General features: G+C 43.8%; 1 protein-coding gene across 2 annotated transcripts; it reads right to left on the bottom strand.

Moving 5' to 3' along the window:
* Nucleotides 1–52,867: 52,867 nt before the first annotated feature.
* Nucleotides 52,868–262,541, bottom strand: TBC1D2B (TBC1 domain family member 2B). 2 transcript variants are annotated; one of them, XM_069222055.1, is made up of 13 exons: nt 262,199–262,541; nt 217,316–217,469; nt 181,496–181,646; nt 166,214–166,377; nt 164,605–164,816; nt 162,744–163,133; nt 152,779–152,889; nt 130,783–130,976; nt 121,927–122,421; nt 112,184–112,301; nt 100,095–100,280; nt 80,907–81,028; nt 52,868–54,605 (listed from the first exon to the last, which is right to left on the bottom strand). In XM_069222055.1, the coding sequence occupies exons 1-13, from the start codon at nt 262,535–262,537 to the stop codon at nt 54,410–54,412; spliced, it is 2,832 nt and encodes a 943-aa protein (XP_069078156.1). In that variant the 5' UTR covers nt 262,538–262,541; the 3' UTR covers nt 52,868–54,409. The 2 variants fall into 2 exon arrangements, with proteins under 2 accessions (XP_069078156.1, XP_069078157.1); XM_069222056.1 differs by lacking the exon at nt 181,496–181,646 and having other exon boundaries at nt 262,199–262,508.
* Between the last annotated feature and the right edge of the window lie 25,817 nt (nt 262,542–288,358).

Genomic DNA, 288,358 nt, shown 5'->3' with positions numbered 1-288,358 from the left:
CCAACCAATAGCTATTGGGGAGGAGGATGGGTGCATATGAATCTACAGCACTACACACTACCAATAGATGCTATCAGGGTAGGTAACATATTGAATTCATAGCATGTGTTGGCAATAGATACATATGCTTAGCATTGAATATAAAGCAGTGCTCCCATAAGCGGTAGTCAGCCATTGGCTGATGGAGATGTTTGGAAAAGTGTTCTTAATACAGCTTGACCCACTCTAGCTTATTGATTAGCTAAGCAATCAACACAATGTTTTGTGTATGTATGTGGGTTATTCCAAATAGCTGCTTTAAAGCTAATGGGATGTTTCCTAAAAATGCCATTGAGGCTCCTTTTTTGCGTGTGTAGTGAACTCTAGGAGGTACTACAAGTACCCCTTTTGCTTTGCAGTATCAAGTCTGAATGCATCTAACTATCCATCTAGCTATCCCTGCCTTGGATATGGGAGTATTATGTTGTGGCTTTGCAAAAGCAACAAAGTTATTGTTTTTTTTATAAAAGACTTGGGGCCAGATGTAGCAAAGGGTTTGCGCCTCGCAAACGGCGAAAATCGCCGTTTGCTAGGCGCAAAAGCCTCTTTGCTATTCAGAAATGCATATTGCGAGTCGGTACCGACTTGCAATATGCATTTCAGAATCGCAAATAGGAAGGGGTGTTCCCTCCCTATTTGCGAGTCTGAGTGGTATGCAATACCATTTGCGACCGCGTACGCGGTCGCAAATGGTATCGCAGTTACCATCCACTTCAAGTGGATGGTAACCCACTTGCAAATTGGAAGGGGTCCCCACGGGACCCCTTCCACTTTGTGAATGGACCCAAAAATATTTTTTCAGGGCAGGGAGTGGTCCAAGGGACCACTCCCTGCCCTGAAAAAATACTGAAACTAAAGGTTTCGTTTTTTTTTTTAAGTGCAGCTCGTTTTCCTTTAAGGAAAACGGGCTACACTTAAAACAAAAAAAAACTGCTTTATTGAAAGCAGTCACGAACATGGAGGTCTGCTGACGACAGCAGGCCTCCATGTTTGCGAGTGCCTATACTCGCTATGGGGCCGCAATTTGCGACCCACCTCATGAATATTCATGAGGTGGGTCATTGCGACCCCATAGCGAGTCGCAGTCGGTGTCTGAGACACCGTACTGCATACCAATTTGCGACTTGCAAATTGCGAGTCGCAGGGACTCGCAATTTGCAAGTCGCAAATTGGCGTTTTGCTACATCTGGCCCTTGGTTCTTAACATAATGGTCAAAATATAAATACCCTCTTAACATCTAGTGTATGTAGGGCTCTTCCTGCTGCTGAATCTGGTTTTGGTAAGAAAACCGGTACGTCTATGGTTTGGTTTGTGTGAAAAACTGACACTCTTCGGTAGGAACTTTGGTGAGTTAGCATATTTGAAAAAAACATTCTTCTAATGTAAATGCCTGGATTTCACTTATTCTTCATAGAGAAGTGATAGCCACTAAGAAATCCACTTTCCATGTGAGGAATTGAAGTTCACAGGAATGAAGTGGCTGAAAACGTGGACCCATCAGTCTAGTAGGAACAACGTTAATGTTCCAGGGTGGTGCTGGTGGGGCAGAAGTTGGGTTGACTTTTTATTCCTTCCATAAAAGCTTTAATTACTGGAACTTTAAAAAGTGACATACGTTGTCTATTTTGCATGTAAGCAGCCAAGGCTGCCAAGTGTAACCTGACTGATGCATAAGCAAAGTCTTGCTTGCTGTAGATGGAACCAATAAGTTCTTGCGATATTGGAGACACAGGTTGGATGTGTTTATTTAGACAGTAGTTTAAAAATAATTTCCATTTTGCTGCACAGCATGCTTGTGTAGGTGGTCTTCATGCTGGTTTGAGATTATCCATACATTCCTGTGGTAGATTAAGGTGTCCAAATTCCAAGATCTCAGGACCCAGCGCGCTAGAGTGACCTGTTTGGAATGTGGGTGCATTACCCTCTCTTGGTCTTGATTTAGAAGATGTGGCCAAAGACTTCTCATGTGGCACTACTGATAGTTGTAGTAGAGTTGTGCACCATGCTTGACGTGCCCATGTTAGGGTGATTAGGATTAGTATGAGGGATATACTTTTTGTACCATGTATGGAATTAGTGGGAGAAGGGGTGGAAAGTGTAAACAAATATCCATGACCAATTAATCCATAGGGCATCGCCCTTTGATTGGGGGTGAGGAAACCAGTAGGCAAAGGTTTTGCATTTTGCATTGGGCTGTGTTGCAAATAAGTATATCTCTGGGGTTCCCCATTGTTTGAAGTAGGAGTGGTGTATTGATTTCCCACTCTGCACTTGTTGGTGTGTTCTGCTGAGCATATCTGTTGTCATATCATAAGTCGTTGTCCATCCAGGTAGGTATTCTGCTTGGAGGTGGATTTTGGGATATATTGTCCAGTGCCAGATGTGCTCTGCTAGGAGGGAGAGCTGCAATGAATGCGCCTTACAGTTATATTTTCTGTGTGTATCAGGGCTACCCTGTTGTGAAGGTAACTGAGGAAGGCTTTGAGAGCTATGCGAATTGCTAGAAGATCCAGATGATTGATGTGGAGGTGTTTCTGAGGTGTTGACCATAGACTGTATTCTGTGAGGTTCTGCAACCCTGAAGTGATGCATCTATAGTCATCTGCGGGATTGGGGCTTTGAATGGCCGACCCTGCAACAGACTGTTGCTGTTCCACCACTGCAGAAAGTGATGGGTGCACCCAGAAAAGGTTGTACCTGCAAGGGTTGGAGGTGAGACTTTAGGATATTAAGTGTAAAACCTACCTTGTGTAGAAAGTTAATTACCTGTTGTACGTCCTGCATGCATTGCTGTTTGGACTTTTGATAAGCCAAGCGTCTAGAAAGGGGAAAACATGTATGTCTCCCCTCACCTTCTGAGATGAGCTGCTACCATTGCGAGGCATTTGGTGAATATCCTTGGAGCTTTGGTTGCTCTGAATAGTAGCACTTTGAACTGATAGGACTGTCCGGTGAGATGGATGGGATTATGGAAATAGACGTCTGAGGTCTAATGCTGTCATGAAGTCTCCCTGCTGTAGTAATGGTATCACGTCTTGTAGTGTGACCATATGAAAGTTTTCTGAGGAGATGTAACTGTTAAGTGGTCTGAGGTCTGGAGTAGCCCTTAATGTCCCGTCCTTTTTGAGAGTGATAAAGTATAGTAAGGACATCCTGTGTCACTGGTGGTGCTTTGGGACTATTTCTATAGCCCATTTTTGAAGAAGAGACTGGACCTCATCAAGTAGGAGTGTAAGATGTGCTAGTGACATTTTGTGTCCTTGCTGGTATTGTGTGTGTGGGGGGGGAGGGTGTTTGTGACTTCTAAACAATACCCACCTTTGATGATGGATAGAACCCACTGATCTGTAGCGATTTCTGTCCATTGTAGACAATACTGTGGTACACATCCCCTCATTGGTGCTACATGTTGAAGGGAGAGGCTTAGGTGGTCATTGTTTGAAGGTGTGATTTCTTTTGACGTGGAACCACAACCCCTTCCTCAATTGTTCTTATAGTGCGACCTCTGGTATGCACCTCGTGAGTAGTGTGCCTAATAGGCGCCTTGGTGTTTTTGGACATTACCTGAATCAGTGGATGTTGTAGGTCTTGCCACCCCTCTACACCATCCCCTCTGAAAGGAACGCCTATGTTGAAACATTTGGAGCCCCCCCCATGGCTTCAGCCTTGTTTAGCTTCTCAAGCACTGCATCCACCTGTGGCTCAAATAGATTTTGGCCATCAAAATGTAAGTTTAAGAGATGCTGTTGTACACCTGACTTAAAGCCAGAAACTCTAAGCCATTCACGGTACTAAATAAGGATACTACAGTTCACTTCCCTTGCACTGGTATCCACAGAATCCTATGCACATTGTATGGTGGCATTTGATATAGTCCTGCCTTCCTCTACTAACTGAATCTCCTTTTATTGGTATTGCTATGGGAAGTGTTGCCATAACTCCTGCATCTTATCCCATTGGGTTTGGTTGTAATGGAAGAGTAAACCCACAGAATTTGCGATGCGCAGGTGTTTGGCTGCTTGTGCAGGAACACGTTTCCCTGCTGCATCATATTTTTTTAACTTTCTTTAGCCTTGCGTGGAGCATCCCAGGTGGCCTGGGAGTTTACCTTCTTTCAACAGCACTGTGTACCACCTATGAGTCAAAGGGAACCTGACTACTAATATATGCTGGGTTTCATGGACCTGGTTTATATTTTGTTCCACTCTCAGGGTTGTAATCCTGAACTTTACCGGCTACTTAAAGATTTCCTGTGTGGATTTGAGCATGCCTTTTAGCATGAGAAGGGATTGTGCGGTCTTGTGAGATCTGTTTAATGTATCTACTAAAAATTCCTCCTCATGCTCTAAAGCAGTGGTTCCCAACCTGTGGTCCGCGGACCCCCAGGGGTCCCTGACACTTTCCCAGGGGGTCCGCAGGCCTGTGCTGGGAGGAAGGCACTTCTCCAGCTGGGGCCTCTGACAAACACGTGCATGCGTGTTTTCATATTTATTACTTCCTTTGTTGAGCAGTTTTAAATGCACTGAAAAGCTCCTTGTACTGCAAAAATAAAAGCGTCAAGCTAACTCAAGTGATTAATGTATCTGCTGGAGAGAGGTGGGAGTTTTGTGCAGTGCAGTTTTGACTCAAAGGTAGCGCAGATGGTTAATATGCCTGCTGCAAAGAATGTGTTTCATGCAAAAAACAGTATTTTATGTGCATGGCACAGTGGGTAACTGCTTTTGTCACAGAGATTCTTTTGTTACTATGCAGTTCATAATCATAATCTAGCACAGTGAGCTGTGAACTGTCATTAAAGAGCTGCATGCAAACCGCATGGTACAAACTAGAAAGTTGTTTTTTTCCTAGTCTTTCATTTGCCTTATGCTGCTAAAAAGGTTTGCTTGTGTAGAAATACATTCTTATGGCTAACGCAGTGCTTAATTTGTGCTTGTTGTTTCTGGTGCTGTGCACCGGCACTTATTTTTGAGGGCCGGGGCTTATTCTTCTGCCTCAAGCAATTGCTGTGAGCAAAAGACACATATGGGGAAGACGGAGGAAGGGAAAAATGAAAAAGCATCACAAAGGGAGAAAGTAGAAAGCTGCTAGAGTGAGCTGAAGTGGCAGGGAGTGGCTTTATATGAATTGAAGGGGCCCGAGATGGTTTAGGATTATGCTGCCTCAGTATTCCGAGTACCCACATTTAATTGCAGCAGCCACATGTTAAAGAGGAGGGCTTTGGGCACCGGCACGTTTTTAGTTACAAATTAAGCACTGTGCTAACGTCATCGCTAATCACTGTGCTGTGTTCTGAATTCTAAGTTTGTGCTTCTCCAGACCAAGCACTCTTAGAAAATGCCTACCAGTGTGGATGACATGTGAATCCTACATCTTGCAGCCCCCCGTAAAGTGCCCTGACACCCTACAGTGGTATGAGAGGTGCTATAAAACAAATGAAGTACATGTGACAGAGAGGCTAGGGAGAGATGAGAGGCTCTTATGGTTTACTTCCTTTCCCCTTCACTTATTTGTGTGAAAAAGCTATCTCAGATCTTGCATACCTAAGAAATAAAAACAGAAATCGCTCCAGAAAATCTGACCTGAGGATTCACCTTTCCTAAATAAAATCAAACATTGAAAAGGTAGTTGCTGAGATGCATCGTCAACCTTCCCAATAAAATGTTTCGATTTTTGCATATTTTTTCAATATAAAAGAATTTTATCTTTAGGAATTTGAGTATTTGTTTGGTGTGTACTTGTTATTTTTTGTGAATTACTGTTTTAATGTTTGAAAATTAAATCGTACAAATTGCTGGGGGTCCCCGGCTTCCAGTAATGATTCATTGGGGGTCCACAGGAGTCAAAAGGTTGGGAACCACTGCTCTAAAGTATGAAGCTCAACCTTGTGACAGTGTGCTGCCCTACTGATAAAGTTGTGGTAAGATGTGGCATCATCAGATGGAGGGCTTTGAAAGGTATAGGTCTGGATCAGTATCACCTATTGGATCTGCGTAAGATAGATCCCATGGGACCTGTGTATTATCTGGGTCCCCTTTAGGGTCTGGAAAATATAGTGCATCGTATAGTACCCCCGCTGCAGTATCAATGTCACCTGTTGATGATTGTGCAGGTGATGTTCATGGTTCCTCTGAGGTCAGATGTTCTTGGGAGTGTGTATACATTGGCGATACTGCCAGTGGTTGTGGTATTAGGAATAGAGGAGCTAGAGACTGTAGAGGAGGTGGAGCAGGAGAAGAAGGGAAAAAGTATAGGGTTAGTGCTTCTGCCCTTTCTCTTCTTTTTAGGTGGCTCCGGTACCATGATTTCCTATTCAAAAGTTTTCTTCAGTTTAGGAGGTGTGTGAAATATAGTTGGAGGCAGTTTTGCCCCAGTGTCCAGTGAATAAACAGGGTTTTTGTCCCTTGTCTAGTTTAGCTTGAAGTTTCTCAAGAACTCAGTGAATGGGCCCATGTCTAGGCTTTGACCCTGTTTTGGCTTTGGTGAATGGTGTTTTGGCACTGAAGGTTGCTTCGGATCCGATGGCGCCTGCTTCGGCTGCAACAACTTATGTTGATTCAAGGGTGCTGTGCTCAGTCTTTCCAGTGACAAAGAGATTTTTAAGGCTTTAAACGCCTTAACTCGTCAAGTGTTTTGCAGGCGTAGTGACGTGGGTGTCATCCTGAGCCTGTGAGACCACTGTGGCCCACAGGCTGTGGGGTTCCGTAAGCCGCCTTATTAGTGTTTGTCAGGACATGGGAGGCTTTTACAGGAGCAAGAACCCTCATGCATCACACTGGATGACTGGCTTCATCATTGGGAAAGCTCCTAGTCAGGCCGGTGCTGCAATGCCTAACGGGCTCCCCGAAGGGGGCTCTTAACCGTGTTGCTCTGAAAGTAGCGGATGGAATCAGATCATTTAGCTAAGGTACCTAGGTTCAAGTACCTGAGCAAAATGGAGAGAAAGAAAGAGTAAAATTGGTCATCCATCCAGAGCATTCATCATAAATTTAATCAGTGTTGATAGGATGGAGACCAAGATTAAAAACAAGATGGGAGTAAATGGGTGAGTAATAATGCTCACATACTCTCAACAAAAATGCGAGAGGACTAAACTAATTATGGTGCCTCTAGTCGTGAGGTCACCTTATCTATATGATCTGATTCCACCCGCTACTTTCAGAGCAACACGGTTAAGAGCCCCCTTCGGGGAGCCCGTTAGGCATTGCAGCACAGGCCTGACGAGGAGCTTTCCCAATGATGAAGCCAGTCATCCAGTGTGATGCATGAGGGTTCTTGCTCCTGTAGAATTAGGTCCCCTTTCTTTTTCTTTTTTCATTGGAACAGTGTACCCTTTTTTCTTAGAATTTTTTGTATTTTTGTTCCATGGGAGGCTTTTGCCAATGTACTCACGTGCCTTTGCGTGGATGGATCCAGCTCAGAATCTGAGCTTTCACCACTGTTAGCCTGCAGTATGGGGAAGTCCATTGCCACAATCTGTGCCTTGGTATCTTTGACTTTGTGTTCTAGTTCCAGCGAGTGTTCCCCAAAAATGTCAGGCATATCGTATGTACACCTGTGCATGGTGGAGTGGGCCCACTGACGTTCTCTTTGCTGCAGAAGCATGTTCTTGGAGTGCAATGCCAGATACCTCACACTACGATTTATCGTGTTCCGGGGACAAACAGATTACACACCCTGTGCTGGTCCTGCCTGGAGTACTTGGCATGACCCATAGGGCAGAAACTGAAGGGCGTCTTTTCATCCCTCATTTTTGTCGAGTGTATGGCGTTTGTCATCACTGGAGTCCTTGCCCAGAAAAGAATGATGCATCGAAGGCTGGGCCCAGGCAGATTGAACGTTGAAGTAACTCCAGCCAAGGTATGTGATTGTCTATGTCGTTGATGGCTGAAAAGAACAAGGCACAGAAAGGACCTCGATATAGGGATCAAGCTTTGGTCACAGAGCTCAGAGATCAACGTCTGAACCCAATGGTGGAAAAAAACAATCTGACAAAGGAGCAGAGGAACATGCACAATACACACTAGAGGATGAGCCACTACACCTCATAACTCGAAGACCTCTTCGAAGAAAAACAACTTGCAAATGTCCGAGCCCAACTCTAGATGGCATGATATGCTAAGCATTTGTATCTACAGCCAACACATGCTACGAATCTACAAATGTCTGTAAGGTGAGGTTCGGGCAAGCTTTATAAACAACCACTCTATACAATGCAAGCACTAGATCTGTACACACTGCTCACAATGCACATATTTTCCGAACACGACTGCCTCGAACTCAGAAAAGTAGTGACAACTCACCTGTTCTGAAGATCCTGCAGATTTGAATGCACAGCAGGACTTTCCCTCTGGCAAAACACTTGGACGCAGCTTCAGTGGCGTCTAACAATATAAAACATTATCAGATAAATAAAATAATAATGCATTCTATGGAATCAAGTAACCCCTTCCATACATAAAAACTATTTTATGTCACCTCCATACAAGTGCATTTTGATCTCACTCCTCACCCAGAGACATCAGAACTCTAGTTGTTTTTTAATAAAATCATGCAGTAGAAAGGTTGTATGTTCCATATATTTCCATGGATACTTTTCAATCGAGGCTGATCTTTAGAATTGTGCGGCAGCTGCCACTCAGTGTGCACTCAGGGAAGGCTAAATGAGATCAATGGGTGACCAACCACACTAGTGAAGCAGCTTGATTATAGATTGGAGGGTATACTCTTTGGAACTAGCTTGAACATTCCAAACAAGATAGTTTGAATCAAGGAATATGTATTGTGATGGGTGTCAGGGCAAGTCAATTAGCATGTGAAAAGAAATGCCTGCTACAGGATCTGAGAATCTCTGTGCATTTCTAAACCTAAGCCAATGATGTTGGCAGGGAACAGGTCTAAAAGTAATGGGAAGAAAAAGAGGAACTCCAAAGTATTTGCTTGCATCACTTTTTAATAAAGGAATTCGAGACAAATAAGTACTAACCCCCTGCATTCTTCTTCAAACAGCAATTCCTTCCTCTCTATCACAACCCTGTCTTTCAACATTCATAACCTCTAACCATGAACCTTCCAAATGCATTTCTGCCTCCCACCTAATTCTAACACTATCCTGTACAGTGCTCAGCTACTCTACAGATAGGGGCACTTTCTAAATACATCCATTCAAGGTAATACAACTTTTCAGGGTCACCAATGGCACAGCCTACGGAGATCAGAAGTCGCTAACACGTAATGAAATAGTACTACAAATAGTAAGTGTAATGTTTCTAGTAGCAATTCATGTTAATGCCTCTAATTTCGTCCACAATAGGTGTATGCACAAATCCTGCTTCTGAACAATATCTAGGCAGAATTAAGAATTCACATCTTCACAGATTTGAGCTCAGTTATGGTCCTTTAACCTCCAGAGGAATACATCTTGGCTATTAGCCAGAGATCTCACTTAGTAATATAAGCCAACAGTTGCACATTAAGCTATACATTCAGGTCAAAGCAAATAATTAGATAGTAGAAAGTAATTCCCTGGACGGAAACACTGGACAGGTAATACTCAGCACAGGCTTACCAATGAAATATGAAATTACTACCAGTCAGCTGTCTGCTTACAATCAGTAATGGAAAATAAAATGTAACCGTGCATTGTCTACTCATTTGGTATCAGAAATATTCTATATTATTAAGAGATCTTATGATGAGACTTATGCATGTCACAGGGCCACATCAGGATAATCATTGGCTTAGATGAACAAGGTGACAAAATGTACATAGAAGCTAAGCTGATTTTCCGCAATTTCACATGTGAAACAAAACTATTCCGACTTTAGCAAGAAGACAAGATGCCACTCTAATCTACACCACACATGGGCGGTAAAATATTGTACTGAGAAGGGGTAAGCGTGTCCAAAGTGATGTAGTCATCATCCTGAGGTGGCCGTACACGTGTCATTTGGGCCTAAACACAACATATTCATATCTCACAACGCTACAAGCACAATAGGTGCATTTTCCAATTACTTAAATGTGTCTTACAGTCATGCCTAAAAGATAAACACAAAACAGGAAGTTACATTATTACAGTTTTTATTTTAAAAGTAGAAAAATGTGTATACATATATGTGCCATCACGTTTACGGGTATAGATACAACGGTCTCCCCATATAAAATTACTAATATCTACAATGAAGTATTGATTGGGATGCTGCAGTGTGATTCAGAAATCTGCATCACGGGCAGTACGCCACATTACGCACAAATGACGAATGAAAGTGCTGTAGCCTGCTTGCTAGTTTCATACTGTGTAAAGCATACATACATTTGATACAGTTGGGAATAGTACAATTGATGTAATTATCTCAGTTGGTTGCATTCTGTGTTGCCTCAACCAACAGATTACTCTGCTCTAGGTGTACATGAACCAGATCATCTGGTAGATCTTTACATCATTTGGTAAATCATACATTTCTTTTATAGATGAACTTTGCTTTCTGAGATTTATCATGCATCATTAAACATCTAGATATGTTAGCTGCAAAATTGTTATAGTAAGAGCTGCACTGCTGTGAGTGCAGAGTGATACTTTTTACATAATGCAAACATTATATGATGAAGACAACAGTAAAACCATAGTTATCCAATGAAAAGCTACAGATAATGCTGGCTTGTCAAACATTTGGCATGTGGCTTCACCAAGATATCACATAAAATTCAGAGATTAATTCATTGCTGGCAAACCTTTGTACATTTGAACAAACACACCACTAGGCATTGACAAGGCATAATATTTGATAACAAGAGATGTTTTACTTACATGACTGCCGCTTGAGACCACCAGTCATAAGGTTTGCCCCAAACACCACTAAAAAATAAATGTATTTGTGACAGGTCGAACAGTATAAAGGCAACGGAGAGGTGTTGGTATTGCTTAGGTAAGTGGTTTATTCTAATTAAATGGTGAAAACAAAGTGTTTATAACAAAGGTGGGTTTGGTTTTCCCGCAATTTTGTGCTTGTTCGTCTTCTTTCCCGGATTGGTGATTTCTTCTGTTGGTCTTGTTGTCTCTTTCAGGTTGAATTACGGCCTTGCCCTCTCAGGTGAATCCAGGACGATACCGGAAACAGAAGGACAAAAACGCTATGGTAAGTATAGGGTCTATAACAGGGTTTTCACTCTCTCTCTACTATCACTGACTGGGGAAAAGGTAAGAACAGAAGGATGGGGTTGGTGCCGGTGAGGAGTTGGGGAATGACGTGACCATATCTAATATTGGTGGGGGAAAAAGTGTCTCAAATGTGCTGGTCGCGGTGCCCCTTAATATTCCTCCCTTTCCACCCCTCCTCTATGTCCCCTCCCCAGTCCCCTTTTTATTTATACCCCTTTTCTGAGTCCACAAGGACCGTACCTTGGTTAGCCACGACCCTCCAGGGTCGTGGCTGGTGTCGTGGCGGTCCTCCTGTTGTTCTCTCCTTCCAGGGCTGTCCGGCTCGGGGTCTTCGTTGTCTCCAGGATTCCCTGGTCCTCCCGTGCTCGTTGGTCTTTCTGTCAGACGTTCCTCTTCTCTGGGTATCTCCTCCGGTCTCCTGCGCTTTTCTCTCCTCACCTCTCTCCCCCCCGGTTGCGGCGCGTTTCCCTTTTCTGTCCTGCCGTGCCGGAAAACCATATTGGTTTCCCAGGCAACGGCATCCCGCCAGCCTCGCTCTCGTCGCGTTTCCCCGACAACGGGGAGACGCGGAAGTGACGTATCGGCATCGTCCGATACGTCACTCGTAGCACTCTGTGCCGGGAACACCCGGTCACACACCTCTCCCCATGAACGGTCCTGTTCGAGGACCGTAGAAGACTCCGGGAACCGAGACAAATAATCAGCCGGGGCCTGTTTGGGTCCTGGAATGTGACGGACTTGAAAGGAAAATGGTTGTTGTTCAAGGAACCATCTCAAAATCCAGGAATTTGTATCTTTATGAGCGGATAACCAAGTGAGGGGAGCATGATCCGTAAAAAGTATAAAAGGTCGACCTAAAAGGTAATACTGTAAAGTGTCCACGGCCCATTTAATGGCCAAACATTCCCTTTCGATGGTAGGATAGTGGCGTTCCCGGGGAAACAGCTTTCTACTGACATATACAACCGGGTGATCCCTACCTTCCCCGTCGGGTTGGGCCAGTACTCCCCCCAAACCTACATCAGAGGCATCTGTGTAGAGATGGAAGGGTTTCGAGAAATCCGGGCACCGTAGTATTGGGTCTCTGGTCAGATAGGACTTCAGTTGCTCAAAGCTAGCCTTCTGTTGATCCGAAAAAGGGGCTAACCGATTAGGATGGGATTTAGACAAAAGATCTGTAAGGGGGGCGGCAAGGGTGGAATATTCGGGTATGAACCTTCGATAGTAGCCTACCAACCCTAGGAACGAGCGCAAATCTTTTTTTGTTGCAGGGTTAGGTGCATTTAGAATGGCGTCTACTTTTTTAGTTTGAGGTTGTAGGCTCCCTTGACTGATTTTGTATCCTAAGTATGATATGTCGGGTTTTCCTATAACGCACTTTTTTTTGGGTTGGCAGTTAACCCAGCGTTTGCGAGAGTGTGGAATATCTGTTGTAAATGTATTAGATGATCATCCCAGGTTTCACTAAAGATAACTACGTCATCTAGGTAAGCTGCTGCAAAAGTTTGAAATGGGTTTAAGAGTCTATCCATTAACCGTTGGAACATAGCTGGTGCTCCATGAAGTCCGAACGGTAGCACGGTGAAATGATAAAGACCGGACTGAGTGGCAAAAGCCGTTTTCTCTTTATCCTCTGGGGCTAAGGGAATCTGCCAATACCCTTTAGTCAAATCTAATGTGGACATATATTTTGCCTTTCCCAGTTTTTCTAGGACGTCATCTACTCTAGGTATTGGATACGTGTCAAACATTGAATTTTCGTTGAGCTTCCGGAAGTCAATACAGAATCTAATAGTACCGTCAGGTTTTGGCACCAGGACAACTGGGGAGCACCAGGGACTAGTCGAGGGCTCTATCACTCCTAGTTCTAGCATTTTCTGTATTTCGTCCTCCATAATCTGTTTCCTCGCCTCGGGGATACGATACGGCCTTAACCTAACAATTTTACCCGGTGTAGTCCTTATTTTATGGGTTATCAAGGTGGTTTTACCTGGCATTACTGAAAAGAACTTTCGGAAGTGCTCTAGTAAGCTATATACCTGTTCCTTCTCTGGTATCCTTAATGTTTCATTTATTTTTTAAAGAGATTTATATGATAAATCTGGGTTTTCTGAGGGGTGTTCGAGATTTCAACCAGGTAGGTGATAGGGGAAACTGCTTGTAGTACCTTATAGGGACCCTGCCATTTTGCAATCAGTTTTTGTTCAGACGTGGGACGCATTATTAGAACCTGATCTCCTGGTTGTAAAACCCTTAACTTACTCCCTCGGTCATAATACTGTTTTTGGTTTTGTTGAGCTCGTTCCATATTTACTCTGACTGTTTCCCATAAACTTTGTAGCTGAGACCGTAAATTGTGGGCATATTCTAGTAAGGGTCTTCCCCCTTCTTCCGCCTCTTCTTCCCATGTTTCAATGGCCATATCTAAAAGGGAACGAGGCTGTCTTCCGAACACAAGCTCAAAAGGGCTGTGGCCTGTTGAGGCCTGTTCATGGGTTCGTATAGCGTATAACACTAATGGTAATTTCTGATCCCAGTCTCTCCCTGAGTCCTCTACTACTTTCCTCAATAAGGTTTTTATTGTTCGGTTGTACCGTTCCACCAGTCCATCCGTCTGTGGATGGTACACCGAAGTTCGAATTTGGGAAATACCTAATGTCTTACACACCTGCTTCATGAGTAGACATAAAGGGGGTCCCCTGGTCGGTGAGTATTTCATGCGGAAACCCAACTCGAGAGAAGACGTTTATCATTGCTTGAGCAACCGTTTTGGTTGTCATACTTTTTAGAGGAACAGCCTCGGGGTATCGGGTGGCATAATCAACCATAACTAGGATATACATGTGACCTTTCGTTGAGGGTACTACAGGACCAATTAGGTCCATCCCCATCCTACTAAAAGGGATGTCTATGATGGGTAGGGGCATTAGAGGGGTTTTCTTAGGTCTACTTGGTTCAGTAAGTTGGCACCTGGGACATTGGGAACAATATTTGCGTATGTGGGCGAAAACCCCCGGCCAATAAAATCGCCTAAGGAGGTATTCTTCTGTTTTTTCCCTCCCATAATGACCCCCACCTGGTTGACAATGAGCCAAAGTTAGGACATGATCTCTATAATGCTCGGGTACCAATAATTGTTGTTTATGTTCCCCTGTACGAGTAGTGGTTATCCTGTATAAGAGGTTTTTCTTAATTAGGAAGTAGGGACCCACCTCCTCGGTTTCTTCTGATTTTGCTGCCTTCCAAGCTTGGGCGAGAGAAGGATCTTCTCTCTGTTGCTGGGGAAAACTGACAGGTGCCTCATGTGTATCGGCAATAAGACCTGGGCTTTGTCCTGGTACCTCTTTCCCCCGGTGATTCGCTCTTTCTGCCCGTTTTTCTCTACGTGACAATTTCCTACGGGTTATGGGGCATTCAATAACACTGTCAGAAAAGGGAGCTTCCCTCCACCAGTCCTGTGTCAGTTTGGGTTTTCTAACATGATCCAGGATCTCTTGAAAATGTTCATAATCAGTCCCGATGATACACTCCTCGATCAGTTCTGTCATTACTCCCATAGGTAGGACATCCCGGTAATTTCCCCACTCTACTGTTAGTTTATGTAAGGGGTATTGCTCTTTGTCTCCGTGAATACAGCAAATATTCACCCATTGCTCTACTTCCTTGTCTGCTACGTTTACTATATCTTTCCTCACTACGGATTGGCTACACCCTGAATCAATAAGAGCCCATACCGCTCGTCCATTGATGTTCAGGGTCTGTTTAAACTTGAGGTTACCTCTTCCTGTACACAGTACCCATCGCCGAGTTACTCCGATCTCCATTGGCTCACTACTATCCTGTTTCCTCGGACACATGCGGGCGATGTGTCCCCATTCCTCACAGTTGTAACATTGGGGTCCGGGTATCGGTGGATGGTCAATTAGTCTGCGAGGAACTGGTTCGTCGGGAAGGGCTCTGGGAGCACTTTTAGGGTTGGATAGCCCCGGTTTTAGGCTGAGTCGGGGTGGTACACTTCTTATATCCACCGAGCGATGATAGGCACATGCTGAATCGATCGCCATGTCCGTATTCACCTTTGGATGTTGACAGATCCAGTGTTTTGTAGCCGTAGGCAAGGCATCTAGATATTGTTCGAGAACGATCGTTTGGATCACTTCCTCCCTGCTATTCCCGGAAGGACCCAACCATTTCAAAGCCAAATCCTTTACACGATAATAAAAGGTTCGGGGGTCCTCATTCGGTCCCCATTTGATTTTCCGGAATTTGACCCTATAGTATTCAGTGTCATGTCCCACACGTTCTAAGATACTAGTCTTTATCTCTTGGTATGGCGTGGTTCCCCCCGGGTTTGCTGCTTGATACGCTGCTTGTAATATCCCCGTAAGTAGGGGAGCGACATACTGACCCCATCTATCCTCAGGCCATTGGGCTGATGAAGCCACTCTCTCAAAATTAGTGAAAAAGGATTCGGGGTCTTCACCTTCTTGATATTTCTGCAACACAGAACTGGTGACATTGGGGTGAACCTTACTGACAGCAATAGTCTCGGTTAATTTCTTCATGGCCGTCTCGTGGACCAGTTGATTATTTGCGAGGATTGTTGCCTGACTTTTCAAAGCCGACTGTAAGGCTTCCCTGTCCTCTTTTGCTTCTCGCTGGTGTGCCTCCCACACCAACTGCAGATGTCGCTGGCCTTCGGCCAATTGTTTAATCATATCTTCCAACGAGGGGGTGTCACTCATTGTGTATACTGTTCGGTTGTCTGGGAGGGGTCCAAACGAGATCCCACTTCTGACACCACTGTGACAGGTCGAACAGAATAAAGGCAACGGAGAGGTGTTGGTATTGGTTAGGTAAGTGGTTTATTCTAATTAAATGGTGAAAACAAAGTGTTTATAACAAAGGTGGGTTTGGTTTTCCCGCAATTTTGTCCTTGTTCGTCTTCTTTCCCGGATTGGTGATTTCTTCTGTTGGTCTTGTTGTCTCTTTCAGGTTGAATTACGGCCTTGCCCTCTCAGGTGAATCCAGGACGATACCGGAAACAGAAGGACAAAAACGCTATGGTAAGTATGGGGTCTATAACAGGGTTTTCACTCTCTCTCTACTATCACTGACTGGGGAAAAGGTAAGAACAGAAGGATGGGGTTGGTGCCGGTGAGGAGTTGGGGAATGACGTGACCATATCTAATATTGGTGGGGGAAAAAGTGTCTCAAATGTGCTGGTCGCGGTGCCCCTTAATATTCCTCCCTTTCCACCCCTCCTCTATGTCCCCTCCCCAGTCCCCTTTTTATTTATACCCCTTTTCTGAGTCCACAAGGACCGTACCTTGGTTAGCCACGACCCTCCAGGGTCGTGGCTGGCGTCGTGGCGGTCCTCCTGTTGTTCCCTCCTTCCAGGGCTGTCCGGCTCGGGGTCTTCGTTGTCCCCAGGATTCCCTGGTCCTCCCGTGCTCGTTGGTCTTTCAGTCAGGCGTTCCTCTTCTCTGGGTATCTCCTCCGGTCTCCTGCGCTTTTCTCTCCTCACCTCTCTCCCCCCCGGTTGCGGCACGTTTCCCTTTTCTGTCCTGCCGTGCCGGAAAACCATATTGGTTTCCCAGGCAACGGCATCCCACCAGCCTCGCTCTCGTCGCGTTTCCCCGACAACGGGGAGACGCGGAAGTGACGTATCGGCATCGTCCGATACGTCACTCGTAGCACTCTGTGCCGGGAACACCCGGTCACAGTATTTTATGAACATCAAAGAAGTGTATTAAATGATAGGTGGTTTCAGATTGTTACACTCTTAGTATTCAAGGGAAACTTGTAACATTAATCGAACTCATGAACAATGGCGCGTGCTTAGCCATACTAATACTGTAACTTCCTGATCATAAGTTGCATGAAATTCCATATAGCAGGACAACTGGTTAACATATTTTGCTTGATAGGCATCCACATTTTGTTCTTGGAACCGAATGTTATGATGTAAAATAAGACAAACTTGCTCAATTTCCAAAGACAAAAAAAGGATGAGAAAATTCTATAATAATGACGTCACATTGGGGAAAATATATACAAGTAGTGAAAGTGTAATATGCACAATATCACAATTTGTACCCTTGTAACTAATTAAGCTTCACAACCCCCCGCAGGAATAAGGAAAAACAGAGTGAGAAACGTAAAACTCAATCGACCTTTATGAGTTTAATGAACAGCAATCAATTTACTACATTGTATAAAAGAAAAAGTGGTAAGCACTGATTATACAATAGAAAACCATGCTTGGTATTCCCAGTCCATATAATGCAAGGCGTTTCATGTGTGCAAATACAAACAAAGCAATTCCATAACAACTATCTATAAAGTGCTTTGTGTGCAGAATAGGTTTAAAATGAGTTATGCTCTTTTTGGCTCATTTGATAAAAGTGTTAAAGCTGACTAACTTGGGAATCGTACAGGTGCACTTTAAAGCACGTTGCTTTAAGTATTATTTATTTAAAAGTAATTTCTTGATGGACTGCAGAAGTATTTTACCCAGGACAAAGCACCTGATGGCCAACGAAAAATTTAGGAGATGAATGAATGGAGTGAAACAAGGATGAATGCAATTTAGGACTGTCTAATATAGCCTTAGAGCCAGCCATAGCGGTCTCTACTGGCTATTAAAGGCCCGCTCCCGCGTTCGGCTCGGGCCTTTAACAAAGGAGAGGGCCTTTAATAGCCAGTAGAGCCCACTACGGCGGGTTCTAAGGCTATTAGAACATTCTGTCATTAGAGGGCAGAATGTTGTCCTAAATAAAACAAAGGCTTCACGGAACCAGAGGTGATTAAAATCCCCTCAGGCTCCATGAGGGTTTGTTCACAGCTGCTGCTGTGAACAAAGAAGATTGGAATGTTGGCGCTGCAGGCTTTTGGCGGCCAGTACAAGCCCGGAGCACTCCATTGTTTTCAATGGGGGTGCCAACATTCCAATGTTCTAATATACCCGAAATTTGGTTGACCGCTGATGCAGTTTCTGTGTAATCACACATTTTAAATTAGAATGTCAACCAGAGTATACTGAAAAATCTGTATTTACTGAATATGCAGCTTTAAAGTCGTCATTAATTAGGAAACAAAGTTTCATACGCTTTCTTTGAAATACATTTCAACCCTGAAAGCAAATCAACTGTAGTTCTCTGTAATGGCGGTTTCAGGCTAGATTTGGCAGCTACACTGAAATATATTTTTATATTAGATCCAACTAAAAATGTAACTCATTTGAATTTAATTTGTGTTGACATGACTGAAAACCAGCTTATAAAACCTTTGATGAAAGATTTTCAGTAGTTTTCACTCCTGTGTCAAAGCGGTCTAGGTGGCAAAGGAGGTCTCCCAAGCTGTACATGAGTGGAACAAGACAAACACAAGTGTGAAAATATGTCTGCTGCTGCACAGCAAACTATCCCCCAAACAGTGCTTACCTCTAACCATTGTCTGTTGTGTTTCGGTTTCTCCTGAGGTCGCAGAGATACAACTTTGAGAAGCTTCAAAATGAGTTCTCTCTATAAAATAGATGGAGTTTTTGTGAAGGCTGAGGCTAGCATAATACTTTAAACTCTTTATGCTACGCCACGGCACCAGCCTTCAAAGATCAAGAAGAATGAGGATTACTGTAGAATATCTAATGCAATATATACATCAGCACATTCTAGAATCCCCACTTATATGCTACTTGTCAGCCAGATAATTAGTATTTCTTGGCTATCCATTTTTAAAGCGCATGGCAATTTTAATGTGTATGTATTAGGTTATTATAATGATTGATAGTTTCTTTGTTGTAAACTGGCTCGAGTTTCTTTTATAATGTAGATTTGTACTGAAAGTATTTTTAATTCTAGTTTTACAAAACTTTGGGACTGCATAAATGGATTGGACAATACAGAGACGGATTTGAACGTTGTATGGTTAGCCATGGAATGAGTTTTAGGACTTCTGTGACATTTTAGGCTCCACTGAGCCCACCATTCTGGTGCATGGTCAGTGCATGTGCCTCAGTGAACTATGTAGTCACCAGGCACGTTTAGGATCAGGCATTCAAATCTAAATGGCAAACTGCTGAATGGAAAACATACTTTTGTTAAATATCATACAACTACCATCTTAAATGGATGTCTTTACTATTGGAAGCACTGAGAATAGCACTAATGATGAGCTAACAATCTGCCAGACAACCATTACAGTGTTTCACAAGTGGGACACTTCCCTTGAGAAGTGTCTTAGGTTGTAGTAAAGATTGTTTTCATAATGATTGAGTTGTGCTTTCCCCTGATGACCTTAGCGATTTGTCAGATTCATTTTTGTACTTGCAGGGAGGTCTGGAGACTGGCCACAAAGAAGGTTATTTTAGGGCATTTTTACAAACCGAGAACTAGGACTCTGGAAAAGGGAAGGTTAACATGACTCAAGGGAAGCACAGAAAAAGCAACTTTGAGCCACAGCAAGTGAGGAAAAATAAACATAAAACAGAAAAAGACAATATCTGCTATGAGAGAAGATGATTAAATGATTATTTGACCCTTTTATAAGCAACAAACTTTGTAAAGGGATGGGAGTGCTTTCTCCCCATGGGGATTTAAATGTACGACTCCGTGCAGAAAGATAAGTCCCAAGCCTGTGGACCTGGGTACTCAGGAGGCTGGTGCTCAGACAAAGGGGGTCATATTTTGAGATCTTAAAAGTGTAAGAAAAGAAGCTATCCTTCCATGCACGCTTGTCAGGGTACTTACTGGTGCAGGTGTTGTTGGTTAAGGTAGAAAAAAGAACAGTTTTTCCAGCTGAGGAATTGTAGGCCTCAGTTTCACGCTCAGAATGAGGAATCGCCCTCTCAAAATAGCTCTAGTGGTACACGTGTGTCTGGGGCACTATGTATAATATGGCTCCGGGTGAGAAACAACTGTTAAGTTGTTTAACAAAACGTTTAAGGCAGTTTAAACATTTACTTCGGATAAATGGGTGAAAACATTGAGTTGCTGGTGCTGCTACAAGTGCGTTTACAGATCTTCTCATCTGTGAAGCAATGGACAAACACATATTTTGGGGGCTAGATTGGAAGACAATTTGAAGGTAGCATTACTGATCTGACTGAGATATTTTGAAGCAAACTGAATATATTTCTTATTTGGCCTTCTAAGAGCTCTTAAAATGTTTAATGCTAGAATAATGCTGTACAATAGGAGAATAACAATTTTATTTCAGAAATGGAAACTAGCATTATCCCTTCTATCCTGTACTCTGCAGATGTGTAATAGGTTTGGAATGCATGAAAAGAAACACAAAAAAGGTAAAATCAACATAAGAAGAGAAATGCGAGTAACAACGAAGTGAGTATTTGGTTGTGAGATTATGCTGTGTTGTTATTTTACAGTGTAGTATTGCTTTGCTTTCATATTTTACTGTTGGAGGGAAATCTGTTTGGTATTCAGTTCTCTTCAGAAGGACAGTGAGTGAGTTTATCAAGGTACATATCAAAAAAGGATCACTGCAATGTCTTGAGAGCATTTAGAAGGATAATTCTAGAATACTGCTAGAGTTTGTAATGTTGTGGATATTCTTCATTGTTCTCTATGAGTTTCACATGTTTCTGCTGTGAAGTGGTAGTAATGAGTTTAAAGTATAAAGCTAGCTGCTGACTTCATTAAAATCCTGACTCTGCACTGACACCATTGGAGAATCATTATTCTTAATGCAGCCACCATCATTTCGGCCACTCAATCTATTTGGACGCTGTGCACTTCTTGGTGGTATTCTGTAGAAGGCACTCCCATAGTTTCATGGTTCCCCATTAGCCACAAATACACAAATACATTCCACCCAGTTGCATCAGAAAACACCGGGCACAATGCTTTGCTTTCATAGACTTTGTTTACGATATCCAGGTACAGAAATGTTTCCAAGGGTAGGTCCACTGCCTTGATTTCTAAAATGCTGATAATGCGGTGGGGCCTATTTAAAAATTAAGAAACTGTAGAAAGACATTAAAAAACTGTATTAAGCATCAGATTGAGTTTTTAATGAAGCCAAAGCAACGGCATAGAACATATGAGATTAGACATTTGTGCAAATGAAATAAAACATCAAACCAACCTTAAATTAATATGCCTTTGTTTTAATGGAGTTAAGTAATCAGGAGGGATCCCCCTTTTGTAAAATAGGGTGGGTAAGAATGTTATCAAGAAGCAACCCTAGGATTCCATATTTTTCAGATCTGTACTCCTGTGAGGTATGGATCTGAATTTTCAGAAAAGAAAGATTTCACATTGGCCTCAATATTACCAATATCCACCTGATTTCAGTCTCATCCCAGTATGTACTTTATGTTGCAGGGTTTCTTTATTTTTGTGTAATCTTAAACAAAATGCTGGGTAAAAACATACGCATAAATTAAAACTCCATATTTAGCAGTTTAGATTTAATTTTAAAGTTTAGTTGAGATATTCCTAATGCCGTTAAAAAGCTTCTTACCCCTGCCTAGGAATATTAAGGTGAAATTCTTATGTAAGCTGGTTTAAAGAGTATTGACTGCCAATTACCACAGACTGTAATTAAAGATTGTACATATGTCCTTCTGATATGAAGCCCACTACATCATACATGTTAATAGGCTGCAAAGTCCAATGTATTTGGCTTCTGAACAGGAAAATAAGAGTTCCTTTTAAGTGTTTAACAAGTACCCAGTACTACTGGTCCAGCTGCACCAGAAATTCCACACCTGATTACAGCTTTAGCGATGACAGGACTCTTGATTCCCTCAGAGAACGGCGTGTGGTCTGAAAAAGGCAGATATACTTTAAAGGGGTTATGAAGGAGCACTCAACACTGTCAGAGTTTAAAGACAAGATTCTATAAGTAAAGAAGGGGAGGGTCAGTTGATTAATGCCAAACACTCCAAATCTTATGCCTGTTAGCGTTGCAATAGAGGCAGCGACTTACAAGTTAAAATTAATGTTTTGTGGGTAAGAGAAAAATATCAACAATGAAAAATAATCATCGGCTGTTGGTCCTGGGATGCCAAATGTGAAACACATGCTGCCTTAGGAGTCTTACCATGACAGCTGACACTCGAATAGTAAGCTGTGAAGGTCATTTACATAATGTAAGCAATCTCTGTGTTGCACTGTTGTCTGTGGGCTTTGTGTATGCAGGTGATGTAGGCTTTGGTGACCATTCCAATACTATGATTTCCAAATGAAAGTTGGAGGTACTCTAGGGGTGTAAGGCACCTGAAAAGGAATACATTATACCTTTTATTCTAGTCCAATGAAACACCTAGTAGGGCACTTTAAGCAGCTGTATTCTGCTTCACAAAAATTATACATAAGGCAACAACTCGCCACTGGCAGTTCTAACCACTGTATATATTAAAGCAAATATAAAAAACATCACTTACATCTGAATAAGAGCATGGGTGGTAGGCGGGTCTAGATGATGAACTATAGAGAACTCAACTAAAAAGTAATTGTTTTCTTTTTTGCTTTCCATTGTCCATAAAAGCAATCACTGAAACTTGGCAGATAAAACATTCAAAAGTCAATAGATAAAGTCTCAGTCTTCGCACTGCCTTTTCTATGAAGTGAATTGGAACCTTGAACTAAGACGCACAACAAAGGTTTTACCATCACAGGCGTTAAACTGTGTCCATCATTTCATGCAAAAAGCTCAATTTGGATCGCATTAGAATGCTTGTTTGCCCTCATCACCTTTTTCTGGAAGCATGTCGATTAAGACAGTCCCTGACCACATGGGATAAAGCAAAGCCGTTTAGAAGTAAAAGGGCTATACCTAAATTAGCAAATGTACAAAAAGGAAACAATCAATGGAAAGTATCAAACAGGGCTTTACAGTAAAAACAAAACTTTCATTAACAAATGTCTTCTCATGTGCTGGGCTTGCTTTTTTGAAGCTGACAGTGTGTGCTGCAGCATCATTAATAGTACTTGTCAAAAGGGCATATGAACAGTTTGGAAAAACACATTTAATAACCTTCCCCTCAATAACTGCATCTGATGGATCATAACAAATCATACACCTTCTGTACGTGCTATGCTACATCAATGTGGTATCAGCTCTAAAAGCTTCTTACAATACCAAGGTTTTGCTTTTTAGTAGAAAGGAACCTTTCCGCCGTCGCACCAACCACTGTCAGTACAACAGTGCATCATACTGAAACCAAAAGCCCTAGATACTAAAGGACACACATAATTCAAATATCATCTACATATGTCCTTAATTTTTTAAAAATATTTCAACTCTTAAAATGCTCTTAGTTTACAAGAAAGCCCTGAATAGATATTTTTGGCAGAAATCTCGAGTACAAGCTGTTTAAAAGTGTATTAGGGACGGGTGTAGAACAGTAAATGTTAAGCATTTGAATGATATGACATTTTTGTTATGGTAATTAAATGTCAAACAGCCTGTTTAGTTCACACATTTTCCAATGTGCCTGTCAGCATGGTCCACTAAACTCACCAGTTCTTCTTTAGATACACATTAAACCAGGCAGTTGTAAAATCTACATAATCTGTCCGCTTCTGTAACGTTTGAGAACCATGTAGAGTGGTGTTTGGGAAAGCAATCCTACTGCAGGGACGTTCTTGTAAGGGTAACAGTTTAAAGAGATCATTAAAAGACTTTGCATCCATAACTAAACAAAGGTCACATTAACTGAGCTCACAGGACAGTTCTCTGGAAAACCTTTAATACAGAGGATAAAAAGTCACAATGCAGATTTATTAAATACTAAATTGACCATTTAAAGAAATGCATAACCATTACAGTAGCACTTTACAGGCTTACATACCTAAATCAAATGCATTATCTTAAGTAAAAAATCTTACACAGGTATGAAAATACATAGTCTACCTTCAAAACACTTATGTAAGCTTATCCTTCAAACATGAATTGTGTGCATAGGATAGTGGATGTGTGCTCATTTTCCAGGGTTGAAGTTCTGCACTACGACAACACCAAAAAAAACTATAATACACATGTAAGAATATGTAAATGGGATACTGTCTTCATACTAAGAGAACCAATTACAGATAGTTCACATTGATTGTGAGAGGCCAGCTCTTAAAAATACTGGTATCAGAAATAAGACATACAAAACAGTGAAAACTATAGTCAAGGAATACGAAGTAGCTCCAATATTCTTGATAATACATACATGATTGTAATATTGCATAAAGAAAAGTGCTTATCATAAAACATCAAAGCCCAGTTAACTAATCCCCAGAGGCAGCAGGAGAAAATAAAGTAAGAATACAATCTTGAGTTCAGATTTATGGCGTTTTTACAAAACAGTCACACATGATATCTGAAAATAGAGCTCCAGAGTTGTACTTTTAATTTAGTAGGTACTAACTCAAAAGTGGTCTTCTCTTGATCCCCAAAACAATCATAACAAATTCATCACCTTTTCATTTTTCTGCTCATTAATTGTAAACATGAGCAATTTATGGAAATGTATTTCATTAGCAGTATGTCAGATTGTTAAGTCTTAACCAAACCCCTCTTTTTCAAAAGACAGAAATTACAAAACAATGGCAGCAGATCAAAATGTTCCCTTTTCATCCTAGTTTTTCTCATACATAATAACTGCAACATAAAGCGGGAAGGCAGCTTTCTCATACTCACTGAAGATTATTGGAGGAATGTCATATTTTTGGAGGAACATACTCTTAGGAAGGTGCATCTGTAAAACAAAGCACTGATGGCACAACTCTAAGTCAGTGTTTTTTGTGATCTCTGTCAGCTCATGAAATATCTAAAAAGTAGCATCACAAAATACTACATGAAGTGAACAAAGCTGGCATTTAAATGTTCAGGTATTATCTGTGAATCCATAAGGGAACACTACAGAGATTACCTGTTGCACTTTTTAGATCATACCACAATGAACATCAAAACTCGCAGAAATGTTAAAAAAAAAAAAAAAAAAAAAATTAACTTCAGTAAATGGATATTTCAAGTAGGGAAACTAAAACGATTCCCCCCCTGTATAACAGACATTTTGAGAAAACATTCAACTGTTCATAAAAACATGGGAAATATTTTATGAAACAAATGTTGGCGGCCATTGGCCATATGTCCACTCTAGATCGTGATGTGTTTTGCCTGTCTTTGCAGAAACTTAAAGATTTCTTGCACAAATGCTCATGTTGTGCCAGAACTGCTTAAGAGCCTGGATTAAAATGATAAAGTCCAGTATAACACTGTATATTCTGCTTCGTACGGCCTCCAAAAGCAGACCAGGCCCCAAATGAAAGATTAAATCCAAGAACACAGAAGCACCTTCATCAGCAGTGCTTTTAAGACAAAACCGATATGACTGCATAAATGTGGGTGAACAAGGCTTATTGATCTGGAAAATCAGAACTAGAGTGCTCAATTTACATTGGAGTCATGTCCTGCATAATTCCAAAAAATACCAAACAGTTCTGGTTTTGGTGTTTTACTTGTATCAAACATGTCTCACGTAAGGCTACTGAGTTTATCTTGGCTATGAAGCTGTTAATGAATATGTTCTTTCAGCTGTCTTCATCATCGTCGCTGAAAAGGTCCCTTTGTTCTGGACTGGAATCTCCTTGCCGTAGGAAGTCCCGTCGAATGGCCTCTAGCTCAGTAAATTCAAGCCGTACTTTCTTCAGATAGTAAGCTCTCCGATTTCTAATTTGATGCAATGGAAAGGGATTCATGTCCACAAATGCAATGTTGATAAGTTTCCTAAAACAAAAGAATAAATAAATATTTATTTTCTTTTGTTATGTGCTAGCCCATGGGACTTTTTTGTTTTTTTGTTTTAAAGAAAAGTAATTGATGCCTTAAAACTAGAGAGAGGATAGTAAGAAATCAGACAGTCAAATGGGGACTTCCATTTTAGCTGCAAATGCAGACCTACTGGCTTTACCAATGCTTTTTGCCCATGGTGAATAGCATACACATCATGAAAAATATTGGTTTGATGATGCTTTGCAGCATAAGCAGTGAAAGAAAGGGATAAAAGGATTTGTTATATATCTGTGTCATGATGCTACCGAAGAAAGTGTCATGATGTGTATGTGCAGATGGGTCACCATGCCTATGCATGCATATGGGTTTATATGGCTGCAATTTGTTTGTTCCATTTGTAACTATGAATAAAAATAAAAAATTGAAATCTGTGCAAAAGCATGTCTTGAAAAAGGAACTGTCCAGAAGCAAATTGAGGCTGCAGGTCCTGGCAAAAATGAAACAAAAAAAAAACAACCAACAATAAACAGGGCAGGGAGGGGTGGTGGAAACAACTGAGGATTGTAGAAGGGAAAGATGAAGCAATGCAAAGCACATGGAACATGGGTATTTGAAGGGGGCAAGTACAAGGGAAAGAGTAAGAAAACATATCCAAACCCATGGAGTGCTAAAAGAAACAAAAACTACCTTCCTGTGAGCAGTGGGAGTGTACAAATCATCAAATCAAAAAGCCTGCAAAGAAAACTATGTTCCAGAGGCAGGAGAAACACAGCAAGAGGAAGGAAAGCCATTACATAAGAAGTAAGCAAATGAGACAAGAAAGCCATCCAGTGGTAAGCAATGGGCAGGCCCAAAACCCTGGAATTGTCTACAACTGGTTTTCGACAACAAGTCGAGCGGGACATAAACACTGTTAAATCTAAGTAGAGCTCCGATGTAAAAGGCCAAGTTACTGGCTTTGCCAATGCTACTTTAAATTGCTATTAGATAATGGCAAAACAGCTGCTATTGCCTGACGAAACATGGGCATACAAGAATGGCACGCATGCTGGTGGATGGGCAGCCATTTTAGAATAGGTACATTTATATTAAAGAAAAGCCATTCCAAGATTGCCATTGAAACATACACAAGTGTAGTGAGGCATGTGTGCCATGATGCATGCATGCATAAGAATTTACCACTCCAACATGGTGATTGGCAATCTTAGAGAGGTAAAAAGTGAAAAAAGGGCACAGGAGTGCGAAAACAACAAAGCATTTGGCCCATGAGCACTTTGGAGCTGATGGAACCTTGTGAAGTTTAAAAACAAAAGAAAGTAAGAATCAGTTAAATACATGGAAATAGACCGGAGAGCATCAGAGAGCAACAGAAGAGCAGGTAAGAAATAGGAGTGACACAGATCACGCAGAGGAATTGGGTATGTACATCAGCTAAAGTAAGTGAAGGAGAGAGGGTGACAAACACAACATGAGGGAACACAACAATGTAATTAGGAGCAGAGACTTAAAATAGACAAAGATATCCAGTCATACGCAACAGGCTGACCTGGTTAGAGGGAGAAGAGGGGATAGCATGGCCACCAAACATGGCAAATGTGAGGATAGATCTCTCCAGAGCCTTGCTGTAATCCACCAAAGTCATGGGCCTCCACAACACTCTGTGGCTGTCACTGCTTGCTCTGTCCCCTGGCGGCGACAGGGGCGCTGCAGAGGGTCCCGAGATCGAGGGCATTGTTGTTCGTTTGGACTTTTGATAAGCCAGTTGTCTAGAAAGGGGAAAACATGTATGCTCCCCCTTTTGAGATGAGCTGCTACTATTAAGAGGCATTTGGTGAATATCCTTGGAGCTGTAGTTGCTCCGAATGGTAATACCTTGAACTGATAGTGCTGTCTGCCACTGATTTGGAAATACAGATAGCGCTGGTGAGCTGGAAGGATGGGAATATGGAAATAGACATCTTTGAGGTCTAATGCTGTCATTAAGGCTCCCTGCTGTAGTAATGGTATCACGTTTTGTAGTGTGACCATGTGAAAGTTTTCTGAGGAGATGTAACTGTTAAGTGGCCTGGAGTAGGCCTTAATGTCCTGTCCTTTTTGAGAATGAGGAAGTATAGTGAGTACACCCTGTGTCACTGGTGTTGTTTTGGGACTATTTCTATAATCCATTTTTGAAGGAGACTGGACACCATCAAGTAGTAGTGTAAGATATGCTAGTGACATTTTGTGTCCTTGCTGGTATTGGGGTGATTTTTATCCATTGTAGACAATACTGTTGTAGACATCCCCTTATTGGTGCTACATGTTGAGGGGGAAGGCTAAGGTGGTCACTGTTTTGTAGGTGTGGTTTCTTTTGAAGTGGAACCATAACCCCTTCCTCTAGTGTTCTTGCAGTGTGACCTATGGTTTGCGCCTCTTGAGTAGTGTGCCTAAGTTAAATAAGTTAACCTCAACTCACATTCTGCACGACATTTTAACAAATGGATGTAGCACATCCGGCCTCTATGTGTCCCAAGCCTAGTCCGACAGTAGCTATCTAGCACACATTCCACAGCATTCACACACTGCACAGGCTAAACCCATCACTCATCACATAACCAAAGTATGAATGTGAACTCACCCCCTTGTGGCTGCTGTGCTGCCATCAAGGGCCCATCCACCGGAGGGTACGTCACTGCCAAAATTCAGGATTAAAGGGGGAGGGGCAGGGTCCGACGGGCACGCCTCCCTGGTTGGGAGGACGTCCCCAGCTGGGCCTCGCCAGTCTTCCACACCCAGCGTCTAAGGTACTCCCAACGCTTCCTGCAGTGGGTGCTCTGCTGGGCATGGACCCCCAGGGTCCACACTTGCTCGGAGATGGCACGCCAAATCCCCTTCTTCTGAAGGGCGCTCACCTGCATGGATGACATGGAGAAAAGAAGACAGTCATGTAGCGTGGCAATCTTCGGGAGTGCATTGGACACAACACATCTCCTGAACATACGCACATTTCAACATTCCAGTTGTACTCACAGCCAGGTCCTTCCACAAGTCACTCATCCTCGTCCCAACCCCTGTCCACATTTGTACCACTCACAGATGGTACAATAATAGTGGACTCACCAGCTGCCCTGGTGCCCCATACAACTGGGCATACAGGGGTAGGACACCCTCCACAAGCTTCTCTAGTGCTTCCTGTGAGAAGGCTGGGGCCCTATCCCCTGCAGCACGTGGCATCTTGGCTACCAGTGGCAGAACACAGCAGCACACGCAGTGGAGGTCTTCTCAGCACGTGTGCCAGGAGTCAAGCGAACATGGGTACAGGAAATGACGGTCACGGCCGTGGGGAACATCACCCTCAGCGCTGGCGGTCATCGCCATTGGCTCATGTCTCCCATAGGTAACCATGATAACTAATGAGGAGTTGCACGGCGGTTGCGACCGCCTACGTCCATGAAGTTTTACGCTGGCGGGATTCACTCACTTCCATCTGTCCTGTGCATGCAGGACAGGCGACTGCCATTTTACTTCAACAATGTGTATAGAGGGGGTTTATGAGGTGCGTCATGGATGTTTTACAGTGACCCGTGCACCGCTCCACTGCGTCCACACACTCCTATGCACATAACGATTGCTACTCCCGCCTATTCCCAGGTACGGGGGAAGAATGATGGTGAGGAATGCCCCGGTCTACAGGCCCCTGGTCAATCTTGCCACCCTTGAAGAGCGGCACATCATCTAGTGCTAACGGCTAGACCATCAGACCATCATGGAGCTTGTCAGGCTGTTGGAGCCAGATCTGCGGCCTGGTCTTCGTCATCCCAATGCCATCACACCCACAGTACAGGTGTTGGCAGTCCTCCACTTTCTTGCCTCAGGGTCCTTCCAAATTACAGTGGGCTGGGCTGCCGGAATGTCCCAGCCCATGTTCAGCCACATCATGAAGAATGTCACATGTGCCCTTCTCAAACATATAGGCAGCTATAGCAGGTTCCCCCAATGTGACGATCTGCCCACTGTGAAAGTAGCCTTCTTTGCCGTACCACATGTGCCACATATGATTGGGGCTATTGATGGAACCCACATTTCCGTGGTTCCACCCAGGAGGAGTTAACAGGTGTTTAGGAACCGTAAACATTTCTACTCTACCAATGTTCTGGTGGTATGTCTTGCAGACCTCTACATCACACACGTGACTGCCCGGGTCCCAGGATCAGTGCATGATGCCTACATTCTGTGGAACAGCAGCATCCCACACCTGATGGTACCACTGCAAAGGGATCATGCCTGGCTCATCTGTATGTAACGTCTCATATGTGTGCCTCTGTATTCTGAACACTCCTCACCACCATCCAGATTTACCTAGTTTTCAATATGCCTTTTACTTCTGTGCACACAGGTGACTCTGGTTATCCCAACCTGCCATGGCTACTGACACCTCTCAGGTATCCAACTACAGCTGCAGAAAACCGTTTCAATGAGGCCCATGGCAGGACCCGACGGGTCATCGAACGCACCTTTGGCGTGCTGACAGCCGAATTCCGGTGCCTCCACCTTACTGGAGGGACCTTACTTTACAGACCGACAAAAGTGTGCCAGATCATTGTAGCGCACTGCATGTTACACAATTTGGCTCTCAGACGTCGCATCCCCTTACTGGATGCTGAGGAGGGTGCAGCTGTGCCAGTGGCTGATGAAGGGGACATGGGGAATGATGAGGAGGATGACTAGGATACAGCTGATTCCAGAGCAGAACTGATACAACAATACTTCCACTGACATACAGGTATGTGTAAAAGCCATGCTATGTAACCAGTAGCAATGTCTGCCGTTTGCACAGCTGCTACCAGGGTTGTGTGTTCAATGTGGGTACTGGGTGAACCCATTACTTTAGATGTGGTGCTGTTCTCTGTATTACATAACTTGTAAATGATTTCTCCCCTTCTGGCACTGTAACCTACATTGGTAGGACAACAATCTGTTACACATCATGGCTGTATATTTTGTACTCATGGTAGATAAAGACGTAGGCAGAAACTGTGCTCAAAGGTGTTTATTTTAATTAACATTACAAAAGCGGCCCAGCTAAAAGAGCTACCACAGGATGGATAGGAAAAAGGATTTCCCTGTTAGAAAAACCCTCTCCCACAAGGGTTACCCCTTGGTGGCATGCTTCATCATTGGGTCGCTTCCAGTTCCACTACGGAGCGGGGCGTGCTACGACCTACGGGATACGTGGGAGCACTGATGTAGTCTTGTCAATATGAATCACAGGAGGAATATAGGATGAAGACAATAGTAAAACTGAGGGGCACACCTCTAATTGAGTGGTCCCTGAGTCACAGATTTGGGGAGGAGGGGCTAGCTGAGGTGTTGTAGCCACATGGGAGGGTGAGTCCAGGGTGTCCAGGTTGGGGCTGCTGGGGGTGGACTGGCCAGTCGCACAAGATGGCCCTGGCAATTCGTCATCCTTCAGACAATCACTGGGGCCTTCATCCTGAGGAGGGCTGTCAGACCGTGGCATCCTCTGCTGGGGGTGGCAGTAGCAGGGTTAGCTGTGGATGGAAAGAGTGAGAGTTAGTAAGTGGATATGTTGTTGTAGTGTCATGGTGTGCTGCTTGGATTCATTACCCAGGGATGGTAATAACAGTTGCAGCAATGCAGACACTGCATGGTGAATGGGTTTTGGGCCATGCTTGTCATATCATATGTAGTCGTGGGTTTGCTGTTTGACATTGCTGTAATTGCCATAGGTAGTGAGAAGGTGCTGGCTAGCAGTCTGAATGCGCTGAGGGATAATTGTCCATGCAGGTGCTCCATTGTGAGGTGCAGGTGTGACTCAGATCCGGCAGGCGTAGTGATGGATTGTGGGAGTGGTAGTGGAGTAGTTAGTGAATGTAGTGTGCATTGTGCAGTGTGGATGGTGGGATAGGGGTGGTGTGGCATGCAGAGTAGGAAGGTGGTGTGATATTGGGTGGTGCATTCTTGTGGTTTGTGATAGAATGGGGAGTGGTGGGTGCTTGGAGGCATGCAGGACTGGAGTGGTTAGTGCTCGGGGTGCTGCTTCCTTACCAGAGTCAACCCCTTCGATGGTTCCAGTCAAGCCCTCTGGATGCACGATGCCCAAGACCACCTCCTTCCAGGATGTCAAGTCAAGGAGAGGAGGTGGGGGTCCGCCGCCAGTCTTGTTGAGGGTGATGTTGTCACTGGATGCCATGAAACGTACCTTCCCCCTGAGGTCATTCAAACTCTTTCTGATGTCCTCCCTTGTGCGTGGGTAGCTGCCGACTGCGTTCATCCTGTCAACGATCCTCTGCCATAACTCTGTTTTCCTGGCCATAGATGTTTGCTAGACTTGTGCTCCCATCAGTTGTGGCTCTACTTGGACGATCTCGTCCACCATGACCCGCAACTCATTGTCTGTGAAGAGTGGGTGCTTGTGGCATGACATGTTGTGGGGGTACGTGCACTGTGTGCAATCAATGCTCAATGTGCAGTGGTTCGTGTGTCTCTGGGTCATGGTAGTATTCACAAGGGTTTGAGGGGGTTTATGTTATGGTGCAGTGAACAGATGTGTGTATAAGTTTCAGGTGTGGGGTATTCGAACTGTCCAATCTGGTGCTGCCTTCTATTGGTGGTGATTTTCTAGGCCGCTGCAGTGCACACCACCAATGGTTTCCTGCCGTGCATATTCCGCTGTGCGGAAAAGTAACTCATAATATGGTGGCCGGAATGGTATCAGCGTGGAGGGCCTGGCAGGCAGACAGTCGCTCTTTCGCCGTCAGTGGCACTGCCGGTGTTGGATTTCTGGCTGCGTTTCATCTGCTTGGTGATTGTGACTCGTAATATGGCAGACACTGTGCCGCCAACTGGCGGGATGGTGGTGGGATTTTCCATGGGGGTTTTGTCTGAAGACCGCCAAACTCGTAATGAGGGCCTATGGGTTATAACACTGAACTTTACCGGCTACTTAAAAATTTACTGTGTAGATTTGAGCATGCCTTTTAACATGAGAAGAATTTGTGCTGTCTTGTGTGATCTGTTTAATGTTTCTTCTAAGTCCTCCTCATGCTATAAAGTATGAAGCTCTACCAGTGCGCGGCCCTACTGATAACATTTTGGTAAGATGTGGCATTATCAAATGGAGAGGGCTTTGAAAGATATAGGTCTTAATCAATATCATCTACCAAATCTGCTTCATATTGATCCCATGGGACCTGTGTATTATATGGGTCCCTTTGAGGATCTGGAAAATATGGTGCATGGTATGGTACCCCCTCCACCGTATCAATGCCACCTGTTGATGATTGTGCAGGTGATGTGCATGGCTGCTCTGAGGGAAGATGTTCTGGGGAGTGTGTATACACTGGTGATAGTGCCAGTGGTTGTAGTATAAGTAGTGTAGGAGGAGCTAGAGGCTTTGGAGGCGGTGGAGGAGAAGTAGGGAAAAATATAGGGTTAGTGCCTCTGTCCTTTCTCTTCTTTTTTAGGTGGCTCTGGTCCCATGATTTCCTCTTCAAAAGTCTTCTTCTGTTTAGGAAGTGTATGAAATATAGTTGGAGGCAGTTTTGCCCCTACATTCTGAGTGTCCGAGTGAATAAACAGAGTTTTTGTCTCTTGTCCAGATTATCTTAAAGTTTCTCAAGAACTGGGTGAACGGGCCCATGTCTAGGCTTAGACCCCGTTTTTGTGTGTTTTGGACATCAAAAAGATCGTTGACCCGGATGTCGGCTTTGGTGAATATGTGTTTTGGAGCTGATGGCTTCTCTGGGTGTTTTGGCGCCGAAGTTTGATTTGGCGCTGAAGGTTTCGGATCAGATGGCGCCTGCTTCGGCTGCGACAACATTCGTTGTTTCAAAGGTGCTGAGCTCAATCTTTCTGGTACTAAGACTTTTAAGGCTTTAAACATCTCGACTTGACGTGTTTTGCAGGCATAGTGACATTGGTGTGCTCCTGAGCCTGTTTTCAGAGACCACTGTGGCCCGAGAGCAGGGGAGTTCCGTAGGCTGCCTTATCAGTGTTTGTCGGGCTATGGGAGGCTTTCACCAATGAATTCACTTGCCTTCGCATGGATGGATCCAGCTCAGAGTCCGAGCTGTCACTACTGCTAGACTTTAGTATGGGGAAGTCCATTGCCACCATCTGTGACTTGGTATCTTTGTACGCCTCTGCATGGTGGAGTGGGCCCACCGAAGTTCTCTTTGCTGCAGAAGCATCTTCTTGGAGCAGAATGCCAGGCACCTCACCCAACCCTTTTTCGTGTCCCAGGGACAAACAGATTACACACACTGTGCTGGTCCTGCTCGGAGTACTTGGCATGACACATAGGGCACAAACTGAAGGGTGTCTTTTCCATTCCTCGTTGTTGTCAAGTTTATGGAGTTTGTTATCGCTGGAGTCCTTGCCCAAAAAAGAATGATGGATCGAATGCTGGATTGAACGTTAAGATAACCCCAGCCAATGTATGTGATTGTCTATGTCGTTGATGGCTGAAAAGAATGGGGCACTGAAAGGACTTAGATACAGGAACTGAGCATCAAGCTTTGGTCACAGAGCTCCGAGATCGACGTCTGAACCAGATGGTGAAAAAAGAAAAAAAAAAAAAAAAAAACTAACAAAGGAGCCGAGGAACATACGCAATGCACACTAGAGGAGGAGTCAGTACACTTCGTGATTCGAAGACTCTTTCAAGATAAACAACTTGCAAATGTCCAAGCCCAACAATAGAAGGCAGGATATGCTAAGCATATGTATGTACGGACAACACATGCTACGAATCTACAAATGTCTTTAAGGTGACGATCGGGCAAGCTCTATAAACAACCACTCTATACCACACAAGCACTAGATCTGTACACACTCACACAATGCACATATTTTCTGAAGGCAACTGCCTCAAATTCAGAAAAGTATTGACAACGCACTTGTTCTGAAGATCTTGCAGATTTCAATGCACAGCAGGACATTCCCTCTGTCAAAACACTTGGACGCAGCCTCAGTGGTGCCTAACAATATAAAACATTATCAGAAAAATAAAATAATCATTCATTCTATGGAATTAAGTAACCCCTTCCATACTTAAAAAACTGGCCTGATTACAACTTTGGAGGAGGTGTTAATCCGTCCCAAAAGTGACGGATATACCACCAGCCGTATTACGAGTCCATTATATCCTATGGAACTCGTAATACGGCTGGTGGTATATCCGTCACATTTGGTACGGATTAACACCTCCTCCAAAGTTGTAATCAGGCCCTATATTTTATGTCACCTCCATACAAGTGCGTTTTGGTCTCACTTCTCACTTCGGAACTCTAGTTGATTTTTAATAAAGTCATACAGTAGAAAGGTTGTACGTTTCATATATTTCTATGGCTACTTTTCAATCAAGGCTGATCTTTAGTATTCTGCACCAGCTGCCACTCAGTGTTCACTCAGGAAAGGCCAAATGAGATCACTGGGTGACCAACCACACTAGTGAAGCAGCCTGATTATAAATTGGAAGGTATACTCTTTGTAAATAGCCTGACCATTCCAAACTTGATAGTTTGAATTAAAGACTATGTATTATGATAGGTGTCAGGGCAAGTCAATTAGCATGTGAAAAGAATATGCCTGATACAGGATCTGAGAATCTCTGCATTTCTAAATCTAAGCCAATGATGTTGGCAGAGAACAGCTCTAAAATTAATGGGAAAGAAAAAGAGGAACTCTGAAGTCTTTGCCCACATCATCCTTTAATAAAGGAATAGGAGCAAAATGTATATGTTTATATTTAAGTATTAACCCCCTCCATTCTTCCTCAAACAGCAACCCCTTCCTCTCTTTGGGAGGCCTGTCTTTCACCCTTCATAACCGCTCACCATGAAGCTTTCAAATGCATTTTTGCCTTACACCTAATTGTAATACTATCCTGTACAGTGCTCAGTAACTCTACAGATAGTGGCACTTTATAAATACATCCATTCAAGGTAAAACAATTTCAGGGTCACCAATGGCACAGCCTGCGGAGATCAGAAGTCACTAACACGTAATTAAATAGTACCACAAAGAGGAAGGGTAATGTTTCTAATACCCATTAATGTTAATGCCTCTGTTCCACAATAGGTGTATGCACAAATCCTGCTTCTGAACAATTTCTAGGCAGAATTATGCATTTACATCTTCATGTATTTGAGCTCATTTATGGTTCTGTAAACGCCAAAGAAATACATCACAGGTAATAGTCAGAAATCTCACTTAAGTATTAGGAAAGTACTGTTTGCCAACGTTTGCACATTAACCTATACATTCAGGGCAAATCAAATTATTAATAGATATTAGAAAGTAATTCCCTGGACGGAAACACTGGACAGGTAACACTCAGCACAGGCTTACCAATGAAAAATTATTACCAGTCAGCTGTCCTGTTCGAAATCAGTAAGGGTAAATAAAATGTAATCGTAAACGGTCTACTCATTTGGTATCAGAAATATTCTATATTTTTTGTAAGAGATCTTAAGGTGAGACTGATGCATGTCACATGTTCACATCAGGATAATCACTGGCTTAGATGAACAAGGTGACAAAAATGTACACAGAAGCAAGGCTGATTTTTCACAATTTCACATTTGAAACAAAACAATGCTGACTTTAGAAAGAATTGTTATAACAAATGAGTCAAACCCATATAACCCTTAGACCTAGGTGATTTCAATATTAATAAAATATTTTCTGAAAAATAAGACCTTAATCTTTTAAGAAGAAAAAAATAAATATATATATATATATATATATATATATATATATATATGATGACCCCAACTTAATTTTGTCACCATTTATTATTCATCATCATTTAACTTTATTTTGGTAAGTAAAAACGTACCATAAAAGTACAATACACAACAGATTTTTTTTTAAAAGAAAAGAGGCACTAAAAATAAGAACACAATAAAAAAGTTAAAAGAATTGGAAAAGGTTAAAATCCAACAAGATGAACATCAGATATGTGTCTCTAGAAATACAGAGTACCACTCAAAAAAAAACCAATTCCCTAAATACATAAATAATCAATAAAATAATGGAACAATATCTATGTACTGCGGATTAACAGCTAAAATCATGCATCAGAATTCAATAAATATACATAATTGAATCTAAAAATTAGCTACCCAGTCTTGTTCTTTAAAATCGCTGATCTAAAGCGCCAGATAGATTCATGGAATTTTGCCACAGGTAGAACTATCTGGACAGATTTTAAAATTCTCTCAGCATAAAAACAAGTCCGACACCTATGTGTTTGCAAAGGGGGGTGATCCAAAGAGCTCTTTGCTTATAGTATGCATGGCAATGGAAAAAAACATGTGACACAGTTTCTTCATTTTTGCAGCCCATCGGGCAGAGCTTTGAACTATTAGTGGAGCTGGACCATTTGTACGTTAAGGAACACAACGGGAAGGACCCAATTCTAAATCTAATAAAAAGGGAACGTGCGAATGGAGATAGTGCTGTGTCCATAAAGGACTCAAATTCGTAATGGCATTTAACGGATAAGTAACAATCAGCCATGGACAACGGACAATCTTAGCAAATTGAGCAATCTGGACATTATGCCAAAAGGCATCCTTCAGCAACTGCGCAGCATTTTTGGAAATGGAAATGGATCCCGCCAGTAGGACCCTAGACTGAGGTGAATTAAGGACCGTTCAACGTAGGCACACCATTTAGTTTTGATAATAGAATTACAGCCCACCAGTTTAAGAAGCCCGCATCGGAATGGAATGAGGGCGTCTGTTGACCATAATCGGATCCAAAACAACAGGGGCCTTAAATCTCTTTTCAATTTCACAGATTGCCGCTTTAAGTCCATTCGAATTGGCAGAGATGGAGTGCTGGAAGGAACTTTTAACAGCATTTTCAAGAATAGATTTTCTGCCCTTGTCAGATTCGCCAAATTACAGTGGCCCCAGAGTTCAGCTCCATATAGAGCCCCCCCCCGGCTTGAGATTTGTATATTTCAAGGGCAGGCAACATTGCAAATTTGGGATATCTAGAAGCAAATCTTACAATGCCACCGCCCTTTGCTTCAAGCACAGTAGAGATTTCTGGTGGTGGGCATGCCAAAGATGTGAATCTTCCAATTTAATGCCAAGATAATCAAAGGTGCCCATTCTTTCCAAGGATACGCCTTCTAGATATACAGGCCTCTTCATTTTGCGCCTAGTATCCCCAAAAACCATACATTTTGTTTTTGCTGAATTGATTTCTAAACCATGATCCTTGCAGAACTCTGAGAACTTGGAAAGCAGTCTGAAAAGGCCCATATCGGTTCGAGAGTAGCAAGGTATCATCCGCAAAAAGAAGACAAGGGAACTTCTGCCCACCCAAACTGGGAGCATCACCATGACAGTCTAGAAGGTATGGGATACATACATTAATAAACAAGAGGAACAAAGTAGGGGCAAGAATGCACCCCTGCTTGACACCGCAAGCTGTTGGAAAGGCTTGGGTCAGATCACCAGCCGGGCCCCAGCGAACTTTGGCACAGTTGTTAGAATAAAGATCTTTAATAATAATAATCATGGAACCCGGGACTCCAGTGTTTCTCAGAACCTCCCACAGCTTAGAGCGCGGGACAAGGTCAAATGCAGATTTTAAATCAACAAAGGCCACAAATAGATGGCCTTTGTCTGCGTCTACGATCTTCCACTTGATGGTAAGAAAGCGGAAGACCTGATCGATGGTACTGACCTTGTCCCTGAATCCAGCCTGAAGATGACTTAAAACCTGATTTTTCATTATCCAGTTTTTTAGTCTGGATAGCAGCTGGAAAGAAAATATTTTTTGCAAATGATCTAATAAGCTAATGGGTCTGTAATTCCCTGGGGAGCTCTTATCTCCTTTTTTGTGAATGGGGACAATAATTGCCACCTTCCACGAATCCGGGTAAGAACGAGTTGTCAAGGCAATATTCAATACCCTATTGCTGTACCGGGTCCATGTAGATAGATCTGATTTATACAGGTCCGAAGGGATACCGTCAGGACCAGGAGCCTTCCCTGATCTTTGGGCACAAATTGCCAGCTCTGTTTCTTTTAGGGTAAAGGGCAGCACAGCAGGGTAGCACAGTGAGGAATCAGTGAGAGTGTTATCAGAATCCGACCAAGAGCCATACAGTCCCCAAAGTGGGAGAGCCAAGATTCTGTCTCAATGTAACATTCAGGAATAGACGAAACGGCAGGATCACTACGTGAAACCAAGATCCAAAAAAGTTTGGCGTCACGAGCACAGGCTGCCTCCGCCAGGCTCTCCCATAGGCTTCCCTCATACTTGAGTTTAGATAGTTTGCAAGTGGAAACATAGTTTCTTCTCGCATGTATGATAACATCCAGAGTCTTGGATTTTAGGGCTTTAAACAGAAGGCTCTTGGCCTCCCGGCACTCCTTATCAAACCATTTACAATTGGGTTTGGAGGGTTTCCTTTGGAATGTAGAAGATTTAGTGAAAAGCACCTTGAGGTCCATAAAAAGAGCCACATCAGAAGACATAACTTCTAGGGGGGATAATACAATGGAGTCGTCAAAGAGCTGATGACCGGAAACTAAGGCGCGGAGCTTATCATTAAGCAGATTGGACTTCAGAAACGAAGGCCATCTCACCACGCGCCTATTGCTGGACAATTCCAGCAAATCATTGGGAGCAACCGGTACATGAAGCGATACGTGCCCCGTAAAGAGAGTTGCGCCGTAATCCCACCTCTACGTAAATTAATTATACAGTACCAGACCCGCAGATCAAAAATGACGTAATCCAAAGTGCTGCTATAAAAGCCTCTAAAAAAAAGTAGGTCTGGCAGGATTATCCTTTGGAAATTGGCCATTTCCAAAACGAAGGCCATATGTTACTGCAAGATCTATTATCTGCGACACCCTGGGGGAAGGAATAGATGGCGCAGATTGAGTTGAAAGCAGGGGGACATTCCACACTTCATCTTCGGCCTGAGTAGACTCGGCAAAAGCTGGGTCAAGGTCAATTTGAACATTTAGATCACCTGCGATAACAACATGATATTTAAAATGAAATTCAGATAAAAGATTGTGCAGGAGATGAATAGTGTCAGACTGATGATTGGGGGGGCCTGGTCTGTTATAGATATTAATACATAACACAGGAGTGCCTATATTTGGCCATATTGCTGTTGCTAAGATGTCACAAGAGTCAACAGCAATGTCTTTTGCCCTGCCTACTTCAGTCAATTTAACCCAGGTGCATAACCCCCCCATCCCCCTTCCTCTTGGAGACTGAATCGCTTTTTTGGTAAAAGAGCAGTAACCTTGCCTATACACACAGTCCGTAGCCCAAGTTTCCTAGAACATACAGATGCAAAAGGATTCGACATAAGCCCCCCACTCGAAATCGGATAATTTACTCTTGATGCCTGCCACATTCCAAGACAGAAATTTCCCTGGAGCATGCGTGGAGCTGCAAGCAGGCATACAAAAGTCGACATCCGATGTTGAATTAGAAGTTGCATTGGCAATACAATATGGAACCCTTGGAGTGTTAACACCCGAGCCAAGTGAAACTCTTTGGAGTGACGTAGCCTGGGCATGTGGATCACTGAATTTACAAGAGTTGGAGACGCATAGTCAATCCACATCGGATGTGTCCCCCCCGAGGAACAGAGTCTCGGGTATTAGCATCTTTAAGATTGCGGCCCAATGTAACCCCGTCAGAAAAATCAGAGTGGACAACCAAACCAGAAACATTAGGAGGAGTTATCTTAACTCCAAGTGGACGAGAGGGCAGGATCTTGTTTCCCATAACGGGCACACTTTCTCTAAAAAATATGTCAGAGTCCGTTCTTAGCAGGTTGCGAGCTTCCATCTGCAAAAGCCCCGTGACTAAAGCTGGGCTAACAAGATTAAGTTTAATAATGTCCCGCCCATCCGAACAATCATGCACACGTGAGGCAGAAACTATATCAGCGTGGATAATAGAGCCACCGCCCCTAACATGGCGGATCCAATGCGACACCTTATTGATAAGGGAAGAAGTATCTTCCCTCATGTGAGACATGAGAGGGGGGACATTACACATGTAGATACAGTTTTGATTGTGCGTGTGTGTGGAATGGACCACAAACTGTTCAGAGTTGGAAAGAGAAGATGTCAAATTCGCTTGCAGAGGGGCCGGATCATTTCCATAATGTGTCCTATAGGTGGGGCCCTTGTTGGATTCCCGAGACAGTGGAGAAGCCACTGGCAATGCAGCAGAAATTGAAAGACGAGAAGGTTGAGCTGGCGCTAGAATGGAGGTGCGCTGGGGGATTGGATCAGATTTTTTGAGGAGCCTAAGGACCTCAAACAATAGGCCCTTCAGCTCCCCAACTTCACGTTTGAGGCTAGAAACCATTGCTAGAACGTCTTCACTGGGAGAGTCACAATTAGAGTTGGGAAACACAGGAGGCGAGGGCTGTTTGGCACGCGCCAAGTCTGGTTGGTCCAAGGCAGAAAACCGATTTGTACAGGGAATCCCGTTAATGATAGGATCAAAAGAGGTTGCATCCGAATTGGCAACAAAATCAGGCAAAGGAGAATGAGACAAACAAGACAAGCTGGAGGAAACAGGAGCTTAGACTGAAATTGGCAAGAGATGAACATCAGAAATGGTGTTAGATCCTGTTGTTAAGAACGGAAATAAGGCTCCAGATTTCAGCCTCTTACGAGCGTTACCCTCTTTTACCTTAAGGATAGATTCCACCTCCTCGATTAAATTGTCAATTTCTCTAGAGACGCAGTTAGAGTGGATTTGCGTAGCTCTATTGGATTTGGAAGTTTTAGACTTGGCTAGGCCTGGGTCAGGGCTGGAGTGCACCTTACGCTTTCCCATGCTGGATGCAAAAAGCTGGCCCAGAACTGGCGTGCTCCTCCCATGCGCGACCCGCAAGCTGCACGTTTTTCAGCGGAAGAAGCAGGTTCCAAGGCTTCCCAAGACCCAAAATAGACGATGGTTCTTTGATGTTTCTTTGAACTTGTCGGATGAAAATAGCGTTTCTCTTCTCCTTAAAGGCCGGGAGATCCTCAATGGCAGAAGAAAGAGGGGGGGCCCAGCCCAGCCTCCTCCGGGCACAGGAGGACGGGCCCGCCCTTGGCCCGGGCGAGCCCGCGAGCGGGAGCGCTGATCAGTTTTTAAAGGGCTCCTGCCCTTTCCGCGATGCCTGCTCCTCCCTGGCCCCCAGGTGAAATGGATCCAAATGCGCGTCCCGCGAGCGGGAACGCTGATCAGTTTTTAAAGGGCTCCTGCCCTTTCCGCGATGCCTGCTTCTCCCTGGCCCCCAGGTGAAATGGATCCAGATGAGCGTCCCACGAGCGGGAACGCTGATCAGTTTTTAAAGGGCTCCTGCCCTTTCCGCGATGCCTGCTTCTCCCTGGCCCCCAGGTGAAAGGGATCCAGATGAGCGTCCCACGAGCGGGAACGCTGATCAGTTTTTAAAGGGCTCCTGCCCTTTCCGCGATGCCTGCTTCTCCCTGGCCCCCAGGTGAAATGGATCCAGATGAGCGTCCCACGAGCGCTGATCAGTTTTTAAAGGGCTCCTGCCCTTTCCGCGATGCCTGCTCCTCCCTGGCCCCCAGGTGAAATGGATCCAAATGCACATCCCGCGAGCGGGAGCGCTGATCAGTTTTTAAAGGGCTCCTGCCCTTTCCGCGATGCCTGCTCCTCCCTGGCCCCCAGGTGAAATGGATCCAAATGCGCGTCCCATTAATTATTCAATCTAATGAAAAAATCTCTTTTAATCATAAAAACTTCATTATAGAATAGGTGCTCCCAATGTTATACGACGCAGTGAAAGTGATAAAGTGATATGCGTGCCAAGGTGTTCTATACAATATATACAAATGTGGTTAAAACATATAGAAAAAGAGCAAACTTCAATACGACCCCTTCATTCCAGGTGTCTTGAAGTGGCTCATACATAATCCACATATAATGTAGTCAACATTTCGACCCTATATCTGGCTGAACCTCTTTTAGTGTTTTTTATTACAGAAGACATTCCTTTATTTTGCCTTTTAATCGTCTTCTCCAGTCTGTCTCAAACGGTAGAAGCCGTCCGTGTTGCACCCAGTCAAAGAGGCTTTAGGCTACCGATGCCAGGAACTATAAAAGTGAAGACACGTATTCTATGAATCGCTCATAAAGATACTTATGATAAGAATAATAGGTGTTTCCGGCTACAAGAATTATTCAGTCCTGAGGATGACCCACCAATGATTTATGTCTTGATTATAGGGTCAAAACATTGACTACATTATATGTGGATTATGTATGAGCGACTTCAAGACATCTGGAATAAAGGGGTCTTATTGAAGTTTGCTATTTTTCTATATGTTTTAACCACATTTATATATATTGTATATAACACCTTGGCACACATATCACTTTCACTGCGTCGTATAACATTGGGAGCACCTATTCTATAATGAAGTTTTTATGATTAAAAGAGATATTTTTTCATTAGATTGAATATTAAATGGTGACAAAATTAATTCGGGGTCATCATATATATATATATATATGTGGTTGTTACTTTGGCATCAATAAATAGGCACTATTGAAACTTCATGGAGTGCAGTGAATACTTTTGGTGAATTATATATATATATATATATATATATATATATATATATATATATATATATATATATATATATTTTTTTTTTTCTTAAAAGATTAAGGTCTTATTTTTTAGTATACATTTTCTCAATTGCCATGGGAATTTAGGCATATACTTCCCCCCCAAGTTGACCTAATTTGTGTTGATTAATATTGACTTTAGAAAGAAGACAAGTGGCCACTCCAATCTGCACCACACATTGAGGGCAAAATATTGTACAGAGAAGGGGTAAGCGTGTTCAAAGTGATGTAGTCATCATCCCGAGGTGGTCGTACATGTGTCATTTGGGCTTAAATACAACATATTCATATCTCACAATGTTACAAGCACATTAGGTGCATTTTCCAGTTACTTAAATGTGTCTTACAGTCATGCCTAAAAGATAGACAAAGAACAGGCAATTACATTACTGCAGTTTTTATTTTAAAAGTAGAAAAAAGGTATACAAATATATGTGCCAACATGCTTACGGGTATAGATACAACATTTTCCCCATATAAAATTACTAATCTCTACAATTAAGTATTGATTGGAATGCTGCAGAGATATTCACATCAAGGGCAGTACACCACACTACTCATAAATGACGAATGAAAGAACTGCAGCCGGTTTGCCAGTTTCATACTGTGTAAAGCATATATACATTTGATACAGTTGGGAATAATACAATTGATGTAGTTATCTGAGTTGCATTCGGTTTCCTCAACCGACAGATTACTCTGCTGTGGGCGTACATGAAACAGGTCATCTGATAGGTCTTTACATCATTTGGTAAATCATACTTTTTTTTTTTTTAATAAATGAACTTTGCTTCTTGAGTTTTATCATACATCATTAAACGTCTAGATATGCTAGTTGCAAAAGTGTCATAGCAAGAGCTGCATTGCTGTGAGCGCAGTGAGACATTTTACATAATGAAACAGTATATGATAGATGGTGAAGACAACAGTATAACCATAGTCATCCAATGAAAAACTACGGATAACGTTGGCTTGTCAATTTAGCATGTGGCTTCACCAAGTTATCACATAAACCACAGAGATTAATTCATTGCTGGCAAACCTTTGTACATTTCAACAAATACGCTACTAAGCATGGACAAGACATGATCTTTGGTAACAAGAGATGTTTTACTTACATGACTGCCGCTTGAGACCACCAGTCATAAGGTTTGAACCAAACCCTACTAAGAAATGTATGTCTTTTATAAACATCAAAGAAGAGTATTAAACAAAAGGTGATTTTAGATTGTTACACCCTTGGTATTCAAGGGAAACGTGTAACAATAATCCAACTCGTGAACAACAGCACATGTGCTTAGCCATACTAGTATTGTAACTCCCCTATCATAATTTGCATGAGATACCATATAGCAGGACAACTGCTTAACAGTTTGCTTGATAGGCACCCACATTTTGTTATTGGAACCGAATGTTGTGATGTAAAATAAGACAAACTTGCTCAATTTCCTAAAACAAAAAAAATGAGAAAATTATATGATAATGACGCCACACTGGGGAAAATATATAAAAGTAGTGAACGTGTAATATGTACAATATCACAATTGTACCCTTGTAACTAATTAACTTTCACAACTCCCTGCAGGAATAAGGAAAAATAGACTGAGAAACGAAAAACTCAATCGACCTTTAAGAGTTTAGTGAACAGCAATCAATTTACTACATCTTATACAATACAAAACCATGCTCGGTATTCCCAGGCCATAGAATGCACGGTGTTTCATGTGTGCAAATACACACAAAGCAGTGCCATAACAACTATCTATAAAGTGTTTTGTGTGCAGAATAGGTTTAAAACGAGTTATGTTCTTTGTGACTCATTTCATATAAGTGTTAAAGCGGACTAACTTGGGCTCATATACATGCACTTTAAAGTATGTTGCATTAAGTATTATTTATTTAAAAGTAATTTCTTGATGGAGTGCAGAAGTATTTTACTCAGGACAATTCACCTGTTGGCCAAGAAAACATTTAGGAGATGAATGAATGAATGGAGTGTCTACAAGGATGAACACAATTTAGGACTGTCTAAAGTACCAGAGATTTGGTTGACAGCTAATGCAGTTACCGTATAATCACACATTTTTAATTAGAATGTCAATACGAGCACACTGAATAATGTGGATTGACTGAATATGCAGCTTTAAAGTCTTGTCATTTATTAGGAAACAAAGTTTCATATATGTTTACTTTGAAATACATTTCAGGAAAACTTTAAAAGCAAATCAACTGTAGTTTTCTGCGATGGCAGTTTCAGGCTAGATTTGGCAGCTACACTGAAATATATTTTTATATCAGATCCAACTACAAACGTAACACATTTGAATTTAAGTTAAGTGTTGACATGACTGAAAACCAGCTTATAAAACCTTTGATGAAAGTATTTCAGTAGTTTTGACTCCTGTGTCAAAGCTGTCTAGGTGGCAAAAGAGGTCTCCCAAGCTGTACATGAGTGGAACAAGACAAACACAATAAATGTTGAACTATGTCTGCTGTCTGCACAGCAAACTATCTCCCAAAGAGTCCTTAACCTCTCCTAATAGTCTAGTGTTATGGTTCTGGGGTCACAGAGATACAACTTTGACAAGCTTAAGAATGAGTAATCTCCATAAAATAGACTATCTGGAGTTTATGTAAAGACTGAGGCTAGCATACTTAAAACTCTTTATGCTACGCCACAGCACCAACCTTCAAAGATCAAAAAGAATGATAATTACTGGAGAATGTCCACAGCAATATATACACCAGCACATTCTAGAATACCCACTTATATGCTACTTGTCAGCCAGATAATTAGTATTTCTTGGCTATCCATTTTTAAAGAGGATGACAATTTTAATGTGTATGTATTAGGTTATTATGACTGATAGTTTCTTTGTTGTAAACTGGCTCGAGTTTCTTTCATAATTTATATTTGCAGAGAGGTTTGTAGACTGGCCACAAAGAAGGTCATTTTTACAAACGGAGAACCAGGACTCTGTAGAAGGGAAGGTTAATATGACTCAAGGAAAGCAACAAAATGAACTTTGAGCCACAGCAAAAGTGGGAAAAATAAATAGAAAAAAAGACAATATCTGCTATGGGAGAAGATGATTAACTGAATTTGATCCTTTTACAAGCAAGCACGCTTTGTAAAATGGTTGACAGTGCTTTCTCCCTGTGGGATGTAAATTCACAACTCCTGACAGAAAGATAAGTTCCAAGAATGTTGACCGGGCTACCCAGGAGGCTGGTGCCGAGACACAGGGGGGCATATTTTGTGAAGATCTTAAAATTGTGAAAAAATGTTATCCTTACATGCACGCATGTCAGGGTATTTAATGGTACAAGTGTTTTTGGTTAAGGTTCCAGTTGAGGAATTTTAGTTTAGGCCTCAGTTTCACGCTCACAAAAGAGGCCACAGCCCCATTCCAATGAGGAACTGCCCTCTCAAAATAGCATGTGTGCCTGGGGCACTGTGTATAATACGGCCCCGTGTGAGAAACAACTGTTAAGTTGTGAAAAACCATTAAGGCAGTTTCATAATATACATTGGCTAAATGAGTGAAATCATTGAAAGGACTGGTGCTGCTACGACTGTGGTTTATAGATCTTTCCATCTGTGCAGCAATGGACAACAAACTTTTTTTTTGTGGGAGGAGGGAGGCATTGGAAGACAATTTGGAGGCAGCATTACGGATCTGACTCCGATATTTTCTAATGAGGCTTGAAGCAAACTGAACATATTTCTTATTTGGCTTACTAAGAGCTGTCAAAATCCTTAAAGCTAGTCTCCAGTATTGACAAAAATAATTCTTCAAATGTATGATAGGAGAATAACAATTTTATTTTAGAAATGGTAACTACCATTATCCCTTCTATCCCGTACACTGCAGATGTGTAATAGATTTGGAATGAATAAAACGATACAAAAAAAAAGGTAAAATCAACATAAGAAGAGGAATGCGAGTAACAACGAAGTGAGTATTTGGTCTTGAGATTATGCTGTGTTGTTATTTTTCAGTGTAGTACTGCTTTACTTACATATTTTACTGTTGGAGGGAAATCTGTTTGGTATTCAGTTTGTTTCAGAAGGACAGTGAGTGAGTTTATCAAGGTACGTATTAGAAAAGGATCACTGCATCATCTTGAGGGCATTTAGAAGGATGATTCTAGAATACTGCTAGAGTTTATACTGTTGTGGCTATTCTTCATTTTTCTCCATGAGTTGCAGTGGTTCCTGCTTTGAAGTGGTAGTAATGAGTTTAAAGTATAAAGATAGCTGCTGCCTTTATTAAAATCCGGATTCTGGTCTCACAAAATTAGAGAATAGTTTTTCTTAATGCAGCCACCTGCATTTTGGCCACTCAATCTATTTGGACGCTGTGCACTTCTTGGTGGTATTCTGTAGAAGGCACTTCCATAGTTTCAAGGCTCCGAATTAGCCACAAATACATTCCACCCAGTTGCATCAGAAAACACAGGACACAATGTCTTGCTTTCATAGACTTTGTTTAAGATATCCAGGTACAGAAATGTTTCCAAGGCTAGGTGCACTGCCCTAATTTCTAAAATGCTGATAATGCGGTGTGGCCTATTTAGAAATTAAGACACTGTAGAAAGACATTAAAAAACTATATTAAGCATCGGATTGAGTTGTTAATGAAGCCAAAGCAACTGCATAGAACATACGAGATTAGACATTTGTGCAAATCAAATAAAACATAAAACCAACCTTAAGTTAATATGCCTTTGTTGTGATGGAGTTAAGTAATCAGGAGGGATCCCCCTTTTGTAAAATAGGGTGGATAAGAGAATGTTATTATGAAGCAACCCTAGGATTCCATATTTGTTTAGGTCTGTTCTCCTGTGAGGTATGGATCTGAACTTTCAGAAAAGAAAGAATTCACATTGGCCTCAATATTATCAATATCCACCTGATTTCAGTCTCATCCCACTATGTATTTCATGTTGCAGGGTTTCTTTATTTTTGTGTAATCTTAATGAAAATGCTGGAGAAAAAAAACATATACATAAATTAAAACTCCATATTTAGCAGTTTAGATTTAATTTTAAAGTTTGGTTGAGATATTCATAATGCTCTGTTAAAAAAGCTTCTTACCCCTGCCTAGGAACATTAAGGTGAAATTCTTATGTAAGCTGGTTTAAAGAGTATTGACTGCTAATTACCACAGGCTGCAATTAAAGATTGTACATAGATCCTTCTGATATGAAGCCCACTACATCATACATGTTAATAGGCTGCAAAGTCCAATGTATCTGGCTTCTTAACAGGAAAATAAGAGTTCCTTTTAAGTGTTTAACAAGTACCCACACCTGATTACAGCTTTAGTGATGACAGGACTCTTTCAGACCACATACCGTTCTCTGAGGGAATCAAAAGGCAGATATACTTTAAAGGGGTTATGAAGGAGCACTCAATACTGTCAGAGCTTAAAGACAAGATTCTAATAGTAGAGAAGGGGAGGGTCTGTTGGTTAAAGTCAAACACCCCAAATCTCAAAAACTCCAAATCTTATGCCTGTTAGCGTTGCAATAGAGGCAGGGACTTACAAGTTAAAATTAATGTTTGTGGGTAAGAGGAAAACATCAACAATGAAAAATAATCATCGGCTGTTGGTAGAGGGATGCTAAATGTGAAACATGCTGCCTAAGGAGTCCTACCATGACAGCTGACACTTACTAGAACAGTAAGCTGTGAAGGTAATTTACATAATGTAAGCAATCTCTGTGTTGCACTGTTGTCTCTGGGCTTTGTGTATGCAGGTGATGTAGGCTTTGGTGACCCTTCCAACATTATGATTTCCAACTGAAAATTGGAGGTACTCTAGGGGTGTAAGGCACCTGAAAAGGAATAAATTATTCTAGACCAATGAAACACCAAGTAGGGCACTTTAAGAAGCTGTATACTGCTTCACAAAAAATATACATAAGGAAACAACTAAACGAGGAATTCTAACCACTGTATACATTAAACCAAATATAAAAAATGTCACTTAAATCTAACTAGGAGCATGGGTGGCGGGCAGGTCTATATGATCAGTAAAGAGAACTCAACTAAAAAGTCAGTGTTTTCTTTTTTGCTTTCCATTGTCCATAAAAGCAAGGTTTTACCATCACAGGCGGTAAATTGTGTCCATCATTTTGTTGAAAAAGCTCAGTTTGGACAGCCTTAGAATGCTTGTTTGCCCTAATCACCTTTTTCTGGAAGCAACTAGATTAAGGCAGTTCCTGACCACATGGGATAAAGCAAAGATGTTTAGAAGTAAAATGGCTATACCTAACTAAGCAAATGTACATAAAGGAAACAATCAATAGAAAGTATCAAACAGGGCTTTACAGTAAAAACAAAACCTTCATTAACAAATGTCGTCTCATGTGCTGGGCTCGCTTTCTTGAAGCTGGAAGCGTGCTGTATAGCATCATTAATAGCACCTGGCAAAAGGGCATACGAATAGTTTGGAAAACACATTTAATAACCTTTCCTCAATAACTGCATCTGATGGATCATAACAAATCATACACCTTCTGTACGTGCTATGCTACCTCAATGTGGTATCTGCTCAGCTCTTAAAACTTCTTACAGTACTGTGAGCGCGTAGGATTTGTAATAATATTTTCCTCATATGTAGTCATGCTTGTATTTCAATGTATAGAGTACTGCATACAAATTTGTATTTTTATGTAGAATGTGGTTTCTTAAATTGGCTACCAACTGACGTGAGGTCTACATAGAAAACTAACTGGGAAAATAAAATGTGATGTTAAGGGTTAAACGGTCTTTGTAGAATTTAATTTCAGAAATAAAATGAGCATTTTCTTGTTCTCTGCTGAGCCTTAAGCAGACAAGGTCACCGTACAGGTTTATCTAATTTCTTGTTGTTCTTGAAAGGGATACATTAGTGTATTCTCACGTCCGTTAATTAAATAGACTCCATTCATTGCTTTCACATATTTGCCTGTAGTTATGTTACTAAGTCGTGTGCTCTTTCTAAGGGAAATGCTACTGAAGGAATGTTTTTATATCCTTCTCCAGCAACAGCGCATCTGGAAGGAGCCGAACAATGGGTCCACAGATGCAGCCGGAGCAGGAAGTGTACACTGTACAACTTGTATTAGTTTAGTCAGAAACGTATAACCAATGGATGTAGTGGACGCTAACATTTGTTTTTCAATTTTTATAATGTTTATTAATGTAATTGGTCATCTCTCACTCTCTCGCCTGATGGTCTTTTCCAATTGGAACAGTTTAGAAAGTTTAATATAATGTTAAGGAATTAGATTTTCGTCATTCATTATCTTCCTGGGTTTCAGAGACTTTACTTTGTGCTCTTGGTGAGATCTGTCACTTTGACACTTCATGCTTTGCCAGTCTACTGACAATCTGGTGTTTATTATTTTCTGAGTTTATTATACCTGTTCAATACTGAACTAATGCTTTAGTAAAGTTATCGACCAAACTTCTGAACCATTCCCCTTTACCGTGTTCCTGCTATGATGCGGACATTGCTGTCCTCTTGATGAAGCAGAACCTTTTGCTGTCTTCTTAGGAGATATAATATGCCACATGAAATGTTGTTTACTTGGTCTTTGTTTTCCAGGTACCAACTGTTTCTGTTTAATACTGCTGCTTATTTTGTTAGTGCCATAGTTAGATGTTTTCTAAATTTGTGTTACTACATTTTTTTGCATGTAGCCCAACATGCTAATGCTAATTAGTGGTTAGTGAGGTATTCCATCTCATGCTCATGAATGGTCTTTGATTTTCCTATTTGTTGATTCCAATGTATTCAATTACTCTTGCTCAGATTCTATTGTTATTAATTTGTGTTTTCGCTACTGATATTATCATAGATATAGCACTTAACAAGTTGTGGTTCATTCGCCAATTAAATCAGCCTAAATTGTTTCTTTACATGTATCAATTGTCTTTGAGGACAATTTTCGTGACCCTAGCATTGGTAACATAGGGAGATAAACATATTAACGTCTTAATAAACTGGTGTGGTTATTTGTGATCAAATTGATCATGGTGTGTGGTTTCTATTGATTCAATAACAATGTGTATAGAATTGTTGGTTATCTGATTTGATGCCTCTGACGTTTTCTTTAAGCAGACTGGTGTCGGTTCATCAACCTCTTGCATGAAATCCGCTATCTAGTTAGGTGTAACTAAAACATAGCCGCAATTTATGCTTTAACAAAACCAATGTTTTGCTTTTAGTAGAAAGGAACCTTCACGCCATCGCACCAATCAATGTCAATACAACAGAGCAGCATACTGAAACCAAAACCCCTAGATACTAAAGGAAACATAGAATTCACATAGTATCTACATATGTATTTCAAATGTGCTTAATTTAAAAAAAAAAAAAAAAAAAAAGATTTAAACTCCTAAAATGTTAGTTTACAAGTAAGCCTTGTATAGATATTTTTAGCAGAAATCTTGAGTACAAGCTGTTTAAAAGTGTATTGGGTACAGGTGTAGAACAGTAAATGTTAAGCATTTGAATGACATGCCGTTTCTTATGTTTTAGTCATTGTAATTAAATGTCAAGCAGCCTGTTCAATTCACACATTTTACAATGTGCCTGTCAGCATGGTCAGCTAAACTGATCAGTTTTTCTTTAGGTAAACATTGAACCAGGCAGTTGTAAAATCTACAGAATCTATCCGCTTCTCCAACTTTTGAGAACCATGTAGAGTGGTGTTTAAGAAGAGCGATCCTATTGCAGGTACGTTCTCCTAAGGGATAACAGTTTAAAGAGATCTTTAAAAAGGCTTTGCATCCATAACTAAACAAAGGTCACATTAACTGACCTCTCACAGGACAGTTCTCTGGAAAACCTGGAACACAGAGGATAAAAAGTCACAATGCAGATTTCTTACATACTACATTGACCGTTTAAAGAAATGCATAACCATTACAGTAGCACTTTACAGGCTTACATACCTTAATTAAAATGCATTATCTTAAGTAAAAAAATTACATAGGTATGAAAATGCATAGACTACTTTCAAAACACTTATGTAAGCTTCTTCTTCAAACATGAGTTGTGTGCATATGATATTGGGTGTGTGCTGAATTTCCAGGGCTAAAGTTTTACACTACGACAAAAAAAACATGATTAAACTATAATATACATGTAAGAATATGTAAATATGATACTGTTTTCATACTAAGAGAACCAATCCAATTATAGATACTTCACATTGATTGTGAGAGGCCAGCTCTTAAAAATACTGATATCAGAAATAAGACATACAAAACAATGAAAACTATATTCAAGGAATACGAAGTAGCCCCAATATTCCTGATAATACATACATGATTGTAATATTGCATAAAGAAAAGTGCTTATCATAAAACATCCAAGCCCAACTAACTAATCCCCGGAGGCAGCAGGATAATATAAATTAAGAGTACATTCTTGAGATCTCAGATTTATGGCATGTTTACATATAACATCACTTGCAAGTGCACTGGACTGCAAAACAATGCTAACCTCAACTTTTTATATTTATCCAATTAACTTATCAACGTTTTTCTTTAAATATCTTCTCTGCCCATCTGTAACAGTCACACATGATATCTGAAATTAGAGCTCCACAGTTGTACTTTTAATTTAGTAGGTACTAACTCAAAAGTGGTCTTCTCTTGATTCCCCAATCACCTTTCCATTTTTCTGCTTATTAACTGCAAAAATGTGCATTTATGGAAAGTTATTTAATTAGCAGTATGCCAGATTGTCAACTCTTAACCAAACCCGTCTTTTTCAAAAGACAGAAATTACAAAACAATGCCAGCAGATCAAAATATTCCCTTTTCATCCTAGTTTTTCGAATACATATTAACTTTAACATAAAGCAGGAAGGCTGCTTTCTCATACTCAGTGAAGAATATTGGAGGAATGTCATATTTTTGGAGGAAAATACTGTGTAAAATGATTTACCTTCTGAGGAAAGTGCATCTGTAAAACAAAGCACTGATGGCACAACTCTAAGTTAGTGTTTTTTTGTGATCTGTCAGCTCATGAAATATCTAAGAAGTAGCATCGAAAAATACTACATGAAGTGAACAAAGCTGGCATATGAATGTTCAAGTATTATCTGTGAATCCATAAGGGAACACTACAGAGATTACCTGGTGGACGTTTTAGATCATACCACAATGAACATCAAAACTCACAGAAAGGTTTTTAAAACAATTGACTGCAGTGAGTGGCTATTTCAAGTTGGGAAACTAAAACGATTCCCCTCTGTATAACAGACATTTTGAGACAACATTCTACTGTTCATTAAAACATGGGAGATCTTTTTATATAAAAAAATGTTGGCGCCCACCGGACCCTCAAAATATGTCCATTCTATTCATATCATGATGTATTTTGTCTGTCTTTGCAGAAACGTAAGGCTTTCTTGGACTAACCCTCATGTTGTTCCAGAACTGCTTAAGAGCCTGCTACAAAATTATAAAGTCCAGTATAACGATGTATGTTCGGCTTCGTACTGCCTCAAAAAGCAGACCAGGCCCCAAATGAAAGATTAATACCAAGAACACAGAAGCACGTTCGTCAGCAGTGCTTTTAAGACAAAACCGATATCACTGCATAAATGTGGGTGAACAAGGCTTACTGATCTGAGAGATCAGAACTAAAGTGCTCAATTTACATTGGAGTCATGTCCTGCATAATTCCAAAAAATACCAAACAGCTCTGGTTTGGGGTTTTTACTTGTATCAAACATGTGCCACGTAAGGCTACTGAGTTTATCTTGGCTATGAAGTTGTTAACGAATATGTTCTTTCAGCTGTCTTCCTCATCGTCGCTGATTAGGTCCCTTCGTTCTGGATTGGAATCTCTTTCCCGTAGGAAGTCCTGTCGAATGGCCTCTAGCTCAGTAAGTTCAAGCCGTACTTTCTCCAGGTGGTAAGCTCTCCGATTTCTAATTTGACGCAATGGAAAGGGATTCATGTCGACAAATGCAATATTGATGAGTTTCCTAAAACCAAATAATAAATACATTAGTAATTGATGCCTTAAAACTAGACAGAGGATAGTAAGAAATCAGACAATCAAATGGGAATTTCCATTTTATCTTCAAATGCAGACCTACTGGCTTTGCCAATGCTTTTTGCACATGCTGATTAGCATCAACAAAAAGAAGTAAGTTGTTTTGGTGATGCTTTGCAGCATCAGCAGTCAAAGAAAGGGACAAACGCTTGGATAGCTATATAGATATATGTGTCATGATGCTACCAAAGAAAGTCTCATGATGTGTATGTGCAAATGGGTCACCAAGTATGTATACGGGAGGATAGGGTTGTCATCTGTTTGTTTCATTAGTAACTATAAATTAAAAAAAAGAAAGAACTGAAATCTGTGCAAAAGCATGTCTTGAAAAAGAAACTACCCGGAAGCAAATTGAGGCTGCAGGTCCTGTGAAAAAAAAAAAAAAAGTGAAAAGAAGCAAAAATAACAAACAAGGCAGGGAGGGGTGGTGGAAACTACTTGAGGAGTTGTAGAAAGGAGAGAGGAAGCAACACAAAGCAGGTGCAATTGCTACTTTACACTGCTATTAGGTAATGGCAAAACAGCTGCTAGTGCCTGACAAAACAAGGGCATACAAGAACTGCACGCATGCCAATGGATAGACAGCCATTTTAGAATGGGTTTATTCCAAGATTGCCATTGAAACATGCACAAGCTTAGCGAGGCAAGCGTGCCATGCTGCATGCATGCGTAAGAACAGAGATACCTCTGTGCACTGTGAATAATGCAATGGCTGCCATTTTTAATTTACCACACTAACATGGTGCTCGGCCATCTTGGAGTGGTAAAAAGTGCAAAAGGGCACAGGAGTGCGAAAACAATAAAGCAGTTGGACCATTAGCTGATGGAACCTCGTAAAGTTTAAAAACAAAGGAAAATAGGAATAAGTTAAATACGTCGAAATAGACCGAAGAGCATCAGAGAGCAACAGAAGAGCCGGTAAAAAATAAAATAAAAGAGTGACAGGGTCACGCAGAGGTATTGGGGATGTACATCAGCTAAAGTATGTGAATGCTAGAGACCACGAAACGACATGCACTCCCATGGAGCACTGAAAGCAAAAGGGAAAAATAGAGAAATCTGAACACTGAGACTTTATTGCTCCTTGTGGGAGAGGGTGACAAACACAAAATGAGGGAACAAAACAATATAATTAAGAGCAGAGATTTAAAATAGTCACGTATCTAGTCATATGCAAAAGGCTAACCTGGTTGGGGGGGGGGTGGAAGGGGTGAATGAGGAGGAGAGGGGTAAGACGAGGGGGGATAGCTTGGCCACGAACATTGCAAATGTGAGCTAAGATCTCCGAAGCCTTGCAGTAATCCACCAAAATCGCAGGCCTGCACAACACTCTGTGGCTGTCACACTTGCCCTGTCCCCTGGAGGCGATAGGGGTGCTGCAGAGGGTCCTGAGATCGAGGGTCGCATGGTGCCTGGGCCATGAATAGGCTTCTGATGCAGGTGCGCTGGGCCTGGGCCCAATGTGGTTGCCGAGGAACATCTGAGCTGGACCAGGCTGCAGTCGAGTGAGCTGAAGGAAGGCCTCTTCTCTCTCGCTGCTCTCCCGACTGGCCTGGACCACAGGTGCTGGCTAGATTTACTGAGAGCCACTCTGACAGGGCGTAGAGGAGTGGAGATGGCAGCCGACCCTCCCATGACACCGCAATGAGTTCTCAGTTGACATGAGGTGGGACTGGCCTCCACTCCCCCATCTATACAGCTGCTGGTTTTGGCAGCCTTTCGCTTTGTCTGTGGCACTCTGGAGCCAGACAGCCATTGCACTGGTGAGTCTAGAGGATGCCATCGACACCTGTCAGGGAGACCCCAATAAGTGCTTGGGCCCCTGTGACCCTCTGCAGAACTGGGAGGTGGATGACCCCAGTGAAGGCTGCTTGTGACTAACAGTGCCGACCATGGGCGAGGCAGGCCTTGGCATCTTCTGGATGAACCACCCCACGCTGCTGGATCTCTGCAGTGGCTAAACAGTGCATTGCTTGGCCACACCCCTGCCTAAGATTGCCGTACGGGCAGATGGAGGAGGATGCGAGCTGCACACGGCAATCATTCCTTCCCCCACGGCTGTCGACACATTCCCCGTCATCCCCAAGAGAAGCACAGTATGCCATGATGTAATCTATCCAGGTTTCTTCTGAGGGCAGCACTGATGGAATCTACCCAAGTTGCTTCCACGGAGATGACCAACCTTCTCCCCACTGATAAGCTGGTACAGGATACTAGCGACAATAGTGAAATCCACAGAGGCATTTGAGGCCAAATTTTACTCATTTACCAATGACACTGCGATCCGCTGGACATACCTGCAAAAACTCTTAGGGAATGTTGATGAGTTTGGGCCCACCACTCAATGCACTGCTGAACAATGCCTACAGGTTACAGTCAGTAAGCTGTCTGATGCAGTGATCTCGCCGCAATAGCATTTGCATCATGGGCCTCCCTGATGGTGTGGAGGGGACAGAACTGGTGCCCTTCATGGAGAGATGGTTATCGAGAGACAGTACTCCTACACACTCACCACATTTGGTTACCGAAAGGGCACAAAGAGTACCTACAGAGCACAGTACCTGTAGAGCACCCTCTTTCTGTGGCATCGCCTAGTCCTTGGTGGGGAGACTCTTGAATTATTGGGATCGACATGCTATTCTGACAGTGGCGCATGAGCTGAAAACGGTTTGCGTAGACCATGCAAAAATGTTTTTCCAGACTGTACAATGGCTATCCAAAATCGAAGGGCATCCTTATTGCATGTCAAGGAGAAACTCTGGGATCTTGGGCTCAGGTACGCATTGATGTTACCCACCAAGTTGAGGATATCTGATCTCCGATGGCCAAACCACTCACTTTTTTATGCAACCGGATGCAGAGTGGGTCTGAGTGAAGACAAGCGGGCCCACCAGGGTTCGGGTCTCTATCACAGGCTGCCTCCATCGCCACATGAATGCTTAAACACAGTTCGAATACTGTGCCGCCGAACAGCACGATGTGGAACTCCCTCACTGTCACAGACTCGGAGACCATAAAGGAACGCAGCAGTGGCATCTATGAGAGACCTATAAGTATCCCCACAATCGTTGTCTGATTCTGCTGTGTCAGAAGACAATCAGATGTCAGAGGATCATGGTGTGAGTACGCCTACACCACCGATGTAGGCAGCACCTTCATAGTCTGTAGCTGCCATGGGATAGATTGCCTCTGGCTGGGCTTGTCGTAAAGGCAGAACTATTGCCTTCCTGCCAGGCTCCAATTCCCTGCCTCTGTTGTTAAATGATGAGGACCATTTCTGTGTGCTGAGGGATGTGGCCTGGTGGGGGGTTGGCCTGAAATGTGCTTTGCTGGGACATGACACTGGGGGCCCATTCCCATCATTTGCATGGTACCCCCCTCTCTTTGCATGGTATCCTGTATGAGCTGCGGGGTGAGATGCCTCCACTCGATATTGTAACAATTTGCTGAGCATTAACACTTGACCACTTTGAATGTCAAGGGTTTGAACTCTTTGCAAAAAAAAAAAAAGGTATAAGGTGCATGCAGCTTTACTCAAGTTGGCAGGCACACATTGTTTTACTACAAGAAACACACCTGTCCTCGGGGAAGTATTGAAGTTGCTGCCAATAGAGGGATCAGGTCAATGGTACAGGTTTCTCAGCATACGCTAGAGGGGTGGGAGTGTGGATCAGGGCCGGCGTCCCCTTTAAGACTGAGAAAGTCTGTGTGGTCCCTGGGGAAAGGCACGTTTTAGTGCATGGCTTCCTTAATGGCCACCTCTGTAACCTAGGGGTAAATTATGCTCCTAATATCAATCAAATGACACACTGGTCCCAAATGACGAATCCTCGCTCAGGACAACTGGATGTCCCCTGTGTACTAGGCGAAGACTTCAATGCGGTCCTTGATGTATATCTGGACCGCTCGACGCCCCCTCTTTCACAATCCCCTGTCCTGTCTAAAGCCAGCATGCTCTGATAGCCATTAAATCACTGGGGCCTGGGTGGCACCTGGCGTATTAAACACCCCAGGCTACAAGAATATTTGCTGTAGTCACCGGTTCACAAGCCCCATTCTTGCTTGGATATTTTATGCTCAGCCCCTCTTCATACATCAGTGACATTCATTCGATATATCCCTAGAGTGCTATTGGATCTCAATCCTCTGGTAATGACGGTCGCTTGGGGTACCCAATCTCCTGCCATCCCCACGTGGAGATTGGCAGTTTCAATGCTGGACAACAGTCTTTGGCCACTCTACTGGATCACATCAATACTGGAACCTACTCCTCTCACCTTTACAATGGGAGGCTTTTAAGGTTGGTACAAGGGGTCTTTGCATTAAAACGGCGGTCGGAGTCTGTCAAAACTCTTGAGGGATGTTTTGACAGCTGAAGTCGCCCTATTGAGGCTGGATCACGTGGCAGTTTCTTCCCCTGATAAACTAAAGAATGTAAGAGGCGTGCGGCGCATATTACGAGATGGTGGAACTCCTCTGCTGCCATGACTGCACTGCCTACCTAGCTAGGGCCTATAATGACAGAGATAAATCTAGCTACCTGCTGGCAAGACTTGCTACCCTTCATCCACTAGACTCTGCCCCACTTCTCGTTTCGCTCCCCGGTGGGAGAAAAGCCCATACTCAGCTAGCTATCAACACTGCTTTCCATAATTATTATAAAGAGCTATATGTGGACCCCCGACCAGTGTCTGAGGATTAATTTGACTTCCCTGTTTGTCCCCTCCATCCTTCTTCACCAGTACTCTCCGGAGGCCTTGGTAAACTTCGATGCTTCATTACCATTAGTAGATTATTTCAGTTCCAGGGGTATACTCCAGAGTAAGGTTCCTGATGTAGATGGACTGCCAGCTGAAGTGTATATAAAATTTGCTCCAGTCCTGGTTCCTAAACTGGAGGAACTATAAGACCCATCTATTCTTTCGGGCACACCCTCATCTCCACTATCCTTAAGCCGCATAAAGAGCTAACGGAGTTGGCAGCTTATAGCCAGATCAGTACATTGAATACAGATCAGATCCTCAATAAGCTACTACGGGGTCGCTTGCTTACAGACTTAGCTGCTATAATATATGAAGACCAGGCAGGCTTTGTACTGGGCCGTAATACCTCCCTGACATTGTGCAGGCTATGGCACATCAAAAATAAATTGGGATATCACTTTCCCAATGCTGCCTGTACAGCGTTGGATCTAGAGCAAGGCTTTGATTCTCTCCAATGGGACTATAAGCATAGAGTACGGCAGCTGTTTGGGATTGGGCCCTACTGGAGGAATGAATGTATAATACTTTACACCTTTTCCCTGCCCGGGTGAGAACTGGTAAATGCATCTTGGACTTATGGCGTATGTGCAGTGGTACACACCAGGTTTATTCCCTCTCGCCCTTGCTTTTTGCTACGGCCATGGAGGCCTTGACTGCTCATCTGCGCTTGTTAGGAGCTACTTGGGGCATACCTATGCAGGGCACCACACATACACTTTGCAATTAATGTATTTCTGCATTTATATTAAGACTACAACTGCTGGGCAGAAACGTGGCAGCAGTTCAACCAACTATTATTTTGTCTGGGTGAGTACCTCTGGAAAATACTGCCCTTATTCAGGTTTCTACAGCCCCAGTTACCACACAGTTGCCACTTCAGTAAAACCTACACTTCCAACGACGAAACTCTGGTACATTTGGAAGTCAGAATTATTACAGCCTGGACTGATACCAGATTCTACTCCTTATTATGTAAAAGGATTTTGTCTTCAATTTTTCCCAGCGGGAGAGCTACAAGAGGGGTAGCCGCATGTGGGATTTCAGTGACATTGTAATCTTATTTGACCTTTTCTAGCAGTACAATAACTATGGCTTGATTCACAAATGTGTTGTGAGCGGATTATGAGAAACCTGTAGCATCTCATACTTAAAAGCATATTTTATTCACTAAAAATTACTCTAAACAAAAATCTAGAAATGCCAAGGCATCTCAGAAAGGTCCAGGTGCAAACAGACTCAACTGGGATTAGCTCGGTTGTATCTGTAAGGTGCATTAATCATCTGAAATCTACTGGAGACAGATTTGCAACAGGACAGTGTTAAATGGAATCCCTCTGGCTTAAATTTGAGAAATGTAGGGCACTTTGAACTTGCTCCTGAGCAAATCAGGCCTTTATTAGTTTGGTGCCGTTTGTTTTTAAGATTTCACTAAATGTGAACAGAATAGATCCTACAACACGTGGCTGTAATTTCTAAGATGGATGCTTAGTTCCAACATTCTGTGTCCATTTCACACATCAACCGGCACAGTACCAGCCTATAAACCAGCCACCAACAACTAAACAGGCCTAGAATAATCTAGGCAATGGAGGTCTCAAATCTAGTCCACCACTGCAAGTCCCAACTACCTACATACTACGATTGCTACTTTATATCTCAAAGTGAGAATCCGATATGGAATTTGAGAGACTTTCTCACCCCACAATGAACATTGGGACCACCCTTCCCAAGAAAAGGGAAAGGGGCCCACTGAACTCAACAGAACCCAAAGATCCCTTCACGGCTTCCACTAACCAGGAAGGGCCGGCGACACTGCCTCTCCACAGCTACCACGAGATGCAGTGCTCGTTATCACAAACCAGCGCACTGCAAAACAACTGCATTCAATTAACCTTTTCGCTGCTGAATCCGTTTTCACATGTGAAATTATGACTTCTGCTTCCGGACCTTTGAAGAAACACCACTTGTATCCCTTCTTTAAAAAACAATAACCTTTGTATCTTTATTACATTCATTATTATTACTTCATTACTTGAAAAGGTACAGCTTTGTGTGCCAGTAGATCCAGGAGCTTTCATACCCCCATGGGGCAGTGACGTACATCAAACATGCACATTTTACAGAACCGTAGAGGAGTCAAATCTCACTAAAATGATCTAAACTAAACAAATTATTCCTAGAAATACTTGCCTTGAACCAGTAATTTAAGGGGCAATGACCACTAATTTGTCACACTACTGACCACCGCAACAGTAGTGAAAATGGTAAAAAGTCGTAAAAATTGCAAAAAGTACAGTTCGCAAATGGGGTGCCCTGAACACCCACAACTTTAGCAACTTGAGAGGGGTTATGGCCAACACTTTGAAGTTTTTATTAACATAAAACGTTTTCATATTTGTTTTCAACTCTTGGCATTTTATTTTTATAGCTCATCCCAACGCTTTCGGACATCACTAATGAAAAACGTCACATTAGATACAGAAGGCTCATGACCAAGAAGAGCTGCAACTCTGGAGCAAGCACACAACACAATACTACATGTCGACAAAGGGTGGTCTGTGATCCGCAGTACCCCACAAGCATCTTATGATTCACCATTATTCATTTATTGATCCTTCTATCCAGATAAATGAACATTTGTACAGCATCGTATGCACACATGCGGTCTCTAGTCAGCCAATCTAGACTACTGTTTCCAGGAAAACATAAATGAGGCTCATAGAAGGGATTAAAATGGTCAAGAACAGTTTTGGGATTTGTTTCTTTTAACTTGGGGATACTAACCAGTTTACAAATCCAGGATTTTCTGGCAATCACAGAGAAATTAGTATGAAAGGATTACACTGTTCTTTGTGCAATCTTCTAAGAATGCATAAATTACCATAGTATGTAGGTGTTCTGTCGATATTTTCTAGAATCAGACTGTATGAATAATTACAAGCTAGACAGCATACCTTAAAATGGATCCTCTACCCAACAGGGACCAACGTATAGGTCTTGGATCAGTGATACAAATAACTGATGCCAATGGAACAAGGCGAACACAAACCTTGTCCTACCTAAATCCAGGTGAACATGGGGAGGTAGAGCTTGTTACATGAAAATTGCAAAATAAACATTCCTTTAGATTTCTCAAAGAACTACGGCTTTATAAAAAAAAAAACATTCATAAGTTCAATGATTTTGTTCCTTGTAACAGCTTCTCCCCAGTCTGCTTTGTTCCTGGACCGACCCTCGTTGAAGATATAACAAGTTCCACCAACTTTGAGCAAGGGAATGTACAACAAGCTCTGAATGTAACCCACCTGGTATACGCAGACATATTCCGTGAATAAATTATATTTTCAAAGAAGAAACCCTCAGAGCCAGGGCTCCCGAGCACGCCAACTCTAGTATATAATGCCAAACAAATGCCTTGGGGACCTCCAATGCCCCTCAAGGAACCAACCTTCACCTGCACACCGGACACAGTAATTCCCTTGGGCAGACCTCCCCATACGCTAAAGGACGACTACCCTTGGACTAGGCAGCATATGCCACAAAAGTAACTGTCTTGACCCAATGACTAAACGTCACAGAGGACAGCTCACGCCCGGTCAGGTCACCTCAATAAACTGAGGACCCTCCACTGGCTACCGGCTGAGAAGCAAATCACCTTCAAGCTTCTCACCCACGTGTAAAAGGCCATACACAACAAAGGACAAGCCTACCTGAACTACCGCGCCACCTTCCACACCCTCGTCAGATCCCTCCGCTCCGCCCAGATGGCCCTGGCCACCATCCTTCGCATCCGCAAAGCCACCGCCAGAGGACGATCTTTCACCTACACTAAAGCAAAGAGATGGAACAACCCACCCCTGCACCTCAGACAAGGCCCGTTGCTCACCATCTTCAGGAAAAACCTCAAGACGTGGCTTTTCGGATGAGGCCCCTTCCCACCCAGCACCTTGATACCTTCATGGGTGAGTAGCTGCGCTTTACAAAGATTGATTGATTGACAGATTTCTGGGAGCCTAGCCCATGGACTCTGAAATCCTCTGAGGGAATCGTAGTGCAACAAGTCTTATCTTTTTCTCTCGGTAGACATGAGTCCCTTACACACACACAGGCAAGAAAAGAAGATGCAGAATAGTTTTCAATACATTTATTGAGAAGACTGCAACATAAGGTAAAATACATGTGCTGCACTGATGAGGATAATTGTAAGAAGTAAAATCAGGACTGCACAGATAAATGATGTGAATAAGAACAATCCTAACATTTTATAAACAATATGAATATGCAAATATCTCCCTGGAGTGTTTTTCTACCCTGAAGAGAGAGCAAGGCGTGCCCAAGCATGTCCATGAGTAGCGCCCCAACCCCCATTACCTTAGAACAAGGTCGGCCTCCAGTCCCCAAATCAGACGACGTAGAGACACAAAGCTGAGGTCTGATGCAAACTGACGTGCAGTACAGATGCAATCTCCTGGATGGAACCCCGTCTAATGACTTTGGTCTCACAGATTGTTTATATAGACCCCATGTTATTGTTCATGCAGACATCCTGACGTGGGTATGTACCTAAGCATTAGATTGTATGCGCAAACTTGGATCATCAATACCATAAGAAAAGTATCTGACATGTTCATGTTTTAAGAAGTGAAAGGACATGACAACCCTATATGTACATAACTGATAATAATGACGCTTTCACAGAATGGCATCTGATTATAATATAAAAACATTTCTCATAAAAGCAAGAACAGTATATACTGCTAAAAGGCATAAAAAGTGAATAATAAAACAGAGCATAATTATCTAGTTGAAAGAGCACAGGTCTACAAGCCAAGGCTAAGCTAATTCCTGTACCTGAGCAAACTAAAATGGATCCACGACAATCCAGAGGGGAAGAATCATCTCAAGTTACAGAGGTCCAACACTTTCCAAACTATCTGTGAAGTTTATGGCTATATAACAAATTCCTTCAAATCCTGTGCTTAACTTGAACCGCCTGCTCTATTTAATATACTAAACTAGTACAAACATTGAGCAGAGAGACTGCATAGGAAGGAGCAAAGGAGAGATCAAACCCTGGTAAGGAGATGAGAAGGACTTAATGCTATGAAGATTAACAGTAAGTAATGTATTAATTACCATCTCTGCTCTTCTATTATTTATAGTCCTTAGTTTATTTATTTACAATTTATTTACTCACGGTTACTTAAGAATGCCAACACTGGATGAGAACAAAAGAGCATTTGGTGGAGGAGGAAGTGAGGATCCAGTCTGTGAAGAGGAGGCTCTAATCTGATATTCTCTGACTACTCATGTGATTTGAGTTTATTTGTAGGTGGGATGGAACAGTACAGCTTTTGCATTCTTCCAGAGGCGCATGCAGCTTGGGTGAGATCTCAGGCCTAGATCATAGCATTTCACAGCCTGGGACTTGCGGTGGCGTTTCAGCTGCTTGCAGATCATCAGGTGTGCACTGGTCAATTGCAGGTTCTTGCTGGGTCACAGTACGCTGCTAACGTCTAAGTACACCAAGGTTGGTTCTGCTCAACAGCCAGTAAAATAAAGAACATTCTGGTGACCTGTTTTTTTTGTCAGAATCAGACTGCACAGATGGTTGATGAAGCATAAGGCCAACAGCGGCTGGAGAGTGTGGATAACAAGGTAAGTGAAACTAACAAGACAGCTGCCCCTGCCCCCGATACACTCACTTCCTGGTTATTAGTACACCTGCAGAGCGTAATGGATGGAACTAGTATTTAAACTAATTCTGACATTTAGCCTTTGCCTGGCAATATACTGTGTGCTGTAGTGGCTCTCTGTTTCGTACCATTTTACACCTAGTATTCATCTCTCACATTGGTTTTATTTCCTCTCACTTCCCCAACATTAGGCCCACCTTTAGTTCCCGTTCCATATTTTGGGTTTTGTTGTGCTTGAAACCTTTGGGTATCTATCGCTGGGTGACCTTTTCACCTCCTGGTGGGCCTGGCAGTGATATCCTGTGGCCCTGGTTTAGTATCCGGGCCTTTTCAAGAGCTCAACCAATCAACATCAACTGCCAAAATCAGTATGCTTGCATTCCTTCTGTCTCAGGAGTTCACTATGGCTAGCACCTACATACTTTCCTGTGGTCTTAGGCTTCCCCTATAGCCGGTTCATTGGCCTTCCATTCCTCAACTACAGGACTTGTCAAGTGCTGAGGAAGCGGCTTTCAGCAAATCTGTACACATGAAACTGACATTTTGAACCTTTTGCAGCCCTTTAATACATTGCTAATGGAATCAGGTCTAAATGAGGTTTCAACAGGTTAGGTGTTTCACTAAGAAAAACAAAAATGCTTGAATTAATCTTAGACACTAGTAATACTGGGCTATTTCCTAGTCCAACATTTTTTATGCTCATTATCACCTCAACCTAGACAGGAACCAACCATATGCAAATCAGACTTGTCCTGCTCTACAAGGAGCCCGGGCTACAAGACCAGGTCTCCTCCAGACAGGAACATAAGCAACCCCATTCTGGGGTACAGCTCGAGTCCAATGGCACAGTGAGCACAAGACACATGCATGGGCACACCCGTCTCACTGAGAGAACCACACTGGATAAAATAAAAAGGTGATGCGAGGAATGCTTGAATTGTTTTTTTGAATGGTAAATAGTAGGGCAGCATTCTAGTCCATCCTTTTTACCTACTATGTCACTATAGTGAGAGAAAGACCAAACACAAATCTGGCTTAGTCCTGCAGTGTTCAGTTACATATAAGTATAAACCAATGGTGTGTGGAGTCCCTTGTAGAAAATCTTAACTTGAAAAGACACCAAGCTAGAAAAACAGTAACAATACAAACATCTGGGTCAACAAGCAGATGGCTGTCCAACATGAGAAAACAGAAGCTCATGAAACACCAAATAAAAAGGAGTATGCCTCAAGATGCCCTGGTGCCTAGTGAAAAAGGCATTTCAGAGTATGCAAATTAGTACCCGGGTACTCTTTTACATACCTTTTCACATATTTTTCCATGCCTTTGAGACTTGGCCCAACACATCAGCAGCAATATTCAAGTAACATTCATATATGTAGAAGCAGACAAGACAATTAACCTGTTTCTCTTTTACTAAAAAGGATATAAATGATCTCAAAGGCAATCAAGAATATGTGAAAAAGTATTTTTAGAATACGTCTTACTGCACTCTTGTTTTGTAAATCAGCTCGATGTGCAGCATGACTTCAGAAACTTTATATTCTTTTGAATCAAGTTTCTGACCTTTTACATTTAAACCAGATTAAATTATAATAGCTTTAAAATTCTTTCTCTCCACTCTTATGAAGTTACGTCATGTTGGCATGGCTTTCCAAAAATCAAGTAGCTGGTGACTTTATAAGGCCACAGCATAACCGGTTGTGGTAATTATTACCCTAACTACGTTTCCAAGACATTGTTGTACGATAGGAGAATATAGGCTCTTCCAGGCCATGCATCGCTTGAAAAGGGAGGCAAGTATGTAACACAGTTTATTTAAAAGGTTTTGTAAGTCACACACTGCTATAATGCACACTTCACTTGGACATTCACACAAGGCATTGTTTGTTCAAATAGAGCAATGCATTTAGAACTAAAATAAATGTCCACCATGTACAAGATGTGTATTTTATCAAGTGTCACACATCGCTTAAAGCTTTACGTTTGCCTGACATGTTCCCTCCACACATTAATACAACCAACAGTTGGACATCCAAGTGTGTTTCCCCTTCGTAGCCATAGTTCCCAGTTATCTTCTATAGGAGACCATCCTTTTACAGTGGGTGTGCGGAGTAGTAGTACAGTCCCATATCTGACAAACCTAGCCTCCTCTGCTCCTGATGTAGTTTCATTGTATTTAGAGCCACATGCTTCACCAGTTTCATAAATGCAGAGGATAGTAAGCGACTCAGAGTTCTGTATTATACTGAGTTTTGTGTTGTGCATAAACAGCAAGGAGGAAGATTATTTCTGCTATGGCTGCTGTGCCCATGATGGAAAGTTAGAGGATGTTCCAAAACTGTACAGACTTTATGCCATCCCTCCACCCCATCCCCAGAATCACCTTAGTGTTGTCGTGCACTACTATTATACACAACAAAACAATCCAAGTTTAGACAGCTGTCCAATGAAGTCCCACGCCAGAGTGCCCTTGGGAACAGAATTTATTTGCCCTTATTAGTTTGAGACCTGAGAAATTCCTGAATGTTTTGAGTTTGGTCAGAAGCAAAATAACTGAATTTCTGGTCGGTCTCAAGCGGATCAGTGTATTGTCTGCATGTAGGGGCAATAGATGGGCATTATCACCCACTCACCTTAATTCCCCAATCTTTCAACTTCCCTCTTAATGTTTTAGCCAGCAATTGTACTGCAAAGGCATGGATCAATGGACAAAAAGGTCACCCCCTGCCTAGTGCAGCCCACAATCCTTCATCCCTCCAAGGCCAGTCCACTTTTTAACTATAACCTTGGGATAACTGGATCTAGTTCAGGTAAGTTGACCCCAAAGCCCATGCATCTCAGCACCATCATCAGATAGGCTTAAGTCAGCGTATTGAATGTTAAAATGTGTGTGTGCATCTACGAAATGTATTCGTGTACGGCACCAAGAGTGCCTATTACCCCCTGCAACCTACTGGCCAAGACCCTAAAAAGATCCTTATGGCTGCCATATATCATGGTCAGATGATGCTGTCCCCCATAGTATCTGGGAGTGTGCCCATCTGCATTTCTTGGCGTCTTTCCTTTAGGCATTAACTGTATTGCCTCCTATTTCATGGAATAGTATCTCAGACCCTTTCATTTAACTGTTAACTGCTATTTGTCAGTAAAAGAGCACAACTTCCGCGAGAACACATTTAATTCCTGCTATACCATTGTTCTATTGTGCAACTGCAGCTAATACAAGAAATAAGTAATATTTGTGAGAAAAGCTCAAAACTTCCAGGATAGTGCAAATGATTCATTTTTATTTTAGGGTCACACACTCACTTCTCACCAAAGGGAGATGATAATATTTTCAAGAAAAGACAAGGGAGTGCTCTCAGCCAGGTTTGGGCCACTTACTAACACAAAACTGAACATTATTGTAAAACAAACTACAAATTGGAAAACAAGACAACTTTTCTTTACAGAGGATTACATAGTAGCAAGGACTCAAATTATTTTTGATTACATGTTAGATGTGTGATGTAAGATGACAAACTGAAGTGGACCAGTTATATAGGTGACGGAGGCTTTTGAGCCTCCTGTAAGGCGAACATGAAAAGTACAGGCTCACCCTGATGGAGTTCTTACATTTATCTAGAGTGGCACAGTAAGCAAAAACACAGTGGGGTGGAATGCTTCCTTGAACAATTGCCTGTGGTTAGACTAGTTGCAACCATTCCTTCATCACCCTTCGTGTTTACGAGATGAAAACATGCCAGTGAATTGTGCCCATTACTAGTTCATTCACTTAAGACAGTCACAGCACATGTGGGCTTGCATTACTGTTTTTAATAATTAATGTCCTAGTGCGTTATCATCAACAGTGCTCCCCGCTCTGAAAGGATTTGTGGCCTTCAATTGAAGATGACCTACATTCTCCTACTCTGTGGGGATCCTACCTACCATTAGTATAAGGAAGAGCAAGTGATTTTCAGCCAAATATCTATTAGCAAAAATGGATCATAAGAGAACATTTCTAGCCAAGAATAAGTAGTGTGGTATACAAAGTCTATTGTAAAAAGTGCACAAAGAATTGTCACTGGAGTTAGGTTGGCCTGCCGGGAATCAGATGAATTTTAAAGTGGTCAGCTATTAGGCGGCCTCTTCTGTGGATAGCAGAAATCGTGACCTGGAGAAAAGCAAGTAGAAAGTGATTGGAGAGCATAAATATGAGAGGAATGATGAGGACAACACTTAAGGACTCGTAGCCTCTCTGATGCAAGAGGAGAGACAGCCTGTAGCAAAAATCTGGCACCATTAGCTGGGAGATTTGTCTGCTTACAGAAAGGAACCCTTCAATACACAGGCCGTAAGTGCTTCTGGTAAGGTCAGAAAAGTTTTAACATTCAGGTGGGTATGAAGGGAGCACTAGGCAGTCGCAGTGCATGACGAAAGCTGCTGTGCTCGAACATCAAGAGATGGTATTGTGGGAGTTCTTGTATGTTTATAAAATTGTGCAGAATATGGATCTATACACAAATTTACATGTGAACAGTTATCTGATGTTATGGCTCCTGAAACGATTTTACTATGACAAGTTAAAAAGCCTTTGCTTGTCTATTAGCAACTAGGCCTCAATTAGACCGCAACACCATCTTGTTCAAAATGGATGTCTCACCATGCACGTTCACAGTTTGTTTTTTCTGAAATACAGTCAAGTGAAGTCATGTTTGTTCAGTTCTGAATGACATTCTCGTTGTTCAAGGAAAAAGTTATCATGGGCTCAGTAATGTTTCAACTGCACAAGGTCTCTTACACTAGCTGCTGTATGTTGTTTGTTCCCAATGGTTCACTGTTTGTGTAACTGGTTTGCTCTGCCATATCTGGATGACTTCAGCCACTCTAGATGAACCAATATTTATGTGGTAGGATAGTGCTTAGCTGGTAACTTAATAGGGTGTTCTAATTTTGATTTGCTGAAAATATACCCATTTGCTCGCACCATAATGATTGTGCACTTTCAATGTTAGTCTATGAGATAAGTTCCTATGTAAACCCTCAAAATTTGGGGGGGGGAGCCAGAGAACCCTTGAGACTTGCATTTCCGATGCGATTAGGGATGTTGTCCAATTTCTTGCCAGTTTTGTTACTCATTCTGTATTGCCTTATTATTGACAGCCTTCATGGCATTACTTTTTGCAACTGCATTTACAAATGTTCCACTGTACCTTACCAACTTTTGTAATATTTCTAAATTTTCTAGTTCTGCCCTAGATCTCACTTTAGTATGTCCTTATTTAATTGATTAGGATATGCTGTGTGGTGCCTTATTTCGCAGACACATTGCCTCTTGAAATTGAAGTTTAACACCATCTACAATTAATCCACCCGTGGGCGTGTTGTTTTAGTGTCCTTTTTGGGGCGAATGATTTTCGGCCCACCCTCTCCCACAGTATCTCTCCTGATGCAGTTGCCACATACACATTTCACATTTGCTGCATAATCACTAAATGTTGTAAATGTGTGCTACTTGAGAGGTTGCACAGACTAAGACACAAGCTTTCCTGCTTTTTCAGTAGGAACTCAGATGTCATCTAGATTTGAGTATTCGTCATCCTGCCTTGCATGTTTCATTGAGCGAAGTCTTAGGAAAGAGTGTCAGCCTTCAGTAACTGTTGGACTATGCAAACCTTTAATACTAGGGAGGAGTGTTGGGCCAATGGGAGGGAGAAAGACTGAGTTTGAATTAAGTGAAATGAGTTTAAGTAACTGCACCATTTTAGCCACAACTAAACTTCAGATATGGGGTTATTAAAACTATCGAAATGGGGGGGCGTGGCCAAGATGGCAGCGTGAGCGGACGCGTTTGTCCAAGCTCCGCCGCCCGGGCCTCAGAAAATAGCCTTGCGACCGCGGATATCGATGGCCCGGGGCGCCCAGGGGTAGGGACTGGTGCCGTGGAGCGGAGGGCGCCCCGAGGAGTTCGGGGGGTGCCCGAGGCGGTGAGAGACGGAGGCGCGGAGCCACGCGGCCTGGGTCCGCGCTTGCGACCGGTGTGCGCAGCGCGTGGAGGACTGAGCCGCGTGGTGGGTCCCGGGCCCGGCGGTCCTTTGGCCGAGGAAGAAACAGCTACGGGAGCCCAGGAAAGGGGCTGTGGTGCCGTGGCACAGTGAGGGCTGCGCCGGGGGCACGGTGCAGAGTGGAGCGCCGGCGACCCCTGGAGGCGGAAGTGCATGCATTGTTTGGCTTCCCCTGAAGGACGGGCTCTCCGGTCGTGGCGGCAGAGGAGCCAGGGTGCATCTGGTCGCCCCGTCTCTTGAGTGGGATGGCATAAGGTGGCGTGACGGCGCTAGGCCGCTGATCAGCTGTGCGGTCGGCCCGCGGTGGCCCCACCTGGCGATACAGTAAGCAACAAGGTGACGGGTGGCCAGAAGGAGTACAGAAGCGAAAGGCCAGCGGCTGTTGGTGGAATACGGGGCCCGGGGCCTGGAGAGACTGTGAAGGGGCCGTGGCTGGGCGATAGCACATTCGCAGCAGTAACCAGGAGCGATGGCGGCTTCCAAGTCCAAGCGGGAGCGGTCAGTAAGAGAAATGCTGACTGGAGCACGCCTGGTGCCGGTTGGGGCAGCTGAGGGGTCACCGGCAGCGAAGTCCCCAGAGAAGCGTGGGGAGATGAAGGTGGACGAGGGATCCACTGTCATGAAGGGCTTCCTTACCTCCTTGTTCGACTCGCTCCGGAGTGATATACAGGAACTCCGAAGGGACATATCTCAAGAGGAGTAGGAGCTGCGAGGGGAGGTCTCGTCCCAGGGTGAGCGGATGGCACAGATGGAGGATGGTGAGATCTCCCGCGGCGAGGCAGTGGCAGGCCTGCAACAGGAGTTTGTCCGCCTGCGGGAGCAACAGGACCTCCTACAGATAGCGGTGGAGGACTTGGAGAACCGCTCGAGAAGGTATAATATTTGCATCAGAGGTGTGCCGACTGGGGCTGAGAAGGAGGACATTGGAGACTTTGTGGTGGTGCCGTTTCGCTCATTACTTGGCCTGGAGGAGACCCTGGAGATCATGCTAGACAGAGTTCATCGAGTGGGCCGCGCTGGTGGGGCCGGGGACCGGCCACCAGATATTTTAGTCTGTGTTCACAGCTATGGGCTTAAAGAAAGCATTTTGCAGCGGGCTCGCAATCTTCTGCAGGTCCATTTCAGAGGGCATGCGCTCCAATTATTTCAGGACCTCTCGGCATGGACCTTGCAGCGGCGGCGAGAATTTAAGCCCATTAGAGAGCATTTGCAAGCGCATGATGTATCTTACTCTTGGGGTCACCTGTTCCGTCTTGTCTTCTGATGGGAGGATCAGCTGCGACAGGTGAGGTCCATATCTGAGGCAAATCGGATTCTGCGCCTGGATGGTGATAGCCAGGACCCGGGTGCCAACGTGGGCTTGGCTGGCGGGGATCGCCCGCGCAGGCGGAGGAAGGAGAGAAGGAGGAAGCAGCAGCGACCTACTGCTTCAGAACAGATGTCGGAATGGAAGTTGGCATTGAGCAGCGTGGCCGCTGGGACTAATACTTAAAGAAGAGGTGGCCGAGGAAGGCTGGACTGCCGTGGGTCGCATCGTTTCAGGCCTTGTGGCCGTTCAAGAGGGGCCCGGGTGGTGGGGTCGATGGACCTGGCTCGACGAACTTGAGGTTCTACAGCCCTGTTGAGACTTTACCTCAGCAGAGATGTGTGTGCGAGTACTTTTCTGTTGTGAGCACCTGTTGTGCATACTGGTTTTATGTTGGTGTGCTTCCCTGAGATCTTGGTCATTGAGTGGCTAAGTGGTATGGCCCTGTTGTGCGGAGTGGTTGATGGACTGTTCTAGGTTGTATTCCCCCACGGGGCTCCTCCCTTCTTGAGCGCTCTTCCCTTCTTGATGCATGACTATTAAATGTATAAGCTTGAATGTCCTTGGGCTTAACAGTCCGACTAAGAGGTTGGCGATCTTGTCGGCCCTCGAGAAGTCTAATAGTCATATCTGTTTGTTACAGGAGACACACATGCTGGGGTTGCGATACTGTTTTTAAGGTCCTTCCCTGGGGAAGTAGTGGCAAAAATACATGAGGTGCAAGGAGGGCTTCTGGCTATTAGAATGAGGGTTGGGGCCTTTTCCTTTACTATTGCTTCCCTGTATGCTCCTAATACTCAGCAGGAAACCTTCTTGAGGCAGGCTGTTTCCCTGATGCTGCACTCGCCGGATGGCACCATTTTGGTGGGGGAGATTTTAACTTGGTGATGGATAATGATCTAGATCGCTCTGGTCACCGCTATGGGCAGACGGGGGCGTGGACAGCGGCAGGGCGGCAGTGACTGGCTGAGTGTGGTCTGGAGGACGTGTGGAGGAAGGCGCATCCCACACTTAGGGATTATTCCTTTTACTCAGCGGCGACCAAGACGTATGCACGGCTCGACCTTTTTCTGGCATCGCAGGAGTTCCTCTCCCGAGTTAGGGAGACACGATTGAGCCTCAGGCCTTGACAGATCATGCTCCTATTACTGTTGAGGTTACTATGGACGTGGACGGGTGGGTGCTTCGGGCTGGCGCTTTAGAGACTCATTGCTTCAGAATGGGGCAACGGTGGAGTCGATCTAACGTGCAATCACGGATTACCTTATTTTTAATGACGACGGAAACATCTGTTTGCGGACTCTGTGGGAGGCATTCAAGGCGGTGGTGAAAGGGGAGGTGTCGCTGTCCGCTAGGGATAATAAAGCAAGGAGGGAGATGAGGGAAGAGCTGGAACAAAGGGTGGCGGTACTGGAGCGCTCCCATAAATCCACGGGCGTGCCCAGAATCTGGCGGGAGTTGGAGAAGGTGAGGCAACAGCTGATACGGCTAGATTGGGACAGGGCGGAGTATGCGATAGCGCGTCTTAAGCACAAATATTACATTGGGAGCAACAGATGTGGGAAGCTTTTGGCGCACCCGTTACGAGCGCAGTGTCGATGATAAAGCTGATTCGTTCCCCTTCAGGAGTGGAAGCGCGAACAAGTGATCAGATTGCCGAGGCATTTGCAGAGTTTTACCGGGGGGTTGTATGCGGCGGATGAACGGAGCAATGTGGGTCCGGATACATTTCTGGAGGGTATTGTAATCACTCCTCTTGGTGAAAGGAAGGCATCTTCATTGGACCAACCTGTAAGGGTGGAAGAGGTCATATCAGCGATCTCACGCCTACAGGTGGGGAAGTCCCCTGGCCCAGATGGTTTTATGGCACTTTCCTATAAGACCTTTTGCCGCTTTCGGTGCAGCTCTTCAACTCCCTCCGGACGTCGGGAGTTCTAACGACCAGTATGCTGGATGCTACTATTGCAGTTATACATAAGCCGGGGAAAGACCCAGAGGAGTGCGCTTCCTATAGGCCGATTTCGCTCCTGAATATAGATGCCAAACTATTCACAGGAATACTGACCCATCGCCTTCATTTCTATATGCCGGGCCTTGTTGATCCGGATCAGGCATGTTTTATACCGCACAGACAGTGCAGCAAAAACACGAAGCGGTTGCTTCATTAGCTAGACAAAACAGATCGTTCCCGCCGAGAGGCACTCTTCCTCTCTATTGACGCTGAGAAAGCGTTCGATAGGGTTCACTGGCCATATCTTTTTAGAGTGCTGGAGCGTTTCGGGCTGGGCCCGGGTTTCATGATGTGGATCTGATGTATCTACCAGTCTCCCAGCGCTGCTGTATGTGTTAATGGTACGCTTTCATTGCCGTTCCCAATTAGACTAGGGACCCGGCAGGGGTGCCTGCTCTCTCCTCTCTTGTTTGCGCTATACATGGAGCCCCTGGCGCAGCGTCTGCGAGACAGCCCTCTGATCACTGGATGAAATTCGGAGGCAATAATCATCTCATTACCTTGTACGCAGATGATGTGATCCTTACCTTGGCGGAGCCTGTGACCTCACTGCCTGCGCTTATGGGGATACTTGATGAGTTTGGTGGGTCTCGGGATTCCGGGTGAATATGCAGAAGTCGCAGGTCCTTAGTTAGTTTATCAGCGCAGAGCATGAGGATGATATGAAGGCCCGATACCCCTTTATATGGTCGTCCTCACTGCTTTCCTACTTAGGGATTGACCTGGTGCCTTCTGCTGCAAAGACGGTGAGCTTGAATTACACAAAGTTGGTTCGTGAAGTGCAGCGAGATCTGGAGACCTGGGGAGACTCAAGCTGTCCTGGCTGGGCAGGGTGGCGGCAGTGAAGATGACAGTCTTGCCATGTATACTGTATGTGTTCCAGGCACTTCCCCTGACTCTTCCACACCGGACGATAGCGGCTCTTCAAGCGGCAGTTCGGAGATTTGTCTGGGAGGGTCGACCGGCGCGCCTTCCGCAACTGGTTCTGTATCGCCCTAAGGGGGAGGAGGGGCTGGCGGTTCCCTGCCTTTTGAGATATTTTCAGGCTACACAGTTGCGTTTTCTTTTAGAGTGGAGTCGCTAGTTTACTGAGAAACATTGGTGCTTTATGGACCAGGCGTGGCAGGCTCCCATATATGGAAGGAGCCCTGGCTCTGACGTCGGCACAGGGCGGGGGGGACTCTATTCTTCCCCGATCACAGGAGCAACGTTACGTGTATGGGATGCAGTGGCTGGTCGGTTGGGGCTGACGTCATTTCCGTCCCAGATGACCCCCTATAGGTGTGAATCCTGACTTTGAGCCGGGGCTACATGTGGAAGCGTTGCGACGTTGGCATGAAGGGGGCTGTAAAAAGGTGGGGAGCCTTTTTGATGAGCAAGGAGTGATTCCCTTCGACCAGGTGAGAGAGACATATGGCTTGACAGAGGCTGAAAGGATGATGTACTATCAGATACGGCACTAGGTCCTGTTGCAGGCTAATAGAGCATAAATATATATGCCGCTAACGCCGTTTGAGAAATGGCTCCTGATGAAGGATGATAATCGAGTAATTTCGGAGCTTTACAGGCTACTGCAGGGGGAGGGGTGTCTGCCTGAATCTAAGGGACAGTTGCGATGGGAGAGAGAGCTCGAAAGGGAGCTTTCTGAAGAAGTGTGGGATAGTATCTTTTATAGGATACATCATACGGCCCATAATGCGGCAGGGATGGAGACGGCATATAAGGTGGACTCCTACTGGTACTACACCCCAGCAAGGATACACACATGGGATCCTACTAAGTCTAGCCTCTGTTGGAGGCGGTGTGGGGGCATGGGTACACTTGTGCACTTACTTTGGCATTGCCCCAAGCTCCATAGATATTGGGAGAGCATTATAGACGCGGCTGATGCAGCGTTTAATACTAAGATCCCTAGATTTCCATCGTACATCTTGCTGGGTCTGCCCAATCTGCTCACCTTTCCTCGGAGATCATTAAAAGGGCGGCAGATGGCCCTGGCCCTCAATGCGGCGCTGCAGCTCATTCTAGCGTTGTGGGGCACAGACAGGGTACCGACATACGTGCCTTGGCTGCAGAAGTTGTGGTTTATTCTGGCAATAGAGAATCTTACTCTGGCCTCTCAACAGCGGGTGGGTGATCTGAATGCCTTATGGAGACCATTCTTGCAGATTTTATCCACAGAATTCACTGAGTTGACATGCCCGACTTATCTGAGAGTGCTGGGGCTAACCTGAACCTCTGGGAGTGTGTCTGTCGGAGAGAGCTTTGGGAGAATTGGGGCCATGCGGGGGAACAGAGAGATTGGAGGATGACGGGGCCTATTAAGGGAAGCAATGTTGGTGTTTTACTAGATATTTCTATGCTTTGTATTACAATGTACGGAGTTTGCTTCGCAACGCAACAGACTTTTGCGAGTGGCCCACTTGTTCAAGGAATTGCAAGGAGGAGGCGAGGGGTAGGTCCCTTCTGACATGGCTACATGGTGGATGGATCTCTATGGGTCGCTTTAAACCTTTTGACTGGAAGTGCTGCATTGTGTTTGTCACATTATGATGTGCTGTACTTTATATGTTTATATGTTGTAATCAATTAACAGATTTGATCCATAAAACTATCAAAATCGGCAGGTAAGCAGTACATTTCAGTCAGAATTTTTGGTGTTATCACAACCCTTGAAAAAAGTAGATGTTTCAGGGAGTTCAACACTATACATAAAGCTCATTCCAAGCTGCCTAGCAGCAACTGGGGAGAGAGCTTAAAAGCTAAGAATTAAGGCATAAAGAGAAGATAAAATTTAGCAGGGACTGCTGCGGGGCACATCTCCCGACTCAGTCCTCAAGAAAATGGTATTGATGGGGATGGGGGGGGGGGGGGGGGAGGATACACTGATTAAGAAGTAAGCAGACTGACAAAACATGACAATTACAACTAAAGAGATAGACTGAGGGACAAAGAGTAGGAAAATACAGCATACCATGACAACATGATTGTTAATTCCAATGGGTCTAATGATCAAGGCACCACAGGAGAAAAAAGGCACTAAGCAGACTAAGGGAAGCACATGAAAGGTCTTCTTGAATAGACATAAAACAAAGCAATTGAAATAAAGGCAAGGCACTCAATAGTCAATAATAGTCTAGGAGACAGGAACAGATGATAAATATGAATAACCAGAGGGTGATCATGCTCATCTGCAATGTTTTAATACCATGATATGGAAGAACAAAAACAATTCAGACAAAAAGAATGCAAAAAATCTTAGAATTACGAAAATAATCTACAAAATCAAAAAAGACAAGATAAATTAGAGGGGCATGTAGAGCAACTTCAGTAGAAAGAAACCACATGCAGACTTCTGACAGCTGAAAAAAGCAATGTCACAGGGAAGAAAGGACGCAATTGGAAAGAAATGGCTAGAAGATCATGAACAGAGGAATATATAGGCTCCAATTACCTTCAGAGTGGTGAAGTGTTTATACGCAATATCACAACAGGGTAAAGTAATTGGGCAGGGGTTTGGGAAGTTAATGACAACAGAGAGTACACCTACATGAATCTGAGGGGAGCCACAAATTCCATATCACCTAGTGTACCCCCATGACTCCTGATAAAAATGCTACCTTACCTGTGTGGGTGGGCCAAGTGCCTGCGACCGCGGAGGGCCTAAAACGTATTGTGGAGACATCAAAATTATCTATCACAAAATGGCCTGGTTTTGCAAGGGGGACGCCTGTGTTTGATCTTGTGCTTGGCAGCGATCTACCAAACCCAGACTTTTCTGAAAATTGGACACCCAAGGTAGTCCAGGAAGGTGTGGCTTGTGTGCATCCCCTAACATTTTCTTACCCAGAATCCTCTGCAAACCTCAAATTTAGCTAAAAAAAACAAACCTTTTCCTCACATGTCTGCCTGGGATCACAGCACCAGCACAAATTTCCTACCACCCAGTGTTCCCCTCTGAAATGATAGGTGGCCAAGTGCCTGCGGCAGGAAAGGACAAAAAAATGTGTAGAACTTGAGGGGGAACCCAGGAGGATTCAAAAAAGCTGTTTGTGATGGTTTGACTCTGCTTTGGGCACCCACACAAAAGAATTAAATTAAAAATCCCTGGTGCCTAGTGGATTTTCTAGTGTGTGTGTGTGTGTGTGTGTGTGTGTGTGAATGGCGGGGAGCAGATCGGGGGTAATAACCCTATCAGCCTTCCAGGGTGGACAGAACGACTAAGCCTATTATTTCGGTGTGTGTGGCATTGCCATGCCCATTCTAGGCAGCCCCCACCCTTTCCTAAACAGAAAAAATAATCCCTGGTGCCTAGTGGGCTTTCTGCACCCCTCCCCCACCCCCCATGGGGGAGAAGCAGATTGAGGCTATTGTCCCATCTGCCCCCCGGGGGGGAAGGGGAAGAAAGACTGAATTGTGCCAAAAATATTCTAGGGCAGCCCTGGTCTCTAGTGGAGTGAATCCCTATTTGGGGGATCAACCTCCTTGGGGGATCCAATTAATATTCTCCCCTTTCCAATGATAACCTCTCTTGTCTGGATCGGTGCTCTGGGGACTGAGCTAGCCACTGATGCCGAGAAAGTGGAATGAGCCGATCAGCGCATTTCCTTGAAATCCAAAAAACTGAATTGGGAGATGGGGAAGCTGTTCCCCACCTCCCAAGGCAGTTTTCTGTAGCAGGGAGTCCTGTCCCAGAGGGATTACCTGACTTGTGTGCGAGGGGGGCTGTGAGCCATCTGACACACACTAGCACCGCAGCATTGTGCGGCTCTCGGCTGTCAGGTGCACACAAAATGTTAAAGGGATAAATAATCTGTGCTTTGTTTAAAAAATGTGCAAAAATACTTGCATTCTTTTATACTTAAAAACACTACGATCCCAAAGTTGATGGGGACAGAATAGCACATAGGATACATTCACTCAAGGACAAAAACCATTACAATACTAAACATAACAAGAAAGTAAACCAGACTGTAAAACATCAAACTTATATCACTTTGCATTTTTTCAAGCACATAGTCAATTATCAAATGTCGTCTTGACTGTGGTATCAGTGCATTGATGTCAACATTTTGATTTACCTAGCTGATTCACACAAAGGCCATCATTAGAATTACAAATGCTCATTCAAATCAATAATGCTCAATCACTAGATCGATCTACTTATCACACAGCATCATGTCACATCAATATACAAAATGAATCTCCAATCCTTTTAATTAAACGTACTCCAATCCTTTTAATTAAAAGTAAAATTCAATGATGAGTAACAGCCCACATACAATGCTGAAAACATCTACTGATGTTAATACATATTAAAATGCTTATGCCGCTGGGTCACAGTCAGGCTTCAGTACATGAGGCACAGCAAGAAGAGATTGGCAATCTCATTAAATATAGTTGCATATGACAGACTCCTGTAGGAGTACTTTTTGAATAAGCAAGATGTACATTCCCACTGGCAACACTGCTTTTAGTGTCCTCCACTGAAAGTAAGCAGTGACTTTGATGAGATAACTATGTTGGAAATCCAATGAAGAGTTTTCAGTAGATCTTGCTTTAGAGCTAAAGATTCCATTGGATAAATTCTTGCTTGATTGATAGCTCTTTCAACAGATTATATTTTGGGTTCACTACGATGAGAGTTGCATTTGCATTTCTCTCATTCAGAGTCCATTATTGGAGGCTTGAAAAGAACCGGATGAATAGCAGTCGGAAGATGAAATTCATCCTTAAAGCAGTAAGGGACCTTGGCTGCAACTGCACCCATTTTGCCACAAACAACAAGCTTACGAATTAGCATTTTAAGTCAATGAGGAATAAATTAACCATACCTAATTATTTCTAATAGAGCTATTATACCAATGTGGCTAAAGGGAGACAAAGGAAACCGTGAAATCAAGTCCTTTCCTATATAGCAACTCAGTGGCTTCTGAAATTGTAAATGATTTTGTGTTGTAGGTATACAATGAATTGGGACCTTGGATTATTAAGCCAATGATTCTAGTGGATGGACAAACAAACCAGATCAAATCTCATGCTTTCATTTGTAGGATTTCAGTTAAGCCTTGCAAGTTTCATTCCTGAACAATAGCTCCCACATCATTGCCCTGCGCAAACCAGTACACTAGTATTGTTTGGAGGTACTAAAATAGGTGGGGAAACTGAATGAACTGGCCTCTATATATGTAAAAACATGAAAATGAAGACATTCTGCTTTAGCTTAGCCCAAAAGGTTTTGTCTACTAGCTCCCTCATCAATATGGATATTCATTAAGCCTCAGATTTTAGGATTTAGAATTTCAGAGTACTCACAAAAAACAATATACAAATGGTCTAAAGATCTCTCACCATTGCCACTATCAAAGTCTAAAAAGTAGGTTTTTAAAATAGATTGTTCCTACCTGGCATCAAGAATAGTTCTTGTGAAATATCGTAGATACTTGAATATAGACATTGAGTCTTGCAGCTTTAATATCTCTTCTTCTTGGTGTTTAAAAAGTGCCAAGGCAAAACGGAAAATGACCTGTAGGTTAGGGACAAGGATGGACAATATAATAAGAAATGAGTAATTTACTCCAGTACATTTTTTTTTCAAAATACCTTATTTCTTTATAACTACTAGCAACAATGTTTAAACCACTTCTATGTGACATGCTTGCAAAATGCTCATGAATGAACACATTTAAACAATCTTTAATTCTGCATCCCTAATCATCATGATTTTGTTTTAATTTCTTTAAATGTTTTTACATTTGTATTTTATCTTTACATATAACAGCACAATTTCATCCAAATATTACATTCAAAATTATTTCATTAGTAGGTCTTCTAATAATCGATCTTTTATTAAAGCCTAAATTACTTTATTTGGACACAATATATATATATTTACTTTTTTTTGTTTTTTATTTCTCATCCGTTCCATATTCAAGAATTTCTTTATCGTCCAGAGATCACAATTAAACAAACAGCAAATGAACAGATAAATATAACAGGAATACATTCTGCCTTCCCTGGGCAACAATGCTATGGCTCTATCCACAACCAAAGTTTGTCTACGACTCTTGCTCATTTCATTTTAAACATCCTTGCAAAAATGACCCTTATACACCATGGCAGATTTTCACAAGTATCCTACCCATCACAGCATCTGTTACATGCACCCAATATATTGACAATCATTCTCTGCGATTTCTCCAGGGAGCAATACTTCAGATAGTTATGAAAAAATAAAATGTTATCCAGATCTGCCCATCATAGACCCTTATAAGTGAAAACTAGTAAGTTACTTATCTTCAGAAATAACATTTCTGATAGATAACCTATTTATCAGCAGATTTCACACTTTTAAAATCCTGCAAGGGGGGCAAACTGGATCTGATGAAAGCCACATATCTTCTACACAACACCAGGTGATGTGTGATCAGCCTCCATTCCTCCCAAACATGAATACAGGCATCCACATATAGACACCAATGCTGCATGCTGACTCATGATGTGGAGACAATCAAAGTGACAGAGGCAATGCACAAATCTAACATAGATATTATTAATTCCTGAAATCCACTGCACCGATCTGGAAGTCAGGCAGGTACAGTATTCAGTAGAAAGCACCTTACCAGAGGTAAGTAATATAGGGCCTGATTCTAACTTTGGAGGACGGTGTTAAACCGTCCCAAAAGTGGCGGATATACCACCTACCGTATTACGAGTTCCATAGGATATAATGGACTCGTAATACGGTAGGTGGTATATCCGCCACTTTTGGGACGGTTTAACACCGTCCTCCAAAGTTAGAATCAGGCCCATAGTCTTCAAATGGCTACTTCTACCCACACTTTCTACAACGTATGAATCAGTACCAAAGCAGTTTCCTCTTAATGGAGATGGATCTCAGGAATGGACTTACGCCAGTCCTGCAGGACCAGGCTGGCAAAATGGCTCTTGTGTAGATTTGAGAATCAACTGAATAATGACTGGTGAAAGTAGGGACAGGTGTCCATGTAGTCTCTGGACAGACGTCTACGACAAGAACACCCTGAGCCAGCGCCCTAGTCAGAGCGTTTGATCTGGTGGAATGAGCCCAAGGTTATCCGGAGAATCCTTTTTAGTAAGGGCATAACAGAGCATGATGCAGATGAAAATTCAATGGGAGAAAGTTTGCTTCTGAATAACTTTTTCTTCCTTTGCAGTGGTGAATCAACATACAAAGGATCATCAATGTGTACTTCTTAGTTCAATCAATATAAAAGCTAATGGCTAGTAAGAGTCCACTTGATGCAATGTGCCAAGACAAAACTTTGCCGGGCTAAGGATAAGTCAAACAACAGTACATCGGACATCTTTGCTTGTAATGGGTCAAAATGTTTTTCGCACACCAGAAAATGAAGCAAACTCAGTGGGCAGAGTACATGGATTTGGTGGAAGGCACAATGGTAGCCCAAATCACACCAACCACTTCCACAAGAAGGTCAGAACCTCACAGCTGGTCCCACTGAATAGCCAAAGAAGGAGCAGGTTGGGGACTTTTGGATGGGAAACCCTGTCCTATTGTTGGGACAGAAAGCCCTAACCAACAGGAAACCAAAGAGGCGAGCACATGCTCAGATTCAGAAGGTTAGAGTAGCAGATTATCAGAGCCCAATCTGCGGCCACCAGAATAAATGACGCTTAGCCCTATGTCACCTCCCTCAGAACATGCACGATCACATGCAGTAGCAAGAATACATACAGAAGACCAAAGTGTTACTGAATGCAGAATGTCTCTCAGTGATCCTTGAGGATCATACCAAAGGGTGCAAAATGAAGGACACTGAGCATTTTCAAATTTCAAAATGGTCCAACATTCAGTCAGTCATTAAATGTTTGTTTTTTGTTGCATAAAACAATAAAAGATAGAACAATAATAAAATACATTAGGATAAAGGTACAAAATCCATCACCGGAGAATTACATAGCACGGACAGTTTCACAATAAATCAATTTAACAAACTGATCACGAATAACTAAACCTAAGATATTAATAAGATATTAAAAACGTAAGGATCTCAAAGAAGCAGCATCTGGTAAAAAGCTTGCAACCACGCACAAAGTATGAAGATCCAATAAAATTTGCACATACATTAAGGCCATCTGACCTGTCAAAAACTCAGTTTAAGTAAAGGAAACAGATATTGCTTGGGCAGCTGTTTCTAAAAACTACAAAACCTAATGAGTTGCGAAGGGTCTTGAGGAGAATGAGATGACAATGAATGAGCCTAGGAGAAGAAAGATGTAACCACAAAGAAAGTGAAAAAAGTTCTAAAACAAGTCAATCAGAAAGAATGTTTGATACAAAAGTCAGGTGAGGTGCAATTGATAGTACTGGTTTTAGAAGAATGAAGGATTAAACAGATGATTTATTCAGTTTGGCTTCTTCTCTAAAAAAACAGATCCATGCATTAAGAAGGCTGATATTGTTGGATCAGGGAATTTCTGATACCTAATTCATCCAGAGATAGTCCTCAATAATAAGCCCATTGAGTCCAGTCTCCGGCTTAAGCCGGATAGAAAGACAAAGTATAAGAGGGCTTAATTTAATAAGATCAACAATATATCCCTGGCCCAGCTCTTTGTGTAAAATGTATAAAGAACAACTATGAGGTAGTTGTAGAAGACGTCTACCGAACCAGTTTTCTTTAATTTGTAAGTAGTGTAAGATTGTATACCTCCAAGTACCAGATCCATAAGATTAATGGCTAGACATTTAGCCTGACCAATATAATTTACGGCTTGTATGGGCTTATTTACCAGCCTCGAAGCAAAATGGAAGACAACTGAAACTGATCTGCAAAATAATGGTCTTATACTGGGACATAAACAGGTCCAGTTGCTACAATTATAAAATAGTACCTCCAAATAAGGAGACGATTGGAGGTAAGGCAATGGAAGTAAGCCTGTCCAAAATGATACTACCCACTGTTTTTACAAATCAACTCAATTAAGGAGATTTGCCTATACAGCATGGTAATTTTTCTCACCCACTTTAAAATCTACTAGGGAGAGTGACCAGGATGGAGGTATTCTGGTCACGACAGCTGCATTTAAGGTCATGGTAAGAAGAGGTGCCCAAAGAGTAGGGTTGTTTATATATAAATAATCGAGGCCCAGGAGCCTTACCCATTTCTCTTGTGAATCTAGTTACACACAAAACAAAGAGCTTATGAATAAATAGGCTTACAGGGGTACACACAGGAAAGCCCTTGAACAGTTAAATTTGGAAGTAAAGCTTCCTTTGTACTTCTTTGAGAACAGCATGTTAAAGGGCATTTGATTACTGACATTTTGCTACATGCAAGTAGACAAGAAATGAGAATACGCACACATCATGGCTGCCCTTAAATTCAAGATTCAAGTCAGGGCTAATTTAGGTCTAGTTTGGCCAAGCAAAGGAAAATTCAGTTTTGTAAATTGCAGCATTTTAGTTTAATAAGCAAAGTGTTCTTGTTGTTAGCACACATTATTTATTAATCATAAATATCTTTTTCAACACCAGCAAGATGCAGGAACCTAACCAGGCCTTGCATCTTAAAAAGTGTGGCAGCTGCAAGAATGTCTTTTGCTTGAATTATCTGGATCATAGCATGAATGCCCCAGACTCGTTGCAGTGGCAGGAAGGCCTTTAAGGCCAAGTGTCCAGGGTGGCTTCTATGAAGGGTTACCCATGTATGGGTGGGAGTTGGAATTTTGACTCAATGAAAACCTCCAGGATGAGCAGCAGCAACATTGTGCTCTACACTTGGTCTGAGACTAGCTTTCGCATGTCCACCTTCAAGAGCCAGTCATCAAGTTATGGAAATACATTGCTCTCTGGCCTGCAAAGATGAGCTATGCGGAGGTCACAAAGAACCAAGGCACCAATTTAAGGCCATTGGAAAAAAAATGGAGAAAAAAAAAGTCCACCACAAAACACAGGAGATCCAAGGACACCATCCAGTCCTTGCAATCCAAGGCCAGCATGACTTGAGCAAGGCAATACTCTAAGGTCCAGTAGCAGCTGCAGGTCCTTGTCTTTCTTTGGGTACCAAGAAGTAAATGGGAGTTACGTCCACGTCCTGTGCAGCTTCAGGTACTATCGCGCTTGCAACCTTGCCATCACCACTACGCATAAAAGATTTTTTTTAATAAACTGAATTTGATTGTTTTGAGTCAATAGCACAATGCTAAATAGCCAGGCACCATTGCATACTAAGGATCAAGGAGAGGCACAATATGGTACAATACAGGATGATTATTATTTAGAGCATCCCACAGTATGCCAATCATTTTTACCCATACCTTTTTGTATTCCCTGGGCAACACCATTAGATGTAGACAGTTTTTTCCTAGTTGGCGCACCAGTTCATGGTTCGCTCACTCCCAGGGTACCAATGGTGGGGGAGATGCCACCCTTTCAGAATTTAGCATTCACGTTTAACGAGCACGATGCCAGTCCCCAATAGTGTTTAGTCCCCAGTTGTGTCACCAATCCCATCCGTAACTCCTAAGAGTCATCACGAGGGAAAGGTCTATTGGCCTCCCAATCACACCAGATAATATGGTAACGACTGTCTGCCAGCAGTTGGCTATCTTGGGGCAATCCCATACCAGGTGGTAAAAGTGAGCTCATGGTTCTGGACAGCACCAGCACATCAATGTCGCCAGTGTGCCTGCGTGCTATAGCCTTAGAAGTGTTAGATATACATTATGTAAGAAACTGAGTTGGCAATGTCTGAACATCAATGATACGACAAACTCTCTGGATGACATGAGGGTAGCTCTCCTGTCGGTATAGTCTAGTGGGGTCTAAACATTCCTCCCACCGTGACCGCAGTAGCGTGAACAGGTGTGGGGAATTAAGTATAAGTGATACGTAGATCCATGGAATGCCCTTCCGTTCAACAGCCCTTCAACAAGGCCCATTAGGATTCGAGGGCGGCCTCAAGGGATTCACTGTGTTGTTCAAGGGGTAGCATACTTGTAGATATGTAAAGAATTGGGAAGTATGCATATTCTTCTTGTCTTGCAAGGTTTGAAATACTTTGATGTCGGATCCCTGCCATATATATTACACTGTGGCGATCCCAATCTTATTCCAACCATTAAATCCCGACAAGGAGGATTGGTGTCTTACTTATGTTTTTGTCCAAAACGGGGTCTCAAGAGTGATCTTCCTGTCCCAACATATTCCTTTCACTGCCATGTCATGTCAACCATCAGAGCAGGTTCAGGGAGGTGAATGCGGCTTCTATATGTAGCATACCTCTAATGTTATGTAGACAAAGGAGGGCCACCTCCAGCTGAAACACCAAATCATCCCACCCTCTGCCCAACCAGTCGTTGACTACTAGGAAGTACGAACCAAAATATTTTACACAATATGTGGAAACTGGTAACAACACTGGGGATAAGGAAGGTTGGATTGAGGGGGTGGTGCATGAGAAGGTGAGGTACATGCTGGGAAGGTCATCGCCAATTTCTCAAATTTGCAAGATCCACTGAGGTAAAGTATTCAAACGCAAGTGAGCCAGAAAATGGCAGAATCAGCTTTCTAGTCAGACTGAGTTTGCCCAAGGGCACACTAAAGAGGTTTTGGTACTCTGCCAGGAGAAGAGGAAGACTGTTACTGTTGCCCTCTTCCCTTCACACCGCCTTTGCCCTGAAGGCCCTAAAGTTCTGCAAGGGCTGTTGGATCCGATGTGACAGTTGTCATTAACAGAAGGCAAAGCACCTGGAGTAACCTGCTTGTGGAACTGAGGAGTTAGATAGGCCATATCCAGGGAAGGTCCCATCGTATGACAGTTTAAAGTATTGCAGAACAGAATCGGACTACTCACAAAAGACCTGGGCATCGTCAATGGGCATGTCCATCACAGAAGTGAAGCAGTCTTTAGAAAACTCTGTAGAGCACATCCAGGTAACTGTAGAAGATAATACTGATTCCCATAGTACAGGGAAGAGAATGCACTGCACAAGATCTGCAAGGCAGCTTCCAGCCCATCTTCAACAGATTGCACAAAGGGCACACAGAGGTCACCTGGCAATGCAGGGAGGACCCCTTGCACACATATAAAAGGGATCAGCAGTAGTAAGCAAACAGACACGAAGCATTCAGAAAGCACAGTGCCCAAGTGCTTGCTGATAATCCTGTTTAGCCATAACATCAATCCATGTTGACTCCTCACCTAGAGGAGTAGAAGGGAATGAATTAGGGTTAATTACACACGCTGTGAAATAAGCCACCAACTCTAGGTGATGGGGGGCTGTAAATTTCTGATTCAGCACCCAAGTGCTATATTGCAATGGGGAGGCTAACGGGGAACGAAAATGGCTTGGACCAAGCTGCTAAAATAGGATCCTTTAGTGTCTCATTAGAAAACAAAGGCTTAGAAGTAAAAGGCCCAGGCTGGAGGATTTCAGTGACAAACTGGCATTAATCACCCCTCACTGAAGAGGCAAATCTGTCAAATTCCACACCAAAAGATGCACTCTGTTCAGTAGGAGGACCATGGGGAGAATATAGTGATGATTCAGATGACGGGTCAAAACCACTGGCATGACGTGAATCCAAGTAAAGGCCAGCATCAGTGTAATGAGGATGTTAGTAAATTAGCTGCCTCCTTATTATCCTTCTCATCCTGTTTAGGAGTCAAATCCGAAAACTGCCTCCATGATGGCACACCTCTGACTTGGTGGCACTGGAGCTGCCAAAGGTTAATCTTCAAATTAGGGCAACCCTTTTGTTATGGTATAGCGTGGAATTAAGCAGCCTCCTGCATAACAGTGATGCAGCTCTATGGCTGGTGCAGGTGAAGGTGGACTGGTATTGCTAGAACAGATGGAGGCACCCGGGTGATAATACCAGTGCGGCTTTTGGCTTTAGGCAGCAGAGACAGGTCCCAGTGCAAAGGCAGACTCAAAGCAGAATAATTCAAAATTAAAGATGGAAGTGCTGGTGAAATGCAACTGGTGGTCCTGGTGGACGTGTGGTGCCTAAATGGGAGGCAGAATCATAATAAAGGTGTGTAGCAATGTGTCTTTGAAGGCATGAACCTGCTACAGATGAGAAGACTACCAAGTAAAGCTGGGGTGCATCTTATACCAGTAATAATGTAGGAGGGCATTTTGAACAAATTAAATCTAGATTTCTTATTAATCTTACATCCAGCTAGCTTTGAGACGCAAGCCAACATTTTCAAGGCTCTCAGTATATTTTTATTAGCTTTTAACAGTAAAACATTGTCTGCATATAAACAGGCATTCCACTTGTCACGGATTAAACCCACCAAAAGATCCTATCCAAGTAAGCGTATGACAGACTTCAAGAAATGGGCATAAAGAAGAATCAGACACCACTTCTGGGTGACCTAGGTGATGAAAACATCATAACCCATCTAGTACTAAATTGGCCATGTACTGAAATTGTGCATGGATTTAGATCTCCAGCAACTCTCATAATATTGCACCCGGACAGCTTCGTATCCTCGGGCAGAACCACGTCATGTGAGCAAAGCCTGCCCTTTCTACTCCACATTTAATGAAGCACGAATTGTCCCTTAGCCCCTAATGGAATAGGCGGGCCGGGGTGTAATACACTTAGTTAAGATAGTTAAAATATATTAGCCTGTGCCGGCTGTTCAGGAATATCTTTTTGATAACGCAGGAGCAATAAGTCAATTTCTTATCACTGATAATTATCTCCAACTCCTTGCCAATCCAGCCTAACTTTAGTGACTCCTGGCCACCGCACGTCTTGGTAGCATGTGTACAATTTCACAATAGGGGACTGAGGAGTCGCAGTCTGCAGCAAATGTCAGGGCCAGCATCTTTAGAGGTGCCTTCAGTCCTCCTAATAACTTACACAACATGGCCTGTGCCCTATAATACTGAAACATGGCTATCAAAATGTATCCTCCTGCACACACACCTGCTTCTAGCTGCATAGTTCTCCACCTTGAAAGAAGTTGCCCATGCTCCTCAGACAACCCTTGCAGTACTCCTGCTGCCCCCTCTTATGCCCAAGGGGAGCCACATACACCATTTATTCGGAAACAGAGGTGAGCAAAGAAGAGTGTCAGACTGTAGTTCAGCCAGCCTCCTCCAAAAGTATGCAGTGATGTTTAGCACCTCCATGGAGTTATAGTGTTGCATTGGCCTATCAAGTAGCTTTGTAGGAAGCGAAAGCAGGGAGGTGGCGTCCCTTTCAAGCCATAAATGAGGAAGGTCACCTGGGCCATGTAGCCAGTAATGGCTAACATACACTGCACCCTCCCATATCATAGGGGAGAGTTAATGTGTCCCAACTCATGCATGGCTGGTTCCCAGCCCAGGCCAAGCGTACCAAAAGCATCTGCCATTTGTGGAATACTGCCAGAGGGAAAAGGATAAGAATATTCACAAAGATGAATAAGAAACTAGGCAGCACGACCATCTTAAATTATGGCAATGTGCCTGTTAAGTGAGAAAGACAGTCTGATCCATCGATCAACAGCCTCTGTAAACTGTTGTAACAATCCAGCAGCACAACCGATGGGTCCATGTGGACCTGAATACCCAAGTTGCATACCCAGTCCATCATCCACTACAATGGGTACTCCAATTGCACAGGTGCAGTGTTGGCAGGGAGTGGAAATATTAGGCATTTATCCCAATTAACCTGCAAGCCAGAATGCCCACCAAACAGCATGGCCTCATGGATACATTTTGACCTGTACTTTGCACCTAGTGAAGTTATCATCTGCATATATGGATATAATTGGGTTGTAATGAGGGAAACTAATCCGCCAATGTGTGTGGTATTCGCACAGCACCCAGGACAGTGTCTCGGCCACTGAATCATTGTACACAAGTCAATAAATACTTCAATCTACCAGTGATCTTGAATTATCATTCTTGTTAAAGCATTATAGTACTTTTCTGAGCGGTCATTAAAAAAACCAACCCAATGTAAATGTGTTGATTTTTAAATATTTTCTCAACACATGTTCTAAATGTTTTTTTGAATTTTCAAATGGAATAACATACATCCCTGAATAGCAAAGGAAATGTCCAAAGTCCAGAAATACTAAATATATGTTGGTTTTCTTATGGATGCAGTCTGCACAATAAAGACATTCAAATTGTCAGGTATTTTCCCCAGAATATGGTAATTCCACCCGGGCTTCCTCATGCAGCTTCCGAGTGTGGGGCATCAGATGCATGGGTTTTCAACTGGTCTGCAGTGCCCAAAGGCAATAAATGGAGTATAGTACATTTCGCAATTCCAAAAGCAACTGAAAGCAACATTTTGATTTATTTTACCTGTCTTTTGGTTGCTTGTATCACCCCTCGCCAGTTACCTCAAGCACATTTCTTCAACATCTACACATCCTAAGGTTGCTATTGTTGAGTGCCGGACCTCCTTCACCATGATTGGGACAATGCACTGAAAAGTACGTTTGTCAGATCTACAGCAATCTTTCCCCAAGATATAGTAATTCCCTCCAGTCCTCCTCAAGCAGGGACATACTCCTGACAAAACCAGACCCACATCGGTGCTACCCTGGGTTTCCTCAGTGTGGGGGTACCAGATGAGTGCCTTTCAATGGAATTAAGCAGAAATGTACCCACTATTCTCCAGGCAATGTATGTGACTGGGTGCCGGGGGGAGGTCTTTCTTGAGGGATGACGGCAGTATTTTCTCTGGGGGCTGAAAGCACATAGGTAAACTTACCAACCCCAAACATTTCTGAAAACTGGATTCCCAAGTGAATCCAAAGTGATGTGACTTCTGAGGCTCCGACCTCATTTTATTGTCTAGAATGCCCTACAAATGTAAAAACGTTTAAAAAAAATCAATTTCTTTACCTTTCTGTTAAAGAAACCTCAAGAATTGTCGGAAAACAGAAGTCCTGTCACAAAGCCTACTAGATGCCAGGGAATAAAAAAAATAAAAAAATTGTGTGGTGGTGGCTACCAACCAGTATGGGCACGGTTATGCCCCCAACCCAACTGAAGGGGGTAACCTTCAGCTCCCTCCCCCTGCACACTCAAGATCTTATCCCAACGGCAAGCAAGAGGCTATTTGATTATTTAATGTTGGGTTTTGGGCATTTCCTTTTGCGGGCACTAGGCCTACTCACACAAGTGAGGTACCATTATATCTGGAGACTTCGGGGAATGCTGGGTGGAAGGAAATTTGTGGCTCCTCTCAGATTCCAGAACTTTCTATCAATGAAATGTGAGGAAAACGTGTTTTGTTTTGCCATATTTTAAGGTTGGCAAAGGATTCTGGGTAACAGAACCGGAGGAGAGCCCCACGGGTCACCCCATCCTGGATTCCAGGTGTCTACTTTTCATAAATGCACAGGTGTGGTAGGTTTCCCTAGGTGCTGGCTGAGCTAGAGGCCAAAATCCACAGCTAGGCGCTTTCCAAAGAACACATCAGATTTCAATGTAAAAATGTGATGTGTCTATGTTGCGTTTCCTGTCGCATGCTTTAGGCCTACCCAAACAAATGAGGTACCATTTGTATTGGGAGACCTGTGGGAACACAGAATAGAAGAACAAGTGTTATTGCCCCTTGTCTTTCTCTACATTTTTTCCTTCCAAATGTAAGACAGTGTGTAAAAAATACGTCTGATGGAGAAATGCCCTGTAATTCACAGGCTATTATGGGGACCCCAGAATTCAGAGATGTGCAAATAACCACTGCTTCTCAACACCTTATCTTGTGCCCATTTTGGAAATACAAAGGTTTCCTTGATGCCTATTTTTCACTCCTTATATTTCACCAAATGAATTGCTGTATACCCGGTCGACAATGAAAACCTATGTATGCAATTATAAAAGGTAGTAATGGCCAAAAAACCTGCACCTCCTTGTTATGTCCAAAATTGGATTAAGAGTAAGTCTACTCAGAATGGTGCTCAGTGGTCAATTGCCCTACTACCCTAAGGCAAGGATTTTTTATGTATACAAATATATGCACAATGTACGTATATGTTTGTTGTTTCGACTTTAATTGTGCTACCTAATCAGACAACTTACATTATATGGAACGGCCCTCTCTCTAGCTACCCTTTTCTGTTGCTTCCTTTGAGTTGTTTCGCGTTCTAGTCATCTCTAACCACCATAACTTGCTAAGTTTATTTACTTGCTACTTCTTATTCACCTACATTAGCTATACTCAATGGTCCTGTCCTATGAACACTGTTTTTTTTACCTAGATTAACTATTTCTTTTATCAACAAACACATTATAGTTGTAACCAGTGCGAATACATAATCGGTTATACCAATGTAAATTTAAATACTTCAAAATGGACACAGTACTGACTGTTCTTTTTTCCCCCTTCTCCTCGAACTTAGGACTTACCATGGTCCCTTGACTGATCCTTTGATGACTTTCTGTTTCACCTACGGGAGATACAAACCTTACAGTTACCACTACTCCGCATTACTTGTTCCCTTTACTCCTTCGCTCGCCTAAGTGGGCAACAGGTATTTATACGAGCACTTGTCTATTTTTTTTTTTTTTTTAACATTACCACTAAGTAGCTTTTATTTAATTTTTCCAATCTGAGTTGGGTTCTTTCTCTCTCTCTGATCCGGTTACAGTGTCTTCACATTTTTATCTAGATGGACATGTTATCTCGTCTACAGTTTGGGTAGGTTCTTAACGTCGGATGCTTGTTTCTGTTTCCACCAATTATGGTCATTGGACATTTCATGGACTATACACCCCCTACTATCCAATTTCACTCTTGCTGTGCCTTTTCATGCATTTTGGCGATTTTTGTTATATCACCTAGATATGGTGGAGATTGTATATTGTATCCTATAAAATAAAAACAAATCTATAGATATTTTTCTAAATTCACAAAATCTTTCATGGACACTTTTCTATCAATATATGCCTAGTCACCATTGTCATGTCTGATTCCCCTTCCACTATAGAAACGTTATCTATGTTTATATATGCTATCTATCTGATGTTTGCTACTGTATACTGTTAGTTATTTTTAAATATTACTTATGTATACCATGTCTTTTACAGCCTTGAAAACGTCACTGTGTGACGAAACACATGTTGGCTATACATTATTAACAAATATATATTACAAGCAGTTGCTGATCCAAATAAACTACTTTCTGGAACATCAAGAAGACTACTGTACTATACACCTTGGACCTTCTACATCAGAGTTTATTTTTGTATTTACAAATATTTGTGTTGTGAGTGCTGTGGTCTTAGCTGTTCTTCTAGACAATGAAAACCCATTGCAAGGTGCAGCTCCTTTATTGGCTCAGCATACCTAAGGTTCTTGATGAACTGCAAGCCCTATATATCCCGCAACCAGAAGAGTCCAGCAGACGTAATTATATATTACTTTCAAAAACCTTCCACAGCTGGAAAACGTCATAGAAGAAAACGTGGACAGGAATGGCTTTTTTCACCTCAATTTCAATATTGTTTTATTTTAGTTGTTACAGTCTTGAAGGATCTATCCAAATGACCCCTGCCTGAATTCAGAATTTTGCCTACTGTTCAGAAATGTTTAGCTGTCTGGGATACAGCATTGGTTTCCCACCCATTTCCGTCACTAACTAGAATAAGGCTGAAAGCACAAAAATAGTAGAAATGGGGTACGTCCCAGTAAAATGCCAAAATTATGTTGAAAAATTTGTTTTTCTGATTCGAGTCTGCCTGTTCCTGAAAGATGGGAAGATGGTGATTTTAGCACCGCAAACCCTTGGTTGATGCCATTTTCAGGGAAAAAACACAAGCTTTCTTCTGCAGCCCTTTTGTCCCATTTTGTTAAACTACATTTTAGCTGTATTTTGACTAATTTCTTGGTCTCCTCCAGGGAACCCACAAACTCTGGATACCTATAGAATCCCTAGGATGTTGGAAAAAAAAAAAAAAGGATGCAAATTTGGCATGGGTAGCTTTTGTAGACAAAACGTTATGAGGGCCTAAGTGCGAACTGCCCCAAATAGCCAGAAAAAGGTTAGGCACAGGAGGGGAAAAGGCCTGGCAGCGAAGGGGTTAAAATAGCAACAGCAGATTACTGGATATATTTACAAAATACTAGGGGTCTGATCCAGAGTTTGACAGATGGAATACTGCATCACAAACATTACAGATAAGCTGTCCACCAACTGCCATAGGCTATTATGAACTTGTAATATGGTTGACAACATATCCATTGTATTTTTGACCGTGTAAGCCATCTGAAAAACTGTAAATCAAGCTTATAGATCTCATTCACCTCCAATGTTTAGGTTTTCAATTATCAAGTGATGCATGGTTGGTACACAATAAAATACATGGCTCAGATTGTTGCCTCTGGGTATAGTTGGCTTCTGAGTAAACTACAAACACTAAATACCTCTCCGAGAGGAGGAGTCTGGAGGGCATAATGGTGTATTATTTTTATGCTTCTGCCTTCTGTGGTCTAAGTTACAAAGAAATTATTGTTGCCAATTTCTCTTTTTTAACCCACTAATATTCAAAATATTTTCTATGATTAGTTTCTCTGAGAAATCCTTGAGCAATCTACACAAATTACGTTTTGAATACACAAGTATGTTAACATTTCAGCAATCAGTAGCTTTCTGGGATCTCCTATAGAACTGTACCTATTTCCCCCACAAATTACAAGTAAGTATGAGGAAATGTTTGTTTTCCTAGGTTAAGAAAAAATCTAAACAGCGTGCCTGGCCTCTTCTGGTTGATTCAAACCCAAATTTATAAATTAACTGAAAGCCTTTTTTCCGTCGAAGTCTCTCTCTTACTAGACCATGAGCTTCTGAATGTTTTGGTTTGTTGAATAGTTCTAAGAAACCACTTCGGGTAAAACACACTTTAGAAATATGTTTTCTGTCCATCTACAGGAATTAGATACATTAAGGTCTTAAAGTTCTAATCATTCAGTTGGCTTACATAGCAGTTCAGACTTTGGAAGACGCTGAAAAAAACTTGCTGTACTAGATTTGTGATTGAAGAAACCTGTTGGACTTCAAAAAGCCAAACGAGAAATTAATTACTAGCTATATCCAGCATCCGTGATTTCCTGACCCTCGCCAGCAGGATCATGCGGGCTATACTCGGTCTCTAGTGGTTGGAGAATACTGTTCCTGAAAGGGATAGCACCAAGTCTCTCCTGGGGACAAACAACTTACTTACCTTCTGTAATGTACTTTCTGGTGGATACTCCTTTAGATTCCCCAGATTTTTAATTCCTCTCGTGTGCCAGAATGGGCCCGGAATCTTTTCCAGCAAATGCTCCCATTCGCCAATATAGTTGTGCCATCAGACTCTGTAGTAGCTTTGCCCTGCCTACTGAAACAGCACAGTGCAGTGCAGTGTATAGGTGCCACCCCTGCGCACAGACACCAGTTAACTACGAAGCTTTCTGTGCCCTTCCACACAACGCGACCAAACAGTTTAAAAAACACGAAAATGCCCACAATTTAGCTTAGAACATTATTATACCTAGAAGTTCAGTTTACAGAATGAGGGGGATGGTAAATGCTGAGGAATCTGCAGTTAGCTACAGTATCCACCGCAATTAGCATTATCAAACAAGTTACCTAACTTCGGTAACACCTTATCTGGTAGAGACTAGCTAGCTGCAGATGCCTTACCATAGAATTATCTCTAGGTGTCTGACTGGATTAGGAAACTTTTTCATCAGCAGTACCCCTGCACGCCTTTAGGTGGCATTGTTCACCTCTGTGTGGCGTTGTCTGTTGGATGGCACCTGTATTGGCACTGTGCACTGAAAGTGAAGTGCACAGTGCCTATAAAGGTGCCATCACTTTATTTTTGTGACTTTCCATGCCAGGAGCGCAGAGCCATGAAGAACACTGACCTGGAAAACTAGAGGAACAGCCCTGATTCTAGAAATCTGGTCACAGAGTGGGGAGATGAGTGGGTCGATAATGAACCTGTGGCAAGTTTTTACTAGATAAGGCATTACCGAAGGTAAGTAACTTGGTCATCTGATAGAGACTTCTAGCTGCTGATTTCTTACCTTAGAATACATACTCAAGCAAGACCTTTCCCCAAGGTGGGTCTGTTGACTAATTTCATAGGAGGAAGTCCTGCTGGACCAAACAGGTAAAAAGCCCGTCCTGACGGACCCTAATGTCCAGGCAGTATTGTTTTGTGAACTTGTGCAAAGAAGCTCACTTTGCTACCTGGCAGATGCCCAGGACAGGAACTCTGAGTGCTAACACAGAGGTTGCACCTTTAAAATGGGGGAATGAGCACGCAAGCCTTCAGGGGATTGCTTCTTAGCCAATGGGTTGCAGATCTTTATATAGAATACAATCCATCATGAGATTTGCTTGTCAAATAAGGAGGCTTGGATGACAAGACCTGAAGCTTCCTGACCCTCCGGGCAAATATTACTGGGTCAAGGAAGGCAGTAATTAAGTGGTTTAATGGGGGTGCACATCAGATTAATAAGAACAGTATTGAGGTCCCATTGAGGCATGGTGAAGGTGGAAACATATGTTGGAGACCTTTCAAGAACCTATTTAAATCAGGTGATTTGAAGAGGGATGGTTGATCAGGCAACCGCAGGAAAGCGGAGATGAAAGAAAGATAGCACTTTAAGGCGCTCAAGTAAGAGTCCTGCTGAGCAAGAGAAAACACAACGAGTAGGATTTGGAGAAAGGGGAGCAGAAAGGAGGATCAAGTTTTTGGCCTGTACACCATGCCACAGATTTTCCCCAACAGCAGGTGTATACCGTCTTGGTGGAGGGGCACCTGGGTGCCAGGATAACATTACAGACTTTGGGAGAAGGTCTAATGCTGTCAACTGTTGCCACTCAATCTCCATGCAAGAAGGTGAAAAGTTGACAAGTTTGGGTTGAGGACCATTCCCTGCTGCTGTGACAGAAGATCCTCCCGGTCACACAGCCTGATCAGAGGACCGATAGCCATGCTTAACGGCTCGGGACACCAAACTCTCCGTGCCCAGTCCAGAGACACAAAAATAACTTGGGTCTTATCATTTCTGATCTTTTGAGAATACTGGGCAAGAGTGGCATGGGTGGAAAGGCGTACAGGAAGCCTGAGCTCCACTCAAGATGAAAAGCATCTCGGAGCGAGATCCGTCTTGGAAACTCTAAAGTGAAAAACTGCAAACACGGCACGTTCTCAGCGGTGGCACACTTCTAACCAAGGCTCTCTCCACTGCTGAAACAAACTTTGTGCTACCTCCTGGTGGAGGTGCCATTTGTGATCCACTAGGCATCTTCGGCTGAGTCTATCTGCCCTGGCGTTCAGAAAGCCCGCCAGGTGTTTAATCACCAGGGATATGCCCTGAAGTTCTAGCCATGTCCAGAGACACAGGGCCGCTTGACAAAGAGTCCATGAACCGTCTTTCCCCTGGTTGGTGTAGTATCACATGGTGGTGGTGGTGTTGTGAACACCTGCAGTAGCTTTTCCTTAATGGGGGGGTAGAAAGGCTTTCAATGCCAATCTGATTGCTCAGCGCCCCAACAGGTTAATGTGGAGTCCGGATTTTTCCCAGAGACCTCTGATCTCCACCTCTCCCAGATGGCCGCCCAAGCCCAGGAGTGATGCTTCTGTCACTATGGTCAGATCTGTGATGGGAAAAGCTGAGCAAAATCACGTTTCGCCACCACTGCAGATCTTTTGAAGTTCCCTCTGCGGTCTGGACAATGCCAGAAAGATTCCACTGATGTTCATCCACTAGAGCTTCAAGTCCCACTGCACAGCCCTCATATGCTCATGGGCATGTGTCACAATGAGGCTCAGAGTCAGTCCCAATGAAATCTAGGATGGAGGTTGAAACATCAGTATCGAAGCGTGAATACCGTGGTCTCACCATTTGGGAGGATTAGCATGAAACTGCACCAGGCCCATAACTGCTCCGATGAAAGGGGGTGTCTGGGAGAAAGTTAGATGTAACTTCAGCACGTTTATAGTGAACCCCTGCGGCAGTCTGGATGTCAGAGACGACAGCATGGGAGAGCCTACCTTCAACTGCCAGTCATTGAAATAGAGAAAAACTGGTATCCCTGATCTCCACACATGAGCTACAACCACCACCATCACCTTGGTGAACACCCAAGGGTCGCTTGTTAAGGCTAAAGGGGAGCACAGTGAATTGAAAATGCTCGTGGCCTACAGTGAACTGCAAGTAACGTTGGTAGGCAGACAGAATGTGAAAGTATGCATCTTGCAAGTTCATTGCTACCATCCAGTCTCCCGGGTCAAGGGCAGACCGTACCTGAGAAAGCATGCGCATTTTGAATTTCTCCTTCTTGAAGTAGGAGTTAAGAGGGCACAGGTCTAGAATAGAACAAAGTCCTCTGCACCTTTGGGGAACAGAACGTAGCAGGAATAGCAACAACGTCCCACTTCTGCTGTTGGCACACTCTCAGTGCCTCCCTTGGCCAAGAGAGCTGTCACTTCCTGGCAAAGAAGAGAGATGGTCCTCTGTAATAAGTTGGTGGCATGGGGTGAGGGGCCCCTTCAGACAATCTGCAAAGCCCACCAGTCCAATGTTATAGACCGCCAATGGGGCAGGTGATGGTGGATCCTGCCCCCCAACTGGGAGCCCATGGTGGTAAGAGGGCATACTATAAGAATTTGAAGGCTAAGGCTGCTGGTGGGTGGTGGACTGGCCTGACCGCTGGCAATCCGAACCACGGAGCCTGTGGGTACCACATCCCGAGTATGCAGAGGCTGGGAGGCTTGGGTGGTGGCTCGGACTGTACAGACACTGTTGGAAACCCCTTCTGTGGCCACAAAATTAGTGAAAGGTGGATTGGGGGTGGCAAGGGGCCATGAAACGGTCTTAGGACTTGGCTGTAGCCCTGCTATTCTTAAATCACTAAAGCACTGAATCCGCCTTGCCTCCGAAGACGCGGGAGCCATCAAACAGCATGTCCATAAGGGATACTTGGATAGCCCTTCAAAAGCCAGTTGTCCTGAACAGGAGTGGCGCCATAAGACCACTGTTGATTAAACTGCTCTGCCAGTTTTTTGTGGTTTCCACTCCACATTAGATTGTGAACTTACCTGCGTCTCTCCTGTTGACAACAGGCAGGGAGAGTACAGTCTGACCCTCCTCCGGAACCGTTGGCAGCATTTGTGCAACCGTATCACACAGAGCGTGTGAATAGAGGTACAAAAGACATGCAGTATTTATGGACCAAAATACCAGGCTGTTGGAAGAAAACATCTTCTTTCCTAAGTTCTACTGTGCTTTCCGATGCAGCACTGTGTAATGTTGGGAAGCAACAATTTATGGATTCCATGCCTATGCAAGGAGAATTGTCCAAACATAAATTAGGTCAGCACACAAAATTAGTTCCTTTTCTCTCTGAAGACTCATTATTTGGAGTAGGAAATTTGATTGTAACAAGGTGACATCTTGAAGTGAAAATAGCAAAGATCATGTATTGCTTATTTTTCCCAAACAGATCACAAAACATTTAATCTTGGTTTTTGATTGTAACAATGCACTCGGAGCGCTTAATTGTTTTGTAAACCCAGAAATATATCCTGAAAAGGTTTCACATATTCTTACATTTCAAGCAACAAACCTTGGATCCCTCATAGAGGAATGAGTCCCATATTTTAATGAAAATGTCACTGATAACACTGTCTGCAAAGACTACCAGAAACCAGTTGAAAGTGATGAGTGAGAAGTCAACTTTGTAAAGCTCCAGGTGAGCATGAAGCCGAGGAAGTTTCTCACTCATGAGATCCTTGAATACGCGTTGGTCAACCTAAAGGACAAGAGGAAAGAGTAAGCATATGCCTAATACATTCACATATTAACTAATAATAAATGCAGTTCCTGCACACAAATGAGAAAGAATATGAAATCAAAGGCAAACATGAACTATAGCAAAGGGCGGGTTAATTGAAGGATATCTAGACATTTTGAAAGGTGAGAGCTATAAAGCCATCACAGAGTTGGGATTTCTAAGAAATCCGTTTTATATATGGATAAATAAAGCACCCATGCATCATGATTCATAGATTATCTAAAGGATTTGGATAATCTAAAACAGAACATATTTTTAATGACCACACAGTACAAATTCATTAGGACAGTAAGTCACACAGAAAGGATTAACAGTTTTGGAAGTATGTTTCGAGAAACATTGTAAAGGCAGATAGGAAGAGTATAAATCTGAAATCAAGCCGGCAGAGAGAACTGAATGAGCTCTAATTAGAGTGTGCACAGGAATATTTGGCAGTTGACAATATTCATTGGTCAGCTAGGGCAGCATATGGAAAAGTAATTGTCGAGCCAACGGTGGAGATAAGAGGAGGATGTAAACAGATTTCAATTTTCAGTACCTGGCATCTCAGAGTCATTCATAGATTGACAGAAGTGAGACAGTTTGGCATAAAAGATGATGACAGACAACTGATCAGAGAGGGAGTAGTGTTATCCAAGGACAATGTATCATATAAGTCTGATTCATAGAGGATGTCTATTAAAAAAAAAAAAAAAAAGAGTGGGGGGAGGACTGGACCCAACACCATCAAACAGCAAATGAATGACGGGGGGGGGGTAGAAAACACATTTATTTGAAGGAGGCAGACCATTACCCTTATCTTGGATGGAGTCTGAGTTTATACTCCTAGTCAGGAAGAGGCATCAGGGACTGGGTTGGAACTATAAATCCACTATCTTTACTGATGCAGAAGTTAGAACCTTTCAGATATATCACTGCACAAAAGCTTGCACTGTTAAGAAGCGGTGGTGGTTGGAAACTTTGAAAGTAGTAAAGTAAACCTCTACCTCAAATATGTTTAGGTGAGCAAGCAAACCTGTGTAGCCAACTTCTTCTAGGAGGATACATAGAGGTTGGGGTTGAGTAGTCAATAGTTGGAGAACATGTTAAAAAATAAGGAGAAATGGTGTATTTAACAACACAATTTTGACATAAAAATATATGCAATTGCAGGTTCCATATGACATTCTCCAGTTAACCTGAATGGATACAGCGATCCTTAAGGAGCATGTTGGTATGTATATTGCTGTTTTACAAACTCACACTACCATAGCCCCTTTGACACAAATGGAAACAGTTGGTGGTTACAAATCTGTACAGTAGCCACGTGATCATATGAAATGCATCTATAATTTGAGAACATATGGGCAAAACCTGCTTGCTTGTGACCCAGAATTTAGACTTTGGACCGCAGTACAACATCACACTTCGCTAACAAATACTAAGGAAACTTTCCTTTGCTAATTCATGGCTCACTCTGACTCAAGTGCCAAGATGCCCTTGTAGGGTGGGTGATGCTTTTTAGAAGATTTAAATAACATAACTTGAGAACCACCTACATACATACATATCCACAAAGCACAGGCATAAAGGAGTAAACTTAGCTGCTGGAGTTATTGATACTTTAGTATGTAATTGAACATTTTTCATCACTTTATGTGTCAAAGGAAGGGTAGGTACATACATAAAGATTTTAAGGCTCACCTCTTACAAGAACACTATATCACAATGCATTAACCATCCTCAACCCAGCTTACTCATTGAATTTATGCTCGTCTTTGACGAAGTACAGAAGTCTGCTGCCTTTTGGCTAGGTTTGAGCAATAGAACTACCATATAAATACATATACATAAATAATGAAATTATATAGAGGAGGACAGGGTGCCTTTGCTGTATACCAGATCAAGACTGGTAACTTCTGCATATTGAAAGCGCTGTTTTACATGCAAGTGTTATAGGAAGGAACATTTTAATCCAAAAAGGCTACAGGGATTGCCTATTTCCAAACTAAGTTACGTTAACAACAGGAATATGTTAACTCTCGTATGATCTATAATGTCTGCAGAAACTAGCTGTTTATTTCTTGATACATGCATTTTAGAGAATAGGGGTTAATGTCAGACATTTCAGACAAGGGCTAACTCTAATCTAGAGTTTCCAGTAGTTTCCCTGTCACAGAAGATTCCATGCTCTAGTTCAGGGCTTTCACTTTACAGCTAATGCACTGCAGGAGATTTAGCCTTCACTAACATAAATTACAACAATTAGACCATATCACCACATCACAATGCCCATCTGACTTGCCTCCATCCAATCTGCCCTGAACATAAGCCCCAGACCAAGAAAGAGGCAGCCATTCAGTCCACAGCATTACAAACTAGTCTGTAATCACTGTATGTAACAGGACGTCATCCTACTCCTAGTGGAGATCCTCACTGTTTAAAGATCTCCCCATTTACTCTTTAAATATTCTCACATAATTGTTTATGAAACACAGTAGTCATGTATTATGAACAGTTTAAAAGAACAAGTTAATTACTTTTGGTAATGATGTATCTGGTAGAGACATATTCTAGTTGCAGATTCCTTGCCTTAGACTTTTCCCCAGGTGTTAGACTTGTTCCAGAGACTTTTCAGGTGGCGTGGGTCGACTCCACGTGCGTTGTTGGCATCATCGTCACTGTGATGATGACGCAGTCATGTATAGGTGCCACCCCGGTGCGCTGACGTCAGTTTCTTTTCATGACTTTCCACACAAGTAGCGCAGAGCCATAAGAACACTACACCGAGAATGGTACGCCATAACTAGGAACCTTATAAGGAAGACACTGTACCTAGAAATCAGTTTGCAGAGCGGGAAGGATGGGCGGGTCGGTAAGGAATCTGCAACTAGATTATGTCTCTACCAGATACGTCATTACGAAAGGCAAGTAACTTGTTCATCTGATAGATCCTTCTAGTTGCAGAGTCCTTACCTTCGAATAGATACTCGAGCAATACCATCCCCAGTGGTGGGCTGCGAACTAAGATCACACCAAAAAGTCCTGCAGGACCGAAGGGCCGAAGTAGCTGTCTCTGCGGACCCGACTATCCAGGCAGTAATGTTTAGTGAACATGTGCAGGGATGCCCATGTCGTTGCCTGGCCGATGTCCAAGACTGGGACTCCTAACGCTGTGGTAGCAGCAGTTGCTCTGGTGGAATGAGCACGCAAATCCTCGAGGGGTTGCTTTTTCACTAAAACGTAGCACATCTTGAGGCAGAGGACAACCCATCACAAGATGGTCCCTCCTCTGCACCGCCCTTCCTTTCTTCGCACCCACATAACCCACAAAGAAGTGTTTGTCCACCCAGAAATCTTTGGTATGATTGAGGTACAACGCCAACGTGCTTTTTGGATCTATGAGGTGGAGTCTCTTAATCATGATGGGGATGTGGGTGTGTGTAAAATGTAGGCAAGGTGATCTATTGGCCTATGCTAAAAAGTGTCACCACTGAGGGAAGGAAGTAAGCCCTGGTACAAAGCACCACTTTGTTAGGATGGACAACTAGAAAAGATGGCTTCGAAGAGAGAGAGCCTGGAGCTTACTCACTCTGCGAGCAGAAGTGATGGCAATCCAAAAGGCAGTTTTAAGAGTTAAGCGCTGCAGGGGACAGTTGTGGAGTGGCTTGAAAGCAGCACACATGAGATATGTGAGAAACAAGTTCAAATCCCACTAGAGAATTATGAACAGGATAGGATGGAACATGTAGGTGAGTTGTTTAAGAAACCTCCTGTGAGGGAAGTAGGGCGATGGTCGGGGATACAGAGCAGACGGACGCAGATTTTTAACCCCTTTCCTTTTCAGGGACTTCTCTTGTTTATTTTCAGGTTCTTATAAGAGGGTAAATACAAACAGGATAGTGTCCTTTTCCTTCTCCTTGTTTTTCCTTTCCTATTCTGGGAAAGGCCCGGGTCCTCAGGGTGTTTTAATCTTCTTCTCTTTCAGGTGGCGAGATTCGGAGGTCCTTCCTTTGTTCTGCGTTTTTCCTCGGAAGAACAAGAGAGGATACAGCAGGTAAGTGGGACGATATACCTTGGGGTTTTGGGTCTCTGTGCGTAGTGAGGGGAGAGGGGCGGTTGTGAGGGAGGTTTTTTTTTTACAATTCTAATAATTCGGGGAGGTAATTTCTTCAGTGCACGCAACTAAGGTTTTTGTGGAGGAGGGAGGGTTTGTTCCCTTTTATCTTAAGAGTGAGTGGGAGGATTCCTGGGGGTCCTTCCTTTCCCTCCCCCCTTCCCTTCCTTCCCCGCCTTCCCTCTCCCCCTTCCCTTCGTTCCCCTTAGTCTGAGTGCCCTTAAAGAGGGCCCGTACCTTGTTGAGCCACGACCCTCCTGGGCCGTGGCAGGCTACTTCGTGTCCTCCGGTGCTCGGTATTCCAGCCGTTTCCGCTGGGCTGGAATCTGCTCTCGGTTCCTGTTCACCTTGGCTGGGGTCTCCCAGGGATTCCCTCTGCTCTGGTTCCGCCGCGCGCGCCTCTCTCGCGGCGCCGTCCATCTTTAAAGGGCTGGCAACCCGGAAATCGGGTGCCGATTGCCGTCTCCGCCCCCACGCGTCTCCCTGACGACGTGGGCGGAGATCGGGGAAGGCGTTGTCTACACGCCAGTTCTGCCTGTTCGTAGGCGAGGCGAGCGACGCCCGCCTACACCTCCCAACAATGGGAGATATGAACAGAGAAGGTTGGTCTGGCAGTCTTAAAAAGGCAGAGATGGCAGACAAAACACTCGAGGGTGCCCAGAGTAGAGCCCTGCTGGGCAAGAGAGAGAATGAACAGGAGAACCTCCAAGAGAGGTGCAGAAAGGGGATCAACAGATTTGTTGATACACCATGCCACAACTTTGTCCAACGACAGGCGTATACCGTTTGGGTGGAGGGACGCCTGGCTGCCACACCAACATCACAGACATCGGGCAGAAGGTCAAAAGCTGTCAACTTCCCCCACTCAATCTCTATGCAAGGATGCGGAGACTGGATAGATTCAGGTTAAGGACCTTCCCATGCTGCTGCGACAGAAGATCCTCCCGCTGGGGCAGTTTGATCGGACGATAGATGGCCATGCCAAAAAGCTCGAGATTCTAGACTCTTCGTGCCTAGTACGGAGCCACCAGGATTACTTGGGCCCGGTCTTACCTGATCTTCTTCAGAACTCTGGGCAGAAGTGGTATTGGAACGAGGGTGTAAAGGAGGCCTGAGATCCACTTGAGATGATAAGTGTCGCCAAGCGAGTGCCGCCTTGGAAACTCCAACGCGCATAACAGCTGACATTGCTCGTTCTCTACAGAGGTGGACAGATCTAACCAAGGCTCTCACCACTGCTGAAAGAGACCTTGCGCCACCTCAAGATGGAGACTTCAGATGTTGAACTATCAGGGAAATGCCCTGGTGTTCCAGCCATGACAGAGGGTCCACAACCCCACTCCGCCATGCTAGCTGTAGTACCACATGGCAGTGGTGTTGTTGGTGAACACCTGCACCACTTTCCCTTTCAGAGAGGGAAGGAATGCTTTCAATGCAAGTCGGGTTGCCCAGAGCTCCGAAATTTTGATGTGGAGCCTGGACTCTGCCAGAGACCAGAGGACTCTGATCTCCACCTCACCCATGTGGCCGCCCCATCCCAGGAGCAACGCATCTGTCACTACTGTGAGATTTGGTCTGGGAAGGGAGAAAGATCGGACGCTGACCCAATCTAATATTGACAGCCACCACTGCAGAGCTAGAGCAGTCCCCTCAGAGATCTGGACCTGTTGGAGAGGTACCCCTGATGCTGCGCCAACTGGAACGTAAGGTCCCACTGCAGAGCCCACATATGCCATCTGTCATGTTTGACCAGCAGGATGCAGGCGGTCATGAGGCCCAACAGCCTCAGTCACTCACCAAAATCCAGGATAGAGGCTGAAACATCGGAATCATAGCCCGAATATCCTGGACTCGCCTTTAGGGAGGATAAGCCCGAAACTGCACTGTGTCCAAAACAGCTCCAATGAAATGAAATTCAGAATGTTTATAGTGAACCCCAGCATATGCAGGAGGTTCACCGTAGTCTGGAGATGGGGGACGACAGCCTGGGGCGAGTTTGCCTTCAATAGCCATTCGTCATGGTATGGGAAGACTGAAACCCCTTACCTGCGCAGATGAGCTACAACCACTACCAGCACCTTTTTGAACACCAGAGGGGCGCTGGTAAGGCCAAAGGAGAGAACGGTGAACTGAAACTGCTCATGACACACCACGAATCTCAAATAACGCCTGTGGGGCGGCCGGACAGGAATGTGGAAAGAGGCATCCTGCAAGTCCAACACTACCATCTAGTCTCTAGGGGCCAAGGCACACAGGACCTGAGCTAGACTTAGCATTTTTAACTTCTCCTTATTGAGGAATAGAGGGACCGGAGATCTACGATAGGACGAAGGCCCTTGTCCTTTTTGGGCTCCAGAAAGTAGCGGGAATAACAACCACGACCTACTTCTTTCACAGGGACCATCTCTATGGCTCTCTTGGCCAAGAAAGCTGTGACTTCCTTAGAGAGAAGTGCCAATGATCCTCCGACAGATGATTGTATGGTTGTGGCATGGCCGGAGCGGAAGTCTCCAAGGGGAGGGAGTAGCCCCTTTGGACAATTTGCAACACCCAACTATCTGTGGTGATGGATTCCCAGTGGGGCAGGTGATGGTAGGTCCTGCTGCCAACTGGTCTAGGATGTTCTAGTGGACTATGAAGGTTTGATGTGGTGGAATGGGTGGACCACTGGCTCTCTGATCCTCAAGCACGTGGGGTCTGTGTCCACACAGAGACTGTGAAGCATGCACGGGTCAGTGTCCGGGTGGAAATGGACGCAGCTGGGTGCCCCTTCCATAGCCACAAAAGGGGCAAAAAGCAGACTGTGTGGGGTAAGGAGCAGCTACGAGGCCAAGGGACCGAGCAGTAGAATGGGAGTCCTTAAAGCGCTCTAGCGCGGAGTCCGCTTTGTCACTGAAGAGATGGGTGCCATCAAAGGGCATGCCCATTAGAGATTGCTGGACATCTCCTGAAAAGTCAGATGTCCTCAACCAGGCGTGGTGCAGCAAGGCCACCATCCATGCAACCTGATCTACCTAGCAAGTTGGTTGTTCCTGCCCACAACAAATTAAGAACTCTGTTGCATATCGCTCATCAGTAACAGCTTTGGAGAAAAACGCCTGGGCCTCCTCCAGGACTTGAGGCAGCACCTGCACGACCAGCGAGTATGGCAGTATCGGCTCAAAAAGCATGTGGTGGTCACGTTGCGCAACGCCAGACTGGCAGAAGAAAGTAATTTCTTCCCAAAGTTATCCAGTCTTTTTGATTCCCTATCCAGGGGAGTGGAGGGGAACGCTCCAGAAGAAGAGGAAGGCTCTAAGGCATAGGATGTTGGGTCAGGAATTTTGGGTCAGTCTGCGTAGGCCGATGGTGGCTGGCAACTGTCCTATTCACAGAAGCCCCTGTGCAGGCTGTGAACCAGGTATGCAGTAGAACGCCTTTAAGGGCTTCATTAAAGGGTAGGAGGGGTTCAGAAGTGGAAGCCCCAGGCTGAAGCACCTCGGTCAGGAGGTTAGTCTTGACCTCCACAGAAGGAAGCTCGAGGACCAAGACCTCAGTTGCCCTTCTCACCACCAAGGAGCATGAAGTTTCCTTCTCCATAGCCATGGTAGGGGGAGAAAGCATGCCAGCATCAAGAGAGGTATCTAGTCCGCTAGCATCGCCCAAATCCTGAATCCAGTCCATGTCAGGGTCAAACTGGTATTCTAAAGGGTCTAGCGACCCCTCTAAACTATCCCCATATCCATACCATAGAAAGAAAGAAAGGTCAGGATCCGCCATGGGCCCAGTAGAGCTCATGAAAACGGAATCAACGTTGAGTGACGTCATTCTGGCTCATCGGAGTGGAGTGTAGGATCGACGTAGCTTGTAGGCCCAACCAATGTCAGAGGCATTGACATCTGTCCTGACGCCTGGGAAGGTGGCGTTGGCACTACTGGTGTCGGTAAGGATCCAAGTGCGGATCCGGAGGTGCCCCCGGAGCAGAGGTCAAAACGGCTGGCACGGAACCAGAGGGGGACCTCATCGACCCTCCTAGACCCAAAGGCGTCGATGACGGGTTGGTCTGCCCAAAGATGAGGCACATGGCCTCATAGAACTCTTTCATCCGGGCAGGGGTGGCTCGGCTCCAGGAAAGTCGGAGAGGTGCGGAGAAGACTCCGATGCAGGCTCAGAATACAGAGGCCTCGAGCATCAACACTCTTCCTGTGTCGCATCATCTGAGCGACGGGGCGAGGTCGAAGAACATTTGCACTTCTTTGACTGCTTCTTCTTGTGATCCAAGCGTCCAGAAGACTTGGAAAGGGACGAGGAGGCATGGTTATGACTCCGCGAGTGATCTCGTGAACTTCCTCTCGAGCGAGACCCGGAGCGATACGGAGTCGATCGCTAGGCTACCATGAGCTTTAGTGGCCACTGCCTCAAAGCCTTCGGGTTCACGGCCCGACACTCCGAGCACGGCTTTGGGTCATGGTTATGCTCCAGACACCAAAGACATACAAGATCCGGATCCGTCCCCGGCATCATTAGTTGACAGGAAGCGCAGGGTTTAAGACTGGTCTTCCGGGACAGCCCTCTACTCATTCAAAACTTGTCAAAAAGAATTCGACAAAAGTGTTGCAGTTAGAAAAACAATGACTAGGTGTATCTCTTCTCCGGATCTGCGTGTAGGCTGGCCCGGAAAAAAATGAACTGAAGGCAGTGCACTGGAGTTGCGCCTATATATGACCGTGACGTCACCACGGTGACCACAACGCACGCGGAGTCGACTGACGCCACCTGATGGCACACAGCAGTACTACTCGGAAAAAAGTCTCCGGATCCATTCTGACGCCTGGGGGAAATTCTAAGGTAAGGAATCTGCAACTAGAAGTCTCTATCAGATATAGCTTTACATAAGCCACGTCACTAAGACCGATATAAGACTGATGATTAAATTACCATGTACAGAATAATTAATCATACTTCATTACATCAATATTAGGTGATCTTGCCAAACTCATTTTATACACTTTAGAGTGCTGAGTCGCTCAGCTAGGAAGCAACCATGCAATTGTCATTTTGCACACATTTTTTAACTGGCGATTTTGAGCCCACAGGAAGGCCTAATGGGTCTATTCCTTTTGCCTGTCAAAGAGTGGCATTCAGGGAAATTTAACACTACAATAGGGAAGAAATTAAATCAAGCACCGTAACTTAAGAAAATTAAAGATGCTCAAGAGTTGCATGAAAATAAGGAACGAGAAATGTCTTAAAGTGTACAGTGCACAAACATTTTGATGCCCAATAGGCTAACAAAGCTTTCATATTATTTACGCTGACAATAGGGATTTGCATTATTAGTGGCTAGATATGCCACTAATAACACCAATGTTCTAGGATTCCTGAGAAAGTCCGGAGAACTAGCTTGTAAACCTGACATGGGCTATCCTTATAGGAAAGGACCCTGCTCTGCGGGATTTGCATCCCTGGTGCAGTGCACTTGAGACAGTTACTTTTCTATTCAGTGACTGCAGCTTTTAGATTTGACTCACCATGATGTTAGCACGAAGCAAACTTAATTATGTCTGGGCAGCTGGCTGCATTTTCGGTGTGCGTTTGTCACACAAGTGTTACATGCAGAGCATTGGGCCTAGTGCATTCCACTGTAGATCAGATCAGTCATATTAGAACAGCTCAGGGCAGTGACATTAGTAGTGGGTGACAATGGAAATACAACTATGCAGACTCAATACTTTGCATCTCTCCTTCTAATACTACAGAAAGTGGTTACAACATTTGCCATTTGGGTCAGCGAGTTTGTGAGCAATACAACCAAGAGTATCAGAAAAAGGGACCCTCCTTCACTGAGTAGCCATCTCTGATGAAAGTATTATGCATAAAAGGTATGGAGGGATGAGCTGTTCAGATGATCACTGCAAGTTGAGACGAGATCTTCAGAACCTAAGGTAATCGATCCTACATTATGTGCTGCTAGAGGCTTGAAGGGCCCATCTATAGCATCCTTTTAAAACTCATCAAATAACAGTATCTGAATCACCATGTCAATTTATCTTCTCATTCTTGCTTATATATCTGCTACAAGGGGCAGTTCACATCTCAGATGCAGTAGGGACACAACTTGTGGTCAGATGTTGGACATGTTGCTGCTCTCCACTATGACCCCATATGAGCTTCAGATATAGTTGGTACACCAAGCAAGGCTGTGCTTCAAGTCACCACCAAGTACATCTATCTTGACTATCTGCACTCTTAGGACTGGCAGCCTCTGGATTTCAGGTTAACCCCACGGCATAACTCAAATATTTTCCATGTGTATTTAATCACATATTCATTCAGTCTAAAAAACTAATGAGGAGACACCTTTAAGTTTTCACAAAAAGTTTGCCTTGTAAATAATAAAATGACAGCTTTATTCATTATTAATTCCGTATCTGCACCAGTCAGCCAACATGGATTCATAACACTATTGCTTCTTTTGGGCTAAACAGATGCTACTGAAAATGGAAATTTAGACTTCCAGCAGGACGTAATTGTGTGTTTTACCAAGAGAAGAGCCAAGTTGACCACTTTTGTGGCTGTGCAACATTTTTTAGAACGCTTATATAATCCTAAAGCAATGACAACCCAGTTGAGAGGGATAGGTTTGACAGTGAAAGAGGACAGAAGATTGATACAATATGTCCAAATGGTAAGGGGAGTACACATGATCTCACTAGCAAACAATTCAGGCAGATCATGTATAAAAGGTTGGGGAAGACGTGTAGCACTGCAAATGCTTCCTAATATATTATATTAGGAATCTGGACATCTATTACAATCATTAAATCTTCTGACTTTATTGATATCTTAGGTTTATTAAAAAACAGCATAGTTGTGCTTACAGATGTGTGCTCATTAGACACCTTTCAATTGGCTGTAACAAGGGGCCACTGATGCTCAAGGTATCTATATTAGAAATAATGGTACTTTCTCCCAGTTTAGTTAATGATTTAAAAAAAAATAAAAATATATATAATAATAATATCAAATGTATTCCAAGACAGTACTTGTGGATATAACACGTATATGGTTAAAAAAAAAAAAAAAAAAAAACTCTGAACAATTAGCAATATTATCTTAACGCTCAATCCAAGTTAATTTATCCAACTTCAATTATGCATTTTTTTTTCCAGTTGAAACATTTGTCTTTTAACTCACTGTGTTACACTGAACAATTATAAACCTTTTTTTTCTTAAGGCCATTGGGAAACCTAAGGCCAGACAGCCTGGTTTAGACGCCTCCTACTGCAAAAAGCAATATTTTTTTTACCTTTTAAAATTTTCATTTTATCATTAATAAAATACAATGCAGTGCTGTCAATGAACGGTTGCTTTGCACTATAGTCACTATACAAGACATTCAGAGGGCTAGATAGCAAATGTTTTCAGTTCCGATTATATGACAAGAGAACCTGATTTGTATTAGGTCATTGTTTGTCTTCAGTGGTAAATTTCATCCAAGTATACGGATAACTCAAAAGCTGATGTAATGGCTAAAGCCATAGCAAAAAGTATACTATTAAGAAGCAATAAAACATTGCATTAGCTTTTCAAATGTGGCACCAGTTCGGATATCGGATACAAATAGACAGTAGACAATATGGAGTATTATAAAAACATTGACAATGAGCTCCAGAAGAGCTTTGCAGTCACAACAAGTGACGCTTAACACAGTTCGAGGGAACGCTGCATAAAATGTTGTAATCACAAGATAGTCAAGACTTGGCAATGTTGTTAAAAATCATACCTGTGATCCCAGCAGAGTCTTTGTGTAATAATCACGTGGCATGAAAACCTCCACTATTGTAACCAGACACCAGAAGGCGTCTTCCTGCTCCAAATATAAGAGTGCAATTGCTGCTAATCTAGAGATGAATTTAAAGATTATTTAGTTTTGCAAAAATATGAAAATTAAAACGGGACACATTTTCAACTCAAATTATAAAGCGTACCATGATTTACCACAGATTACTTAACTACTACTAATTAATACAAGCACCAAAGATATGTTAACAAATGGCACAATAATAGTACACCGTGGACAAAATATGCCAATAACAAAACTAACTTAATGTGCAGCTGGACACCATTTTTGGTGCCGTGTGGTACGTCTACAAGGCCAACGTATTACAGGGCTCTGGCTAAAACGTACAGGGAGGGGAAATTTCATTGATGGTGCCAAAATTCACATACTTGCAAAATTTTCAGTTTTGCAGAATTTGCCAGCATTTTTTACTATGCAGTTTTTGTATTTTTTGCCTGCCTTAGACCAGTTCTTGCAGAAACTGTTTTGCTGAAGGCCATGTTTTACTTTAGTCTCACAGCAGTATCTAGCAAGATTATTATTATTATTATTTTTTTTTGTTGTTTTTAACATGGAGTGACGTTCATGTAAAAAAAAAAAAGTCACACAAAATATCGCCAAATCATATTACTCTCCAACAGTGCAATTTTGCAAAATTTATATAGAATTTCACAACAATTCACCAAAAATGACAACTTCACACACCTCCCCTACTAGTCAGTAAGTTAGCTCTGTATTAAGATGATTAATAAACAGAGTGAAGACAGCATGAATAAGATGTCTAAATAACCTAGATTTCCGATACTTCAGCCATATTTACTGTCCTTTCTGTGCAGCGCTCTCCGTCTGTGCCTATGTGAGGAAGGAGGTGATCCATGCTTTCAGTATCGGAAGATTTCCATCTCCTGGTAATAAAGCCATTAGCTGTCAGGAAACCTAAGTCCAGGAAGCGAGTGGTGGCTTGCCTTTTAATACCTGCTGAGAAGGCCTAGTATGCATATTTCCCTCCCATGCGTGTAGGTTTAGGCGGTCAGTACATTGAGAAATGTCAGATGTGACACCAGCCCAGAAAGCGTGTAAATTCGGGCAGGCCCACAACATGTGTAACAGGTCCGAGTCTGTTGGAGGAGAGTGAGGACAAGCAGCATCTGTGCTGTGGAAATAGCGACTGATTTTAGCCGGGGTAAGGTACGCTGTATGAATGATGTAGAATCAGATGAGTTTTAATCGGGCATTTTGCAAGACATAAGCTGGGCTTTCACGTTCAAATAATGCTGCCCATTCTTTATCGGTGCAGGGGTGGGCGAGGTCTGCTTCCCAGCGTCGACGAAGAGCTGAAAGTGATGGAGAAGTGTGTTTGTGTAGCAAGTCAGCAAACCAGCGCACCAGACGTCGACCTGTGCCCATTAAGTGGAAGTAGCAGATTGTAAGATGTGTTGGGAGTTCCTGTGATATGTCACCCCATCTGTTTCTAAGGGAAGAGAGCATGGGGTTGTACAGCAGAAACTGTCCAGAGGGTAAGCCCTCTTCAGTCATCAATGTATCAAACGGGATCAGAGTACCTTTGTGATATGTCGCCCAACCCATGTAAGCCGGCATTATGCCATGTTCAAGTGTAGGTGTTTCTCCTAGATGTGCCCAATAGCACTACTGCTTGCGAGCCCTGTCCTTAAACTTATAAGGGGACGCGTATAGGTCGATGAACCTTTTGATTTGCATTGAGTATCCTAGTTACGGTGTAACCAATGTTCATCAATAATCAACACACAAATCAATAACCATTTGCATAACATTTATCAGCAGTTAATAACATCATACCATGACGTTCAGACATGAACCACAACTCAATATACTTTTTATCAATTTTATTTCCCTATTAGTTAGAATACTAAGTCATGGGGTTAATTCAAACTTTATTCAAAGCAAATCCATATTAATTCATTAGAAGGCGCCAAAAACACAATCCAATCATAACTTTCATCAGAATATATTCTAAAGCAGCAGCATAAGTCAATAATTGAATCTGGAATGAATAAGTCAACATGAATATCGAAGTTCACCAAACAGTTCGTCTATCAATTGTCTCTATAATTGTCAATGTCATAAAGGTAGGGACATCACCTAACCCAGATTAGCATCTGCATGTGGGACTTCATGCGAAAACAATTTAGAACATGAATTTGGAAAAAAACATCTATCTAACGGAAAACTCTTAAACAGCGCAGTTGGTACCTAGAAAGAAAAGGCACAAAAGGTAATTCAGTCACATTGACACAGGTACCTATCCACGATATGGATTAGCAACAAAGTCAGTCTTCGTCTTCAGGTCATCAATCGATCAGCATCTCATCATGCTCTCAAGAGCATGAGCCCAATGGCAAAATCTCTTTGATCTCGTAGTCTCTCTCTGGACATCCGCCTAACATCCCTAACATCTCCCCTTCTGTCATGTTATTATATAAAAGTCACCCAGACTATCCCCCTATTCCTAATTGGTCAAATAATCACCAGTTATGACCCTGTTCAATTATCTTAATTTTCCAAATCTATGAACTCTAATACTGCACAGTTCTCAGGATGTCGATTGGTTCACTGTACGATGTCCTCATCGTCCAGCTCGTCAGGTATCGAAAATGTTGCATCTACTTCTCCAGTCAGTGTCTCCATTGTTCAAGTCCTGGGAAAGTACATCCAGTATGCCTTACACTGATTTAGATACAAACTTTTATTCCATCATCTCCTGTTCATGGTTCACGCATAGGATTTTAGCGGAGCAGATTTTATTAAACAATAAGCAGTCAGTGGTCAGTCCAGCACATCAGCTTTTTCTACACTGTGCATTAATATTCGACTTCTGCACAAGGGCTGGCAAAACTAGGCCACAACTTCGGCTAAGTTAGCTCTACAATATAATGGTAAACATACGTTATATATCTCAATATGACATACTACTACATTATTCAATCCGTGTTTCTATATTTCATACATGTTATTCATTTTATTAGTACTTTTGTGAATCTTGGTCATTGTTCTCCGAGGGCACAGTTTCAAAAGTGCGCATTACTTTTCTACGTTAATTACTCAAACTACTTAAACATTCATTAATAATTTCTAATTAGTGGATCTGTGTTATCACTAGCGCTGGGGCATAAGAGACTTGGGAGTGTGTGAGTTGGAGGTACTGACGATAGCAGCTGTAAGCTACATTGAGCACCAAAGGTTCTGGAATGTGAGCTTGTGTGTGTGAGACAGTGGGTAGAGTCCAGGCCGGCAGGGTCTTGGACATATCTGCTTGCTGCCGGCAAGTCAGCCATCTGGCTATCCATTGGATTTGGGAGGCAAGATAATATAGCTCTAGGTTTGGGTACTGCGAGGCCCCCTTGACTTAAAGTGGAATGTAGTTTCACCAGCACAACTCTGCAGCCAGAGTTGTGTCAGATAAATTCCATGACGGTCAAAGGAGCAGATAAATTCTGCTTGAATTCAGACAGGCAGGTTGGTGAAATAAGAGGAAGTGGGGTAGAACCACTATTTTCAGGCGGGCTACCTGTCCAGCCAATGTTATTGGGGATCGGAATGAGGTGACTGTTTGCTTGATATTGCCATCAACTAGGTCAGCAGAGGAGTGCTAAATACATAGATCTAGGCAACGAAATGTGTGTGGCTGCTGTGTGATCCGTATCCCATTGAGGGTGCACTGCGGGTCAGGTGAGTCAGGTGGAAAGGGAAATAGACATGATTTTGCCCAGTTAACCTTTAAACCTGAGAGGGATTAGTATTGTTCTAATTTAGGAGCTATTGTGTCGGGGATAGCATGCATGTTTCTACGGTATAGTAGTAAGTTATCTGCATATAAGGAAACAATATGGGTTTCATCTCCTGGAGGTATGCCCATAGGGTCAGCCCGCTGATGAAGCGCAATGGCCAGTGGCTCTGTTGCCAATGCGAAAAGAAGGGGCGGGCGGGACAGTAGGCAACCTTTTCTGATACCTCTGTGCATTAGAATCGGGTATGAAATCAAGGGTCCTGTCTGGGGTGTACAATAGTCATATTAACTTTATGAACCGGGCATCAATGCCATAATGTGACAATGTGCTACACAAGAGGGAACATTCCAGTGAATTGAAGGCCTTCGAGATCTAGAACCATGTAATCTTTGATAGGCCAGGTCAGACAGGAATTGGCTGTAACACTAAGGAAAGGTCTCCGAATCAATGAGGCGTACCTAGCTGGAATAAACCCATTTTGGTCGGGAGGTACCAGAGAGGGGACCAGGGGTGCTAGGCAAATCAGCAAGGATTTTTGCCAGGATTTTATAGTCCATATTGAGGATAGCCAGTGGTCTGCAAGACCCCGCAGAGAGGGATCTTTGTCTGGTTTTCGCATTGAGACGCAGGGAGACAGGTGGTTGAGATGGCTTCTTTATATAGTGTCAATAAACGGGGGGTGAGGAGTTCTAGAAGGGCTGCATAGTTTTATATATTTCTGCGTGGGCCGAGGGACTTCTTGTATTTTAAATAAGGTAATGGGCTATTTAAGCTCAGCCTATTGTTTGGGCATGCTGTGGAGCTTTGGTATTGTGGAAAAGAAGAGATCAAAGTCAGTGGGATCCACCTGTGTGCAAGCTGAATGTGCAGAATAATCCAGGCATCTTAGTCTTGCCAATAAAGGTAGTGTGTTCCTGTTGGGTGTCTGTGAGGCAGCGAGTGGAGGTGGTGTTTCGTAGGGTTTGGTTCTCATAATCTAGGAGTTTGCGCTTGATTTTAGAAATCTCTCTGAAGTTTCTAGTGCATGCTCCATTGGGTCCCTAAGCACTGCCCCCGTATTGTGACTTTAAATGTATCCCATTCTATACGTTTGTTGGTCACTGTATGGCTAATCAGTAATGGCTGTGCCTAAAGAGGTGCTCAATGGGTGATCTTCTAAGATAGTTGGTTGTAGGCGCCAGGTTGAGATTGGAGGTGGTAATGTGTGCCACGCAAGTTGTAGATATTGGGGGTTGTGATCTGAGTGGGTATGACCTATATAGTCTGTATCAATGAAAGTGGGAAGTAAAGTGGATGTGCCAATTATTCTATCTATGCAAATATGTAGATGATGTGGTGAGGAAAAGAAGGAGTACACCCTTGTATATGGATTGCAAAAGCGCCGGATGTCAATCAAATGCCAGCGCTGGAGCCAGTCTTGTAACATGCTGGCGTTAAAGGTGGGGATAGTGTGAGGTAGAGAGGAGGAGAGCAGCCAAGTGTTATATTGAGAACACTATTGAAGTCACCTCCAATGAGCCATGGTGGCCCATTCCTGCATGACCTCATTGATAGATTGCTGAAAAATGTAGCTTGTTCAGTGTTAGGGGCATAAACTGATCTAGGAGGATATGACTGTCATCAAGTCAGCCCTTGACAAATAACTAACGGCCGCCAGGGTCCAGAGACAAAAGGAGTCCCCCGTTCTAATCCACAATAATACCCCACTGGCGTATGAAGAGAACGTGGTAGCAAATAACTGGCCCCACCAACGGCATTGGAGCCTGGTAGCCTCTACTGATGGCAGGTCGGTCTCTTGCAGCAGGGCAATGTGAGCAGAATGGCATTTGAGATATGAATTTACAGAGTATCAACAGGCAGGAGTGTGTGTTCCCCTCACGTTCCAGGTGATATTGCTATGGTGGGCCTTGCTGACTGTAGGAAGCAGGCCTGGTGTTTGGTGGGTACCTATAGTAATTACACCTTATACCAGGTCCATGTATCCCCTCTTAGTGAAGTGTAGGCATTATCTAGAAGCCAGGCTCTCTAGAGGTAGCTGTGGATGAGCAGCCAAGGCTTATCTAGGAGACGTGCAAAGCTCATGCAATACCACTGTAGTCACACAGCACTTATACACATGAAAGAAAACACTCAGTTGTATAAAAAAATAAAGATACTTTATTTTTGGCACAAATCACCACAAAATACTAGACATGTAACCCACCCTTAGGAGGTAAGTAATACACTAAATAAATAGACTAGTAATCAAAAAATAGATTGCGAACAAGGTACCCCCACCTAGGTAAGTAAAATGTGTAGAGGGGAGCTGGGAGCACTAGAAAATCACAGATGTAAGTAACAGTACACCCCAGCAACAAGGAATGCAGGAGTAAACCACTGGATTTTCACCAAACCACCCTAAAGGAGGAAAAAGAACATACCCAGAGAGGACTGCAAAAAAACCAGTGGTGGATTCCTGAAGAACGAAGACCTGTGGAAAGCAAGGAGAGACCAAATCCAAGAGTCACAGTGGAGTGCAGGAAGAGTAGGAGCTACTACTCACCCAGGTGTGGATGCAGGAGCTGGTCGATGGTGATGAGCAGGTCAGCACTGCAGCCCTGCAGCTGGAGAAGAGTTCCTGATGTATGCACATGATGTCCCATGCTGGAAGGAGGACTGCAGATGGGTGTCGGTGCAGGAATTCCACCAACAAGCCTTGGCAAAGGCAAACTTGCGGTTAGTGAAAAAGAGGGAGTTACAAGGGGTCCTCAGCGTCAGAGTCCACAGGAGCAGAGGCTGCACCCACAGGAGTCCGACAGGACGGGGACACAGGAGTCGCAAAAGAAGCCCACGCAGCACTACAAAAGAGGATGCCACGCCGCAGGAGAACCACTCAGGAGGATGTACTTTGCAGGATGGCGTGCCGGGGGCTGGAGCAACACGTCGCATGAAGATCCCTTGGAGGAGATGCAAACAAGCCTTGGCAGCTCCAAGAGACGCGGTGCAAAGGGGTACTGTCCTGCATGGGCTTACCTCCACCAAAGCTGGACAGCTGGCAGAGAGGACCAAGAGGACTACTCCAGACCATCACAAATGATGCAGGATCCACGCAGCCGGTCGTTGCTTGTTGTAGGTGCCAGCGGTTGCAGGGGGTGACTCCTTCACTCCAAGGGAGATTCCTTCTTCTTGTGCAGGCTGACGAGTTGCAGTCTTCTGAGGATGCACGGCTGGAGAAATATTACAAAGCTGGCAGGAAACGCGTAAACAAAGTTGCAGAAGAGTCTTCTTTGTTGTAGCAGCGTTTGCCAGTTCCTGAAGGGTCCAGTTGCTGTTCCAGTGGCCAGAGGAGTCCTGCTGGAATCTTGCAAGCCGAATCTGAGGACCCGCCCAAGAGAGAGACCCTAAATAGCCCTGAAAGGGGGAGTGGTTACCTAACCAGGTAAGCACCTATCAGGAGGGGGCTCAGACGTCACCTGCCTGGCCACTCAGATGCTCCCAGAGGTCCATGCCAACCTTAGAAACAAGATGGCAGAACCCAGGGACTCTCTGGTTGTGCTCTGGGCACCACCACCGGGGTGGTGATGGACAGGGGAGTGGCCACTCTCTTTTCCATTTTCGCACCAGAACAGGGACTGGGAGGTCCCTGATCGGTGTGGACTGGTTTATGCATGGAGGGCACCAAATGTGCCCTTCAAAGTAAACCAGTGGCTTGGGGAGGCAACCCCTCCCAAGCCAGTCACACCTATTTCCAAAGGGAGAGGGTGTTGCCTCCTTCTCCCAAAGGAAATCTTTTGTTCTGCCTCCCTTGGCTGGATCAGATCAAGCAACAGGAGATCAGAAACCTGTCTGAGGCGTGGCAGCAGCTGGGCTGCCTGGAAAACCTGTAAGACTGGTAGAAACAATGCTGGGGTTCCCCCAAGGAGCCCCAAGAGTACATGGAATCATACTTCTTAAACTTGCAACAGTATTGGAGTATGATTCCAACATGTTTGATACCAAACATGTTCAGCTTCGGAGTTACCTTTATGTAGCTGGACATAGGTAATGACCTATGTCCACTTTACGCGTAAAATGTCATCCCTGCACTCACAAATTCCAGGAAAATAGATCTGGAGTTTGTGGGAGCACCTCTGCTGGGCTCAGAGGGCCTACCATAGGGGTGACATAGTGACCTAGTGTAGTGAGTAGTGTGAAGAGAAGTTGTTTCAATATCTATAAAGGGCCCGCTTGCCAGTATCTTCAGGCTCTAAAAGTGGCAGCACAAGCAGCCCCGCTGATCTGAGAAACATGGTGAAAGGTGGCAGAAGGTTTAGTTGTGGGTTATGAAAAAATAAATGCAGGCAAGGTGGCAGGGCCTATGTGTGGATAAAATTGTTTCATATGTTGCATTTTGCTCAGCATTAAGAGATGCCCAAACTAGGTTTATTAATCAATGACTTACATTTAACATTAAAACTCACCATGAATTAATGTCCCCTATTTTATATCCACAAACCGATTAAGTTTGCTTTATGGTGTTTACATTTTTCAGGTGTTTCTTTCCAATATTTTAGATGTTTTGGAATTTGTTTTAATTTGGCTATTCTTAGCTTGTGTTTTATTGTATGTTATATGGGGGTCTCAAACTTTGGTTATACAGTTTTGTTTTTTTTACCAAGAAATCAGTTTGTAATAATTATACTATATTGATTATCTCTGTTGAGGTCTATATCAATTGCAAAATAAACTTTTAATTAAACTGGGAAAAAATTATGAATCTGGCTGGAAATGGGGCTCCTTGGGCCACCAGGAGGATGAACAGTAGGAATTGAATATCCTGAATAAAATAATTTTGTTTTTCACACTTTTCAGCTTAAGGTAGCTGCGTTGCATCCAAGTTAAAACCTCTTTAAGGCATGTTTTAACTCTTTCCTGAGAAGTTTTGACATTGTTTTCAACAAAATAACAAGCTAGATGTCATCAGCATAGGATGTTATTTTGAGGCCAGAAAATTTATCTTTTTTTTTTATTTTTTATTCTGCTCTTCACTCAGCCTTTTTGTCAATGTTATTTTTGCCTATTTTTGATTCCTTGTTCTACTGCTCTTTTTGGATTCCTTCTGAACTTCTTTTGCCCTCTCTAGTACTTTCTTGGTTTCCTGCTTGCTTTACCATGAGCCTTCTATTACAAGGATTTGCTGTGGGCTGGTCTCCCTCAACCACAACATACTGTGTTCAGTTGTTTTTAGCAAGCTTCTAGTTGGAGGGATTTTATGACTCAGGTTTTTCACTCCAATCTGGTGGTATTTTTGGGGAAGACAACTCTAGCTTTGCGTAGTCATTACTGGCTGTTAAAGTGGCTACCAAAAGCAATTATCTTGTCTTTAAAACAAAGAACTTAAAGCTTAGGGAGTGACTGATAGCAGGTGACTTGTGTCATAAATTATGCTCATGGTTCATACCACTAAAGTCAAAAGGAAACAGAGACCAATGAAATAAACTGCAATATGCATGACCTATCTGCCACAGGGCAACCCTTTTTGTTTTACAGCTCCAGATAAAAAAAAGCTATGTAATAGCAAGGCCCTTCAATGCCCACAAGTGCAGGACAATAAGTAACAGTAGATCTTTCATTGAATAACTGCACAGAAACAAAATGGACTATAAATGTATGAGTTACAAACAACACTATAGCATATAGTTGTTCTTCTCATAACACAAGTTCCAAGTAATATTTGCACCTTTCTTACAGTCACAGTTATTGAATGCCCATTCATATTTAAAACCTGTTTTATCTAAGGAAATGGATTTTACCATTGTATTGGCGAAACAATCAATATTGGATAAAATTGGACAAGACATACAAAGATGAAGTCAGGAATTGTAAAACCAATTATTCTCTACAGTGTGAGCTGATTAAATTATGTGTTTAAATGTCTATTTTTTAAAACAAATTTCATACCTGTTAAGCCCTTGGCAATATCCTATATCAGGATTCCGCCATGAAAATGCCAGCAGAACATTCCGCAGCTTTTGAATGCCTTCAGAAGTGGGAGAAGAGTAATGCTTATTATTGGGTAATGTTCGCATTAGATCTAGCTCAATTTGTTTTGATGCAGGGTTTTGTTTCTCCAGGGCATTCTTGAGCAGAGACTGGAAATAGTCAGGGGCTTTGCTGTCCTTAATCTTTTTAATGTGCGAGTTGACGCACCAAGCCCACATTTTTGAGCGATGGGCATGTGGAATTCCATAACGGATAAGATTTTTCAGTTCTGGAGAACGCACCATTTCTTTGTTCACAATGTTTGCAAAATAGTTTTCCCATTTCACCCCAGTTGAGATGTCTTGATTCTCAATAAGAGAGAGATTTTTTAAATCTAAGGCTCGCGCCTTCGCAAATAACCGCTCTTCCTCATCATCCTCTGGCACAGTCTGAAATCCATAAATGTCATATTCACTGTGTGATAAAAAAAAAAAAAAATTACAAATTTATTTTAAACAAGAGTACAAAAGGCCAACAAATGTAAAACACCTACATTAGGGGTACAGCATTGTATGAACACAACGCACTGTAAGGATGTTACAATGGAAGCAAAGCCAATTATCAGTCAACCCCAAGGCTTCAACCACTGGTGACTTATGGTTTTCCCATGCCAGGCTCAGGAATAAATACACTCAACTAACCACTTACCCTCAAAGCCTTAAACAAACAGCGGTGATAGTTCTACAACCCCGCTTTCAATAAGCCTGCAGCAGCATCACTAATCCCTGCAAATAGATCAATCTTCAAAATACCATTCATCTGCAAACTGACTGAGCTCCTACTTACATACATTGACTTTAAGCGTGCCTTCTTGGCCTGCTAGCAGGAGTATTTTAAACTTTGATACAACACAGACCAAAATAATCTGCCTCATGTGTGACTTGTTGCATGGTGGCTCTGTGCTGCACAAGCATAAGCATTGTATTTGTTGGACTGTGGCAGCATAAGACAACCAGGAACAGAGACTCGACACTTGAATTAGTGGCGCTTATCTGCATGAACGTAATAATTTCTTAGGCAGCCTGCAGCACCTAGATCATTTCAAATTGCTTGTGTTCCTAGGAACGTAATATTATACCATATAGTCTGCCAGCACTAGAGAGCGCACCTTGGGGCATATTAACAACGTCAAAAATACATAGTGATAACAGATATAAAGCCAATATGTGATATCTATTAAGGACACGTCTCTAACACTCTGGTCAAAGGCACCTCCTAAGTAGAAGAGCATCAAACAAGTCACTTACCTATGGTAATGCCTTATCTGGTAGAGACACTCTAGTTGCAGAATCCTTACCTTTTGAATTTCCCTCGGGCATCAGTCTGGATGGGTAAATTTTTCCCTTCACGATATCAGTTGGCTCCGCATCTGTCATCAGCGCTGGCTATTATGGTGCATGATCTATAAAGGCGTCACCCAGGCACACTGATGTCAATTTCTTTTCACGACTTTCCATGCCAGAAGCGCAGAGCCATGAAGAACACGGACTACTGCTGTGTCACAACTAGGGCCTTGAAAGGGAAAGCCCTAGAAATCCGTTCGCAGAGCGGGGGAGGATGGGTGGGTCGATAAGGAATCTGCAACTAGAAAATGTCTCTACCAGATGAGGCATTACCGAAGGTAAGTAACTTGTTCATCTGATAGAGACTTGCAGTTGCAGATTCCTTACCTTTTGAATAGATACACAAGCAATATCATCGGCAGAGGTGGGTCTGCGAACCAAGATCATACTAGGAAGTCCTGCAGGAAAGTACCCATCCCTCCGGACCGGACTGTACAGGCAGTAGTATTTGGTGAGCGTGTGCAGTGATGCCCACATTGCTGCCTGACAATTGTCCAGGACAGGGACTGCGGTTGGTTGCAGTTGTCGCTCTGTAGAGTGAGAGTGCAAACCCTCCGGGGGTTGCTTTTTAGCCAATTCGTAGCACATTTTAATGCACAGAACGTCTCATCTAGAGATGGTTTTCTTCTGCATTGCCTGACCTTTCTTCATACCTTCATATCCAACAAATAATTGATCATTCACCAAGAACTCTTTGGTACGATCAAGGCAGAAAGCCAATTCTTTTTGGGTCCAGGGGTTGGAGTCTCTCCTTTTCCTTGGAAGGATGCGAGGGGCATGCCAAAAGTAGGTAAGCTGACGGATTGGCCCTCATGAAAGAGCAGGACCCCTTCTGGCAAAAAGGAAGCCCTGGTGTGAAGTGCTACTTTGTCAGGATAGATGGAAAGGTAGGGAGGCTTAGATGAAAATGCCTGCAGCTCACTCACCCTACAGGCAGGTGTAATGACCACAGGGAAGGCTGTTTTCAATGTTAGAAGCCTGAGAGGGCATTTGTGAAGAGACTCAAAAAGCAGCAGACATGAGAAATGTCAGAACCAAATTCAAATCCCATTGATGAATGGTGATGGAAAAAACATATGGGTAAGACTGTTAAGGAACCTACTAACTATAGGAGACTTAAAGAGGGTTGGTCATATAATCTCAGAAATGCAGAGATAGCAGACAAATAACGTTTGAGGGTGTCCAAAGCAGAGCTCTGCTGGGCCAAATAAAGTATAAACTAGAGAACCTCGAAAAGAGGGGCATAGAAGGGGTCCACAGATATGTCTGTGCACCATGCCATAAATCTGTTCTATCAACAGGTGTATCCTGTTTTGGTGAAGGGATGTCTGGCTGCCAAGATAACGCTGCAGACTTCGGGTGGAATGGTAAAAGCGGTCACATGCCGCCACTCAATCTCCACTGAAGAAGCCAGAAACTGGGCAAGTTCGGTTGGAGAATCTCCCCTGCTGCTGCAAAAGAAGATCCTCTCTAAGGGGCAGTCTGATCGGAGGATCAATGGCCCTGCTCAATAGCTCAAAATACTAGACTCTTCATGCACAGTCCGGAGCCACAAGGATTCCTTGGGCCCGGTCATTCTTGATCTTCTTGAGAACTCTCTGCAGAAGTGGTATGTGCAGAAAGGTGCACAGGAGGCCTGAGCTCCACTGGAGACGAAAAGCATCGCCAAGCGAGTGCCGTCTTGGAAACTTCAATGCACAAAACTTCTGACATAGCCCGTTCTCTACAGAGACAAGCAGATATAACGAAAGTTCTCCCCATTACTGAAAGAGATCTTGCACCACCTTTGGATGGAGACGCCATCTGTGATCGACGAGTTTGTCCATTCTGACGTTCAGAGAGCCCGCTAGGTGTTGAACCACCAGGGAAACTCCCTGATGTTCCAGCCACGTCCAGAGACGCAGAGCCTCCTGACAAAGGGTCCAGGACACCACCCCGCCCTACTTGCTGAAATACCACATGGCAGTGGTGTTGTCCATGAACACCTGCACTACTTTCCCTTTGAGAGGGAACAAATGCTTTCAATACCAGTCTGACCACTTTTGATCTCCACCCCATCCCAGGAGTGAAGCATCTGTCACTACTGTTAGATCTGGTTGGGGGAAGGGAGAGGGATGTGCCTGACCTAATTGCGGTTCAAGAGCCACCACTGCAGAACTTCCACAGTTTCTTCTGAGATCTGGACCTTGTCCGAGCGATTCCCCTGATGCTCCGCCCCCTGGAACCTCAGTCCCCACTGCAGAGCCCATATACGCCATCTGGCATGTGCCACCAGCAAGAGGCAGGAGGCCACGAGGACCAGCAGCCTTAATCATTCTCACCGAAATCCAGGATAGAGGCTGAAAGGTCAGCATCATAGCCTCAATATCCTGGACTCGCCACTCAGGGGGATAATCCCGAAACTGCACCATGTCCAGAACAGTTCCAATGAAAGGGAGCATCTGAGAGGGAGTCAGGTGTGGCTTCGGCATGTTTATAGTGAAGCCCAGCCAATGTAGGAGCTCTGCTGTAGTTTGAAATCCCTGACTTGCGAAGAGGAGCTGTGACCACCACCATCACCTTGGTGAACACCTGACAGGCGCTGGTAAGGCCAAAGGGGAGATAAGTGAACTGAAAATGCTTGTTGCGTACTGTGAACCACAAGTAACATGTATGAGCAGGCACAACGGGAATATGGAAATAGGCGTCTTGCAAGTCCAATGCTACCAGAGAGTCTTCTGGGTCCAGGGCAGGTAGAACCTGAACCAGAGTGAGCATTTTGAACTTCTTCATGAGGAAGAGATTGAGGGACTGAAGGTCTAGGATAGGGCGGAAGCCCTTATCCTTTTTGGGCACCAGAAAGTAACAGGAATAACAACCACAACCTACTTCTGGCACAGGAACCCTCTCTATGGCTCCCTTGGCAAAGGGAAGAAGTGCCAGGGGATCCCTCATCATCAGATCATATGATGTTGGCATGGATGGAGGGGGGAGTCCTGAAGGGAAGGGAGTAGCTCCTTCAGACTATTTGCAAAACCATACTGTCTGATGTGATGGACTGCCAGGAGAGCAGGTGATGGCGAATCCTGCCTCTGACTGGTCCCTAGGAAGGTCTGGAGGCCACTGCAGAGGGGGAGGGGCAGTGGACTAGCTAGACTGCTGGCTCTCTGATCAACGAGGGCATTTAATCCCACGTCCCCAGCCATGGAGAGGCTGGGCAGCATGCGTTGCATGGTGGCTGGTGGGGAATGGACGTGGTTGGGCGCACCTTCTGTAGCCATTAAAGGGGCGAAAAGCAAACTGGAGGGGGTGAGGAGCAGCTGCAAGGCCCAAAGACCTGGCCGAAGACCAGGACGTCTTAAAGAGCCCAACGGCCGAGTCTGCATAGTCTTCGAAGAGACAGGTGCCATCCAAGGAAATGTCCATAAGGGTGGCTTGGACATCCCTTGAAAAGGCAAACGCCCTCAACCAGGTGTTGCGCCTTAAGGCCACCGTCAATGCAACCGATCTGCCTAAGGAGTAAGTCCTATCCAAGCCCACATCGTATTGTGAACTTCGCTGAGTCTCTCCCATCAGCAACAGCTAGGGACAGAATAGCCTGGGCCTCCTCCAGGACCTGTGGCAGCACCTGTGCAACAGTGTCTCAAAGTATGGGTGTAACAGTCCAAAAGGTATGCTGCGTTCACGGACTGCAATACCAGGCAGGAGAAAGATCGGCAATGAGGATGGGGTCCACACCACCGAGGGGCATCTGCAGCTTCGACATTGGGAAAGGTCAAGGTGGTACGACCGACACGGCTCAGATCCAGGAACGTATCCATGGGTGCCCACTCCCAGCCAAAGCCACCAGTGTGGAACCAATGACGGCACCTGCCAACCCCACAGGGCTCGAAGGCAATCCAGCAGAGTTAGACTGCCCAACTATGAGGCGCATGGCCTCATAAAACTTCAGAGTTGGGCAGGGGTCACTCCCGGAAATCGGGGAGGCGCGGAGCCGACCTAGACACAGGCTCCGAGGACAGAGGCGTGGAACGACAAAGTTCCTTTTCCATCATCTCGTCGGCGAACAGATGGGGTGAAGTTGAAGAACGCTTGTTCTTTTTTTACTTCTTTTTGTGCCTCGACTTAGACCGCCATGAGGACTTGGAGTAGGACGATGAAGGATGGGGGCTCCATGACTGTTTTCAGGGCTTTCCTCTCGACCGAGATTGGGAGCGACGCAGAGCTGAGCGTCGGGCCACAATGAGCATTAGGGACCGCTCCCTCGAAGCTTTCCGATTCATGGCCCGACACTCCAAGCACAACTCCGGGTCACCATAAGAACAAAAGAGGCGGCTTGGTTACGAACATTGCCAGATGACAGGATCAACACTCTAAAAATTTCAACAAAAGGTTGAAATAGACAAGTCAAAAAGTGACTGAGGGGTAGCTCTTGTTCGGATCTGTACGGAAAGAAAAGAACTGACCTCAGCCCGCTGGGGTGGCACCAATATAGGTCCCGCAACGTCATATCTGGTGCACACGATGCAGATGACAGACACAGAGCCGACCAATGCTAGAAGATGGAGCACAGGGGTACTGCCCGAGAAAAATCTCTGTATCTAGACGGACACCTGGGAAAAATTCAAAAGGTAAGGAATGTGCAACTAGAAGTCTCTATCAGATAAACAGGTATACAGTTAAACTATACTAAAGAAAAATGAAACGTTGCTGGGAGTATCCATGACTAAAAACAAAAGGATATTTATCTGAAACTATCATGTATCCCTGAATGTTTTTAATCATATATGTTTAATGAGAAGGGTGTAATTTCCATAAATAGTAAACCAAAATCCCCAATAGCCCTTGGAGGCTAGATATTATATGGCATAGTGATCACAGCAGTAGAGCAAAGGTATTCATTATTACTATCATTCACTGAGGCTTTCAGAGGTTTCCAATATCGGATTTAACATTGAGCCAAACAATCCATAGGCAAGCAGCAGAACATGCAGTAAATACAGTGCAGACATGCATAAAAACTTGGCTTGGGGTGGAATAACATTTACTGCCAAATCATTTATTCTGCCCCTTCACTAGATGGAGTATGTAGTTAATATCATAATGCAATGAATTAGAATGAGAGCCGAAAAGAACACAATGAAACACCGCAAATGCTTCTAAGAAGCTCAGCTTATTCAACTAGAGATGCAGATCGCAGTTTGAAACCAGACAGAAAAAAATGAAAATGTGATGTGGATTTAGATAGACGTACCACTTTCAGAAACAAACTTGAGATTTTTCTATGCCACTACAGAATTCTCATGGAATAAAACCCTGTGTGTAGGAATCTTTTTCTAACATGGATATACTGCTTGGATTAACAACACTTTGCTATTTGAAAACAGGCACTTCCACTTGAAAGGGGAGAATGCAAACTCTTGGATGGAAGGGGACATGTTGGCACAGAATACTACATACTGTTTTCCTGTACCCTACACCAACCTTCATCAATGTTCTAGGTGGGCTATGACTGCAGCAGCAGAGAAAATCCATGCTGGAAAACAATTGTTACTGGGCAGCACCTTTTCCTGCCACAGATGGAATCCTTCCAAGTAGCATATGCCTTAGGAGTTTACAACATCGTTAGCGAAAGGGCTTAAGCACTGCATTTCTGTATGAAACAATTTTGTATAGATGCCTTAGGTAACACATACCTATTGAGGATTCTGAATAAAGACCATGAATAAAATATACATGGATAGGGTCATACAGTTGCATTACAAATTTCAGATGGGGCTATTGTAACCAGCAATTATAACATCAACTTCATACTTTGAATGGGTGGTTTGCAGGTTTGCCAGAAAATGGTCTGTCTGCTTTCTATTAAAACAACTGCATGCATGTTAAAATCTACAAATGTGTTTATTGGTTGCATTCCTTGAATTGGATTAGTATCATCCACAAACCCTTATTCTGCCGATGAAAGATGGTGAATGACTTCTCCATGGACATGGCTCGAATGTCATTATACCACCCGCTTGAGAGATTAAAGATGTAGGTTCGTGTATTGATCTAATCATCATTTTTGATAGGTAGATGAAGAAAACTGGTACTGGCAGATTCAAGGAGCACCTGTTAACGGAAGCAGATAAAGGTACAGCCCTTAATTTGCCACTAGACTCTCAGGCCATTAAATTTAATTAAGTTACTTGCCCTATCAATGTCGCCCCTAGACTTTATTTTCTTAAAGTAGGAGCAAAATATGTATATTTTGTTACATATTTAAACATTTTAGATTTTCAAACTTACCCCATACTTGATTTCATCATGTAATGAAACAGTGCTGGAATAGAGTTAGATGTGGTAAGGTTGGATGTTAATGATTTTCCCCAACTCTTACCACCCTTTCATATGCAAGCCTTTCATATCTATGATTCTGCCCCAAACCAGCAGTCCTTTCATGGGTGATTCTGTCAAGAGACTAATTGAACAGTTTACTGTTAATTTTTCTGTGACTGACTGGACGTGTTACTGAATCCGAACCAACCCTGCCAGCCTTTCAGAGATAAATTTGTCATGTGGCTGACCTTTAGCCAGTGTATCTGCTCTTTACCAATGGCCTTGGCATGTAACTGGCTATTTGTCAGACCAGTTAGCCTTTCAGGAGTAATGTTGAAGAACAATTGACCCACTTTAAGACTGCCCTACTTTTAGCAAGAATAAAGATACGTTATTAAACAGCTACCTGGTTGCTCCATGTTACGTGTGGCTTCTTTAGCCAGTGCAGGCCATGGGGGGTACCATAGAACTAAAAAAGTAAGCAGGAAAGTGGAAAGCCTCTAAATCAAGGATAATAGTCCGAACCAAACCTTAGAATACAGCAGAGATGCACAGCTCATTAAAACAACTAGTAAATGTGAAAGTATCAACTAGACATCTTCCCTAAAATGTACAGGTGAGTTTGTAAATGTTGTTACATTCCCATATCCCAGGTGTTTTCAATTGAACCTCAATAGTGAGTACAAGTGAGAAGCTAAACATACATACTCATTGGAACTTTTGACTCCACACGCTTATGTACAAGAGCCACAAAGGTAGTGCTGGGGCTCCATAACCCATAGAACCATCTAGCATCAACACTGCAGGTCTCTGCAGCATACAGTCAAACGTCTCTATCATTGCATAACACCTCCAGTTCAAGAAAAATCGACACATTTAAAAACCAGAAATTAATACCTTATTAACTTATTTGCATTTCGGAAAGTTATGATCTGCTCTCTGAGCTGCAGAATAGGGATGCACACTGGCTTTACAACATGAGGCGAACCCCCCCTCCCTCCCCGCAAAGAGATAGCATATTCTACCTATGGAGGAGAGTTTCATTTTAATCCACAGAATATACAACTTCGAGAAATAAACATATTGGTAAAAAAAAATATAAAGTTGACATGCTTTGCACAACATTATATACCTGACTGTGTGAGGTTTAAAGTATGATTGCTCTGTTTGCTCAGTTGGTTCCAGTTTTAAAGCATCTTCCAATAATTGAGAAATTACATCATGAGAAAGACTCTGCCTCTCGGAGCACACAGGAGAATTCACTTCTTGCAGAAGGACCAAATACTTACTTTCTATTTGACATAACTTTGCTTCAAGGCTGTAATACTAAAAGAATACAATGTTAGACATTTAATACCCAACATGACTTTCAAATCAATCAAATTTACTATATGTTTGGGTTTCAAGAGCAGCATAGGGAGAACAATGACCAATTGAGTTAATGAGAAAAGATAGAGGCTTTTTAACCAACCCTTATAGGCAACCAGGTACACAAATAACCATCCATCTGCACTCTCAACATTCAGGATACAGCTTTGGAATCAAATTCCATGAACCTGCACAACAGTGTAATATGATAAAGTAAGCAGTGCATGACATCCTCGGTCTCCGCCCTCTCACAAATATAATGTAAAACTGTTTTTGGGTAAGCAACTGAACCCAGGTCAGTCTGCTAACTGACTTGTAAATTTGTCATTCCAGTCACCGGAACATCTGCCAGAAGCATACGTTCAGGCTCTGTGCCACCTATTTGCAGAATGATTCCTTCTATGCTCTTGGTTCTACGTTTCAGATTCTGGGTGAGGCTTGATATTGCATTCTACGTTTTCCAATATTACATAAAATCCCATGATGGAGAAGGAATAGTTCATATACATTCTTGTTCTCCATCATGATCCCTGTTCACCCTCACCGGTTCTTCTCTGAAATCATTAATTTTCCAATCACTAGGTTGGTCTATTATTGAGATATATTTCATAATAACTGAAGTTGCTAGCTGGATATTTTGTCTAAAGGAAAGAAAATCTTGTCTGCTACAAGCACATTTTCCCGTTAAAATTATTTTCTATTTGAAAATAACCAGTATGTTCCAGGATCACACACAAGCACAAAGATACTCCACAGTTTGTGAGCATCAAAGATATTTCCATGATGGACATCTGAGAGGAAACATTACAGTAAGATAAGATTGAAGGAAAATTCATAAAAAACTGACTGAATATTTGTTGCCTGTTAGAGCAGTAACCGCTGCATATTTTGTCTTATGAGAACATTTTTTCTTTTATCTAACATTACAACATGCTCTTCACTATAAATCTATAATATATGAGCTTGCTCTTTGATTTACAAATCTTCTTTCTTGAGCCATCAAACAATTGTGTTATCAGACCTCCGGGGGCCGAACCTTACTATAGTATGTTGTCTAAACAATAAAACCTTTAACTAGCTCAGCATATTAACTGATGGTCAAAGCTAGCCCCTAAAAATAGGCTGCAGGCAGTTACACTGCTAAGCACTCTTTGGTTTCCACTGACATTTTAGAGTGAAAGTTGTGTGTGAATACCCTCTAGTGCCAGACTGGATCCAGAGAAATGTTTTCAGCAATTCCCCTGTGTGCTCGTAGGTGGTGTCATGTAGTTCCGTTCCACCTAGGAAACAACAACGGAGCCACTTATAACCACCACAATTGAGCATTCGGGTTTCTTCCAGAGCCCTGTCTGCACCGTCAGACACAAAGTCATCAACTCTTTAGGTAGACAGTGTGCAGAACTTTTTAGACAAAGAAAAACAGAACGGGGAGGTGGGTGATGAATGTGCGGTTTAGACAGAATATCTTCCAGAAAGAGTGTTACTAAGGGTAATTAACTTTCTCCTCTGAGGAATACTTCTATATGCAGATTCCTCACCTTGGGAATAGATACCAAAGCAGTACTTCTCAAGGTGGTGAGTCTGTGAAATGGGTGTAGTATGCTACCTCTTTAACATTCCTCTATCAGTTCATCTATTTTACAATGTAACTTGGTCTGTTATTTGTTTCTTGTATGGCGTTAGAACCCAGATTGCATCAGGTACTGTCCAGATTCTAGAATGTTGTGCTGCGAGGTAAATGCCTGCTTAGTAAAACAGGGAAGGCTGATCTGTCAACCATCACATAGCTGCGATGGCTGAACGGTACCCTTTATCTGTGCCCAAGGCAAAGGACGGGGAAGAGAAAGGAGTCTACTGCTTACCCAATTGCGGTTCGTCAGCCACCAATGCAGATCTTTTGCAGGTCCCTCCGATATGTGGACCAGGTTGGAGAGATTCCCCATGTGCTACGCCGAATGAAACTTCAGGTCCCACTGCAGAGCCTGCATATGCCACCAGGCAATCTCTATTAGTAAAATACAGGTGGCCATAAGGCCTAGCAGCCTCAGAGCCAGCCTCACCGAAATTCAGGATAGAGACTGAAACATGACTCATAGCCTAAATAACCTTGAATCACCACTCCGAAGGATAGGCCCGAAACTGCACTGTGTCTAGAATAGCTCTGATAAAATGGATCGCCTAGAAGAGAGTCAGGTGTGACTTTGGCACTTTGATAGTGAACCCCAGTAAATGCTAGAAGTCCACCGTAGTCTGAAGGTGGGTGACAACTGCCCGGGACAAGCCTTCAACAGCCAGTCGTCGAGTTAAGGGGAAGATTGGAACAACTGACCCCAAACATGGGCTGCAACTACTGCCATCACCTTTGTGAACACCTGAGAGAAGCTGATAAGGCCAAATGGGAGCACAGCAAACAAAGTGCTTGCAGCACACCATGAGCTGCAGGCAGCATCTGTAGGCTGACAGGAAAGGTAGGTAAAAATGGACATCCTCCAAAGTCCAACGCTAGCATCCAGTCTCTGAGGTATAGGGCAGACGGGACCTGAGCCAAAGTAAGCATTTTGAATTTCTCCTTTCTCACAAAGTAGTTGAGAAGACCAGGTCTAATATAGGGCAGGGGCCTCCATTCTTTTTCGGCACTAGAGAGTAGCAGGAATAGCAACCACAACCTACTCTCAATTGCTGAGAGGGCACATTAAAGGGGTTTGGAGGCTGCAGCTGCCTGAGGGATAGCAGACTGGGCAGATATCTGGTCTTGGGTGTCACGGGACTTGTGGAACCATGTCTGTGCCCACGGAAAGAACTGGGAGCCTGTTGGTCATGTGGAAGGGACGCAGGCCCTAAAAGCGCTTTAGTGCTTAAACTGATTTATTGCCTTAACAGGCTAGTGCCATTAAATGGAAGGTCCATTAGGGATGCCTGGGCATCCCCGAAAAAACAGTTGAACTCAGCAAGGCAGGGCGACGAAGAGCCACCAACAAAGCAGTCACTCTACCTAGCGAATCAGTCATGTCCACTCTGCTTGCACATAGTGTACTTTGCTGAGTCCTTGCCATCAGCAGTACCCTTGCTCGGGCCTCCTTCAAGACCATGGGCAGCACTTGTACAACTGAATCCCAATACAGTGGGAATACCAGCCCAAGAGGCACATGGTGTTCACAGACCACAGTGCAAGGCTAGCAGAAGAGAAAATCCTCCTGTTGAAGGTATCCAGCCTCTTGTATTCCCTACCCAGGGGTGTGGAAGGGAACGCGTCATGGTTAATTTTGGTTGTAGAGGCCTGGACAACCAAGCTCTATGGAACGGGGTGCTATGTGAGAAAATCTGGACCTGGCAGGGTGGTGGTGGCGGCAGGCAGTCACCCTGTGCACAGGATCCCCTACGCAGGGCTTGGCCCAATCCCCGGGTAGGATATCAACGAGAGCTTCATTAAAGGACAGAGTAGGTTCCGTGGCTATTCTCGGTTAAAGCATCTCTATCAAGATGTTTATCTTGACTGCCACTGAGGACACCAGAAGGTCCAAGACCTCAGCTGCTTTTCTCACCACTATGTCAAATGAAGCCTGTTCCTCTGTAACCACGTTAGGAGGAGAGACTAGACCAGTGTCCGTAGAAGTATCTAAACCACTGGAATCCGCCAGTCCCTCACACTGATTATCCTTGGGCTCTTCCAGGGGGTCGTGATAATCATAGGAATCCTCATACCCACCCAAATCTTATTCCTCACAGGACCTAGACCTGTTGATTTGTTGTGTCGTTTCCTCACCTTGTCCGAAGAGTGGATCAGCGTGGTTAAGTCGAAGAGCATTTTTTTTTTGAGAGACTTCCATGAGGATGACTTGGGAATGAGATGATGACCGATGGGAAAAACTCAGATTGTGGGTCCGGGACCTTCCCTGTGTGGAGTTGATCCGTGTTGGGCAACCAGGTCCTTCAGGGCACACTCTCAGTATCGCTTGACAGTCGGGGCAGGTTTGGCCCACATCCAGGCATCACAGGCAAACTAGGTGGGGGTCTATCAGAGACACATGCCTGAGACAGAATACAGAGGGTTTAAACCCCACAGGTTTCTGTAGGGGGCATCCCCACAGCTATCTGGAAGCTAAGCTCAAAAGATTGCTGACAAAAGATTGAAAAAAATAGTCCAAAAAAAGACTGAGGTAGCTCTCTCTGGATCTGCTCTGATGGCGAAGAAAGAAAGGAACTGATGTCAGTGCACTGGGGATGCCTATGTAGGCACCGCTCATCACTTCCAGCAGGGATGACACTGAGCTGATCAATGCCACCTACTGGCATGCAGTGGTACTGCTCAAGATTTTTTGGATCCAGTCTGATGCCTAGCAAATATCCTAAGGTAAGAAATCTGTGGATGAAAGTCTCAATCATGTTTTTATGTAGAGGACTATCCATCTTGAAACTGATTTTTTTTCTGCAATGCCTTACCCTTCATTGCCCTGCAAAGCCCACAAAGAGCTGATGGTCCTTGGTGTGACTGATGTGAACGCTCAAGATTCTTTTGGGGGTCATTCTTCCTCTTTAGAGAGATGAGGAGGAGCAAAGAATGCCCGAAGAGCAACTGTGAGCAAGAATGCAACCCGAGTTTAAGGTACCAGACTGTTCAGCAACTTTGTGCAGCCACTTTTTGCAGACAGACAGCACCTGCGACCCATGTGACAGGCTGGTGCTATTTGAGTTAAAACAGAAAGAACTACAACTTCCTCAGCTGAATTGATTAACTACATGAATTAAGTCAAACTGAGCAAAAACACAAGTATACAAGATTATATAATTTACAGCAATAAACTATAAATCAATTACATCTATGTTAAGAACATCATTGTTTAAAAAGCAAAACATAGAAGGGGATTACATAAAAACCCATACAACCATATATCTATGTGAACGCTTCCTCATAACTAATAGCGTGGTACTGAATTAAAATTTGTCATATTTTAAAAGAAACCAAACAAGATAAGAAATGAGTCCATGGTATTTGTCAACACCTTTCTTAGATCACAAAAGTTTGATTTTCCACATAAGTCAACTTGTATGGATAAAGTATAAAACCAATCAATGGACCTAAATGCATGCCTACAAACAAACCTACAAATAACATATTACACAACCTATAGAACAACAAATATATCCAACAATGCATGCAAATAGAGCCCCAGGGGGGCAATTCACTTCAACTGAGCAGAGGACCAGGCTGACAGAGGAGAACACCTGCTTGCCAAATACCCCTTTGCATTTCGATTCCCTAACAGTGGGTGCAGTAGGGAATCAGTTTGGGTGAAGTATGCTTGTGGACAACTTGAACACTAGGTTTTGAGGCACAGTATGCTGAAGAAGGAAGTACAGGTCTCCAATGGCAGGTGTGTGTTGCTTTGCCACCTGTCAGGTAACTGGCGAGCCAGGTCCAGGCTTGGCCCAAGTGCCAGTTAGAGGGCATTTATTGGATGGGAGGTGGGGTTCAGATGAAGTCTGATTCAGCTGAAAGACTCCTGGGAGGACATTGGTTTGTACCTCTACAGATGAGAGCTGGAGGTCCAAAAGGGCTGCAGTTCTCTTTATCAAGATGGCAAATGAAGCAGATTTCTCTGTGGGGGGCCAGAAGGGGAGTTTAAACCAGTGTCAGGTGAGGTGTTTAATCTGCTGGCATCTTGGAAGATCTAAAAATAGATTTTCCTCCTTGTAAAATTTAGCTGTGGCATCCCAGTCATCTCCATCATGATGTTCCAAATCAGACACAAAGGGAAACTGTCTGGATAAATGCAGTGTCCCATCCTAATCTGAATGGGCTGAATCAGTTGCGGTTGCAGTGGATTCAATTCTGAGTCCGGAAAGACAAACAGTCTTTCCTCTGGCATCAGTGGTGTGAGTGCTAGCTGTGACGTGCTGGGAAGCTGCGAGGATCTTGGTGCTAGGTTTGAAGTAGGTCTGGGTGTTGGCCCTGGAGTTAGGAGGAACCATGTAGCTGGTTCAAAAAAGGCAGACTGTGTCAGGGACAATCCACTAGCAGTAATCCAACAGGAGACCTCCTTGGATCCCAGAGTCCTGCAGGCACTCGAGTTGGAGTGGAAGAGTGCAAAAAATGCACAAAGAAGGCCTTGACTTGTTGTGGTGTCTGTGACGGGCCTGAGAATTCGGACTCGAGCAGGGCAAGTTTGGAGGGAGGGGGGGGTGGGGTCTCCTCCCGAGTAGGCGACCATGACAGAGATCAGGAGGCACCCTGACATCCATGTGACTTCCCCTGACGAGAGTAGCAGGCTGAAGGAGACTCATGCTATCTTTTTTTTCCTGGACTCTGACAGTGAAGAGGACATCTCTTGAGAACAGCCAACGTCAAGTAACATCAGCCCCAATGCACCTTCTGGCACTGTTCAAAGTAGCAGACCTGGGTCTTATGGTCCCAGAGAACCTTCGTGTCCATCCTGGTGTCGCCCTCCCAAAAAACTGGAGCCATGCGACAAACCCAGGCTCTAGAGATACACTAGGTGGGGGATCGGACATAGACAGCTGATTGTGACAGTCGTTGCAGGGTTTAAATCCTGTAGTTGTTTGGAGGACATATAATCCCTTGTACACTGTAAAAATTTGGAAAGAATCATGTTAAGTGACAGAAAACAAAAGCAATCTCCAGATGCACGTTCAAAGGTGTGGAAAGAAAGTAGCAAATATTAGTTTGGAGGGGTTGGCAGTTATATGTGGCTCTTGCATCATTTGAAATGGTGGAGGGAGCCACACAATACCACCTGCTGGTGTGTAAGGGAATTGCTTAAACAACTTTTTTGGATTCAGTCTGGCACCTGGGGGTATCGACCATGTTCGCAATCTATGTTTAGGAGTATCCATCAAGTATTAAATCAGTCATGGACAGGACAACTGCTCTGATCAGAGAAGTTTTGAAGTTCCTCAACAAAAGGATTGCTACATACCCTGTAAGCATCTTTTCCTGGCATGCAGTGCTGTAGATTCACATGACCTCCATACTCCTTGCCATCTAATGTTGGGTCTGGAGTTGTGCAAGTTATTTTTCTTCAAAGAAGTCTTTAGTTTCACAAGGTCGAGTGACTCCTGACATGTTCATACTAAATGTAAATATGTAGTATAACTGCAACGGCCACAGGCGTCCGGGCTTGTGAATCTACCGCACTACATGCCACAAACAGATGCTTACAGGGTAAGTAACATAATCTGTTCAATAGCATGTGCGGCTGTAGATACACATGCTCTGCACAGACTGTAAAGCAGTCCCACCACCCCCAAGAAGCTGGGGCTAGTCTGATGGAGTTGCAGTAGTCTGGAAAAGAGTACATAGCACTGCCTTGCCTACACTGGCTTGATGGCTTGCTAAAACATCTACACAGTTGTGCTTAGTGAAAGTGTGTGGAGCTGACCATATAACTGCTTTACAGATGTCAGTTATGGGAATGTTTCCAAGAAAAGCCATAGTGGCTCCCTTTTTATGAGTGGAGTGTGCTCTGGTAGAAACGAGTAAGGGCTTTTGGCCTTAATGTAACAAGATTGAATACATTGGACTATCCATCTGGCTATGCCTGATTTGGATGTTGGGTTACCTTTGTGAGGTGGAGAAAAAGCCACAAAGAGTTGTTCAGTCTTTCTGAAAATCTTGGTTCTATCTATGTAGAACATGAGCGCTCTCTTCACATTTATGGTATGTAGAGCTCTTTCTGCAACAGAATCGGATTGCTGGGAAAAAAACAATATTAAAGTTCCAGGAGGCTGCTGGGGGAACCTTTGGGGGAATGCCTTGTTGGGAGTCCTTCCATGAAAGGTTTGAGAGCCGATATTATGAACAGTGAGAGGAACAGTCTGTTTTGGAGATAAGCAGCTATTGCAGCTAAATGTAACCATATGGAAGCGTAAGCCAAATTTATTTTTTGCAAATAAAGTGAAGTAGGTAACAGATGATGTCCTGCACCCTGGCTTTGACAGGGTCAATTTGTTTAGTTTGACAGTAGCAAACAAAACATTTCCATTTTGCTGTGTAGCATGCTCTAGTGGTAGGTTTACGGGCTTCCTTGAGAATTTCCATACATTCTTGCAGTAATCCAAGGCAGCTAAACTATGACTTCAGGAGCCAAACTGCAAGGTTTAGTGACTTGGAGTCTGGATGTCAGATTTGTCCTTAATTTTGGGTGAAAAGGTCCAGCCTGTTGGGGAGCTTCTCATGTGGGACTACTGGAAGATCCAGAAGTGTGGTGAACCAGGACCAACATGCCCAGATAGATTCCAGAAGGATCATGGTGAGACACGTTTGCCTTAGCTTCCGAACAAGACAGGGAATGGGAGGGAGAGATAGAAAAGCATAGGCAAATATCCCTGACCAACTCATCCACAGTTCGTTGACCTTGTATAGTGGGTATGGGTAGCTGGATACTAAGTCTGGGCATTTTGAGTTTTCTGCTGGGGCGAAAAGGTCTATGTGAGGGGGCCCTCACTTTTGGAGTATGACTGGAGGACTTGAGGGTGAAGTTCCCATTTGTGGACTTACTGATGCATCCTGTTGATAAGGTCTGCAAAGTCGTTGTCTGTCCCCAGAAGGTATTCGGCCAACAAGTGAATGTGGTGAAGTGCCCACTTCCATATGGTCTGAGACAAGTGTGATAGTTGCGAAGACCAAATCTCCCCCTGTTTTTATACATAATACATAGCGGTCATATTAGCCATCTACACTAGGACAACCTTGTGAGGCAGGTGAGGAGGGAAAGCTTTCAGGGCAAGGTAGATCGCCTGAACTCCAGGATGTGTAAGGATTGATGTCTGGCATTCGAAAGACTGTGTATTGTCAAGTCTTGCAGATGGGCACCTCAACCCGCCTGTGATGTGTCCGTGGTGACAGTGATGTGATGAACAGGGTCCAGAAAAGTCCACCTCTTTAACAGGTTGTCGGTGTTCCACCACTGTAGAGAATGGCGAGCGTGGCGGTCTATCAGCATTAGATCTTCTAGATGACTCTGACTGAGACGACTGGCTAGCTAGACACAGATTTTCCCTGACCACTGCCAGGCATTTTGTAAATACTCAAGGTGCGGTAGTGACCCCGAATGGAAGTACTTTGAAGTGGTGATGTTTGCCTACTATGACACATCTTGGGTATTTGCAGTGAGAAGGGTGTATTGGTATGTGAAAGTAGGTGTCCTTTAGGTCCAGTGATGACAAAGTCACCCTGTTGTAAAAGGGGAATGACATCCTGTAGAGTGGCCAAATGGAAGTGTTCTAATAGGATGTATTTTTTGAGAGGTCTCAGATCCAAGATTGCTCTTAGAGACCCATCCTTTTTGGCAATCAGGAAGAATAAGAAATATACTCCACAGCCTTGGTCTTGAGGAGGAACGGGTTCTATTGTCCCGGAGAAGGGCTTTGACGTCTTGTTTGAGAAGCAGGAGAGTGTGAGGAAGAATGTTGTGAGATGTGGTAACAAGCTCCAGACAATAGCCATGTTGGATAATGAAAATGTCACTTACCCAGTGTACATCTGTTCGTGGCATCAGTCGCTGAAGATTCACATGTTGTGCATAGCCCGCCATCTGGTGTTGGGTCGGAGTGTTACAAGTTGTTTTTCTTCAAAGAAGTCTTTCGAGTCACGGGACCGAGGGACTCCTCCTCTTTGTCTCCATTGCGCATGGGCGTCGACTCCATCTTCGATTGTTTTCCCCGCAGAGGGTGAGGTAGGAGTTGTGTGTGTTAGTAATAGTGCCCATGCAATGGAGTGAATAAGTATGTACCTATTTAAGGTTTAAATAATATATTTACAAATGTACAAAGTTGAAGATAACTTCCAAACGGCTACAGGCTCCCGGGGAGGTGGGTGGGCACATGTGAATCTTCAGCGACTGATGCCACGAACAGATGTACACTGGGTAAGTGACATTTTCAGTTCGATGGCATCTGTCGCTGCAGATACACATGTTGTGCATAGACTAGTAAGCAGTTATCTCCCCAAAAGCGGTGGCTCAGCCTGTAGGAGTGGAAGTAGTCTGAAATAAGGTTCTTAGTACGGCTTGACCTACTGTGGCTTGTTGTGCGGATAGCACGTCTACACAGTAGTGCTTGGTGAATGTGTGAGGCATAGACCATGTGGCTGCCTTATATATTTCGTGCATTGGAATATTCCCTAGGAAGGCCATGGTAGCGCCTTTCTTTCTGGTTGAGTGTGCCCTTGGTGTAATGGGCAGCTGTCTTTTTGCTTTAAGGTAGCAGATTTGGATGCACTTAACTATCCATCTGGCTAAACCCGGTTTTGAGATTGGGTTTCCTGCATGAGGTTTTTGGAATGCAATAAACAGTTGTTTAGTCTTCCTGATGTTTTTTGTTCTGTCGATGTAGTACATTAGTGCTCTTTTGACGTCTAATGTATGTAGTGCTCTTTCAGCTACGGAATCTGGCTGTGGGAAGAACACTGGTAGTTCTACTGTTTGATTTAGGTGAAACGGTGAAATAACCTTTGGTAAAAATTTAGGATTGGTCCTTAGGACTACTTTATTTTTGTGTAGTTGGATAAAAGGTTCCTGTATTGTAAACGCCTGAATTTCACTTACTCTTCTTAGAGATGTGATTGCGATGAGAAATGCAACTTTCCAGGTTAGGAATTGTATTTCGCAAGAATGCATGGGTTCAAAAGGTGGACCCATGAGTCTTGTTAAGACAACGTTGAGGTTCCATGAAGGAACGGGTGGTGTCCTTGGTGGTATAATTCTTTTAAGGCCTTCCATAAATGCTTTAATGACAGGTATTCTAAACAGTGAAGTTGAATGGGTAATCTGCAGGTATGCAGATATTGCTGCAAGGTGTATTTTAATGGAAGAGAAAGCCAGGTTTGATTTTTGTAAGTGTAGTAAGTAACCCACTACATCTTTTGGAGATGCGTGTAATGGTTGAATTTGATTATGATGGCAGTAGCAAACAAACCTTTTCCATTTGCTTGCATAGCAGTGTCTAGTAGATGGTCTTGTAGCTTGCTTTATGACTTCCATACATTCTTGGGTAAGGTTTAAGTGTCCGAATTCTAGGATTTCAGGAGCCAGATTGCTAGATTCAGCGATGCTGGATTTGGATGCCTGATCTGTTGTTTGTGTTGTGTTAACAGATCTGGCCTGTTGGGCAATTTGACGTGGGGTACTACTGATAGGTCTAGCAGTGTTGTGTACCAGGGTTGCCTTGCCCATGTTGGTGTTATCAGTATGAGTTTGAGTTTGTTTTGACTCAATGTGTTTACTAGGTATGGAAGGAGAGGGAGAGGGGGGAAAAGCGTATGCAAATATCCCTGACCAGTTCATCCATAGGGCATTGCCTTGAGACTGCCTGTGTGGGTATCTAGATGCGAAGTTTTGGCATTTTGCGTTCTCCTTCGTTGCAAATAAGTCTATTTGAGGTGTTCCCCAAAGTTTGAAGTAAGTGTTTAGAATTTGGGGGTGAATTTCCCATTCGTGGACTTGTTGGTGATCTCGAGAGAGATTGTCTGCCAGTTGATTCTGGATTCCTGGAATAAACTGTGCTATTAGGCGAATGTGGTTGAGAATTGCCCATTGCCATATCTTTTGTGCTAGAAGGCACAGCTGTGTCGAGTGTGTCCCCCCCTGTTTGTTTAGATAATACATTGTTGTCATGTTGTCTGTTTTGACAAGAATGTATTTGTGGGTTATGATTGGCTGGAATGCTTTTAACGCTAGGAAAACTGCTAGCAGTTCGAGGTGATTTATATGCAGCTTTGTTTGATGTACGTCCCATTGTCCTTGTATGCTGTGTTGATTGAGGTGTGCTCCCCACCCTGTCATGGAAGCATCTGTTGTTATCACGTATTGTGGCACTGGGTCTTGGAAAGGCCGCCCTTTGTTTAAATTTATACTGTTCCACCACAGAAGCGAGAGGTATGTTTGGCGGTGTATCAACACCAGATCTAGAAGGTGACCCTGTGCTTGTGACCATTGTGATGCTAGGCACTGTTGTAAGGGCCTCATGTGCAGTCTTGCGTTCGGGACAATGGCTATGCATGATGACATCATGCCTAGGAGTTGTAATATCATCTTTGCCTGTATTTTTTGTGTTGGATACATGCGTTGTATAATTGTTTGGAAATTTTGAACCCTTTGTGGACTTGGAGTGGCTATTCCCTTTGTTGTGTCTATTGTTGCTCCTAGGTATTGTTGTACTTTGCACGGCAGAATGTGTGATTTTGCATAGTTGATGGTGAAACCGAGTTTGTAGAGGGTTTGTATGACCTGATCTGTGTGGTGTGAGCACCTTGTCAGTGAGTTGGTCTTGATTAGCCAGTCGTCTAGATACGGGAATACGTGTACTTGCTGCCTTCTGATGTGTGCAGCCACTACTGCTAGGCATTTTGTAAAGACTCTTGGTGCGGTTGTTAAACCGCACGGCAATACTTTGAATTGGTAATGTATTCCTTTGAATACGAACCTTAGGTATTTCCTGTGCGACGGATGTATTGGTATGTGGAAATACGCGTCCTTGAGATCTAAGGTTGTCATGTAGTCTTGTTGCTTTAGCAATGGTAACACTTCTTGTAGCGTGACCATGTGAAAGTGTTCTGATTTGATGTAGGTGTTTAGTGTTCTGAGGTCTAGGATTGGTCTCAGTGTCTTGTCCTTTTTTGGTATCAGAAAGTACAGTGAGTAAACCCCTGTATTTATTTGTGTATCTGGTACCAGTTCTATTGCGTTCTTTTGCAGTAATGCTTGAACTTCTATTTCTAGGAGGTCTGAATGTTGTTTTGATATATTCTGTGTTCTTGGTGGTATGTTTGGAGGCATTTGTAGAAATTGTATGCAATAACCATGTTGGATAATTGCTAAGACCCAAGTGTCTGTTGTTATTTCCTCCCACGCTTGGTAATACTGACTTATTCTTCCCCCCACTGGTGTTGTGTGGAGGGGATGAGTGACATGTGAGTCACTGTTTGGTTGTAGGTGTTTTGGGGCTTTGAAATTTTCCCCTGTTTCTAGGGAATTGTCCTCTGTATTGGCCCCGAAAGCCTCCCCTTTGGTACTGTCCCTGGTAGCTGGACGGTGTTGAATGTGAGGTGCTGGCTTGTGTGGCCTGACCTCGAAACCCCCCTCTAAAGGTTGTTTTGCGGAAGGTGCTAAAAGTGCCTCTGCTCTGCGGGGAGTAGAGTGCGCCCATGGCTTTTGCAGTGTCAGTGTCCTTTTTTAGCTTCTCAATTGCCGTGTCCACTTCAGGTCCGAACAATTGTTGCTCATTGAATGGCATATTGAGCACCGCCTGCTGTATCTCTGGTTTAAAGCCAGATGTTCGTAGCCACGCGTGCCTTCTTATGGTTACTGCTGTGTTAATTGTTCTCGCAGCTGTGTCCGCTGAGTCCATAGAGGAGCGTATTTGGTTATTGGAGATGTTTTGACCCTCCTCAACCACTTGTTTCGCCCTTTTGTGTAGATCTTTGGGTAGATGCTCAATGAGGTGTTGCATCTCGTCCCAGTGGGCTCTGTCATATCGCGCTAGGAGCGCTTGAGAGTTAGCGATGCGCCACTGGTTTGCAGCTTGTACTGCGACCCTTTTTCCGGCTGCGTCGAACTTGCGGCTCTCTTTATCTGGGGGTGGTGCATCGCCAGATGTGTGAGAGTTGGCTCTCTTGCAAGCTGCCCCTACTACAACCGAATCTGGTGGCAGTTGTGAGGTGATGAAAGCAGGGTCTGTGGGAGGTGCTTTATATTTCTTTTCCACCCTTGGTGTTATTGCTCTACTCTTGACAGGCTCTTTGAAGATTTCCTTTGCGTGCCTAAGCATTCCTGGGAGCATAGGCAGGCTTTAGTAGGAGCTATGGGTGGAGGAGAGGGTGTTGAAAAGGAAGTCATCCTCGACAGGTTCAGAGTGTAGGGACACGTTATGGAACTCTGCTGCCCTAGCCACTACTTGTGAGTATGCTGTGCTATCTTCTGGTGGTGAGGGCTTTGTAGGATACGCCTCTGGACTGTTGTCTGACACTGGGGCGTCGTATAAGTCCCAAGCGTCCTGGTCTTGGTCATCTTGGCTCATGGTGGTGTGAGCCGGTGAATGTGACGGAGTTTGTGCCGGTGAAATGTGAGTTACAGGTGGAGGAGAGGGTGGCGGAGTTACCTTCTTCACCAGTTTTGTTTGTGGTGCTTGTTCTTGTTGGAACTCAAGTCTCCTTTTTCTCCTAATAGGGGGAAGGGTGCTGATCTTCCCTGTTCCACTCTGTATAAAAATCCTTTTTTGAGTGTGGTCCACTTCGGTGGATTGTAACTCTTCCTCGAATCTATGCTTTCGCATTTGAGAGGACAGTGATTGCTCCTCTGAATAGGAACCGGTAGTTGGCTCGGTTGCGGGTCGTTTTGGCACCAAAACTATGTCCGTACTCTTTTTCGGCTCCGAGGCGACTTTCCTCTTTTTCGGAGTCGAACCCTCTCGGCGTCGATCCTCCTTGGTGCCGCTGTCTCTGAGTCGAGCAGCCTCGGCTCCGCTATCTCGGCGTCGATCTTTGTCGGCAGCACTTTCTCGGTCCCGAGATGGCTGCGTGCCTGTGTCTCGACCCAAGTCGGACGATCTGGGCACTATTTCGGCCCTTTTCGGTGCCGATGGTCGGTCACCGATTTTATGGGTTGAGCCATGGCCTGTTGGCAGTGGCGTCCCCTGGGCCTTGTCAGTTTTCTTGTGTGGATCGAGAAGGCTTCAACTTCTTTTTGTTCCTCGAACTCTCGGTGTCCTGTCGGCGTGGACGCCATCTGCAGTCTTCTGGCTCGACGGTCACAGAGCGTTTTTCGGGACCGGAACGCACGACAGGCTTCACAAGTTTCTTCCCTGTGCTCGGGTGACAGGCACAGGTTACAGACCAAATGTTGGTCTGTATATGGGTATCTGTTGTGGCATTTAGGACAGAATCGGAACGGGGTCCGTTCCATCAGCGTCGATGTTACACGCGGTCGGGCCGACCAGGCCCCGACGGGGGATCAAAAACTACCCCGAAGGGCAATGGAGCTCTTCACGATTCGATGTCGATTCTATCTAACCCGATCCCGAACGCAACAATACCGACGTAATTTTCCGATTTTTTAGCTATCTTTCCGTTCCGAAACCCGGAGCGAAAGGAACACGTCCGAACCCGATGGCGGAAAGAAAACAATCGAAGATGGAGTCGACGCCCATGCGCAACGGAGACAAAGAGGAGGAGTCCCTTGGTCCCGTGACTCGAAAGACTTCTTCAAAGAAAAACAACTTGTAACACTCCGACCCAACACCAGATGGCGGGCTATGCACAACATGTGTATCTGCAGCGACAGATGCCATCGAACTGGTTAGTACTCAATTGCCTGAAGTGATGTATTCTAGACTTGGTTGAAAAACTGGAGGCTGCCAGGTGTTGTGTGATCACGGGGAGGGTGTAAGTAGTGACTGCTTGGCAGTCGTTGGTGCAGGTGCGGAGGCACCCTTTCCCCCGCCCTTGTTGTTTGCACCTTTATAGGAACCTCTGGAATTACCCCTCGTGGGGGATGGCCGGGGTTGTTTTTGTTGAGATGTGGAGTCGTTAGTGGAGGAGGACGGTCATGTTACTCTCTAGCCTGGGCAAAGAAAGGAGCGCCTCAGTTGTATCGGTGTCCTTTTTCATTTTGTCCAATGTTGTATCTACCTCTGGTCCAAACAGGTGCTCCTTATCAAAAGGTATATTTAAAACTGCCTGCTGGACCTCTGGTTTGAAATCAGAGCTGTGTACCCATGCATGCCTTCTTAGCAGGAAGCTGTTAATACCCCTGGCTGCTGTATTTGCTACATCAAGGGGGCACCATATAGAGTTGTTTGTAATAGTCTGTCCTCCAGTGACAAGTTGTTGCTCCCTCTTACGATGTTTATCTGGGAGGTACTGTAACACTTCCTCCATCTCCTCCCACACGTGCCCCATCACAGCGGGCAAAGAGGGCCTGACAATTGGAAACGTGCCAATGGTTTGTCCTGTGCCACAACCCTCTTCCCAGTGGTATTGATGCGCTTGCTCTCCTTTTCAGGAGAAGTCCCCAGTGGCTTGACTATTTGTCCATTTGCGGTTTAAGGAAGGCAGGATCTGAAGGAACCACCTTGCATTTCTTATCCACCGGGTGGTGTTCACCCTATCATGTACTGGCTCCTTGAAGATATCCTCAGCAAGTCTCATCATGCCAGGAAGTATAGGGAAAAATTGGGCGTCTCTGTGGTTGGAATGGTGTCAAATAAGACATCCTGCTCTGTAGGATCCTTAGGGAGTTCAACATTGTGCCGCTCTAGAGATAACCTGTTGGTATGAGGTGGAATCTTCTGGAGGGGAGAGATGAGTTTGATTGAGGTCCGGATCGTTGGAAGAAACGGGATCTGGGTCATAGGTGTCCCATGAGTCAGCGTCACCCAACGACCCCCCTAAAAACCCAGTGTAAGAGTGTGGAGATCCTTGAGGAGTGTTATCAAGTAGGTCATGTATAGGAGATTGTGTAGCTGGAGTGTGAGGAGAGAAAGGAAGTAATGGTGGTGGAGGAGGAGGAGGAGGAGAAGGATGATAGGCCAGGCCAGTGGCTTTGTCCTTAGTCTTCTTCCTTGGAGGGATGGACATGTCTAAGGCCTCCTCAAATGTTAACTTCCTCTTTGGTAGTGTAGGAGAGGAAGGAGTTGCAATAACTCGACCAGCCCCCTCTTGAATGTAGAGTTTTCTTTGTTTGTCTGATCCATTTTCTTGAGGATCGGTGCAACAGGTGAGAAGAGGTCAGAGAATGGCGAGAGTCTTTCAGCTAAGAGGATTGCAGTACTGAAAGCTTGGACTTGTGAAGCTTCATCAGCGCTGAGGTCGAAGTAGGTGGCTGCCGGGTCGGTGGCGTGGTTTGGTTCAATATCAAAATGATTTCTCAGTCCAATGAGCCTGAGGTAGAGGCTGAGGCCTTCGTGGCAATCTTTGGCACTGGGCCTGAAGGCAGGGCAGTCAAGACAGTTTTTCGGAACTGAACATGGCCAGGAGGCAGTGGTGGTCTGGCGACCTCCGAAAGCAGTAGTAGTTTTTTTTTGGAGGGGCTGGGTGGTGGAGCAGGGTCCACAGTACTCAGGCGCTGGGCAGATGGTAATACCTGCATTTCAATGCCAAGCTCTACATCAGAGTTGTAGCTGTCTTAGAAAGAAAAGGCCTTGTCCTCCTCCTCAGTTAGCTCCTCCTGGGCATGCTCTTCCCCAAAGAAATCCAGGGTCTCGGACGATGCTTTCTGGGCCATTTCAAGTCATCGAGCCCTCCAGTACCGAAGAGTCTTTTTCACCCTGAACGATTTGCAAGTGTCGCAGACAGTCTGGCAATGGTCGGATGAAAGGCAGAGGTTGAACACAAGGTGTAGGTCAATGCGCAGATAGTTTGCGTGGCAACGAGGACAAAAACAAAAGGGTGTATGAGGCATCAGAAGAACATTTTTGTTGATGCTGGAGACACGCAGAAGGTAGGCCTGAGACGGGCAGCAACACCCCGAAAGGCAGTCGGTCGAAGTTCAAACCGGCGAAATTCGTAGGTAGCACAGAAATGGAAACGTGTGCTCGAAACAATACCGCTGAAACAGTAAGAAAAAGGAACTGTACCGATTAGAGCCAAAGACACGGAGCAGAGGCACACACGTCAAAACCCGAGGGCGGAGAGAAAACAATCTAACAATGGAGTTGACGCCCATGCACAATATCACTGAAAGGAGGAGCCACGCAACCTTCTGACTCTAAAGACTTCTTCAAAGAAAACAACTTGCACAACTCCAGACCCATCACTAGATGGAAGGATTATGCAGAGCCCGAGTAGCTACAGCCACACATTCCATGGAACAGAGATTTGTTGCCCAAGAAGAGGCATAATGTTACATAACCTGAGTTCCCAGCGCGATCAAGTAGACAGAATTGATAACAATTTCTAGTACCCGCTCATCCAGCTAACCAGAGTGCAGTTTATCGGTCAGTTGGTTTTGACAGCATGCTTCTGAAGCTCAAACCCAACTGTAACCTCATTCAAAATAGGACATGATGTGGGGCACTGAACCACTGGCAACAGTTCTTTCACCCTCAAGATCATATACTTTAAATCAGACGGTTTTTCAGAGTGGGAATTCCGTACAAGAACACTTTATGGAGCAGACATTGTGGGAGGCTGGCCTGGTTTGTAGTGGGTAACTTGGGTACTTCCACCTTATACCAGGTCCAGTTATCCCTTGTAAGTGAAATGTAGTAGTGTTCTAGCAGCTTAGGCTGATAGAGGTAGCTATAGCAGAGCAGCTTAGGCTGAACTAGGAGACATGCAAAGCTCATGCAATACCACTTGTAGCTACACAGTACTTATAACACAAGTAAAGACAATACTCAGTGTTACCAAAAATAAAGGTATTTATTTGGGTGACCAGTACCAAAAATATCTTAGTGATAATACTCCTTCTGGAGGTAAGTATTACACACAATATATACACTAGACACCACAATTAGACAAGTAAATAGTCATAGAACAATGCAAACAATAGGAAATGCTATAGATTGCATTGGGAGACAATAGGTCTAGGGGGAACACAAACCATATACTAAGAAAGTGGAATGTTCATCACAAATTCCCCCCTAGACAAGTGTAGTATGTGTAGAATGACTAGGAGAGTAAGGATACAGTAAAGGTACGTACATTACCCCACCCCAGAGCCCAGAAAAGCAGGAGTAAAGTACTGTAAGTTTCCATAGGACACACTACACCTTGTGATTGGGATTTTGCAGCAGCCAACCAAGTCTGCAAAGAACAACTGCTGGATTCTTGGATCTGAAGACCTGCAAAGGAAGGGGAGCAAGTCCAGAAGTCGAAAGAAGTTCCAGGAAGGACAGGAGCCTCTGCCAACCCAGAAGAGGGTCTAAAAGAAGAGTCCACAGTTAGTTGAAGGCTGCAGAAATGCACCCTAGGAAGATGCCAGTGGGTTCCTCCATGATGCAAAAGATGTCCCATGGCGTGAAGATCGTTGCAGATGTGATTTCGTGTTGAAAATCACCAACAAGCCTTGGCTACGACAAAAGTGAGTTTTGCATCAAAATGGCGCAGGATGGACCCAGGAGGGACCTGGGGGCCCCAACTCTGTGTGAGGAGGAAGAGGGGGCGCTCAGCACTTTAGAGTGCCCTCAGGGTGCCAGCCAGCATCCCTGGACGTCCCAGGACATGAGGACAAAGGAGGTGCAAAGCGTGGTTGATGCAGCACAACAAAGGAAGGACCAGCGCCTCAGGAGAACTCAGCGAGTTGAGCTTCGCAGGATGGAGTGCCTGGGCCAGGCTGTGCACATAGGAATTTTGCAAAGAGTGCACAGAGGCCCCAGGAGGTGAAGAAGACGCAGTACACAAGGGTACCGTCGCTCTCAGGGAAGGCAAGGTATTACCTCCTCCAAATTGCGTCAGCAGGACTTCAGGACAGTCTATGTCGATTATGTCCACCCTCTGTGTCCGTAGGAGCACGCTCGTCGCTGTGAGAGGAGTCCCAGGGTACCGGTCGTCGTCTTGGAAGGTGCCTGCTTGGAGCAGGGGAGTGACTCCGTCATTCCACAGGAGATTTCTTCGGTCCTTCTGGTGCAGGATGAAGACAGGGAGTCCCCAGAGAATGCACACCGTGGAAACTGTTGCTGACTTGGAGCTGAGGTTGCTGAAGAAGTGTGTCTCCTGTAGACACTTTGTTGCAGTTACAGCGTTTCTTGGAGCAGGCTGCGGTTGATCCAAGGTCAGAAGAATCTGAAGTTGTTGCAGAGGATTCCTGAAGGAAACTTGCAAGCAGAATCTGAAGAGAACCCAGAGAAGAGACCCTAAATAGCCTGGAGAGGGGGATTGGCTACTTTATCAGCTAAGGACCTATCAGGAGGGGTCTCTGACGTCACCTGCTGGCACCGGCCACTCAGAGGCCTTCAGAGTACTTCCACACCTTGCAAAGCAAGATGGCTGAAGTATGGGACACACTGGAGGAGCTCTGGGCACCACCCCTGGGGTGGTGATGAACAGGGGAGTGGTCACGCCCCTTTCCTTTGTCCAGTTTCGCGCCAGAGAAGGGAAGAAGGGGTCCCTGAACCAGTGTAGACTGGTTTATGCAAGGAGGGCACCATCTGTGCCCTTCAAAGCATTTCCAGAGGCTGGGGGAGGCTACCCCTCCCCAGCCTGTATCACCTATTTCCAAAGGGAGAGGGTGTAACATTTGCTCTCAGTAGAAATGCTTTGTTCTGCCTTCCTGGGACTGGGCTGCCCAGACCCCAGGAGGGCAGAACCCTGTCTGTGAGTTGGCAGCAGCTGTAGCTGCAGTGCACGCCTCAGAGAGCTGGTTTGGCAGTACTGGGGGTCCATGGTGGAGCCCCCAGGATGCATGGAATTGGCTCCCCAATGCCATATTTGGAATGGGGGACAATTCCATGATCTTAGACATGTTACATGGCCATATTCGGAGTTGTGAAGCTACATATAGGTATTGACCTATATGTAGTGCACGTGTGTAATGGTGTCCCCGCACTCACAAAGTCTGGTGAAATGGCCCTGAACTATGTGGGGGCACCTTTGCTAGTGAAAGGGTGCCCTCACACTTCGTAACTTTGCACCTAACCTTCAGCAAGTGAAGGTTAGACATATAGGTGACTTATAAGTTACTTAAGTGCAGTGAAAATGGCTGTGAAATAACATGTGCGTTATTTCACGCAGGCTGTAATGGCAGGACTGTGCAAGGGTTTGTCTGAGCTCCCTATAGGTGGCAAAAGAAATGCTTCAGCCCATATGGATCTCCTGGATCCCAATGCCCTAGGTACCATATACTAGGGACTTATAAGGGGGGGTCCAGTATGCCAGCTGAAATTGGTAAATGAAGTCACTGGCCTACAGTGACAAATTTAAAAGCAGAGAGAGCATACGCAGTGAGGTTCTGGTTAGTGGAGCCTCAGTGACACAGTTAGGCACTACACGGGCATACATATTAGGCCATAATTTATGAGCACTGGGGTCCTGACCAGCGGGATCCCAGTGAGACAGTCAAAAACATACAGGTAAAAATGGGGGTAACATGCCAAGGAAGATGGTGTTTTCCTACAGACACAATATAGTATTCTGAGTATGGACCACAGACATCAAAAGATTGCCTTAAGTTCTTATTTTCTTGTATTGCTTAAACCGTTATTTGCATTGCTTTGGGCCAAAAGGAAAGTTACAATTTTGCCTTTTGGGAGATTAGTGTATAACCTCATGTAGTTGTACAGTTTACTCAAGAGATGAATACCTAGTACATCTTGTACTCGTCATGTCTGCCAGCTCAGGCACACAATTTTTTAAGGACTGTCCATTTCAACATCTGATGGGCAATTACATAAATTGTTCTAATGACCTGGGAGACTATTTTAAATGTGATTTTCTATTCAAGTTTGATTCATCAGCCAGTGGACTCCGTGTGCAATACTATGTTTCACAGAACATAAACATCCTCGTTTGCTTGCTTCACTAATATTTCAAAAAGTACAGATGAGAAACAATTAAATGTCAATAGGTTTATGGAAACATGTTCTGCAGCAGGGACTCTTCCTGTGCTCCCTAAGGGATTTAAGAGAAAGGAGTATCACAAACTCAACAGATCTGAATGGGTAAGAAAAAAACTTGAATTATATACGTTTTATTGGTCTTCTACACAAATAAATGCCTTAAGAAAGTCTTCAAAAAATATAAGAGGGCATTCAGAAAAAGCAGACAACACTTTGAAAATGGCACAGGGTCTACTGCAGAGTTTATACAGACCTTGGTTTGGATTTCCCGTTCTCTTTTTTCTGCATTTTTACGTAGAGCAGAAAGTTCCAGTATCTCTTTGTTTAGAAACTTATTCTGGGTCTTGTACCCTTGAAGACAGTCCTGTGGATGGCAAAAACATTTCAATTAAACTACAATTAGGAAGCGGTTTCGTTGCAGAAAGTCAATACAGCAGAGCAGAGCACAGCAACCTTTCTGGGGTCGGAATGATCCTTCATGCTCTGAACAAACGCGCCTTTTGAAAAATATTAAGCTTCAACGCCAGAAATAATCAAAAAGCTAACCCAAAAAGTAATACATGGCTTCAACAAAGCAAGGCTCTAACCAAGGCTTTGTGAACTAAATTCCACATATGAAGTACCTTACAGGTTAAAGATGTCCCCGTCAAACCCAGTGAAAACGGGTAACGAGTATCATCATAAATCATGGACCAAAGTGGTTCATCCTTGGGGAAGACCAGTGGTCTATGTCTATGCCAATTAAACCTTGCTGCACGAAGAAATTAAATTCCACACAAATGGTTTGTTGCTCCCCTGTGTTGAGTACCCAACTGAAACTACCTTGTCTCCTGATTTTTGATTCTGGCCCCAGCCTCAGTAGAATCCATAGTTTGTGCGAAGCCTACACCTATCCCTTGACATGACTAAGGCCATATGAACTGGAGAGTCTCAAAAAGTGTGCTCTCATTTGACTGACAGTGGACTACAATCCGAGTCAAGGGTTTAAAAATAGTGGTGGTGGGAGCATACGCTGCGACGAGTTGCGGCCAGACTTTTTTTTAATCTGCGTCACTAAAGTAAAGGTGCAATGGCCCTCTTGAGTAAAGTTCAGCTTCTATGTCCTAACTCACATCAATGAGTTAAAATCCCAAGTGCATGTGTAGCCTCTGTGGTACATAGTGAGTGAGCGAGTGAGTGTGGGTGAGAGACTCCGGGTCAGCGTAATGGAGACCTGCGGGTTCCTTTTTGGAAGCCATTGCCCTATTCCTGTGCACAAGATGGAGGCAAGATTATTTTCCTAGAAAATTAAAGTGTACTGCTGACGTTCCTGAAGCAGGTGACCTAAACAATGAAGTGGGAACCTAATTCAATTAGACCCTTTTGCTAAGAGGGACTGCTGATTAGGCTTAAATATTACTATTTGGTAGATGGAGGATGAAGTATGAGACTCATTTCTGTTGTTTTGGGTGGGTCCCTTAAGTGATGCCAGGCTTTGTCGCTTTCCTGACAGTGGGGCTGTTGATAAACTGGGTGCAGAAAGCCTATGTATCTTTGTGCCTCAGTTGTGAGTACTCAAGGCTGCAGAGTACCCTGCTGCGATGAGCATCACTCTGCAAAAAAGGCTGTGTGTGGATAGCAACCTGGATAGGACAGATGACTAGAGAACCAAACTAAACCAGTTCTGAAAGTGCTAACAGAGAATCCACATCTCCGGTCTGATTAAGATGTATAAAAAGGGGGAAACCATTGACCCCACTTGTAGTTACAGTTGCAAGTTCCCTTCAACCAAGGAAGGCAGTAATCCACAGAATATTCAGAGTATAACTGCAGAACCAGTTTTCTAGAGGTGAGAAAAGTCCCTTTGAGTATCACCTTGCTGGAAGAAGTATGTGGCCTGAAGTACCTTGAAGCTAATCTTCTGCTAAGAGATGGAAGGAGTGTGCCAACCCCTCAGATGGGTTACTGACCTAGAGCACCAGGACAACTTGACCCCCAGGTCTTTCAGGAAGAAGAGAGGCTGGAAAGAGCACTCTGCATGCCTGGAGGCTAGTGGGGAGCAGTCTCTATGACACTGGTTTCAGGTGAGAAAATCAGTCAGTGGTCATCACCACTGCCATCAAGAAGATGCTGTGCCAGAGTAGGAGTGAGTTGCCACCCAGACGTTTTTCCAAGGCAGTCCTGGTTACCAACATCCAAGCATGACCCTATGGTGTGCCATGCCGCTGCAACAGAGACCCCACTACAACTGTCCTTGTGCCCTTTAACCTTGACAGCATGCCTTCTGCACCTCACTGGCAACCCAGAAGAGGCTCCATTGTTCTCCGGATTGTACATGCAGGATCCAGCCAGCACGTCCTATCCCAGAGGAAGAATGAAGTAATATGCATGCTGCAGGTCCCCATCACTTGTTAGAAAAGAGACTCTCAGGTCTGTGCTGTGGCAAGACTGTTCAGTAATAGAGACATGCTTGAGAACAGGGCCCTAAAACTGAACTCTGGGATAATCAGCACCTAAGCCTTGGTACATGCCTAAGGGACATTTAAACCCCGGCTCGAGACACGCCAAGATCTACCAAGGTGGTAAACACCCGAAAGAGTGTAAAGTCCAAGCGCCAGTATGAGAATTGTGCTGTGAATTATTACATTTTAAGTGTGTAGATTGAAGTTCTTTTGACAAAGTAAAGCACGGAGATGGACATTCTATTATTGCTCTGTTGGGTGACTGCTGAATTTCCACAACCCTTAACTATCTCCCCGAGAAGCATGTGACTGCATATCATTGCTACCACTGAAAGTCAAGCATTGAAGGGGAAAGTCTGCTCAGTTTGCAGAGTCATCATAGGGTGGACATTGGAATATCGGAGGCAAACAACCCCAATGACTGGAGCTAAGCCACATTAGCTGGAGGTCTAGTGTCTCCCCCGCCCTCCAACACCCCCAAGGCCCCTGAAAGGTGTCTGATATGGCTTGAAGTAATATCCAAATCAAGCGGGGAAGACACAGGCAGGAGTTGACATGTGAGAGTCAGTACAAACTAACTAGGAAAAACCTCCACAAACTGATCCACCTTAAAACCAAGATATGACCACCCTTCAAAAACCCTATTTCCTCAAAACTTCAGCACCCACAGACTAATGAAAAATTCCTTAGTTGATAGATCAACTAAGTAACACAACCATATCTAGTTAACACCATGCTATCAAACTACCTGTCACAGCAACCATTATTTTTACACTGTGATGCTTCCTCCAGATATGTAAATTTACTACATATTCACATGGCTGAGCATGTAATCTGTCAACAAATTCTAGATATTCTCATTCGTATAGGGAACAGATTTTAAATAACCCTCTAAAACAGAGGTCTTCAAACTGGGGGGCCTCAAGTGATCCCGTGGGGGGGGGGGGGGGGGGGGGGACCAGTCTGCAGCTAAAAGAAGCATTACACAGATAACAGTGTCTTTTTTCTAGCAGAAACATGTTATTGCTCTTTTAAAAAGGTAACAGTACTTATCTGCAATGTTTAAATACGTCTGGACATATTTAAACACGGCCATCTTTATAAAATAATTGTGAAAAATTCTGGAGGTGGGGCCCAATGATTTTTATTTTTCAACTGGGGGGGGGGGCGGCATTAAAAAGTTTGGAGACCACTGCTCTAAAACCATTGCGGACACCTTGATAACTTCGGGCTACTCCATAATTTCTCTGTACTGATAAGTAACTGGAATGATCTAGGCCTGAAACCAGAAAGCACCATCTTTTGTGCTGTAATCCTCACCCAACTGTACTTCAGAATGCCTGGTAGAAGAGGACAAAATGTCTTGCTCTGTAACAATAAAAACTGAGGCCAGATGAAACATCTCCTTCCCCACTCACCATCCAAAAAACAGTTATTTGTAGAACAAAAATATTAGTACCCTGTGCATTGATTCTGAAGATTTCTTAAGGGCATTAACTTACAGTGGAAAGAAAATTCAACAATCACAGCTAACCTTTGCAGAGAACCATCTGGCTGATCTTTTAGCATTTTCCTCTTTAAAGTCAGAAAGGAAACCTTTACAATCTCATTAAACATAGAGCCACCAAAGGCCAACTCCTGACATATGACAGTGTTAGAGCGCTAACATCATTAATAAAATGAGTATACAAAATGCAATAGTTAACATGTATTAAAAAGACTAATTAGAGAAACTCATGTTAAAAATGTAAAACTGTAAAAGTGTCCATATTTAAAATGTGGCGGACGTGGTGTCAGCCGCCTCGAGTTCAATGTGAAAAACTAAATGACTGTGAAAATGTATTTTGATAAATCATGACCACATGTATTACAAAACTAATGATTTGCAATTATTATATTGTAATAATATATTAATTATGGTTTGAATGTTAGCAATTGTTTTATTCTTCAAGTATTAGCATTAGTAAAAGAGCCTATGTTTTAGTATTTTTCCAGAAGCAGTAGTGGCAGTAACCACAGCATGGATAAAGAAAGTCTCATCCTTCAATGAGATCAGTCTGTCACCGGCTATAGGCCCTATAGTAAAACAGCAGCAGCGGCACGGATGCACAAAAGTGAGATCTGGCTCAACAGCTGGAACAGTTGCTTCAGGACAGGGAGCAGCGACCCCCAAATGGGATTATTCAGGAATTAGACTCAAGTCAAGAGGGTCCAGAGACTCATTTGCCAATGATGTTGGAGAGGAGACTAGAGAAACAGGGTCAATTGGGATTATCTGTCTAAAGTTCTGGGGGTGTATGGACTGGGAAACAATTTTATTATGATGGGAGTCAATCCAATATTATACAAACTGGACGAGGTACTAGACATGAGTGTCCATACTCCCCACTATTGTTCGCACTGTATCTTGAACCTCTGCTCCGGCAGCTAGAAAAGAATCCAGCTATTATACCAGTAAGTCGTTATGGATGGCATACCAAAATTCTAGCTTATGCAGATGACGTTGCTTTAGTAACAGCTAACCCAGACGAGGCTTTAAGGGAAATTGAAAAGGTGGCATGAAACGAGAGTCTTCTGCATATTTATTTAAAAGAGATAAAACTCAGCTGGTGATTAATAAGTATTTTACTACATGGGACACCCAAAGGGTGGACCATGCAGTGTATTTAGAGATTAACTATCTGTTCCACTGTAGAGCTGATGTCAATCTAAATTTGACGCCGATGTTAGGAAAAGCTAAACAAGATTTTAGTAGGTGGAACAATCTGCAAATGTCTATAATGGGGCGATGCAATATGATTAAAATGCTATTCATTCCAAGCTCCTGTATCTGTTCTGGGCAATCCCACTTGAATCCGAAAAATCATAGTTCATAGCAATGGATAAGTTAATGATATTTATTTGGGAGTATGGCAAGATCAGAACAGCAAGCAAATATCTGACTTCACCTAGGGAGAAGGGGGGATAGTCCCTACCAAATGTAAAATTATATCAAGTGGCAGCCGCCTTTCAATACGTGCGGCAGCTGGTGACAAGTACAGAAAGTGCGGCTGGGGCAGGATACACGCCAAATATGTATTAACTATTAATTGATGGCATTGTTAGAGCCCCGCTACTATAAGAAAGTGCGGTTTAATGTATTAGAAGCTGCTTGTAAATGCTGGAACCCTTGGGGAAAGAAAGAAAGAAGAACTTGGTAGATTTAAGAGGTGTATGCCAATTTACAATAATCCCTCCCTCCCAAAGATATTCAGGGATAGATGCATAGCAAAGGGGAGTTTACAAGAGGTTCAAAGGCTAGGAGATTTTTTTGAGGGAACTAAGGTGAAAACATTTGAGGACATCCGGGAGAGGTATGGACTTGAGCAGAGGGATTTCTTGAAATACCTGCAAGTCAGAGATTTTCTATGTAGGAAATCTGGTGGGCTGGCAGGGTCCGCAAAGAGTTCCCTCCTGGAGATGATGACAAGTGGAGCTCGGTCGTCAATAAGAGCAGCCCGACGATCTTGAGAAATATAGCAAGAAGTGGCAAGCTTGCTTAAATATCAGAGACGCTAAGTTTTTTGAATCTCTTGAACTCGGTTGTTCTATTTTGATGTCATTAGCGCTGCAGACGACATTATAAAACAATTTACTATTTATATTTTACTCCATCTAAAATAGCTAAGTGGGGGAGGATGGAGGGAACACACTGCCTGAGATGTCAATGGTTTCGGGGTGGATCTCATACATATGTTTGCCACTGGTATAAGATTACATTCACTAAAGGGAGGAAATTTATCATTTTTTAAAAGAGGTGGAAAAACAGGATATGGAACTCAGTCTGGATATTATGGTTTTAGGCATATCAGAGGTGGCAGGAACTGTAGGACAAAAGTCTTATTTTTTTTTGTCAATGGCTGTTTATCGATTATGTGTAGCTACCGCATGGGTGGACCCACAACCCCCTTAATTTCAACAATGGTTGGGAAGCTTTCTTACTATATACAGTACTATCTAGAGATGGAGAACGTAAGGGGAGAAAGCCTAGCCGCAAGGGGCAGGTAATATGGGGCCTGCTTGAAGAGTGGGTCAATTCTAGGCAGTTGGTAATTACTGAATAAACTGAGGTGGGGGATAAATAAATAAATACATAAATAGAGATTTACATATGAGTAGGGGTTTGTTCTGTTTTGCTTAGGATCTGCTCAGGTAAACTACCCCCACCATTGATATAATATGCACTTTTTTCCTTTATATGTATGCAGTATGGCACAAAAGCACTTTATTCCCAATATATTGTATTGTACTGTATGGGAGTTTTTTTTCTTCCCTATGTTTTTGTAATTAATTATTTCTCAAGCATCCAATTAAAAAAAAAATAATAAAAAAAAAATACAACTGCATTTTCTGTTAGCACCACAGTTAGATGTTTTTCCAAATTAATTTTAGTCTTATTTTTCATTTTTGCATATGACTAAGCCTAGGCCCATGCATGCTATTTTTTTAATCGGAATGTGGTAGTTAGGATGTCTGACCCAACAATTAAATTGATTGTTTGTTAACTGATTATGATTGATTCAACTGCACAATTAATGGAATCTGTAACTATTTCTCAAATAATTCGGTTGTTATTCTGTATTATTCTTTTGGATTGTTAAATAATAATTGCTCTTAAAAGCTCAGAAGCTTTGGACAGCCCGTGTGGTTTCTGTATTGCTATCAATTGGTTTTGCACATCATTTAGGGGACTGTAGCATTGTTAATATAAGGGCAATACATGTATAAACTTTACCAAATTGGTGTGGTGATTCATGACCACAACGGTCAGGATGCGTATAAATTACTGACTCCTCATTGCATACTTTGGTTGTTTATACATATTGATTTATTGTTTGATTTGATGATCTTATTACTCCTGTCTGAGTCAAAAGATTTGAGTCAGTCTATGAAGGTAGCAGATGTCACTGCCCTATTTACATGCCACCTTAGCCTAATTTAGGAGGTCACACACCCACAATAGCCAGAGCTCAATGACAAAGTCCCACAGCGATGCAGCAAGCTACCCTCTAAAAAACAATTTAGAATATTATTTGCCTCTCAAGCTTTTTCACTCAGTGTGAATTTCAAACTTGAGTGAGAATTATTTTCAATTAAATAAAGTGCTTGCAGGCAAAATTGCGAAAAACAATGTAAGATATTTCAACACCTGTAACAATCACGAAGAAGGAGCCAAACACCCTTCTATGCTCACCATCGTGAAAGCAATCAGTATTCGTGTAGATTTTTCTCAATCCATCACTGAAAGAAATCTAAACAACAATCTCCTGGATTTTGAGAACCCGGTTCTAGCTGGCATGAAAAAGATATCCAAAGTTTTGACTTCAAATCAACAGCTCCGAATCGATAAAAGTATGTTTAAACCGAACAAAGGTAGGTCAGTTACCACCCACTGCTGATAAACACTCTGCTGATTTGGGTAATTACTGCTCTAAACAAGCCTCCTTGTTGGTCAAAGCAGCATGTATCTGCACATCTGCACTGTAAGGATTCCATAGGCACTTGGGCAGGTTCAGAGTCTTTTTCTGTACCTCATTGTTTTTTACCTTCACTGAGAATTGAGGCCCATATATTCTCTCATAGTTAAACAATAAAGTCTTTCCTTGTCTGTAAAGCACACTGGGGAAATGTTTAACAGGTGTGGCATATAGATTTTACCTTTGATGCAGTAGCCCATGGCGTGTATGTAAGGCTGGACACTATTTGGTCATAAGCTCCTTATCTAAAAAAATAGCAGACATCAAGATATGGCATCTCACTCTTGGACTATACCTCAATTGAGGTAATTTTAAAGGAGGATAGAGGAACATGGAGGGGTAGAGACAAAAACCTGTAAAAATATGTTTACAGGTGGAATGGTAGCAGAAGAGATACAGAAAGGCATTACAAAGTATCTAGAAGACAACACCAAGAGAGTCACTGAGGCAAGAAATGATGGGACACATTGAAGGCAGCAATGAGTGGACGTGTTGTCAATTTTGGCGAGGCTGAACAGGAGAAAAAAAAAAAAAAAAAAAGAGCAGCTAGAGTCCTGGCTGTAAGAGCTGGAAGACATACATAAGTGTAACAAACTCCAATAAGGTGTGGAAAAAACCCATTGCACTTATAACACAGGTCACAATGATCAATACATTAAAGAGTATGGGCTCCTCCACATTACGTGTAGGTAATATGAAGGGGGCAAGAATGCAGGGAGGCATTTGGCTTCAAACTGAGAGCAGATATAGCAATGGAAAGGGGGAAATAATTCAATACAAGGATGCCCTTTAAAGCAGAGATAAGGGCATTGCTAGAATATTCCACAAGTTTACCCAGATGGACTTATTCAACTCTTTCTTAAAGTAAAGTATTCTGCAGGCAACATACTCCATTGTTGACTCACTTTTTAAACTCCTTCACAGAAGCAAAGGGGTCTACTGAAAAAATGTGGTTCAGGCCATGACTGCTACACCCACACAGGGTAAAGATAAGCCAATATTTGGCTTCTACAGGCCAATATGGCTGCTGAACCTTACACCAAACTGCCTATTAGGCATTTTGGTAGGTGCTTCCTCGTTCTGTAGCACCTGATGAGGTGGACAAGGGGAGTAGAGGAAATACCAAAAAAAAACAAACAAAAAAAACACCCTGCTACATCTTACTGCTAATGTTCACAGAACGATTCGAAAGGCGCGGATGGTCTCACTCTATGTCAAGAAGGTGTTTTACTGTGAGCATTCACACTCCCTGGAACAGGCCCTTGCTACATTTAGTGTAGGCAACAGATTCAGTTACTGGTTCCTTAGTGGTTATGAAGTCCATTTGCCATGGTTTGAGTGAATAATTGAATTTGAAAGACTCTTCAAATAAAGAGAAGAACCATACAGGGCTGCCCTCCCCAATGGTTTTGCTCTTTAGGTTGAAACGCTGGCTGGAAAAAATCTATAAAAATTCCAAAATATAAGGAGTCTGGTGGGGAGGAGACACAAATGAGCAATAAACATAGACGTCATTAGGGTAATATTGGCTAAGCCCTTTCATTTGATACCCACTCCCCTCAGAGAAATAATAAATAATAATAAATTATGGTAAGGTATTAAGGTTCACAATTAATCTTTCTAAATCACAGACCTTAAATACTTCAGACCCAGCTGCAGAGATGGAGTAGATTAAACAACAGTTTATCTTTGATTGCCTGTCTGGTCACTGAGATGTCCCCCACCTTGGAATGAATGATACAGGCAAAATATGATTATTATTAATAATATTACATTTCCCATGCATTTTTAGGCTTGTAATGATCTCCCCATAGAACTTATGCTATGTACTGCAGGCATCTTTTTCACGCACTCTGTAATGCACCTTTGTGAAAGTACATTTTCTGAACTGAACACAATGCTCTCAATACGGTTTTATCAATTAATTGTACAGACAATATTACCTACAATTTTCCCATTTTTCAATTCTGGTAGACAATTTCCATAGCTCTTTCAATTCTCTTTTAACACTGTTTCACCACTTACATTTCATAATGGTATGACATATGTTTTCACACTAACTCCAGGCAAATGTATTATCTTGGTTTCTCTCCATATTATGCCTCTCTGTAACAACGATCATAAACTGGGTAGGAAGAGCATACTATATAGATAATGGGCTTTAAAAAAAAAAAGCACAGTCTTGAAAAGCTACCTTGCAAATGGAGTTTTTCAGGTTCAATTCTCGTTGTGCTGCTATTAGTAAAGAAATACAATCCTACCTTCAGCCTGTCCAGTTCCTGTTGCTCCCGTTGGGCAGATGATGGCACAGCAACATCTGTTCCAACTGGGGAAAATGCACGGTTCTCAAATTCACTGAGCTGCCGAGATAGTTTCATAATTACTTCATCTTTGGCCTGAATGGTTTCCATCAACATGTTCAGCTGTTCATTCAGTTCTCCAACTTTGTATTTTAGATTTTTGAGATCCTGCTGGAGACTGTCTTTTTCTAGATTTTGTTTTTCAATAAGGTTGTTGAGCCCAAGAATCTGATGGTCCTTTTGATGCAAAAGCTCCAGCTTGTCCTTTGAAGCTGCATCACAAAGAGGACCGGCTAAGTATTTATCATACTGGGAAGACCGAACAGTTTGCTGTAATAATCGGACTAGTTCCTAAAAGAGAAAACATTCAAAGCATTGTGTAAACAAACAGCCAAGATTTTTGAAATTTGAACAGATTTTTAATTGCTTTGCATCAAACAGCCTAATAATTAATTTAACCTTTGGCCATTACTCTAGTGAGTCTTAAATTATCAACAATCTGAATCTCTGAATCAGACAGAAATGTACATAGAAAAAGAAAAAAGGAATAAGGATATCTGGTAATTTGTAAAAGTGAAGCACAAAGAATGAAGCAGTGAAATATGAATGAAAAGAAACTCTATTCTATGATATTTTCCTTTACGTCTCCTTTTGGTTTGATCTAGTGAATAGGCAGCCTCTTTGGGGAAACCTGAAAGGAATGCATTTGCATATGGTTTGATGTTTAGGAGACTTTACCACCAGTCAACAACCTAAGTACAATGAATGCTGGACACCTAACAAGAACATTTTTGAAAAAAACATCAAAAGTTATAGTGGACTATTCACCACTACCCTAGTTGATTTGAAAGTCAAACATGCTGAAGGATTAAACATCTAATCTAACAAGGGAGAGGGAAATCTAGTAAGAACTAGCAACAACTACAATCTTTCCTGGACAAAATTAGAATTTATTTAAAAAATCTGGTTATAACAAATGGGAAAAATAGAAAATCATGTCCTTGAGTTTAAAAAAAAAAAAAAAAAAAAAACAGCCTAAAATAATTTATATATTAGTGAAGACTTGCAAAGAAAGTGAAAGACGTCACTTATCTAGGCATTCACATCTTTAAAACGTATTGCAGAAACAACATTTTACTCAAACAAGAATAAGAGAGACATGAGAATACCACATTCTGAGATTCTTGGAAAATATGGCCATGGACTGAAAGTATACCTTGAAACCGTGTTTCAAGCCAATCCAGGCTTAGTCTTACCTAGGAGATACTGGAGGCTTGCTCATTAAGTAATGAAAAAGTGTAGTTGTTGAGAGAAGATTCTGCAAAAAGACCGTCAAGTTCCCTATGAAGTCCCTGTGCAGACTTAAATTGAGGAACCTGATACTAGCCCATGGAAATATGAGATGAAACACTATCTCCAGAGATGTATGCTTATGTGCAGCATTTACCATTTTATTTTTAGATTCTTTTTTTTTTTAGGGAAATTAAAATGTGGTTTCCTCAACCTAGTTTCTATTATCATCAACATATGACTCCACTGGATTTAATTTAAAGATGAATTAGCACAAGATGCTGCCTTCAGAGCGACATTTTACCTGTGAAAATAATTTAAAAAGAGAAACCCCACAATTTAAACAAGTTCTGGGATAGACACAACAAGGGTATTTTATACCTTAGAACATTAATAATTGTAACTACTCAACTACAAAAATTCTGTATAAGTCACAAGGATTTCATAACCCCAAAATAAGCATCTTACCCGTTACTTTCTACTCAAAGCAAAGTCATATGCACTTAATTCTGACAACCTGCCAAATACCTACCTTTTGACTAGAAAGCTCTTGCTTTAGGCTTTCAATTTCTTCTTGCTGGCTTTGAAACTTCTGTTCTATTTCATAAGTTGGTTTATTTTCACTGCTAGAAACCCATTCTACGGGTGATGATTCAATACTATTGCGATTTTTATTTGATCCCATTAAGTCCCGTAATGGCCGCTTTCCTTTGTATGGAATGTGAGCAAAGTTAAAGGAGAAACCTGAAATGATCAAAAAGGTGCATAATTTGTAAATCATCTTTTTGTCTTGCTGCTCTCAGCAAAAAAAGCAGTACATGCATTTGTTTACAGTCAACCTTTGCAAATGCTTTTCAATTGGATAACAGTAAAGTGAGCAGTCATGGCTGATTCAAAGCCCTCCCCCCCACCCCACCCCCTCAAATATGAAATAGACCATGTCAATACAGATTGGAGTTGATCACTAGGCAATCACCAAAAGCAAACTTATCTGGTTTGGAGGAATCCTGGACAGTACCCCGAGAAGAGAGAAGGCTGAGGCACATACCCATCCAAGGCACGTATATCTCGTTGGACTTTATTTTGGACTTTGAACTAATTGAAATGCCAATACATTTTTTCATCGATTTACTCAGAACATGTCCAATTCAGGATCCAGAAGAAACCTCTACATTTAGGCATCTACAACTTGGAATTCCCTCCTGCTCACCCTTCAGCATAAAGAGAATTCAAACCTTTATAAAGAGGGTAAAACATCTGACTAATTCTGTACCACCCTCTTTTAATTCTCCCTAGTAAGCTTTTTAGCATAACTTAGAATTGGCTCCTTTCATGATTATCGTAATCAACACATCTTTGGTAAAGCGATAAACAAATGGCATTGCTTAAATTGAATTAAATTTATATTTTGTTAAAGTTTAGTGTAGATTTGCAAACTAATTTTTTTAGATCAATAAAAGTTGCTGCGGCTGGGACTCTATGGTGATAACAGCCTAGTGTGAGGAGAGTTGAAGAACAAGTTAAGCCTTGGTGTCTTCAACCGGATACAACAAGGATAACTCAGATGATAGTAGGTACTCTTTTGTTCTCCTCATGTTTCAGCTAACCGGCTAAGACAAGGCTAGAGCTTTGCTAGGTGGAAAGTTTCCAGTTGTACTTATCTATTTCTGTTGTCTTCACAAATAGAAATTGCAGTACTAAAGTGCAGTCAGTCTGAAGTGCTCACTTGGCCAAGAAACTAAATCTACAGATGACCAGATTAAAAACACCAAACGCAAAACCATTCTAAAAGCAAACGCTGGAAAGAATACTTCTTCCAAATCTGACAGTAAATACAAATAACAACAGTGATAAAGATGATTTTGTGTTGCCTGTCAATATTATGCTTGTCTATTTGTACTACCACTGAAATTATTTTGAATGGAAAGAATGCACACATGTATGACTCTATGAAACATTTTGGCTATAAACTCATGGCATACAATCAATTGCAAAAGCAGTTAGGATGTGTCAAGCAGGGCGAAATGTGAAGGGAGAGGTAATGAGCTATACTCTAATAGGGATACTATTCACACAGCTTTTTTTTTAAATAAAATACATTTACAGAGGTTATATGCAGTAGATGTTTTATAGAGCTGTACCTTTGTTTCCTTCCACAGAACTTTTTCTTCTCTCTTCATGAGCAGTGGATTCTTCTAACTCCTTTGGGGTTGGATCCAACATCTCCCAATCTTCCTGTGTGTAAAACATGCTCTTCCGGTTTTCATGACTTCCTTTGCCTGGTTTTAAGGAAATCATCGAATTTCTGTAAAATAAGAAGGCTATTGTTAATTAATTTTTTGGCCAGTACTCCTGCCCATTTTAGTACCAATAGGATAGTATATGACGCTAAATTCCTCCATTCATGTAGATTTGCCCCACCAGAGACCTATAAGGATCAGGGGAAACTCACAGGAGTTTTTCCACCATTTAGTGAAAGTCAGACATCCACAGGTAGGATCGTAGAGCATTTCCTTGACTGTTCGACCTCAGAAAGCATTGGTGAGCACGCTGCTGTTGGCAAAGTGTAGATCCTTAGTGGCTCATAAACTAGATATTAATCTCCTCATAAGCACACAGAGACCCACGGGGGGTGGGGGAGGGGGTATTGCCATCATCTTTAGGGATCCGGTCAGGGTCTCCATTAGCCCCCTGCATCTCCCTGACTGTAAGAGCATCCTCTTTTCTATTCTCCTAAATCCTCATTACACCTTTTCCGGGGCCTCAATATACCGTCCCCCTGGCCCAGCACAACATTTTTTTTTAGAAGCTATCCCTGAGAAAGTCACTGATTTCATTTGCACTAGACCTAATTTCACGATTCTTGGTGATTTTAATATTTACGCCGATATTCCAAACAACGCCGCAGCCAAAAGCCTTGTAGACTATATGAAGGCATTAGATCTAACTCAATTAATCACAGGGCCCACACACAATAAAGGGCACACCATTGACCCTGTTTTTAGCAACATAGTTGACTTAACTGCCCTACTCTCCCACCCCATTAGCCTGGTCATACCACAAGCTAATTTCTTTGAATCTTATCATTAAGATAACCCCTCCCAAATTACATCGCAAGCATATAGGCGTTGGCATTTGCTAAACGCTGAGGAATGGATTGGCGTTTTAGAGAACTCTAAACCAGCACTCAATGGAAACATGGTCGACTCCTTAGAAGTATTCAATAAATGAATCACCAACATCCCGGTTGTTACTCTTCCGTGTACATCATAGAGAGCTGGTAATCGGAAAAAAAGGGTCCCCTGATTCTCCACCCATCTTCAATCACTAAAAAGAGACTGTAGACACCTAGAAAGGAAATGGAGAAAATCCTATGACATCCAACTCAAAGAAGAATATAAGGCGCCCATTAGACGGTTTCATGTGGAAATTAAAGCAGCTCAAAGTGTCTATTATGCGGCTAAGATAGAACAGCCCGCCAATTCCCCTAAATAAATCTTCTGTATACTAAAAGAAATTGTATGCCCTCAAACTCAAACCGAAGACGTAGAAGCTTCCTTCAACACAGTAATGAGCTAGGCTCCTTTTTCCAAAAGAAAATCTCCAACATCTAATCGGCCTTCCCGAAACAGCCACATAGTCCCCAGTAGGTGAGCAGGCAATGTACTGTGGACACAGTTAGCCTAGCAAGGATTACTCTTCTCTCTTTAGAAACAACATTAACATTATTAAGTACGCTTAAATCTGGATCCCCTTTAGGTCCTGCACCTCCATCAATCTTAGTCCAAGGAGCGTTAACATTAGTCCCCATTTTGACCGATCTGTTGAATTGGTCATTGGTCAGTGGCTCCCTCCCTCCACAGTGGAAGCATGCAATCATAAAGCCGCTGCTCAAGAAACCCAACCTAGAACCTTCCATACCAAACAACTATAGACCTATCTCAATGCTGCCAACCTTGGTTAAGATTCTTGAAAAACATGTTAACACTTATCTTTCCACTTTTCTAGAAGATAATCATTCTTCATCCTTCCCAAATGGGTTTTAGACCAATTCATAGTACAAAATCAGCCTTGATATGAGTAAATCAGGAAGCGATTAGACCAGGGAATGGTCTCAGCAACCATGCTCCTTGACCTCAGTGCAGCCTTCGACAACGTAGATCATAGTATTCTACTCTGCAGAATGAGGGAAATTGGAGTTACAGGGCCTTCCCTAAGATGGTTCACAGAGTTCTTAGATGCAAGAACATTCCAGGTACTCAACTGCTCTTTCTACTCCAGTAGTTTTAAGAGCCACTGGGGTGTACCACAGAGCTCATCCTTCAGCCCTACGCTATTTAATATTTATATGCTACCACTGGCAAGGATAGTGGAGCCATATGGCCTATCGCTGATATCTTATGCAGATGACACCCAGCTGGTAGTTTCTTTTTCCACCTTGCAGGACTTTTGATTCTCTGCTTGTTCCCTGCTTATGCAGGCTAAGTGGATGGTGGAGTGTAAACTCAAGCTGAATGGAGACAAAACAGAGGTCATGATCATGGGTCATCACTCACATCCATACCAAGTGACTCCCATTCTGCACTCTTTAGGAGATCTTCCATCGCCCAAGAGTCACATTAAGAGCCTGGGTGTATGGCTAGATCCATGGCTTTCAATGGACCATCAAGCAAAGAAAATATCCTCCACTTGTTTTGGGATATTTAGACTCCTTAGGAAAGTCTTTAAAGTACTCCCTTTCATTGCAAAGAGGCTCATTGTACAAGCATTAATTACTTCACGCCTGGACTATGGGAACGCTTTGTTTTTAGGGTCCCCAAAGTACATCAAAAAGAAATTGCAGGTGTCCCAGAATACGGCTGCTCGCCTTCTCTTAAACGTGCCCAGACATCATTCGGTTAAACCTGCCCTTTTAACCTTAAACCGGCTCCCGTTGGAACAACGATTATCGTTCAAGGCACTCTGTTATACTCAGAGCTCTTTATGCCAAGGGCCTTCCGTTCCTGCATACTCTAGCTACTTTTCATAAGCCGGCCCAACTTCTTAGGTCATCATCAGCAGCATTAGCAGTGATTCCGCCAATAAAAAAAGTTAAATGGGGCGGAAGATTCATGGCCTATCTTGGTGCCAAACTTTGGAACTCTCTGCCCGTCTCTCTTCGGCTAACTAGCCACAAACTATCTTTTTGTCGGCTATTAAAAACATGGCTCTACTAATATCTGTCCTCTTATGCTTAGTTGTTGGCGATTTCTGTATAGCGCTGGGAGGCCTCAGGGTAGCTACGTGTTCTATAAATTCTAACAACATAACATAATATTTTAATTAAAATCAAAACAATATGTAGATGGGAAAGATTTCGGCATAGTTGGTATGTGTTACAAATCATGGACAGAGACACTCAAAGTGTGTATTGCTGAATGGCTAGCAAGAAAACGACACAGGAAAAAAGAAGAAATCTGCTCCCTTAGAATGACTAGCTTATAAAATTATATAACATTTCAGTTAGGACACTGACAAAATTTGCAAATATGGGTACATTTTAATAAGTTACCTCATCAGACAATTACATAATGTATTATTTAATCACTGGTTAGCATGGCAGGGAAACATGCCTGGAGTATTTCTTATCCAAGGATCGTAAGAAACTGAATTGCAGTTAACCTTTTAGTTTGCTATTAATTCAAGACTGTTAAGTTTAAATTAGACTGACAAAAAGACTAATGCTCATATCAGCATCAACTAAAAAAGAAGGCATGCTTAAAATGCTAGTTTGTATCTCTTGGAAATCTAAACAGTAGGATTAGGGGGACGGAGTTTCTGTAGTTAAAGACCTCAGTCTAGTCTTTGAACGACTTACTTTTGACCCTTGTTTCCTCACTTGACCTCAACTATTACATACCCAACTATTGTGAATGTTTACTTCACATTGTTTTCTTTGTTTCTGTAGGATTATCAATATTTAACTCAGAAAGGCATCCCCTCACTACTTTGCACTCAAGTCTCTCAGTCATTCTGTCCATTCTAAATGGCAATGAGTCCATTTTGCCATCAATCGGTGCAAGACTGTGCTGCATAGCTGTGAAGATATGTTTTAAATCTGGCTCCACCTAGGAGTCAGGGTTGTCTGCATCAAGTCTTGTGTCATCTAGGCGCTCTTTGCGAGTTCTATGTGACTTGTGTTGCTCAAAATGGAGCTTAGCCTGGGTTTTATCGGGATTACACATGTGGTGTTTGCACGCTGCAAACAGGAGGTCCTTCAGATGGTAAAGTGCAAGTGGAAACAGAATATTTTTTATGCACCCAACAAGTGGACAACTCCCATTCCCCCACTCAGGCTCTGTAGACTTGGTTACATGCGTAGTGCAAAATCGTTAGGAGAAATGATATCAGTACCACCCTCAATGTGCCGTAGCGACTGTGGTTGAGCTAGGAAAAGGAAAGGATTTGCTGCAAGAGAGGCAGTGCTGGTATGTAGGCGTCTGATAATGTAAGTTGAGAACGTTTACGTATTCACTTACTGTCTCTGCTTTAGGCAGCAGTGTGCCCTCCAGCACAGTTTTCACCGGGGCAAGCAGAGAGGACCATCATGGCCTAAATCAGACCCTGAACAGTGTAGGGTTGCGTGTCCGGATTACCGGCTGGTGGGGGGTTTGGAGACACCACAGCGATGCTTATATCAGCAGACTTCCTCAGTGAGTCCGCAGCGGGTCTACAGTTCTGTCTAGCCGATGGCATCTGTGTGCTATCTCCCCCCAAGCTTTTTGGCTGGTGCAACCTCGAATGCAGAGGGTCACACCTCACCCAGGTCCCGCGGCTAGGCACGCGAGCAGCGCACACATCCCAGAGCGCCAAGCTACTAGGCTCCCCCACGGGCAGGCATGGCTCTCAAACTGGCCCAGGGAGCCGTCCCAGCACGCCCGCGCTGCCAACTCCCAGGCGCACACAGGTCACAGCAGTTAAAGTTACAGGCCTGCGTTATGCCGCATTCCTTGCGCCTTCCTTCCAGTGGTTGGGCCCCTCCAAATCAGCCGATCTCCTCAATCCTGGGACAGCAAGTGTTGAAGAAGGCCCAGGGGCTTAGATGGAAACGTTTAGGTGTCTAGGGGCTACAGTATCGCTTAGGATGGTCAGTGGCTGACAGAGCACGCTCAGCTTGCAGCCATCTTGCAGCCTGGCAACTTCCGCTACCAGCTATGGCACTTGTAGTGCTGATTACCATTGTGGATTGCCGCTGTTACCTGTAGGATGTAGCTTGGTTTGCATAAAGTAGGCTTCTGTTGCGTTTGCCTGTTAGGCATCCTATTCAGCTTGCGAATGAATCATCATAACCTTTAAATGTGACTCAAACAAACATAGCACACCATGCGTAAATGTAAAGTGCATGTTCACCCATACGCATCTTGGTACTAAGTAACAAATGGTCAGTGCATACTTAATACACCAGTGATTATAAATTCCTGAAGTGAAAGCATTAGTACATTGAACCACCTCAACAAAAAGTTCAGTTAACCTTTCCAAGGGTTCTTGGGAGTGTTACTGCGTCTTGTATATTTGGGACAGTACATTTAGGATTTCCCATACTCCCATAGCATATGCAAGCATGCATTTCATTCTCCACAACTCCTGATGAATTTCAATAGGTTTATTTTCTTCAATCTGGGGTGGTACCTATAAGTGTTTTATTTACTTGTGCATCAGTGGGATTAGGAAATTGAAAATATAGCTGTGTTTGATGACAAAAACATGTCTATCAGAATTTACCACAAACAAGAGAAAATAGGAAAATACACAGGGCAATTTTCCTGACCAATCCAGCAGAACATAAGATCCTAAAGACATCTTTCCCAATCCCAGATGGGATGAAAACATCTGGTATGGAGGGTTGCTGTCAACAGCAAAAACAGTCTATCCACAGAAAACTTCAGGTACTGAATGAAAATGTTAAGTCTGTGGTTTGCTCTCCCACTTGATTAGGGTGTGCAACAACCTACTTAAATTAGCATTCCATCTTTCTTGCCCTGAAGGTGGGATGCTATTGAAAGAAAAAAATACTTACCAATAATAATTTGTTTGCCTCTTGAAATGTTGTATTGGCACATGTTGTGCAGTTTCCTGAACAAGTTGTTTTTCTTCAAAGTGTTTTCATTTGGTTTTAAGAATGACCTGTGAGCACGATCTCAGAACCAACAAGTAGAAGATCACAAGATGTACACATCCTGCTTATCCCTCACCTATGGCTGAGGGCGACAAAGAAAGGTGTAGTGGCTGTTGTAAATCAAGCCTTTCATACTGCCTGACCCACTTGTGCATCTTTCCTTGCATGGAAGTTAGCATGTTAAAACTAAAAGAAAAAAAGACAGAACTTTAAAGGTGGTGCATAGATTTCTATCATGCGTTTAAAGTGAAAATAGCCAGCAAGTATTTAAAATAAGATAGATAATGGCAGTTTCAAACAACCAGAACTTCACCCACGATCAGTTGGAGCATGGGACGTCATTTCTTTCCACCACTGGATAAGCTTTTGTTGCCTCTTTAATCCAATACGCTACCTTTTCTGTCCTAGGAGACTTACATTTTCATTTTGATGACTCCTTCAATCTTGGTGTTCTTATACTGTCAGATACCCATAAGATACTAGGGCTCTCACAAAGGGTAACCACTCCACACCCATACTTTAGGCCATACCCTGGACTGGGTTATTGGTCAAAGACACCGTCCCTCAATCCTGGTCAGACCACAGCCTAATTTTGTTTAATATAGCGGACACTAGCCACAACTTTCCTAAGCCTCAAAATGGCATGAACCTTAAGGTTCGTTAAGTGGGGAGCAATGAAGTTGCACCCTGATTTTATTACTGGGTTTACCAACACCACACCCACTTCTACCGGCAATCTTGGTGAGGACCTTGACTTATTTAACAACTGGGTTCGCAACTCAGCCTCAGAAATAACACCACTTCTCTACTTCAAGAAACATTGTTCAGAGGTCTCAGCTCCCTGGTTCTCCCCTGCATTAGCTCAGTTAGAACAACACTGTGAAAAACTTGAACGAAGATGGTGCCGCACCTATGAAGAACACGATCTTGATCAATATAGGACTTCCCAAAAGACATACCATAAATCCATTAAGGGAGCAAAAAATGCTATTATACTTCAAAAATCGAAGAGGCTCAATTTGACTCAAGTGATCTTCAGTGTGGTTAAATCAATTCTACAATCAAAAGCACTTACTTTGCAATAAAATCTCAGCCTTCTTGAAGATACAATTTCCACTATCCAACAGGGTTTCAGTCCAACTCTAAGCACCACCGAAGCAAATGGCCTCTCTGCAGCCCCTGGTAACATAACTTCGAAGAGGATATGAACCCAATTTCAAAAGGTCTCCTTAGCTCTCACTCATCAAGCAATCCTGATATGCAAATCATGGTCTCCAACTGATCCCTGTCCTCCATCCATACTACATGATGCCACTGATGTGGTAAATCCCCTCATTAACAACATCAAACACGTAACCAGAGGAAGTGATAGTGCCTGCCGAGTGGAAATTGACAATTGTCAAGCCACTAGAGAAGAAAGTCGTGCAGAGCCAACCACCTTGTCTAATGTAAGGCTCCTCCTAATGCTAAGTAAGGTCTTGCAAAAGATTTTTAACCACTGCCGCCAACCAGGTTTTAGGCCCAAACATTCTACATAATCAGCACTCCTTGAAGTCTCAGAAACTGACCTTAGACTACTCAGGGAAAAACGCTGTGCCAATTCTATTGGACATTTCCCCTGCATTTGATATAATTTTCTAAGCCATTCTTTTGCAGAGGATCCAGAATATTGGAATCTCGCACACCGCCTTAGCGTGGCTGAACACTTTCATGACCAACACAAGGCAAATGGTTTCCATTAGGCAATTTGTGTCATAAGAAAAAAAAGTCACAATGGGAGTGCCCCAGGGTTCTTCACTGAGCCCTGCTGTTTTCACTATCTATATGACCCCTCTGATCTCCTTAATTTCTTCTTATGGGATCACCACTACATATTATGCGACGACACTCAATTGATCTTGTCCCTAGAAAACAATTCATGTAATTCAGACACCAACTTTCAGAACTGCTTGACGGACACTTTTTGGTGAATGCAAGACAACCACCTTTAATGCAATTCTGACAAAACGGAAATACTCCTCTTTGGAAAATCCAACTGTTTCTCTCCCCTGAAATGGTGGCATCCCTCCCTCATCGCCATGCCCCCCCAAGCCATGCTAACGGTTGCAAAGAATCTTGTGGTAAAATTTAACACTGAGTTATCTTTACTCCCGCAAGCATCTGCAATTGCTGGCATTTGTTTCAATCTCATAAAATCATTGAAATTCTTCATCAATCTGTTTCTTTTGCTAATCCTGTCAAGATTGGACTACTGCAATAGTCTGTATGCTGGCTGTGCTAACTGTATCATTAACAAACTTTAGATGGTACAGAACTCGGCAGCTAGAAAGGTTGTACAATTGCCTAGGAGAATCTTTCCATCGGCAGCATTAAACATATTGCACTGGCTTTCAATCCATAAAAGGGTTCTTTTTAAGTTATTTCTGCTTGTTTAGAGCTCTCAATCGTTCCGGCCCAAAGTATCTTAATGACCGGTTTTGTCCTCATTTGCACAAACGTACTTTAAGATCCTCTGCTGAGAACTTCCTGAAAACTCCCCCATTCCGTCTAAAATCATGAAGTGGAAAGTCTTTTGCAATTTTAGGTTCAAAAGCCTGGAATCTTCTTCTGTTGGATGCGTACCACTGGATTTGAATCAGTATTTAAAAAAGAACTCAAAACTTACCTATTTTGGGTTACTGACTGTTTCGGTATGTCACTAATCTTATCTTTTCTGGTCACTCTCAGGAACCCAAAGTACTTTTGGCACAGCTCCAGGATGCTCTGTTTTGAGTGACAGTTGTGTTTTACAAACACACTCATTCATTTATTCAACATTATGGAGTCACTGCTAAGAAGAAGAGGATCCCTTCTAGTGAGAGACTTGTTGGATCGTTGAAATGTCCCTTTGTGACATCACTTTCCTTGAAAGGATGGCTGCTGCTGACTTTGAAGGAACTATTGAAACGACTGCTGAGAGTACTGGTGGACTTGCCTATTTGAACCACATGGATGGCATGTCTGCGGACATCACTGAAACGTCCGCTGTTGCAAGTCGACCATGGATTTAGCCAGTTCCATGTTTCTTTATTTTTTTTAAGGCCACATCCACCTGTGGACCAAATGAATGCTCTGTGTGAAAAGACATGTTTAGGAAATGTTGCTGGACATATTGTCTAAAGACTGGAATATGAAGCCAAGCATGGTGTTACAGTAAAATGTCAACTGACCGTGTTGACAGCGTTAAGGGTGCAACATGGGATTGTGTTAGAAATAGTTTCTGCCTCCGATATCATCTATATACCTCCCTACTGAAACTCCTCTGTGAGGTGCTGTAAACACTCTTTCGTTTCTTCCCACTGGAAGTAGGCATATCTGTTAAGCAAAGATTGAGTGTTGATAATGCACAGTTTCTGGACCGTTCTCATCACCACCCTTTTACGGGTCGCTTCAATGTATCTAATTTCCTTCTTTAGAAAGGTCCCTTGGCTCACTGGCTGGGTGTGACCACGGAGTCAGGTGGTACGTGTTCATGAAATGACCGAGGGTAATGGGAAGCTGCCTATAGTTGCACTCTAGCTGTAGTATAATGGTGATTTCAGCCTAGGAGAGCACCCTGCCTTATGGACGATTTCCCAATGCACTGAGCTCTCCAGACCACAGATATTCAGCGGTATGCCCCCCACTGGAAAGTAAACCTGTGAGCATAAGGTCAATATGGAATCTTCTGGGCAGGACCCTTTACCCCATTAGCTCCACAGTCTGCTTTTCAAAGTCTACTGCAGTTCCAGCCTCCAGCTGCCTCCTGCCAACAGCAGGGAGCTTCACATACCCAGGACCTGCTCTTTTGTCTGCCCATCTAGTAGTCTTTCAGTCTGGCCACCGGATAGTCTCCTTACCCTGATGTCTTCAGCAGCATCCCAGGGCCCTCAAGGCACGCTGCACTGCCCATCTGCAATCCCATAGTGTCCCGGCCACTTTGCATGATCCCTGTTTGTGTAGGAGTCAAGGGGTCCCCTCCAGATGGGTACCTGCCAGGGTGAACCAGTTTAGAGAGGTCCAAAGAAACTGAGAAACCTTCTCTTAACATCCCCAGCAAGTTCACCCTCTATTGTCCCCCAATACTATTGGCTCAGGAAACAAGAGTCTAACAGACCCCCTAGAAGTACAAGCATGGAGATATCCCCAGGCAGGAGTTCATCAGAAAGCTGGTCCATTCTCCTTCCTCTCTAGTTCCTAGTTTTTCTCAGAGCTATCCCCTTATGCAGGGGTTAAAACTGGAGGTGGATAGTTGAAAGGTCTCTACCCAATCCAAAAATGTCACAACATCCCTCTACCTCTAATCCATCCCACTGCAAAGTATGTGGGATTTTTCAAAATGGCAAATTCAAGCTTTGGTCAGACACAGCTTCCCATAGGCCTGTATGTCTCTCCATAACTGACAGCGTTATCTGGTTCCTTCACTTCGAAATATCAAAAAGGAGCCCTTCTGGAAGTGGTATGAGAGGTCAGGCTGTCTCCCTCAGTTTCTGCGAGAGGGCATGCCTAGGTCGATTAGTAGGGAGTTTCTTTGCCTGTATGAAATCCTTCTCCCTCTCTCAAGCACAGGCCAATCCCTTCCAAGTGGGCCTGTTTAGGCTGTCTGAAGTGATTTTGTCCTCCTTGCTAGCCAGCACATGAATTAACTTGGCCTGGCAAGATAGTTAAAATCTCATTAAGGGCAGACTCAGGAAAATACTGCAAATCCCCAAATTATATTATAGGTTGCAAATATGGTCATTTTATTATTTGTGTTCAGGACCACTTTTAAACAAGCATTTGCAATGCAATAGCTCTTGCATTTACTTAAGTTGGATCTATTGGAATTATAAATGTATAACTGGACTTCTTTTGCCACATTAATTAGTCAACCCTGCAGCACATTTTGCTCCTTTCTGCCACAATTCCAGTGGCACTGTATATAACTAAACGACTAGTAGGCCTACCTGACTATTTTTTCAAACAAGGCCCTTAAAACACAAACTACTACATTGTGCAAAAAATAGTTCCAGCCATAAGAGAGCTTACAAATACACTGAATGGTGGGATGGATTATTATTTTGGGTCCCAACTAACCTAGTGTGGGGACCCTGAGATGATCTAGACAGAATGAGCACATTGTGGTGAACACATTTTAAAGGTGGTCCCATTGTTCTAGGACTCTCATAGGTTGAGTTATGGGCAAAAATATTTCGAAAAAAAGAATGCATTACGGGGCAAGTTTCCAGGTGCTGCAAATATTGTAGTATGTTGACTGTGATGCTTAGAACTGCCCGTAGAGGACACTACAATAAAAATAACATGGTCACCATAACCATATAGTTAGCCCCTAGAGAGAATAACCACATGAAAACAGAATGGCAGAAAATAATGCTGTGCAAGCATATATTTAGACCCTAGTGGGCATAGTGCATTACACATTTTCAGGGCTGGCAGGCCTACTGCAATGATATTACAAACAAGGCTCCTAAAACACACCCTACTCTCACCTGTAAAAGAAACGTTCCAGCCATGAGAGAGCTTAAGCAGACACTGAAAGGTGGGAGGGGTTATTATTTTGGGGTCTCCACTAACCTAGTGTGGTGACCCAGAGATGACAGACCGAAAGAGTGTGTCAGGCTGAACGTTTTAGTGGTGGTCCCATTGTCCTAGGACCACCACAGGCTGAGTTGTTGGCAAAAATGTTTTGTAAAACAAAGCTTGCAAAGCATTATGGGGAGAGTTTCCGAGTGCAGTGAATATTGTAGTATCGGCTCTCCTGCTGGGTCGGGAGAGCTGCTTTAAGGATGTCTGTTTTTCATGTAAAGCATTTATCAAGTACAAGTATTTTTGTGACATCTATGGAGCATGAAGGTGACAGCCAAAAGAAATGGCTCTGATTAGGTAACAGTGTGAACAATGTGACCAGCGCTTCAATACCGCCGATGGAGTGCGCACCATTGTTCTGCGTTGTAAGCTCCATGGCGCACAAAGGGGAGAGCCAAAGAAAAAAACACTTTGCCCATGCTGAAGTACATCAGCAATCGTGCAATACTCCACGTAACAGGGTCAGTCTGCAAGATCGTCACAAAAACACCCCAAGACGGGACAATCGTAAAGCATTTACCAATGACATGAATGGATTTTTGAAAGGCAAGCCAACAAATGAGTGAAAGTGATGGGTGTGGTTAGAAGCCCACAGAATAGATACAACAGGTCCAAAAGTAAATTTAACTCTTCTCTATATGATGACCCAATGCACAGTTAATATTTTGTTGGAGATATAATATACAATGTGAGTAGAGTAAAACACTACAGATGTACTGTGGAGCACTACAGATTCACCCTAATACCATACGTACTCACAATCTTGTAAAAACAAGCTTTGGGAAGCCAATAGGTCTCACCCTTACAGAGTGAGTTCCAAGCTTTGGGCTTTGACAATGTTGGTCTATAATGCATTGCTTGAAAAAAAGTTTTAAAAATAGAATACAGGAGGTAAAGCAAACATCTTAAATATTTCAAAACGTTTTACTCAGGAAACTCTCAGCAGAATTTAAAAAGAATGAGGAAGTGTCAAAACATATTGGGGAAAACTATTGCCAACGCTTAATTTACTTCCCAAAGAATTCAGCTATTTGTTCCTCTGCATTAGCCCAGAAAGCAGATTTATTGGCCTGAAGTACACCACCTGATCGAGTGTAGCAAATGGCCTATGCCCCAGCACCATGAAAGCCTTTGTTTGTCAAAGCTTGAGCTTTCATGCAATATATAGAATACAGGCGGTAAAACAATATAACCCTTAAAGTTTATTATTCAGCCATATCGCAGTACAAATATCCCTGTTGCTGTGCTTTTACAGCCACACGCAGAGGTATGGGTAGCAACACAGCACAGAGTCTATTTGAGGGGTGAAGCAGCACAAGAGGGGCGGAACAAACATGCACGCTCAGGGTGATGAATGAAAAAGAAACAAGCACTGGCACAGCCATTAGGTCTTGTCTTTGGGACCTTGTAGGTGTTTAACCATGCAGTGCATTATTCTGGTTGCTGTGCCGCTGGGGATTGAATAGCTATATAATTACTACACACTGGATCATTCAGTCTGATTCAAGAATTCATGCTTGCCTGTACTTCTTCATCCTGTGCGGCATTTGGGAATTAAAAGCAAGAACGAGAGGGGGGTGGGGGGGTAGGGGGAGAGACAGGTGAGGGGGGGGACAGAAAGCAACATATAGCATGGCGGGAAAGAACTGAAAGCAACTTTGGGGGGGGGGGAAATAAGGCGAATTGAAAGCAGCAATGGGAAGGTGGGGGGGGCAATTATAAAACAATGATGGGAGGGTGGAAAGGTTTAAGAACATGGCTCCCAAAACTAATGGTCCCAGCCTAAAGCAGATCACACACGCATCCGGGCAATCTCATGATTCACAGGTAGTGCGTTAGCGAGGCGGGTGAGCTACTGCATGCTCTTGCGGGCTCAACTCTAACAGGACTCCACCCGGAGGCAGGAGACTATTCAAGGCGTGGCTGCCTCCAGCCAAGGGTCAGGAGCCTCAGTAAATGTTAGCACTAAGGGTTCACGAGGGCAACTTCTGCCAGAAGATTATTCTTTAAAAGGACGCAGGGGGACAAGTAAATCACTGTTACACAGCAGACATGCATAGAGGGCCAATATATCACTGTTATAAAGAAAAGGATGAACTCAGGGAACTAGAGCGTGTAGTGTGCATCATTCCAGCCAACATGTATACATAATGAAACAGAAGGGCACTTTGGAACGCAGTAATCAAAGAACCAGAGTGTACCATCCACCAAAGCAGCCGTGCACATAGAACAAGATTATCGTTGTTGCATATCAGTGCAAAAAGGCCAACAGCGCCTCGTCTTCAGAGAACACAAGGCATTCACTAGCGCAAGGGTGCTGCATTATAAAAATTGCAGACATACAAATCGAAAACAACTCTACTTCATTGTCGCACAGGGAACAGGAAAGTTAACGCTCACACAGAAGAAATCCACATATGAAACCTGTACATCGTGTAAGCAAAAAGCAGACACGAACACAAGGAACAGAGCAAAGGTAAACCCTGGGAAGTGGGAACCAGAGCAGTTCAGTCAAAGTTAGCAGAGAGTACCAGTAAGATGTGAACACTGCACCTCTCAACGAGCACCGAAACAGGCTGTGTCTATGGGTAGCAGAGAACTCACAGATACCTTTAACTTTTCATTGTCACCGAGAAGAGACTCCCGGACAAACAATACCAGTTTATTCACTCAATGCAGATACAATCACGTTCAACTAGAAGACGTATTTTCAGAGAAATGTCTTATTGACGAACGGCAGCAAATAGACGGGAAAAACGTGTTTCAATCTAACTCAGAAAAAACACAGCATTTCGTGCTGCACAGTACCGACACATAAGGAGAGTTAGTGCCTCATTGTAAAACCAGAGATGGACAACAAAAAGGATCCATCAGTGAAGTCCACTAGGAGGAGGGGCCATTACATGCTGTAACAGGAGGAAGTGTGACGTAGTGTGATGGCCAACAAAAATGTTCTTAGCGAAACTGCCTGGAAGGGAACTAAGCACAAAAGAAAAGGCTATTGCACCAATAAAAAGGAATCGTTTAAAACAATCACAACAAAGAACGAATGGCAAGAGTGGGCGTGGTTAAAAGCCCATAGATTGGATACAGCATGTCTTATAGACCGCTCTGCTCGCTGCATAGGCTCGACCTAAAAAGCAGTTCCCTAAATGTGAGTTATGGAAGGATGCAAGTAAGCCAGCCAAAAGGACTGTAAAGATCCCATGGTCCAAGAAAAGGGAAAACACAGTAAGGGGCAGGCAAGCCATTGAATCAGCAAGCGTGAGAGAGTGACAAAGCCAACCAGCAGTAAGCAATGAGCAGGCTGTAAGCCCAGTGTAAGCTTAGCTTGTACTGACTTGAACGTCAACCTACAAAATGGGGATATTCATTTTTGGATGCTCATTTAAATGGTATGGCGTGCAAAGGCCCTTATTCTAAAAGGTGAGCATTGGTAGTTAGACCTCAAAGCCATCATGCAAAAGGTTACTGTGATTGAGAATCACTCACAGCAGACATCCAAAAACTAGGTGGTCCAAAACCAGCACAACATTGTAATTTCTCTTTGCATTTGTTCATCCATTAGCTCTACCACACCCTTTCAGGGTCAACATTCATCACCATGACACAAACAGGGGCCTCAATATTTCATATGGAGTTATATCAAAAACAATAATGTCACCTGATGTCAGCACTCAATTGCTTAAGGAAAAATTGTGCTGATGGTGGATGGTTCGCCGCTTGTTCACCAACAAGCTCCCCTGGGTCAGTTTCCACAGCCAAAATATTTCTGGCTTTTTCAGCAGGGTTGTTTGGCAAGACACTTAGGTAATCTGCAAATATAGAGAATGATTTACATTTAGAATATATAGAAAGATTTTACTTGGAAATTGTTAAAAGGCAAGTACAAAGTATAACAATCAGGAGACAGGAACACAAGATCTGTGGGCATGTCTTTATAGAAAATCCTAGCAAGACCTTCGAAGACTTTAATCCCCAGAGGTCAATTAAACACATACCAGCAATTGGATTAGGTGATTATTTGAGCAGCTAGCTGTGATGCTTACAACGGAAATAGTAATTCTGATAAAAGGGGCATATAGAATGTTGGCCCACCAGTCCCAGTATACGTCAGACTCTCCGAATACCACTGGCAGTAATTGTATGTAAATTGATTTAATGTGGATTTCCCCAGACACATCTTAAAACTACACCTCTTAATTTAACTTGCAAATCCATCAACAGCTAGTTTTGCTGCACCTAACAATGCTAACAAGAGAGAAGACTTGATCATTTTCTGATATCTGGACTATTCCTTACTTAAATAATCCTGTTTTCTGGATCCCTTTCTATCATTTTTATCTGAGCTCCAGAAAAACTGCATTAGACACTGTAAAAGAAAAAAAAAACGCAGACTATGATGCCAATGTATCCGCCCTCCCTAAAGTTTGTTAGTTCTCTCTTTCAGACCTCAGTTACACTACATTATCTACATCACTCCAGACTCCAGGCCTATAGGGTAAGAGCTATTGGCTTTGTGAACACTTGTTTCTACTGGTTGGTAAACTTGTTGCCACATCTAAATAACTGGAAAATAGTACTATGGAGAGTATTATTTATTTTGTGGTTTTAGCAATATGTTACAGTATACACACTACATATTTTAAATAAACGCTGAATTTGTTAACATTTTTAAACTCGCTTTACTTTACTGTGATTTACTATTGTACTTAAAATTGACTTTATTAAGCACTGGAAAAGCCTAAAGGTCTCTGCTATAAAAAGACTGATCTATGGATTTTCCAATGTTTGTATGGTACATGCGAACTGATTCGCATGTAGGTGTTCGCGCACATTCAGATTGTGGGAGGGTGTTCATACTAGGGTACGTTTGGGAGCTCTTGAGTTGAGGATGAAGGCAGTGGGCGATGGAAGTGTTCAGATTACAAGCTCATTCAATCCTTGGCCTCTTACCAATACACGAGTGATGGTCACATATGTACCATTTAAAATAACGAATTCTAAATATTTACAACAAAATTGATGTTGTTACTCATTCATAACAAACTGATAATAAGCTCTCAAAAACCCAATAGTTCTGGGTTGTTTTAGGCACATGTCTAGACGCAATAGCAGAAACTCACAAACAGGAACTTAAATGCTGGTTAGGCACCATACTGTGTGAAGCACAGGATTGTAGTTCACACATTTTAAGCCACGTCCTTAATTACTTAAGCCATGCTCCTTTTGGAGGCCTCCCTCCTACCTTTTTTGTCCCACTTAAAGCACTATGGTCCACATTAGGCTTTTGCCTTCAGACAGTTAAAAGCTGTCTCAAATATGAGACCTGAAATATGAGATGCTGTAAAACTCTGGAGCCCTTGCAGTCACATTTAAAACTTGTGGAGCGAAAAGAAGTGATCAATATAAAAGAAGGGACCCCTAAAACTAACTTTAAGGGACAGGAGAAGGGGAAGAATAAATACAGTACTCCCCCTCGGCCTTCTACTCTTTCATACTCTGAACAAATCCTACAAATTATTATTTCTAGGCCTGAACATCCCTATAGATAAATCACAACATTCAATGATTAAAAAATACAATTTTCATTTCATACAAAAGTACCAATATATATATCCTTATTTTCAAAACTCGATATAAATATATACATCTCACAATGTGTGTGTATATATATATTTTTTTTTTTCACTTACAAAAGGTTACAGAGACATTATAGTTAGGCTCACATTTTAAACGTGCCAAATCATAGAAATTCCCCTGTTACAGTTAGAGTTATCTCAAGTAACTATACCTAGTTCCCTAAGGTAACGATAACTTGTGCCCTTGCCATGCACTGCTAACTACCCCACAAATTATGGCATTCAGGTAATCATTGATAACATCATTGATAATATCAATGTAAAATTTGCAGTACAATTTAACAAGAAAATCTGTGCATGGCCAGGGCGCAAGTTAGTTACCTTAGGGCAGGAGTTATTGTTACTTGAGATAACAGGTGAAGTTCTATGATTTGGTACGTTTAAAATGTGAGCCTAACTATAACGTCTGTCACCTTTTTTAAGTGAAAATATATATATATATATATATATATATATATATATATATATATACATACACACACACACACACACACACACACACACACACACACACACACACACACACACACACACACACACACACACACACACATATACATCCACACATACATATGCATAGTTAGGACTAGTTTCTATAGAAAAAGCGTTTTTTGTTTTGCTAATAACTTTGACACCATTTCATGAATCTTCACAAAATTTTCCAAAAAACAACACTGGTCACTTCAGCTGCTGTCTGGAAAGTTTTGGGGTGATCTGTGAAGCGGGAGCGGAGAAAAACAGGACATCCCAAAACACGTTTTCCCCATTCATTTCTACTTAGGGATTTTGAACAGCGATAGCGCCAAAACCACTACGGAATTACATCAGATTTGGCAGAAGGTAGCTCTTGGTCTAGAAAGATACTTTTTTTTTTATTTGGTGTAAATCAGTGTATATAGGGATGAGGATCCTCCATGGATTTGGAGGAAAAGCAAGGACCTGATTGGTTGTCTGCAACCTGACAGAAAGGTTGCAGCCACCATTTTGTTTCTTGCATTGCCTGGGGAGTGGGAATAAAGCAGTCTAAATAAAAATGTTATGGGTCCGGATACAGGTACTCTAACCCCATAGGACACATGGAGGGGGTCCCTTAGGGCCCCCTCATGGGCTAAACAAGTGTCAATTTTGTTTTCTAGCCGATCCATGGATTTGAGAATCCTCCTCGGATCCTGAGGAAAAGCAAGGCCCTGATTGGCTCGCGGCAACCTGACTCAAATATTAACGTGGGCATTAAAAATGTTAGTGAAATCATGGAAATTCACTAAAAAAAAAAAACGAAGGTTACAGGGACGTTATAGTTAGGCTTATGTTTTACCCATACAAAACCAAATAAATTCAGCAGTTCTAGTTACACTTATAGTTCCACTTATCTGAAGAAACTAACTCGAGCTGGAAAGTAACTTTGGGCAACAAGTTACAGTTTCTTAACATAAGTATAAGTAGAACTATAACTGCAGAATTTCTTTTTTTAATGGGTAAAACGTCAAACTAACTATTACGTCGCTGTAACCTTTTTTTTTTTTTTCCCAGTAAATAAATAAAAATAAGAAAGTAAGTTCCATATCTGGACATAATTATCCTACTGGCAGCACTGTGCCCATCCTCCCCAGATCAGGCTACACTGGCAGTCACAGGTCATGCCTCATCAGGCTGCGTTAAACCATCCCGATCAGCCTTTGGAATGCTCATCTGTCACTCCTCATAAAACATACCATCACTATGGGTCAATCCATATCACACTTGGGTAGACTCAATCATCCGCAATTAAATATATTCTCAATATGCCATGGAGTGCGTCAATAGCACCATCAGTGTAAAGCGCAATTGGGTGTAATAGTTTTACTGCCTTTTAATCTGCTTAAGGCTCGTGTGAATCCAGACGGATTCTCGGACTGGCTGTGTTTTGTGTGATTATCAACAGCAGTGAGAAGGATAACCCGTATTGCTGAGATTTACAGGTTCTCCAGCAGCACCCGCAAGACAGATACTTTCAGTATATTGGAATACATACATGTCTTTCACTCTGACTAACGTTAATAACACACACCACAGGTGGCTCTGTAATGCTTCCATTTTCTTACAATAATGGCATTACTCCTAGTCCTACTCCCTCGCCTTCCTTTTAAACCAATGAGGCCTCCCGCCTCCCCCCTAGACCCTCCCTTCCCCTTTTAAACCCCCCCCCCCCACCCTTAACTCCTCCTGTACAAAAACCAAGCCCAAGCAGCAACTCGGACAGTCCGTACCGGGAGGGCGGGAGGGAACGGAAAAGGAAGGCGAGGGAGTAGGACTAGGAGTAATGCCATTATCGCAAGAAAATGGAAGCATTACCTCCCGTCCCTCCCTCGCCTTCCTTTTAAACCAATGAGACATAGCAAGAAAAACACAGGTCACGGACACTGAGTTGCAAGAACCTTTATTCATATCCTGCCCCAAGGACACCAAAACACCCTACCCCTATTACCTCCTAGAGGATAAGACTCGGTGACCTAATACCGACTCCAAACTACCCAAGTCCGATAGCCTATAATGACGCACAAACGTCAAAGGTGAAGCCCAAGTGGCGGCCCTGCAAATTTCCACCACGGAGGTCCCTTGTAGTTCTGCCACCGTAGCCGCCATCCCTTTGGTAGACCGACCCTGAATCCCTTGAGGAGGAACCACCCCTTTCAAGGAATAGGCCAACAGAATCAAAGATCTCACCCACCGACTCAAGGAAGCCGTGGAAGGTTTCTCACCTTTACGTGCCGGACCAAAATGAACAAAAAGCGAATCCCCCTTCCGAAAAGAAGCCACCACCCGCAGGTACTCCAATAAAGCCCTGCGTACATCCAACGAATGCAAACGGACCTCCTCCCTTGAGGAGGGATCTGGACAAAATGAAGGAAGGATAACCTCCTGACGGGAATGGAATGAAGAATTGATCTTCGGAATAAAGGAAGGAACCGGAACTAGAACTACCCGATCGGGAAAAACCTTACAAAAAGGAAAGGAACAGGCCAACGCCCCCAATTCCCCTAATCGACGAGCCGAAGTAATGGCTACCAAAAAGAACGTCTTCAAAGACAGATGGCGTAAATCACAGTTCCCCAATGGCTCAAATGGGGCCTCCGTCAAAGCATCCAAAACCAAAGAAAGATCCCAGGAAGGAAAGGAACGTACTGGGCGAGGAAACAAATTAACCAGCCCTTGAAAAAAATCTAGGCATCAGGTGCCCTTCATCCTGAAGATAACGCCACGGACCTCTGAATGCCTGAATCGCCGCCCACTGTACCCTTAGAGATGCAACCGACAAACCCAACTGAGCGCCGTCCTGCAGGAACTGCATTACTTCAAAGATAGACGCGCAGGTAGGATCCAACTCATGATTCAAACACCAAGAAGAAAAAACCCGCCACTGTCTACCATAAGAAAGTAAAGTGGAACGCCGCCTGGAAGCCAGTAATGTAGAACTCAACGCTACAGGTACCCCCAGACCCGTCAAGCCCAGTCGTTCAACTTCCGGGCCGTCAAGTGCAACCTCCTCAACGACACCACTGAGAGGCAGGGAAACTCCAGGGGGGATGGACAAAGAGGCAGAGGCCACATCCTCCCTTCTGCCATCATCCGTAACAACGGGAACCAATTCGCTCGCGGCCAAAGAGGTGCAATCAGGATAACCCTGGAGCCCAGATCCCTCACCCTCAACAGAAAAGCCCTGGGAAGTTGAAACGGAGGGAATGCATACAACAGACCCCGCGGCCAAGGACATGACATCCCGTCCACCTTCCAGGCTTGGGGACACTGAAACCGGGAGCAGAAGCGATCCAACTTCGCATTTTCTGCGGACGCAAACACATCCAACACTGGAAGCCCCCAAAGCCGAACCAGATGCAGAAACAGAGACTTCCGGAGGGAGAAAAGTTGAGACGAAGGAATCACCCTGCTCAGAAGATCCGCCCGAACATTGACCACCCCCCGAATGTACGTAGCCCTGAGAGAAGGAACCCACTCCTGAGCCCACACAAAAATCTCCCTGGCTAGGCTGAACAGAGATCTTGGCCTGGTCCCTCCTTGCCGGTTGACATAAGCTTTGGCCACTAAGTTGTCCGTCCGAATAAGAACCGCCGTCCCCCTCAGGGACCCCTGGAAATGGACCAGAGCCAAAAAGACCGCTCTCAATTCGATGACCGACTCACCTCCCGAGGGGACCAAAACCCCTGAACCTGAGCCGACCCTATCCACGCACCCCAACCGGAGAGGCTGGCATCCGTAGTCACCACCACGGGCCTCAGAGGAGACAAAGAAACCCCTACCCGAAGATGATCTGCATCCAACCACCATTGCAACTCCCTGCGAATCAATATGGACCCCGGAACCCTGTCCTTCAGAGAACCGGACCCCAGAGTCCACCTTTTCAAGAACCACGTCATCAAGCACAGGAGATGGAAACGCGCCCAAGGAACTAGAAATATCACAGATGCCAAATGACCCTGCAGCCGTAACCAAAGAAGAGCTTGTGGCGCAGTCAGTAATACAACCTTCTTGACCAAGGCCTGGAGTACACCCAACCTCTTCTCTGATACCGACACCAAGCCTAGAAGAGTCAAACCGAGCCCCCAGAAAAACCAGATCCTGGGACGGAACTAAACCGGATTTCTCCCAATTGATTAAAAACCCGTGGTTTTGCAGGACCCCCAGAACTTGGTCCACCTGTCTCTGCAACAGGACCCGCGACTGGGCATGAATCAAAATGTCATCCAGATATGGATGAATAAACACCCCCTCTGAATGTAGCAAAGCCACCAGGGGGGCCAGCACCTTTGTGAAAATTCGAGGAGAAGATTTCAGACCGAAAGGAAGAACGCAAAACTGGTAGTGTTCTTGATCCACGGCAAACCTCAGGACCCTCTGAGAAGATCTTGCCACAGGCACGTGCAGGTAAGCATCCTGCAGGTCCAGCGACACAAGAAAGTCCCCTTGCCTGACCAATGGAAAGATAGTCTGAATAGACAGCATGCGGAAATGCACCGTCCTGATCCAAGTATTCACCTCCTTCAGATTGAGCACTGGTCGAAAACCCCCTGAAACTTTCTGCACAAGAAACAGGACCGAATAAGTTCCCTGACCCCTTTATTCCAGTGGAACGCGGGAAATGGCCCCCTTGACCAACAAGTCCCTTACTCCGTCCAATAATGCCCTTCTCCTTGACCCCCCTGAAGGCAGAGGGGTGGGACGCACCCCTGAATCTGGAGGAACCCTCACAAAAATCGATGACATAACCATTGGCCACAATGTCTAGCACCCAACAATCGTTGATACTCTCCTCCCAAGCTGAAAGAAAGTGACTCAGCCTTCCCCCAACCGGCCCTATGCCAGGCCCACAGTGATTGTCAGGACCCCTTCTTGAAACCACCCCGGTTCGCAGGAGCAGCCTTCTTAGGAGAAAAACGCGGCTGAAAACGCCGTTTCCTAAATGAAAAGGATTTGGCCTCCCTATTCGGAGAAGATCGGGAATGCTTCTTCCACCCTTTACTAGAAGTAGAACCCCCTTTATAAGGCAAGGCATGTTTTCGTTCCTTAAACGCCTTGGAAAGCATGGATGGCAATTGCTCTCCAAACAAGTTATGACCTTCAAACGACAGTCTCAGCAGGGCCGCCTTCTCCCCTGGGTCAGCCTTCCAGGAACGTAACCAGAGGGACCTACGAGCCCCAATCAAAGCCCCAGAGGCCAGCGCCGAAGTACGGACCACATCCGAAGAAACATCCACCAACAATCTGGCCTGTTGTTCCATAACAGCCAGGAGCTCTGAACATTCTGCACCTTCCTGAACAGCCACCGCCAGCTTATCAAAGTCTTGCACCAACGACTGGGCCGCATAAGCAGAATAAATACCTGCCCGTAGCGCCAGATTCTCACCGGTAAATGCCCTTTTAAGACCTGAATCCACTTTACGATCCGTGGCATCCGTAGGCACACAATCCTCCGGATTTACTGCCGTTTTGCCAATCAGGGTAGCTAAAATTGAATCCAGGTGGACCGAAGGAGGTACTACCTCCTCACCCTCAAGTAAATACAGTTTCTGCAGGAATCGTGGAACCTGAGCTTTATCCACATCTTTCCATTCACGAAACACCATATCCTTCACAGGTCCCTGAAAAGGCATGCGAAACTTGGAAGGGGTCTGATATTGAGGAAATAAGTGAGAATCCGAGCTTGAAGGATGAAACACTGGGAAACCCAAATTGTCCCGAACATGTGCCATCACCTCCCACATTTCCTTTCTGGATACATATTTTCCCCCAGATGACGTAGACGGGGCCTCATCACCCTCACTGTCTGACGAGGACTTCCTTGTAGCAGCCGATGAATGAGAAATCTTAGAGTGACCAGTCCTGGTCACCCCTGCTTGAAGAGCCCTGGTAACAGCCACTTCAATCATCTCCTGCACCTCCTCCCTGGACATGAGGGGAGTGCCCCTATCCTGTAACTGAGTCCCCAGGATTGGAAACTCTAGCAGCACCCTCCTCCTCCGAAGAGGAAGATGAGACAATCCTACGCCTCTTTGCCTGAACCTTCGGCATGACAATATCCAATAAACACTGCCTTACATCCCAAATCACTCCTCATATATAGTGACTAGGACCTCCCCCCTAGAAATAAACCAATCCCCAAAAAGGTCAAACATTCCTTGCGAAACCATAAAACTGCGGGCAGAACGCCCGTCCTACCCGTCGATTCGTGGAATCTCAGGCCAAAAATCTCCATCCCGCAGCTCCTCGCTGCTCAGCAGCGCGGTAACCCGGAAACAAAGCCCCAGCCACAAAGGGCCGGTCGACCCAGTCAGCCGGCCCTCCTTCCGCGTAGTTCAGAGCAGCCCGGTTGCTCGCTATCAAACGCGATCAGCTGCCGCACTCCTCGGGGAGCTCCGCACCCCGAGGAGTGCCTCCAACAAAGACCTCCAGGCCCCGCCGTGCAGGTAAGGGAAAGAAAAACGTCTAGCGTGGGCTAGACAAAAGAAACAGGAGGAGTTAAGGGTGGGGGGGGGGGTTTAAAAGGGGAAGGGAGGGTCTAGGGGGGAGGCGGGAGGCCTCATTGGTTTAAAAGGAAGGTGAGGGAGGGACGGGAGGTAATACTCATTACTATTGGTTGACATGTGCCAGACCTGGAAGGAGTCCTCAAGACTGGTACAATGGATGGGCCACAATAACTGTTCTCTATCCCCTTCACAATGGACCAATATGAGGGCACCTACCAAAAAGCACATTCCCATCGGCTGCTTCCCGTCACTTCTGAGAATATAACATGGTTGGTTGCATAATGCTTTTAGTCCCATGGTTTGCCCCTTTACAACTCTTCGGTATAGTCCAAAGATTAGATCACACCTGAACCCAAATGCAATCAACGGATGCCATGGTAACTTGGCAAACACTATATGTCATGGGCATCTCCACAGATCTTAGGTATACACATATATACCGTGTCTCTGATCATACTTTCTCCTACATGTATATGTAGGAGCAGCTACAAACATTTTCTTGTTTTCTTATAAAACAAGCGCTATCCAATTGGGCTTCGGAACACTGTACAGAAGAAAGGTATGCAAGCACGGGGCATTGACTGGTAAAGAACAGATCAACAGTTTAACATTGGGCAAGAATTATAGAGGATTAAAATATACACTGACTGAATCCTTCGCTACGTGTGTATCCATCGGTAGAGAGTGGGCAGTAAGATGTTTTTCGACCAAAAAAAAAAACAAAAAAAAAAAGTACAGTTTTAATATTATCATAATGAAAAACATATAGGCACATGGCAGAGGAGGCTTCAAAGTGCTGTAATGGGGAATAAATGTGGGAACACCAAAGTCAGCCATGCTTTGACTGGAAGAGTACACTGCTTATCACAAAAAACAAAACAAAATAAATAAATCAATGAGCAGTAGAAACAGCTGAACACAGTTTTAAAAGCCAGTTTTAAAAAGGTTAATATAGACAGAATGACACAGGAAGATAGAGTCACTGAGTTTAAGGTGTTTAGCAGGTTAGCAGAAGCCAGATTATCCAAGAACAGCAACAGTCATACGGTACAGCAGCGAAGGTGTTGCAATGCATGGAAATAAATGTATTCCACATGCCACAAGCGCACATAATTCAACTCAGTAATAGTGCACTGATCATTAGAAGCATGAAGCAAAGCTCAACAGGCGACCACAGATGGGTGCGTTGCATGACTGAGGTTAAAAAGTTAGCTGTAGTGTTTCCTCAGCAGAACCTGCCTTATTAACTCATATGCACGATATGCATGATTTATGGTTTCAACTCTCCACTTGAACGTTCTTGGCGAGGAAGGCTGTTTTACAGTGAAGCGTGCTTTCATGGGGGCCATTTAAGATAAGCACGAGCGGGGCGATGGGTTCCCCTATTTTGGAGTTTGTAAAGAACCTGGTCTGCTGCATGTAACACTGCTCTCAGTTGGCTGGTTATTTTTTTGGAAAATCACTATGCACCGTGACCCATACTCAAGAAGGCAGGATTCGAAAGCCTCCACTGCCATCTTCTGACAAAAGAATGTGTTTTAGCTGAATTAGTGAAGATGGAAAATGGCTGACGTAGCCATGGCTTGGATACAAAACCAACATGAGACATTCATCCAGTCAGTGCTTAATTTGTAAATAAAAACGTGCGGGGGCCCAAAGCTTTCTTTTGAAACATGCGGCTGCTGCAATTAAATGTGCGAGCCAACTCGGGTCTCTTTAATCAATTTACAGCTACTTCAGCTCACTCTTGCAGCTTTTTTGCTTTCTCCGTTTGTGATGCTTTTTCGTTTTTCTCTTCCTCCAACTTTCCTGTCTTTTGTTCACAGTAAATGCCTGATGCAGAAAACTAAGAGCCGTCCCTCAAAATTAAGTGCCGGTGCCCCGCACTGGCCAGCACCGGCCCAAATTAAGCACTGCATCCAGTGCCTTTGTTCCTATAAACAGCATCTTTCTCTTGGCTGAATAGGTAATGTCCGTACCTAGTGCGAGTCAGCCATGAGATTCGGGAGCTTCTTCAACTGGAAATCAATGTTTAAGTTAACTCTTAATATTCCAAGTGACAATAAGGAAGCTTTATAGAACTTCTTCTTGGCGCACAGTTTAAGATTTTCACTTCTTTTTCAGACTCTGCCTTCCCTTCATACACAATCCTCAGTAAAATAAGTCTCCTTTCCACCATCCTACAATACAAAGAGCACACTGTTTTGAACGCCTTCTGTTTTCTTTCTCAAGGTCTCTGGTTTAAGAATTATGATAGACACACCCTTTTCCGTCTACAACAGTTCAATGAATTAACATGATACCCATCCGCAAATACACTTCAGTTCCTTGTTGGGCCTGTGAGGCACTGTATAAATGCAATTACAATACAAAACCACAATGGTAACTGCAGGATCATTCAATGTTCTATCATTTCTATACATTCTATTTCTTCACAGCAGTTGTAAAAGGAAGGGGCTAAGGATGACAATTGCTGCTGAAACATTTTCAAAGGGAGAGGACTTAGAATCAATTTGGATGTGGTTTCTGTGGAGTAGGCCTCTCAATCTGAATTAATTGTATATTAAGCATAAATGAAGGGGCAGAATATGTGGGATATTTTTCAATGCCCGGATGACTTAACTTCAAAATAAAACCTCCATTCTGCTGATCTAGCAAAATTATTTACATTAACATCACCTCTTTCCTAGAAAAATATATTTCTCTACTTGCATAGTCCCAACTTGTTCCCATCAACTTTCCAATCTCACAGTAATTCCCAGACAGCATATTTTAACCCCTTGGGTACAGGGGACGAGAAAGGCCTTTCCTTACATGTCTTTCTGAACATTCCTGCAGCCAGACTATTGTGATTGGGGTTCTAGAATGCCCTACTAGACCCTAGGGAGTTTGTTTATATTGGCATGAGGGGAGCGGCCCCTTGGGCAAGGGTCGCTCCCCAAGGAGGGCATTTTTTGGTTTTTATAAGGCCAATCCTGCTGCCCAATTGCAAAGCGATCGGGCTGCAGGAATGCCCACTAGTCACCAGGGAGTTTTTTTATATTGGCATGAGAGGAGAGGCCCCTTGAGTGGGTGGGGGGGGGGGGTTTGGCGGAAGGGGGGGGTTTAATGTATTTTTTTTTTAAGACATGGAGAGTGACCCCTTAGGCAAGGGTCGCTCCCCTGGGGGTCAATTTTATTTGAGGCCATTTCTGCCCACCTTGGGTGCATATTCGGTCTATTTTTCTTAGGCCAATCGTCCCCCAAGAGGGGCAGAAACCACTAGGCACCAGAGATTTTTTTTTAAATGTATTTATTTATTTTCCGCAGATTGGGAGCGACCACTTAGGCAATGGTCGCTCCCCTGGGGGGCAAATCTATTTTAAGCCATTTTGCCCCCACTGTGGGCAGATTGGCCTCTTTCTATTACACCGATCTGCCCCCGGGGTGGGCAGAAACCACTTAGGCTCCAGGGATTGGTGAGTGTGTGTTTTGTCTTTGGGGGGAGGGGGTTTTCTTACCCACAATGCCCTGCAAACCTCCAACTTTGCTTGAAATCACACATTTTCCCCACATTTTTGTGATGGAACCTTGCGGAATCTGCAGGAATCCACAAAATTCCTACCACCCAGCATTGTTGCATCTATGCCGATAAACAGTCGGCCCCACTTGTCAGCCTAAACACATTTCTTTTCAAACTGCCCTTTTGGATCCAATTTGGTTCCCCCTCATTTAAGACATGTTTTTGGCTCTTCCCTGTCACAGGTACTTGGCCCACCTACACAAGTGAGGTATCATTTTTATCGGGAGACTGAGGGGAATGTTGGGTGGTAGGAAATGTGTGCCAGTGCGGTGATCCCACACAGAAATGTGGGTAAAATGGGATTTTTTTTAGCTAAATTTGAGATTTGCTGAGGATTCTGGGTAAGAAAATACTGGGGAATCCACGCAAGTCACACCTCCCTGGACTCCCTCGGGTGTCTAGTTTTAAGAAATGTCTGGGTTTGGTAGGTTTCCCTAGATGGCTGCTGAGCCCAGGACCAAAACGCAGGTGCCGACCCCCCCCACCCCACCCCCCGCCCACCCCACCCCCCACCCCCACCCCACCCCTCAGAAAAACAGGTCGTTTTGTATTTGATAATATTGATGTGTCCACGGAGTGTTTTGGGGCATTTCCTGTTGCGGGCACTAGGCCTACCCACACAACTAAGGTACCATTTTTTTCAGGAGATGTGGGGGAACGCTGGGTAGAAAGAAGTTTGTGGTTCCTCTCAGATTCCAGAACTTTGCAGCACCGAAATGTGAGGAAAAGGTATTTTTGTTGCCAAGTTTTGAGGTTTGCTAAGGATTCTGGGTAACCGAACCTGGTGAGAGTGCCACAAGTTACCCCATTCTGGGTTCCCCTAGGTGTCTAGTTTTAAAAAATGTCCAGGTTTGCTTGGATTTCCTAGGTGCCGGATGAGCTACAGGCCAAAATCGACAGCTAGGCACTTTGCAAAAAACAGGTCTGTTTTCTTTGGAAAATGTGATGCGTCCATGTTGTGTTTTGGGGCATTTCCTGTCGCAGGCACTAGGCCTACCCCACACAAGGTGGGGTACCGATTTTATTGGGTGATGTGGGGGAATGCTGGGTAGAAGGAAGTTTGTGGCTCCCCTCAGACTGCAGAACTTCACAACACCGAAATATGAGGAAAAAGTGTTTTTTTGCCAAGTTTTGTGGTTTGCAAAGGATTCTGGGTAACAGAACCTGGTGAGAGCCCAACAAGTCACCCCATCCTGGATTCCTGTAGGTATCTAGTTTTTCAAAAATGCACAGGTTTGCTAGTTTTCCCTAGGTGCTGGCTGAGCTAGAGGTCAAAGTCCACAGCTAGGCACTTTCCAAAAAACACGTCTGATTTCAATGTAAAAATGCGATGTATCCATGTTGCGTTTCCAGTCGCAGGCAACAGGCCTACCCACACACTTGAGGTACCATTTTTATCGGGAGACTTGGGGGAACACAGAATGGAAGAACAAGTGTTATTGCCCTTTGTCTTTCTCTACATTTTTTCCTTCCAAATGTAGGAATCTAAACAAAATTTTAGCTGTATTTTGGCTAATTACTTGGTCTCCTCCCGGGCAAACCACAAACTCTGGGTACCTCTAGAATCCCTAAGAATATTAGAAAAAAAGGACGCAAATTTGGCGTGGGTGGCTTATGTTGACAAACAGTTATGAGGGCCTAACATGGACTGCCCCAAATAGCCAAAAAAAAGCCTGGCACCTGGGGGTGGGGAAGGTCTGGCAGCGAAGTGGTTAAGCACGATTATAAAAAGATCAACAAAAACAATTCAGTTATTACCCAGCAGGATCACAGCAGAATGCAGCATTTGGAGTGCTTCTTTCAGTTCCTGAATGGCACAGTGGGGGGCAATCTACAGTGATTTTCAGAACCATTGCCAATTGGACTCAATATTCAGAATTCCAATCCAAACAAATGCATCACAGACATTACAAAATCTATAAAACAATTAAGCAGTCTTAAAAGCAAGATTTTAACATAACTAAAATTCTCCAAACACACATTCCTTTGAACAGGTACACATCTGTCAGTGCAACCTAAATGTTCTTTGCCATATAAAAAGGGAAAATACAATCTGAATTTTATTCGGCTTAGTTTTATCGTTCTCACTAGTACTAGTGTAGTATTAATCGCAAAAGACTCAGTTCGAAATAAGTCTGAATTGACCAAATACCACTTATAATTTACTAATTCCAGGCGGGAGATATTTCTGTTGCATATTCCAAATCATCACACAAGCCAAGATAAAACATAGTATTTTTAAGTATCCTTTAACATTGATAGTGTCACTCTAGTTATTAGTGAGAAGATCTCTAACTCAAAATAACAAGAAAAGGTGTGGTTTGTTATAGTATACCATTCATTGGTAGACAAAAAACGATGCAGTACAGTGAAGATGAAACAATCTGCAGATTTACTCTTATGCGTTTGTTATATTAAAACGGATGAAATTGATAAAACATTAGAACAGCTGGGTCTCTCTGCATGCTCATTGATTCAGCTCCTAATGTTCACTATCTATACAATTTGTTTTAGGGTCGAGAGCGCAAGTGCGCTGGCCTGTTAAAATCTCTATGTGGGCTTTTAACCACACCCACTCTTGCTATTCGTTCTTTGTTGTGCTTGTCTTAAATGCTTAATTTTTATTGGTGCACTTTGTGAAACGTCCCTCCTTTGTGTGCGGAGTTCCCTCCCAGGCGATTTCACTAAGTGAATATTTTTGTTGCCCATAACACTACATCACGCTTTCTCCTGTTACAGCGTGTGGTGGCCCCTCCTTCAGTTTTGGTTTGCCTTTCATCCCAAACGTGATCCTTTCTAAACATTCAGGCAAAGAGACAATAAATCTTGCGCTCATGGTCAAGGCGGCTGTGGTGCTTTGCATTAACTTGCTTCTGTCAACTGTTTTACTTTTCATTTTCAATTTGGGTTGCAAGAGAGTTCCAGTTAGGAATTGACAATGCTAATAACTAACTTGAGCAAACGCAAAACCCATTGCATTGCAAATGCTTGTTTAATTTGCTGTTCCAAGTTTATAACCATTCCCCTTCAGTTCCAGTTACTTGCAGTTTTTCTTAATTTTGTTCACCAACTCTGAGCAAGGTGGAGATTATAGAGGTCTCAATTTCCAGGCTTTCAGAGAGACTGTGCCAATAAAAAAAAAAAAAAAAAAAAAAAAGAAATTTGGAGCCTAATCCCAGCTGCCCTGCCATCTCCTGCATAGAATGACTTTCTCTATTTGATTATAAACAGCTACCCAAAAAAAGGCTGGGCTCCAATGCATTCCCAAATCAAATGCTGCCGCTCCCTGATATATTTCCACACATAGTGCATAGAAAGGATACTTCTTGAGTAAATTTACCAATTCTATCAGAAAAGATATGTAATCAATAATACTGAATTTTGCTTTCTTGCATCGAGTGAAGTTTAGAACAATTAGGTTTATGAGCGTCTAAACATTTTGGGCCACTTGCCTCCTGAATAAATGTCTTCCTGACAGCTTACTCAATCTCAGATGTCCCCTATGCTGGCTGAGCAAACAAAAGCTTCATTAACATCCTCCACTCCAAGTATCACTGAAAAGAAGGTTCTGATCTTTTTTGGAATTCAACTTTAAGTACAAATCTATCAATGAAATTAACTCACCAGTCTCATAATGTTAGGCTTGCTAGTGCATTGAAGAACAAAAGAATTAACTCCCAAAATCGGATCTGGCTAACAAGTATCCCTCCTGCATTACTATGGGGCTGGTCCCAAACCCAACAAAGGTGTCCTTTAGTGAAGAACTGCATCAGGGCTTGCAAGAAGAACTCACTAAAATCAGATCTCATCAAGAGAATTCCAAGAAATGTGGCTTGACTTATCAGAACACAGATATAGGGTTTCTACAACTGAAAATGTGGGGATGCAAGGAAGGACGTGGTAGAACCACTCAGACAGGAAATTCTGGTAATCGACTACCAGAACATTAATCTCCAGCACCACCTAGAGAACAGATGCCAACGCCAGAACATCCACATTAAAGGTGTCCCCTCTGGACCACCACCCTGCCCCAATACTAACTGTTTAGCTATGTGTTAGACAAAATGGATGGAGACAAGTAAGCATGACAGAACCCAAAATATTTGGTTCCCATAGCGGACATTCTAACCTGCACCACTGACTTTAAACAAAAGGAAGAGATAATGGCATAAGCAAGGTAAAAGGGCTCCATCTTTTGAGTGCAATAAGTTCCAAGCCCTGTGAACCAGGCTTCAGAAAAGGAAGAGTCTCCATTCATTCACTGAAGTTTTGAGAGATAAATCCATTAGATAAAGATGGGGTCATCCATGTCAGCTTATCTTTCAACAGGAAGTGCAAACGTCTAATCTGAGGCCCCTGAGTGACCCTAAATGTATTCTGTGTCTGGGGGAACTTAAACAGTCCTAGTGATGCAGCCCGAAAAAGAGCCCAACGATGGGAGAGTAGTCAGCTGTCACCAGTAGGAGGGGAGAAAACATTCCTAATGCGAAGGAGATGGCTACAAAAAGAAAAGCATTAATTCAAAGATGTGAATACAATCTAAACTCATGACACACCTTGTCTGAGAGGACTGACCCAGAGCCTCAATGAACATTTAAAGGAGAGGCACAGCAATGGGATTAGATAGGGCAGGAGTACTTGTGGAAGAGTTGGGAGAATACTGATGGAAGGGCTATATAGTCAGCCAAATATGAAGGGTCCAAAGATCACATTGAGAGAATGCCCAAACAGGTAAAGAAGGAGTTAGAGTGTGAATTTATTTAGTAAACTCCAAGTTCGTATTACGAGTTATAGTGGAAACCTGGGTTTCTGGTCGAATCACAATACACATTAGTTCAAAATGCTGAGATTTTTCACCAACAGTACCAGAGAGCAGTAGATCTAGAGCCTCATTGTGGAACTCAACAGAAGCAAGTACTCAACTTCTAAACCATTTCCATGAAAATTGTTAACCTCAATGTAAGAGGCCTTAATGCCCCTGCCAAAATGCTTTTGATATTATCCCTTTGCCATAAGATAGAATGTGACATTTGGCTTAACCAGGAGAGACCCTTACTAAAAAGGGACAGTTCTAGACTTGGATCAATTTGTTCCTCAGACAGTATTTTAATTCACACAGTAAAAGGGCATGATACCTATCGTATGTAGCTTCTTCAAATCAGTAATCCAGAATATAATGGGTAAGGTCTTGGCATTAAATATTTCACTTGACACTTAGCTTTACGCTTACTAATGCATGCAGGCCAAATGAATAAGAAGAAATATTTCTGACCCGCATCAATCCTCATTCCTCATGATCCTCATTCCCCCGACAAACAGGTGATAACAGTGAGCAAACCAAACTTAGTGATGGACAACTTTCTCGACTGCTACGCCTCTAGGAGTGGTAAGTCAGGAACTACTTCAAATGGGGGAGAGTGGTTGAGCAGTCTAGGGCTTTTTCCACATCTGGAGAGGCCAACACTTATCTAAAAGACTTCAAAAATTATTCAGCAGCTTATTATACATGTAAGGCTTGACCACTTTTTGGGGTCTCTTCCCATACAACATAAATGACCCGATGCAGATTTATGACTACTCCCACTCTCTGACCATGCTCCATTAATGATGATCACTGCCCCGTCGGAAAGATCCATTTCTACACAGTATGTATAGGCTGAAAGATGCACTCATATGTTCATCACAACATAGAAGAGACATACAGGAACTGACAGCTCAATACCTGCCACACAGTGACAATCGAGAGGTTCAGCTGGTGTCCTCATGGGATGCTTTAGAAACAGTGGCGGTATTGCCATCACAGGTAAAACTAAAAAAAATTGATGGAAAAAAAAAAAAAAAAAAAAAAAAAAGAGAAAGTCTGAACTCCAAGAACTGCAAGCAATCCACAAAATAACAGGTTCCATGAAAATCTGCCATAATTTAACAGCAAGAGCACATGTCAAAATGTTCAACACAGATCAGGCTGAATATGCCCTCTTTCATACAAAAAATAAATATTATATGGGAGGAACACTGTGGACAGAGAAAAAGTGGCAACTATTTGGGGAAAGCATGGCAAGCGCTTCACAAAAGATGAGTATACTGTAGGAGTTTAAGGACATCTGCGCTGCAGTATAGCCAGCAGAACCTATACCATGGAATCCCACTGAGCATCTTAAACAAACCTCAGTCACTAAACTCAGTAACTAGACCTGCCAATAAAAAAATAAAAAAAAAAGGTTAGCTAAAGTATGTAGGTGTCTAAAACGGTATTAAAACAGACAGTGTAGCAGGTCTGGAAGGCTTTGTCACTACGTTATAAAATATTATGCCAACAGGTTACCAAAGTCTTGGCCAAATTTTACAACAGTTTTGCAGAGACAGAGTCCCTAATGAAAACCACGTTAGAGGCATCCATGTCGGTCATACAAAAACAGGGGAGGACTGCTCCCTTTGAGTCTCCTGTAAGCTGATGGTATTGATTAATATAGATGAAGAAAAACTGATTGGGATCTTAGTGCGCAGACCTCACCCTCTTAAGCTCTGCCTTAATCACACCGATCAATTGAGTTTTACAGGAAGCAGGAACTTCAGTGATGTGAGAAGACTTCTCCACATAACAGACAAAATCCACAGGACTCACAAGACTGCCTTCCTGCTTACAATGAAAGTCAAGAAAGCATTCAATAGGAGTAGTGAAGTATTGCAGTGGCCCTATTTTAATGAAGAGCTGATCAAGTCTAGCTTTGGCTCCAATTTCTGATCATAGCTCAATTGTAGTTGCAGCTACCCAATAGCAACAGTCAAGAGTGAACAGCACACACTCACATCATTTAACCAGCTAAAGATGCATAACACATGGGTGTCTCCTCTTGCCATTGCTCGTTATGCTCTACATGGTGCAGAGGGTGAATAGAAATACAGGTATTTTTGAGATTAAGATTGAGTCTAACTTGAACACACTTAGAGTGTGTGCAGCTGATGTGATGGCTTCCTGAGGATATGGAAGAATTTAGTGGAGCCTCAGAATTTAGTGTGAATCTCCACAACTCAATAATACCGAAAATTAATCTTCACCAAGGACTTGTTCAAAAACTATAAATATTCAATGGGTCACTGAACGTTATATATTTGGGGATTCGTATAGCACCCTTCCTATACACATCTTAGATAAACTTTTCCAACCAGCTTTCTTAAAAGATACTTAAATACAACACACTCTAGATCTTTTTTGGATGCTCCGCATAGCAGCGCAAAAGACTACCACCCTGCCAAAGATCTTGTTTTGTTTCAGTCCCTCCCTCTTCAACCCCTGCTACACATGCTGAGAAAGATACAAGGAATCACTGCACAGTTTATATGGACTGAGAAAAAGCTAAGGATGGCTAGATCACAAGCATGGTACCCAGAAGTGGTAGGCCTGGGCATCCCTGATGTGAAAAAACATTGTAAGCGGCTTAACTCCATTATATGGTAGAATCGAATAGAACAGAAACTGAGGCACACCAGTGTTTCACTGACCAAGTTACACCTGGTACCTACATTTGGCTGCTCAAAAGCTATCACTCATGGGGTCTATACTCCTTGCCAGTTACGAAGGCCACACTTGCAGTGTGGGATTATGTCAAATATAAGATGGGCTAAACCTCCTTCCCCTCAACCCTCAGTCCCGTTGAAAGTAATGCAGACTTTTTACGAGCCATGGTGAGGCAAGCCTATGCAATGTGGAGAAGGCTGGATTGTGCGAACAAAATCTTCAACCAAATCACGAGAGAGTTTAATATGCCAGTTACAGAAAAATATTTATTTCCATATTACACACTGAGTGATGCATAGGGCAGTGAGAGTTTTTGCTTCTGAACATTTAACGAAATTTGAAAAAAATGTCTTTAGACTAAAGTAAGTCTCAGAGATATGCCAAGCACAAGACATTGGGAAGTCTCCCCGCAAGGGAGAATTCGAGAAGGAAACAGGCTGAATATATACATAAGCAGAATTGAGAGATATTTGCCTGATAACAAGATTGTCAACTTGTTGTACACAGAGTTGAGAGCTCCTCATAAACATCACTTCCAATTGGTACTACAGCCATTAAAAAAAAAATACATCAAAAGACCTCAACAAGTCAGCGCTCCGTTGGAGAAATTAAAGGGCTATGGGCACCTCTTGCCTTTTTTGTAGTTGTTCCCGAACCCAACTAGATATTGGGACGGTGTCTTGAAATGTAGACACACAAATCCATAGATTCCCGACCTATATGGTCCTTGATCTCTCTAACAAACAATCACATGCCCTTTTCCTATGGCGGGTGGGAAAAAAAAAAATGGGTTTAGCCCTCCGTACAGCAAAACAAAATTAATATTAGTTGCTCCTAGCTTTACTGGTTATAGGGGATGTTAGGTATGGAGATTTTATGGCCATGGGGCAAACACAGGACAGTTTGAAAAAAATATGAGATTAATTTATAGCCTTTTTGAAGGACAAATTTATAGTACCAACATGACACAAATATCTAAAAGTACTGCAGCTAACATCAAGATCATATATGTGAACTGTGTCAGGGCAACTTTAACAGCATACTAACATAGCTCTATAAAGATATGTTGAGATGTATCATTCCCACCATGATGTACACAACAGATAGGCACCTTTCGGCCCCAATAAGATAGTATCGTAGTAAAATGATTATGAGGTGGATCACTGTTTGGGGAAGTGAGGGGCAGGGCAGGGGGGGACGGAGTAATAAGCAGTTAACAGTTGTATTAATGGGTCTAAAATTCAAGCTTTCTAGATTGCTTTCTGTAATTTACTCGCCAGCAAACAGTTGTAGGAGAGAGTATTTGTTAATGAAGACACAATAAAAAGGACCCGTTTCATAAATGGGTTGCTCATTTTAGGGATTGCAGATCTTTGAAGGGGGAGTGATTTGGTAGATAAACAATACAGTTCAATTTCTCACCCTTTATCTATGAGTAAATAAAGCATTTTTCTTATTTATTTTTTTTAAGAACCCAAAGGGAGTTTCTTTGTCCAAGTGACCGTCATCATACCATGCAGTTGCTTAAGAAAATTAATAGCTTGGAAAATGCTGAAATAAAAAGGAGATTGTTTGGGGAGGGTGGACATTTTTATGAGATTGATTCAGCCCACATTGTCTACAAAAAAAAAAAAAAAAAAAACCCTGCCTAATTTCAAAATCTCTTTTCAACTTTTTCGGTAATTGGCTGCAATTAACACTTTACATTTCCACAACTTTTTATACATTACCAATTCCGAGATCTCTTGCTGCACATTAATTACCTAAAAACATACTGGATAGAATTTCTTGATTAAATGGTACTTTCCTTTCCGCTTGATAGCATTGAAGTCCAAACCATTTTCTTGAATCACTGCCACAGATATGTCAGTGCATAGTTTAATCTGCCTACTTGATTATGGCAACCAACAAGCTTCCTCACTAGTTTTCATATAACCCAACACTGCTCAGTGAGGCATTTCTTACTTTGCACTTGAGGGTGAAACAGCGAAGGTCCCTTTGGGCTGCGCCATCATTTTCCTTCAGACAATAAAAGTTTTAAAAGGCATCTAGCACAATACATTCACTTTGTCCTAAATTAATAATCACGTGGCATTGCTAACATTTTTTTTTTTAATGGTATGTATTTGTTACCTATTTATGGTCACCTGACAGTTGTGAGGTGGTTCTCAACACATTGCCAGATAAATATTTTTAATATCGTATCCAAGATATGAATGCACGTGTACACAGAGGAGCCACTCAACTTCTTAATGCACATCTAAGTCTTGAACATGCTCATTCTAGGATGAAAGCTAATCACAGCCAATTAAAATGTATACTTAAGGTTAAGAGAAATGCTAATGGTGAGGATAATACATATTCCTCTTCTTTTACAGAAACAAAGGCACCTTAAATTGATTAAAGGAAATTATATTCCATGGCAGATAGTAAAATGCAACATTAGAACTGAGATATAAAATAAAAACATGTGTGCAAGTGATTAGAATAGAACAGTACCATGAAGATACTTCTAGCTCTTATGTCCCAAAAAACGACTTTTTACTCCTCAAACAGTTTTCATACTGAAGTGTGTATATCCATAATGCGTTAAATGCGATACTATTGAGTCTCCTCTGCTGGACTCTCTTTTGGACAGCCTAGTCCAAACATGCAATTTGGGTATCTAACAAGCATTTTTTAACAGCCACCACTTGTGATTTGTTCCACACATTGCCCCTTTTCAACTCATTCACATTATGACCGACACAATCAGTCTAGGATCAGAAAAAAAAAGACCACCATTTGCTCTCACCAACTTCAAAATCAACCTGATCCCTCTTGAGGCTGGTCATCATCCAAGCTTGACCGAGTACATCACGTTGTTTCATTCCCTCAATTCAATATGAATTTTCTGTTCTTCTCCATGCAGAGTGATGCAATAAGATGTCGCCAAATTCCTCAATGTCACATTCCAGCCACTAGTACCAAAAATGGAACACTGAATTCTTTTTTTCACAACCGTATTCCAACGTTCAATATCTCTACTGCACTGGAGACAATACAAGAAGGCAAGAGTATGCTTAACACCTTGCCCCTCTACGAAATTCTTCTTTGCCTTAGAAACTAACTGAAAACCATTGTCAGCTAACATTTTATCTGATCACTTTCTGTCATAAAACAAATCATGTGGTTTGAGTGACAACGTTTAATTCAGACCAACAGGAAAAATAATTCACAATAACCACAGTAAGTAAATGCATTTGGGTACACATCCATTTAAAAAAAATAAAAAAAATAAAAAAACACACACACACACACACACACAACATTCAAAGCAATTTGCCAGGGTTCCTTCATTTTTTCCATGTTTCTGACAAACGTTACTGAGATTTGTCACTTCAAACATGCCACACAAGTTGTAACTTTGCCTTCTGCACTTTCACTAACCCTGGACACCAAATGCTTGTCCTTAACTTTCTTTTAAAGGCATGTTTTCTCATGTGTCTTTTAAGGGCTAAACACAATACATTTTCATATTAAGTCGTGGAGCAAACAGAGGATAGCCTATGTACAAAATCAGATTTGACAAAGATAATGTATCCACTACTGCTTTAAATGCTTGCACACACTTTTCCAGGTTGTGCTTATTGGGCCAACCACTCCTCACACAATCTGTGACTTTTAGTATCATAATATTCTCTTTCAACTTATGTACCCATTCTTCTCTGGCAATACTCTCCTTAGCTCAAGCACACAAAATGTGATAGGGATGGGAGGAATGCTTGAAATTTGTCAACCCACTGGTAATCATCCAGGGTGGCATTCCATCCCATCGTTCTTTCACCCACTATACCACCTGAGATTGCACCCAGCCATATACAAATCAGGAGGCATCTCTCCACATTTAATTGTGCTGTCCCCCAAATGTTTTGACAAAGTGCAAGTGTTGCTACTATGTCAGTGCTTCATCTAAACAGATTCGCCATAATGTAGTAGAAATATACATGACACTATAAGCTTGCTAAAAGCCTAAGAAAGTAGCTAAGTCTAATGTTAACGTATTATTTTAGATTAGTTACACCAAAGGTTAAGGGCCCCCATATTCCTTACATATAGAGACAGTCTCCTTTGCTAACATAACAGCAAACGACCATCAGATAGGGCCTAAATATGCAGGATATAAAATAAATAATGCTCTTTAATTTCCACAACTCCACAGCAACAGGGGCAGGTAGCAAACTTTATAAAAGACGTATTCATCTTGTGAGTTTTGCTAATGGAAGAAAACCCAAACTCAGCTACATTTCAAATCCACAATTTTGTTTTACATTCATGTGGTAATCTTTTCAAAGTGGATATAAGTGAAATAGTCACTCTTATGTAAGGTAACATGAGGTGGTATAATGGTCATTTGGTTATACCCCTTTTTCCCTGTGGTCAATATTCTGCAATGTTCATCTAATCATATGTAATACATCACTCAATTACATAAATGAGTGCAGACCTATAGTTTCCCAAATCTTCAGTCAGATATGCAAAGGCAAAGGGGGTCATTATGAGTTTCCGGATGAAAAAGGCTGTCTGCCAAACTCCAGCGGTCAGGTTGCTGCCAGTGCGGCTGACTTTCCGCGGGCCACACTTGACACATTTTCAGCCTACAACATTGAGGTGACTCATAATTGAGCCTGCTGCAATGTTGTAGTGCGTAGGATGCACCAGCACCAGTCGCGCTGTTCACCGTCTGCACTGCAGACAAACGGGGCTGGCCATGGGGGCCCCTGCACTGCCCATGCCGAGTGCATGGGCAATGCAGGCCCCTCCTCCCCAGGGCCTCCTGCACCCCATCTCCACCAGCCTTTACATGGTGGTGCTACCGCCGTTTAAAAGCTGGTGGAGAGGGGGGCTGTAAATCCCCAGGGCAGCGCTGCTTGCAACGCTGCCATGGAGGATTAGGACCGCCAGCACTGCCAGTCCCTCCTGTAAAGATAAATTGGCGGTCTGACTGCGACGCATCCGCCACTGTTGTAATTTGGCCATCAGGCCGCCAACTCTACCCTGGTCATCCAGGGTCGTAATGAGCCCCAAAGTGCAGTGGGATGAAATTTGGCCTCACTCTTAATGCCATCAAGCACAATTTGTATTGTTGTAATGGGAGAATATGATGAGAATGGACTAACCAAAGAAAGATACAGTTGTCAATGCTACTCAGTTCAGATAGGAAGACTGCAGCATATGCTTCAGCAGCCTGGTATACTGTAAGAGCAGGTAATACGATGTTCCTGCAAAACTAAACATTGAATCCTTTGTCAGCTTCTACATTAAGAAAATGCAAGGCACTCTTTTTAAAGCGTGCTTTCCAGTTGGCTATTTCACAAAAGTGAACATCCAGATAGTCCTCTAAGACTACTCTCTCAAACATGTGTCAAATGACATCTTAATTTTTATCAAACTGTTAGCTCAAAGACCTAAAACTTGTTTTTTCAACAATTTATATTCAATGCACGGTCCTTGCTAAAGTCAGGGAAAAAAATACACTTTGCAAATTGTATAGAAACTATGGCAAAATCCATGACCACCAGAATACATACGTTCTCACCACCAACAGAGGGAGCACCCAGTTTATTGTCCTGAAATAACAAATCACTACATTTATATAAAAGGCAAAATGGAACCAGGTCATTAAACAGCCCTGTTGGCCTTCTGTTTTCACTTGAAGATCATTTGCTGTCTCCCTTCTCTTGCTCCAGCTCACCCTAGCTCCAAATGTACTACAAATAGTTTTAAAAGCGGTTAGTAGGTAAGGCGGGACATTAAGCTTATGCAAGACTTCCCGCAGTTATGACAAGGGAGCAGTGTTAAAGGGTGTTAAAAAAAAAAAAAATCAATGAAAGCCATACAAATTAGGACAAGCTCAGCCCCTAACCAAGTAAATAAATCTTTTTTACTGTCCAGGTTTAAATTTGACAACAGCAGGAAATATCTTGCACAGATTTCAATGCTCATCAACATAAATAAATCAGCACATTATCAATCTGGGATTTATACATTTTTTGAGAAACAGTACCCACAATCACTTTTTCCAGAGTAAACTTGAATTAAACTTGAGCCTATCCAATTTGTTAAGTAAGTAGTATCATCCCTAAAGTAGAAGATAAACAGGTAACAGTCTACGAATGGTTACGTAGAACAGCAAAACATGAATGCCCCTGTTCCTTTGTGATACACCATGCCATATGAATCATAAACCAATACGTTCCACCATCTGCTGATTTTATGTTCTCCAAAAAACTCTCAATTGGTCAATACCCAGTAACCCTATATCTTTGTAGTTCACCCCAGCTGACTAAATGTTGTGTATTTTTCATTAGCATTATTTCAGTAAACATTTCCTAAGAACAATGTAATATTTATTCAAACAGAACTCATATTGATTTACTGTGATTTTAATTAGGTGTAGGCCTAGCATTCTGGTTAAGTACAATTTACTAGTTTTAGCATGGTAAGACTGCAAAGCACACCGTATACCAAGCTTGTGCAGTGTCTGTGTGGATAAGGAGAAACACTGGCATGAAAAGAACAGTGGACACAAAATGTTGGACAAACACTGTTTAATTAGAATACAAAGCTGGCAGCAGTGCTGTGAGGAGAATGCAATGAGTCACCTGTTGAATATAGCACGGTTCTGAGATGCAAAAAAACGATAACTCACTTATACACCTGCTCAGTACAGATTATGGCCAACAATAAAAAAGCCTTCAGTGAAAACTGCTTCACATTATATTATAGAAGTCAAACAACTCAAAAGGTTTATGTATCGGCCTACTCAGGACTAGGCTGTGCTCCCACGATACTGGGGGTAACTGGCAAGAGAACATGAGAATCAGGCTCATGAAATGCCTTACGACTGTCAAAAAACCTCCCTAGACCTGTTCAGACAGTTCCCAATAGACACAAAGTAAGTGCTATAGGTGTGCCCTTGCACTTTTTTTAGGCTACCGATGCAAAAATGACTTTTTTACAGTGCAAGCAAGTCACCTGATCTTTCTACAGTACACAATGGCAGAATCCCAGTCTTTGATTCCTCTACTGAACTCTGGTGGAGGATATGCTAGCAGTGATCAACATTTCCAAGTTCTCACCAGAGGGCCATGTGTGTAGAGCACACAAACATAGCAATGGTAGGAAGGAATGTCGTAATCTCCCTTCCTCCAATGTGGTCCCTCTCAAGAAGATGGAAGGAGACTAAAAGCTGGGAAGACAAGTAGATGCCTGAAAGATGACTGTCTCCAACCCATTAAGGAAGCCTAGGTATTGAAATTAAACTCATCACATCTGGTGTTCTAGCTAGTGTCAAAGGGCCTTAATGATAGATGAACCCAGGCCTAAAGATCAGGTCAACAAGTACCTATACAGGCTAAGGCACTTCATCCCCCTATAGCTGTTAGTCCACATGAGGTATCCACTCCAAATTTGCATTCCTTTTTTTCCCCCCAATATCCTGGGGATTCTAAAGGTAACCAGGGTTTGTGGATTCCTTTGGACAGGACCAAGATACTAGCCGAAATACAGCAATATGTTGGTTTGCTTTGGGGAAAATAAGCAAGAGTGCTGCAGAAGAAAGCATCTGTTTTTTTCCCAGCAAAAGGCATCAACAAAGGGTTTACAGTGCTAAAATCCCCATCTTTCCAGCTTTCAGAAACAGGCAGACTTGAGTCAGAAAACCAAATTTTTCAACACAGTTATGGCATTTTACTGGGGCAAATACATGTTCCCTGTTTTTTTTCTGCATTCAACCTCCAATTCCAATTAGTGGCAGAAATGGGAGAATAAACAGACAAAATTCTGAATTTGTGTAGATCCTTCAAGGTTTTCCTATCGAAATTAACAATTGAAATGAAATAATATTGAAATTGAGTTGAAGAAAAAAAAAAACCCAGCCATTTGTGTCTACATTTTCATCTGTAACTTTTTCTAAGTATGGCAGATTTTGGAAAGCAATATACCGTTACGTCCACTGGACCCTTCTGCTTGCAGGGATTATATATATATATATATATATATATATCGGAGGTTCACAAAGAATACTAACTGAGCTGCACCTTGCAATGGTTTTTCATTGTGTGCCGTGTATACAGCAATCAATTTGGTAAAATATAAGGATTGAAAAATAGATATTTAAGAAACCTATGTATTTCCGAAAAGGGCACAAGATATGGAGTTTTGAAGCAGTGGTTATTTGCACATCTCTGAATTTGTAGGTACTAGCATGTGAATTAGAGGGCATTTCTCAAAATTACTATTTTTTTCTTTTTTAAACACATTTACATTACACAAATACAGAGAAAGACAATTGGCAAAAATACTTGTTCTTCTATTCTGTGTTCCTCATAGTCTCCTGATAAAAATGGTACCTCACTTGTGTGGGTAGGCCTAGTGCCTGTGAAAAGATACAGCCCAAAACACAACGTGGGCACATCACATTTTAACACTGAAAACTGACCTCACTTGTGTGGGTGGGCCTAGTGCTGGCCACAGGAAACGGCCCAAAATGCAACACCGGCACATCACACTTTTCCACTGAAAACAGACCCTTTATTTGCAATGTGCCTATCTGTGGATTTTCGGCCCTAGCTCAGCCAGCACCTAGGGGAACCTAGCAAACCTGTACATGTTTTAAAACAAGACACCTAGGGGAAGCCTACCCATAATCCTTTGCAAACCTCAAAATCTGTCTTAAAAAATGCATTTTTCTCACATTTCTTTGATGGAAATTCTGGAATCTGAGGTGAGCCATAAACATCCTTCCACCCAGCATTCCCCCAAGCCTCCAGATAAAAATGGTACCTCACTTGTGTGGGTAGGCCTAGTGCCTGTGACAAGATACAGCCCAAAACACAACGTGGGCACATCACATTTTAACACTGAAAACTGACCCTTTTTTTTGCAATGTGCCTAGCTGTGGATTTTGGGCCCTAGCTCAGCCGGCACCTAGGGAGGCCTAGAAAGCCTGTACATTTTTTTTAAATAAACACCTAGGGGTCTCCACAGTGAGATGACCTGCCTGGCTCTCACTATGTTGTTTTTACCCAGAATCCCTTGAAAACCTCAAACTTTGACTGAAAAAAAAAAAAAAAAAAAAAAAAATAAATTTGCCTCATATTTCTGTGATGGAAAGTTCTGGAATATGCAGGGAGCCACACACTTCCTTACACTCCGCATTCCCCCAGGTCTTCCGATAAAAACGTACCTAAGTTGTGTGGGTAGGCCTAGTGCCCGCGTCAGGAAACGTCCCAAAATGAAACATGGACGCAGCACTTTTTTGTGTGGAACTGTTGTAGTCTTCCCCCATCAGTAGATGTGTGGAGTGGAAGGGATTGAGAAAAGTCACTGTTTAGGGTGCTGTGGAGGTTGCTTAGAGGTTTGAAATTTCCCTCTATTTCTGGGGTACTGTCCTCTATACGTGCCCCTAAAACCACCTCATTGGGATTGTGGTTGGTTTTGCCTGTGATGTGGATGCCTCTGTTGTCTGTGGTCTGAACCCCCCTCGAATCTGAGGTTTCTGAAAGAATCCCCTGTATGGTGTGGCGTACAAAGCCCATTGCTTTTGCCGTATCTGAATCCTTTCTTAATTTTTCTATGGTTGTGTCACCTTCTGGCCCAAAAAGATGCTTTTTGTCGAATGGCATGTTTAACACAGCCTGATGTATTTCTGGTTTAAAACCAGAGGATCGAAGCCATGCATGCCTGTGTATTGTGACTGCAGTACTGACACTTCGAATTTGATTATTAGTAATGGCTTGCCCTTCTTCCACTACTTGTTGTGCCCTCTTTTGGTGTTCTTTGGGGAGATGCTGGATTATGTCTTGCATCTAGTCCCAATGGGCTTTATCATAGCGAGCTAACAGTGCTTCTGAGTTGGCTATCCTACACTGATTTGCTGCTTGGAACGCCACTTGTTTCCCTGCAGCATCGAATTTCCTGCACTCCTTATCAGGTGGGGGCGCATCTCCTGATGACTGACTGTTTGCTCTTTTTCTGGCAGCACGAACGACCACAGAATCTGGAGGTACCTGATGGGTAACGTAATCAGGATCAGAGAGTGGAGGTTTATATTTGTTCTCTATCCTGGGTGTTGTTATACGTGCCTTAACAGGTTCACAAAATATTTGACCTGCGTGTTTTAACATGCCCAGGAGCATGGGAAGGTATTGATATTTAGAGTGTGTTGAGGATAGGGTGTTAAACAAGAAATCCTCTTCTAGGGGTTCTGTATGCATGGTGACCCCATGGTATGCTGCAGCCCTAGCTATAACTTGATTGTAGACCGTGCTATCCTCAGGTGGTGAAGGTTTAGAAGGATGGCTGTCTGGGTCATTACTAGGAATGGGATCTGGATCATAAAGGTCCCATGGATCCACATTGTCCTGTTTTGAGTCAAAAGAGTGAGTGGGTGACTGCACTGTTGTAGGACTGGTAGGAGGAGAGGTAGGCAGGTGTTGATAATGAGGAGGAGAAGACTGAGGTGGTGGTTGTGGTTTCTCCTTCTGCTTTGGCACTTTTGCTGGAGGCTGCATAGTGTCCAATTCCTCGTGAAAGGCTAGTTTTCTTTTTGGTTTCAGAGGAGGTGCTGTCTGAATTCTGCCTGTTTCTTTATAGATGTAGATCCTGGACTGCCTTTCATCCATAACTTCAAGTATTGGTTGTACTTGATACTCCTCTTCAGAGGTTTTGTGGCTTTCTTTAAGTCTTTTTAAAAGTCCATGCTCTTCTGTGTATGCTGGCCTTTTCGGCTCCGAAGCAGGCTTTTTCGGGATGGAAAAAGATGATGCTGTCAATGCTCTTGGCTCCGAAAGTGATTTTCTAATTTTTGACTCTGAAAAATTAGGTTTTCTGGAGTTGGACACGGAGCTCTTTGTTGCCTCCAATGTTTTAGGAGGAGTGGCCTTTTTCGGTGCCGAACTGGTAAGTTGGTCACCAATAGTCTTTTTTCGGGCCGAGCCATGGCCTTCCGGCAGTGGCGTACACAAGGCCTTCTGTTTTTGCTTTTGTGAGGGAACAGGGGGCAGGCGTACTCACATGCTGTCCTGCTCTGACCGGTCTGTCTTCTCCGGATTCCTGTTCAGATTCAGAATCTTGAACAGAGACCGCTGTTTTCATAATTTCTTCCTCCGCCACGTCGAGATGCTTGCTGCTTCAACGCCATTTTGAGTCGTCATGCCCTCCTGTCTCGAAGCGTCTTTTTTGATCGGAAGGATCAATAGGCCTCGCAATTTTCGGGGAAAGGCAAAGATTGCAAACCAGATGCTGGTCAGTATACGGGTATTTTGCGGGGCACTGAGGACAGAACCGGAATGGAGTCCGATCCATGAGGCTTCCACGCGGTTGGCCCGAAAGTCCTGAGTTGGGCACGCACGCCTCGAGGGGAGAGTATAGTTGTTTTTTCCCCTCGACGGTACCGGTGTGTCGATGAAAGATATAAACCTGATCGACACAATACGGACTAAAAGAGAGTTTTTCAAAGTTTTCCAAATCGAAATCTCGGAGCGAGAGGAAACACATCCGAACCAGACGGCAGAAAGAAAACAATCTAACAATGGAGTCGATGCCCACGTGCAATGGAACTGAAGAGTAGTCACTCGATATTGTGACTCGAAAACACTTTTTTGAAGAAAAACAACTTGTAACACTCCAAGCCCAACACTAGATGGCAGGAATAATACACAGCATATGTATCTACAGTTACACATGCCATTGAATATATATATATATATATATATATATATATATATATATATATATATATATATATATATATATATATAGCAAAAATACGCGTCAAGATAATCAGAAATGTAATGGGAGAATACGAATCATTGGTATTTCTTTGGAGTATTAGATGAATAAGGGAAAGAATTATGAGGGAGAAGGTATGAAGATTACACACCAAAGCAAAGCGGTTATGGAAATGTAATAAATCTGAGCACTGCCCCTTTTTGAAAATCTCCATATAGACTAAATATAATTATTTTAAAAAGAAAAATGTGATTGGTTGGACTGTGTATGTTGTTTCAGGGGTGAAAAGGCCAATCGGCAGAGGCTCTACATAAGCACAAACACAGTGCTGTTTTAACAAAGGCTGTAAAATACTGCAGATCAGCGACTGATATTGTGAGAATACCTCTAGATGCAGAGTCTTAACTACCCCATAATCTAGATAGCATTAAAGGTAGACAACCTTTAAATGGAGAGGGCACTACACGGGTCATTGTTGTGAACACTCTGGGGATCAAATTGTGGCAGAATGAAAAGATATCCAATTTGGTGATATACATCTTGGTCAATGCTTCGGTACTGCTGCGGTATTGTTTTCCTGCAGATGATAAAGCAAGCCTCTTGAAGACACATGATGACTTTGCACCACTGCCTATAGATTTTGGCCACAGCAACTATATAGATAGGAATGTAGAAAATAGGCTTGATGTCACCTTTTGTGTGGGGATAGGTATGTGCAGTAAAACCTCTAGAACCAACTGCGTGGTCCTCTGGGATAAGATAGTCTTTTCTGATCCATCTGTTAGGGTTCTGGTGAGCAGGTCTGAAACTTTAGCTGTTGGAGATGTTGAGGGAGATTAAAGGTGTGCCTCGTTTGGATTATGGGTCAGAAGTAATTAAGTGATGCTAGACCAATGTAGATAAAAGGAAGAAAGTCTTCCTCCCAACGAGGAGGCATGGTATTGATGGTGGAATCATCCTGCTTCTCAAGAGGTACTGGCTTCGCCAAAGCTCGTTCTTGCAGGTACTCACTATTTAGAGTGCCTGCTTGCTACTGAGAAGTGCAGGCATTCTTACTTTTAAATGATTGCGGCAGTGCTGAGAAGTGCAGGTATTCTGCCTAGGAAATTAACGTGGTGCGGGCGGGTATTTAGCAGCGAACAGTACCTACCCATTAAAAGCACTGGTACAGCCTGTTCCAGAACCTTTCACTTTAATAACACCCTAATCACTCATGTTTACGTCCTTACTCAGTTGGGGGCTGCAGATCAACTCTCCCCTGTCAAAGCGACTCATTCTTAACTAGCCCACTCACAATATACACGGGTTCTGATTAAGTGACAGCTAGAGACGCAAACATCTTTTATGTCCAATCCAAGGGGTGTCTGGCTTTCCGTGCTACCTTTGAGAATAAAAGCAGCGTAATTCGGTATTAAATGCAGAATTTACTCCAAACCAGGAGGGAAGTGGTATTTCGATTGAATAGTCACAAAGTAATGCATTTAGACTAGAAGACAATATGCATAGTAGGTAAGAAGAAGAAAAAAAATATTTGTCCTAATAGAAACATTTTATTGTTGCCTTCTGTAGCATTTATGACCAGAATTCTTTTTTCGTTTCCATATATAGAACATAAAATTTGCATAAAGATAAGTTGGACGTCTATCCTGCATTGTAGAAAGCATGGCCCTTTGCACTTTAACTGAACGCTTTGTGATTACATTTCTCCATTTCCTCGGAAAGTACTTGCATGGCTCGCGGACTCACATGCCAAGCCTGTGTTTCTTCGGCACTGGAGGATAGTCTACCAGAGAAGGCGGAGTTTCGAACATTGACCGGGGAAGAGAGTGTCATCGCAGGCAGATCCCCCAGGATGCCTTAGAGCGCGAGACCAGCTAAACAGTCAGCGATCTTGTGGGTGTTAATAGATGGAATGGAGTGAGCCGGAAAGTACGCTGACTGACAGTCCCGAGACTGAGCCTGTAACTGTGGGCTTCCTCCTGTGAGAGTGAGACACCAGCCTTCAGGCCATACCATATTATACACTGACAGGCCACACCAGACTATACAATAATGGGCCATACCAAACCACACATACCATGTCAGACTATGAGACAGGCCATACCATGCCATACTATAAGATGACAGTCCATACCATACAATATCATAAAATGTCATACCAGGCCACACAACAGGACACACATACCATACCATACACTGTCATACCAAACAATAATATACAATGACAGGCCATACCATACTAAACAATGACAAGCCATACCAAACCATAACATATGACAGACCATAGCATACTATACCATACCATACCACACTATACAATGACAGCTCATATCATATGTTAATCGCACAATGCCATACCACACAATACAATGACAGCCCACTCCATACCATACAATGAGAGGCTACACCATACTACACAATGACAGGTCAAACCATGCTAATTCATACCATACTATAAAATGACAAGCCATACCAAACCATACAACAGGCCATGGCATACTATACAATGACAGGCATAGCATACCATACCATACCATACCACACTATATACGACAGCCCATACAACACCATACCATACAATGACATTCCATTCAATTACATTCCATACAATGACAGCCAATACCATATCATACATTGTCAGGCAATACAATATGACACTATATAATGACTGATCATAACATATCATACGATAGCCCATACTATATTATATACAATGACAGGCCAGGTCATGCCATACTATATAGACAGGCCATACCATAGAATATAATGGCAGTCCATATCATACTATACAATGACATGCATACCATACCATGCTATACTACAGAATGACAGGCCATACCATACCTTACATTGGCAGGCCATTGTCAACCAAAAGTTATCATATAATAAATTGTATTACATTGTATAATAATCATTTTGTACAAATGCACAATGTGACTAAAACATTGGCTAAAACAACAGATTTTGCATAGGCAGGATCTATTGACGTTGCCAATGCTTGTTTTTAATTTAATCTAATTACAATTTCAAAGTGAAAAAAGGCAAAACCCTAAATGTCCAAGTGCTAGAGTACAGTCGAAGAAACAAGAACTGGACTAGGCCAGTGGAGGTCACACAAGTAGGACCTGCACAAGGAGGGGACACCTAGTTGCAATATCGTTCTTTCTGCAGAGATTGTTAATCCGTTATCTGCTATTACTATATGCACACACTGTTCTCTGAACGGGGTTGCTGTAAAACCCCTAGGTTTTTCTGCGGTAGTGCACGTGGACAGCAGGCTGGGGGGCGGGGTGCGCTTTATAGAAACATGAATTAATACATTTGCAAACATTTGTGATGCGGATCAGGCACGTCACACGCAGTCAGTAATGAGTAGCAGCAGAACAAAAGAATAATAAAGCAGATATTATTCGTAAAATGTTTTGATTCCCAACTACGGTTCAACAGGACATACACAAACAAAGACCATGAAAACTTGAGAAATGTGAGATTTCATTTTCATGAACTTTGGGGCACACTTTTCATGGAATGTACTTTCCCACATGGAACCGTGAATAATTAATGTGAAGGAAAAAATGTCGCAATACCCGAGCGGCAGATTTTAGGCAAACATTGTGCAAGTGAGGCAAACCCAAATTTACTGTGTACCCAATGTATTATTGCGTCACAAACACTTATTTTAACTCGAGGCATTGCAACTCTTGCTTTGGGAAACTTTCATATTTGCTAGATTACGAAATCACTGGAACTAAAACACGTACCATCCAGTCAAATGTCACAATAGTGTAATCTTGTGTGCTTTTTTAAAAAGAATATTTATGAACTCAGATCGATCCATGAGAAAGCGCACGCCTTAAACGGAACACGAGGGAGGAGCAGAAATTAGAAATTGATTAAAGATATACACCTGCTTTGCAACTGGAAAATCTAGACAACTGTCGGGTTAAGGGAAAGTTCGGTGCACTACCTGGGTTGTCTTTGGCCACGAGACCTTTGGAAAGATCGAGAGGTGTCGGGGTGCTCAGGCTGTCCCGCTTCCCTGCTCCGAGGTGGTTGCTGTACTCCCATCTCTTCTGCTGGAGCTCCTGCAGCCAGTAAGCCATCACCTGACGATTCGGGGCCTACAAAGGAAAGGAGGCAATGAAAAATAATGAGACAAATGTGCGTCCTCACTAATCTCAAATTCAACATAGGGTAAGAGACAAATGTGTGGTGGAGGCCTGCTCTAGGTTTGACCTTCCGGCAGCTCTCTGGCACTTAGAACAACCACCTCTGTGCCTCTGCAGTTTGGTGACGCAAGCGAAAATACTTTCACACACTGTCTTGCAAGAAAGGGTTGTTTATCAGGAGTATTGGGTGACAGATTTTTTGTCCTCGTCTACAATTACCGTAGGCAAGACAGCATAGCGATTTAGGCCTTTACGCATTAAATGCAAGTTGGCATCCGGAGTGAGGGGGTGGACTAATTTTTCATTGTCTAAGGTGAATAACTGATCATCAACATTTACAGTGCTGGGAAATGTGGAAAAACGGCAGAAGCACGCGCCACAGAAAAGCAGAAGTTTATAATTAAAAGTAGTATTGGGTCAGGTAATACGTTTTTTTCAAGCACTTAACTCCACCTCGACGGATTTGGGTATTTTACAGACTATGCGCAGTTTACGACTTCTAAATTCCCACAAGTTGGGTTCCAGTATAGCGTGCTACTCACCGAAAAGCGCTTCGACACCTCGTCAGGGGTAGTAAGCGCTATATAAATACGATTACAATCCAATCGAATCCAATCCAATCACAATACATTGGAGCAATTATCCAAAAGGGAGCACCCAACAATCAGACCTTCACTGTCATTCTGATCAGAAAATCTATTGGTGAAGCCACTGGAGGAACCAACAACATAATGAGTAACTTTACTGTTCACTAAGTTGGTAAAAAAGTATAAACTTAATCACCAGTACCTTATGAACTAAACACCAATATTCATCAAGCCGTTTCTTGGTAAGCTCATAAAACAGTCTGCTTTCACTCAGATCGCCAGCTTCATTGAACAAAAGAAACTGCTCTCGAACTGGCAGACAGGATTCAGCTCAGGAAGCCGTATGGACTCTCCATAAGGGAGGACTACAAGCACACCATGAATCTGAATGAAGTCACAGCACTCCCTTTCCTGGATCCCTAACTACTCTTACAAAGACTAGAAAACACAAGAAATTCCAGGAATTGTCCTGACTAGGATGAAAGCTTCTCACCAGCAGAGCTCAAATCATCGCATTAACACCAATGTTGTCAGTACCATTCCCATCCAATGTAAATCTCCAAGAGGACTTAAGAACTGCTCCCCTTCTCTTCAATGTATAGCCTCACCACTCCCCAAGTTTGTCAACTCCTTCAAGCTCTGCTGTTACAACTATGCTGCGGATACTGAGATTTACTTAAAACTCTAACAGCTACTGGTAACCCTATCTCCAGCCTCTTCAACTGCTGCTTGGCAGTAGTCCAATGGACACTAGAAAACCAACCAGGCCTCGAAAAATCATATATTTTTTTTCTTTTTACCAGACCTGCAGGTCTAGTGACTTAAAGAATCTACTCCACCCAACTGGAACGCCCATGACCTATAAACTGGTTTCAAATTATGTAATCCTAGGAAAATATTTTAAATCGCTGAGCTGCCATTTTCTTCATCATCACATATGATAGCACCTTTAAATATGTTAGTGCTGCATGTCTTCTGTCTAGAAAACTCTTGTTTAATAGACTAAATATTTGCTGCATATATCTTACAAATCTAGCTGCAAATAGGAAACACATGACCCCTGTCTTGCCTCTTAGTTCATTAACAGCATTGTCATCAGGCAGGATAAGAAGGTTTCTTTAATCATGGTTCAAAACTATCACTTTTAATGAATGTGTAACTATGAAGTGGTAGCGTAGTCATTTCCAATCTGCATGTTACATTAAAATAGCCTTCTGCAAATATGTGTTATTTGGATATCACCAAGTACAGTGTTCTCTTTTGTTTTGCTCCTATTTAAATCTTTGCATTGCACTTCTGAATTACAAAAAAAGATATACTTTGAAACATGTGTACTATTTATTTACTATTATTTGTTCAGACAGGACACACTTGCGAGGGGCCTGGAATGGGCCTAAGTGACCCATCCTTCTTGGGAGTGAGGAGGCATAGGGACTATACCCTTTTGCTGCTGTGTTGTGACACAGGTTATATGGTCGCTTTGCTCAGTAGTGAGTGCCTCTCCTCTTGAAGCAGATGCCGATGTTTCGTGGAGAGTTTGTGCCTGCTAGGGTGGGAGGGATGCATGGTGGTGTTTGCACGAGTTCTAGGCAGCACACCTCTGCTATGATGTCCATAACCCACTGGTTTGAGGTGACCTCTGTCCAGCGGGACAGAAGCCCTTGCAGTCTTCCCTCATCAGGTGTTAAATGGTCAGGGGGAAGGGAGTCACTGCTTGGAAGCCCCTGCCCCTGCCCCTGCCCCTGCCCCTGCCTCTGCCTCTGCTACTGTTATATTTATACCCTGCTCTGTAGTAACCCAGAGAGGGTGTTTTCTGCTGCTGTTGCCTGTGAAAGGAAGTTGATGACTTTGGGGTTGTGGTTTTTGCCCCTCCACGAAAGACACTGGCTGATTGAGTCTGTAGGGAACCCATGGCAACCCCTCCCGACTCCGTGCCTTGAAAATTCACCCAACTGGGGAGTCAGGTGGAAGTTGACTCCCTAAGCATGGAGGGGCGGAAGAAGTAACCTTATATTTTTTTGTCGACCCTAGGAGTGATGACTCGCACCTTGACAGGCTCCTTAAAAACTTCAGAGGCTGGCTTGAGTATCCCCTTTAGCATGGGCAAGTATTGCATGGCCCTCTGAGTGGTAGTGAGTATCTCTAAGAGGATGTTGTCCTCCTCTGGTTGCTTGTGCATTTCCACCTTATGGAATGCAGCTGTCTTTTGTAATACTGCATGGCATGCAGTGGTGTTGTTTGGGGGCAAGGCTTGCGGGGTACAGATCATATGGGAGCTCAACATCAATCATCCCACAGGTCGTCGTGGGGTTGTGGATCAAATGGTGTACTGTAGGGGTTACGGGGAGACCTTGGGCTATAACACCCAAACCAGGATGAAGGGTAACCCCGAGGCAATTCGGGTGAAGAGTCCATTGATAGTAGTGGGGAGGGTGTGCATAGTGGTGAGGAAGGCGAATGAAGGAGGATTAGCAGGACGAGGAGGAGGTCAGTGAGCAAAAGGAGGTGCCTTTGTCATGGCGCCAACCTTTTAGCGCCAGCTCCAAGGGTGGGTTCAAGGCGTCCTCTCAAGTTAGTTTCCTCTTGGGAGGATCTGGGCCCTTTGCCTGGAGAAAATGCTTGGCTAGAAACTGTTGTGTCTCAGTATGGATGTGGATGTGCTGCTCCCTGGCATCGACCTCTTCCTGTAGGCATTAGAGAATGGGTTGTTCCTGATGCTCAGAAGCAACAGAGGAAGCTGCTTGACGTAATATTTTTCAGCACCAAGATGATTGTTGGCCTGCTGGTACTGAGCCGGACTTCGGCTCAGAAGGACTGGACTGCGAGGATGCCTTGGCAGGTATCTTTGAAGCTAAAGCCGAAGAGCAGCTCGAAGTCAAAGGGCTTGCCTTGGAAGCAGGCAGGCAGGCATCAGGTTTCACTAAGCAGTTTGGTGCCAACCATGGCTTTGCAGCAGTGTCCGACCCAAGGCCTCAAGATGGGCCTGCAAGCTCGATGCTGTACCACCGCTTGGGGGCAAAACTCAGCTTCTGAGTAGTGTGAGGCAGTATGTCTGTATTCAACGCAACAGTTTTTGCTACTGAACGCTGTGCAGGTGGAAGTTCATCCGCTTAGACAACGGAGCCGGAGTCCTCCTCCATCTATGCGACGAAAGCCTCTCACTGCTACTCGCCTGTAGTGTCCTGTTCTTCGAACAGTTCTGGACTATCGTCTGCTTGGTAGTGCATTATTGAAGCCGAAGCGTTATGAAGATACTGGAGGGTTTTCTTGCTCTGGAAGGGGAGGCTCCAATCAGGAGGCCCCCGGGTGGTCCCGGAACAGAGGTTACACACTTGATTGAGGTCTGTCCTCTTGTATTTCAATCGACACTTAAGGAAGTAGAACAATGGAGTTTTTGACATCACAGGTACATTTTTGAGTGTCGATAAATCAATGGACCCCAGAGAGGTTTGGCCCTGTGTGGGGCGTCAGAGTTGTTCGACAGCAGAACCAAAGAGAGAAGGGTAAACAAGATACACACTGTATTTCGTACAACGGGTAAGAAGACTGAGCTGGCCAGGCCAGAACACCATATGGCGTTGAACAGGAGCTTGAAGAGACATGTCTGAACCCGACCAGAGAGAAAAGAAAAAACAAAAAATCTACCAATGGAGCCGATTGAAGCACATTTGCATTACCAGTAATGGATGAAGTCACTATATCTCAGGACACAAAAGATTTCTTAAAAAACTAGATGGCAGGAGCATGAACAGCATCTGATGCCAGGGAGATACACATGCCACAAACATAAAACGTTGGTTAAAAGCAAATGTATTTATTTTTATTTAAAAAAGGACCTATTGCTGCTACAATCACTTAAGACACTAAAGGCACTACTTTGTGTATGGATGTGCTTGTTGTTAAAGAGCAGAATGTCATCATTCTCAGTGCTCTTTGCTGTTGGTTGTAGGAGGCGGAAGAAAATACGACTGAAGCAACAACTGGCCGATGGATGAAAATCACTCATCCATGCAGTTAGGCAATCATTCTTACATGCAAACAGCTATTCATCCGCACATTGTCTTATTACTGCATACATCCATTTACCTAGCAACAATACTTCATACACAAACCCACCCATAAAAGAAGAGGCAATTTCACTTATAAGCCAGACATATTGACTTTGCTGCTAGTCAGCGGGCGTTGAGAATTCAGGTTATGAGTGACTGATGGAGAAGAGCGCAGTCAGTATTAGACTGTCAGTGTGTCTAAGAGCTGCTGCAACTTGAAGACTGCTAACCGAGGGGTATGAATATCAAAAGTAGTGTCTGACAGTGTGTGAGGGGTGTGAAACTTCTGACAGTGTGAAACTGCTAGTCTGAAAGGTTGTCAGCGATAAACTGCTAGTCTGAAGGGTGTGAAAACATTCTTGGTAGTACAAGATTCCTGAGGGGTGTGAGAGAGCTGTGCGTAGTGTGTAACTGCTACAGTATGAGAGGTGGAAGTGTATTTTTGTTACTGTGCAACTGCTAGTCTGTGAGCGGTGTGAGAGTGCATCAGGGCTTCTGTGACTGTAGTCTACAGAGGGCAAGGCAGCTGTTGGTACTGTCGAACTTCTACTCTGAAGGCTCTCAGGACTCTCCAAAGTGTTTGCTAGTCTGGGATGGGTATAAGATTAGTCCTGGGAGTGTGCGACTGCTAGCCTGTGACGGATGAGAGGTGAAGTGTTTGTAGTGAAATGTGTTTGGTGTGTGAGTCCTGTTGGTAATGCATGAGTGTTCACTATGGGACATTAACCTCCAAATGGAACACCTATCTCCTGGTGAGAAGACAACATATAGATATTAAGGGCTGGAACTCACAGAGTTACATGAAAGCTCGCGAGATTCTTCAGAAATAGGCATATTGCACTGCTCGTGCTGATTATAAATGCCGGGAGCTTGTTCTGTGCAGAAAAATCCTCCTACCGACCAAAACTCGCGCTAAGAGATCCCAAATCTTGCTTGCATGCAAGTAAAAAACTCTGCAATGTAGCGGCTGGTGGAATTTGTCCACAACTCTGTGTTACAAGTGTAATGCAGAGTGGTAAAAATTCAGCCCAAGCCGCCGGTAGAGCTGCACTGATTATCCATCCCTAATCTACATCTGTAATACATCCAAGACAAAAGGAGAAGACATCGCTGCTTTCTGAGCTATGTATGCAAAGTGGATCATAGTGCACTAAGAGGAACCATAAGAAGAATTAAGCAGTGATTATTTTAATATAGTTCCTTGAAGTGTGTGGGTCTCGCTCCGTTTGATCAAACAAGGTTAAGAAAGTCACCTTGCTGACCTGAAACTTCTATTGCCCCCTTCATCTTGTATAATTTACTAAGAAAGACTGGGAAAAAGATTCTCTTCACTCTGCAGACATGTACTCCTCATTTAAGGAATATGACAATAAAAAATGCTTTTATTATGATGGCCCAGGTAAGGAGACAAGACAACCAGAAATAATCAAGTGGTCTCCATGGTAAATATATTCACATCAGCCTGATTGCACTGATTGGTAGGAGATACTGGCTGTAAGGGCACTGACTTGGGAAGTGGTTACCAAATGTAAAAGTAAAATAATGATGTACAGAAATGAGCTGACAGTAGGAGCGCCTGACCCACTTGGTGTGGTCATCGGCCAATGGCTGACAGCCGCACTCCCTCCACAATAATCATGCTGGTCACTGGCCGACACTGGGGATGGCTATGAAGGACCTGCACCACTTTCATTGTTTTATTTTGGTGGTGGGTGGTGGGTTGGTGGTGGGTGGGTGGTGGGTGATGGGTGGTGGGTAGTGGGTGATGGCAATTAGCACGCAGGGCACACTGACGTTATTACATAAATAAGTGAAAGTAAAATGAGCTGAAGGGCTTATTTCACTTTCACTGCATCAGTGACCGGGGAACAAATCTCACCTGCCTGGGCACTCATTGCCTTGGGAGTGTTATCACTGGAAAGGGCAGAATCTCCTCTTTCCAATGGTATCTCTACCCAGTGGATCCCTGCTTGGTGATGGGGGGGGGGGGGGAGGGGGGGTGACTAATGCCAGAGCGCAACACCTGCATCACTTTCTTTTGCCCCAAAGGCAAAATCCTAGGTGTCTGGTCCCCTGGGGACAAGGTTTGGGCAACCTCCCCAATTGGGACAAACCTATCTGCCCCCAGGGTAGCAGAAAGATACTATTGCCCCTTCCTGGGGCAAGGGTATGGCTCGATGCCAGGGTAGGCTGCACTCTTTTTTTGTTTTGGCCTAGCTCAAACTAAGCCTGAAATCACACATTTTCCTTACTTTTCTGTGATGGAAAATTCCAAGATTCAGCAGGAATCCACAAAAATGCTTCCACCCAGTCTTACAGCACTTGTGCCAAAAAAACCTCTGGGCCACTTGTGTAGATGGGACTAATGTCATGACAGGAATGGATCAAACTGAGGTTAACAGGAGTACCTTTGCAAGGGCTCCCATTGACCTTGGTTTGAGCCATTCCTATTGTGGGCACTAGCCGAAGCCACACCTGTGGCACCGCGTTTTAATCAGCACAAGCGGGCTAACGCTGGGAGCTAGGAATTTTGTGGATTCCTGCAGATTTCAGAAGTTTCCATCACAGAAATGCAAGAAAAGTTAATTTTACCAAAATGTGACGTTTGCAAGGGCTTCTGAGTAAAATTACTCAATGAAAGTCATGCAAGTCATTGCACCCTTTTACTTCCCTGGTTATCTAGTTTTCAACAAATGTGCAGATTTGCTAGGTTTCCCTAGGTGCTGGCTAAGATAGGGCCCAAAATCCACAGCTACCCACTTTGTGGGGGGGGGGAAAAAAAGAAAAGTCATGTTTCGAGTAGAAAAATATGCTGTGTCCATGTTGCGTTTCAGGCGGTTTCCTGTCTCAGGCACTAGGCCTACCCACACAAGTGAGGTACCATTTGTATCGTGTGATTTGGGGGAATACTGTTAAAAAGGAAAAAAAGAAAAAAGGGAGCACACTGCCTCACACTCCAGCAAAAAGTTAGCCCCAATGCATCATGGTAAATGCAGTCACTTTGTTTTGTGTTGAAAAAGTAATCAAAAGTCTTTCACCTAAGTAGGTGCAGCAAGTGCTGTATATCTCTGGACACATGTTTCTAGGTTTAGCCCGTCATCAGCAGAGAGCAGCCAAAGTGTGTGGGGTTGCTTGAAATGCCGCCAAAAGTCTTCTCAGGTGTATGTACCACTCACTGGCGCACAGGTGCCTCACCAGAGCTCGTCAGCTCGTTAGCTCAAGGGAGCAGTCATTGGACAAAAAGAAGAAAGGGAGCACACTGCCTCACACTCCAGCAAAAAGTTAGCCCCAATGCATCATGGTAAATACTTTTTCAACACAAAACAAAGTAACTGCAATCAAAAGTCTTTCACCTAAGTAGGTGCAGCAAGTGCTGTGTATCTCTGGACACGTGTTTCTAGGTTTAGCCCGTCATCAGCAGAGAGCAGCCAAAGTCACCCTAAAGTTGATTCCCCCAGGTGTCTAGTTTCTCAAAAATGTGCAAGTTTGCTAGCTTTCCTTTGGTGCCGACTGAACGGAGGCACAAACCTCACAGCTAACCACTTTGTAAAAAAAATTTTTTTTTTAAAAAGGTCAGTTTTGAGTGGAAAAATGTGATGTATCCATGTTGCATTTAGGGCGGTTTCCTGTCACAGGCACTAGGCCTACCCACACAAGTGACGTACCATTTTTATCAGAAGACATGTGGAAGCATAGAATAGTAGAACATTTGTTATTCCAATCGGATTTTGTGCCTTCCAAATGTAAGCCAGTGTTTAAAATAGAAGACATTTTGATAAATACCTTCTAAATTACAGGCTAGTACGGATACCCACAAATTAAGCCCTGTACAAATAACAACTGCTCCTAAGCTCCATACCTTGTGCCTGTTTCAGAAATACATGTTTTTTTCATAGGCCGCACTTTTATCTCCATTGTTGAGACCAACAAATAATTACAAGAGGCATCATGAATCCAAACATATTTAAAATATTGAAAAGGCAGATGTGTGCGTTTAGGTAAAAAAAAAAAAAAAAAAAAAAAAAACTGAAAGCAGCCCCATTAGTTCATGAGTCACTGGCAGAAAAGGGTCTACTTTGTGTGTAAGTGCACCTTGTGAAAGGGAAAAAAGCCGTCACTCGCACTGAAGTTAGCCAATGGCCTATGCTCTACTGCGGTGAGGGGAGGGATGATAATAACACAACAGCAGGCCAATGGATGAAGATATCTGCTTGAAAGCACCTGTATGTAAGTATGGAATATATATAATTAATAAAAAATAAAGGTATTGGCTAACACCAGACCTAAGAAAAATGCGAAAAGTTACAAAACAATAAATAAGTATGCTTCCTACATCATAAAAAGAAAAAATGTGAAATAAAAAGCTGGGGGTTATTCTCTGAAGCAGTTCAAGAGACAAACAGTAATTTATAACGTCTGTAAATGAAGGTCTTCAACCACGTTAGCATTAGATATTTTCCTTAAAATAAAACTATACAACCAATCCTGAAAAACAAAATCTGACTGTAACATCCTTTAGAATTTAGCCACTCTCGAGTTCTTCAGGAACAGCGAATCAGTACTCAACTAAAGCCTTGGTCCCAAAGAAGAAATGGTCTTTATAAAATGGCCCAATAAATTCAAATTTAGGACAGTTTAAGTGTACTTGCTACTTCAATAACTGTGTAATGAATGATACAAGTGTCATATTAACAGTATTTAGACCATGTGGAACAGGGGGCAATTATGTTAAACAGGTTGCATAATTTCTGCCATGGTCCCGGTTGGCAGTGCAATCTGTAGGAATGGTCCTAGTGGGCCTCCCAGCTTCTGAGTACGGCTGACTTATGACAAGGCCTATTGAGGAGTCTTTCCCCCCCTGGTCAATCCCAGTCTCTCCCATCAGGTAAGGACATCACCACAGATCTCCCAGATTTTTCCAATCTTTAAAGGTTTCTATGAGCCTAATTTGTAGACCTTTAGAAGTCTTGAAGGTAGACCATGCAGTATGAGGGTATTTGTGCAATTCTTGCAGGTATTTCTGCAATTTTCACCAAATCTAGCAAGAATGTGTTAGCTGCCTTGGGCGTGTCTGAATATAAATAGGTGCAAAAAGATGATAATATAAATAGGGGCATGCCTGAGTTATCAGTGCTAGTTATTAAGAGGACTTTGATGGGTCCAGTTCTTTTGATCAACCTCTCCAGAGGATAAACAACACTTACTCAGAACCTACGCTTTGCAACCTACCAGGAATAACACCTTGACTTTTAGAGACTATTGAACCTACAAGTGAATGCAGCATGATCCCCCTCAAGAATAGCATATAAAAATGTATTGTGCACCAGATTCAAGATAGTTGGAAAACAGTGAGTGCACCAAAGTCAATAGAGCATCTCCACCAGCGTACCACAAGCATGTCTCACGCTCCTCAGATTGCACTCAGTGAGCATCTGACACCATCTTGCGAGTTTTGAATAGTCAACTAATACTTTTGTGTTTGTGAACACACAGACTGCATTTCATCCCTGTGGAATGAACAGTGAGGGGCCTTATGATTAATACTGTGTGTGAACATGAGCAACGTGAACCACTAGGTTTGTTGCTGGATGTATGTTGACTGAGCTTTCATTACAGGGATTTCTTCCCATGGCAATTCTGAGTTTACACTAAGTCCCTCTCAGTCTCTCTGTTCTGCCACCTCGAGTAGCAATCTGGGCATGCTCAATTGACAGCTACATGGGCTCAAGGAAGATCATCTGCTTTATATCTTGGTAAATTCTTAATTGTCTAGACTTGTGAACCAGCATTAACTAAGCAATTCTAGTTGCAGCATGTACTCACTCCCATCCCCAATCCTAACTCCCTCCTCAAATTCTGTGGTGCTCCTACACCAGCCACTGTTATGCCCAGGGGAAGGCTACATTGGGCATCATTTTACTCAGACACAAAAATTCAAACTGGACAATTTACATACCATATGCTGTTAAAGAACTCTAAAAATCTTGCTTTAAACAATTTCTGTGCAACATAACTAGAAATCTGTTGTATAAGTTTCTGTTTATAGTTAGTCCTCAAAACGCAACATTCATTAGAGGTACTAGTTCAGCATTTCCAGTGCTTATGAAGCATGTGGCCTCTTCTGAGGAACTAATGGGAGTGTCTGGTGATCGTATATAAGTACATTGCAAGAATCACACATTTTTAGTGACTTGAAAAGACAAAGTATAAACTAAAATGTATTGGGTTATTATGATTTTGTGACTCTCTACATTTGGACTTTGTGGCTCTAAGTTCTACTCATAAAAACATGAAATGTTCTGATTTAGGAATCTGAAGTTTACAATGCACCTCTTTGAAAGAACTCCCAAATGTTCATAAATGTGTGCCAAATATTAAATGAATGTGCCTTCAATTCCTGGACATAACCTCAGAGTCAGAAAGAATGGCTGAAAGAGTCAAATTATACCACAGTGAGGTGAATCTGTTAAATTCTGGGATTTAATCATGTACATAACAAGTGATATGAAACAAACTAGTGAACCTTTTAATCAGCTTGAGGAGTTGTCAAATCTATATATGGAGTTAAGTGTAGCCACTATAGTGCAACCTCTGAGTGAATCTGAAAGTTAGGTGTGCATTTTCGTTCTCCACATCCACTTTCATAGACCTAACAGTTTAGTAGGTAGGAAACAGCAATGATTGGAGCCATAAGACATTTGGTAGGGCTACTCTGTCAAGCCTGGCATCAGCCATGGTGTTAAGATACACAGAGTAGTGCTGTGTGAATATTTTTCTTACAGTGCAGACTCGTGGGAATCACTCAGATAAATTTAGTAGAGGTACCTTTGCTCTATTAAAAGATGCTGTTTTTCTTCTGTGCTAGTTTTTTCAAAGAAGGTAATAGACATCAGACCTACAGTGCAATATCTGCTTTGCACTCTTGAACACATTTTAGGCTTCCCCTTATTTGCCAGGGATAATCAATATACAAACACATGAAATGAGGTGGCCAACTGAGTTCTAAACGTCTATCATACAAAACTAGGATTTCAAGACAAAGGCAACATAAAATTGCAGCCTTTCCGATAAATAGATTATTTTTTCTAAAAAGGAAGAAACAAGTTAAGTGAATAATGTTTGTTCCTTGATGATTAAGTGGGTTTTCAATATAATCAAGTCTAATTTGTAAGGTGCAGAATAAGGGATCTGGGCACTAGCTCTTAACAGCGACAGAGAAGAAATAACTATTAGAAGCCAAAAAATATAAAAGGCAGCAGATTCAGGAAAATGTGATCCAATATAGGAATTCAGTACAGGGCTGGATACATCCCCAGACATAGGCTCACTTCACAAGGTCCAGGAAAGTTGTTGTACACAGTGGCCAGTAGTAAATCATTAATTAGTTTACAGCAGTAGTCAAATTTAAAGGAGATCAGCACCCACAAAAATGCCAGTCCTAGCCAGATTCAGGAAAGGCAGGATAAACTTTAGATGTCAAAAGGCCATCCTGGTTGCTAAGAACCACCAAGGCCTTTCTGCCATTCTGGCGATTCTCAACCAATGCTCTCTCCTCAAGGTACTGCATAAATGGGGGTAAAGCTGTGAAGGGAGGATGTAAACTAGAGAAAGAGCTGCTTATCTACCACATATGTGAATAGCTGTGGATGAAGTTACAAATGGAGTCATTAAAGTTAGACAAAGAGTCATTAACCCCTAGGGTGCTCCGGACGAGCTGATCTCGCCCTCTCAGGACGAGACCAGCTTGTCCTGCTGTGGGCCGCCAGGGGGAGCGATAGCGCTCCCCCCAGATGGCCAAGCACCCCCTCCCTTGGGCAGAGATGGAAGGGCAATTTCTTCCCCTTCCACGCCCACCCCTCCCCTGACCCCCGTGGCGTCTGATGACGTCAGCGCGCTACCTCATCAGAGGCCTTCCCCTGTCGATCGAAGGAGAAGGAGAAGGATCACGTGGAGGGGGCAGAGAGGCATGAAAGGAGAGGAAAGGCCTTTCCTCTCCTTTCATGTCTCTGAGCATTTCTCTGAGATGCGATTGGGCAGGAGAAATGCTCACTAGACACCAGGGATTTTTTTTGGGGGGGGGGGTATTTCAAATAAGGGCCCCTTGGGCATGGGCCGCTCCTCGGGGGGCAAATTATTTCTAGGCCATTTCTGCCCCCGGAGGGCGGGGGGGGGTGGGGGAGGTGTGGGAAGAGAGCAGAAATCCACTAAACACCAGGGATAATTTTTTGTTGTTTTTTTTTTCCATGTTTGGGGAGCGACCCCTCAGACAAGGGTCGCTCCAGGGGGCAGAAATTATTATTAGGCCAGTTCTGCCCCCCCCCCCCTTGCGATCTGCCCCCAGTGGGGGGGGGGGGGGGGGAGGAAGAAACCACTAGACACCAGGTATTATTTTTTTTTGCGTACTAGCGCACAAGGGGAATTATTATTAGGCCATTTCTGCCCCAGATCGGCCTATTTTTGTTAGGCCAATCTGCCCCCAAAGAGGGCAGAAACCTCTAGTGGGTGGTTGATACCAACCAGTATGGGCCTGGTTATGCCCCCACTCGAACTGAAGGGGCTAACAGTCTTTCAGCTCTCCCCCGCACACTAAAACATCTTATCCCATGGCAAGCAAGAGGACATTTGATTATTTTTGTTTTACATTTGGGACATGAGAGCGTGTTAACTCTAAATAATTGTCCCACTTGGAATGGTGAGGGCTGCACTTTTTTTTTTTTTTTACTTTGGGACGCTGCCATGTAGAAAAATCCACATGACCTAGACACATCTGAAAACTAAACCTAGAGTGGATTCCAGGGTGGTGTGCTTCACATGCACCCCGCACCATTTCCTTACCCACAATGCCTTGCAAACCTGCAACTTTACTGGAAAGAACACATTTTTCCCACATATTTGTGATGGAACCTTCCGGAATCTGCAGGAATTCACAAAATTCCTACAACCCAGCATGGTCTCATCTATACCGATAAAATTTGTGCTGCACTTGTCAGTCAAACTGCCCTTTTGGACCCACTTTGGTTCCCCCTCAATTTCGACGTGTTTTTAGCTCTTCCCTGTCACAAACACTTGCCCACCTACACAAGTGAGGTATCATTTTTACCAGGAGACTGAGGGGAACGTTGGGTGGTAGGAAATGTGTCCCGGTGCGGTGAACCCACACAGAAATGTGGGAAAATTTGATTTTTTTTTTTAAGCTAAATTTGAGATTTGCTGAGGATTCTGGGTAAGAAAAAACTTTGGGGGATCCACGTAGATGGCTGCTGAGCCCAGGACCAAAACTGCAGGTCCCCCCCCCCCCCCCCCAAAAAAAAAACAGGTAGTTTTCTATTTGATAATTTTGATGTGTCCAGATAGTGTTTTGGGGCATTTCCTGTTGAGAGCACAAGGCCTACCCACACGAGTGAGGTCCATTTTTAATCGGGAGACTTGGGGGAACGCTGGGTGGAAGGAAATTTGTGGCTCCTCTCAGATTCCAGAACTTTCTGTTACCGAAATGTGAGGAAAAAGTGTTTTTTTTTAAGCCAAATTGAGGTTTGCAAAGGATTCTGGTAACAGAACCTGGTGAGAGCTCCACAAGTCACCCCGTCATGGATTCCCCTAGATCTCTAGCTTTCAAAAATACACAGGTTTGGTAGGTTTTCCTAGGTGCCAGCTGAACTAGAGGCCAAAATCCACAGGTAGGCACTTTGCAAAAAACACCTCTTTTCTTTAGGAAAATATGATGTGTCCATGTTGTGTTTTGGGGCGTTTTCTGTCGCTGGCGCTAGGCCTACCCACACAAGTGAGGTACCATTTTTATCAGGAGACTTGGGGGAACATAGGATGGTAAAACAAGTGTTATTACCCCTTGTCTTTCTCTACATTTTTTTCCTTCCAAATATAAGAGTGTGAAAAAAGACGTCTATTTGAGAAATGCCCTGTAATTCACATGCTAGTATGGGGACCCCAGAATTCAGAGATGTGCAAATAACCACTGCTCCTCAACACCTTATCTTGTGCCCATTTTGGAAATACAAAGGTTTTCCTGATACCTATTTTTCACTGTTTATATTTCAGCAAATTAATTGCTGTATACCCGGTATAGAATGAAAACCCACTGCAAGGTGCAGCTCATTTATTGGCTCTGGGTACCTAGGGTTCTTGATGAACCTACAAGCCCTATATATCCCCGCAACCAGAAGAGTCCAGCATATGTAACGGTATAATGCTTTAAAAAAATCTGACATTACAGGAAAAAGTTAGAGTAAAACGTAGAGAAAAATGGCTGTTTATTTCACCTCAATTTCAATATTTTTTTATTTCAGATGTTATTTTCTGTAGGAAACCCTTGTAGGATCTACACAAACTACCCATTGCTGAATTCAGCATTTTGTCTACTTTTCAGAAATGTTTAGGTTTCTGAGATCCAGCATTGGTTTCACACCCATTTCTATCACTGACTGGAAGGAGGCTGAAAGCACAAAAATAATCATTAAAATGGGGTATGTCCCAGTAAAATGCCAAAATTGTGTTTTCTGATTCAAGTCTGCCTGTTCCTAAAAGCTGGGAAGCTGGTGTTTTAGCACTGCAAGCCGTTTGTTGATGCCAATTTCAGGGGAAAAAACACAAGCCTTCTTCTGCAGCCCTTTTTTCCCCCATTTTCTTTTTTTTTTTTTTTAAATGAAATGTTCACTTTATTTTGGCTAATTTCTTGGTCTCCTTCAGGGGAACCCACAAAGTGTGGGTACCTCTAGAATCCCTAGGACGTTGGGAAAAAAAAAAATACGCAAATTTGGCGTGGGTAGCTTATGTGGACAAAAAGTTATGAGGGCCTAAGCGTGCCCTGCTCCAAATAGCCAAAAAAAGGCCTGGCACCTAAGGGGGAAAAGGCCTGGCCGCGAAGGGGTTAAAGAATTAATAACCAAAGTGAACTCACTAGGCTTCACATAACGTTTAGTTTGAAGCAACAGAAAAAGTGCCCAGTAGGACTAGGTGGCACATGTCAGAAAAGTATGCCTTAAACCACGTCACAAAAGCTAGTGAGGCCGCCCCACTACAGGTTAACAGCCTGCAAAGTATGGTCGAGTGCTTGACTGTGCCAAGGTTACCTGACTGGCCTAAAAAGGATCCGCTTTCCTGCAAAAGGGTGTTAAGGTTAAGAAGAAGCATGACAACATCACAGAAGGAGTCAGCATTAAAGCAAAGAGTTGGCGGGCAACATTTTTGGATTGGTCAAAGGACAAGCTGGAAATCTTTAAGAAATACCTTTTTACAGAGGTTTGGCCAGGTCTATAGAGCAACAGTGATGGTGACTAATACACTAAAACCAAAACAAAGTAAGATATAGCACAACTTTAAATATAAATAAATACAAGTTTAAAAATCAGCCTAATATTAAAATAAACTATAGTACACTGATTAACTACAGCAGAGTAGGAGAAAAAAAATCAAAATTGGTATGACATGGAAATACACCTTTCCAAAATATTTTATATTAAATGGTACGGAAAACGTTGCCCCAAGAATACTTATAAATGCAAAGGAATCATTACCATCCAAATATGCCATTGCAAAAGTCATTTCAGCTTCTAAAAAGGAGAGTGCAAGCATTTTCTATTTCCCCTACGATAAACAAGGACAAATAAACATGAAGTTAATCGCAATTAATATGACTGCCTTTCTCCAGGTCCCTAATACACATGGCAAGGACATTAAGTCACTTGATTAAGTGCATCTTGTTCAATTTTACAGTTTGTGAAAATGTTGTAAACACTTGGCAGTAGGACCAAAAAGGAAGCTCGACAACTGCAATCGTTGCGCAACTTCCAAATGTCCCTTTGTTCAGGAGCTTTGTTGTGACCGTTATCATAGGGCCACCCAGAGTTCATCTGCAGCCCTCTGTATTTTTGGAGGTATTTCCCTCTGGGTCCTGGGGCAGCCAGGGGTTAGTGGCAGAATTTGCAATAGGTATTGTTATTCACTAGCAAAGTCCTAGGACTTCGTGTTTTATTAACAACCAAGCTAAACCCATTGTACTTAGGACTTCCAGGTGCAGTTAAGTAGTTAAAGTTTGATATCAAGGGTGGAAAATGAAAGGAAAAGGAGTTAAAAGTAACAAAGTTTTTTTAAAATAAATATCAATTGCTGTTTTGATATTGGTAGTACGTGTGTTGTAAAACAGATGTAATAACCTTACATGCATGTACTGCTTGTTTAGGCAATACACATGCACAAAGACTGATGCAAAGTATTTACATATGCATACTTAACAAGGTGGGGTGGGGGAGTGAAGCACAGTCAGACAGGTACTGGCAAAGGTCCAGCCCTCCTCCCTCCTTTTGGCAACAAAAAGCGCTCCAATCGCACTCTGGAGACAGAGGGCAAGAAAGGGCAACTCTCAGTGCTTCAGTGACCACCAAGACCAGCGCTTCAATAAAAGGTTATAGCCCTCCACCAAACACTACAACTACACGGCCAGGGGTAGCATTTGGACCTTGGGAGATCACTGGGGTTCCAAAGCAGGGTTTGGGTAATCCAGCCCAAGAGGGTCCTGGTAATCCAGTGGCAGTGCTTCTGGTGACCTAGCAGGCCACAGGTCGGCACAACAAGCAGGTTAATCCTAATGGCTGTCATGGTCACTTCCAGCAGCATTGGGGTACAAGTCTACGCAGTGTCTGAAAATGTTGGGGACAACCCCTTGTACTTGTACTCAATTTTGCTCAGCTTCCACAAAGGAGGGTAGGGGGTTCTGACCAGCACTAACCGGTTCCAGGGATGCCCCATTCTCCTCCAGCACTCTCTGTAGACATCAGTAGGGGGTAAACAAGCCCTTTGTGTGAGGGCAGGACACGGCCTACACAAATGTAAGTGCGCCCGCCTCTCCCTCTCCCAGCACAGGAAGGCCATTCAGTATGCAAATGCAATCCTGTTACACCTCCAACCTCCCTGTGTACTGGCGGTCAGAAGTATGCACAAAGCCCAGCTGTCACTCTACCCCAGACGTGGCTTGGAGTCAAGCTGCAAAACACCAGAGTCATAAGCACAGACAAATGCTCACTTTCTGAAAGTGGCATTTCTGTAATGGTAATAAAAACATCCACCTACACCAGTAAGCAGCATTTATCACTATCATTCCAACTATATCAAACATGTCTAAGCCACCCCTCATAGATCAGAAAATACCACTTAGACATATGTTAGTGCATTTCCAATGCAATCATATTAGAGGAGCGGCACTCATGGTAGTGAGAAACTAAATAGGCTGTTTGTCACTACTAGGACATGTACAACATAAAGGCATGTGTCCTACCTTTTACATACACAGCACCCTTGCCATAGGGCTTGCGAGGGCCTACCTAAGGGATTATATAGGTAGTAAAAGGGGAGTTCCAGGCCTGGCAAGTAAATTTAGATGTCAGGTCCCTGTGGCAGTAAGCTGCACAGGAAGGCCCTGCGGTGGCAGGCCTGAGACAGGCTGGAAAGGCTACTTCTGTGGAGGGCGCAAGCTGCGCGGCAGGCCCGCTAGTAGCATTTAATTTACAGACCCTGGGTATAAGGGATACCACTGTACAAGGGAATTGTAGGTAAATTAAATGTGCCAATCAGATGTAAACCAAATCATACCAAGTTTAGAAGGGAGAGCACATACACTTTAGCACCTTATCAGCGGTGATAAAGTGCCCAGTCTTAGAGCTAACAAAATGAAGTCAGGAAAATAGGAGGAGGAAGGCAAAAAGTTTGGGGATGACCCTGCATACAGGCCCAGGTCCAACAGCCTGTTTACAATCACTCAAGATAACTGTGCTCAATTTCAACCAACCTTTGTGAAGTATTGCTTGTTCATGAGTCATATATAATTAGTATTCAACAGTGAAAATGTTTTCAAAATTAAATATGGTCTATGGACATGACGTCTATGTATCAGAAGTTGAACAAAAAGCAAAGGACTGTCTAATGGTTAACACTGAAATCTTGACAAAAGGATGACACGTTTGGCAAATCACTTACCAACCATGGCTGTGATTTGCCCAGGCTCAGTTTCAGTTTTATCCCACGTGCAAGAACATGATCAAAATTAAAGACCGCCCATGGTATTTATAAGCAGTTGTACACAATAAATGCTTTCATGACTGTGCCAAAGCCGGTAACTTTGAAAAGGGTGACTGGAACAATTCCGGCAATTACTAGAAGACAATTCTTTGTCTCATATGCTCAAATCATCAGCCGCGGCCGTCCTTTAGGGCGGAGGGGTCACGCCCCCCCACCTTTTGCTCCTCATGAAGAGTGTCTGTCAGGCTAGACAAAGGTCAGCCTGCCAGACACTCTTCATGTTCAGATCAGGCAGCTAGGAGTGAGAAATGCGCGATTTGCGCAAACTCCTGGCTGCCTGAGCTGAACTTTGCTGGGCTGAAGAGATCACAGCTCCTATGGGCGTGACCTCCTCAGCTCAGCAAAGGTGCCTCGAGGCCCCCCCTCTGTGATGAGGGAAGCGTCACCCATTGACTTCGACCTGGGTGCTTCAGGTTTAAGCCCTAAAACGCCCAGGGCGAGTGTCAATCAGTGACACCTCGTCACAGAGTGGGGAGGTGTCAGAAGTTTCACTGACCCCATCCCACTCTGTGACGAAGTTGGGACAGCTGCCTTCCATCACTGGCTGACCTAAGTTCAGCCTGAGAGGGAAGGCAGCAGTCCCAACTCTCCTGGGACCTCCGAGCTGAAGGCAAGTAAGTATGTGTGTGTTTTAAATGAATGTTTGGTGCATGCATGTATGTTTGAATGTTGTGAATGGATGTGCGTGCATGTGTGAATCAATAAGTGTGAGTGTGAGAGTGCTTCCCGCCCGCCCCCCTCCCTCCATCCCTCCTAAAATTACTGGCCGCCACTGCAAACCATTTTGGTTCGGTAAAAGCTGGCCCGACAAAAGGTTCTCTGCTGGCAGGTACTTTGGTGGAACTTTAGAAGCAGATATGAAGGGTGTCAGTAGCACAGCTAAGAGTGAGGGGAAGTAGGCTAGAACAAGCATTTGCAATGCAATGGGTCTCGCATTTTCTCAAGTTAGAGCTATCAGTGTTGTAAATTCCTAACTGGACTTTTCTTGCCATATAAATTGAAAATGGAAAGTAAAACAGATGACATAAGCGAACCCATTCGAAGTGCTATGGCAGCCATGAGCATGAGCGCGAAGGAGTGACAGAAAAGGAAAATGAAGTTTGCTCGCAGTCAAACGGATCGGCAAACATGCACTTATCGATGGAACAGAGTTGATGGCCAAGGAGGTATCAAAACTGGCCCAAGGAGGGACAAACAAAGCATTTATCAATGATAAAGGATTTTTGAAAGGCCATGAACAAGTGATAGTGATGGGCTTGTCACGGGCGTAGTTAAAAGCCCACAGATTACAACAGGCCAGAGCACTTGCGCGCTCGACCTAAAAAGTAAACCAAAGGGGAGGGGCCACCAGAGTCTCTGCAAAACAGGGACAAGACCCCCCCTCCCACTTTGCAGGGTAATTAAGAACCATATTTTTTAAGAATGGGGGTGATTAGAATAAATAACGGGGATGGATTTATTTCCTACTGAATCGGATGTAATTTAAGACAGGAAAAAAAAAAAAAAATAAAAAAAAAAAAAAACACACACTAAATTAAAGCCAGTTTTGAAAAGAAATGAAAAAAAAAGTGGTTGGCATTAAGTTATAAGGCGCTGCCGTTTCAAACTCCTTCTCTTTATTGCAACACAAAATGCAAAAAAATACGGCACCAATTGCTGCGCTAACGTTTTGATTTTGCTTAGCACAGCTGAAGCTTTAATAATCTGTCTGCTCTAAGAAGCCCTATCACACTTATAATACACACTGGTCAGCAAGTCTCTAATATCAAGTACGTCACCTTTTCAGGACAATGCTGCAAAATAAGTTACAAACCAACACTAAACCCCACATGAGGAAACACTAAAAGGGGCTGGTGTAGCAAATGGCTGTTACATTTTTCATGGTATCCAATTTTGGAAGGGGGGGGTGAAGCACGGGGGGGGGGGGGGGGGACAAAAACAATAGTGTTGAGTCCTCATTACACTGCATGCCTTCAGAGGGCACTGCCAATAAATATTAAATCTTAACTTCCACTGTGTTTTTGCGTGCGTCATGATGATGGCACCTACTCACCAAAGCAAGCATTGGCAATGCCAATAGATCATGCTTTAAAAGAAGAATGTATGGTAATGTGAAGCATTACAAATAAATAGCATGTGAATATGTATGTATCTGTGTGCAAGTAAAGAACTGTAGAGTAGGTTAAAAGATGAGGTGACCGTTGCACTGTCAAGCCAGAACTAAAAATACATGTAAGTAATGACTGCCACCCTCCCATGTGTACTGCTGCCAAAGAATATCACTGCAACTAGATAATTTATCTAATACACTTAAATGGCATTCCAATGCCATCTGTGTGCTCCTAAAAGATCAAGCTTAGGCAGCTGGATAAATACAGAAAAATGATCACAGCTGGGTAGAGGGCACGCACGTTATTTGTGGAAGCACACAACTTCTTCTAATCAAAACATATACTGCTGGTTCCCAACATGTGGGCAGAGCCAAACCCCTCTCTAGTGATGCTCACACAATTGTCTGGGGACAACGGAGCAGTCAGGCCAGTCCATAAAAGGACCAAATATCTGGCTAAAGTCTTTATCACCTGATTCAGTGGGGAAAGGTGCCTGTACGCAATCCTTGTATACATTAATCCCCCCAGCTATGTGCAAGTCTAAAATAACGTGTAAAGTGTATCTAAAAGGTAAGAACACTTCATTCCAATTTTGTGTGGACTCAATATCGTATGCACTTGCATTTAGGCACATGACACGTTCCAACTGGTTTTAAAGTAAATAAGAGGTGGACCATAATTTTGGCTGAAGTGTGCTGCAGAAATGAACCTTAATATTGGACAAGAATGGTTTTAGCCGCTATCTTTAAAAATGTCAGTAAATGAAAGTGAATCAAGTGCACAATTATTTGTCAAGTGCATCCTGAAGATGTTCCAAACATGTAAATGGTTGGCCCCATGCAAAATATGTGCAAAGTCAACAAGTTAGCTGATGTACATCTGATATGCAAAAAGCAATGCAATCTAATCACGGCAGCATCTTTGGGAACAATGCGTATTTAAGTACTCAGCATTGGGAACAATTAGCTACTTTATCTGTGTGGGTTGCCAAAATGTCAACACATATTGTGTAACAGTCAATAGTAAGATATCTCAGGGTTGATTGTTTTCCTTCAGAAATCCTTCTGTAAGTGTGAGGGACATATCCCGAACACCTGCAAGTTAATATCAAATTGAGTACTAGAAATTTGGATAAAAGTAACAGCTGTGGTAAGCATCTCGCTGTAAAGCTGATTGCCTACAGCAGCAAGCATATTGTTCTAAATGTACGATTAAAGCTGTTTTGCTTTCACAACAAAGCTTGCACTCAGCAGATTTTTTTAAATGTATGTATGCAAACTGGAGAGATTTCAATGCTGAAAGGGATCGACAAATAGGAAAAAGAGCAGGATTCTTTCTATATCCAAACTGTATCCCAGTATGTGTGGAGTGTATGGTTTCTGGAATATAGGCTGTATGTTACAGAGTGCTTGGAATGCGTAGGTCATTTTAGAAGATTTAAGTTGTGATGGTGTACGTTGCTGGAGTAGACAATTCAGGCATGTAGTCTGAAGGTGGCAGTGTCAGTGTGAGATGTCCGTGTAGATGGAGTATTGAGAGGTAGGATGCAAGTGGAGGTGTTGGAGCAGTCAAGATCCTTAATCAGCTGCATGTTCGTACAGATGTGCTGTGATCAGCGGTTTCTTCGATGCAGCCCTGGGTCCTTTCAAAGATGGACTCTTCTTTCTACTGCCTTTTTCCTAACCCAGCATCCATGGAGGACAGTGTAAATCCTAGGTAGAGTATGGGGCCATTTACTTATATTTTGGACTGGAAATTCCTACCTGTTATCTGAGGTCCATTGCTGGTCTGAAATAGACTTCCAGAGAGGAGGGTAGTGGAACAGGTGAGCGATTTATTTGTATTCCATTCAGGCCATGGTGGCTTCCTTGGCTAGAGGACTCATCTTCTGAGACTGGGCATCTTGTTTTAAGTGAGTTACTCACTACCAATGAAGATTTGCACTGATACTGCTGAACAGTACAGGGGTTGTTCTTTAGAATATGCCAGGTGATGGGAATGTCCGAGTGGTTCAAAACAGTAGACTGCGTGCTGTTTTTGTAACCATTTGACATTTGTAATCCTATGTCAGATGGCTTGGGTATACCTTTATGATTAAATAAAGAATGGGTTAAAAAGGGGCTGTCTGTTTATTATTAAAAAATCTACTTTCTCTGTTACAACTTTCTGTGTCCTATGGCCTTTGGAAATGCCATACTTTTTAGTGGATACTTGAGGCTTTGTCTAGTGAATCTCTGGTATGCAATACAGGATGGTTACATTGGGAAGGTGGCCCTCTGTATATTCAACACCAACAGGAAGGTGCTTACAAGAAGCAAGAGGACTCATTTTAGCTTTTGGGCAGGTGGCATCACACAACTGTTCTACGAGGTGCACTTACCTAATGTTTACAAAAAGAGTGGAATAAGAAAGACTTAATGGGACTACTGAGAAGTTGCTTATGAAATGGAGGCATTACCTGCACCACTTCTACGACTGCCCTTTCCCCTGACATATCAATTTACATTGAGCCTTTCCGACTTGCTTGCACCCAACAATGGGTCTGCTGTAAGCCTTTGGATCAAACTAATAAAAGCCTCAGCTCTGTATACTTCACATTAGTCAAATCGGGATAAACACCAGAAACATAGTTCCTGCGGAGAGATGAGCGTGTGTATTCATACTCTGAAAACCTTGCTATACAGTATCAGTATTTATTAAGGGGCGGGAGAAATCATTTTAGAAAAATCTGCAAAGAATCCATCATGTAACTTAAGATTTAAAGCCAATAAGATTGAAGCAGGTTATATGAAATCATAGTTCTGCAGCAAACCGCAGACAGCCAATTAGCAGGCTCTTCTGAAACGGTGGTGGGTCTTCCAATTTGACTTGAAAGAGTAGCCCCAAGGTTAACTAATATCCAGCCCTGGTTCCCTCAATTTACAGCAAAGGGACACAGTTCAAATTAACTACATCAAGGCCCATCACCATTCAGCATGCACGAAAACTAATGAATTATCAACAATGATTTGAGTGTAACCTGCAAGTCTAAGGTTCAAACCCAGACTGATCCACCAAAGCAAGCAGCTCTAAGAGCCAATTCGGTCATTAAAAGGGCTACATATGTATAGTAATAGAATTATAAATATTATGACAAGAAAATTGAATATTTTGGCATGTTTTATTTTTTAAACTGCACTACACACTCCTCTATGGCAGCTCACTTGCAGAGGTGTCTCATGCATGACCTAGATACGACAAATGGCATGCAGTTTGCTAACTTTAGAAATGGCCATCCTTTCATCTGAATAACAGATTAACTGGGATAGAATTGTAGACAACTCTATAATCAATCAAGGGGTTTGTGTTCTTGAGTAAATCAGATATCCCCTGTTCGTGGGCATTCAAAGTGTTAAGTGGAACAGGGGATTTGTCCCATCATTGAACCACCAATGAAAACGATAATTGTCCCACCACTGAACCAAGGGTCAATGGCTTGCGACTTATCAAACAGAAGAGCAGAGCTACACTCTGGTTTAGTACCCAAGCATCCCAGAAGCGTCTGTCTTGACAACAAGTCAAATGCAGAACTGCTGCTAGTTTGAGGGTATTTTAGCCTCTTGTTGACTAAGTCCTATTTATCAATATTGTGGGTATGTAGAGAAAACAAGAATAATTTTCTTGGTATAAAACGTTACTTCTTAATCGTTCTGTCCAAGGATTCACACACCCACCAACAGTCCCCGTGTGACTGTTCTTGCATGAACCAACTTCCCAAAAAGTCTAAAAGCCACTATATGTGGCACTATGACAAGCATGTCCTATTTGACTGCAAACTTTGCATTTTTAAAAGCTGCGCTCATTGATGTATTCCAAATAGCACGCATGCAAGAAGATAAAATTTACAGGAAAACTGAACTGTGATAATAAAAAGGTATTTACTCACTGGTTCAGCAGAAGATCGAATGGCCTGTTCACGGGTTCAGCATTAAACCATGTAAAATGCACAGAAAGTAGGTCACTAAATGAACGGTGTTGGGGTGTACTGTAAGGAGCAATACTTGAAGTGCTACTGTTTGTTGCTTCTGTCTCCTACATTAGCAGTCTGCCTAATGTGCAGGTTTACAGCCCCGGTCTGACAAAACACAGATGTGAGAGGCTTTTTAAGACTATAGCTTTACGGTTAATCTGGACAGCATCCCGTCTGGACTTCAGCCAACAACTAAGATGTAAAGGCACCATTTCTTGTGGCCACTCTAAAAAGCGCCAGAAAACCACCAGGGCCAGCAGCTCATCCAATTTTGCAGCAACAGATTATCACAACATTCAGATTAAGCAAGGTGGATAGACGAATGTCTGACATGCCCCCAAGTTTAATTATTGGGCAATTATTATAAAAGGATGGAAATGCATCAATTTCTTTAACGAAGCAATAGATTACAAGAGCGGACCAACCATATGTAAACCAATCTTAACCTGCCCCAACTCCTACACCACTTCTCTCTGCATGCAAAAAACAGCAATTGCACATTTTTACCCACCTCTTTGTATTGGTATCACACTGCATGGCAGTGATGTTGCGATTCTTCTTCTCTGGGACTATTTGCCTGCTAATACTGTTACTTTCTTGTACGCGCCTCAGTACACAGGCTTCATCAGTTCTGCCTGGTGATAGTGCACCATAATGCCGTGAAGCAATGGAGCCGCTTATCCAGCAAGGAGGCAAGGCATAATAACACCATGCCCAGCCTCAAACACTGTCATGGGTCTCACGGCAGGAGTGGTGAAAATTCATTGTGCTTACACAATGTTCAGAAAAAAAAAATACAATTGAGATGTAGCGAATGCCGCTAGCAAACCACCACTCAGTTTCACAGGTTGTCCTCGTCGCATTTTATCAAAATCAATCAATCACATAATTTATAAAAGTGCGCTACTCACCAGTCAGGGTCTCAAGGCGCTGGGAGGGGGGGGGGGGAGACCGGGGGGGAGCTACAGGTCGAATAGCTATGTTTTGAGGCATTTCCGGAAAAAAAAGGGAAGTCCAGAGTCTGGCATAGGTGGAGCGGTAGGGAATTCCAGGTCTTGGCGGCGAGGTGAGAGATCTTCCTCCGGCTGTGGTGGGGCGAATGCTGGGGACGGAGGCGAGGGCCAGTCAGGCAGAGCGGAGCTGACAGACGGGAGTGTGGAAGGTGAGTGTCGTTAAGGTAGGCCGGACCTGTGTTGTGGAGGGCTTTGTGTGCGTGGGTGAGTAGTTTGAAGGTAATCCTCTTCGATACGGGAAGCCAGTGTAGGTCTCTGAGGTGGGCAGAGATGTGGTCGCGGCGTGGGACGTTGAGGATGAATCGGGGGAGGCGTTTTGGATATGTTGCATTTTCATCTGTAGTTTGCCCGTGGTTCCTGCATAGAGTGCGTTGCTGTAGTCCAGTCGGCTGCTTACCAGGGCATTCTGGTTTTGATGGGAATCCACTTGAAAATCTTGCAGAGCATGCGAAGGGTGTTGTAGCAGGAAGAGGAGACTGCGTTGACTTGCTGAGTCATGCTGAGTGCCGAGTCCAAGATGATTCCCAGGTTTCGTACTTGGGTGGTGGGTGTGGGTGCGGCTCCTAGGGAGGTAGGCCACCAGGAATCGTTCCAAGCGGAGGGGTTGCTGCCGAAGATGAAGATCTCTGTTTTGTCTGTGTTTAACTAGAGGCGGTTTGATTCCATCCAGTTGGCGATGGCGTGAAGTCCATTGTAGAGGTTGTTTCTTGCTGTTGTACGGTCTTTATCTTGAGGGAGATGATCAGCTGGGTGTTGTCTGCGTAGGATACTATGTTGATGTGGTAGGTATCTTGCAATGTTGGAGAGAGGAGCCATGTAAACGTTTAAATGTTTTGGGCTGAAGGAGGATCCCTGGGGGATGCCACAGATGGTTTTGGAGGATTCGGACAGGTAAGGCGGACTCTCTGGGTTCTGCCGGAGAGGAATGAAGAGATCTATTCTTGGGACTTGCCACAGATCCTGGCGTTGTGGAGGCATGTTCGAAGGGTGTGGTGGCAAACAGTGTCGAAGGCAGCGGAGAGCTCCAGGAGGATGAGCGCTGCGGTTTCGCCTTCGTCGAGCATGGTCCTGATGTCATCTGTAGCAGCAATGAGTGCGGTATCAGTGCTGTGGTTCTGTGGTTTCTGGACTATTATAAGGTCCAGTTTCAACTAAAGACCTGCCAACTCCTCTGGTCTACTGAAGACATGTCTGGGGCACTAGATTCTCTCTAAAGAGTTGAACTCTCCTTCAGAAAGCCTTTGGCGAAGTGCCTTGCTTTTCATTTTTTATATCTACTCTGTTCCTGTCGGTTTGCCTGTTTTAACACTGGCAATTGTCTGCCGAGTTGCTACCATCTCTTGGTTGTTGCCTTCACCCCCGAGTGAACCAATGTCATTTCATATTAACTTGGTTCTTAGGGTTACAGGGCCCTATCTGACTGTTGCTACACTTATGCAATTACTCACATAACTAAATCGGCATCTGTTTGTTTTTTTAAATAATGTAGTTTATCAAAAATACCTAAAATTAACACTCATGGACTCTTTCCAATGGATGCAAAGGTCACTTGTTTCCACCTGTACCTTTTGGATGCATCCTAATTTTAACTGTGCAATAGCAATACAAAACCATGCTCAAAACACTGTATATTTATTGTAGAATTAGCCCTGCCCCCTCCCCTTCATTAACCCCTTCCCCGCCAGGGACGTAATGGTTACGTCCATGGCAGCGCCCGTGTGGCGCCATGGACGTAACCATTACGTCCTGGGACTGGCAGTCGGGGGAAGCGCTAGCGCTTCCCCCGAGGGCCGCCCCCAAACACCCCCAGGCCAGGGCTGAAAGGGGAATCCCTTCCCCTTTCACGCCCACCCCCCCCCCCCCCCCCATGACGTCAGCACGCGATCGCGCGCTGATTTCATGGAAAGGGGGAAAGACGCGCTGGAAGCCATTTGCTTCAAGCGCGTCTAAGGGAGAAGGTGAGTTTTTCACCTTCGTGCGGGGTGGGGGTGCTCTGAGAGAGGCATTGAGGGAAAGGAAAGGGTTTTCCTTTCCCTCGATGTCTCTTTGAGCATTCCTGCTGCCCGATCGCGATGCGATCGGGCAGCAGGAATGCCCACTAGACACCAGGGATTTCAGTATGTGTGTGTGTGTGTGTTATATTAGTGTGGGGGAGCGACCCCTTGGGCAAGGGTCGCTCCCCTTTGGGGGCACATGTATTTTACGTCGTTTCTGCCCCCCTGGGGGCAGATTGGCCCTATTTTTAGGCCGATCTGCCCCCAAGGGGGGCAGAAAGCCACTAGACACCAGGGATTTTATTGTTGATTTGTATTTTTTGTGTTGGGGGGCGGCCCCTTGGGCAAGGGTCGCTCCCCTTTGGGGGCACATGTATTTTACGTCTTTCTGCCCCCCCTGGGGGCAGATTGGCCCTATTTTTAGGCCGATCTGCCCCCAAGGGGGGCAGAAAGCCACTAGACACCAGGGATTTTATTGTTGATTTGTATTTTTTGTGTTGGGGGGCGGCCCCTTGGGCAAGGGTCGCCCCCAGGGGCCCTCATGTATTTTTGGGCAGTTCTGACCCCCTTGGGGGCAGAGAGGCCTATTTTTTTTAGGTTGGGGGCAGAATCCCAATAGCGCCAGAAATAGTATGTATGTATGTGTGCTTTGTGTTGGGGGGTGGCCCCTTGGGCAAGGGTCGCTCCCCCCAGGGGCGCAATGTATTTATTGTCGTTTCTGCTCCCCTTGGGGGCAGATTGGCCCTATTTTTAGGCCGATCTGCCCCCAAGGGGGGGCAGAAAGCCACTAGACACCAGGGATTTTATTGTTGATGTTTATTTTTTGTGTTGGGGGGTGGCCCCTTGGGCAAGGGTCGCCCCCAGGGGCCCACATGTATTTTTGGGCAGTTCTGCCCCCCTTGGGGGCAGAGAGGCCTATTTTTTTTAGGCATTGAATCCCAATAGCGCCAGAAAGATATGTTTGTATGTGTGCTTTGTGTTGGGGGGTGGCCCCTTGGGCAAGGGTCGCTCCCCCCCGGGGGCGCAATGTATTTATCGTCGTTTCTGCCCCCCTTGGGGGCAGATTGGCCCTATTTTTACGCCGATCTGCCCCCAAGGGGGGCAGAAAGCCACTAGACACCAGGGATTTTATTGTTGGTTTTTATTTTTTGTGTTGGGGGGCGGCCCCTTGGGCAAGGGTCGCCCCCAGGGGCCCACATGTATTTTTGGGCAGTTCTGCCCCCCCTTGGGGGCAGATATGCCTATTTTTTAGGCCTTTCTGTCCCCAAGGGGGGCAGAATCCCCATAGCGCCAGGGATACTATATGTGTGTGTGTGTGTGCTTTGTGTGGGGGTGTGGCCCCTTGGGCAAGGGTCGCCCCCCCCCCCCAAAGGGTGCAATGTAATCTGGGCGATTTCTGCCCCCTCCCCTTGGGGGTAGATTGGCCTATTTTTTTTTAGGCCCATCTTCCCCCAAGCAGAGAAGACTAGAAACAAGGGAAAATGAAAAAATGGTTAGTGGCGGAGTGTTTGTCAACTGGCGAAGTATTTGCTTTTATGATAATAACAGTTTTTCTCCTTTTTGTTCTAGTTCAAAGCTTTTGCTGACTTTGCTGTGGCTTGTTGCAGTTTTGGCAGTAGTTGTCCTGCGGTTTGCGTAGTTGCATGTTTTAGGTAAGTAAATAAATTTTCTCCAAGTGAGTATTGTTGCAATGCATGAATGACATGTTTGTAGGTGGTGTACTGAATGCAGGATTATGTGTGAAATTGTCCTTAGAGTTATGCACAATGATTATTGTGTTGTCTTATGTCTAATTTGCTTTTTTTTTTTTCTCTTTTTAGTGGGATATCGTTGGTGATTGCTGTGGCTGTGCAGAGTAGTTGCTGGTGAGTCAAGCTTTTTCAGGCAAGTGAGCAGTATAGTTTTTGAGTTTATAATTCTTAGTGATAAACCTATACTTTGTTACTTATCTTACACAGTGCTGGTTGTTGGTGGTGTATTTGTCCAGTTAATTTTTGTAGGAAGGATCATGGCCAGCCGTAGGATGACCGCTCAGCAGGTTGTTAGTGTGCTTTTTGAGTCATCTTCTGACCATGAATATGAGACTGACTCTGCATCTGAGGCAGAGGAGGAAGTGCAGGATTCTGGAAGTGAATTTTCTGTCAGAGATGAATCATCTGATGATGAAGCCACTCTCAGTGCTGATGAAGGGCCTGTTTTAGAGGAGGACAGTGATGTGCCAATGGTGCAGGAGCCAGCGGCTGAAAGGCTTCCCATTGGAAGACCTGACGCATGGGTTGCACCAAACATGGAGCAGCCACAGTTGCCTGCGTTTACTGGTTTTCCAGGGTGTCGAGTTAATACGGAAAACTTTTTGCCCGTCAACTTTTTTGAGTTGTTTATGGACGATATATTTTTGGAAGAGATTGTTGAGCAGACTAATTTGTATGCAGAGCAGTTTTTGAGGGACAACGCTGCCAGACTTAGGCCACACTCTAGAGCTAGCCGGTGGATTCCCACAAATCTGGAAGAGTTGAAAAAGTTCTTGGGTTTAACTTTTTTGATGGGGCTGATAAGGAAGCCGTCGCTGTCTTCATATTGGTCTACTAGTCCCTTGATGGCAACTGCTATATTTCCTGCCATCATGAGTCGTAACCGGTATGAGCTTCTTCTTCGGATGTTGCATTTTGTAGATAATGCTTTAGCCTTGCCACGAGATCATCCTGATTCTGACCGTCTTTTTAAGATTAGACCTGTCCTTGATCATTTGGTAGATCGGTTTTCAGAGATCTATGTTCCAGGGAAAGAAATATCTGTAGATGAGTCTTTGGTCCTGTTCAAGGGTCGTTTGGTTTTTAGGCAGTACATTCCTAGCAAGAGGGCACGGTATGGAATTAAATTGTATATGCTGTCAGAAAGTAGTACAGGATATGTTTATAATTTCCGGGTCTACACTGGTAGGGATTCCAATATTGACCCCCCTGGTTGTCCTCCCACTTTTGGAGTTAGTGAGAAAAGTGTGTGGGAACTTGGTAGACGACTGTTTAACAAAGGTCACCATTTATATGTAGATAACTTCTACACTGGAGTTCGGTTGTTCAAGGAGTTGTTCAGAGTGGACACTGTTGCTTGTGGCACAATCCGCTCTAATCGGAAAGGCAATCCAAAAGAGCTTGTCTGTAAAAAACTTGAGAAGGGACAGTGCAGTGCCTTGCGGAATGATGAGCTGCTAGCTCTGAAATTTGTAGACAAGAGGGATGTATACATGCTAAGCACCATCCATGATGAGAGTACTTCACCTGTGGCTGTTTGGGGTCAGGTTGCCGAAGTGCGCAAACCTGTGTGCATCTTAGAATATAATAAGCACATGGGTGGTGTTGATAGAGTAGATCAGAGGTTAGAACCTTACACTGCTGCTCGTAAGTCTTATGTGTGGTATAAGAAATTAGCGCTTCACTTGTTCCACTTGGCAACTTTTAATGCTTTTGTTGCGTTTAAGGATAGTTCTCCAGAGTCAAGGATGACATTTGTGAAATTTCAGGAGTCTATCATAGCTAGCCTTGTTGTGCTGGAACAGGCAAGAGTTCCTAGAGAAGCAGTGGTGGAGGATGTGGCTAGATTGAAAGATCGTCACTTTGCTGAGCACATTCCTCCCACGGCCAAAAAAAAAAACTTTCCTGCTAAGAGATGTAGAGTCTGTGCTCGAAGAGGTATCAGGAAGGAGACTAGGATGTACTGCCCTGATTGTCCTTCAAAGCCTGGGCTGTGTGTGGGTGGCTGTTTCAGGAGCTACCACACACAGAAGAATTATTGGGAAATTCCGTGAGCGTAAACTGGTGTTTTATATTTTTATATGTTCGGTTTCACGGTTGGCATTAGTCATGTATTCAGTTAGAGCTTTTGTGTTTGTAGTTTTGTACTAATTTATGATTAGTGGTTTCTTTGTTGTTTAAAAACAAAAAAAAGGGGATGGCATGTGTAGAGTGGCGCTTGGCTGGCGGCGTGGGGGCGCTTGGCTGGCGGCGCAGGTGGGGTGGCGCTTGGCTGGCGGCGCGGGTGGGGTGGCGCTTGGCTGGCGGCGCGGGTGGGGTGGGGTGGCGCTGGGCTGGCGGTGTGTGTGGGGTGGCGCTGGGCTGGCGGTGTGTGTGGGGTGGCGCTTGGCTGGTGGTGTGGGTGGGGTGGCGCTTGGCTGGTGGTGTGGCGCTTGGCTGGCAGTGCCGGCCAAACGCCAGTCCACACACTCATCAGCTGGTGTGATTGCTGTATCAGGCATGTGGGCGTATGAAAGTGATGGGCCCTTGACTGGCGCGGTCTGTGGATGCGAGTCTTGTAATGTGCTGGGCCCGTGGCTGGCGGCGTGAATGGTCTAGTGCATGTCATGTATGAAAGGTGTGTGAATGGACTGTAAAGCGGTTGGTGCCTTGTCGTGGCTTTACAGCTCACGAGCTGTGAGTCATTGGTTCAGTTTTTTGGCCTTTCAGTTATTACCAGTGCATTTCACTTTTGTGAAATCTCTTGTTAATAAAATTTGATCTACTGAACCATCACTCACCCTCGTGCCAAATCCAACCAGTATGTGTGGTACAAATGACAAAACCTGCTCCGCTGTAATCAGGCGTCGCAGCACACTTGAGACACGCTAGGTGCCTCGGGTGGGACCCCGATGATGAAGCATGCCACCAACTTGGTTGGTGGGTGAGGGGTCTTCTTCACATAACCTAAGTGTGTTTCTTTTCACAATTTTAGTGTTTGGCACATCACGGACGTATGTGCACACATCAAAGTGATATATTCCAAAAATACCTGTGTTTGGGGGGGGAGGGCCCACCTATGTTTTTGGTCCTGGGTGCGGCCGTCATGTAGGGAAACCTACAAAACCCAGAAACTTTTTAAAACTAGGCACCCCAAGGAGTCTAGGGAGGTGTGGCTTGTGTAGCTCCCCCAACATTTTCTTACCCAGACTCCTCTGTAAACCTCAAAATTTGCATAAAAAAGCATATTTTCCTGATTTTTCTTAGTAGGATCACCGCTCCAGCACAAAATTCCTACTCCCCAGTTTTCCCCTCAGTCTCCCAAGTAAAATGACACCTCACTTATGTGGGTCCCCAAAGCAGAGTCCGTCTAAAGATGTATAAAAGAATATGCCCTTATAAACTTGCTGTGCTATCCCTTCAGGTTTTGGGCCTTATTCTGTTGCAGGCACCTGGCCCACCCACACAAGTGAGGTATCATTTTTATCGGGAGACTTGGGGGAACGCTGGGTGGAAGGAAATTTGTGGCTCCTATCAGATTCCAGAACTTTCTGCCACAGAAATGTGAGGAACATGTGTTTTTTTTAGCCAAATTTTGAGGTTTGCAAAGGATTCTGGGTAACAGAACCTGGTCCGAGCCCCGCAAGTCACCCCTCCTTGGATTCCCCTAGGTCTCTAGTTTTCAGAAATGCACAGGTTTGGTAGGTTTCCCTAGGTGCCGGCTGAGCTAGAGGCCAAAATCTACAGGTAGGCACTTCGCAAAAAACACCTCTGTTTTTTTCCAAAATTTAGGATGTGTCCACGTTGCGCTTTGGGGTGTTTCCTGTCGCCGGCGCTAGGCCTACCCACACAAGTGAGGTATCATTTTTATCGGTAGACTTGGGGGAACATAGATTAGCAAAACAAGTGCTATTGCCCCTTGTCTTTCTCTAAATTGTTTCCTTCCAAATATAGGAGAGTGTGTAAAAAAGACATCTATTTGAGAAATTCCCTATAATTCACATGCTTGTATGGTCACCCCGGAATTCAGAGATGTGCAAATAACCACTGCTCCTCAGCACCTTATCTTGTGCCCTTTATGGAAATGCAAAGGTTTTCTTGATAGCAATTTTTTACTCTTTATATTTCAGCAAATGAATTGCTGTATACCCGGTATAGAATGAAAACGCACTGCAGGGTGCAGCTCATTTATTGGCTCTGGGTTCCTCGGGTTCTTGATGAACCTACAAGCCCTATATATCCCCGCAACCAGAGGAGTCCAGCAGACGTAACGGTATATTGCTTTCCATAATCTGACATTGCAGGGAAAAGTTACAGAGTAAAACGTAGAGAAAAATTGATGTTTTTTTCACCTCAATTTCAATATTTTTCTCTTTCAGCTGTTATTTTCTGTAGGAAACCCTTGTAGGATCTACACAAATGACCCCTTGCTGAATTCAGAATTTTCTCTACTTTTCAGAAATGGTTAGGTTTCTGGGATCCAGCATTGGTTTCATGCCCATTCCTGTCACTGACTGGAAGGAGGCTGAAAGCACAAAAAATTGCAAAAATGGGGTATGCCCCAGTAAAATGCCAAAATTGTGTTGAAAAATTGGGTTTTCTGATTCAAGTCTGCCTGTTCCTGAAAGCGAGGAAGCTGCTGAGTTTAGCACTACAAACCCTTTGTTGATGCCATTTTCAGGGGGAAATCCACAAGCCTTCTTCTGCAGCCACTTTTTCCATTTTTTTTTTTAAAAAACGAATTTTTCACTGTATTTTGGCCAATTTCTTGGCCTCCTTCAAGGGAACCCACAAAGTCTGGGTACCTCTAGAATCCCTAGGATGTTGGAAAAAAAGGACGCAAATTTGGCTTGGTTAGCTTATGTGGACAAAAAGTTATGAGGGCCTAAGCGCGAACTGCCCCAAATAGGCAAAAAAAGGCCTGGCACAGGAGGGGGAAAAGGCCTGGCAGCGAAGGGGTTAAGAAACACAGACTACAAACCGCTCCTTCCTGCACTTCAGTGCTGCAGAGGCAGATAAACTGACAAAAGCCACAAAGAAACAGGGAAGAATACCAACAACCAGAAGCAAACGCCTAGACATTATTTCTAAACTTCCCTTGTATACCTGAGGGTTAAGACAAACCCATACCCTGTATATTTTAAGGTCAACAAGGGTTGTTGCCACAAAGGAAAGGGTTAAAACATGAGACCGTTGAGAGTGCTTCACAGTTCTCGTTTCTGGGGCAGCCTCAAGGTCACACACAGGAAGCCCAACGGAGACTGGCATCCACAGGAAGGGACGGGCTGGCGGCATCCCCCACCCCACCCCCCACATCAGCCACTTGTGGGGTTCAGAGAGGAAGCTACGGAGAGCCAGGAGCACACCTGGTCACGTGAGGGCTGCGGAGGTGGAAACGTCTGGAACCCTTTTATAAGCTCGTTTTTATTCAGTCTGTGGGCTACGGGAAACCACAGTTAAATGCCTGTAATGTGAAGAGGAAGGAAGCGACTATGAAGCAACGCAGCACCAGAAATAACTGACCTCTGTGCTAAATACTAGTTAAACTTATCTGTGAGAGCAGGGCCCGGGTAGGCATACTCTTGTGCACTTGGAGTAACCTTGGCCAGAGCTCTCCTTCTACCGGTCCCAAGTCAAATGTCTCAAATGGCAAACCTCAAAGTAGGAATAGGGAAACCTTGGCTGAACATGCTTTCAGGAGGCCGCCCAAGCAGGGCCCTCTGTCAGGGCAAAGAACACAAGCAAAAAGGTTCTTAGCATACTCAGATGTCCTTGAAATGGCATCGGACCAATGCAATTTGTAATAAAAAAAAAACACCCACGGAGGTATATTCGGATAAAACCTCAATTACACAGAAACCAATTAGGTAACGTTTTTCTAAATCTGCTGCTGGAAATGGCTATTTCGGTTCTATTTATACTAATTTCAAAATAACCTCCGTTGCATTGGTCGTCAGACAATGAATGTCTTCTGCACGCTACCTGGCGTTTGATAGAAGATGATTGCTTTACAAGTTTTGCCGACCCTTTCATTTCGGGTAGAAGGTTTCTTTTTGGGAAGCTTCCCAGATTTTATATATCGTTTTATGGAGCGCTGCTATATTAAGGGTAAAAAAAGAAGAGTAAACACACACACCGTTGAGAGGGCAATGCTTGCAATAAGTTCAACTGGCACTTCCTCTGGGCAGCATTCCAACCCATTGTCCTTTTGGCCTCCACATAACCACAGTTTGGACCCTGCCATATGCAAATCAGTCTTGACCCCGCTCCAATAGGAACAGTCCAGCCCAAACTACCAGGCCAGATCCTCTGTGAACCAGAGTGAATGCCAATCGTTGGGCTTAAAGGGAGCGTTCCTCTCATCACCTTTTAGGTTTCTGATGAACTGTCCTAAGTGGCGAGTCTATGCACAAATGTTGTTCCCATGCTCAGGGTGCCATTGGAACCAAGCTACACTCAACTGAAGAGTCCTAATCAGGACAAAACCAGCCTTGGGTTGCTTGTGTTCCAGTTCAGGCTGGACTGTTCCTATTGGAGCAGGGCCAAGACTGATTTGCATATGGATGGTTTTAAAATTAGGTTGCCTGATGTGCAAAAGAGCAATGGGTTGGAATGCTACCCAAGTGATTGCCTGCGGTTAGACTTATTGCAAGCATTTCTCTCATCCCATCACCTTTTGTGTGATTAAAGGATCAGTGGCCAGACAACAGCAGTTATACCATTTAGACGGCCCAGCAAAGCATCCTGCTTCACTAACGTACACCAAAATCCATGTTTCTTCTGGAGTATCTAAAAAATCTGCAATAAGTAACTTGAGATCCCCCACAAAGGCAATTTCCACCAAATCGTTGACCTCTGTATCTGATTAAAGACTGGAGAAACCCCATGCACCTTAATACAGAGTCTTTTTGCTGCTCCCATCACACTTTTCATTCGAGCACTGTATGGCCAGACACTGGTCACTTGTTGAATGGTTCCTCTTAAAGCATGCCTGAAACTGCCCTTAATGTGGAAAGCCTCCAAGTGTCTACTTACATGTAGATTATCAGGGATGCACTAAAATTGATTTTATTAACTTCTTCAAATGCATACGCTTGTTGTAAATTTACAGTAGCCTCCAATATGTTCAGCAAAGAGAGAGGTAAAGAATTCAAACCAACTTACTTCAGGAAACAAAAGCCCCTTGATATATGGCTCAGCACGTCACTGATATTTCCAGTCCCAAACCAAATATAGGAATAATCCCCGTTATTAAGAGCACAAAACTTCTGGCATCAGAGGCAATACTGCTTATCATAGTTCTTGGTTTTTGTCAGCTTTTTAAAATTAGCCTTACATTTTGCGAATTGTCTAAGCCAACTGGGACCATGAACCCAGTATGCAGTCAAACCGTTTTGCTCAACTCTCTACACATCAGGGAGAGCAACTTGTCAAATTAAATATGTTCCTCAGACTTAGATTTCCATTCTTTCAAGTGACTGTTTGATCTTATTAATCGTCTCATCAGATTCAGGGATGATGGCATGTTCAATGTTCACAGGAACCCACCCAATGCAATGCTAACAGTGGATCATACCCTATTTTTTGAGCTGGTCACTGCCTGAGGCCCCTTCTTTTGTCTACCACCCCCACCCACCACTGTTCACCACTTTTAAGTGACCTCTGGCTGTACACACGAAGAAATACGGTGGCACTTAAGTGTTCTGAAATCCAACAGGGGTCACAGCATTCTGCTTTGTTAAACATAAGAGTGCACTTATTCAGGTCATTACTAATAATACACATTGCTAGTCCTCAAAAACGAATCTTAGGGGCCAGGAAATAGAAGAAAACACCTAAAAGAAATGCTTCCAGTATTCAAGGCTAGCTGGTGTAATGGGTTGGGCATAGAAAAATTTGTCGCCAGTGGGATGTGAAGGTCATCAGGAAGAGGTCCAGCCGGCAGAAGGATCCACAGTGAGTAAGTGTGTTTCAATCAGAGACAGGAGGCTTCTCAGCAGCAGGAGTGTGCATATTTCACAAGCAATTCTGCAGAGTTTTTACATCTACTGATCTGAACTCTTGAGGGCTGAGACGCAAGGCAGTGGTACATAATGGGTTCTGGGGGAACGGAAGTGACAAGAGAATACTGTCGCTTAGTACCAGCAACACAACGGAGGAATTATATGATGGTGTTTACAGGGGGACTGGGAGTGGGAGACAAAGACCTGGAGTAGCAAACCGAACTACATTTTGCAACCCTACAAGCATTTATTTAACTGAAGGCCTCTGGTTCGTGTGGACAGCCTCTTGGTCCAAAATCCTAAAAAAGCAGGCATCGGTCTCATGTAGACTGTCGTACCGTCTGGTTCAATCCCTTATACATTGCTTAGGACCAGCTGGGGAGAACAATGCCCAAGAATTAGTAACTTTTTCAAGTTCATGGACAGGCCACTCATTGATCTGTCATAGTGCTCGTGGAATTTGATCTGCCCTCCTGCGCTGCTAATATATATTAAGGTATATTAGCCTAAAATCCAGGGCTGTTATGCATTGTCGTTGTTGGAGGAATGGGATGACCTCACTGTTTCACATATCCAGGCTAAGTATAACGTGTGACTGGAGTTACTCACATTCTCAAGGTTGTGCTTAGGAAGAATAAGTAATGAGAAACTGGCGTGAGAATTGTACACACCGTAGGCACAATATGAGACCTAAGCTTGCCATTACTGTGCACTCCAGTGTTAATCATTCACATATACATGGATTCTAGCCAGGCATAATACAATTAGTATTAATCATCTAAACGTGTATCAATGATATACTTATAAACATCTGTGCAGGTTAATCATGAATACCACAGTCAGTGGTAAACATACCCGAGATATGGCTCCTGAACTGTGTATGTTAGTGTTTCTTGGACTCTCTCTGGGCACTCTGCGGTTTAAGTTTATTCTTCCAACATGACCCTGGGCACTGAATACAGGTGTAAATATCAGACGCTGCCCTCGAGCACTACGTGTGATCTGTGGCTGCCAGCAGTCGTCTCTCTGCCAGCCGTCAGACCCCTTCCCTCGGCGTGTATACAGCGCTGATCTCCGTGCTATGGGAGCACGTTAGATCGAACATGCAAGTGACGAAGGGGGTCTTACAGCGAGCAAGGGCCCGAGGGTCGCAAACGGAACGTGCCACAGCACTGATCATTAAAACAACAGGGCGGAGGGAGGGAAAACCAGAGAAGAGGACAGAACACCCTAGTGGTCCTGGGACTGAGCGTTTGAGTGAAGTGGTAAGCGGAGGAAAAATAGAGGGAGGAGCAGAGGGAGTAAAAGTGGGTGCAGAGAAGGGGGCGCGAAAGGAGGAGGGCGAGAGAGCAGAGAACGGATGAAAGTGGGTGGAGGGGAAGGCGGAAAGGGGAGACGGGGCGAGGGAAGGTTCGAGAAGGGGTGGAGAGGGGCATGGACCCAAGGAAGAGGGCGAGAGACCGGGCCTACTAGGGGTTCGGGAAGTGGAAGCGGTGGTGAAGAAGGGTGGGCGCGTGGGTGGGTGGTGGAGAGGGCAGGCGGATAATGGAGGCGCAAGAAATAAAGGGAGAAGGTGGGAGGTGCAGAAGCGTACGTGGGCACGAGAGGTGGATTGAGTATGGAGTTAATGAAGGGAGGACAAGAGAACAAGGGGTGGTGAGTGTAGGAGGGAGTGGGAAATGGAGGAGGAGACCGCATGGATCGGTGGGGCGGGAGCGAGAGGAGTAAAAGGGGAACATGCTGGGGTGCAGATGAAAGAAACAGGAACCTAATTAGGGAAAGGGAGGCGGAGGAGTTGGAAGCATGGGCAGTTTTCGAAAGCTGCTGGACTCACGGCTGTTTACATATCCCCTCGAATGGCTGTGCCGCCAAGTTATGAGCGTTTCCAGTATGTGTGCTAGGTCTCTAGCGCCAAGATTCCCTGGGTAATCGAGCGCTCTAGAAATTCAGTTCATTCATTCATTCATTCATTCATTAACATGATATGCAGCGCCAGTAATCTATCAGGAGATGACATCAGTTTAAATGAGTCAACTAACTTGTACGGTTTCTAAGCGCCGCACCCGTTTGCTACTTGTATGGCATTGCATGCATTTCTGTTTGCTGCCTAGCCCTGCCCAGGGTGCCCCGACACTCTGGGTCTTCCTGCATTTGCAATCAATGTGTGGGTGCCAGTGCACGCAGTCTGTTTGTGCTTTTGTTGCTGCTCCTGGCCACCGCAGGCGTCCGAGGCTTTGAAAGCCTCTCTCCCTGGCCCTGTGCACTGCACAGCTCGGTCTCGCACCGCTTGTGCCACAGTGCACGGCAACTGATAGACCAATATCAGACCACCTTCCGTGGACATAAGAGCTGCCAACTTCCTGGGACATATTTGCACACAACCGTCACAGTAAAATAAAAGGTACTTTCTGAGGCGCTAAATAGTTGAAAGACTCACAGAACCTAAACAAGCACTGGCAATGCCAATAGGTTTGGCATCAATACTTTAGTGCTGGCTAAAGCAATCAAAGACACGCCTACTGTACTGAAAACCAACTAAAATGATTGCTTTTGGTACACAAAGCATGAAAGAGAAATGCTTGTGTGACAAATCTGACTAATAGTTCTGGGGACGATGGATACATGGAATATAAACCCTCTGACTGGCACAGGTGGTTGTGCACACAGGCTCAATGACCTGAATGGATGCCCGAACTTTCTTGCTGTATTGTGCACAGAATCATGGCAATGGAAGGATTTTTTTTTTTAATTACCTGAATTCTTAATAATGCGTTTGATTGGTACGAATAAAATTGCTAGTTCAAACCTATCGCTACTTTAACACGTAAGCCCTGTGTGAGCACTCTAGCAGGACCAACTGCGATGGAGGCTGGCTACACGAGGTGGGGATCAAGAAGGGCATATGGCAACCCAGAGGTGGCGGGGCACAGAAAGTGGAAAGGAGTTAAGTATTCCTATGTCACCTTCTGCTTTTCTTCTTACGAGTTTGAAGTTTGATTACAATTAACGTACATACTGCCTCAAAATAGAATCCATACCCAAACTGGTAACCACAGAGTGGGTGTATGCGACTAAAGAGTTTAGAGGCGCGTTTTTGTATGAGAGCCGCAACAGAGGGGTGAAATGTGTATACTCGCTGCACTCTGGTCTAATGGCACAGGGGTGTGGTAACAAATGTAGGAGGAAAGTTTTGCAAGTGTCTATTTTATTTTCACTTTGTGGTAGGCAAAAGGGTATCTATCAATAATTGGCAATAGATATAAGCTAAAAAAAAAAAAAAAAAAAAAAATGATGGTGGACACTTAGGTTTCTGGTGATCTGTCACATGCCTCACACTGCCCCCAAACTATGATTTTGCCCATTAACATGAGAAAGGAAAGGTGGTGCATGCTCATTTGTTACATGCCTGGCACTGCCCCTGGGCGCTGCATGATTTTCTGATGCCAGAAAACTGTACCCTTGACTTTGCATGTTATTCAGCTAAATGCGCCGTGAGGCAATGTACAATACTTCATGCCGCTCAATAACAACACGAACACTTTCTGAATTTTGCAGTGTTGGCTAATGAAGTTCACCTCTGGAAAATATTGACATCCAGTGATTTAGGTGAGGTTTGTGCACAAAATGCACAGAGCACTGATGCTATGTGCACTGCTCTGGCCCATTCAGCGCCCTCCTTTCTAGAGGTGTCGAGGCACGGTGGCGACCTTCCACAATGCTGCAGCCTACAGGCGAGTGAAATGAAGTATTCAACCATTTCGGCCACACTGTACGTGGGGGTGATGGTACATTTTCAACCCCCTGCAACCCACAAGTTCCTTCACCTGGGGAAGGTAGGCTGAGGTTTCCCCACAAGCCAGACCTTCGGTGCAGCTGGCATTGTTGCCTCTGCCTCGCACCCAATTCGCCTTCTCACAGGCTTCACCCGGAGAGCTCTCTAACCTGTTGTATTGTATTTTAATAGTATTTATATAGCGCTTACTACCCCTGACGAGCGGTCAAAGCGCTTTGCGGCGAGTAGCACGCTACTCCGGAACCCAAGAAGAATTAGTGGTGGATTAGTATAGGGAAATAGGAGTACAGTTTTAGTATTATTAGGAGTTAATTTGAGCCGCGGATATGCAAGTTTGTTAGTTGGCTTGACTGGAGTAATGGAGGGGTGGAGGAGGGAAGTATCCAGAAGTGTGAATTGGGAGTTTATAGTAATAGGATTTAGGTTTGGGATGAGTAAGGGGGGGGGTGGAGGAGGAAGGAGTCTGTGGAAAGGGTTAGGGAGATCATAGTAGCAGGAGGGGTTTTGGATGAGTTAATGGTGAGATAAATGAGGGAGAATTTAGTAGGTGATCCATTAACCTTCCCCAAGTTGTTTGTGCTCGAGTCTGGAACAAATCTAGTCGTCTCCTCTGCCCAACCGCCGACCCCGGCTGCACTACCCAGCCCCTCATTTTCATATCAGTGTTGTAAATGTTCTGGGTACATGCGGCATCTTAAACATCTGCTCTTTTCTGTCACCAAAGTTTGTTAACGTACATTTTCACCATGCAAAAATCCAAGCCATCTGGCTCCAGAAGAACTGGGTTTGGAATGTCTTTAGTGAAGCAATCGTGAAACATGCAATACGGAAGCCACGTGCTCTTCTCGTCAGCAGGAGGCCGTTCGCCCAAAACAAATTACCACCCTCAAAGCCTTGGGCCAGAAGGCTGTGATGGGAGGACTCGTGGGGAAAGTTAAACACTTAGTAATGATAACGAGTTTAATTACTCTGCAAATGAAGGTATCCGGAACGAAACTCTGGCAAGTCTGCGTTACTAAAGAGACAGCCAGGATAGGTTTGAGATACGGTGATGTATAGAGTAGAAGGGGAGCCTGCAAGCTGTGCAACGCTGTTCAATAAGGCACTGTTGACTCCTGCGTCTACCACACTTTTCTCCGTCCCTGAATGAAATACAGTAGCAGGGAATCCTAGTTTTTACTAAAAAAAACTTTACCTGACAACATAACAAACAGTAGCGCGACGTCATGTAAAATAACAGTCCACACAGAATGTAGCAATCTCAGAATGATGAAGGAGTTAATGGGCCCTGTCCGACAGCCATACGGGGCCTACAGATTGCGCGCGCACACAACTACCCTATCAACTCATGGACTGCATTAATAATTTGCGTCATATCGCACGTCTGCTGTTTCTAAGCATGTAAATGACATGCACTCAACTGAATATCAACTTTAAAACCGTCCATAAAAATAATTTGCTGCACGAGCATACAACATCATCCCCTTGATTGAAGTGGGCTATAAGTAAAAAATAATACTGCTGTATTAATGGGTCCAACTGTCTCGTTTCAGGATGAACAGCGCTGGCCGGCAATTAAACACTGATAGGATCTAATGAGATAAGCTTTCCTTAAAATCTGCCTCTAACTTTATGAAGGTCATCCTGCTGTAAATAACTGTATTTTGAAAAGTATGGCCTTCATAATGTCCATATGCAAGACTCATGCATAAAACTGCTTCTTCAAAAGGTGCAACTGACTGCATGCACAATGAAAATACTGTACCCGTGCCAGTAATGATTGAAGTACATAAAAGCTACGCCTGGGTGAAATTGTAACTATGCCAGAGAAACGAGTATTTTTGGGTTACTCTTTTGGTGCAAAATTGCAGAAAATTAGGCAACTGACAGTTTGTGTAATTATGAGTAATTGTGTACATAAATCCTACCACAAGAGCAACGAAATAAGTGAGTGGCTTCTGCTTTTTCTCAGTGACATAACATAAAAGGGTGGGGACCCCTGCGCCAGAGAGGCTGCAGGAGATTGTGTTATGCCCCTGCTGCTTGAGTACCATTGCATTTAGCGCTACATTCTTAGCGCAAAATGCATCATCTGGTTCATTTTGGACAGGGCGCATTTTAATGAAAGAAAATAATAAATGCTGGACTACACTTCTCACGTAATCTTGCTATAATTACGCTACAGCAAAATACGTGAGCTGTGCCCACCCCTAATACTTGGCTGTTTGCCAGTCTCATGTCAATAACAATGATTGAGGCCAAGTGCTGAAGATGGAGGGGCATGGGGCAACCCCATCTCTATGAAAACCGTGTTATGTGTTCAATACCTGATGTCATTGGTTAGGTGCTGCATGCTGTACGCTGCATCCACAACATGTGCCTACCAACTGGTAATGACATATGGAACATGACAAGTGCCCATCCTGTAAGTGAGCACGTGCTATGTTTGACTAATATCCCGGCACGTAAAGAACAAGCAACATCACTTAGAAGGGATATATGTACCAAACCTATCCACTCGTTTCTTCCAAACGTCGCCAGGTGTCCCTACCCTCATCTTTAGCATACAGCACCAATCACTCACCTCCAGTAGTCAACAACTGAACTAAAGCATCACACATCTCAGTACTCCCAAACTTTACTCTTCGATCTAAGCACCTTCGTATCTTCCAGCACCCATCCCAAGTACTAGTCAGCCTTTCTTGTGCTCAACCCTTACCTTTATCACCAATACTCCAGTGTTACCTACAATTTACCTTTCAGCACCCCTTTCCACTTTGAAAATCGCTCTTTAACATTCACGGCCCGCCCTTTAGTTTTTAGAGCTCACTCATTCACTATAATCACCCAACCACGGTACCCCGCCCACCCTCAGTCCTTACTACATCCCTCGCTTCCTTTTCAGGGCTCGCCTTTCGCTCTCAGCAGCCAACCCTTCTCTTTCACCGCATCCTTTGCACTGACAGCATCACCCTTTAAGTTCAAGCGCCCTTCCACCCCCCTCCAATCTAGCATCACCCTTCGTTACTCCCACGTTTTCCAATTTCATCACCTCTCTTTGACTACTTTCAGCGTTAACCTCCAACTTCCAGGGCCCATCCCTTCCAGCACTTGTACCACCAAACCCTTTCCTTTCAGCACCTCTCTTTTACTCACAGGGTTACTCTCTACCTTTCAAGACCCAGCCTTTGCATTGCAGCCCTTCTACCAACCAATTCTTCGCATCTGGCACGTCTCATTCACTTCCCGCCTTCCTGTTCTAAACTTTTAGCACTCTTCCCCTGGGGAGCGCCGCCCTCCTCACCTTCAGCACGCAGTCGCGCCCCCCGCTTTGGATGTGGAACAGGCCCTCCTCCTCCTCCGGGCTGATGATGAAGCTTGCGTCGGAGATATCGATGCTGCCAAGCGCCGCTTCTTGTGGGCCCTTGTGGTAGGTAAGGCGGCAGTGTCGCGGGTGGAAGACGAACCAGCGGCTCCGGAAGCCTCTCAGGGGCCCCTTCCCACACAGAAGGGAGAGGGGGCCGCACAGAGGCGCGGGCCCGGGCAGGGCCGGGGCTGCCTCCCCAGGGGCCACAACGGCAGCCGCCTCACCCTCCTCTGCTACGGGCATCTCTGTTCGGCCAGGGTGCTCTCGCTGCCACATGACTTTTGACGCCCTGCAGCTCCCTGGGAAATGTAGTCTTTTTGCACACGGCCCTCCCAGGGCATCACGTGGGCTGTCACGCGCCCGAACTACCTGCCCCATTAGGCGCCGCTGCAACGTTATGAAGGAGCCAGATGTTCCAGTGCCCAAGAGACCGGGGCCAGCGGAGGATAACTGTGGAGCCACGCCCCCGTCTGACTGGAATAGTAAAAGCCACGCCCGCCCCCCTGTCCAGATGTAACTTCTCTCTTGCCCGTGCTTGACTCACGGCATCATGATCCCTCCTCTCTGGGGAATGTACTAAATATAGACAGATTTGTAGTCTATGGAAGTCTTTGCAGTGTACCAATCAACACCCGCTCTCATCTACACACCTCTCTTTTCTGCAGTCTCTTGATTAGACACTTTGGCCCTCATTTTAACCCTGGCGGTCTTTTGACCACCAGGGTTATTTTGGCAGTATTACCGCCAGCAGGCTGGTGGAACATACCGCTACATTGTGAGTGTGGCAGTTGACTGCAGCCAACCTGCCACTTCTGCCAGGCCGGAGATGTCAGTCTCTGACCCTGCAGCCCACAGTGTACCGGCGGCGGCATTATGAGCCGGCCTATCGCCATGGTTTCAAAACTATGGCACTCTGCTCTACCGGTGACAGGGAAGGCTCCCCCCACCCCCAAACACTCACCCAACAGCCCCCCTCCATCCAAACACCCTTCCCACCCCCCTGATTCAAACACCCCACCCCCTCCGATACACGCATTCACCCCCCAACCTCCCATAAACACAGACACAAGCAAACATCTCCCCCTCCCCACCCCACTACAGTCACAGCGTCCCTCACACCACACCCCATCCCTGCATACACTCACACATACAGCCACATGCACCATGCATACACCCATTCACGTACACAGGCATACACGCATTCACTGGAATACACACATTCACTGGCATACACGCATTCACATACGCATTCGTCCAGGCATACTCACACACATTCTTACACAAACACACTGTGTAAAGAAATGGCTCCCTGTTGCAGTTACCCCCCACATTTTGCCTGATACTGATGCTGACTTGACTGAGAAGTGTGCTCGGACCCTACTAACCAGGCCCCAGCACCAGTGTTCTTTCACCTAAAATGTACCATTGTCTCCACAATTGGCACAACCCTGGCACCCAGGTAAGTGCCTTGTAACTGGTACCAAGGGCCCTGATGCCAGGGAAGGTCTCTAAGGGCTGCAGCATGTCTTATGCCACCCTAGGGACCCCTCACCCAGCACAGAAACACTGCTTGCCAGCTTGTGTGCGCTGGTGGGGAGAAAAAGACTAAGTCGACATGGCACTCCCCTCAGGGTGCCATGCCAACCTCACACTGCCTATGGCATAGTTAAGTCACCCCTCTAGCAGGCCTTAAAGCCCTAAGGCAGGGTGCACTATACCACAGGTGAGGGCATAGGTGCATGAGCACTATGCCCCTACAGTGTCTAAGCAAAACTTTAGAAATTGTAAGTGCAGGGTAGCCATAAGAGTATATGGTCTGGGAGTCTGTCAAAAACGAACTCCACAACTCCATAATGGCTACACTGAATACTGGGAAGTTTAGTATCAAACTTCTCAGAATAATAAACCCACACTGATGCCAGTGTTAGATTTATTAAAAAATGCACACAGAGGGCATCTTAGAGATGCCCCCTGTATTTTACCCAATTGTTCAGTGCAGGACTGACTGGTCTGTGCCAGCCTGCTGCTGAGAGACAAGTTTCTGACCCCATGCGGTGAGAGCCTTTGTGCTCTCTGAGTACAGAAACAAAGCCTGCTCTGGGTGGAGGTGCTTCACACCTCCCCCCTGCAGGAACTGTAACACCTAGCAGTGAGCTTCAAAGGATCAAGCTTCGTGTTACAATGCCCCAGGGCACTCCAGCTAGTGGAGATGCCCACCCCCTGGACACAGCCCCCACTTTTGGCAGCAAGTCCAGGAGAGATAATGAGAAAAACAAGGAGGAGTCGCTGGCCAGTCAGGACAGCCCCTAAGGTGTCCTGAGCTGAGGTGACTCTGACTTTTAGAAATCCTCCATCTTGATTTTGGAGGATTCCCCCAATAGGAATAGGGATGTGCCCCCCTCCCTTCAGGGAGGAGGCACAAAGAGGGTGTAGCCACCCTCAAGGACAGTAGCCATTGGCTACTGCCCTCCCAGACCTAAACACACCCCTAAATTCAGTATTTAGGGGCTCCCCAGAACCTAGGAACTCAGATTCCTGCAACCTAAGAAGAAGAGGACTGCTGAGCTGCAAAACCCTGCAGAGAAGACGGAGACACCAACTGCTTTGGCCCCAGCTCTACCGGCCTGTCTCCCCCCTTCTGAAGAAACTGCTCCAGCGACGCTTTCCCCAGGACCAGCGACCTCTGAATCCTCAGAGGACTGCCCTGCTCTAGAAGGACCAAGAAACTCCAGAGGACAGCGGCTCTGTTCACCCAAGACTGCAACTTTGTTTCCAAAGGAGCAACTTTAAAACGACTGCGTTTCCCGCCGGAAGCGTGAAACTTGCTACTCTGCACACAACGCCCCCGGCTCGACTTGTGGAGAACAAACACTTCAGGGAGGACTCCCCGGCAACTACGAGACCGTGAGTAGCCAGAGTTGCCCCCCCTGAGCCCCCACAGTGATGCCTGCAGAGGGAATCCCGAGGCTCCCCCTGATCGCGACTGCCTGACTCCCAGATCCCGACGCCTGGAAAAGACTCTGCACCCGCAGCCCCCAGGACCTGAAAGATCAGAACTCCAGTGCAGGAGTGACCCCCAGGAGGCCCTCTCCCTTGCCCAGGTGGTGGCTATCCCGTGGAGCCCCCCCTTGCCTGCCTGCATCGCTGAAGAGACCCCTTAGTCTCCCATTGATTTCAACTACAAACCCGACGCGTGTTTGCACACTGCACCCGGCCGCCCCCGTGCTGCTGAGGGTGTACTTTCTGTGCTAACTTGTGTCCCCCCCGGTGCCCTACAAAACCCCCCTGGTCTGCCCTCCGAAGACGCGGGTACTTACCTGATGGCAGACTGGAACCAGGGCACCCCCTTCTCCATTGACCCTATGCGTTTTGGGCACCACTTTGAACTCTGCACCTGACCGGCCCTGAGCTGCTGGTGTGGTAACTTTGGGGTTGCTCTGAACCCCCAACGGTGGGCTACCTTGGACCCAAACTTGAACCCCGTAGGTGGTTTACTTACCTACAAAAACTAACAAATACTTACCTCCCCAGGAACTGTTGAAAATTGCACTGTGTCTAGTTTTAAAATGGCTATATGTGATTTATTTGAAACGTATATATGCTATTGTGATTATTCAAAGTTCCTAAAGTACTTACCTGCAATACCTTTCATTTGAAGTATTACATGTAAAATTTGAACCTGTGGTTCTTAAAATAAACTAAGAAAATATATTTTTCTATACAAAAACCTATTGGCCTGGAATTGTCTCTGAGTGTGTGTTCCTCATTTATTGCTTGTGTGTGTACAACAAATGCTTAGCACTACCCCTTTGATAAGCCTACTGCTCTACAACACTACCACAAAATAGAGTATTAGTATTATCTCTTTTTGCCACTATCCTACCTCTAAGGGGATCCCTTGGACTCTGTGCATACTATTCCTTACTTTGAAATAGTGCATACAGAGCCAACTTCCTACACACTGACATGCAAAAAATGCACTTACTTCAGCATTCTTACACGCATTCACTCACACGCATGCAACACAACAGACATGCATTCACACATGCACTCACACTCAGACACACACAACACCCTCCCACCCCCCTCCCCTGTCCGACAACTGACTTACCTTGTCCAGCGAGGAGGTCGCCCAGCAGGGAACAGGAAGGGGCACTGCTACCGCCAGCAGAACACTGCCAGGATGTATTTCTGCTCAAAATATGGCTGGCGGCGTTCTACTGGCGGGGTGGTGCTGGTGTTAGCAGCGCCAGGTCACCACCGTCCGCCAGTATGAACACTGACGGATTTCCGCCTTTTGTGGTGGAAGTCAGCAGTGCTCACAATCTGGCAGATGGATAGTGGCCGCCGCGGTGGTATGTTGGAGGCAGTCACTGCGGCGGTAGGCGGTTATTACCACCAATGTGATAATGAGCGCCACAGTGCTCTTTAACTCATCTTTCTGAAACACTTCATCTGCATATTCACACCTCATCTGTTATCTCTCTAGTACCCTCTTTTTTCTATCTTCTGCAGATGCTTCCTTTGCATCTCTTTCACTGTCCCTCCCCATGTACACAACGCAATCACTCACCTGTACGCACTGCATTTTCTTAAACTCTCTGTCATTTTTTTTAACAACATAATTTTATTAATTTTAATGAAAGAGGTTACAATTATTTTGACATGGGAACTGATAATTCCCCCTACCCAGGGTACTGATGTTCACATCACCCCCCCCTTAAATTGTTCAGTTATCAACATCACTTGTACAAAGCAAATCCAGCCTTGCCCCCAACCCCCACACCAGTGGCGGCCAGTAATTTTAGGAGGGAGGGAGGCGGGAAGCACACTTACACTCACACTTATTCATTCACACACACACGCACATCCATTCACAACCAGTACTTAATTTGTAAATAAAAATTTACCGGTGCCCAAAGCCCTCCTCTTAAACATGCGTCTGCTGCATTTGAATGTGCGAACACAGAATAATGAGGCAGCGGAATCCTGCAGCCCTGTCGGGCCTCTTCAATCCATTTAAAGCCACTCCCTGCCCCTTCAGCTCACTCTTGCAGCTTTCTGTTTTCTCCCATTGTGACGCTTTTTCGTTTTTCTCTTCCTCCGTCTTTCCCATATGTATCTTTTGCACGCAGCATATCCTTGAGGCAGAAGACTAAGCGCCGGCCCTTAAAAATAAGTGCCGGTCCTCAGCACCGGAAACAACAAGCACAAATTAAGCACTGTTTACAACACTCATCAACATTCAAACATACACGCATGCACCGTTCATTTAAAAAACACACACACACTTTCCTTCAGCTCAGAGGTCCCAGAAGGGTTGGGACTGCTGCCTTCCCTCTCTCAGCCAATGAGGGAAGGCAGCAGTCTCAACTTCGTCACAGAGTGGGATGGGGTCAGTGAGACTTCTGACCACACCCCACTCTGTGACGAGGTGTCACTGATTGACACTTCAGGGTCACTGATTGACTAAACTTCAGGGCTTAAATCTGAAGCGCCCAGGTCGATGTCAATCAGTGACGCTTCCCCTCGTCACGAGGGGAAGGGCCTTGAGGCACCTTTGCTGAGCTGAGGAAGTCACTCCCATAGGAGCTGTGAACTATTCAGCCCAGCAAAGTTAATCTCAGGCAGCCAGGAGATTGCACAAATCGTGCATGTCTCGCTCCTGGCTGCCTGATCTGAACATGAAGAGTGTCTGTCAGGCTGACCTTTGCCCAGCCTGACAGACACTCTTCATGAGGGGCAAAAGGTGGGGGGGGGTGTGGCCCCTCTGCCCTAAAGGACAGGCAGCGGCTGCCCCACTCCCCCACCTGGAGTGAAGCATAAGACGCATCTTTAATTTGTGGCACATTTAATCTTTAATGAGATACAACACAGCTTGGTCAGTGCGCTCAGTCTTTGAGTTCTTTGGTTCTTTCCACAGATAAGGAGTCATAAGCACAGGAAAGGAAAAATAACACAGATTATGCTGTTGGACAGTATCCTGCTGCTTCATGACTGACTCAGAATAGATTGAACGCCTTTATTCTTGGTGGTAGACCTCTAAAAGTACCTTCCGAGGGCTACTCTAACAGTGGTTCCCATATAGTTTTGGAGTCTCCAGTGTCCTCCTTGAGATCCCATGACAGTTTCTCCATGTCCAAAAGAGACCATAGTCGTGTATGCCATTAGTTGATTTGTGGGGGATCTTTCTTTTTTTCCAGGAGGCTGCAAGGTTGTTTTTGAAGCTCACAGACAGTTCCACTGTGTCCCCTTTGGTCTAAAATAAGCGGACAATCGTTACCACTTTAATGAGAACAATGGTTGGCGTAGCCCAGCATAGTCTTTAGGCCTGCCAGAACGCTATTCCAGAAAGAAAACATTTTCTTACAAGACCGGAGGCTACTATTATGCTGTCTTTTCTTGCTTTCATTTCAATAGCATCCAAGATAATCACAGTAGAAAACTACATTACTCATGAGCCCATAGGAATAAACCAAAAAATACTTCATAATGATTCAAGCAATGAATAAGCGTTTGAGACAATAATAGTCTTAACTGCATGTAGCAAGTCATCTTTTTTTGCTGCTCGCAGACAAGATAAGTACCTTATTTCTTATTTTCAATATTAATGTAATTTTTGTGCCTTTGATTACCTGACTTCTTTTCAGCTTCTCTGACCCCTGGAGGGCTCTGGTTTCCTAACAGGCACTCCAACAGTTGTGCTTGTACTCTGAAGTGCATCTCCTTATATGGTTCGTCCCTCCAAATCCTGGGAAGAGATGCACAGCTTCTGTTGATTGAGCAGTGAGACATGTTATTGCCCCAGGGAACAAGTGGGCCGTGCTTGCTATTATGCATGTCCTTCTCTCTCTGCTCCAACTCTCAAGCCCACCTCCCGGGCAACCCTTTTCATTTCTGGCGCCCACCCTTAGTTCTCTTGGCATAAAAGGAGGCTTGTATTGTAGTATTTCCCCCCTTTAGAAGGCCTGGATGGAGTGTGGGTCCCCTATCAGCTACATATTTTACCAGTTCATTTTATTTTATATCTATTTCTATATTTTCAATTTGTATTTTAGGCAGCAATCATTTACTGTTATTTCTAAATACAATAAAATAATTTGTAGAGATAGTTAGCTTTCCAATCTTGTTTAGCATAAGTACTAATAGATATTCATTTTAATTTCAAACCAACTGTCAAATCTCAAGAAAATGGCTGAAGACAATTCTGTCTACAGCGATGAGGAGAAAGCTCAGATTTTCTAAGATAATCTGAACTCCTTAATTAAAAATTTGGTTCAACAAGTAGTCTCTCGCTCCATGTTACAGGTCTCAAAACAGTTGGAAGCTTCCATACAGAAACTGCTGTCACAGAAAGATGATACTATTTAAAAAAAAGGGAAAGAAAAGCCCATGATCTTCAATACACTTGGTTTACCCATAAGCACTTCTTCTCAAGTTCCCTGCCACTGTGAGTATATTAGTACGGCGGATAAGGTTTCTCTCTATGTAAATATAAATCATTTAAAAGATACAGATGATGATATGGATCAAGGTGAAATGGATAATGGCATTTCAGACACTAAGGATCCAGATTTTTCCTGGCAAGGACCTGCTGAGAAAAAGCAGAAACCTACTTAAAAAAGGACTTGTATGAACCCTCTCAGAAGAAGAAGGATAAATTAGTTCTAGATTTTATGTGAGAAGCAATGTTTGAGTCTACCATTATTCATCACCCTAATTTTGCTGAAAGGTTCCCTTCTGATTATGTGGCTGATTATTTCTTTCTTCATTTGAGACAAACTTTGGGTAAGGTCACTAGGAATAAATTATGGTCTGAATCACCTCCCTGCCAAATAACGTTATTGCCACCCCAGTCATTGAACCGAGTATGTTATTATTTTTCTCCTACTATGGTAAAGATCCCAAAAAAAGACTGGACAGGGCCTGGTCAGGACCGAATGGGCAGAGTTTGTAACTTAACTGTCCATTTAACTAGAATTTTGGACTTAGCTGAGGCAACTAGATTGGAAGGCTCGGAGGTTGATCCAGAAATGCTTTCAAATGGGACCCAAGGATGATTTGCAAATGCTGCTGTATCTCAAGAGAAACATAAAAGTCTTTTTATTGAAAAATCTATAATAAATTAGGGAATCTATCATTCAGAGAAGAAGGCCTTCAGGCAAATGGTCTATCGTTTGGGGACTCCTTTATTAAAGAAATGAACAAACACATAGCACTTCACACAATAATTGACAAAGCTCAATTCTCCTTGAAGAAAATATTTGCCTGCAGAGTTTCTGGGAGGGTCAGTAAAGGACTGAGCTACTTTACTTGCTGCTGTGCCTCCCTTGGCAAAAGTGGCTACTGAGGCTCCTTTGGATCTATTCAGGATTACAGAGTCCTTTTCCTCCCCACCTGGGACAAGATCACTTCTTACCCTTGAGTTCTTCAAACAGTTCAAGGTTATTCTTTATCAACACCCCATTCAAATATCCCCTCCCTAGCCTATAATTCATTTTTTCACAAAAGCAGATTCAATCAATAAATGCAGAAGTTCATTGTCCCATCTGAAGAAGGCATTAGAAGTGATGGACCTACATCCTACAGCAATTCTCAGCACGGTATTTCTTGTTCAAAAGAAAAACAAAAAATATAATCCTGTGATAAATCTCAAAACGTTCTGCAACTTTGCAGTGTACAATCATTTGCAGATGAAAACTATTGTCCATCCCAGAGACTCCTTGTTAGAGAAAGACTGGATGGTTTGCCTAGACCTCCAAGATGCTGATCTTGCAATACAATTTCATCCATTTTACAAGAAGTTCCTTCAGTTTCAATGAGCAGACTCGTTTTTCCAATTTACAACACTTACTTTCAATCTCTCTTCTGCACCATGCTGTGGATAATTGCTTATGCAGCTGATTTTCTTATCATGGCTCAAGACAAGAACCTTTTACAATCCTATTTTAAAACATGCCTCCATCTACTAAAATCTCTGGAATTTCTAGTAAATATAGAACAATCCTTCCTCATTCCCTCCTCTTGGATGGAGGTTTTGGGGTTTCTCTCAGATACAAAGAATTTGCCTTTATTCCTTCCTCAACAGAAAGTAAAACAAATAAAAAATGAAATACAAACGGTTCTCAATTTATCAATCATTTCTGTACCACCTCTACTAGGAAGTGTGGGTCTCCTAGCCTCTTCCTTTGATCTCTGGTAAGAAGTGTGGGGCTCCCAGCCTCTTCCGTTCAGGCTATATTCATAGGTCCTGTGTATTACAGAGCTCTCCAAAGACTAACAATTTGACATCTATCAAAGGTCTTCATTATTGAGATGTGATTCTTTTAGATAAAATTCCCAATGATAGTGTGGGTTGTTGCTTAGGTTCATTATCAACAATCTTCTTTGGTACTGATAACCACCTTTTGGCAAGCTCATCCCTGATCCCCTACTGTTCTGGAGTTGTCTGTGGAGTTTGTAATTCTCACTCCAACATTTTCTAATCTTTTTCTGAGTCCTGAGGGTCATACCTACAAAATGATTCTCGACAAAACTTTACACTAATAGACTGGAGGGTTTCGGGTCGGCCTGGAGAACCCCTGGAACTTAGGCAAAAGATGCTCACTTCATCCGTCTCTCTTGGGCACCAGGAACAACAAAACTTTATAGAACCACCTGGTCAGTATTGAGCAGCTGGTATATGGACAGGGATTCAGATCCCTTTCCAGCTGATGCAACTTTGATAGTTAATTTTCTAGCCCCTTTGGCTTCCCAAGGTAAGGCATGCAAAAACGTCAACACTTATAGATATTTATATAAATCTCTTATACCAAAGTATGATCAGAAGTGGTATGTTAATTTAATTTTGAATTTGTTGATCTCATGGCAGATGAGTATTATCATTAAGAGGTTTTTATAGAGTTCAGGCTACCCAATACGGGCTTTCTAGCGCTAACAGGACTTGTAAGGAACTGAGCTGTTTATGCAAATAGATGGGCTTTGCATTGTTTTCTGAAAGTTAACGTTTGTCATTTGTTCTAAGGTTATTCAGTAGGGAATTCCAGAGTTTTGGAACAAGATAGGCAAACAAGCAATCCCCGCCTCTTGCTCTCTTGATTCTGGGGATGGCAAGGGGAGAGAGATTGTTTGATCTCAGCCCTCTATTAGTGCTGTAGGGAGTAATGAGGTGACAAAGCATTGAAGGATGAAAGACCTTGCGACAGCTACTGATGCTGAAATAAAGCTCTGATTATGTTTGCCCAATTTATATGTTTGATTTGAAAGCCCAAACATAGCCAACTTCAATTCCACTTGCAAGGTGACCTAGATTCCTTGGCTCAATAGCTGGAATACATTATCCCAAAATAGCATTAACTTCGGACTGTCAAAAAAGATGTGTGTCCAATCCCCTTTTCTCTCTTGTAAACACCTAAAACAGACATTAGGGACAGATGAATACACTTTATTAATAGCTTTAGGGGTGTAATATGCTAAAAATGTGATAGAAAGCACATTCTTTTAAAATTAGCTGCCTGACATGCTTTGTGGCCCAAAACTGAAATCCCTTCCCAGTCCCTAGCTGTCAACCTACATCATGTCTCACGTTCAATCTTAAGTGCCTTTCTATGCATGGTGAGTCGGTGTATTTCTGTAGAGATCTGTTCCAATTACTTATTCCTACTAATTTACTATTATACCATAAATTAATAAGAATTTCCAAGAACAAATCCATTTCATGCAGGCTGCTATTTATGAGACCTGTCATTCGGGTATAGCTATACCAGAGTTTAGGCCCTCTAACCCAGACTTTCAGTGTTATTTCCGCCCAATTAGCCAACCGCGTGCACCAAAAAACAATCACCCAATGTCCGAAACCCTTTGGCATTCCAAATTGTACAAATATTGTCTGGGATTGCTAGGTTCAGCCCCTGGCAATCCTGTAGCCTAAGAAATCCATGGCAAGATGGAATTTGCCTTAGCTTAAAAAAACCTTTGTATAAACCAGTTTATATCCGCCAGCACTTTTACCTTGTTTTTTTGGGGAGTTTCGCCATTTTAAAAAATACAGGCAAACTACCTCCACTCTCTTGTTCCATTTTTCTCATAATTTTTTTTTATTGAAACCGCCACCTGTGCCTTTATCGTCTAAACCCATTTTCACCATTGTATCCAGCCATGCTGCCTGATAGTACAAGGAAAGGTCCAGTAAAGCCAGTCCACCCTGCTCTTTATTCAGTTGTAGAATGGAATAGGTTACTCTAGGAGGCTTTCCTTCCCATACAAATTTAATAATAAGGGAGCCTGTTTTTTTAAAAAAAGTATTATTGACCTTTACAGGGAGATTGACAAAGAGAAATAAAAGTAAAGGTAGTACTGACATTTTGATTAATGAGACTGTGCCTATTAACATAAGTGGAAGGAGGGACCATTTTTCAAATAAGCTTTTCACTTTAAGCATTTTTCATAATTAACTTGAAATAGATCCATATAATTATGTGTCACCATAATCCCCAGATATCTTTTGGCCTATTGTCACCATAGTTTTGAGCTAGCACAGGAGGCAAGACAGGTGGATGGACATTAAAGAGCAGAATCTTGGTTTTATCTTGATTGATTTTATAACCCCCCAGATTAGTATAGTCTTGAATAACTCCAAACACCCTCTAAATACTGAGCTGATCTGCCTTCAAATAAAGCACAAGATCATCTGCAAATAACTTTTAAGTTGGACATGTCTTGTAAGGGATGGAAGATTTTATCTGTGCTCTCTATACATTCTGCCAGTACCTCAATGAACAATGTAAAAAGTACGGGCACATTGGACACCCCTGTCACGTGCCACAATGTATCTTCACCTTACTGACTGGTATTGTGTTAATAATAACACACGCTTCAGGCCCGTGATACAATCTTTTGAGCATTGAAATCATACAAGCTGGAAACCCAAACTTCTTTGATGCAAAAAAGAGCATCCCAATTCACCAGATTGAATGTTTGTTCATCGACCATTGCGATTACAGCCCCATGTTGGGTATGGGAGAAGCAGTCAATAGCCTGGACCAGATATCAGCTGTATGTTTTTTATCAGATTTTCATCAGTCTTTTAAATATTTGTCTATGAAATCAAAAGTACTGTTTTGTTTGGTCTCTTTGAAGCGTATATCCGATGTCAAAGTGTTGGAAGTATCTTCTGTTCAATATACTCCTAAAACTGTTTGTTTCCATATTAACAGAATAACAAAAACTAATTAAATGTCTCTGTATTATCCTTATTTTCCTTCCCAACCAAAGCCTGGTGTTGGAAATTGTTTGAAAACAAATATTTCAAAAACTGCAAATCCGAGAACGTCCTCTGCTGTTCAAGTATTAATCTTCTTTCATCAATCAATCAATCAATCAATCAATCATTGAATTTATAAAGCGCGCTACGTACCTGTGAGGGTTTCAAGGCGCTGGGGGGGCGGGAGGGGAGCTGGTGTTACTGGTCGAAGAGCCAGGTCTTGAGGAGTCTTCTGAAGGTGAGTAGGTCTTGAGTCTGTCGCAGGTTGGTGGGGAGGGTGTTCCAGGTTTTGGCGGCGAGGTATGAGAAGGATCTGCCGCCGGAGGTCTTTCTTCAGATGCGGGGGACGACGGCGAGGGCGAGGTTAGTGGAGCGGAGCTGACGGGTGGGGGTGTAGAAGCTGAGACTGTTGTTTAGGTTGGCTGGTCCGGTGTCGTGGAGCGCTTTGTGAGCGTGGGTAGGAAGCTTTAAAGTGATCCTTTTGTCCACGGGGAGCCTGTGAAGGTTTCTCAGGTGGTGGGAGATGTGGCTGTGGTGGGGTACGTTGAGGATCAGCAGGGCAGAGGCGTTTTGGATAGGTTGGAGGCGTAGTAGGTCTTTTGCTGGGATGCCTGTATAGAGTGCGTTGCCGTAGTCCAGCCTGCTGCTGACGAGGGCCTGTGTCACTGTTCTTCTTGTTTCTGTCGGGATCCACTTGTAGATTCTGCGGAGCATGCGGAGTGTGTTGTAGCAGGAGGAGGAAACTGCGTTGACCTGTTTAGACAAGCTAAGGGAGGAGTTGGGGATGAAGCCCAGGTTGCAAGCGTGGTCGGACGGTGTCGGCAGGGTTCCTAGTGCGGTGGGCTACCAGGAGTCGTCCCAGGCGGAGGGGGTGGGTCCAAGGATGAGGACCTCCGTCTTGTCCGAGTTCAGTTTCAGACGGTTGTTTCTCATCCAATCGGCGATGGATTTCATTCCCTTGTGGAGGTTGGTTTTGGCGGTCTTTGGTGAGAGGATGAGCTGGGTGTTGTCGGCGTAGGTGAGGATGTTGAGGTTGTGGTGTCGGGCCACTTGAGCGGGCCATGTAGATGTTGAACAGCGTCAGGCTGAGGGATGAGCCTTGGGGGACGCAGCAGATGATGTCGGTGGCTTCGGAGCGGAATGGGGGGAGGCGGACTCTCTGGGTTCTGCCGGAGAGGAATGAGACGATCCAGTCGAGGGCTTTACCTTGAATTCTGGTTTCGTGGAGGCGTGATTTCAGGGTGCGGTGGCAGACTGTGTTGAAGGCGGCAGATAGGTCCAGGAGGATGAGGGCTGATGTTTCACCGTTGTCCATTTGGCGTCTGATGTCGTCTGTGGCGGCGAGAAGGGCGGTTTCGGTGCTGTGGTTTCGTCTGAAGCCGGACTGGGAGGGGTCTAGGATGCAGTTGTCTTCAAGGTGGCTGGTTAGTTGTTTGTTGACGATTTTTTCAATCACCTTTGCTGGGGAAGGGAGCAGGGAGATGGGTCGGAAGTTCTTGAGGTCGTAGGGTCTGCTTTGGGCTTCTTGAGGAGGGCGCGGATTTCGGTGTGTTTCCATTTTTCAGGGAATGTCGCTGTTTCGAAGGAGATGTTGATGGCCTTCAGTAGTTGGGGGGCGATGGTGGCGTCGGCTTTATTGTATACGTGGTGAGGGCAGGGGTCTGACGGAGATCCTGAGTGGATGGAGTTCATGATCTTGCGTGTCTCTGTGTCGTTCACGTTGGTCCAGGAGGTCAGGTAGTTTGCACAGGTGGAGTGTTCGGGGGTGGGGTCTGGCGTGGGAGCGGCATCAAAGCTGTCGTGGATGTTGGTGATCTTCCGGTGGAAGAAGGTGGACAGTGCGTTGCAGAGTTCTTAAGAAGGATGGAGGGATGTCGTTGATGGTGGCGCTGGGGAAGAGCTCTTCGCTGTTTTGTGCGTTGTTGTCCAGGCAGTCCTTGAAGTGGGATCGTTTGGCTTGTCTGATGAGTTGGTGGTGCTTGCGGGTGGCGTCCTTGTGGACTGTGAGGCTGTCAGGTGTGCGCTTGAGGAGCCATTCCTTTTTTAGCTTCCGACAGTCACGTTTGGAATTTAGGAGCTCGTCGGTGAACCAGGCGGCTTTTCTTCTGGCTTGGTTGTCGGTGGGTTTTTTGAGTGGTGCGAGGGTGTTGGCGCAGCCGTTGATCCACAGGGTGAGGTTGTTGGCGGCGGTGTCTGGGTCGGTGGAGTCGGGGGGTGGGTTCTGGGCGAGGGCGTTGGTAAGCTGGACTTCCGTAACTTTGCTCCAGCATCGGCGGGGTGGTTGTTGGGTGCGGTGGTGCTTGGTAGGTTTCTTGTAGGTGAAGTGGATGCAGTGGTGGTCGGTCCAGTGGAGTACGGTGGTATGGTTGAAGGTGACGTGGGCGCTTGAGGAGAAGATGGGATCAAGCGTGTGGCCGGCCATGTGGGTTGGTGTGTTGACGAGTTGTCTGAGGCCGTGGTTGGTGAGGTTGTCGATCAGGGTAGTGGAGTTGGTGTCGTTGTTGTTCTCCTAAGTTTCATAAGCCACGTAAACTGGTGTCATCCACTACCTCAGCTAGATGGGTTAAATGGAGCATGCTAGCATTGACACCAGTGTCTTTGGAGCTCACTCAACTCATGGAACTATAGCTTCTAAGGCCTTTTTGGCGGGTGCTGTGTTGGAGGACATTCTCAGATTGGCAACCTGGTCAAATGTTTCTACTTTTCGAATACTGTATTGTAAATCTCTTTTTGGCTAATTCTGTTGCTTCTATACTTTCAGCAAGCATAACAGGAGTTGAATTGTGTGTAAGTGTATGTTTTTTGGGACTTGTAATAAGGTTATGATGTATCCATGAGTGTGTGTGTAGGGTTATGATTAATGCAAGAAGGGTTGTGCATTTTTATTATTTTCTTACGCATACTTTTTAACGTATTTGCATCTGTTATTTTTGGGAAGAATGGTCCCCAGCATGTGGTCTGGATGTGTCACTTGTCCTATGTGGACAAACTGCACATACTTGTGATCCTGGTTTTTGGTTTTTGGTCATGCCACATGCTAATCTTCTGTGCATGTGGTGACCTATGTGTGGTCTTTGACGATGATAGGTTCTGGACTTTATTGTGAATTGGGAGGAGTGCACCATCTGCACCTTCATCGGGGCAGAGGATTTCCATTCCTGTCACAGGTTTCACACATGGAGTGCAGTGGTGGCAGCATACCAGAGTACAAGATGAAGGAGAAGTTGCTTTTCTGAGACAGCATATGTGTATTACTGGCATCTCCTGGTGAAAGAGGAGACAGGCTTTCTTTAAATGTGCCAAGGACCTTCCTGCTATACTGGGCTGTAACTGTCTCTGGCTACAGCTGCCATTAAGTAGAGGGCATGCAAAGTGAAGCCTGCAGTATTTGTTGTTAGGGAAAGGAGCACAGATTGCTGTTTCCATGGTCTCTCTGAGGAGAGGTCATAAATAGCTGGATGCTGCCTACTCACACCTCTTTGTACTTCTGTGGTGGGCACTCCAGACTGCCCTGTTGTGTAGAATATCATTGCAGACACAGGCCAGGACTGAAAGGCCAGGAAAAGGTAACCAACCAAAACAGTTTTCATGGAAGCAAACCTCCATCTGAAAAATTGGTATGAAGATGGAAGCCCATGACCAACAGTGTTTGTTGTTGTGGTATCTTCTATTGAGAAAGGGGTACTCTGGAGAGTACTCAGGGACTACTAAACAGCCAAGAGTTGGTGTTGCACTGACAGCCAACTGAAGTAAGAGTCAATCTTGCAGGAGGAGCTGATCGAGGAAGGGACAGCCATTGCTGATTCTGGTATAAGATCCGTCTAACAGAATCGATGTTGGTGCATTGCGCTGAAAGAATCATGGTACTGCTGGATGGGACAGTGTGATCTTCGTCATTTATCCCCATCATAGTTACCATGGCACCTGGAGCTGTGTGCTGAGTAACAGAGCCTACCAAAGGTGAGCTAAGACCCTGCTGGTGTCCTGTGTACCCAATTAGGGTGCCATTGAATCAGGACCAATCCTAAAGACCAAGAAAACTGAGGTAGTTGCTTTGAGGCACTGTGTGTGATGATAGTCCCCAGCAACACCCACACCAGCAAACAATCACCTGCAGGCATGATGTCATCACGCTTAAGATGAATCAGTAGGTACTCACTGAAGTGGCAGACTGAGCCTCAAAGTGAGCAGAGGTCTACTGCCAGCTGCCCGTAAAAGGGCCACCAACAACTTCTGCTGCAATACTTCGAGCAACTCGCAGCTGGCTGCCATGCAGCTCACTTGAAGACTGTTGTGTGCTGCCTGCAAGTTCCCTGCTACCAGGGAGGCCCACTGCTGTAGGAGGGCTGAATGCAGTCCGTTGCTGCTTCTACGAGCTTGGTGAGGCACTAAAAGGCTGTGGGCTTGAGAGACTGAGTGCCAAGACCAAATGGGGATGGGGGGCATTGTGAGGTTGGGAGTTGGGGGAGACATGAACTGCACCCGTATGAGGCACTTTGCGCTCTGGACTGTGGGGACCCATAAGGGACAGGTGGACCCAGAAGGGCCTGAATAGGCCCTTTGAAGCATGAAGGCTCACACTTGTATTCGGTATCCTTGCATTATTGTATGTGTAGTACAATTTTGCATTTTCTATATAATAAAGTTTGTGCCTTTTCTACAAAGAGAGGCACTGGGCTGGACATTAATCTTCCTGTGTTGCAGAGTGGGCTGATTACTGAGCCTAGATACCCCCTCACTAGCCTCCCTGAGAAATCTGTGACTGCTCACCCTCGCTACCACTGAAAGTCAAGTCCACAAAGGGTTGTACTTGACCCAGTTTGCAGATTCATAGTAGGGCAGGTTCCGCAACAGCAGTGATAAAAACATTCAATCAACATGGTTGTGGCTCAGTAGCCCCTGCCTGCTTGTGGCCTCCTGAATGGGGGCTGACAGTTATGTTTACATGTTTACATTTTACATGTTTGCGCTTTATGCTTTTACAACATGCCATGTGTGAGTTTCTGCAATGTGTAAAGTTGGCAATGCCTTTTTGGATTAAATTTCAGTAATATTATTTCCTGCCTTCCTGAGTTTCCTTGCAGCCCCTGTGATTGTCCATGTATTGGTGCGTAACTCACTTCAAGGCATTGCTGAAGTACATTTTATTTGCATAACTCCTGTTTATTAAGTTTAAGTAGGTCATTTTACAACAATACTGCTCAAGTAGACAATCCCTCTTACAAGGTTCCTATAAATATAGTACAACTGTGTATTAGACAAACATGAAATTCATGATATAGAGACTAGGGTCCGGATTTAGATCTTGGCCGGTTGCACCACCAAGCCCCATCGGTGGGGGGGCCTGAAAAGACATCAAGTTGGTGGCCTTCCGCCTGCCATATTTAGATGTATTGTGGCTAAGCCAAAGACCACCACGACAGAGTGTCCATTGTCGTGCCAGCTGCATCCCTCAGCCGACGCAGTGACTCCAATTCTGACAAGTAGGCTCCCCGTCACCGTCTTAATGGTGGCATCCGCCAAGTCTATTTAGATCACACAGTTGTGGTGGCTGTGTATCAGCGGTGGGCCCATGACTGCGGGAGTCCATTGCGGAACCCGTTCAGTATAGTAATTTGGGTGTGGCCACTGATTGATTGTTAGCAGTCCACACCTGTTGTAAATTGAACAATTGTGAACACCTGCAAAATGCACTATAAAACACACTGCATTTGAGTTTAAGACCATGGTCCTTTGTCATCACACTGAAGTGACCATTTGGATGCTGGAATTGCCACACAGGAGACAGCTTTTTTGTGTTTCTCTCCCTCCGTATGTTTTAAAAAAAAACATTTTAGTGGATTCTCCCTGATCTTTTTGGGTACTAGTTAGGTTTTATCAATAATTCACTATGGCAGGGAAGAGAAATCCCCGTTTTTCAGAGGGAGATGTGTTTGTCATGGTGGATGAAACCATAAGAGTAGAGCCACAATTGTTTTGAGCACAAGTCCAAAATACTACCATTTCCCAGAACAGGCAAATGTGGTCCAGAGCAGTTGACAGAGTGCGTGCTGTAGCTAACAGTCTGAGCACAGGGGAGGAGATTAGAAATAGGTGGAATGATCTGCAGGAGAACGTTCGTTCACTGGCCTCCAAGCGACACCTGGAGGCCCAGAGGACTGGTGGGGGTTCCCTCAGCCCCCCATTACAACTCTTACCATGGGAGGAGAAGGTCTTGCAGACCCTACATCCTGAAGGCTTGACAGTAATCCCTGGTGGAGTGGAGTCTGGTAAGTTACACTTAGCAATGTCTCAACAATCACAAAAGGAGTCCTGTCCTTATGTTTGATGTTTAGACTACTGCAACGCCCTTAGCAAAACAGACATAGCTAAACTTGAACCACAAAATATATTGTGTCATACCAATTACTAGCATTCTGGTTGTAGCTCTCCTTTTAATAATGTGCAATATGTATAGCCCAGTTGTGTGTAGTTTACCACGTATCATCTCTTGCATTGGCTCTGCCCCTTGGTTTCTATCAATGTATGATGTTGTTCTTGCAAAAACAGGTACAAAATTTCATCCATTTTCACAGGAAAGTATAGTGGTTCTAAGTGGTATTTTCTCCTAATCACATCATACCCATTTGTGTGTACATGTTGCAAATGTGTGTTCATCTCCAATATAGTAATTGAAAGTGATATGTGTAACTTACTTTTCAAACACGTATTGTCTATGGTGTCAACAGATGACTACAACTATCATGATGCTCTGTGTTTGGAGCTGAAATACAATAGTGCAGTCTAATGTTGTTCCATAGTCCTTTACTTGCACGTGTACACACATTTGAAAAACTAGTGCATTTGATAGTCATCATGTCATTTTAGGGATTAAAATGTCACTTCTCAACCATGGTGACACCTGCTCATAGCTACATTGAATTGTTGAAAATGCTTACATAATTACAAAGATGTGTTGTGGCATGCGGAATAGACGTGGTAGCCCACACAAGTTAGTTTGCACTGTCCATAAGAGGACCAACTACAGTTATATTTGTATGTTAAACCACTTTGAATTCAATATTTTGTTGCCTGCTAGGCCTTGGAATGGTCCAGTATTCCAATCTACTCACCACTATGTTGGGTGAAATGGCTGTTACACGTAACATAGAATTCTGAAATAACACTTTTGCATTTCAGGACATCGCTACAATGTCAGCACTGGAGTTGTCGTCTGTGTAAATCAGGCTGCATGTGTAAAATATTGAAAATAACACAAAGGCCGAATCAGTATCTCACTCTGTTTCTACTATTTTTTAGGTTGGCCCATTTGTAGACATATACAATGCACACATTATGCATTAATTACATATTCTGTGCAACCTTCACAGGTCCAGTCACCTGGCCCAGTGGACCACCATCTGCCAGGCAAGACACCTCCACTCCAGACCAGGAGCAAACCTTCAGTGAGGACTCCACTACAGCAAGTCCGGATGATCAGGAGTTAGCTGGTCCATCTGGTCTGTTTGGCCAGACAGCTTCAGTGAGTCACGCTCGGCCACCACCTCCACCTCCCACCACAGCTGCAACAACATCTCAGCGTGAGGTCACCTCCACTTCCTGTATACTGAGGAGGTACACACCAATCCTTTGCCCCCCCAGTCCTGGCTGTTGTTGAGGCAACACCAACACCACCACCAGTTCTGCGAGGGCCAAGTGGGATTGGGCACACTTCCTCAAGGGCATAGGGTAGTGGGGGTAGGGGTCATGGGAGGGAATCTATGGGCAGGCAAAGAGAGGCCACTAGGGGCTTTGTCAGCCAGACCACATTGACCAAGTCTTGGGATCAGCACAACAGTCTCAAGACTTGATTGGCCAGGTTGTAACTGAGCTCCGGGCAATCAAGAGGTACAGAGGGAACACATCTTGGAACTATGTACCCACAATGAAAGAATGGGCTCCCTGACTGGGGTGCTTTTTGACATCTAGCACCATAGGTGCAGGGCTTTCCCCATTCCGTCTGACCCTGTCTGTGGTCCCTCCACATCTGGGCCAAGTACACCACTAACAGTGACAGGCAGGGAGTCCTTGCCACATGAGGAGCCTGCTTCTCTCACCCCAGACCCCCCTTCCTCCCCAGAGGGGATGGTCATCTGGACCAGTAAGGAGAGGATGGCAAGACCAATACCACCACCTCCAAGAGACTATGGACCACACGTAGCAAGCTTTTTGCATGTTGCAAACAGCGAATTTCACTGGTTGCGACATGCAAAAAGCACATCGCAATGCACAAACCCCGTTTTGGGACTCGCAATTAGAAGGGGTGTTCCCTTCATAATCGCGAGTCGCAGTGCAATGTAGGATTGGTTTGTCACCGCGAACGCGGTCGCAAACCAATCGCATTTTGTACCCTTTTCAAATGGGTGGTAACCCATTCGCAAAAGGGAATGGCACTGTAAACATTTTTTCAGAGCGGGCAGTGGTCCAACCGACCACTGCCTGCTCTGAAAAAATGAAACAAAAACGTTTCATTTTTCGTTTTTGTAATGCATCTCGTTTTCCTTTAAGGAAAACGGGCTGCATTACAAAAACAAAAACTGCTTTATTGAAAAGCAGTCACAGACATGGTGGTCTGCTGTCCGCAGCAGGCCACCATCCCTGTGAGGGCCGTTATTCGCAAGGGGGTTGCAAATTGCGACCCACCTCATGATTATTCATGAGGTGGGCATTTGCGACCCCCTTGCGAATCGCAGATGGCGTCAGGGACACCATCCAACATTCGGATTTGCGACTCACAAATTGCGAGTCACTCTGACTCGCAATTTGCGGGTCGCAAATCTGAAAGTCTCTACATGTGGCCCCATAAGCCTAATTTCCTCCTGTGTATGTCTACCATTCACTCTGTGGACTATTTAATGTACACTTTTACCTTTTCTGCGGGAAGTTTTATCTTGGACTTGTACTCCAAACTGTTTTGGCTCTACTACCATGTTTCCATCCACAGTGATTGACTTTAGTTGTTCATTTCATCTTATTTTGATTCACCTTACTGTTCTTTTGTGTCATGCAAATATATGTTATGGACACAGACTAGACGACTCTTGTTGGAATATTTGTGTCCTTTCATTTGTCATGTCTGTCTTCCACCATCATATTTTCAAATCTTTTGATCACTCATTGGGCAAAACAATGTAGAAATGACAAAGAGGTAAAGTGTTATCCATTTAATAAAAAAAAAAAATAACAAACTCAAATCAGAATGTATTTGGAACTTACATATGTTTGCAACAAGTCCTTGAAGAAATGAAATATGGGTTTCAATAACCGGACCTAACCCCAGTACTATGTGCCATTCAGGGTTATATGCTCCACAACCTTGACAACATGGAGGAAGGGAATATATAATGAGATCAATAAAATAAGCAAACTATCACTGATGCATGACCTCAGTTGGAGCCATACAACCTGTCCTCACCATAGGAATCCTAAATCAATAACACCAATAGTCTATATCATGGCAGTAATAACATTTGAGGCCACATGACCATTACAGGACACTGTGGCAGTATCTGGTGCAATGGCACATTCACCATTTAGTGGTTTGCTAATATAAAATTATATCACCTTTGAGAAAACAGCTACCTCCACTCTCCATAAAATGAAGATGTAGCCAGTGTAAAGGAAAAACAGTATGGTAGGACTTGGCATGCACATGCGGTTTGAACAATTCAAGTGGCATATATTGCCTTGATGGCAGCATCTCCCAGAAAACAGGTCTGATACAATTTTCTGAATTCCAAACTATCAGAGAGCAAGTTGTCCCTGTAAAAGATTTTTCCATCCCAAGTGGGTGTCTGTTATAGGATCAACAAATGTTCACTTTGTACTTCCAATCAGCAATATATCAATGCAAATGTCACACCTTTGAAATGTCCAGATGAAGATGACATGGAGAAGGACCCTGAAATAGAAAAACAAAGGGAAAATAATTTGACCACATATTAAATAGAACTCAATTGGCAAGTCATAAGGATACACATACTTAGCACAAACACAGTTAATTTCTATCAATGACCACAATACTCAATGTAGGGAAACTCTGACCCACTAACATCTTTGCCTTGGACTTTCCTGTACTGGACATTCCTTACAAATTACCATAACAGACTGATATGTTCCCTATGTAATAAGTTGTTCTGCCATTGGAGGTTACAATTTGTAAAGCTAAACCTACACTCAGGTGAAGAAGTGGTCACTCACATCTTCAGGTATGTCACCTCCATCTTCTTCACTACTGTCCTGTCATCTTCATTGAGCATTTCAACATCCTCACCCAGGGACTCATCACAGTCTATTTCCACTGCAATTACAGGGATTTTCCTCTGCAGGGTGATGTTATGGAGTATGGAGCACGCAATCGTGATTTGGTACATCTTATCGGGTGAGTAGAGGAAGGCTCCACTGGTCTTGTCCAGGCACCGAAACCTGGTCTTCAGGGGCTGAAAAGCCTGCTCCATTGGCTTCCGTGTTCTTCCATGGGCCTCATTGAAGCGGACATTCCTCAGTGATGCCAATAACCATGGTCTGTAAGGATACGCTCAGTCTCCTACTCGGAAGCACCACATCAACGGATTACTCACATACCAAGCCATTGTTTCTTCCTAAAACTAGGATTCACGCAAAAGATCCTCAAGTCATATTTTTCTTACCAAAATCCAGGCCCTCTCCAGTCCAAGTTGCAAAATGTGCATGGGTATGCAATACGAATGGATCGTGTTGACCAAGGGAAGTGGCCACACACACTTGAGATGTATAAGTCTGGTAAGCAGACAACTTGCACATTGATGAAATGGAAGTTCTTCTGATCGCAGTAGACCTATTCCCTGGCGTGTGGTGGCAGAAAGGCAATATGCATGCCATCTATTGGTTTAACCACTTCGTAGTCCACTCAAAGCATAACATTCTCCTTTCATGGTGGCCAAATCCTCTGGATGTGGGAATTGGATGTAGCTGTTGATATGTTTTATCAAGAAAGCAAGGACTTCTTGTACCACACCACTGAGAGGTGGCTGGGACATGCCACACAGGTCTTCCCACCTGACACAGTGTATTGAAAAGTGCCAGTGGCAACAAAATGCAATACTGCCATGGGTTTCACTATTGGTGTTATAGCTGTTGTATTCTTATTGTGAGGCAGGAGATCAGGCTTCAACTGCTGACACAAATCCAGGATAGTTTGCCTACTTAGTCTAATGTGGTCATTACAACATTGGCGGTAAAAGCCGCTTACCTCCGTGCAGAAGACCGCCAACACACCGCCGCGGACGCAGAATTCCGCCACAGCTATTATGACCCACATCTCGGAATCCGACAAGTTCAGACACCCACACAAGTCCACCACACCAAAGGTCAGTGATAAACTGGCGAAATAAAAACCTCCACCGTCACGCCAACAGAAATACGCCCACACTATTACGACACACGAATCCACGCGACGTTCTTTCAACCGCGGTATTCCATTGGCGGTACACACTGCCACGCTCAAAATACACACACTTCTACAAAACACCGCCACATTGGACAATTCGAAATACACACACCTGATACACATACACACACCACTCCCACACACCCATTGCAATATAAAACACATACCCACATCACCCACAAACCCCTACGACCACTATTACAGAGAGAAGGCCAGAGAGAGACACCACCATCCACACAACTTCCACGCACAAATCACCACACACCACTACATATCACCACACTTATCACCACACACACCACCCCACACATCACCAACACCACCCCATGGCACGGCAAAGACACCCCAGGTTTTCGGAGGAGGAGCTCAGGGTCATGGTGGAGGAAATCGTCCGGGTAGAGCCACAGCTCTTTGGAGCACAGGTGCAGCACACCTCAATAGCAAGGAAGATGGAGCTATGGCGAAGAATAGTCGACAGGGTCAACACAGTGGGACAACACCCAAGAAATCGGGAGGACACTTAGGAAGAGGTGGAACGACCTACGGGGGAAGGTGCATTCCGTGGTCTCAAGACACCACCAGGCGGTTCAGCGGACTGGCGGCGGACCCCCACCTCCTCGGCGGACCCCCACCTCCTCACCCACAACTAACAACATGGGAAGAGCAGGTCTTGCCGATTCTGCATCCTGAGGGCCTCGCAGGAGTCAGTGGAGGAATGGACTCCGGTAAGTCAAACCTTTAATTACCATATCCCCCACCCAACCTGCATGCTATCACATACCCCCACCCTCGCCCCCACCCCTATCACTCCAACTCCTCACAAATGTACCAATATCACAAACCACCAATCCCAACACCAAGCCCTGCATGCAACACCAACGCATGGACACCCATCACTAAAGTATGCCCACTGCACATACCCATACACCCCCCTAAACCATCATCACACAAGCCCCCACACAGGAATGCCAGCACTGGGGTACACGGTCACCCACCCATTGCACACCATGACACACACAGATGCAATAATCATGCTTTTCCACCCCTGCAGGACCACTACCCAACATCACCAGACATCTCCACTCCACCCACAGAAGAGGCCCACAGTGATGACAGCACCTCTGTCCACCTGGATCTAGATAACCAGCTCGGACCATCGTGGGCCTCGGGACAGTCGGTTCCCCTCACACAGGCACAGGCCACCACAGACCTTCCCCCCTCTGGAAACACCAGCACAGCACCCACCCAGCGGGCCCATACCTCCGTCCCCAGGACAACTCAATCAGCTGTGTGTCCACCATTACAGGGAACCCAGGATAACCCACCACCCCAACAACAACAGGGACCTGGGGGCAGTGGGCACACGGTCCAGGGGACGGAGGCTCAGGAACACAGGGGAACTGGGAGGGCTGCTGTGCGACAGGGGGCAGACAGGCCAAGGGAACCCACTCTCCACGAGGCCCTCTCCTCCATCATGGGAGCATACCACCACTCCCAGGAGACGATCGCAACGGTCCTGGCCAAGTTTCAGGAGACCCAGCGCATGCAGGAGAAACAGTATTTGGGGTTCAGGGAGGAACTCAGAACCATCAGCTCTGCCCTGGGCACCATCGTAGGGGTGCTGAAGGAAATACTCAACATCAGGAGGGACACTGTGGCACTACAAGGGGCCCCTGACATTAGCATGGACGATGAACTGCCCACCACCTCCGCCGGCACTAGTGGACAGGAGGCACCGCCACAGGACCACCACACCAGCACCCCACCCCCTGAAGACGGAGAACCACCCCGCAAACGGTCCCTGAGATCCAGGAACAAGACAGAGCACGATGCCAAGACCCCCGCCAAGAAATGAGACCACCCTGATTGTCATCCCACTGTCCCACTTTGTCACCCTGTCCATATTGAAACGGCCCCAGCTCCACTTCCTATGCCCATATGGGCAATGCACCTGTGAGACTAATAGACTGGACACTGCCATGGACACTCCTCCACCATCACCCCTCACCATTTAACTTCCCCCGCCAATATTTTGTATGTAAATAAACACACCTAAAGCACCAAAAGATCTGGAGTCTGTCTGTGATTTCAAAATAGTGTATTTGCCATTACAGTGACAACATTTTCAGGAAATAGTAATGTCAACATACCTATGTCACACAGCTCTAGTCCATGAGGAATCTAAGCAGATGACACACGCTGGGACCCACACCTGTGAAACCGTAAGGGAAAGTGACAACTCAGTGACCATACACTGGGTGAAATCGACAGTCAGGATAGAGGTAGAAGTGTAAAAGTACTTGTAGTAGGCAGGAATGTATTCTCACCTGTGTTTCACTGGAAATATTGGATGACTGAGTCCCTGTTG

This window comes from Pleurodeles waltl, chromosome 3_1 (genome assembly GCF_031143425.1).
Source record: "Pleurodeles waltl isolate 20211129_DDA chromosome 3_1, aPleWal1.hap1.20221129, whole genome shotgun sequence".
Lineage (NCBI taxonomy): Eukaryota > Metazoa > Chordata > Amphibia > Caudata > Salamandridae > Pleurodeles > Pleurodeles waltl.
This window is presented reverse-complemented; position numbering and strand designations above follow the sequence as displayed.

Coding starts and splice junctions, on each gene's coding strand:
- TBC1D2B (XM_069222055.1), bottom strand. CDS start 262,537: ATGTGGCAGCGAGAGCACCCTGGCCGAACAGAGATGCCCGTAGCAGAG. Junction 217,470..262,198: donor GGCGCGACTGCGTGCTGAAG/GTGAGGAGGGCG, acceptor TTTCCTTTGTAG/GCCCCGAATCGTCAGGTGAT. Junction 54,606..80,906: donor AGAACTATTCTTGATGCCAG/GTAGGAACAATC, acceptor ATTTGGTTTTAG/GAAACTCATCAATATTGCAT.